Consider the following 288,358-nt stretch of genomic DNA (forward strand, 5'->3'; position numbering starts at 1 on the left):
TAGTCGTGACAGATCTAAACTTTTGTGTATTTCCAGGAATGTAAATGAAGCTTTTGTGCATTTTGCCCCAAGCCTGGATTGTGATGAATGTTCTTATCTTACCAGAGAAGGTCTCTCTAGGAACGCTGGATGGCGTGTGGCAGATAGATAGACTCAAGAGATTTCCAAGCCAGGGAGAAGGGGGTTTAGTAAGGAAGGTATGTAAAGAACAAATGATACTAGAAAGTAGGCAGACTGGTCTGCTGCTTCAAATAATAAGTGGATTTTGGATATATAAATCCAAACTTAAACAGAATGTAGGTTGATGAAATCTCATTTTTTATTAACTTCTCTTTAGGAAATCCAATTGTTCTTTCACTGGTGACATTGACATTAATTTTATTTTGTTAGCTGCAGTCTGTGGCATATATTCCAAGAAGATTACTCATTCCTGAAGTTTTTTGCCTACTTTCAGTTAAAACTGAATTTCATTTCTACCAAATAATTCATTATCCATGTCCCTGATGTGTCTGGGTTAGAAAATAACAAATACCACATTCTAGGAAATCTGCATTAAGAGGAAAGAAAAGGATTATTTTTCTTTGACTCCACCACTTTTTTGTATTCTAAAAGCTTTCTGAAAGTTGTCAGGAAGTTCTCTAAGATCATTGGTTGAAGGGTGTTATAAAAACATACAAATACATCATAGTTACAGAATGTAGTCACCTCTCCTGCTTTCTCCCAGCTTCACAGAAAACTACTTTGTGATTGATTAAATATTTCAGCTTCGGTTTAGCATTTAATCTGTCTCAGCTGTCAGTAGTTTTGAGTGCAGTTGAAAGAAATTTTCTCACTTAATTTAACAAGTTTCTATGTAACAACTGAAATCACCTGGAAAGGAAAATTCTTTAGTCTGATTGAGTGTGAGGATACAGTTAATCAGGAAAGACTATGCATATGGTGCCTCTTAAGGGGCAAGGAAGCGCAGCATTAAGTAAATATTTTTTAGAGCAGGTCTTAGCAAGGGGTAGTAATAATAATGAAACCTCAGAGACTCACAGTAGGGTCCTTAAGCATCCAAACCCAGACACATTCCTCCGACTGAAAATCTAGGAAGAATTTCTCATCTGCCTTAAAAGTAGCCTTCAGTTCAGATAGCCTCAGAGATACCTTCCAAATATTCTGCATGTGTTTTCATATGGATGAGTACAAATAACTCACAGTCTCTGGGAGGGGTTCTGCTCATGCAATTGCAGCTGTTGAAGAGGTACCTAGTCTTAGCTGTTCCTGTTGACTGCCCTGGTAGTCAGTGGAGATTGATGCTAACCCCCTAGCTTGAACAATTGTCTTAAAACAAAATAATCTTCCAGAAGCTTTTATCTCCCTCTGTTGTCTTTAGAGGGAGTCTAAAGCACAGTCATAAGTTAGGTGCCTTACTTTTCATAGCTGATTGAGATGGGAAGGCTTAAGTGCTAAATGTTGATTTGGTTTAAAAGTTTTTGAAAATAATGTCTCCAAATGTGCAGCGTCAGACAGCTTTAGCAAGGCTACAAGCACTATGTGTAATACATCTTTAATCTATTCCGCAGATTAGTTGCACTCGAGATTTCATCATGTGGAGGCTTTTTGACCCAGAAGACATGTGACTTCCTGATGCATTGTTTCAAATTGGTATGCCAGCAAGTAGCATGCTTTTGTACTTTGCCTTAGAATACATTAGACTTTTTTTGCTCTTGCTGTTCAAGGAAGCTTAGACTTGCAGTCACTGTAAGTGTTTTGCATCATATAAATTAATGAAAAATGGAACTTCAATATGGTCTAGAGTCACAGCTTCCATCCGCAAAACCAGAATTACCTATTCCTAGAGCATTCCCAATAGACGTGTCCTTTACTTGTGCTTAAAATCCAGCCATAAGAACTATATGTGGTCATTAAGCAATACATCCCATTGCTTCTATCCTCTGTGCTAAAAAGCTTTTTCCAAATGCATAACTTAAACTCTCTTGTTATGATAATTAAATTAATTTTGTGTTTAGATGCGTGGACACATTGCTTCTTTCCTCTTTCTGCTGTCTCCTACTTATCAAGAATATTATCAAATATGAGAGGAAATTACCTATCAAAATATGTTATCTCAGTTATTATAACCACCCTACACAGAACGTTTTCTTTAACGCCTTCTTCAGTTAGTTTCCATAGCTATATCATGGATACTGTTGTGAAACACAGGCATCTGTCAGGAAGATCAATTTTATTTTAGGAAGGATACTTCTACTCGATGCTTTCCACGTGGGTCAGTGTGAAATTTCACTCAGAAAACAGTTAAATTATATTATTTTAATTACAGTGGCTACTTCAGTTTATTCTGGATGTTAACAGATGTCTAAGTGCACTCCATGAAAACAATCGTCAATGTATAATCGTCAATGTATTCCCATAGCAAATTAATATCAGTTCTTGAACATTAAATTTAATCCTGATTTCATGAACTCTTATCATCCCTGTTGTTCAAGAGCACATATTTTTGACTAATACATTTTGTATGTGTAATTTTCTAAATGGCAAACGGTGCTAGAATCCATCCATTGTCAAGGGTAGATGGAGCAAACGTATGACCATCGAAAATGTGTATTTTACTTCCATGCATATTTACACAATATTTTCAGTGCCGAGAAGTGTGTAAACTGTAGTCAGAAGGTTTGAATATGGAGGCTTGATACTTCCCAATCAGAGAGGACATTCTTTCAAGGAAAGGCAATTGAATTCCCTGAGCAAAATTCTGGCTAAACCGACTTAATGACATTTCTGATATTGTCTGCAGTGTGTGGCATTTCAGCTCCTAACTGAACGCATCCAGAAACAGTGATAGTGAACCGAGACATAATTTAGGAAGCCATTATTGCTGGATTTTCACCCTCTATGCCAATATGCTTAAGTTGCTTTGTATGACTGACATTCCATCAAATCGTGACATAGCTCAGCCTACAGCCTGTTGTGGTCACCAGTACGCAGAAGCTCCACTAACATCCACATGACAGTGATTCTGTACATTTTCTATGTTTCTTGCAATAAAATTTTGTTACATTATGTTAATGGAAAATCCTGATAGAACTTACTGTAATTCCCATTAGGACTGCATGAAACCACAATAGGTGGTGGATTATAGTCTGTACTATTATCAAGAGTTTGGACTGATCTCTTCGAATTCAAACTACATTTGTCTTTCAGCATTCAAGAAAAAAAAATCTGTAAGAATGACAAAAAGAGTAGGTTTTAGTAGCAATTGCTGCAGATATCAGTAAGTACCAGTGGAGTGTAATTACAACGATCAAACTAAAGAAAACCATTCATGCTGTTAGTAAAATAATATGCATTCTCTTATGTGAATAACTAAGGGAAAGGAATGTAATGGTATCAAACACCCTTAAGCACAGAAAATAGTATCCTGAAAGACCGTGCTAACTGACATCAGGTACCTGTTTTAAGTGGCACCATGCCATAGTGAAACATCTAATGTGCGGTTGCCTGAGTTCGTGTAGGCAGTTGGGATGTAGTCAGTTGCAAATAGGTACCTGCTCACAAAGCAAACAAAGGCTTCTTTAAGAGATTCAAGTTTTGGAACCTGTCTTCAAATCCCTAAAACCTGCTGAGTAATATTGACATAAAAACACTGCCTTTGCCTTTGCCATCCATGGGATCATTTATCCTTAACCAGGATCAAAGTGTTTAAACAACAACAGAAGCGTTGGGTTTGCTGGACGTATCGCTGCCTGCAGGTAACTTAATAGGCCTTTGCATTTCCTCAGGCCCGTCTTTGTCTAAAATTGTTAGTTTGAAATCTGCAATATGAGTATTGAACATACCGTCAGGACTTGGACTAACAGCTGTCCTGTAGGCATGTACCGGACATTTAACACCACGAATGCCAGTTGTTGAAATAAACTGCCATGCAGAAACTTACTGAAGCACAAAGCTCTGGTCCATGAGGCCAGGGGCCAAGCACTCTCCTTCACATTTTATGTGTAGCTAGCAGTGAAATGGCATCACATATATGAGATGAAATGTGGCGTGAATTTGTTACCCTTAGCCAAAATGCATTAAGAACTTTAAAAAGAGAATGAAAACAACTCCAACATAAAAGGTAAGTTTCCATGCTACTGTATGTTGTGATGGATTTTGATTCAAAGGCCTTCTAAGACCCATGAAGTGAATTCAGTGAGTCCTTTCAGATCTGGCTTTAGGTAGCTATTGCCAGGGAAAAGTACAGGACTATTGATCTTGAATGGATAAAGGCACTTTCCTGTGAAAAAAAAGAAATCTCGGAGAAGCAAGCACTCCCATGCTTAGCATTTTCTATTACTCAAAGAAAATTTGTGGTCAGGTGTGCTCCCTTGTTTTGTCCCATTCTTAGGAGAGTAATTTTCTCCAGCTCACCCTAGGAACCTTCAGCACCTCCTTCTGGAACTGGATTCCACTTGAGGATCCAAATCATTAACTCAGTCTAGATCTTTGTTTTGTTAGTGCCTTGATTTCCTGCCCTTTCTGTTCTCTGGACTTTAGGATAGAACTTTTAGTAATCAGTTTAATAACCATTACTTTACTAATGAAGGCACATTATGCCTTTTGTAAAGTAAAGCGATATTGTTTTCAGCTAGCTATACTCCTTGTTTTGGAGCTGGTAGAGAATTTCAAGGAGCATTATTATTACTGAGAGAGTATTATTGATATTATTCCCTGATGCACTATGAAGATATTAATAAGGCAAAAGTTTCTTTCCCTAAAAGTTGATAATGCAGATATATAAGCTGGAAGAAGGAGAAAATAGAAGATACTGAGAATTTTTTTATCCCCGTTCTAGAAAAGGATAGCTGCAGCAGCTAGAGATTAAAAATTTTGTCTTTTGTCACAGTTCGGGGCACAGCTACGTGAGTCAAAGCATATGCTTCTGCCTTTACTGTAAAATCAAGATTAATTTATATTTTAATTGTTCTGTCTTATAATTTAAAAAGTTTGGAATTTCTTTAGTTAAACCTTGCTGTTCAGATGAGACTGTGGCAGGATTTTCCTAGCAGTATAAAAATGGTGAGAATCACTAACCTTAGAGAATTAAATAACAAAATTGTTTATACATCACTACTGACTTGGTCCTGTTCCATTAAAGAATTCGGTTTTGTATTTCTAGTCTAAGATTTATGGAATTAAGGTATCATTTGACATAATAATCATTACAAGGCACAGTATATCCACAACATGCAAACAGGATAGCAATAATACTCTAAAGTAAAATTCACAACTTACAAAATGCCAAAGCACAATACTTATATGTACACTATTTCAGAAAGATGGGCTGTTTTCTCCCCTGAATTTAAGGCTAGAAATTTGTAACCATTTTATACCACAAAAAACTCTTGAACTTTCAATGAATCTTAAGTACTGCTGTATGTAGGTCAAGGCCAGTACAATTTGCTTTCATCATTGACTTTTCCCAAGGAAACAGGAAAAATTAAAAAAATATATTAAAAAAAGGGGGCTCTGGAGAGAATTTTAAGTCATGCAAATGCCTGTTTTTTTTTAATTCTTAATTGATTATATTGATGCTTCTCTACACTGAGGAAATCTACCTGAAGCGATGAAATGTCTCTGCCTTTCCTATCTAAACACATGGTTTGAAAACTGGAGCACATTCTGGGGTCAGTTTAGTGTGGCACAGTCTGAAAATGCTCTAAGCTCCTATCCAGAGGCAAGAGCCTCTGAGGGTGGAGGGAGAAGTCTTTGCAGTTAACACGGTGAAGGCATTAGATGAGAGTCTACCAGCAGGTTTCCTCATTGCTGCTGTTATTTCTGTGAGGACAAAGAGAACCGGTGTATTACAAAAGTTTATGAAATGTAATGACAATGTATGAAATAATGAGTATCACGCCATCAGTTGGTCATTAAGATAAAGCACACATTTAAAAGATCAGAAGAGGGAAAAAAGTTGTCTAGTAGTACAGGGTTTTCCCAGAAAAAAAAATGACACAAATGCATTTATATTGAAAAGTAGAATGATTAGATGAAACTAATTTAAATTTAGGAGGTGTACATTATTCCTTCGTAATGATCCCAATTTATTTTAGGTATTATTATTTAGTTATTTCTTTTAGGTACATGATTTAAGGATAATCATCAGCTTTTGAAATTAAACAGCAATCAGGAAAAAATACCAATGAAAAGAACCCCCTTTTTTTTTTTCATTTTCTAGGTTTAGTCTTTCAGTTTTGTTAGAGTTTTGGAAGATGATAGCATTATACCCCTGGTGTAATGATACTTTATGTCTTTTTGTGTGTTCAGCTGCCTATTCATTAGTTGAAATGTTCACTTGTCCTGGCAACTAAGTGGATTGTATCCTGCAACTAAAAAGTTTTTGATGGAAACATTTTTTTGCTTGGTTTGCATTACACAGTCAATTTTCCATCCTGATATGATGCCCGGATTATCAGTTTTTACTAAGGTCTCTATGCATTACTGCCTGCCCCTCCGCCATTTGTTTCATGCAGTTTGGTAGCCTAATGAATATGATTTTTGCCTCATTTCTAATAAAATGCCTGTGTTGGCAGTGCAAGGTCTTTGGACTTGTCTGGGTTCGTTGGGCCTCAACTACTGTTACCCTGTTGCAGTAATCATCTAGTGGTCAAGTGGTTATTACCTAACCTGTCTGAGCTTAACCTCTGGAAATATCGTGTATGGTACAGGCCTGAGAAAGATACATAGCCAATGTGTAATGAACAAAAAACTTTATGGCATTTGGGGCTGGAGCAGGTTATTGTGTACTTTTCAAAGCAGCTAGCAAAGAATAAGAAGGAAGCAGGCTGTGATAAGAAAACATAAAGTTCCAAGTGTACCCTCAGACTCCCATGAAGATCGTTGTCCTCCCAACAAAGGACTCAAGATTCTGATGAAACACCATACCCCTTAAATTCCCCCTCATCCCTCCCCCAGTCTGCTTGAGGAAGGCTGAAACTGCCAATGTTAGGATCCAAAAAGCACTGGAAGGGTAAACATAACACCAGACAAAAGGGGTGGCTAATAGGAAGATTTATTTTTTTTTTTAATTATGAAAATCTGCAGTGTGTTAAATGGCTGGGAATAGTCTACAGAGACATTTGTAAATCAGGCACGATTGACCTGACTGCTTTCTATGACAAAATGCCTCAATTTTCAGATTACGGGACAGCAGTGGATGTGATTTTCTTTGATTTTATCAAGGCTTTCAACATTGTCTCACACAATATTCTCATATCCAAGTTGGGCTGTTACCCTCTGGATGGGTACACAACTAAATTGTAAAAAAACAGTTTGAATGGTTGGGCTCAGAGAGTAGTGGTTAGTGGGCTGTACTCTACCTGATAAAGAACTGATAAGTGGAGTACCACAGAGGTCTGTCTGGGACACATGCCATTTAATATGTACCAATGACTGGGAGGTGATGATGAAATGTGCCCTCATCAAGTTTGCAGATGATACCAAACTGGGGGATCAACCAACACACTCAATGTGCAGGTTGCCATCCAGAAAGACTTAGGCAGGCTGGAGGACAGAGCCAAAAAAGGAACATTTTAGAAGCCAACAAGGAAAAATGCAAAAAGTCCTGCACCTGGGAAAGAAAGAAGAGCCCCTGGCAACAGGAAACTCTGGGGACTGGAGGGAGCAGTTTTGCAGAAAAGAAACTGGAGCACAGCAACCTGAAAAGGAACCAGTCTTCAATGAAGAAAGTCAATGTCATTCTGTGCTGTATTCCCTTCCAGTCAGCACTGTCCAGAATGCATCTAGAGTAGTGCATCCAGGATTGGGTACCCCCAGCGCAAGAAAGATTTGATGAACTGGAGCAAGTTTAACAGAGGGCCACCAATCTGGTCAGGGCTGGAACACTTGCAATATGAGGGGTTGCTGAGGGAAGTGGGCTTGTTCAGCTAGGGAAGAGGTGGCTACGGGGGGACCTAAAACCAGCTGGTCAGTACCTACAAAGAGGCCATGAAGAAGATGGAGTCAAGCTCTTCACAGCATTGCCTGGTTGGAGGAAGAGACACAGGGGATATGTATTGATGCAGGAGAGGCTCCAACTGGGAATGCAAAGCTTTTTCCCCATGAGGACAGTCAATCAGTGGAACACATTGCCAGAGAGGTAGTGCAGTCTCCATCCTTGGAGATTGTCAAGACCTGACTGGATAAAGCCCTGAGGAACCAGGACTGATCTCATTGCTCACTCTGCTTGCAGAGGGTTGGATAAGAGACCCCGAGTTTCCATCCACCTGGAGCTGTCTATTTTGCTGTTGTTTGTCGAAGAGTTATTTTCTCCTTTGATAACTTTGCATCATGTCAAAGCGACCAGTTTTGCCACTCCTAATAATTAAGAAAATTGCAGAGTGCCATTCTGAAATCTACAAAACAGATTAAGGATAAAATTGATCAAACTAATGAAACATAACGTTCTTAGGAGTCTTTAATGATGGTCATTTTTATCAGAATATTTAATTTTGTATTTCTAATTTGATGTCTTTTCATGCTGAAAGTCTCAAGATAGACATATAGTTATTAGGTGATTTCAGTATCTTAAATAGCTATTATATTTAATTGTGCTCACATAAATCTCAATAAGTGACTCAAGACAAACAAACTTTCTCTCACAGATAAGGGGATGTTGACATAATTGTGCATTAATAATGTTGTTAATTATATTTTGCACAGCAGTAACATCCCTAGACACCGGCCAGGGTAAGGGCTTATATTGTGCTAGGCAGCAAACAGAATGGTTTTTACCTTGTTTGGAATTGTGGGAGATGTAGTTTCACTGAAGGACAACGCTGGAGGTTTGAAACATGGATTCTTATGTGCTTTGTCTTCAACTCCCATAAGGGGATGTCAAAAATTACCAAAGGATGGTTTAATAGTTTGAAAGGGAATTGACATCTGACATGTTGTGCCATTTCAGTGGAGGAAGAGAGTTTTATACGAAGTAGTTGGTTTGTTGGTTTTCTTTCCTTTTTCCAGTGAGAACTGAAAAATTTCAACAAAATGGGAAATTACTTAAAGCAGGTAATTTACTACAGAAAAAAAACAGTTTGAAAAGAGTTATTCTTTTTTGCTTTATAACTAAATTCTGGAAGGTGGAAAAGGAGAGGTGAGGTGTAAGACCTGTACTGATCCTCAGCACAAAGCTCCTGATGTTTGTGTACACAAGACCAGAGAAACACTGACCAATAAAAAGAAAAATATTATTGCAACTGTAATTATAATCCACAAAATCATGTTTATGTCAACTTCCTTTTCTGCATGGAACTAAGGGGCAGATCCTATCTATGCTGGATGCTTATGTGCAATTCTTTCTGCTAGCAGTGGGTAAACATAAGAAATTGTATTTTGTGCAGCCTTAAAAAACTCCATGGCAATGCAGCAGGTGTCATACATTGAATAACAGACGTGGACTTAGCTGAAAGTAAATACTGTCTCTTCCAAACAACAAACTGTTTCTAGACGCCAGAAGTCAGCCAGATGAGCCCTAAGAGTGTCCTTTCTTCTTACCTTCACTATGTTTCACAGCCAACCTTCGCCTGTTCATTATCATTTTCACCCTCCTCTAAATATTTGGGAAAAGTTGGCAAAGACAAGTGAAAAACATGCTATGTTCAGCGAGCATTGTAAATCACTCCATGAGGTGTAAAGCTGTAAAGCTGTACTAACACAGAGAGAAAAAGATGAGTTTTCTTACACGGAGATGGAAGACAAAATTACTGCCTGTAATTAGTTTCTGAGGCTGTACTTTGACATGCATGTAAATCAGCATATTCGCTGGAAATAGATGTCTATTCTTACCTTCTTTATGCCCCCAACTATTTATTTTCACTCTCTCACAACCTGTTTAATACTAATACAATGTTATGCTTGGTTATTTTTCAGAAGGACCCGTGCTTGAGCTGCATGCCTTCATAAATGCTTATGCTGCCATAGTGTGAAGAGGAGGGAGACCAGGACAGGATGATGAAGACAAGGTGAGGACAGAGCCTCTTTTTGCCAGGCACAGTAGAAAAATAAATACACATCAAACCTACGGACCGGCAGTGAAAACTTGGAAGTATGTCACAACTCAGGACCAAATAGTATGCAGATCATAGCAAAGAGCTGAAGTTTTAGCATAGTTTTATTGCCTTAGAGGAGTTTGTTAAAGTGTTGCTGCAGTTATTTTACATATTGTGGTACTGGCCAGTGGTACTGGCCTCCAGAACTACTGCTGCTTCCCATTCCTTCCTTACAAGTGTCTCCAGTACCATACCATGGGGTGGCAAACAGCCAAGAATTACAGTCATCTGACAGCAAAAGAAGAAGAATGGCTCTATTTTATTTTTTAAAGCCAAATCAGTTCCTCGCCGTGTGCTGCAAGGTGGACCCACAAAGGGCTGTGTTGGCATAACTGAGGGTCCTGTATCGGACCACAGAATGGGCGAGCACGATTTGATAGGCCTAAACCCCAGCTTTTCAAAAGTGGGTTTACGACAATAACTTCTTTACTCCTAGTATGTGCATGTCTCACTCTTGCACCAGGTGAAAGGGACTGGGAATGAATGTATAAAAAGAAGCTGGATTTATGGAAAATATTACAAGAAGTAAGAAAATATGCTCAGATGGCAGGGGTTGTTTGGTGATTTAATAGACTTACAATGTCAGCCTTGTAAATTGAAATGTCCCCCATTAGGTTTTATATTAGGACTAAAAAGAAAAAGAAATATATTAACAGGTCTAAGTAACAGCCTGAAGAAGGGTATTTCAGTGCAAGTAACTCCTTTATGGAAATCAATGCTAAAATTATGGAAAATGTGCATTTTCTTTCACTTTTATCTGCTAAATTTAAACATTAATTTCAATTAGTTTTGCATGGAAATGTGGAAACAATTAAAATATTGATATTCAATAATTTACTGTAAGGCTCTGCTATCTTAAAGTCTCCCAGATACCGTCCAGATAAATATTCCACTTGTGTGTGGAGTATTGATCCTGGAGAAGTCAATGTGTTTTGATCAACAGAACGTCCACAGCTACTCTAGAGGGTTCTTGCAAAACAAAAGTGGTTTGAATGGAAGATTGTAATTAATATGTACTGCTCAATTTTACTCACTTAAAGACGGAATTCTTGGTCTTTGTTTTCTGTAGGATGCTGATGTGTAATCAATTTCTCTATTTCTTTGTCTGGTCTAAGAAAACCAAATAACTTCTATAGATATACGGTGTGCCCACACCACACATTAAAGAGACTCTGCTGTGTTTTTTACCATATTATCGTAAGTGTGAGCTCTATGTTAACAAACAGATTCTAACTGCACTTAGGTAGCTTTATGCCTACAATGGAAAACCCAGTACTTTATATTACTGAGATGTTTTTTTAAACCTCATGAATACATCGCAAGCTATTTTGCATGTTCAGGCCGCAACATGTGAGTAATGTGGGCCCTAGGCTGATGAGTGGTTAGGTAACCTAATGATTCTCTATAATTTTATATATATAATTTTAGGTATGTATAAATGGTGTATATATACACCAAATTAGTGTAGGCGGTGGCAGTTAGCATGCACTTCTGTGCTTGCCAAGGGCTCGGTGCTGAATAGCTTGCGCTCTTTAAATTTGCTTGTTAGATCAGTGGTTCTTTTCCTTTACTGTATTTAATTTTGTGACTCCCCCATCCCCTTACCCCCAGCTCTGACAGCACCTAACACGGTCCCAGGCTCTGCTCAATCCTGTGGGGTCAGGAGTGAGGATGTGGTAACAGACAGACATCCCCATCCTGTGGGCAAAGGAGTGGGAGAGAGATTACTTGGTTGATCAGCACTGCCGCTCCCGCAGCGCTGCCTGGCAGCTGTAAGGCACCAGTCCTGAACAGAGCTGCCCTTTCCCTCCCTCTCAGCTCTGGGTTTCAGCATCTCCCCTCTTGCTTTGCTTTTCTCCATCTCTTCTTATACAGCCCAGCCTCTGAGAAGCATCCTTCTTGTCATAGCCTTCTGGCAGGCTACCAAGGAACAGAGCACATCTGGCATCACCATCGTCCAACCCCCCAAAAGACAACTCTTCTCTCTTTGCCCATCATATGTCCTTGGGAGAAGGACATTCTCCAGTAGAAGGATATCTGGCTGCACAGAAACTTCCCAAAAGATGAGCTTCTAAACTTACTTAAGAACTGGTAACAGCTACAGGAAGTGTTTTCCCCTTATGCGTGAAATGTTATGTGGGCCAAGGGGATGTACACAGTAAGTGCTGTGGCTCCCTAGCCCATTCTCCAAACGCCCTACAGAGGTTGTGTAGGTGGTACTGAGTACCACAGCAGTGGCTGTGGATGACACGACTAACCAGGAATGTTGTCTGGCATTCAACAGTGTATTGGGGAACATGCTTGAACCACAATTGCTCCTAGGAATTTATCATAGTTATTTTCCCATGGCACTGGAATTAGTCAGAATAAACCATAAGTGAATGCATTATAAGGCAACTATGAAGTTTCCCAGCTCGTTTATTCACATTTTCTCATGAATTCATGGATTTTTAAAGCCAGAAGACACAATTAATTCACTTAGTTTTATCCCTCATATGTCACCCAACATAGAAATTTCTTCTGTTATTCTTTTGGTGAGACCAATAGCATGTTACTGGCTGAAGAATAGCTTCTGGGAAGGATCTTGTCACCAGTTTCTAGGAACTAAAAATGGAGAATTGAACCACTTTCCTTACTTGTAAAGGCAAGACAAAATTTTAATCTGAATTTCTTGGGCTTTAGACAGCAAACCCATTTCTGCTGGATCAAAATTAATTCCAAATGTAGTATGTACTTTCTAAAAAGTCACTTGTTGAAATCAAACAGAATAATCAGATTAAGCTACATGATTGTTTAATTGTAATGCATTTTCTCTTTTCTATGGCTGCCTTTTATACCTTTTCCATTTTTCCCACTTTTTTAGTTAAAATATGGTGAACAGAACTGTAATACTTCATCAATGATTGCCACGTTTTCTGAAGATAAAACATTATGTCCTTTCCCTTTTTGATTATTCTCCTGTGCTTATATGCAAAGTTCCCATTAGTTTTTTGGTTTGTGCAAGGAAATGGTTCGTATTAGTTCACTTATGCACTGCAATGTATACATCATCTCAAAGTTAGTAACCTTTTTATATCTGCTTTCTAGTCATTCATTTTATAGTCTTGTACTTCATTGCACTAAAGCAACTTAGCTGGGCCTGCGCTGCAAAGAGGTTCAGATCACTCTGTGTGACTTCTCTGTCATCATTATCTGCCACTCTTAATTCCTCAGGCATACTTACACCTCATTATGGAATAGTTTGCAGAGATTTCCCAGCTACCCTCCAAAGACTTGCTTCAAAATCAGAAGCTAAACAACCCGTCTCAGACTGACCCTATGCCCAAGTCTCTGCTGAGATGCAAGGTAATTAGTTTGGGAACAATATATGAGAACCCAGATATGCTGCTTCTAGGATTTGAGCTGATATCTCTTCATGGCATTTCATTCTGCTCTGCAGATATATCTTTAATGTCCTATGAAAATTCTTATATAAGTTTATATTTCATTCTAGATCATGGGTCACTGGGCCTACAACCATCCAGTTGGAAATTTATATAGGAAAATAATAATTGACAATGATTCCCCACTGACAAAAAAATGTCTTTTTGAGATACACTAGTTAGTCCATTCTTAATCCATATAATTTTAAAAATACTTTTCTTTCTCAACTTTTAAACCAGCAACAGTACAGTTCATTAGTCCACCAATTCATTCCCTGGGGTATACTGTTAACTGAAACAGTGTAAGATAGTTTTAAATCATATGGGAATAGATTTCACTAATATAATCTCTACTTTTAAGATAGAGAATCTTGCCAGTAGCATGAGTAAAATTATTAATGAGACACTGCAATTGCTGAAAAAAAATCCTTTGAAGCAAAAATTGCTTAGCCGCTTTACAAATAAATTGAAACAGATATATTAGTACATATTCTTGTGCATTAACTATATTAGTGAACATTACCGAGCACTAACTCTCAGTACGACCTTGAAGTTTCCTGCAATTAATGGAGAAAGGGACAGAAAAAAAGAACATTGTGAGGACAAGCCTTTTGTGCTTGTTTTTATAAGAACAGCACTAAAATCTGATTAATAGGTGCAAAATTCTGTAGTTTTAAAGTCCATTTTACGTGTTCATAAATGAAGTCATAATTTTGCTGTAAAGGAATATTTACATTTTAATTGTTCCTCATAACAGCAAGATCTAGAAAAATTTCCCTGAACAAATACTGCTAAATATTTTTTTCCATCTCCTGTAATGGATCAAGATCTTTATACTTTTGCCACTTTTTTTGCTTAGGTTTTTTACTTAATAGGTAGAATATAACTCAAGGGGGAGATGAAGGAAATTATAAAGTCCTGTGAAAATAATAGAGGGTTTTCGTTCCTAGATATTCTAAAATCTTTTATTGTGTTTTAGAAAGGTGCAGAAAATTGGATCAGATGAACTCCTCTTTCTAGAGTGCATCCAGATTAGGAAATAATTGCTTCCAGCTTCTTGTTGCTTCCCCACCAGAAATTATTGCTCACTGCGATCTGCCATCAGGGCTTCTCCTTAATCTTGTGTTTGGCATCACAGCAGGTTTGTTACCTTGGACACAGAATCACTCTGAGAATGGCTGATTAACCTCTGATTTTGAAGCAAGTCATTCATTGCTTGCTGATGAATCTCTGCACCATATTCAGCTATCCAGCATAAATATCCGGCAAGGTTGAACAGTGGCAGATGTTGATGAGGATGGAGCAGTCGTAAAGCGATGTACTTCTGGTTAGTTTATATGTCTTTTCTCAGTACAGTATTTTGAGAGAACCCAGGTGCAGCTGCACACACAGACATGCAGTGGATTTCAGGAGGTAGGGACATTGAATTGTGACAGAGAAGCAGCAGCAAACAGCTAGGGCAGAAATATCTTAACTGATATTATTTATGATCAGAGCAGTATGTCTTTAGGCATAAGGATCCGTTTCTTTCTACACTCATGCTGGTGAGCTAAGCTAGCACACTGATAATCTGGCAGCAATTATACCAGTAAAAAACAATTTATTATGCCAGTTTCAGAGATCAGGGTGACTAATAACAGTAGAAGTACTGATACATTGATGCAATTACACATACATTAAGCCATTTGTGGAGATGGTAAAGTTGTTTATAGTATCTCTAACAAATATAGCTATACTGACAGAAATGCTGGTAAAATGTATAAATATATACCTAAGGTAGTCAGTACATTAGAGTAACTGGGAAGAGAACCCACTAGGTAAAATTCATCTTAGGGCAAGAAAACACTGCAGAAGATTACATCTCTAAAGTTCCAGTTAAACTCATAACATCCCTAAAGTTCCAGTTAAACTCATAAATGAGGCTATAATAGAAACTGCATAGTGAAAGTTTCATGAGTTTCCTCTGAAATTCACTCATTTTAAATGTAAACAGAAATAAACTATTTTAATCATATGCTCATGGAGGACAAGAACAAGGTTCTGTACTAATGTAGAAATCATCTGCGGGGTGATATTAATGGACTGCTTGTCTGCAGTACACCGCCCGGTGACGAGTCAATTTCTTCAAGCTATTGCCAAAACACCCAAAGATGAAGCAAGGACATATAAACAGAAGTAGAGCCTATAAGAGATGGCAATTCAACCACTTCTCTGCTCAACATTAGTAAGGCATCAGGTGGAATACTTAAACATTTCTGGGCCTCGTGGTATTAAGAATCTGCGAACCTACGAAGCATAACTGTAAGAAAGTGATCACACGGAAAGCATTTAGAATGAGAACAAAAATTCAAATGATCTGCAATTTTTCGATCTTGAGAAGATTGAGAAGCGTTGGCTAAAAACATGGAAACGGGCAAAGAAGATGAGAATAATCTATTTTCCATGTCTGCTGTGGACAAATAAGGAGGAATGATCAGCTCTGTAGCAAAGGGGATTCAGATGAGACATTAGGAAAATCTTTCTAACAGTGAGTTTGGTGGAGCACTAAGATCTGAGGTATGTGTGCAATTGTTGTACTGGTGAGGTTGAAGAATACAGACAAGTGTCTGTACAGCATTACAGATACACAGATGCTTCTGCCCCAGAGCAGGGGGATGGACCGGGTGATTTGTGGAATCATCCCTGTTTTACTGAGGGCCCCACTTTTCTATATAATTATTATGGTCTTTTGTTCCTTATGTCTTACATGTTCCTATTTCTCTGTGTTTGTTTCATTCAGCATCTGTGGACACTGTGCAGTGCCTTACACTGAGATCCACGGATGCAGTCAGGGCAATGATCTCCAGATGGACTAGACTTAGCCATGCTGTTATGGTTGGAGAAACCCATAACAATTTATTGTTGTTTAGACAGTCATTCTATCACCCGATGACCCCTCCCCATCTGGGACAGGGAGTCAAGAAAAAACAAGGAAGCCCAGGAGCTGAAGTATAAACAGATTTAATAGAGTAAGATTAGATAAAAAACATTAACAGCACTGAAGAACCAATATTGATCCGGATACCAATACAGAATACGCAAGGATTATACTCAGCCAATTCTATCAGTAGGAATCTGTGCACTCCCAGCAGTGGACAGCACTGCGAGCGCTATGGCTTTGAGAGGAAGGGAAGGCCTCAGGAGTCCGGCACTGAGGCAAGAAGTTCTCAGGATGGCAGCCATCAAGGGAGAGAGTGAATTCACAGCAAACTTTCTAATTTATAGTGAATGTGAAGTTCATGGTATGAAATAATGCTGTTGGCCAGCTTGGGTCAAATGGTCTGATCTCTCTCCTCATCCCTGCACCTGGCAAGCTCAAAAACACTGAGACCTTGAAACTCGCACACCATAGATGGCTACAAAATATTTTCACAAATTCAGGCACTCAAGTCTTCCCAAGTATTAGAAGATAAATTAGTCCTGTGTCGCTCAAACCAGGACACATGCTCTCTGTGCTCCCTCTACCCACACACCTCCACACAGTTGGGTTGTTAATCTCTGAAAGAGTCCAGCTGTCATGTGGCAGAAAGGAGAGCAGATGAACTCAGGGACATCTCCAGTGCAGCTAAGTGCAGGAGAACTCATTGCAAACCCACTGCACTAAATAGAAATGGACTTCAGTAAGGCTGGGCCAAGTCCATAATGCTTTTTTTGGTGATGAAAGAAGGAAGCTGTCCTCTGCTTTATGTTGGTGAGGCACTTTTGAACACAACCACCACCTCTTTTTGATGCTGTATTTCTAGAATGTGGAAACTCAACACAGAATCATGCCTTTCTCCTCTTTAGCCAAAACTCGGTACATATGTGCCAGGAAAGCTCAGTAATTTTATCTGTTTTTCATTGTTGTTTGGTGGGTACCTTTCACCCTAAGAGCAAAAAACTAAGCCTGGTCTGATGCTGAGTTATTATTAAATAGACTCCCTGGCACTCAGTTCATTTCCATGAGCCTAACTGTTACCAACAGCATAATATAAGTAATCTCAAATTCAGTCGCTAAAGCAGGAGCCTGAAGAGGTTCAAGCCGAACATATCATTGCATAGTTAGTGAAATCAGCATTCACCACTTGGGACTGTAAATGTCTTCTTAGGCTGCATGAAACAGTCTAAACAGTGGTGTTCTACATAAAATAGTCTGGGCACTAGTGTTGAAAGATGTTTTTCAATGCAGCTGTGTCTACTGATAAAATACCTTTAGAAATGGATGTGCTCTGTAATTCTTTCTGGGATAATATTGATTTAAAATGCACCTTGTTCATCAATTCAGAAAAGAAAATATTCCTGTATTTAGGAAAAAAAAAAAAAAAAAAAAAAAAAGTTGATCTATACTTTTCCTTAAGGCTTTGTGCCTCCTTAAGGTAACATGTGTCTCAAAGCATAGCAATTTCCCAAAGGTTTGATTGAATAGAGTTGATGTTTCCCTCTCACCCCCTCTTCGTTCCGTCATTTATTCCCTTAATGTTTCACAAAATTTTTACCTGTCTGCAATTTTATATGAATGCCATTTATAATAATTACATGCCAAATGGGTGATACTAAAACTTAAATAATGGATTTGTTCTTTATGCACCATGATAAGATGACACCCAGCGGGATTAAAGAGAAAACTCTATATTAAAGTAACATTAAGTATCTAAAAGACTGACACAAAATGTTAGATAATTGTATGGCTTCCTGTGTATCACAAACCAGTCGTGCCTTGCCTGTTACACCCATGCAAACAGATTAACCCAGACTTTTTCTTCTTCTGTAGAGTTCATAATCATTTCAGTGAGTGCCAATAATTTCCTTTGCCTTCTCTTAATTGGAGGTAGGAAAGCCATAAAAGTAAATGCAAATTTCACTCCAACTGATAATGAAGTAACACAAGGTAGAATTTGTTTCTCAGGTGGAAGAAATTATAAACAATAAATTTAAAATTATTTGGAGGTTGCCTTTGAGGCATTTCTGGGGTTAGAGAGGATCTTGGCAATGTGAATAAAACGGCTCTGTTTAAAACAATAAACTTGATCCCAGATACAGGATTAAATTTGCAAAAGATGCAAGATGGCTGAAGTGTGCGCAACACAGATCAGATCTCAATCTGCTCATTATTTATCTATGCAGAAATGTTCAATTAAATGTACATAAAGATATGCACTGAAATGTGCATCCGTTGTGAAATTTGGCTAATGGCACCCGTATTCTGCATACACTGTGGAGAAATTCCAATGTCCCATTTGGATCTGATGTTACATGGCTTCAATATTTATTTCAGTTGAGTCTGTTAAGATTATGCTCAGAGCTCAGATAAGCAGCCAGTGATATTTAAGAGAGGATTGACAGTGGTTTGGCAACTGCGCTGCTGACACCAGCCTGTCACTCTGACTGCTCTTTTCTCATCGAGTATTCACATTGCTGAACTCCTGCTTCTGCTTGGCTTCCCCAAGGAGCTACTGGGAGACACACAGGTTTCTCAAAGGGCAATCCAGAGGTGGACCGTAATATGAAATGCCTATGTAGAAAGTCCTATGAATTAAGCATCCCGGGGAGATTTTAGGTATACCTTACTTAGCTCCAGTATTTCCATTCTGTCTCTATCTTTTGTGTTGTGTTTTTTGTTTTTTTTTTTTTCACTCACATTGTTCATTTGGCAAACACGGATGGGATTTGTTTCCTTGCGTTGTTTGTTCTTTTATTGCACACTGGGATTCCTGTGCACACAACTAGTCTTCTACAGACTATTAGAATATATATGTGTATTAAAAGCTAAATAGAAGATAATGATCATAGGACTGGTCAGGTCCATGAGGAAGATTGTAAGTAGACAAAGACTGTCAGAGAGAAAACATACGTATTTTAATATAATGTTCCATCACACATGATTTTTATCATTTGTCCCAAGCTATGTGCTCACTTGCCCTGAGGAAGGCTTTAAGATTAAATACTAGGCATAGAAGATCATAAGTCTCGTCATACTTGGTACAACCTACCTACAACCTGCCCAAAGCAGGCAGCGGTGCCCAGCATCTCATGATGGAGGAAAGTGTCTTGAGCATGAAACCGTAATTTTAATTACAGCCCTGTATATGTGTATATGAAGTAGAGAGTGAGTGGTTTGCAATGCCACAAACAAGCTGCGTAGTGTAGATTGTCTCAGAGGAAGGGTAGAATTACCTCTGTATTTATGCTTTAGGTTTAGGAGGGAGAAATGACTGGCAAGATAGGAGCTGTGAAGGATCCCAGGGTTGCATTGGAATGCCAACTAAATATGAGTCAGCAATGCAATGCTGTCACAAAAAATAGCTTTTCTTCTTCTGGTAAGCATTGACAGGGGAGCTGATGTGTGAGAGGTGGAAGAACTTGTAAAGTATGACCTGAAGTACTGTGTCCAGTTTCTGCGTACCATGTTTTAACTTCTGAGAAACAACTTTGACAGTCTGAAAGACATCAACAAAAAATGAAATTGCTAGCAAAAACATGACTTGTGAAGAAATCTGGAACTAATTGCAGTAGTTTAATCGAGGTAAGAGAAAATATGTGAAGGAATGAAACAATAATATTCTAATACATAAAAGACTGTTATTAAAATAATGATCTTTTAGGATGGAAGGGACCTTGAAGATCATTGAGTTCCAACCCCCCTGCCATGGGCAGGGGCACCTTCCACTAGAACAAGTTACTCAAAGCCGCTTCCAGCCTGGCCTTGAACACTTCCAGGGATGGGGCATCCACTTGCCAGACACAGAGGTGAGACTGACTGACCTGCAGTTCCCTGGGTCTTCCTTTTTTCCCTTTTTAAAAATGGGGGTTGTATTTCCCCTTTTCCAGTCAGTGGGAACTTCACCGGACTGCCACGACTTCTCAAATATGATGGACAATGGCTCGGCAACTTCATCCGCCACTTCCCTCAGGACCTGCGGATGAATCTCGTCAGGTCCCATGGACTTGTGCACCTTTAGGTTCTTCAGCTAGTCTTGAACCTGGTCTTCTCTTCCAGTGGGTGGTACCTCATTCTTCGAGTCGCTGCCTTTGCTTTCTGCAACTTGGGCAGAGTGGTTGGAGTCCTTCCCAGTGAAGGCTGAGGCAAAAAAGTCATTATCTCAGCCTTCTCCATGTCCTGAGTAACCAGGTCGTCTGTTTCCTTCCAGAGAGAGCCCACATTTTCCCTAGTCTTCCTTTTGTCACTGATAAACTTACAGAAGGCTTTCTTGTTGCCCCTGATGCCCCTGGACAGATTTAATTCTGTCAGGGCTTTAGCTTTCCTAACCTGATCCCTGGCGTCTCAGACAATTTCTCTATATTCCTCCCAGGCTACCTGTCCTTGTTTCCACCCTCTGTAGGCTTCCTTTTTCTGTTTGAGATTGTCCAGGAGCTCCTTACTCATCTACGCAGGGCTCCTGACATTTTTGCCTGACTTCTTTGTCTGGATGCATTGCTCCTGAGCTTGGTGGAGGTGGTTCTTGAATATTAGACAGCTTTCTTGGGCCCCTCTTCCTTCCAGGGCTTTATCACACTGAAATTCAGCCAGCAGATGCCTGAAGAGGCTAAAGTCTTTTCTCCTGAAGTCCAGGGTAGCAAGCTTACTGTGTGCTCTCCTTGCCACCCTAAGAATCTCAAACTCCATCATCTCATGGTCACTGCAGCCAAGGCTGCCCTTGAGTGTGACATTCCCCACCAGCCCCTCCTTGTTGGTGAGAACAAGGTCCAGCATGGGAAGTCTCCTTGTTGGTTCCTCTATCACTTGGAGAAGGAAGTTATTGTCGATGCATTCCAGGAACCACCTGGATTGCTTATGCCCTGCTGTGTTGTCCTTCCAAAAGATATCAAAGGAGGTTGCAGAGAGGTGGGAGTCAACTTGTTCTGTCAAGTAATAGGTGATAGAACAAGAGGAAATGGCTTCAAGTTGCACCAAGGGAAGTTTAGATTGGATATTAGGAAGAATTTCTTTACTGAAAGGTTCATCAGGCACTGGAATGTGTTATCCAGGGCAGTGATGGAATCCCCATCCCTGGACGTATTTAAGGGTCATGTAGATATAGTGCTTAGGGACATGGTTTAGTTGTGGGCTTGTCAGTGCTAGGTTAATGATTGGACTAGATGATCTTACAGGTGTTTTCCAATCCAGGAGATTCTGTGATTCTGTGATATTGGGGTGGTTGAAGTCCCCCATGAGGACCAGGGCTTGTGAACATGAAGCTGCTCCTATCTGTCTATACAGGGCCTCGTCCACTTGGTCTTCCTGCTCAGGTGGTCTGTAGCAGACCCTCACTGTAACGTCACCTGTCCGTGTCCTCCCTTTAATCTTGACTTATAAACTCTGGGTCATCTCATCTATCCCCAGGCAGAGCTCCACTCACTCCAGCTGGTCCTTGACATAGAAGGTGACACCCCCTCCTCATCTCCCCTGCCTATCCTTCCTGAAGAGCCTCTATCCATCCATTTCAACACCCCAAGCATAGGAGCCATCCCACCATGTCTCCGTGATGCCAATTAGATCATAGCCTTGCAGGCGTGCACATGTCTCTAACTCTTTTTGTTCCCCATGCTATGTGCATTTGCATAGAGGCATTTAAGTTGGGCCCCCAATGAATCTAGCTCCCTGGCAGGAGTGTCTCTTGTTCCTTTAACTGTTTTTCATGATCACCAGAGGAAAAAAAAGACCACATTTGTCTTAGTAATCAGTCTGCTCCTTTCTGTGGTTTGAATGATTTCTTTAAGTTTCCCTGAGCCCTAATTTTCTATATCTCTGTGTTAGGAGTATGGGGGCTGGAGGTTGGGGAGACGAGAGGAATTTGTAAGCACTTAATTAGTCATAGGGATTTGTCCTTCCTGCAAGGTACTCATATTAGGGTTTTTTTGCATTACTGTTACCGTTGAACCATGAAGAAAAAGCTCCCAATACATGTCTTGGGTTTCTAAGTTCACTGGAAGATTAGTCATAACTAAAGAATTTATTATTACCATGGCTTTATCTTAGAGATTAAACAACTTTAAATAATGTGGGGTTTTTTGCATTGAGTTTACCATGAGAAGAGTGACCAATGCTTTGTATATTTGACAGAAATTCTTTTTGGAGAAGATTTTTTGTGAGATGCAAATCTTTCATGTTACTTTTCTAGATCAAAAAATGTATTTGCTGCAGGGAAAGATGGATTAGGGTTATCATAAGTGTAGCTATATCTGGGTTTATGGACTAATAGTCCTCTCTGCCTGGGTTTATGGATTAGTAGACCAAAAAAAAGGTAATAAAAAAGACTAATGGTAAATAGGGCCATAGATTGAGGGGGACAGCAGTGACTGTGAGGGAAGTGGCCAGATACTGAGGCTCTAATTTGAGTGCCTGGAGCAAAAATGCTGTGAGACTGCATGTGGAGAGATGTGGTATAAGAGGACAAGGTGTGTGGAAGACCATCCAGAAGAGGTGAAGCAGCACAAGAATGCGAGAAGGTGTGCATAAAACGTGGTGTATAAGGTGAGAAATGGGCTTGGGTTCCCAAAGAAACACTCACCACCACCATTGCCCTGGTGCCTCAACCTGAGACCCTGGTGGGGACACAGGTGGGATTGCCTTATTGTTCTCTCCTTCAAAGGAATACTGACCCCGACATTTAGGTAAACAGATAACCAGGAGTAAACACCTTCATGCATATTTTAAATACACAGCTTGACTTTCAGAGGTGCTGGTAAAGTGCAGGGTTTTTTTGAAACTAACTTTATGCTTAAAATCATAAAGGAATCTAATGAATATTTTTAGGACTTGATTATTTGTTTTAGGTGTTTAAGTTTAATTTTGTAGCAAGGACATTAAAATAGAAATGCTCTTGAGCTAGGCATCTGTTCCTAATGAATGCCACAGTTATATTTGCATTTAATTTAATGCACATGCTGAATGTCTGAAGCTAAGGCACTATGCCTATGTTTTCTTGAATCTGAGACATCTCAGGTGACATTATTTCCGAGCACACTGATGTTGAAATGATATGGAAAGTTTCTTTGTTTTCTTCCAGAACCAGATCAAGCCTTCTCAGCATTACAAGCAAACCTGAGTTTTGCAATGCTACAGCACAGAGGAGCAAACTGACCCTGGGCTGTCAGTTCCATCACAGGTAATGAAACTTTAGGATGTTTGGATATGAGGTAGAATATGGCTTTAGGGAGATAAGCTTGTTGCTGATATTACTATAAGGAGAACAGGGACAGTGCCTTTTCCTGCTGATGGCTGACCACCCCATCCCACAACAGCTGCCATCCTGTGCTCCCTGACTTCCTTTTCTCTTTTCACAGAATCACAGAATTTTCAGCGTTGGAAGGGACCTCTAGAGATCATCTAGTCCCACTCCCCTGCTAAAGCAGGATTGCCCAGAGCACATTACTCAGGACTGCATCCAGGCAGGTCTGGAAAATCTGCAGAGAAGGGCACTCCACAACCTCCCTGGGCAGCCTGTGCCAGTGCTCTGTCACCTGAACCGTAAAGAAGTTTTTCCGTGTATTTGAACGGAACTTCCTGTGTTCTAACTTGCACCCATTGCCCCTCGTCCTGTCACTGGGAACCATTGAAAAGAGCCTGGCTCCACCCTCCTTCAACCCACCCTTTAGATACTTGTACGCATTAATAAGGTCTCCCCTCAGCCTTCTCTTCTCCAGTCTAAAGAGTCCCAGCTCTCTCAGCCTTTCCTCATAAGGGAGATGCTCCAAGCCCTTAATCATCTTAGTTGCCCTTCTCTGGACTCGCTCCAGCAGTTCCCTGTCCCTCTTGAACTGGGGAGCCCAAAACTGGACAGAGTATTCCAGTTGTGGCCTCACCAGTGCAGAGTAGAGGGGGAGAATGACCTCCCTCGACCTACTGGCCACAATGGCAGTCAAAAAGCACTCCTGGCAAAAAAAGGCAATGGAGTAGTTTTGTTACCTCTTTCAGTCTTGTACGTAACTGATCACATAACTAATTTGCCTATGCCTAGAGTCAGTTTTTGTTTCCCTGTTGGCCCCTATGAGATATGTGAGTGTCAGAAATGCCTCTGTATCCTAGATAAATGTCTAGAAATTTAATCTAGACTAAACTTCCATAAAGTCCACCTAATGCACTCTTGTTCTTGAGGAACAGACATCTGGGATTCATCCAAGGATTGCATATTTTTATAGACTTCAGTGAAGAAACTTATAGGCAACAAAATTTTTAGTTTCCAAAATCACCATATATTTGTAATGAAATTTGGATTGGAAAATTTCACTCCATTGGAACTGCTTTTTATAGCTCTCTGCTTTATTTAGAAAGATTAAAAAAATCAATGTTGGAGGTATGTTTTAGAATAGATTTAATCTGAGGCATTATGTCAGGGAAATGGCACAAATTTAAGTTACTTCATGTTTATTCTATTTGATATTTTTGTGGTGTCCTTAGGGCTACCTATATGCTGCAAGTTACTGGAGTGTGCATTTCTGCAGGCTAGGCAGCAGTACGGAAACTGGGAAAACTGAGTTCTGCAGCTATGCACAGAGTGCGTTACTGTAGGCATATAGTTCTATCAAATAATTGCCAGTTTTCATTGGAATACTTCAAAGCACTTTGCTATGATAGTTGTTTTCATGCTCAATTTTTCTATCTCCAGTGGTTGTAGTGCAACCTCCACTTTAAAAGAAGGGGGCTTAGCTGAACGATAAATATTGTGATCATAACTTCAAAGATAAATTCTCTTCATCTAGGACTGGAAGTGCTTCTCTTTTCTCTCTGGTTATAGAAAGCTGAATGTATGACGGTTAAATGGAAAAGAATTTTCAAAGCCAACCATTCTGGCTTTTAGGACTATTTTGTTGTGAAAATGAAACTTATTACAGATAAGAGTCCTTTTGTTTTTCTATCAGTGGTAGTTTTTGTTTTCGCAGCAGGGAGAGATAGCTCAACCCTCATTTCTTAAATAATTTAGAAGGAAATTTAAACTCTACAATGGATAATTTTGGAAAGAGCTAGCTTCCAAAGAGTCTTGCAACATCCTCTGTGTTCTTAAATAACTCTAGGCTGATCTATTTTCTTCTGTACTTGCTTAGCCCTTTTCATTTCTGAAGGCAGTTTTTATTGTGGTTTTTCCCCCTCTTGGGAATGAAGTGATTTCCACTTTCTAAGTAACTATCCTCCATTAACAGAACTCTTAAGACTAAATTTATAGTGTCTGTGAGAATAAATTGGATTCCCCTAGAGAATTTTTCCAGTTTTCTTACTATCAGTTTTAAAACTGCTGAGTTTACCCCATCATACTTGTTAGGGCTTTTTCACTTTGAATCTTTGTCAGGACACTCTGATCTGAAGCATTTCCTTTCTTTGCATGTTTCCATAAATTCATCTGACAGAACCCAGCAATGTAACTTGGCATTTTCATAATTTGGTATTTGAGTCACAGAAATAGTTTAATTCAAACTTTTGAGTGCTTCATTTGTCAGGGGTGCCCTGCAGAACATTCTGGCCATTACAGCAGTATTATAGCTTCTACATGTCTTTCTCAAACAATTACATTCAATCAAAGATATTAGAGAACCACTCTCCTTTCAGTGTAATTGTGATGTAAAATAGCATCTCACAAAATTGTTCATTAAGTAAGATTGTCCTGGAGTGAACACAGCTGCAAAGTACTTTGCAGCTCCAGGTTACAAGCTCTAAACTTGCTTGACTTCATCAGTGGAAGAACATCTAGCCTGGCTCGTTACAGCTGCTTCGACGTACGCAAACTACCCATAGAGCAGTCTGACTTGCAGAGTACTTCAAAAAGTGGTGATCAATATTCAGCCCACTTTTAACAGGAGATGGCTACCTGTCCTTCGGGAGGCAGGGCTGAGAGGGAGAAAAGCCATTTCCTGGAGTGCTCACTGTGTGTCACTTATTAATGGTTGCGTCAGGGTTTCATTGAAGCAATCTAGGGAGCAATCTCATTGGATCAATCCATGGAAACATCAGATGCATGATTTCAAAGATATAGTTTTTTATTCTTTCAAAATTCAAAAATACACTGTAACTTGTCTCTGACTATTGTTACACGCTGAATTTTTCTTTCTCTTATGACACATATTCTAGGAAATGATGTCAGGGCCCTGAGTGCACCTACAAGCTCTGCAACACCCACCTCTGAGGAGTTTGGCTGCTGGTGCTCCAAGTGTGGCTGTAAGCCATATCATCCTGTTGGGAGAAGAGCTGGGAGCTACGGAGGTGTTTGGCTGTCGCTGGGCTGCTGGTTGACTCTGGTTTCTGTCACTGTCCCGCTCTGCTCTTCTTGTTTGAATGCTGTGGAGCTGTCCCCATGTCAGAGGGGATGGTGCCTTACCTGCCTCATTGTCACCGTCACCTTCCCTTGGGGAGCCGCCCACTTTAACGGCAGTTTATTTATTTTTTTTCATCATTATATTTCCACTAAGGTCCATAGAGATACTCAGGCTATCAGAAGCAGTTCAGGGTAGCTCAAGGTTAAATCTGGACATGCTTGTCCATCCATAGTGATGCAAATTAAATCACTATTCTAAAAAACTGGATAGTACGTGGTGAGTTGAAACTAAAATGACCATTGGCTTGGGTCAGTCTGAACTCTCCTTTGCGGAATAAGTGTGGACAGCAGTTACTTTTGTCTTGAAAAGTAATTGATTATTCAAACTCCTGCAATTCAGACTTCTTGTAACATGCCTTTCTGACTTTAAAGCATGATAAGAAAACTGCTAATATATTGTCAATGATATCTTAAATTCTATTTTTGTTTAACTTTTTATTGTATTAAGTAAAACATGAAAGTGGCATTAACATGAATGATATGCAAATAGTAAGTGATCCTTCCTACTTGGTATTCCTGACGAATAGGAAATTATACTAACAACTTTCATTATTTCTTTATTACTGGAAAATAATTAGAAGTGAATGACTGTTAAAAGTTTTTTATTTTGCAAAAATGAGACTTTCATCTTTTTTGCCACGTGTGTTTTCAATAGTGAGTATCTGCCTTTGTGGCTTTTTCTCACACAAACGCTTTCCCTCTACCATTACTGACACTGGAGTCTGAACATTAAAATGTTAAGAAAATAGTAAGAAAAGTCTTTCCGAATTCTTTCTGCTCATTGTTCAGTGCTTTTGATACAAGTTACCATATTCTTTAACTGAGATCTGAAGCTAGAAGAAAAGGGAAAAAAACCTTTTTTGAAATTGTAAAGCATAATTTTGCCTCCATTTTGGGCTCTGTGACCTGCAGTTTGATCAGGAGCACACTGAAGGTCAACTGCATAACATATTTTTCCATGGGCCATATAATACATTTGTATGGTCTGATTAGTATGAATCAGCCCTCTGGGGTCATGTCCGTTCTCTTATTTGTTCTGTAACTTAATGAGGGGAAAAATGTTTGAAGACTATATGGAATATGAAAGAACACAGTCCAGTTACTCTTAATTCATGTGTTTAACTTAATTTATTTTGCAATCCTAAAAAGCACTACATATGGAAAAATATGTGGATTTTGATGCAGTTGCCAGAGCATGGATGCCTACTTGTTCAGATTCTTTCTTGGCTCCCAGTTACTCATCCAGATAGACAAGGTGTGTCCTGTAGGTCCTGTTCCATTTGTCCCAGTCCTGCTGGAGTTCTTGGATATTTTGGGCTATTTCACATGAAAATAGGCACATATGTTTGCACTCAGCTCTTCACTGACAATAATGGGATATCAACTCCTGCAACTCCCTGTAGATACCTAAATGTAAATGTCTTAATTTGGAGCTGAATCTCATCCTCAAACTCACCTCCTCAGAGATTCTTCCAGATCTCTTACAAGATCTCTCTCTTCCTGCTTTACTACAGAAAGCCTCAATTTACCTTAGTGGTGTGTAACTGAGGGGTAAAAACTTGCTTGCAAACATTTATACCTTGTCCTGGGGTCAGGATGGCACCTATACTCCATCTGGATTTCAAGGGGACCAACAATGACTAATCTACCTGACATCTTAGGCATACTGGAAGGCACCTTCATATATGAGAGATTTGTCAACTGAAAACTAATCTAACGCATGTGTAAATCATACCTGTCTGGGATGATCAGGGGCATCTATAGCGAGATAGTTTTTATTGTTTTTGTGGATAAGACAATTGACTTTTTACCATTTTTCACTGTTACATTGTGCATGGCTATGGAATAAAACGATCACTTGATGCTAAGGGACGTTTATGCTGGGAGATATGCAAAGCCAGGGCACTGGCTCTGATTCTGAGACCAGCTGGTAAAACCTGGCTACCTTCTTACTTTTCAACTCTGCTTCCAATTCAGGGTGGCTACATCCAAACTGTATATTGGAAAGGGACCTTGAATGGGCTAATTCACAAACTGTGTTTATGAATTATTTGGAAAGAGTGTGAATTCACCTAGGCTAAAAGTGTGCCAGGAACCACTGTAACAACAGTACTACTGATGATAGCCTTTCAGTGCCCAGCTCTACCTTGGCATTGTTCATTTACTAGTGTAGATGTCTCAGCAGTATTAAGAAAAATATTGGAAGGACTGTATGGAATTGATAATCATGTCTCCTAAGGAAGATTTTGGCAACCAGAAGTGAAGGCATTCACCACAGAAAATTATCAAAGCTCTTTTCCAGTGAAAATATTCTGTTTGATGCTTGTGTCTATATATCTCATTTCACCCTAGAGAATCATACAGTACTCAGCAAACTTCGTGCAGAAATAGCACGGTGTCCATCAAAGAGGAGTAGTCTGTTCTAGAGTGTAATGTGACAGCTATTTACCAGGGAAAAGAGCATTGCAGATCTGTGTAGGAGTGGGACCAGGGAAGAATCCTGCGTGCAAGGGAAAATACAGAGAGACTATAAGGAGGTAAAAGGAAATCAACAGACCTGGGGTTATTTAGGTTGTGGAAAGTTAGATAAAAAAATCTCACTTTGTCTCTTTTGGTAATATCTCTTGTCTTTAATAAAAGTTGTTTATCTGAATGCAGCATCTTCAAGAACACCATACCCTGAAACACCATTTTAAGGCTTAGCTGATGTAGAAATCAATTCAGTGAATCAATCCCTGATGCAATTGCAGTCAGCGTTCACTCACATATCCTATCCAAGTACTGATCAGGGCAAATCTTTGCATATGCTTCCATCTTGGAGAAGGCTTTCTGTGGGCACAGTGTTTTTCCTGCAGTGAGTAATTACCAAGACTCTTCAAACTGTGAACTGCAGGTCTTGTCCTCATAAGAAATTGCACTGACTTAAATAAGGGGATTATAAAAGGATTTAATTATATTCCTCTGTGAACACTTTTCATTTAGCAGTAGTTTATTTCAAATTTTGTAGGGGTAAAAGGAAGCATTCAGAGAGGATAATCTTAATTAGACATTGGTGGGAGTAGAGAGTGCTGACAGTAGGGTAGTAGATTGTTACTCTGAAAAGGAGATAGAGAGACTTTGACAATCCATGAGAGATGACTGTGTCAGATAAAATGAGAAATGCATTTTCAATGTAAAGTTAGCAGCACAGAGGATGCAAGAGTTACTTTTGGCCTGATGACAAGACGGAAAGTAGCAAATTACTCAGACCGCTGCATCTCAACGACATGAAGGCAATGCTGTCAAGTGCTTTACACTGCTACTTAATTTCTATCCTATAATGGATGTATATGTTATAACTATCATTGATTCAAATGAAAAATAATTTTATCCACATTTTTAAACATTTCTTTTTCTCTTTCTACTGAGAGAAATAGTACTGGCATTAAAGATAAATGGGGCTGTAAGCAGTGCTGTGTCTGCACTGCTATGATAATGCAGTCCCCAAAAACCTGTTGCCAAGCATAGCTGCTACTATTGTACAGGAAAAGCAAGTTAAAATAATTATTTTCTCCTTTAGTGCCCCTTTCATTGACTTGTGCAGTTCAAACTTCAAAAGTTTAATAACCTTTCTAGCATGTTGCTATATTTTACTTTGCTTTAGATAACAACGTACACGTTGATCCATGGCTGTTTTAGTCATTTCTTTGGAAAACATATTTCTTTAGGAATCCCTGGGAAGTCTTCGCCTATGCAGAAGTTTTCCTTTATGACTGAGGATGTTAGAAAATGCTTGGAGACCTAAGTAGAATACTTCTGAGACACCTGGTAGATGAGAATAGAAGAGAAAAGGGAAAGCATCAGGTTTCCCTAAAAAGCATCAGTATAGTCCTCTGCTAGGGGGAATTTACTTGTTCTGTATTCCATATGCAAAGGAGCTGTGCAACATGGGGAAAAAGTCTGGAGTTGACTGAACTGGAACTGCTCCAATAGTTACAAACACTTCTTAACAAACTGAATGGAAAAAAAAAAAAATCTAGTACATTAAATAGATTTACATAAGGAGTACAAATATCTCAGATGTTACATGACCACGTCCATGTCCATGAAATTACATGAGACATGTTACATGACTGCATGGTCTCATGTCACATTATGGATCCCTCCAGTAATCAGCCTTATACTTCCCTGGCAGCTGGGCCCAGGTGCTCTGGCCTCCCTTGTTTCATGCTCAGACATACACACACATATGGGGTCTCTCAGTTGACCCCCAGGCTCTGTGGTCTCCCCAGGAGCTGTCTGGGACCTCCTGGCCCACCCAGTAGCCAACCCACAGACCCTCTGGTCCCTCCAGTACCCAGGTTTGATAGCTGGCTCCCAAGCTCTTATCCTACTTGCAGGGTAGTCCTGCTTTAATTTGAAAAATTATTGTCATTTTCAACTTACCTGCACATAACTAAAACATGATTTGCCATTTATTTGTATAGAAAGGCTAAACTTCAACAAAGCTCTTCCACAGAACCACACAAATTTAGATGGGGGAATTCTCAAATGCTAACTCTTTCCTCACAAGCTAACAAACCAGACTTTTTCTCCAGCCAGAAAACAGCTATAACCAAAACTAGCTGAAAATCCTCCTCTGAATAAAACTTTTTGGAGAAGCTTGTTTTGGGGAATTTTTATGGTACCCCTTGAGGCAAATTAAACACACATTTGTGCTTAAATATAAAAGAAAAGTTTAATGAACAATGCATTGGGCAGAGTCCCACCACAATACGCAGTTCTATGTGGAGTCTGCAAAGATGTGTTCCAAGCAAATTCCTTACATACACTTGCACCAGCACCATTCCCAAGAGCAGTTGCATGGGGCACCTCAGCCCCACCATAGGTCCGTTCCTCCAGACCAGCTCTGCTGCCCAAAGGTTGTCCCTGAGCTTAAGCCCCCAAGCTCTTCTATTCCAGGATGGCTACAAGACAATGCTGAGGCTGTTTCTTATCTCATCACCAAAGGAAACTTCACTGCCATGCAAGGAGTCTGTTCTGCCTCTGGCATTCCTGCTTCCAACCAGTTTATTCCCTTCCTGTAGTTGGGCCTTCCCCCCCTCCATGCGAGATCATTCCGCAGTCACATATTACCACTGCTGAGCAGTTACAATTAGAATTTCCCCTTCACTTGTCTTTTCCTTCATCGTTAGAGAAAGCCTAGACAGATTCTTTTCACTAGATAAATCTCAGACTTGGTGAATATTCATCCATTTGAATGGTGAATATCATATCTCTATCATTTGCTCATCGGTTTGAGAGATCCAAGACCCATAGTGGTAAAATAATCCTTAATATTATGTCCATAAATATCTAGAAAGATAAAGATTTTTATCAGAAAGAATGAATCAAACACGTCCTGGTGTTCATCAATAATGAACAAAATTACTCTGAGTTTTGAAGTATTTCCAAAGCCCAAAGTACAGAGTGCACAAATTTAGACACATGTTTTTATCTGTCTGCTGCAAATCTTGACTATGGAACCATTTCTCTGAAAAAGAAAGAAGGAATGCTAGATTTTAAGAGTCACATGATTTTTTAAAAAGATACTACCTTTATGCTACATCAGATTATGAGAGACATGTCGTCTGATGGGCTGTGGTTCATGCTACATTCTGAAATAATTGTGATATAAATTTTTAATAAAGTTCTTTTGGTTGCTCATGTGCTTATAGAAGTTAATCTTGTGGAATTACGAGCTATCACAAATAGAACTGGAGTGGAATGCAGAGCTTCTGCTCACCTAAGTGTGGACACAAGTGTCCCACCACCAGCTGAGGAGCCTTTGGTTACCTTTCAGGCACCCCCAAGAGATCAAAAGTGAATTGAACTCCATTGGTTGTGTAAGGAGTTTAAGACAAAACAGTTTCCTAACTCAGGCAGTTTAGTTAACACCCTAGTTAGATAGGGTAAATTGGGGCTGAAAGAGTTTTAATATTAAACTGTTCAGGTTAAATACTGAAAAGTTATCACATTCTAATAGTAAGTATTTTACTGGAAGTTTCTTCATCTTCTTTACCACAGCTTCCAGAGAAGTGAGTGCTTCAATGCCCACACTGTGGTCAGGATACAGGGCGGTTACCAGGACAGTGGGTGTATCACTGTCATTTTGCTCAGGGATACACTGTGACCTTGAGTAATGGTTGTCATTATAGCATTTACAATTAGCAGTCCTGCACTTGGCTGTTTTCATGTTAGATTCAAAAAGCATGAAAAATAAAATGCCTGTGGCATATTGGCTATTTGAACTCGCGGTGGTGGGGGCAGCCTGAATGAGCCTCCCAGTAAATTAACTAACTGCACTTGTGAAAAATGCTGATAGTGGAGAAAAGCACATTACTACTTGACCTCTAACTCCAAGCCTATTGCAAAAGCTTCATTTCAGTTGCAGCACCACCTCTCCTGTAGCCAGGCTTTTTTATAAACCCCTCTGCTGGGTTTAGCTCGCACTGCGTGTAATCAGCATTTCCAGGACACTTTGTCCTCTTTTTTTCTTCTGGTAATTATTTGTTGCAACCTTCCACATTTTGTCCTCTCCTTGTGCCAGCCAAGTTGATCTATGCATTTCTTTTTAGGCTCAGCTTCAGGTTTCTCATGTTTCACCTTTTTCTCATGTGAAAATTAATTTCTTCATTTCTGCCCGGTTCCAAACCAATATCTCCGTTTCTCTCTTTTCTGTCCCTTTCTTCTCCCCATCATCTCACTCCATGTGCTTTCACTCTGATATTTTCAGAGTTGTGCTAGCACCCTTCTTTCTCCTGGAGGACTCAGTGCAGTCTGCATTGTTTCCTGTCCTGGATGTTGTGACTGCCTGTCAGTGTCCTCTGCAACAGAATCACAGATATTCAGACTATAGAATTTGCCAAAACTCAACATTTGTACTAATGGAAATTTTTACAACCCAAAACCCAACTTGCCAAAAGAAGAAGGAAAACCCAACAGGTTTTTAAGTAATGTTTTTAAGGAATATGATTTTACAAAATAATATTGCTTTGAAAGCATACATCGTTTAATGTTGACAATACCAAATTGATTAACCTTGATGACGCAAGTATGATGTAGACATGTTAAACTTTAAAAACAACAGAAAGATTCAAATAAAATGACAATGTACTAAAACCAAACCTGTTAAAGTTGTGTATTTCAATATCCTCAGCCATCCAAGGAATTAAAAAAACAGTATTCCCAAATGCTGTACTTCTATAAGCAGTAACCTCTCTTACCCCAAGCAAGGAGAGATGGTTTTGCTCTGTTGCCCTCAGAAATCCTGAATGGCAAAAGGCAAAGATGACTAGGACATCCTAAATGGGAAGTACTTTGTTGTAATATCTGCCATGATTTTCTTTTTAATTTTTTTTTTTTTCTGTCAGAGAACTTTCAGCCAAATGTTCATCATATTTCTCAACAGAACAAGAAGGGGAATCTCCCAATAGCCTCTGTTATATCTACGGCTTTTCCATTTTTAAATGTTAACACAGAGGCTTCTGGGAGCTGCATCTTCAGTTTCCTGTTTGGAAATGCACATAATGAACGCTTGATTTTGTGTGGCTTAGGATGGCAAAAACATAAATAAAACATATGAAGAGCTTTTAAGTAAAAGAACAGGAAAAAAACCCAACTGTTCTGGTATTATTTTATTGTTTTGTTGGCAGGAAAATACTGCACTTTGGGAACTGTGGGTGAATAACTCATTCAGGCGCTCAATAAATAGAGAAGGGAAATTCAGCCTAAACTGGAACAGAATCAAGGTTTTTTTGCTTGTTGTGTTGTTTGTTTGTTTGTTTGTTTGTTTCTTTTTAAAGTTATAACTTTATAGGTAAACTTAGTATTCATTCCCCATAAACTGAGGACTGATGGGTGCAATTTACTACATTTTACACCATGTAATTCCTGATGATCATTAACATGAATGGAAAATTTAGCATGTTTTCCTGGTGAAAAGAGGTTAATCTGAACTCTATTCCACTTTATTTGTATGTCAGTCTCTTCTTGATAACTTTGAAAGACATTGGCTGATTTTAGTCTCATTGAGAGATGGGTAGAATTTGTTAAGATAATTATGTCCATACAAAATTACCGAAAGAGTGACTGACTAAAGGAGAAAGGCCCAAATAAGCGCCTCTCTTGAGGTCAAAGGAGAGTGAAATCAGCCATTACACATTCTCTTTGGTAGCAGGCAGCCACTTCATATGCATGTAGTTCAAAACCAGCGTGTGCTTTTCTCTTCTTGTATGTGTATCTCATAAGGGATCATCTGGTGAGGAGCAGAGGTAATTTTGCTGGGGTTATGTAGGTGACATAAAGGAAATAGGACTCAAATATATAAGAAATTAGGTTTCCTTAGCTCTACTGCCTATGGGACAATGTGATACTTCTGCCTTCAGGAGTCCAACCAGTAGGAATATTTCTTCCTTCAATTTCCTAAATGGATTTTTAAAACATTAAAACTACAGTTCAGCATTGTATGCATGGCCGTGTGTAGTCTCCAAATTGTGGGAACCCAGTGCTGCAGAAATCAAACACTGCTCATCTGTGAATTTCATTTTGTGTGAAAATTATGTGTGCACAAAGAGAATTGCTCCTGTCGAAGGCCATTTAGCTCTCAGCTCTTTGAAAACATCACCTCTTAACTGTGAGAAGTGAAGAATTTGTGCAGAATATACTTTTAAGTTGCTTTGACCACAGCATCTATTCCGATCTATTACAGATGAAGCGTCATCTGCACTTCAGACTGTAATGCAATATAAATGTGAACAGGCATAAACAGTTAAACCATAGCAGCACAGTGGTCTACAAAGGCTAGTTTAATAGATAGGGAATAAATGAGCCTCGCTGGATGTCTGTGCAGCTTTCGGGGAGCAAATAGTTCATCTGCAGTACAGACATTTTCTAAGGGACTCTGGAGCCTGTGCTGCATTTTTAAAACTGCTGCAGGCACTTCAGCAACCCATTCTAATTGCAAGACAATGGGATTTGATATTGCAAGTGCTGAAGTGCTTTAAAATCTGAGGCTGATACATATTTCAATTTTACCCTCAACAAAACCTCCTCAGAATACTTAAAAATGTAAAAACTTTCTCTAATAGTTTTGTCTTGCTGTTAAAATCTTCTAACTAAGAGAGTTTTTTAGCCTTTGGCACAAACATATGAACATGAATATCATAGCTGAAAATCAAAAGAAAGCCAAACAGAACTGAAATTGAACTAGTTAGAATAAAGAGGACTGAATGAAAATATACAAAACACAGTGAGTGTAAAGAGTAGACACACAAGAAACAAATATTGTATATAAATTAGTAATCAAAAGATGTAAAGGAATGATCACTTGAACATCAGTACACCTCATGCAGTTTTCAGTACACAGAGTATCCCAAGGAGTAAAACTTGTGTAACCTGTGGCTATAAGATTAGAAAAAAAATGTCAAAATGCTATTGATTTTTGTGTATCTGCCTAGTAGTGCACCAGTAACAGTTTTAGGTATACAAACAGAAAACTCCCAGAAAATACCACAGCAGAGAACTTTGGTGGTATTACTACCATGAGGAGTGAATGGGAGAAAAAAAAAACAAACAAACAACCCAAACAAAAGGAAATTCTCTATATTTCCAGCCACTATGAAGCATAAGCAAAAATTATCAATAACGTCAAAAAAGTTTGTGTCACTCGCAGCTACCAGTAGCTATCAGGTACTATAAACCTTGAAAGCGAAGACAACCAAGGTTGGGAGCTACAGTATAGGCAGAAAATTGAAACGGAGAATGTATAGGAAGGAGTAAAGGAGTAGTGGAGGGAGACTAACTGTGTGAGTAAGGACTCATGGAATTTTAAACCTGGATGATGCTACTGTCAAATGCACCACTTAGATATATGGATATGGAGCATGAAGAGAGGCAGAAGGGTGATTATTATCTGCAAGCCATTTACAAACTTAAGAAACCATTGCAAGGATGGTCCCGGAGCTGAGCTGTTACCTGTGAGATGTCAGCCCGTGTTGATCAGGAGAAAGAAACTCCCCTAGAGAGATGAATCAGATGACTGAGTCACGACTTCTGGGAAAGGAATAAGAAAAACTGAAAGTGGTCAAAATTTCTGAAATTAGGATTTTACCAAAATGATTGCCCAAAGGTGACTCACAGGGCAATGGGAGGTCAATGGTGATTTACAAGGCAAGCTCTGACCTCACCAAATTGAAGAGCAAGTACTAAGAATATTCCTGGGTGCTTCAATAACTCACTTTAAATTGAGATGCCACTTTTTGAGTAAGAGACTAAATTTGCCAAGGTTAGACCATCCATCTTCCACACAAATAACTAAGGAGGAGTAAAGAGTCTCAGCCTTGCAGCCTATTGGCTCCAATGGATTATTTTTATAATTTACATTTAAGTAGGATTAAGGGTCCTGCAGATATGGGTAAACATGGACCCTGGCCCCAAACCTTATTGTCTAAATCCGTATTATATTTTCAAAGGCTAGACGGTCAATATTTTTTCCATGAACAAAACCGATGCAAAGCAAAATTTAAATATAATTACTCTTTTGTTTTATGCAACCCTTGTTTGATATCATCACAGTATCCAGAACATGGCAAAAAAACCCATCAGACATATTGCTTTAATTCAACATATGTGAATACATTAGATGGGAGCAAGTTAGTTGTTCTGTAACATTTTTAGATCAAAAATTACAGGTGACATGCAACAACATTCTTATGTTGGCAACAAAATCAAAGTGACTGATGCTGAACTCTAGTGAATCTCCACAATAGTCTTGATTTTGTGCTGAAAAAACATACTATGGTAATCAGATCAGCTTATCTCTTACAGGAATCAAGATGCAGATTTCTGAACTCTCAGTAGAGATCCTGGAAATCTCTTAAGTGTGGCTTTCTTCAAAGGAACAGTATTTACTTTCATAATACTGCAAAAGAATCAGCAAAGAGATTCAGAGAATGAGATCTGCAAAGAATGCCCAAACCTGGATTCTTGTAATTTTGTTTTTCTTTTTTTCTGCTACATGTTTCTAAGATACTGTTAACTGACATATAAGATATCCCACAGTATTAAGGTGTTATTCTTGCTATTCTTCCTACTTTGTGAATGGGAAATGCCTTTCTCTTTTTTTGATGTTGGAACCACTATCTAGAGAATAGCATTTTATACACACATATCACCAAACTTTAGACGTGAAGTGCGATAACTCCCACCAAAGGGATGAAAACGGGAATGAAGAAGACTGAACTAAACTCACTGGAATATTCACAGAAGGGGGAAAAAGAGGGAAGAGAGAGAGAGGGAGAGGGAGAGGGAGAGGGAGAGGGAGAGGGAGAGGGAGAGGGAGAGGGAGAGGGAGAGGGAGAGGGAGAGGGAGAGGGAGAGGAGGAGAGAAGAGCTTTCAGAGAAAAAGCCTCTGAACCAATTTGATCAGCTTTCCTGATGTGTTTTTCTATAGTTTTCAACCAGCTGAGTATTCAGGAATAAAGATTTCTCAGCTGAAGACATCACAGTATATTGTTACTGGTGCAATTATGATACTTATTCTAGATTTTATATTTAAAGAGAAAGCCTATGGCTATTAAGCTAAGGAGATTACAGAAGTAGCGAGAACTCCTGAAACTTGTTCTTCAAAGTGGCTTTCCATATATATGTATACGGTATCTAGATTGAGACTACTGTGCAAAAATTAAAACTTTTCTATAACTGTGCGGATAAGTCTATACTCAAAAGTTAAACAGTGCCAGATATGGACCTGGGCTTTGCCATGTGACTGCATTTTCTGTTAAGTTGTTAGAATGGACCCTGGGACACTTTTGGCCATGGACTCATGATCATTTCACAGAATCACAGAATCACAGAATGGTCAGGGTTGGAAAGGACCTCTGGAGATCATCTAGTCCAACCCCACTGCCCGAGCAGGGTCACCTACAGCAGGTTGCACAGAACGGCGTCCAGGTGGGTTTTGAGTGTCTTCAGGGTGGGAGACTCCACAGCCTCTCTGGGCAGCCTGTGCCAGTGCTCTGCCACCTTCAAAGTAAAGAAGTTCCTCCTCCTGTTTAGATGGAAATTCCTATACTCAAGTTTGTGCCCGTTACCTCTTGTCCTATCACTGGGCACCACTGAAAAAACTGTTTCCATCCCCCTGGCACCCTCCCTTTAAGTATTTATAAGTATTGATAAGATCCCCCCTCCATTTTCTTTTCTCTAGACTAAAAAGACCCGAGTCCCTCAGCCTGTCCCTAAACAATACCTGGATACAATATGGGAGTTTGCAGGGGCTAAGGATTTTTCTCAAAGAAAAGATTGATTGTGGCCAAGTTCTAGAGGGTAAAAGCATGAATGTAGCTAGACTATGCCAGTTCTTCCAGGGCAGAAAATAGGTGCGAACACTACAAGTATAGGTGTAACGATCTTATTTGTTGCCTCTCATATCCTTACATCACCTCATAAACCTTGCTTCTCTTTTGTCCTTTGAACATTGTGGCTAAGGCAACTTTACTTTTCCAAATGCCATCTTTGTGATATCTGGAAATATAATCTTGACTTTGCAATTAAAAGACATTCTTCATAACTAATAGGTTAGGAACAAGATACAGTTTTGTTAGTCATACAAAGTCTTTTCTAGGTCTGCAGACTGATCACACAAAATCTTTTTACTAGAGTTCAAGCATTATTGTGTATACAAAGACATTTGAAATACACTACTGTCAACTAAAATGCATTAGATCTGCAGAACACAAGCTTGTTGCCATATATTAATCTTATGAGTATTGTGGAACATTCCTCATTTGGAGAGAAGTAGGCAAGGGGCTTTGTAGAAAATGTACCCAGAGTTTGTGAAACTGGCAGTGCCCATTTTAGATGTTAATCATATTTTCTATGTGACATTGTATGTGACATCATAAGCAAATAGAAAATGAATATATGACCTGTTAGTTACGCTCTGTAATGTGAATAACCATCTAATAGCTTTTCAAGCAGACATCATAAGGCCTGTTTTTAACATGTATCAAATCATCTTAAAAAAACTGAAGTTAGAAAAGTAACAGATACACATAAAATCTCTACCTGTAACTTTTCTATAGAAATATCCTCTGCAAAGCAAAAGTTATTGTGTAATACACATACATGGAGGTGGATGTTATTTTTTGATTTTAATCTTAATTGTTAAAAGATGTTTGAATAGATGTTTGTTTGAACTAAGAGGAGTGTCACCATTCTGTATATTTTGATGGCTTCCAAATGTCCCATCAGAAATTTAAAGACAAATTATAACAATACCCACGCAACATCAACTGTGTCCACATTATTATTTATTTAGTCCAGATCAGGAACAAATCTCCTAATCATCCTCTTTTACTTCACTTTGGCTTGCATCGCAGAGTAGTTTGCAACGGAGAGTTTGCATTGTTGTACTCGAACTGGATTCAATTTGGATGAAGTTAATCTTGAGAAAGTGTTCCAGTAGCTCAGCTAATGCAATCCTGTCTCTGATGGTCATTTACTTTGTAGGGCCAGAGAAGTACTAGACCAAAGTCAACCTTTCTGAAGAGCACATGATGAGAACTCTGAGGCCTCAACACCAGCTGTTTCATCCTACAGATCCATCCTTAGTTTGCTGCACTAATGCAGACACGGCATCTGGGTTCTGAACCTAAAAAAAAAAAATAAAAATGATGCAGTCATTGCTATTTAGAAGACATCCACAAATTGTTAAGTAGATGTTTGTGCTTCTAAGAGACTAAAGGTACGAAAGGAATTGGCTTGTTAGCTCGGGGTCACTGAAGGTCACCAGAAGACAACTTCTGCATGGAACACCGTTGCCCTGTTTCTACAGAACTGTCTGGCTGTAGGCTGTAATGTTGTGTCATTATTAACACTGCATTGTAGCACATGCACACTGACACGCATGTCTACATGTCAACAGAGATCATTAAGAAAAGAGTATAATAACGGTTCCATTCTGTTTCAGTGTTTAAATCACATTTTACAAAATAGGGCTTTGGAATTTGGTATTAGTGAGGTTTTTTCCTCCCTTGGTAGGTTATTTTGTTGATCCAGAATCTAGGATCTTGATTCACGTCTACCAGCATGGTGTAGACTCATCTCACCTAGTCATCATCATCTACAGGATGGACATTTGCACTAGTACTCTTGGCTCATTCTGTATTCAGTGGAGCTAACAGTTATCTCTGGAAAGATGATTCAACACACTTCTCTTAGAAAGGGATGATGTACCTATTTCTCTCCACTGAGTACAGCAGAAGCCTGAGGTTACCAGACATCTAGCTTATAGATGGATAAAATGGTAAGATGAGTCTTGTCCCATCTCTCTACTGGCTGAAGTAAAAGTGTACTGACATAAAGCAATGAAGACCTAATGCATCTTACAAAGAGATGAGAATAACATGAAAACAAAGATTTATCCTTTTTCTTTTCTCTTACATTTTAAGTGTAAGTGATTAGCAAAAATTTGTTTAAGATTCTCTGTAGTTCTTTAGCTGAAAATCCTCCAGGAATTTAGTTCCCAATACAACGTAAAACAAACTACACTGGATACTTCCAATAACTGTCATGATTAATTAGAGTCATAGGTTTACAATTTTCATGAATATAAAGGATCACCAGTTTTGCAAATAAACCTTTGCTAATACTCATGTGATTTAGCCAAGAAATGCTTCCAGTTTTCATAAATCTGTGTTTTTATACGTGTTAAAAAAAGAGCTGTGGGAATTTCAAGAACTTTGTGTATAAAACAATTAGCCTTGTAAGACATATTTCGTTAAGAAAAGGGAAAAAATCCTTGAAGTGAAAATGCGAATATCATATGTAGAAGAATATCCTACTAATCGCTATGGAAAAAAGAAGGTAAAGCTCAGAAAATAAAGGAGATCACAATTACCTGTTTAACGACTAAACCAGTTCCTTTCTTTGATCACTGGAGAGCACTGTTTCCCTACGAAACGATTTGTTTTAAGAGCATCGCTAGGCATTCTGCTGCAGAAGTGGTTTGATGTAGCAAGTTATATAACATATATTATGAAGGGGAAATGTTAGTCTCCTGAAAAAACAAAAAAGTAATTTTTTATGGGATTCCATTCTTCTATCCTCAAATTTTTACTGATATTTTTATATATATATTATTTATTACTTCTACTGTAAGAATGCCTATGATTTCATCAAGTCCAGAGATCTATTGTGTTAGGTATAGAACATGTTTACATCTGAAAGATTAGTGTTGTTTTTTTATTTATGTTTATTGTAAAAGTAACACAATTTGTGTGAAATCCAGAGTCAACACACATAGGCAGTCACCCCTGGGCAGATGGTAATAAAATCACCTGCATCATTTTGTTGCCTGAATTGGAAGGGCTAACATTGTATCTGTCCAGACCTTGAATCGTTTCTGTTAAGTATAAAATTAGATTTCTAGAAAAAGGTGCAAAAATAGTTACCATGCAGCAGTTCAGAACTAGAAGTATCTTCTGATTAAGACAGATACTTATTCAGTAATTCTGAGCCTTCCCTGCCTGGTTTGAGTATCTGGGTACGAACAAAGCCTTGCGAATACGTGGGTAATTTTTTATGTCTCAAGTTTCAAACTCTAACCAGGGGTTAATAATAATCCCTCCCAGCTCCTCTTTGGTGCTCCTGCCTTTGAGATTCAGCGCTTTGTGCTGCGACAGTTTCTAATTGCACGTTTGAATCTGACTTTGCAGAGTGGGGCGTTGGGTCAGAGTTCTCTGCCCTACTTGTATAAAAACAAAGATGGCAGCATTCAGTTTGTATGTTAAACCATGGGACATTTAATTGGAATGCAATTAAATGAACTTATTCTTTATCTTTATGTAACGGAATTATCTTTGTTGTACCAAAGCAGAAACAAGGAGAGAAAATAATACCTTGCTATCAGCTTTACCCTTTTACTGGTGTAATAAATGCTTTGTTTAGTTGTTAGGCAATCACGTATATAAAAAGGGAGCTGTTAATCCTACATATTACTTTGTTACATATAGAACATATTAATTATGAACACAGAGGGAGGGCTTTCAGGGGCCTGATCCAAGGAGAGAAGTGAGGTCTCCTGGATATCATAATCTACAATGAGAGCTGGAGTTCTAAGTGCTGAGGAGGATCTGAGCCCGTAGGTCACCTACGAAATCTCATCTGCAGCTCTATGACCATGTCAAACATCTTGTTCACTGGTTATGTATAATTCATTGTACAGTTTTAATTGAATTGCACACAGAAAAGGCCTGATTTGTGGAAATAGCCTTTCCATTTTGCCGCAGTAAAGCTCCATTGATTTCCAGTCAGAGAAGAGGATGTCACGAACAGAACGTTTAATATTTAAATCAACTGAGCATAGCACTGACCTCTCTCAGCTTCCCGTCCTGCATAAGGACCTCTGCTAATAAGCGGCAAACGCTCACCCGTCAGGAGCCCATCCTGCAGAGGCTCACTGGTCACGTTAATTCAAAATTGATTAAGGGGCCATACGCTGGAGGAGATTATGATTGGCAACATGCAGGATATGAAGCTGACAGGAAGTGTTCTTAAAATTGTGGAAGCAGGAATTAGGGCTGCATTTATTAGCACTGCCTTTATTTGATTGCTCTGGGCTTTGGCTCAGTGAGAACCTTGAACAATAGAGCAAGCTATGGCTTTTAGATAATTAGCTGAGAACATCTCTTGCTTGCATATCTGAGCAGCAAAAGGAACGGAGATGTACTCAAAGCCTGCTTTAGCTTATTATTGTTACTGTATGCCATGATTTTCTCTTTACCTCACTTTGTAATAAGATTCACGGTAGCTATCACAGATTTGAGGGTATTACGTATGCAGTGGCACAGATGGGGAAATGGGAAGAGGGGAATAAAATGTAGAAATTTCAGATATCAAAGTGAACCTAACACCTGTCCCAGGACAGAGCTCCAGTGTGATTGGTACCAAAACTGTACCATGGAGCTTAAGTGAATGTAAGAAAACAGATGCTTTAGAAGCTTTGGAGCAGTCCATGTTTACATGGAAAACTACCAAAATTTCTCTTCAATATCATCATCCGAATCCACAGTAGAGCATGCTCTAAGTTTGATGAGCTCAGTCATGTCAAATGGATGTTGACTTCTCCCTCAGTTGCAGTGTGTCACAGAAGCCCAGGGATGGCATCTGATTCTTATTGACCGGTCATTTCCCTGAAATCAGATGGACAGAACACCTGGGTTTCAGCTTGTGGCTTATCAAACCAATGTCAAATGTCATCACCTGGCAAATGTCATCAGATGTCATGAATGATGACATGGATGATGACAAACGTCATCATCGTTGATTTGGTGCTGGCTGAAACATAAATGTAGTTTTGATGTGTTCAGAACTGTGATTTTCATGATTTATGATGCTAGTTTTCCGTATGCTAGTATCTTTCTAAAAGGCCACAACAAATCTCAAAGTTCCTTCTCCAGAGTCTCACTCATCTTCCTGTCTGGCAGCTTCAGTCTTGATACCCACAACCCCCCTGATTTTCTTGCCATTTTCCTGGCCTGTTTATTCCAATTCCAAAGCCCTACATGCTGGGATACTCTTTAAATAACTCAAGTAATTTGATGAAGATTTGAAGCATCTAAATGGTCTGTTCTGCCCTTTTATCTAAGTACCTAATTGAAAATGTCCCCTTCTTCATTGTTACATTTCTAGTAGAAAATAATGTCGTCTGTTTTCCTTGTCCTTAAAAAGCTTCTTTACTTCTTGATTATGATGGTCTGGTATACAAACAAAGCAGTATGCTGAAAAATTAGAATTTCTTATCAGATACCAGATAGTAGTCTTATCTCATTTCTTTTCTATCCAATCTTATCATTTTTTATCTAAAGAGAATAAAAGAATACTTTTTGGATCATCTTTTTAATGAAAAAGGCAAAATTATATTTAATTTCCATATTTAAAAATAAATGAAATCTTTACTGATTGGAATCTGAATTTATTAGATTATTGCTATGCAGATGGCACATATTCAGGTCCTGTAGGAAACAAGAAACAATAGCTGCAAAAGGGACAAATAGTAATAGATAAACGTTGATAAAGCTTTTTTTAAAGATTAAAATTTCATTTATATATTAACTTGGAAAAAAGAAAGTTCATTGTAAGTTTTGATGCCTGTCTGATCAATAAAAATTATGATTTTTTTTTTTTAGCTTTAAATATCAGGAATATCCATTTTCCCCTTCCTAGTTGTATCCCTGGTGGTATAAAACAATTGAAGGGAAAATGTTGTTTTCAACCTCCAATTAAAATAGCAGGAGAGATCTTTAATATACACAATCTTTCTACCAAGCAGATTGAAAATGTAAGTTAAACAAAATAAATAGAAATAAATAAATGAAATATTACTGTGAAATTTTGTGTTGAAAGACTGCTTGCATTTGCCCTAGTAATCTCATTTTTTTAGTGTATAATCTAAATCATACTGTATTTCAGGGGAAAAAATGATGTAGGCAAACCCTGCATATGTAATAGAAAAAGAAAATTTTTAAAAAATTATTTGTTATGAAGTTCTCCATAAAAAGCAACCTAGCATTTATCGTGACCTAACCCAAAACTCTGTATCTAAATGTTTTTTCATGCATCATTAAGATGGATATATACACATCAAAGCTTTTATTTTGTATTCCAGTCCTCACTGAAGACAGGGGTTTTTTTCAAATTGTTTTACTAGAAAAGTTGTTGTTATATTTCATTTTTCCTCTCCCTTGTGGTTTTTTTCATCACATTTTTTAATTCCCAGCAAAAACACTGAAGCATACCTTTAAAGGGTCTATTTTTGATGAAAAACAGATCTTTGTGAAAGAGCTAGTTCAGCATAAGCTTTCCATTTGAAATATTTTCTATTGGGAAAAATCACATTGTGCCCTCAAATGAACTAAATATAGGAGTTTTCAAAAATTTGTAAATGGACACATATTATCAGACAGATAGTTCTTTGAATCACCTAGCCTTTTGCTTATGGTGCCCATGTCACCTGCTAACCTATTCATGAGGGCCAATATGTTCTTTTCCATTTACTACTGTGTATTATCCTGGTGTCAATTACAGTAACAGCTAACATGGGAAATTACCATCAGGGAACTAGAGACATATTGCTTTTATATAGAAAAGGAGAAAACTGCCTTTTTCCCCCGACATCTTATCTTACTTTCTGACTGGTCTGTTTCTTTCCTGGAAACAAAGATATGGCATTTTACCTTATGCCATCTGTACATCTAATGATTTCACTGAGAAAAGCTAATGAGGCTTGGGATCTCTGACCCAGTAGCTTGTGACTATCTGTAAACTGACTGATCATCCCTAAATATACTAGGGATTAATCCAAAACCAACTAAGGTCAGCAGGTGCCTTTCAATATAATTTGGATCAGACACTGAAAATTCAGAAATTCATGGTCCATTTTGAAATGGAGAGGCTGATTAGAAAAAGAATCCCCTGACAGTCGCATTGCTATTTTAATGAGCAATCTGTAAGCAGAGCAGAGTGTTAAAAATGACCTTCCAGTGATTTTCACAAGTTCAGAGCATTTGACAACTTTGGGGTACTCTTAGAATTAGATATTACCCTTCTGTGGTTCCTCATTTGGTCTTTTAGTTTCTTACATGTCTTAAGTTGACCAATGCTGTACTTTCTTCTGTGGTATAAGTGGGTTGTTTACAGGGGCTTTAAGCCTAAAAGGGAATTTCTTCATCCTTAGTGCCACCACCTTTGCCAGTATAGACTGTGTAAGGAGAAAATAAAATCATGCTGAAAACTCTAGCTCTCCACAGAGGATGGACATTTTAGGGCAGTAGTTTAAAAAATCATTTAGTATCTAGTTGCCAGTGGACCACGACTAACTACTAATTGGTCCCTTTAGATGCTTCTCTAGCTTATTTTTCAGTTCAACTCTTCTGCCCAATTTTTTTTTTCTAAAGCCAACAATCTAAAAATCTTGTGATAAAGCTCTTGCTAATTTACATAGCAGAGGTTGCTATAGCAACCTGGCAGAACATTTCCAGAGGCAACATACTAGAGGTAACCTTTATCTTTATGTGAGAAATACACTTTAAAGGTTCGTGATAGCCCTGTATAACTCTGTTTTTTCCTCAAGACATTTAATCATGCAGTGAAGTCAAAATATTTCAACTTTGATATCACAGTCCTCAGCTCGGTGAGCACTGTTGTCATAAACACATATTATGACCTCATTGCATATCAAAGCATGTAGAACTGGAGAACTGCAGAGTTCAAAGCTTTAAGATGTGCTGCTGTGTTGGACATGTGCAGCTGAGGTTTTTGAACATTGTCAGAACGGGTTCCCAAGTGTAGTTCATGGCACCTGAGTTCATTGAGAATTCACTGTCTCTTCTTACACGCTAGCAGTGCTGAACGTCAGCCTGCGACCACATGGCCAGCTGCCTCTAGCTTTGGACTCCTCACAATAGGCAACACAGAAGTTGCACAGACCAAAGGGTTTGAACAAAATGTGACCAAAATTCAAGTATTATGATGACATCAACCAGTAGTTCTGTCATCCACTTCTGATAAGAAAATGGATCCCTAATGGATCCATTAGGAAGTCTAAAAAGGGTTATCCGTAATTTGCTTTAGTGCTATATTTTTGGAACTACAACAGCAATATTATATTCCCATAAATGCAGGGCTGTGTGAAAGATCTAACGTCATTAGAAATTCAGAAAAGGAAGAGTTCGCATCTTTCTATTGCTGTGAAACTCTTCCTGTGTCTTTCAGCATTGAGTCCTGTGTTCCCCCATCTTACCGTGTCCCAGGAGCCTTTGGAGTCACCAACAGTGGAGAGTGGCCCTACCTCTCCCACCCTGTGCAGGCCAGCCCATCCATCTCAGATGGGGACACACTCTTTTACTGTAGCGGAGGAGCTACTGAGGACCTGTGTTATGTTTTAAGATGTCCATGGACCCTGGTTTGTAGATCTGCCAGGTGCTTGGCTGGTTATTATTCCGTTATTCAAATCACACTTGACTCAAGCTGGAGTAGGTGTCATGGGTGACACAGTCCAGCAAGACTGGAGCTTTTACCTTACTTGATTATCTCTCATACGCACTTGCTCCCTCCTGCCATTATGTTCATTAGGTCTTGACCTCCCTTCCCAGCAGGGAGGTCACAGCTTGTCCAGGAAAGTCAAGGACAAAGCTGTGTTTGTTCATGCTGTGCTGCTGCTCACAGTTATCAGCACTGGGTGTTACTGGCCAAGGTCCTGGGGCAGGCCACTGCGTATGTCTCATTTTATCTCCCCATCTTTAAGACCTTCCCCAGCTTTTACTATCTTTCCTCCAGCCATCATTTTCACCACCTTTGGGTCCCCTTCTTCTTTCCAAGACCATGACTTCTTTTCAGAAACCCTTCTTTCAGCCCCAAGCCCCTGGTTTTCCAGTCTAAGTAGCTTATGTGCAGAAGCTCAGTCTCTCATCAGCCTCCTAATTGGTGCTTCTGCCTAATCTCTATTAATAGGAGGATCCAGGATGTGCCACTTTTCTTTAGTCCAGGCATTATCAAAATTTACAGCCAGGCAATCGCCATTGTATCTAGCAGGTAGCAGGCTTCTGCTTGGGAGTGCAAAAGTTCACTTTCAAACATTGACTTGCAGACAGAAGTATACCCAATTATCTTCTGCCTGATAGCATTGGCAATTTAAGCTATTTTTTTGCCTACGACAGCCAGGTAAAATCTAAATACAATACTTAATTTGCAGCATCAAAGCAGTTAAAAATTCTGCTGACTTCCTCTCTTCTGACAAAGAGGTATGGCTTTGTGCTTGCCATATATTTCAAGAAGCATCTGAAGCATGAAGAGACATTTTTCAGCAAGGAGTTCACCTGTATAAAAGAGCTTCCATCAGAGCTCTGCAATCACACCATCAGACAGATTGAGAGTCCGCATCAGCCTTTCTCCTCAGAAGGCATTTATTCCCTCCTGAGCTGAAAAGCTGTCAGACCTCACTTTGCTTTAGACCAAGAGTCTTATCCCAACTTAACCGGCCAGTGAACAATTATTTTCCTTAAAAGGTAGGATCCGCTTTGCCACGTGTCTTGGTTGCTGTTTGTCTTGGATCACTGTGCAATAGGTCTTTCAGTGGACATTGCATTATATTTCTAGCTGAATGTTAAAAGCACACCTGAAATAACCACATGAATATGTTAAACGTATGGAGCTCATTATTGTTTCCTGACTGAGACGGACTCTTGGAGGCAGGGATGAGTTCAGGGTGAAAGATCTCTAACATTTCCTTCTGAGTTTGTGGTAACAATTAGAGGAGCCCATGAATAGGAAAATAATGCAATCCTAAAAATAGAGAGGCTTTTGTCAGTCAGACTGAGAGCCCAAGATAAATTTGGTTTAAAATATGTGAATCTAAACTAAGGCAATGTGAAAAGTTACACAAGGAGGAGTGCTTGGTTGAATTTCTTAGCACTGCATTAAAGTTAGTGTCAGTAGGACAGCATTTCCAGAGGAGATGACCTGCTGGCAGGTTTGTTCTTGCCTCCTCATCCTGCGCACTGTCACACAGCTGCTGCATCTCCCCGCAGAGATGACACACAGCAGCAGCGCAGTGGCGGGAGCCGGTCAGACTAACACAGAAGATTTCTAGCCCAAATTCGTTTTTTCAAGGAGACTTACCATTGCAAAACCATCAGGTTTTGAGCTGTTATTTTCTAGGTTTGAATGTTGCTTTGAAGTGATATGTGACTTTCATTGGCTTGGGGGAGAGAGGACATTGCTGAGGCAGAATAGTGAGACCGGTGCTGGATTGATGCATAAAATACGGGCCAGAACAAACAAAAGATTTAGACAAATCCACACCATTCTGACCACAGTTTACTGTTTCATAGATCACCAAGAGTTTGGCCTGCTGTATGGCACAGGCCATACCTCATGCCTCAGCTCTGTAGTGGATTCAGTGACTTGTCCTTGACCAATGCGTAACTTGCTTCTGGGCGCATCTTCTGAAACCATCCCGTCTTACTCTGAAGATACCAGATCAAAAATCCACCATTTTCTGTGGCAGACATCTCAGCTGATGGTCAGCCTCACTGTTAAAGACATGGGCCTAGATTTATCTGACTGATTTTAGGAAACTTAATTGATGTGCCAAGGCTGGGAGCTCAGTAATTAACAGGGAAAGACAGAGGTCCTCAGTGGATAACTCAGTTTCTTCAATATCTTCATCACCCTCTGGAGGTGTCTGCCTCTGCCTGCCTCCTGGCACTGCCTATATAAAGACTCAGAGACAAACTTTACATTTTAGCAACTCAGTTAAAAGGCCTAAAGCTACCATGGGTGAACCTGGGCTTTAAGTCAGCCCTTTTGTCACAACAGCATCCCAAGAGTCCGTCTTCTGATAGTTTTTAATTTAGATGCTAACACCTCTCTGGATTCACTCATTCCAGGATGTACTTGACAGTTTTGTAGGTATTCCTTACTCCTTAGGATGTGAATCTGCATTTAAAAATCATTTTGTCTGAAAGACCCCAGCTTACCAAGTGATCGGGCTCATTGTACTATCCAGAGAATAGCTTTTGTTTGCGTTATGTAGCCCCAATCTTCCAATTTAAATTGTATTTTTTTCTTTATACAGCTTTTCAACTGATTCCTGATTTCAACAGAAGCATATTGAAAATTATTGCACAAGGAAAAACTTAATTAAAACCTGAAGATCAGGGCTATATCATTCAAGCAAAGGTTGTAGCTCATTTAACAGCTGCAAATTCCTAGGGGTTGTTATTTATATAAAGCACTTGGAACTTTTATTGCACCTTTGGTGTAGCATTTAATTAATTAATTTGGCATTTCCATAGCACATGTTCTGATTGTCTTTGAGTCATAGATGCTTCATATTTCATCTGAAAACAGACAAAACATTTGTGGTTACCCAGATCTTACAAAAGAGCTCCTTTGCTTTTAGAGTGAATAAAGAGGATTACTGGGTGCTGAAATCAGGACATGCCATGTGAAAGTCAGAGTCTGATACGAGCAAGATCTGAACACTTGATGGCCTCCCTAAAAATTTAACCTTGTGTGTAAGTGCTTTGCACGACCCTCCCATGCCTCCTCCAGACGTGAGTGCTTTATGATGCTGAAGGAAGAGATGGCTCACAGAAAAGCCTGTAGACGAACACCAAGAAGAATTTTCACATTTTCATAGTTCTCTTCAGGTTATAACAATCATGAAGATTAATAAACAATAAACCAGTGTGTTCCACAGAAGCAGGAAAAATCGGATCTGAAGATGGACATCCACAGTGTGCAATGCACTTTTTTCAAAATGCTGGCACAGGGAGGGCAGAGCATTATCAACTCTATCCCTGCCATTGTTTTAATGCTGGACGACATAGGGTTGTAAAGATCAATGCAAAGAATGCATATGAAAAAAAGTTTTCTTTCCGATTAACTTATGTCTTTTCGTGCACGGAATGAGAAGAAGAAAGACTTACCATTCCTCCTTACAAAAAATATATATAAATTTCTTTCAACATAAACTGAACTTTACTATTGTCAGCAGGCAATTTTTATTTATTTGCCTGATGCCACAATTTTTAATCATTTTTATATACAGTTTTTAATAAGAGACTGCATAAGGTATTAACAGTGTAAATTCTTTTCATATAAGCAATTTTGATTTATTTATTTTACTGTTAATTTTCAGTTTTGTTATATTAAATCAGTAATACTAAGGTTGACACATAAAACTTTCTCAATGAATATTTAAATGTGATGTTCTCTATAAACAGCATTCAGAAGAGACCAACATACGATTTTTTGTTTTTAATCTGATTCTCCTCTATTAAATTTCTATGAGCAGGAAACCAACAATATCTTCTAATAAACTGGAAGTAAATGTACCTCAAATTATGAGTAAGATAGAGAAATCAGGACTTGTTCTGAACAGAGGGATATTTGACCACTGCTTAACAAAATATACTATAATTTTTCCTTTCTCACACAAAAATGAAACCAGGAGTGTTTCAGTTTAGTTTTTTGATTTTTTTTTTTTATTTTATTTTTTGGTCACTGAGAACAATGAAAGAGGGCACAACTTCCAGAACAGGCAGTAGCAACATGCATCACTTCTTTGCATCTAGACAGCAGTGTCCAGCTCTGGCATGAATCTCCATATAACTTCTAGATTTTATAATCTTTGAAACAGATGTTTCCTTAACCTGGTGGTTTCCTGTGTAAAGGAATCTAATGCTGTCAAATGTTCCCTAAAATCACCTACCTGATCTACAAGTACTGCTGTAGAAGAAGGCACATTAGCTGGAGGTGTTCTGCTTGCCTAGTGCTTAATTTTGGAGACTTTAGGGCATCTCAGATAACACTGGAGTGCTGACATCCAGGCAAGTTAATCACATGTAGTCTGCCTCCTCTGGTATTGCAAGTGGTAATATTGATAGTATGAGTTGATTGCAATGTTGCAAAACAGAAAGAGAGAGTGGTTAGCTTTTTGAGATTGAAAAGAAGGGAAAAAATATAAATCCGAAATTGTATTTTGCTGAAGACTGTTTATTTTTATTGTATTTATCTTTAAACTAAGCTGTGGAAATTTGATCCTGTGAAAACTTATGAAACAGAATTTTGTAGGAAAAACCATTAAAACCAAATAAAAAGAGCAGTAGGAACATAAACAATGGGCTCAAATTCAGAAGCAAATGCATTCCCTAAACCTAATGTGTCTTAGGAATTCAGATTGTCGTATGAACAATAGATTAATCCACCATTTCAAGAACACTGTTTCAGTGAGGCTGACCACTTTAAAACACTTCGTCAATTTTTTAGCCTCTGTGGGTAATGGAAGACAAAGAAAACAGGCCCATTATTATACAAAACGAGTAGTTATATAATGACGTCTCAATGCTTATATTTTAATTTTAGCAACATACAAAGAAAAGTTAGGAAAACAGCACATAAGAAACACGAATTTCTCTTGCTCCCCAGGAGGAGGCACATTTCAAATTCGCCGTGCGACTCTGCGATCCAGTGGAGCAAAGTGCCAAGCAGGGTAGGTACTCTGTGGTTGACTGGGCAGCAGTTGCCTTTCTCCTGGGCCTGAGGGTCTGGAAAATCTTCCTAGTCTTCTGCTCCTAAAACACGAATAGCGTTGGATCCTCTGGCCCGCCCGCCTGCCTGCCTGCCTGATTTCTCCCATCTCCTCCTCTCTTTCTTCCTGGTTTTGTTTTGCTTCCTCCTGCCTTCTCCCTGCTGCTGCACAGCCAGTTAGTCTGGGGCGAGACTGCATCACCCATGGCACTGCTGTGCTCATCCTTATTTGCGCTGCGGGGATGAAGCACTTACTGTTCTCAGGCAGCCCTCAGAAGCTACAGGATTTGTCCCATACTAAGCCTATTAGTATGAAGTAAAATGCACATGTACAACGTTCCGCCTGAGCATTTTAAGATTAATGTTTCATCACTATCTCTTGGATATCTGGTTTTTATTCAAAGACAAGATTAATAGTCTACAAGTGATTGCTCTGATGTGAAAAGGTGCAGAAGGAAAGAGGAAAAACCGAAATCTAATCTAAAAATCCAAACTTGCTTATTAACATAAGACTATAACCCAGTAAAATATCTGATTTTCAGTGTCAACTAATATGAGTGGATACAGTGTCTAATATTAATGTTTTAATGAATTGTGTTTTATGGTATACAGTAACCCATGATTTTGTGCATATGAGATCAACTTTTATGATTAGGAAATTCAGATAAAACCTGAGAATTTATACTTATGTAGGGTCTCCTTTTCCAGGTCCCTCTTTTCCTTTTCATGACCTCAGGTTTGAGAGATAAGTCATCTTTCTACCCAAGTTAAAACTGTTTAATGAATAATTTGAGATGAGCCACGTATTTTACAGTACATATACAAATCTAGAAAAAAAATCACCTATGTTAATACTCCATACAGGTACATAGTGACCTTTTCCACCTCCTATTCCAGCTCCTAACCTATTTAGGTTTCTCTGAAAGTTGTGCATCCTTTCCACCTGCTTTGCCTGTGATCCAGGTACCCCACATACTCTCTGATATTTCAAGGTATTCCTGAGAAAATATTTAACTGAATTTGGACAAAATGAAAACTTTACCGATCTCTGTCCAAAATTTTAACATTTTCTATTCTGTTAATGAGTGACTGGAGCAGCAAAAGTAGAATTTTAAGACTTCATGGGGATTAAAGAATACTGGAAGGAAAATCACAGAATCACAGAATGGTCAGGAAAGGACCTTTGGAGATCATCTAGTCCAACCTCCTTGCCAAAGCAGGTTCACCTAGAGCGGGTTGGACAGGAATGCCTCCAGGTGGGTTTTTAATACCGCCAAAGAAGGAGACTCCACAACCTCTCTTGGCAGCCTGTTCCTGTGCTCTGGCAAGCTCAAAGTAAATAAATTTTTCTTCATGTTCAGATGGAATTTCCTGCATTCCAGTTTGGGCCTGTTGCCCCTTGTGCTGTCTCTGGACGCCACTGAAAAGAGTTTGGCCCCATCCTCTTGACACCTGCCTTTTATATATGCCATAAAAGTTCCTTTCTTAGCTACAGAATGTAGCAGTTTAGGTCTATCCCACAAAGGTATTAAATGGTATTTACCGTGAAAAAGCATTAGTGAGATTTTCAGTCATGTTAATACTTGGCTGATCCCTCTCTGATTAACTATAAATGAGGAAGATTAGTTCCATTAATGTTGAAATGGTTAACAGCTATGGGAGCTTACATAGCTCAGTGGGCTCTAAACCTGAAAAGGAAAAAAAAAAAACTCAGGAAGAGAAGAAACAACATTTTTATTTCCATATAACATCTAAGGGCCTGGCTAAGTACCTTTTTTTTGCCAATGGCACAAATCCTACTCTCTCCAGTGTAAGACTGTAGAACTTTGCCTACAGGCGAGGGCAATGCATAATGCTCCATAAGGAGAACGGTCTGCAGCACAGTGGTCTACAGAGAAATTTGGGTGGGTGGGCTGGGGCAAGTGGATGATGTACTCTTTCCAGGTTTACAACATCCCTCTTCTTCCACAGGTCTACTGCCTAGAAGGGAAGGCTGATGAAACCTGGCTCCCCACATTTTGATGCCCCCTTTCAGCGAAAGTGCTCCCAGCCACAGGCAATTGTCTTTCACTGGAGTTTAAATGCAAGATGCTGGTTAAGGAAGAGGAAGAAAAAGTCTGCATTTACATTCTAGCAAATTATGGTTTCCTGTAGTTTGCAGGTTAGTGGGGGAAAGTATAAACCAGTTCTCTTCTTGTTTCTAAAGCTGAGGGTTTTATGTGGGTTTCTTCCTTCTGCCTGAGATGTCTTCCCCTTGTGACTTTCCTAAGAAGAGCTTTGGAGCCCCACAGGGAGCTGAAGAGGTCTGGAGGATGCCTGGTATAAAAAAACGGTCCTCTGGGAAGGAGACACTGGGGTGGCAGATGGTGTATTTGTGGCAGCTCTGAAGAACAGCAAGTGTGAGAGGATAAATAGAGCTTTTAAAATTATGAAGGTTATGGAGATACATATCAGATAAGTGGTGGAATTGGGTATGTATATTACCGTAACTGATGAAAGAACAGGTTAGGCATATAAGCAGAGCTTGAAGAAAGGTTGAAGAGAGCAGAGATGGAACAGAGAACGTATTAGACAAGTGAAACTCCCAAACTCTGTGATTGCTTATTGCTGTCGACTCCCATCTCTTCTACTAGCTCAATCACATGAACTAAGGAAATACTAATATCAAATGAATGCATAGAAAACCGCAATCATTGCAGAAAAAGATTACATAACTGAAATGAAAAAATGCAAATTATTCAAGATTTAAAAGGAAGAGACCATTGTGAACTGAAAGAAGTTGTGGGGCGGAAGAGTATAAATGTAAACAAGACAATATTTTAAATAATTGTTTGGTCTTGTAAGTCATGACCTCGGCTCCATAACACACAGATAATTAATTTTTAAAATCTGTATTTTATACTTTTTACATATTTTGCCATTAGTGTCCAAACACTGTTTGTTATAATCTAAAGAAGCAGAAAACCCCATATATTAAATTCAAAGCGGCACTGGGTGTCAAGGTTGAGTAACCTGAAGGATGCCTCCTTTCAAATGCCAGCTGCTATGAATTTGGGATGTCATGTTTGTGCCATGCAGTGGGAAGCAGGGTGCAAAGAAGATGGGTATTTGTGTTTTTGTTGTTCCAGAAAGATTAAGGATTTGCACTTCATATGGCAGGTCTTTTAACAAGTGTGATTACATTCCCAACTCAGTTTATTTAAAGAGAGAATTACATTCATGTTTGTCATATTTGCACGCTAATAGCTTGCGATATTTTCAGACTTTATGCAGTATACTTTTAAATTTATTTAACTTGTGACTAACGGTAGTTTCTATGGTTACAAACAGTTTCAATTTTTGCCTTTAAAAAGATAAAGATTTTTCATATTGAAACAAAAAGAAGGCAAAAGCAATTTAGTAGGAATAACGATTTCATGTTACTTTCTTTTTATCTTTTATAGTTCACTTAATTTTTGTACCTTACAGGATTGGTCAAAAAAATTCTTGTTGGAAGAGGTTTCTTGTCATAAAATGCAAATGGATTGACATTTTGCAGAATATTGTAATTTTCATAGAGTTTACTTTTCTGAAGAGGAAGATGGATTTAGGGATAATTATTTATTTGTTTAACTGTTCTACTTCTGATAACTTTAAAATATAAAAAGCCACGATACTGTGAGCATAAGTAGAGATATGAGGTAATTACATTGTGGCTCATGAAACAAAAAGAAAGCTGTGCCACAGCGGTCAGTTGGGATGACAATATTGGCCATGAGGCAATGGCAAAGGCATCAGATCGGGATACTACTGGAACTGTTAACTGCTCGTCCCTTGCTCTTGGTGGTTTGTTGCCCTCCTGTGGAGAGGAATGAAGAGTCAAATTGCTACCCAGTTTAAACCCACCATAAAAGTTGTTTCCCATGTGCTTTCACACCTGCCACCTTCCTGAATTTAATCAGCAGCAACCAACTCTTGAGCCATTGGTGCTGAAAGTAATGTAGGGAATATTTCAGGTATGATTTTAAATAAAATATTTTGAAAGAATGGCTATTAATACCATGCATTTAATAATTTCTAAGATGAGAGGGAAGTCAGAAAATAGATACAAAATACAAAATACAAAAGGATTGTACCTGATGCACATGAGCAACTCATGCTGGAGGAGAAAGAATATACTCGCACTGCTGGAGCAGATGTGAGCAGGGAAAAAAAAATCACTCTTCTCAACCTCTGTAACCTCACTCATTTCTTTCAGTGTTAAAATTGTGAAAATCAGAGTTGCATGCTCTGATATGAGCTATAGGCACTTTAAGCTTTTTGCAGAACAAGGCTTTATTTCTTATAGTCAACATTTGCTGCTTTTGCCAGGCACAGACTACGTTTTTGATCACTTGGCTTCTTTAGTTGATATTGCTGGAGGCTGAGCACAGATGCACAGTCAATATTCACTTTAATAAGTAAATTTCCTTGCAGCAAGAAAATTGTATTATAACTTCACCTGAATTGACCTCTGCTCTCAAAGCCCTTTTGGCAATAGTTGTATATCCACAAATTCTTTGACCTTTCAGAACTGCACAAACATATGGATGAGCTGTAAATACCACTCAAATGTTGTGCTGAGGTTTAACTACCCCGAAATTTATGCTTGGAGTCTAATGTTTCTGATCTGCTGTAATAAACAATAAGAATAGTCTTCATCTATAAGATCCATAATGTGGTGCAAATGTGGGAAACTGACTATTTTCAGCTGACACGAAGACTGTTGACTTTGATGAGATTTCAATGAGAATGTGAGCTGAGGAGCTGTGAATTTTATCTTGTCTGCACAATAAGAAATATATAAGGACACTTATCAAGTCACAAAGCATTATCCTGTATGTAGCGTAACTGTATTGCATATAATGCACGTTGCGTAACCTCGGTGGTGTTATCCAGGTTTTTTTAGGCACTACTCTGTTAAAAAAACAAAGAAAAAAACACCATCATGTTAACAACAATGTTTTAAATTCTTGGAGCAAAAGTGTGATAGAAATAAAAGCTATTATTGTACTCAGTATTAAGTAGAAAAAAAATTAAGACAGGTTTCTGTCTTACTCTATTCTATTTAACACAACATAATATTCTAATTTATAATCCTTGAAGGTTATATGTGCTTCCAGTATATTATTGAGTAATCAGCTGTTGTAAGGGAGCATATAAGGTGACATAGTAAATAAATTTTTCTAACTAAGATTAATTATTACTAAAATATGCTGTAATGCAAAATGTAGTATAATATGTAAAAATACATATACTTTATGTTTATTTTAGTATATAAAATGTATTGACTATTGAAAATATAGAATAATTGCTTATAGTATAATCACTTTCATCTAGATTTTAACCTTCAAGTCCTCAATCCTGCTTTGTTATACTGTCTGCGCTAACTGGTGTTACTTCTGTAAAGCTCAGCTGATAGGTATATGTCTCTTGCAGCAATTTTATTTATCAGCTCAATATATATTTTACAGTAATGAGGGCCAGAGAGTTGTGAATCTGTGTGAATGGACACGGATTGAAATCTGTGACGTCTGGTGACATTTAGAATGTATTCTTTGCAAAGAATTTTAAGTTTGCAGTTAATTCTACGAAATCTAATTAGTGCGATGTCAGGATGGCAGATTAGAGTATTATACCATGTTTGGCCTATCTACATTTCATTAACTTTTATAAATATTTGACAATCTTTGTTCAATGTCCAGGAAATCAAATAAATGTTCAAGTATATACTAACAAGAACCCTCCCCCACTCCTCCTTTATCTTGTGAGCATTTATATTGCTCAAAAATCTCATGTTTAGAAGTCATAAACATCAAAACATGACAAAGGCAAGCAAGATGGAGTACATATTTGTGTTATTCTCTTATGTGATTTATCATTAAGACCATAGTGGAAATGTTTCCTGTAGTTACAAATCTATAATGAGTGTCAAAGATCGATCAATGGTCAGATCTGGTAAGTGCTGACCTGTGTTATACTGGAAATTGAACAAGGTAGCCTGAAGGACCTTTTGGACTTGAAGGTGTAAATATCTACAAGTGATAAACTGTGCCTAATTCATAGTAACTTAATCATGCAAATGCATACATAATGCCACACGAATGCAAAGCACCTGCAGAACTTCCCAGATACAGGTTTTACACATACTGGCTGCAAGTCTGGGCATGATAATGTCATCTTGCAATTCTTGCCACAGAATAAGATTTTACAAAGAATGACATATAATTTGCATTGTTAATATTCTTATTAAAGCATTAGCATCCTTATTCTAAGTTCTAGAACTACCCTGGAAATATGACTATTAAAAGAAAAGCTGCATAGGGCTTAGGAATAGACTTGAGATCTGTGTATTTTGTCACTGTGTCCCAGGTTTGCTACATACTTTCTCTGTGACTTTGGACAAGTTACTTGAATGTCATTCATCACAACTTTCCATCTGTGAAAGGAGTTAAAAACAGCTTAAAGTTTGTTTGTTTGTTTGTTTTATTTTTTCCATAGAGATGAAGGAAAATTAAGCCCATGGTAACTTACTCAGCACAGATGAAGGCTGCAGAAAAAGCCACCATTTACCCTACGAGCCAAGCCAAGAACCTTAAGGTGATACGGAATTTTGAATGAGGTTTCATTTTCTTAACTTATAAAGTATTGCCAGGAGCAGTGGCTAATGAATATGTGGAAAGGAAATTCTAACCCTTCATTATTATTTCATGTGGATGGAAGATCTTCAAACATATGAAACACTTACTCTGCTGAAATTAGTACTCTTTTTGGTCTCTAAAATTATAAAATTTGGATTGATCCCAGAATTTCATCCTAACTTTTGACACTTAACTTGAGGAGACTAAATCAGGAGGCCTAACTGTTGCAGAACCATTTGCAGACAGTGTCAAGCTGGAGAGTCAGTGTGTTCCCAGCATTACCCCTTTCTCTGTCCTTTAGCAATGTACAGCAAATAGGTAGTCTGAATCCAGACCTCAGTGTCCATCCTCTCGCTCTAAAGGAGTTGTTAAAATTTTCACTTATTTTCACAGGATTCGATGATGCTCATTTACTTCATGTAATTTATTCCACAAACTGCAAAGCCAATCAATACATGATGGAAATAAAATCAGAAAAATGAAGAAAGGTCAGTCTCCCAATTAAAAAGAAAAATTTTATTCTTTCTGTTGTATCACCATACTGATGACTGGAAATTTTCTCCCATTACATATATGCTGTAGGAGAACTTGATGTGGAAAACAAGTAGTTTTATTGGAAGATCAGACAGATTATCAGTTGTTCAAATACAATTGTGCTGTCGTTCATGTAAGCACATATCTGGTTGCTCTTAGCATCTGTTGTTCTTAAATGGCTGCTGAGATGTGGAGGACATAATGTATACTCAAGTTTGCCTATAGAGTTTGGCTTGTGTAAATTAATTGAGAAAATATAGATAACTCAGATTATCCAGGAAAGCAATGTGAAGCCGTGGTTTTGATATTCTGTTTGTTATTGCATTAATTTCCTCCTTTCGGTGAGTAGCCCTTCTCTATCTCCTGGTCTGGGTACAGTTGTAACACTACAACAAGCAGTCATGCTCCCTGCCACCTGGTACAGGGAAGTGTTCCTGGTGAGCTACAGCCCCCAGGAGGACTTGTGCCTGGCTCTGTTCCTTTTTAAAAAAGACAAAAAACCGACCAGATATACTGAAATTCTCTAATATTTACTTAAACTGTATAATTTTTTTTTTTTTTTTTTAAGTAACGGTTCAGTTTAGGGGTTTTCTTGGCAGTACGGTAAAGGGTTTGATTTTCAGAAAATTCTTATTGCTCACCTCAAGTTAAAGGCCTCTTCTAAAGCATCTGCTGTAAGTGGCTCAAATTAATAAATACAAATACTTTTTATTTTTTTAATAATTTTTTTCCCACTTTCTTGTTTTTTTTTTTTTCTCATTTTTTCTTATTTTTTATTTAGATATTCTCTTTCCGTTCTAAAGCTTTCCATTTCAGACAGCTCTTCTCGTTGCTCGGTTCCTCTGTTCCTGCTCTCAGGCTGACTATGAGGAAACAAGCAGATCTTTAGGATTCTTTAGTCTTCAACCACTCTCAGTCCTCAGGCCAAAATCTCTGTAGATCTGTTAATATCTTTCACTTCTGCAGTCACAGCCTGTTTGTCCTTAGCTCTGATGTATTACATCCTTGGAGCTATCTTGTCTCACTGAGGCAGAAATCCACCCGGGTTCTTCTGAGAAATGGATACATTTCAGAGGCTATATAAATTCAAATATGAACTTGTATTTTTTTTTTCCTGTTTTAATTTACAGGGTCTGCAATATAATTTTGATTTCTAGATTTTTTTTAGGAAGCTCCTTTAAGCAATAATCATCTCAATTTTAAGAAGAAAGGTAATTAGCAATGTTGTGGCTCCCCACTGGTTTAAAGTGAGTGAAATAAATAAGATATATAACATACAGTAAAATTCCAAGACATATTTTTATGCCATCTCCCATCCCTTCCCAAACCTGCTAATTAGTCAGATATTTAAAATGAAATGACTTGAGAGAATTGACTTTCTAACAGATGACTCTGTACACTGATATTTGCTCCCTAGTCAAGTCTAATGGTTTCGTTTTTTTTTTTTCCCCATCATTTCTATTGTTCTTTGCATCCCAAAGCTTACATCAGACCCATCAGCAAAGTCATAAACTATATTATATCCTATTATTCCTTCATTCTTTCTCCATCTCTCATGAAGTTCCAAATTGTTTCCTGCTCAGCTGTAGTTGCCTAGCAAGCAACTCTCTTGGCTCCCAAATTCACCCTTGCTCTTTAAATATCTCTCTCTATCTTTCTCTCCCATTTGCTTAATGGTTAGGCAAAAGGCCAAGAAATTGTCTTGGTTCACCAGCCACATTCCTCAGAGGAAGGGGTCCTGAAGGAACACATTTGAGTCATCCTCTGGGACCCTACCAGAAGCCTGGGGAGTGGAACGGGCTCTACACCTGGGGACCGCTTTATAGGCTGGATGGAATTTCTGCTTGCGTCCAATAAATGTTGTGGAAACTCTTTAAACAACTCAGGCACTTATTTTATTAAAATAGTTCTTCGGAAAGGAAAGGCGAAGTAATATTTACAGTTTGGGCTGCCTTTTTCATGATGAAATCAAACCTTTATTTAGTTTCATGTTTTATAGCAAAGTCAGTAACAAAAGAGAGTGCATTTACTGCTGCTGTCCACTCTGAAAGCATAACTATAATTTTGAAATATGCTGGCTGTAGTGAGTGCAGACACTACTGTCAAACTGGACTACTTGTATTTGTTTGACTGATTTCATTAGAGCTACAGTAATTTAGATAGGAATGATCTATACTGATTTACTTATGTGACTTAAGTATCCAATCTAATATGTGGCCCGAGTTAAGTTAGATGGCTCCTTTTAGATCTCTTTATCTGTATGTTTTGAATCAAATCACATTGCTTGCAAATCTTATAAAAGGATTGAGCCTGTCTGTTTCCAGTAAAATTAGAGCTTTGAATGGAAGCAATATACAAGCTGTTGCAGCTTCCGTCCAGCCTGGTTTATAGGTTCTCAGAGAACTTCTTTTTCCAGAACTGACAAATGGATTTTCACCAAAAATGAATAAATACAGAGATAAAAAGAAAAGAAAAACTGCAGGCCTGTAAGGAACAAAAATTATGTTTTATAAATATAATTTCTAATATTTGTATCTAAAGAATAAAAGAATCTTTTGTTTGTTTGTTTTCACTTGAAAAAATAGGCTTATTTCTGCAATTAATTACCCACTGGGCATCCTGCATTGTCCTTTTCTTTCTGCATGTTCTGTAGAAGTGTTTCCCAAGGTCTTGAAAGCTTCCTTTTTGACTTCAAGAATGTAGAATATGTCTGTCTGATTCCCCACTCTACACTGTAGTGTAGTACCACTGTCTGAAAATAAATTCCTTGGTATTCTTCCTTCAGGGTACACAGACATCTTTACTTTTCCTTTAAGGTATTTTTGAGACATTTATAACTGATCTAACTCTTTAAGAATGTGTAACACTTTTGTAGATGGGATAAACAAAATAAACATTGCCAACACCCTGGAATTTTTAACTGGGGCTTTGGGCAATACTGGGAGCTATGGGTTCAAGAGAAGTCACCCTCCCCTATGTAAACTATGATATTGAGGATTATAGGAATTATTTTTCCAAACAAATACTGCTGTAACAAATAAAAAACATAGAATCATAGAATCATTTAGTTTGGAAAAGTCCTTCAAGATCATTGAGTCCAACCATCAACCTAACACTGCCAAGTCCACCACTAAACCATGTCCCTAAGCACCATGTCTACCTGTCTTTTAAACACCTCCAGGGATGGTGACTCAACCACTTCCCTGGGCATCCTGTTCCAATGCTTGACAACCCTTTCAGTGAAGATTTTTTTCCTAATATCCAGTCTCAACATGCCCTGGTGCAACTTAAGGCCATTTCATCTCTTTCTATCACTTGTTCCTTGGGACAAGAGACTGACTCCCACCTCTCCACAACCTCCTTTCAGGTAGTTGTAGAGAGCAATAAGGTATCCCCTCAGCCTCCCTTTCTTCAGACTAAACAGCCTCAGTTCCCTCAACCAGTCCTCATAAGACTTGCTCTTTAAATCCTTCACCCGCTTTGTTGCTCTTTTTTGGACACACTCCAGCACCTCAATGTCTGTCTTTTAGTGAGGGGCCCAAAAACTGAACACAGAATTTGAGGTGTGACCTCACCAGTGCTGAGTACAGGGTGACTATCACTTCCCGAGTCCTGCTGGCCACAGTAGTTCTGATACAAGCCAGGATGCTAGTGGCTGCCTTAGTCACCTGGGCACACTGCTGGCTCATATTCAGCCACCTCTCGACCAATACCCCCAGGTCAAGAATTTTCAGGATCTGACTTTAGGATATTAAACTTCAGATGACTGCAGTAATCTGAAGTCCAAAGTGCTATATTGTGGACAAATCTGCTTAGACAGGGTTGAACTGAATAACAGAAACGCTCCCTTTATGGACTCTATAATTATTTTACCATAAAATATGTCCCAATCTCAGACATACATTACCTATGGTCGTATATGTGATATTATTGAAGAAAGAAAAATACTGTTCAGTCACAGGTGCAGTGATTCTAATAATGTAGCACTAAAACTATTGAATTCAGCTGTTTGACAGCATTAGAAGCAGTTTTTCAGACTGGTATGAGATGTTAGTATCTAATTGTCCAAATAAATGGCAAAGTTCACCTTGAGGTAACTTTGCACCATTGTGTAGCTAAAAACCAAACAAAAATAGAAAAATAGTACATTTTAGAATAATAATCCTTCACCTAAATAAGAATAAAAACATTGGAGATTGGGTTTTATTTATTTGTTTATTTCTGTATAGTCTAGAATTCTGATTTCTGACTAGTTTATACAGAGATATAACCAGGAATATTTTTTTTTACTAAAATAGAAATAAATAAAATAAATTACACTTTTAGTTTAGACAAGAAATAGCAATTTTAGGATCATTCCTTCAAAGATTGAGAAGTTGTGTTTTAGTCCAATTTCACCTTTTATTTTCCTGAAGTAGGATGGGACCTGTCAGCTAAAGAACATGGCTCTGTTGTCTCTGAAGGATTAAGATAATTTCAAAAACCAAAATAAATGAATTTATAATTAAAAAGTGAAAAATTATTTGGAAAGAAGCAGACAACTATTTCATTTTTAATAATGGGAACAATAAGGTTAATTGCATAATATGCAATTGAATATCTTCTATAAATGTTCTCCATTCAAAGACTGTGAGTGAGAGAAGATTAATTAGTCCAAGAAACAGAACACATGAGTTTGGAATATTGTGGAATTTAAGAATATTTCACAGAGCTGAACTGATGCTGGTTTTAACACTAAAGTGTTATTAACTTGTGAACTACCATCTAGTGAGAAGTAATGATCACTTTCCAAAAGTTAACACATAAAAATTAAAGCAAAAAAAATAAGCGATTACATTTTTTACTTTATTTTCTCATGACATATTAGTCATCTTCACGAAGTTTGCCTGCACTTATAAGTTTTAAATATTCAGACTTTGGGCAGTCGGAATTGTACAAATAGATAAGAACTTAGGAAATGTCCTGGGCAAGCAGTGGGATTCTTCTGACCCAATATTCTGTCTCCGATGATGGCAGAAGATGCTGTTTAGGGAGACCACCAAAGCCTGGCCGCTTCCTGTGTCCTGCCTCCTCCCGCTGCCCCTGCACCCAGCAGGGATGTAGCTGGGCTGCTAGTGAGTACATCTCCCATCCAGACCTTCCACCCTGTGTTTATGGGTAGTCCATACATTCACCTAATCATTTTTGAAGTAGCCGTTGCTGATTACTGCTTATGGCATCAGGTTACAGAGGTTCCCTAATCGCAGTGTAAGGAAGTGCTCTGTTTGATCTGTTTTAAAATTACCTCCTTCTCATTTTCTCAGATGTCCTCCGTTCCCATACTATGGGATTTGAAAAATAACGGTAGTGCTTATTCCAGCTTCTTTTTTAAAGTCCTGACCGCGTGTCCCCACAGCTACCTCCTCTCCAAACCGAGTCGTCCCAGCGCTTTCTGGTTCTCTCCTCTCAGCTAACTGCTCCAACCCTTCTATCATATTTTCTCTTTTGTGAGGCGTAGGGATGAGAACTGTACACAATAGCAAAAATGTGGGAACAACATGTTTTGCATAGTGGAAAAACTGCACCCTCTGTCTTGTTCTTAGTACCTCGCTTGATAACTCCCTATGTTTTTCTGCTGTCTGATCAGGGATGGAAGCCAGAGTCACTGTGCTGTAGTTCCCAGGATCCCCCCTTCAGCCTTCTATGTAGATGGGAATCATATAGGAACCTCCCAGTAATCCGGCACAGTGACAGTGTGCAGTGGCAGGTTACATACTTTGGCCAGCAGATTTGCAATTTCATACTTGAGTCACTTAGGTCTTAAGTAAATGCCATCTGTTATGGGGATTTATGATGTTTTTGTTTTGTTTTATAATTCGTGTATATTTTCTTCTAGTTGTTTAGTCCCTCTTACCTATGTGCTACAAAAAATGCATTGCATGGAGGAATCTGTCCAACAGATCAGTTAAAAACCTGCACAAAGCAATCCTTGAGCTTCTGTGCTGAAGCCTTATCACACCTGAACAAATCTTTAAAAAGTTTGTAATCAGGCATTGTCCTTAGTAAGCTTTTTGCTTTTCATGTATTTAAAAAATTTATTACTCGGTTTGAGGCTCCTTTTCAATGTGTTCTTCTATTTCTTTTTTCTCTCTCTCAATTTCCTGTTTGCATTTGTCCTGCCATACTTTTCAGACTTTCTTTTTCTCATTCTTAGAAATAAGCTATGTTTTTTCTGGAACTCATGTATCTATTTAGTTATTACTCAAAATAAAACACTTGTGTTTTTGTCCAGAGATTCACTGGCATTGTTTTGTTTTCCTTTAGAAAACACACTGTCATTGGTATTTTTTGCTCTTTTCTCATATTTTGATCCTGCAACTCTACAAACATGGAATCTAAATTTTAATTTCTACAGAACTATTTCCTTAACCCTAAACGTTTACTGCAGGGTGCAATTTGAAGGTTCTAGATTAGGGACACCAGGCATCTAAGGCCAAGTTTGGATGTGAAGCCCCTATACTGGGTCTCATCACACTATTTATCATCTCATCATTTTGAAACATCCATTTAACACTTTCTCTGAAGAAAAAAGGTTGTGGGTTGTCAGTTCAGGGGTCAGAGAGGAGCAAGTACAGAATGTGTTGGTAGATTTTTGGCCTTCAAAAGCTAGAAAAAATGATGTTCAACTTTTTGTATTTTACTTCTTTTTCTACTGTGGAGATGATTGTTGGAGGTGTTCTAATCAACTCTGTGAGTGATTTCACAGGCTTTATCTGTACACGCTGATACATCTGCTCCCTGCTTGGCTGCCCATCCACAGTCATTAAAGGAGCAAGTGCAGTTACTAAAGAGAAAGATTCCGTGAAGGGAAAGGCAGCTCGAGGCTTTGGGAAGTGTACCTGGGGCTACCAATGGGAATCACAGAGCTATGAGACAGCTTAGCAAATGAACTGTAAATTAATCATTTTTCCTCTAGTCATCAACAAAAGCAATCAAAACTATAGGTTTACATCTTATCAGAGCTAAGAGGGAGTTTAAAAACACTTTATATTTAATTCAGATGTGCATCTACACACACAGCTGTGGGTTTTCTTTCCAGCGCCATCCAACTGTCGCCCTTTGGAGAGTCATGGCCAGAGGCCTGGCTTCCTTACAAGTGATCTCTTCGTGCTCTTGAATGTGAAGCAACATGGCCTCAGAGGTTTGAGTGGATAACAGGGATGGGGTTAAATGAAAAGTTAGGCATCCCTTGGAAAGGGTAGGGGGGTGCTTTGCCTTAAAGTTTACCTACTTCTCCCCTTTGATAAAACGAGAGCCGGGTTGTCTTCAGGGCAAACTCTGAGTACCTTCCAGGGTGTTCACCTGTCTAGTCGGCCATAAGGGGAGCTGCGAAGCTGACCTGTCCCGAAGGTGGAGAATCACACCTTTTAGTGCCTGCAGCTCAGCAGAGTCATCTGGGTATCAGCAGTTGAATGAAGTAGATCCTCTTGACTGTAAGTGATACTTAAATGCCAAAGGACTGCCAGAGGCCCACTAGGCACAGCAGCCCATGTAGACAGAAGCCTTCTCGACATCTCATCTTCTGTGATAGTTTAAGGGATGCTGCTTGGTATCACACACTTAGACTGTACATTTTCAAATAAAACTTTGTCTCTGATGATTGAAGTTTGATTCAGTAGGCATGACATATTATGCTTTTATTATGTGAGAAAAAGAAATTGCTGAAATTATGTAAAAGTAACATCAAAGAATCACCAAGTGAACAACAGCAAAAAGTCTTTAATACTTTCCAAATCCTCAATTATGAACCTTTCCATGTGGCTGGTGAGATAATTGCCCAAACCAGAGAAGGCAATGACTGCTATTACTCACCATCTCGCATGCTGTTGAAAGAAGCTGGACAATATTAGCCAGCAATACCTTGGGGGATGAATTGGCAAATGAATTATTAGTCTTTTATTTTCTGGGCAAGCAGGAAGACAATTCTTAGTCTAAAGAGATCGATATTGATAAATGTTGATTTCACACTAAGGTTGTTTCAGAGTTTAAGAGATTAAAGACAAGACAAAATATATTCATTAAAAATACATAGTGAATCATATGAAACTACTGAAGATAGAAAACAGAACAATATACTAAATGCAGGACAAGTAGCTACTTATCCATTTGAAATATAGTGTTTTTTTCACCCTTATCACATTCTCAATGGTTTAGCTTTCTTCAAAGGTTAATGTGTATAATATTTCAGTTTTGAAAATAAAATTGCTTTCCATCTCCTGTTTGCAAAACAGGCTTATAAATTATAGAATGGAAAAAAGAAAAAGGCAGTGTTTCTTAATCATTCCTGTAAGTAATTTGTTTTTCTTTTGTACTATGAGATTTGTTCTCATACACAGTAGGCTTTATACAAAGTACCAAATCTAAGTTTTAATTTTTTCAAACTGCATGGCTTATATTTACCAGACACTTGACCATATTCTATTTTCATTTACATTTAAGCTTTTTCACTGATTTTTATTGGGGCCTCATTTAAACCCAGTAGACCTAAATACCTAATGAAATATGATTAAATGCCTCTATCAACAATTAAAATATAATTAATTCAGAGTTCAACATATGATATTAATTGAAAAGATGTATGACTTCTGTTGATTCTGTTATTTCAATTTCTTGCCTACTGAAATGATAAAATTTGGGTAAAATTAGCACGGGAAGATGATTTTGAGATAAGGTCTTTCTCTAATTATTTTTTTCTAGAATTTTGACTTCCAAGTGCCCTATGAATCATGGCTAGAACTTTGTTTCAAATATATCCCACAAATTCTGTTTCTATTATTTCCTTCTTTTTTTTTGTCAAACATTGAGCAAAATTCATTTTGGAGGCATCTAGAAAAGTCTTTCCTTGGTTAACTGTTAATAAAACTAGCTAGAACTAATTTTGGTAGAAAAGCAAATTTAAATGATGGTATTGTACAAAACTACTCTGTCTTTACAGGAGTTTGAATTTACAATTTTAGATTGAGCCAATCTCTGGTTTGGGGACATTCTGAAATGCAGCTCTGCGGAATACACAAGTTTCAGGGTTTGTAGGATAGTGAGAACAACAGAATGAAGTTTATTCCTTCTTCAATAGCTGTATATTACGTTGCACAGCAGCAACATATGTAGAGGCTGTATTTTAGTTATGAAGTTCAAAACTTGTGCAGTATTGTGAACAATAGCTGTCAGAAACAAGCTTAGGTAACTTAAATGAAATCTCTGAAACAGGTATATTTTGGAAAAGTACCTGTTGAAAATAAAATGAGAGACAAAGTTAAATATTTATTATTATGCTAAGCTATATACAATCATTGGTCTTCAATTCATTTTCAGAAAGCTGAACTACAATGAAGGAATAAAAATCCAGACCAAAAAAATGTATTAATCACAAACTATTGAATATTTTTAATATACCAGATTGAAATAATTACCCTACAGCACAATGCAAGACTATCCAACCTGTGTACAGCATCATAACAAAGATCACTTTAAAGAAAATACATGTTTAATAATTGATTGTATCTAGCTGCAAAATGAGATCCATTACCAACACAGTTACATGATTTTTTTTCTGCAGAGAGGACACAGTTCACTTATGATAGAAAGGTATTTCCTCAAAGGGACATACTTCAAGAGTCTCTCAGCGAAGCATCATATGACATCGTTGAAAACTAAGTAGAAAACAGTAAAATATTTTCACATGCTAAGCATCTGTCTTAAGATAAGTCTTTTTTGTGTTAATATGTAATGATTACAGGATGATGAGACTCACCCCTGTGCCTGGCAAGATCTTGTGAAGGAGAATCAAGGAGACTAGACTCCTTTGACTTTCATGATAACTATCATCTATATGGCACCTTAATTTTTAAAGGAAAGGAAAGTTTTAAAAACGCTCATAACCTTTAAATCTCTTAAATAACCTCTGTGCAAGTACTAAGAAATTTTTATGACTATTATGTTCCTGAGCAAAATATTTAAGTACAATTAGAACAAAACATTTACTAATGCAAAATCCAGTGTTCTAAATCATGATGAGCTCTATCTATATATGTTAGAAATACTTTTATTAAAAACACAGGTTATTAAAGAGAGGCACAGAATTTTTTTTTATATGAAGGTCATCAGAAGCAGCTTTACAAAAACAGTCTTGGAGCTGTGTGGAGGATGAAAACAGTCTAATAGTCTAAATGTAGCTGTCAAAAAATATATAGTCTTCTTTTACTACATATATAATTTTATTTATTTTCAGTTTGCAGAAGCGGGCTGAAAATAATTTGATGGAATTTTATATTACTACAGGGGTTTAATCAGGACCATATTTAATAAATATTGTTTAGCAATTTGCAGCATGTGAGTTAAAAGGACCTATGCTGTGGAGAACACATGGACTTAGCTTTCATAGTCATTAATATATTTGGAACATTCATCTTCTGCAGACAGCCTATGAAAGAAAAATGGCAAATTGTTTTTAATTTTAGTAATATCTGTCATTCTCCTCCCTTTAAATTAATAACCCTCTTACCACCATCTAAAATGGACTGATTTCTTTCTGATTTTTTCTTGAAGTGTTCTCACTGCATTTGTATTTTTTATTGTTCCTCTTTCAAAGGTTTATTTTTTTTGAAAAAAAAAAAAAAAACAAACAAAACACCCAAAAACTTACATCTGAGCTAGTTTGTATTTGTCTGACTTAGTCTCTGACCTTTAAACAAGTCTCATGCATGAAGAAAAGCTCTCTAGAGCTGTCTGCTGATCTGTTGGACTTCAGGTAGCAATTTGAGGATCTGCCTAAATAGAGAACCTTCATAGTTTTAACATGTGTTTCAACCAACTAAATGATTTGCTCAGGGTATTTTTAAGGACAGCACTGACACCAATATGCGGGACACCTGCTATCCTTGCATTCAGATGGCCACCAGCCCTGCAGTAAGGCTCCAAAGAATGCTGGCCTAGTGATTAATTAATTAATCAAATAGGAGTGCCTTGTGCTGATCTTTGATATCCTTCCAATTTATTTGGTAAAGATATGTACATACTAAATGATTACACTCTGTGTCCTGCCAAGGTATAATATTCTTGAACAGTCAACATCTCAGCTGTCTCTGCTGCTCTGTCTTCTGCAGATTGTGTTTAATCACGGAGCTCTTAGAGCACATTAGGCTCTTTCCATATGGCTGCTTGCCAGAGCCTTAATTTGGCATCATCGATTCAGGTTATTTTCCAGCCAGTATGCTAATTTTCATTTTGAAATTTTGTCAAATTTCACTGTTTACATTAATTCTACCCCCACTAGCAAATGTTTTTTTTTTTTTTTTCTATTTTAAAGACATTTTCAACTAATATTAACATTCTTTTCCAGACCATCAATACTAAATAGGTAAGACATGACTTAATTCCAAACCTGCCAGGCGCATTCTCCATTTGACCAGATTCATTACCACCTCCTCCTCACAGTCCTTGATCCAGTATTAATTCACTAAGTGCCAGTGTCTGTGTGAGTTTGAACTAATGCTGTGCATAAGATTTGTGAGTACCAGAAGAGATATTACACAAAAATACACACAAATCTGTGTGTTCCCTTAACTCTTTTTTCCATTCTTCCTTCTGTTTTTGGTTTTGTTTTTTTTTTCCTAAGTATTCATTAGTCCCTCCTCTCAGAACAGAAAATAAAAATGTCTTAACAAAGCTTAGCATAGAAAATAGTCATGTGCAATTAATATGAGAAACTTCTTCAATTATTGAAGGAAATATAAAAAGAAAAGTGACATTTGTAGTACAGGTAGCTGTAAAAAGAAATTCTGTGCCTTTGAGACTGCCAATTGCTCAAATGAAGGGAAAGCTGCTAAAATATCTGCATGCTTCAGAATATATTTAATGGACACGTAAAAATCCATGTAAATGTTCAGTGCAGAAGTTACAGTTGCCTTGGGGCGGTGGTAAGTTTAGCAACTTCTTTTTACAATCTACATTAACCTTTTGTAATGAATACATTTATCTAATTGTGTTCCGTAAATCCCCTGCCCATATCTTACTTGTTGATATGTTGGTCTCCTTTCCTGTTAGGTTTTGTTTTCTTACCCTTTCAAGGGATACAAAACTGTGCTATGTAAATAACCCGTGTAGGTTGAAAAAAATACATTATCTGCCTATTTTGCTGTGCATTTATCCTGAGTATTTGCAGTATAAATTTATTTATAGTGTATGTTAGGTTCTAATATCTCTGGAACTACATTCATTAGAATAGTTTATTGACAAATATCAAATTTAGTAATGAGAATCATAGTCACTAAATGAGCATAAAACCAAGATATACTTGTTTAGGGCTAACATAATCAATGCTTACTACAATATTTCAGGTTATCAGGTTTTTAACCTTTACTTTTAAAAAGAAATGTAAATTCTTTGGTGAGTTTTTGCAAAGAGGTGTGACACTGGTGTAGCAGGTAATTTTATTTATTTATTTATTTATAATATTTCTTGAGAATTGTTGAACTCTATAGTAAAATTTCATACAGCAGCTTACCACTTCCACTGGTAATTGGTCAGGCCATTTTGAGGCGCTCTGTTTTTGATAAAACTGAAAAAGCTCTTCAAAAGTGTATTTAAGTCAGTTGAACATGTACATGTCTTAGACATAAGAACATGTATTCTACATTTCATTTGTATGATGAAGAATGAATTAAAAAAAGCGCTTATATTCTAGAACGGGAGTGGTAAAATGAGGGGCTTAAGCTGTTGGGAAGCTGCAAGCCATTTGAAAGCTGTTCTGTTATTAAATCACTAATAAATCCACCACTGTTTCTACATTTTTAATTGACAAACAACGTGAGTTTCAGGACCTTCAGCTATAATTAACTTCTTAGAGATTTAATTCCTTTGAATCATCAGTTACCTACCTTCATTTACGATGTCATGTTTCCTCTTACCTTTAACACTGAGAATACGAAGTAAGAAATCGTGAAACAATAGTCAGAGTATGAATGAGTAAAGTAGTACTTTATATTTCCTGTTTCACTTATTTCTGCCCTTCTCCTGCAAATCTTCTGCCTGATCTGTGTTGAAATAACTGTTCATTTATTTCTCTGGTTCTTATTCTGATATTGGATTTGTAGTCCGGGTGAGTTCTGTATGAATGTAGGCAACAAACCAGAGTCTGTGTAAACCTCTAAGGGGAAGAAAGGGGAGGAATTTTCAGGGAGCTTAGTTCTGTTCAGAACATCATTTGATTCCAGATCACTACCAAGAAATATTTTTATTTCTGCCTTTATCAATATAAGCATACTGATTTTTAAATAAATTTTAATGTCATATATTTACATTGTGATAGCAGATTTGGAGCCCCAGTCATGGTTGAGTAGTTTTCTATAAACCCAGAACAAAAAGGATGACCAAGACTGTGCTAAAGATGCAAAATTCTACAGAAATATTTTTTGGAATTATGAACTAATGTTGTGCATAATCTTAAGAACATGCAAAGATGAGGCTAATGCTTCAGTTTTCAAGTATGACTATACTGGGTCTGGCTGGGACAGAGTTAATTTTCTTCCTAGCAGCCCATATGATGCTGTGTTTTAGATTTGTGACTAAAACATCATTAAGAACACAGCAGTGTAGTGGCTGTTGCTGAGCCATGCTTGCACTGTGTCGAGGATTTCTCTTTTCCCAGTGAGCCAAGAGTGGGCAGGAGGATGGGAGGTGACACAGCCAGGACAGCTGACCCCCAGTGACTGAAGGGATAACCTATACCATATGATGTCATGCTCAGCAACAAAAGTTCAGGGAAAAGAGGATGAAGCAGGGACGTTCAGGTGTTGTGGTCTTTGATTTCCCAAGCAACCATTATGGATGCTGAGGCCCTGCTTTCCTGGAGATGGCCAAGCATCTGGCCTGATGATGGGAAGCTGTTGATGAATTCCTTGTTTTTGTTTCACTTGTGTACTCAGCTGCCAGTCGGTGTCAGCCTACCACAATAACCTAATGAATTTTAATGAATGAAGCTGTAATGTCCATATACAGAAATCAGATGAGTTAATAGAATGCTGTAATTATCAACTCTGTCATGCCCAGGCATGGGCTTGAAACTTCTGGCTTTCCTGACCAGACAAATTGTATAACTTTATTTAAAACTAACATTAAACTATATCACCACCTATTGACAGAGATGATCCGCAATGGCAATTATAATAACTGCGAAAAAAATGTCCTATTTCCACATCTGAGTTGAGTTAAAAGCAAAGTTTTCAGGTTAAATTTACTTTTCTTATATCTTTTCTGTGGAGTATATGACAGGGATTTTCTTCACAGTTGGATTTTTGCTGTCATTTTCACATTTTTAAATGCCTTACCTTTTTAATTTAACTTTTTTTTCTTTGTTGCTTACTAATTTTAGCCAAGATTTCGCTACTCTTAAGTAGAAATCCTGCAAAGTAGGCAATAGAAAAGAAAGTTCATGAAATAAAGTTAATGCTGCCAGCTAAAAAAAAAAAAAAAAGAAAACTAATATTCAGCTGCCTAAAGCATTCTTCTGCAACTGTTTCTTATACAGTATCTGGAATACAGTTTCTGTTTGTTGATATTGCAGGGTTGGTTGCATTGTAATTACAAAGCTTTCCATAGCAGGCTTGCTGGAACACATGCATGGATAGATATCATAAAGAATTTATAGTGAGGTGTTAGAAGTGATTTGAGAATCCCATTAAAAGAAATAGCCTTAATCATCCACAATAACATTGTATTAATTATTAATAGAGCTAATCAGTAGTCTGAAATTGCTCACATCAAATATTAATCATAGGGGTAGATGAATTCATATTATTTGTGACAGGCATACTATCCCTGCTTCTCAATACCTTTATAGTGCTATTATTTACCTGCCAGAAGAGATGAGAAACATTTCAATAGTTCTTTGTAAAAAGATGCTTGAAAAGATTAACTTCAGAGATCGTGTTTTGCTTACAAAATCTACTTATCAGCTACCAGGCAATATTATGGGAAACGCAGCAAACTGTTGGGAGGATACACAAAAGCTCTTCTTTTAATATAAGGATTTGAGATATTCCAAATTCACACTTCACGCAAGCTGACAGACACAGCTACCTTTCTGACATTCGACACAGATTTGACACAGATGTTTTCCATTTAACTGAGGCCGATCTTGTGTTACTTAGTGTGTACGTGGTACTCTTGCTTTCTCTGACAAACTAAAAGTGTTCAGCCATATGGGCTGAATTTTTCTAATCTGGAAGTGTCTTTTTGCAAGGCTGAGAAAGCAGTGCTTGCCAGCATTCACGTGGCTGTCCATGAAATGCAGGGCAATGATGTGGCACCACCTTGGAGTCACGTCTTCCCAAACTCCCATCTGAGTTGTCACTGCTAAGGCAAAGTCATAAGTGCCAGGAAACAAAACCAGAAATTTTTCTTGTTGCTTGTTTTTTGTGAGAGGTAGGACTGGTGAAGGAATATATCTTGATATTCACGTAAGAATTGGTGGATTTTTCTCGTTCTAATGAAATTGAAACTATCTCCTGAAGCTGAAACTTAACAAAAAAGTTAACAACATAAGGCAGCAAATTTTTCTGTGGGTATTAAACATATATCAACATTAATATTTAAATAAATATCCTTGTGGCATGCCTGTAATAACAATTCTAACATGTATAATTCTGCTTATAAATTATAAACATGGCATATATTGAATTGGAATTAACCATATGTATTATGCTCTGAGCAACAGCTCTGGTTGTTGTTGCTTTGTAGCTTAATTCTACAAAAGATAAATATTATAATAATTACTGTGAGCATAATCTAACGGCCACTGAAATAAATAGGAGCATTTATATTACTTACAATGGCTTTTGGAGCCTGTAGGAATCCTGCAACTAAGTATGCATGTGCTCTTTTTGATGATACTACTAACTTTCACTTTAAATGTTTAAAGAATTTTATTCTAAATGCATGGACACAAAAAAAAAAGGTTAGAGATAGGAGAGCAATTTTTACTTCTAGCACACACCTAATTTTTCAGACGTCTAAGTGATTCAAGTGGTTTTTTTTCAATATAGCGCATATTTGAAAAAGTGGAGTAATTGGACACAGATAAAAAGGTAATAACATTGGAATCTACATATTTCTAAAATTAATAATTTTGCTTATTACATAACACTACCTGAAGAAAAAGAAAGCAATGGACATGTCATTGATCATCGAAATTTTTAAAGTTTTTCATCAATTTTATGATTTTTTAAAACTATAAATGTGGCAGGTCTCATTTCAGAAATAAAATGAATAGTGTTGACCTAATAAAACAAAAATCCATAAGATTTGTGTTTGAGCTGAGTTTACAAATGTCAAGAGTATTAATATTGATCACATTTGATTTACAGAATGTTATCAGTAACATGCTATTTTTTGTGTATATTTTTAATAGATCTATTCCTTGTAATTCTGACTAGATAGGCTATAGTAATATATATATATATATAAACCTACATAACTATATATATATAGTATGAAAGTAAATTTTTCCAGTTTAATTATAGTGTTCTTCCAGAGAAGACAGCAATCCTCAAATTATAGCACATAATTAAACCAAATATAAGGCAACTTTGAATCTAAGATGGTCCAAGGCACCGAGGCATCGTGCTTTGTGTGACCCCCGCACGGACTGTTGTGTGGCTTATGCATCAAGTGACAAAACCTGAGGTGCAGGGATTGGCAAGCAGCCACGTAAAAGGACCCGAACAAATAATCAGAAGTTGAAAGAAATGGAGCAGTAGCTTCTTATCCACTTCCACTGTTTTCCTCTGCTTTTGTTTACATGCATGTTCCTAAATAAAGAACATCAGGGGCTGACATGAATAATTCATGAAAGGTGATCTGGATACCAATGTATTTGTATTGCAAGTAATCATATGAGAACATCAATGAATTTCTACAGCTATTGTCTACGTGTTGTGTCTGTATAATGGAATTCCATAATCAGATAAAAATTAGAACAATTATGTAAAACATGCTGAGAAAAATGAGGGTAAAATGAAAAAAAATCTCAGTGACAACAGAGCATCTGAGGTTGGACTAAAAAAGTAGCTGTCAAACCACTCACAGGTAACTATTGTAGAGCATTGTAAATGTTTTGTCAACTTTAAGACAGAACTGAAACACAGCAAGTGGAAGCTGAAAAAATAACTTTCTCTCTGGAACTGTAAGAGCAAAAATTTTTGGCTTTGAGGGTGGAGACATCAATTCAGATTAACACAGAATGTGTTCACTCACTAGAGTTTAGAGCATCATTGCCAACAGTTAGCAGAAAGTGTCTTGTTGGCTCTTTCTTTCATGAGAAATGTCAGTTCCATCCCTGACGGGTCTGTTGAAATTTTGGAACAGTTTCAAATTCACAACAGAACAGAAAAGAACGACTGATATGTCCTGGGACTAAACAGACACTACTCTATAGCCAGCGTGGTGACATCCGAGCACCTTTTCTTCATACTTTTCTGTTATGTGGAGAGCAGAAATCTGCCACTGCTGCCTTTGTAATACATCTGAAGAAGTATCCCGGCAGAAGAGCAGAACATTTTCCATATGGTATTGTATCAGTTAGGGTACTTACGCACACCAGGAGTTATTATAGATGGTCTAACAGCTGAACTGAATATAAATTCAGAACAAAAGCTTAATATTTTCATTAATTCTTTTTATGTCAGTTTTATGTGAATACTAAATTTGAAAGTGTAGATTTGGAAAAGTCTTCAAGGTACATCTTTAAAATGTGTACTCGAAAGCCTTGAACACTGTAAGAATAGTATTTACCATATGTAATAAGGCTTTTTTTTCAGACGGTAAAAAATCATATTCATTTTAAGTCGCCAAAATGCAGTCCATGAACAAAGTTACTGCTGGGCGCCTTGTGAACATCCAGCATGAACTCCAGAAACTCAGTCTAGCTGGTGGAGAGGTATCAGCTCAGTCCCTGAGGAGCTGCTAAGGTTGGAGTAAAAGTTGAGACAAGTCCCAGACCTGTCCCAGTCTGGTGATTGAGGGATGCTTATTGGGAAAGACATAAACACACTGAATGAAACAAGAATTTTATACCAAACAAGTTGTCTTTAATAAGACCTTTTGCTGTCCAAGGCAAACATTTTAAATGCACCTGGCTTAAACCAATAATGTTCTCTTATAAGTTCTGGGCACTTCTTATAAAAATTAAATATAAATAAATAACACAATATAGTGGAAAAGTCAAAGAAGCAAAATACTTCTAATGCTAAGACTTTGCAGTATGTCCTAGAGAATTTCCAGATCATCACAGAAGTCATTTTTCAACGTGCTTGGTCTCCGTACAGGTTGAGTCCCTTTCCACTGCATATGACTGACTGTAAAAGCTGAAAATCAGCTGTCATAGCTGAACACAGCTATCCAATTTGATCACCTAGTCCCAGGTTGGATGTGGACTTTTTTTGGCACTCGTCTTGTTTCTAGGATGTCTTAATTTTCTTGCTGTGTTAGTCAGCTTCTATGCCACCTGATGCATACAGCTCTACCATTTTCCCACGCTGCTCTGCAACCCATATCAGATGACTAGGCTCCAGTGGGGACAGGGGTCTGAGCAAGTGCCAGGTACCTCAGCTGCATGTGATTTCTTTAGACTTAGTTCAGAGAAGACAAGTCTATGCATGCAAGAGAAGTACTAGAAGCTGCAGGCAGAGATAAATACCTACTCGTCTGGATTGTTCTCTGAAGAAATCTGCTGACTATCTGGATGGTTATCCATTGTAAAATGATATGCCAAAAGAGGAAGAACTTCTGCCAAATTGGAAAAATACCTCCTCTATACTCAAGAAGCAGAATACTTTTGATAAGGAACTAGGACCAGGTTGCTCAGAAGGTCAACCATATCCTGGGCTTCATCAAAAGAAGCGTGGCCAGCAGGCTGAAGGAGGTGATTCTGCCCCTCTACTCCACTCTGGTAAGACTCCACCTGGAGTACTGCATCCAGCTCTGGAGTACTCAGCACAAGAAAAACATGGACCTGTTGGATCAGGTCCAGAGGAGGGCCACAAAAATGATCAGAGGGATGGAGCACCTCTCCTAGGAGGACAGGCTGAGAGAGCTGGGGTTGTTCAGCCTGGAGAAGACAAGGCTATGGGAAAACCTTATGGTGGCCTTTCAGTACTTAAGGGGGGCATATAAAAAAGTCTGAATTCTGAGAGCTGGGTGTTATTTTGGGATTTGGAGCCTTTAGTTCCTAAATCTTGTATTTGAAAATAAAAACCATCAAAAAAAAACCCAGAGGAATCCTAAACAATAGAGAAGATTTGATAACACAAGGGAGTGCTCTAGGCACTGTACAGCTATTAGTTCCTCTTGGCTTTCCTCTCTGTTTGTAAACATCCTTTTTAGGGAGGAAAACAACACTTTTAAAACTGAAAAGGCCTTAATTTAAAAAAAAAAAACAAAAACCAACTAAATATTGTTATGTGGTACAATGACAGAAACTTTAATAATGGCAAAGCATTTTGGCTTTCCCAGATATTGGAGGCTTTGTTTTTTTTTTATTATATGGTCTATTTAAAAAAAAAAAAAAAACAAAACCAAAAACAATCAGTCCTTCCTACACTTCCATCTCGGTCGCTCCAATGGCTAGTGTTACTAGTAATAAACCTGTTTTCCTTTCATAACTTGATAACTTAACTTTCTATCTTGGTCACTATATATCCTGTTCACAGCAGATCACGGTCTCTCTCTCCTACACAAGTCACAGGAATGACTACTTAATTAATTCATTAATAATTCCTATCTGACTCATTTCATAACTTAATTAATTTTCTGCTATCTTAATTAATCCATTCTTCAATGGCTTGTCTACAGATCAGATTAATTGCTGGGCTAATTTTGAGTCACTTTACCTACTGGTCTAATTTTCCTCTATTGAAAATATTCTTAATTCATTTCTTAACCATGTAATCTGTGTAATTCACTGCTAAATGATTTCCTTTCTTTCCCTGAGTTTTACCCCACCAAACTGAACTTTAAACTCACTGGAATAAAAAAAAAAAAATATTAAAGACCATCTATTTATAGCTCTAGTCACACTTTACAAAATTTAAAAATAGAGAAAAATAGGACAGTAAAGAAACCTTGGGGGCTGAAGAACCTTTTTCTTTGCTGACAACCAAACTAAGCTCCTGCAGTCACTTGGTAGGCTCTGTACAAACACTCTTCCTATCACTATCTAACATGTGCTGCCCTGCAGATGCAGACTGTATGAACTGAAGATACAAGCCCTATCCAGGTCTGAGGCTTTAGGTGCACCTCTGCTGTTCCAGTTTATCCTCAATACGGAGGCAAGATCAAGTTTTTGTAGTTAAATGCTGAGAGATCTAGTTGTTTTTAAAACCACAAAGGAAGAATAATCCATAACGTTCCTACAAAATCTGTCTCTGTACTTCAGCAGTGCAGCATTTTGACATCTTTCCTTAATATCCAACCTATTTTTTCTGCAGATTAGGTTAACAGCTTCTTGTATTTTCACCATTGTCATTAGAGAAAAAAAAATATCATCCTCTTTTTACTGGCATTTTACATGTTATACTGCTTATCATATCTACACTCAACCACCTCTTTTCTAAGACTAAAGGAATCCAGCAGCTTTAATCTTTCTTTCCAGGCAGACCATAATTTGTAATCTTTTAACATTCTTTCTTATTTCCTGTGGATTCTCTCCAGCTTGCTATTTTCGTTCCTAATATTTGTTCCATAAACTTTGTGACCTCAGCCAAGACCTCACCAATGCTAAATAAACTAGAACAAGTAATTTCAGAGTGAAAGTTATCCTTTTTGAAAATGCATCATACTACTACATTTAGTTTGTCATCCAGCATAATCCCCTGAATGTACTATACTGCTGCCTAACCACTTATTTCACTTGTTTTTTTGTCCCTTTTCTGTATTCCTCATCTGTATTTGTGAGTGACCCATAAGTCAAGTTGGAAATACAATGCAGCAGAGAGGGAACAGTCATGGAGGTTCCCGGAGTGTGTGGAAGACAACTTCCTAACACAGCTGGTGAAGGAACCAACTAGGGGAAGTGCCCTACTGGACCTACTGTTTGTTAACAGAGAAGGTCTTGTGGAGGATGTAAAGGTTGGAGGTCGCCTTGGGCACAGTGATCACGAAATGATAGAATTTTCAATTCTTGATCATGTAAGGCGGGGAGCCAGCAGAACTGCCACCTTGGATTTCCGAAGGGCAGACTTTAGCCTGTTTAGGAGCATGGTCGAGAGTGTCCCTTGGGAGGCAGTTTTGAAGAGCAAAGGTGCCCAGGAAGGCTGGGCATACTTCAAGCAGGTGCTCTTAAAAGCTCAGGAGAAGGCCATCCCCTTGTCTCGAAAAACGAGCAGACGGGGAAGACGACCAGCCTGGCTAAATAGAGAACTTTGGCTGGACCTCAGGAAAAAAAGGAAAGTTTACATTCTCTGGAAAAGGGGGTTGGCAACTTATGAGGAATATCAAGATATAACAAAGCTATGTAGGGGGAAAATGAGAAGGGCCAAAGCTCAATCAGAACTCAGCTTGGCCACTGCAGTCAAAGACAATAAGAAAAGGTTCTTTGAATATATCAATAGAAAAAGGAAGACTAGGGAAAATGTAGGCCCACTGGCGAATGAGACAGGTGCCCTAGTGGTGGAGGACGCAGAGAAGGCAGAGTTACTGAATGCCTTCTTTTCTTCGGTCTTCACTGCTAAAGCTGTCCCTCATGAATCCCACCCTCTGAAGGCAAAGGGGGAGGTCTGGAGAGTGGAAGATTTTCCCTCAGTTGAGGAGGACCGGGTCAGAGACCACTTGGCCAAGCTGGACATTCATAAGTCCATGGGCCCTGATGGCATGCATCCGCGAGTGCTGAGAGAGCTGGCGGATGTTATTGCTAGACCACTCTCCATCGTCTTTGAACGGTCATGGAGAACAGGAGAGGTGCCTGAGGACTGGAGGAAGGCCGACATCACTCCAATCTTCAAAAAAGGCAAGAAGGAGGACCCAGGGAACTACAGACCGGTTAGTCTCACCTCTGTCCCTGGGAAGGTATTGGAGCGACTCATTCTGGATGTCATCTCCAATCACGTTGAGGAACAGGAAGTTATTGGAAGTGGTCAACATGGATTTACCAAGGGTAAATCGTGCTTGACCAATCTGATAGCTTTCTATGATGTTATAACTGGTTGGCTGGATGAGGGGAAAGTCGTGGACGTCATCTACCTTGACTTTAGCAAGGCTTTTGACACTGTCTCCCATGACATCCTCATTAGGAAGCTGAGGAAGTATGGGCTAGATGAGGTGACAGTGAGGTGGATTGAGAGTTGGCTGCGGGACAGGACTCAGAGGGTTGTGATCAGCGGCACAGAGTCTAGTTGGAGGCCTGTAACCAGTGGTGTCCCCCAGGGGTCAATACTCGGTCCTATTTTGTTTAATATATTCATTAATGACCTGGATGAGGGGACAGAGTGTATCCTCAGCAAGTTTGCTGATGATACCAAACTGGGTGGGGTGGCTGACACCCCAGAGGGCTGTGCTGCCATCCAGCGTGACCTGGACAGGCTGGAGAGCTGGGCAGAGAAGAACCTAAGGAGGTTCAACAAAACCAAGTGCAAGGTCCTGCACCTGGGGAGGAAGAATGCTAGGCACCAGTACAGGTTAGGGGCTGACCTGCTGGGAGATAGCTTGGAGGAGAAGGATCTGGGGGTTGTGGTAGACAGTAAATTATCCATGGCCCAGCAATGTGCCCTTGTCGCCAAAAAGGCCAATGGAATCCTGGGCTGCATAGGGAAGAGTGTGGCCAGTAGGTCGAGGGAGGTCATTCTCCCCCTCTACTCGGCACTGGTGAGGCCACAACTGGAATACTGTGTCCAGTTTTGGGCTCCCCAGTTCAAGAGGGACAGGGAACTGCTGGAGCGAGTCCAGCGAAGGGCAACTAAGATGATTAAGGGCTTGGAGCACCTCCCTTATGAGGAAAGGCTGAGAGAGCTGGGACTCTTTAGCCTGGAGAAGAGAAGGCTGAGGGGAGACCTTATTATGGCGTACAAGTATCTAAAGGGTGGGTTGAAGAAGGATGGAGCCAGGCTCTTTTCATTGGTTCCAAGTGACAGGACGAGGGGCAATGGGCACAAGTTAGAACACAGGAAGTTCCGTTCAAATACACGGAAACAGTTCTTTACGGTGAGGGTGACAGAGCACTGGAACAGGCTGCCCAGGGAGGTTGTGGAGTCCCCTTCCCTGGAGATTTTCAAGACCCGCCTGGATGCAGTCCTGAGTAATGTGCTCTAGGCAATCCTGCTTTAGCAGGAGAGTTGGACTAGATGATCTCTAGAGGTCCCTTCCAACTCTGATAATTCTGTGATTCTGTGATTCTGTGAAGTTCTTCTTACATTTTCCTTTACTGAATTCATGTAACTGGGTTCAAACCATTTCTGCAGTTTATTAAGATAATGTTGAATTTTGGTTTTATTCTCCAGATTCCTTGCACTCTGCCCTGGCTGAGGCCAATGGTACGATCTTCAACAAGGGCAAGTGTCGAGTCCTTCACTTGGGCCACAACGACCCCATGCAATGCTACAGGCTTGGGGAAGAGTGGCTGGAAAGCTGCCTGGCAGGGAGGGACCTGGGAGTGTTGATTGACAGCCGGCTGAACATGAGTCAGCAGTGTGCCCAGGTGGCCAAGAAGGCCAACAGCATCCTGGCCTATATCAGGAATAGTGTAGCCAGCAGGACCAGAGAAGTGATTGTCCCACTATACTCGGGACTGGTGAGGCCGCCCCTTGAGTACTGTGTTCAATTTTGAGTGCCACAGTATAAGAAGCACATGGAGATGCTGGAGAGGGTCCAGAGAAGGTCAACGAAGCTGCTGAAGTGTCTTGAGAATAAGTCTTAAGAGTAGTGGCTGAGGGACTTGGGGTGATTTAGTCTGAAGAAAAGGAGGCTGAGCGGAGACCTTATTGCTCCCTACAACTACCTGAAAGGAGGTTGTAGAGAGGAGGGCGTTGGTCTCTTCTCACAAGTTACAACCGATAGGACAAGATGAAAAGGCGTCAAGTTGCACCACAGGAGATTTAGGTTGGATATTAGGGAAAACTTCTACACTGAAAGGATTATCAAAGACTAGAACAGGCTGCCCAGGGAAGTGGTCGAATTGCCATCCTTGGATGTATTTAAAAGCCGTCTAGATATGGTGCTCAGGGACATGGTTTAGAAGTGGGCCTGGTAGAGTTAGATAATAGTTGGACTTGGTGATCTTAAAGATCTTTTCCAGCCATAATGACTCTATGATTCTATGATTTTACAGCCCTCTTCCTCTTTCATGACGCAATTCATTAATGAAAATACTCATGGGACAAAGACAGACCTCTATGGGATGCCACGTTCAGTGAACTCACAGTTTGGTGATGAATAATTAAAAAGCATTCTGTGACTGTAGTTTTCAGATGTACACCTACTACTTCTAAATCAAATTTCTTAGTTTTCTAATGAGACTACTGCACAGCAGTCATCAAACTTCTAAATTTATTATATCTACAGCTTTTCCCTTTATCTACCATGGTAGTTATCTTGGTTCAAGGAATAAAACAGACTTATTTACAGGATACGGTTTTGACAGCTCCAGGTTGTCTGTTTTATATAGAGCATTTTTCTTCAAGCTGTTTGCAGACTCATTGAATTTAAATGTGTTCCAATACCTTCCCATATATTTTCTTGGATTGCTTGGGTTTTCCTCCCATCCCATTATATGATATTTAAAAGAAAGATGCTACAAGTTTTCTTCTCTCACTTCTACCTTCCAGATGTTTGTAAAAGATTGGCATTAGTGTTTAAAATCTTATTCTTGTTATTTTCTTTGATACTGTAGGTTGAAAGCTGCAAAGCCAGCTGTCACTTCCACAGAAACATATTCTCAATGTAATTTAGATTGGAAGTGGCCTCCAGAAGTCTTCCTGTCCAAATCCCCAATCAGGGCAGTTCACAATTGTTTGGATCTTGTTCATAGCCTTGTCCAGTTGAGTCTTGATTATCTCCAAGGCTGGTCTGTTCTGATTTTGGACTACCTTCATACTGACACTTTTTTTCCTAAAAACTAATGGAGTTTCCCATATTGTAAGATGTAACTATTGTAAGATGTAACATTTTCTTCTCATTTTCTTCTCATGCACCCTTCTTCAGTATCATCATGCCCTGATTAGTAGTCCTGTATTTCACCTCTCTGTGTCGAACAAAAGCATTGTATAGGACTGACTCTCATTGAACAGGATGGACTCCTTTCTTTCTCAGTATCGCGTGCTCCTTAACAGGATCTTTCTAACAACCTCCTCCTTATTCTGTAAATTTCCAGGCCTGTTAACAATGAACCAGATTTTACTGCTCAGGTACTGTCACTGAAAACAAACTATTCTCATTTCAGGTGCTTTTGTTAGACATGAAAATAAACTCAGTGGGACTGCTCTATAAGTGCGGTCACTGTAAATAAGGATGACATAGTCTTGACCTGTTAATGACAATAAACACTTTAGCATGCAGATTAGCACCATAACAACACTTTGATGTCTGTTTTAAAGACAGATTTATGTGCAATAAGCCCTAAACTGTTGGATATCTATTCTCTGATGTGACAGGTTATGCCTGGTAAGTTGAAGTCTCTGTTTCTACTCTTATTTACTTACTTGCTTTCAACTGTCAGAAAGCTTCCCATCTGCACTCTTTTGTTTTATTGTTAGGTCACTCCTGAGTCACAGGTTATCTTTTTCTTCTGTCTTTTATAGCAGTAATACCAAGACATTTTGGAATGTTTTGATTTCTAGGTGCTGTGCAAAGCAAGATGTGAGGAAGAATGACTGGTTTGCTCCTTTCTCTCACGGAGTTTGAAAGATGTGCATTCTGCATCATATGTTATAACAAATAAATAGATTTTGGAAATGCATCCAGCAAGGCAACCAAAAATATTTTTGCATTTTTTCAGAGGAGGATGTCGGAGCTCAGGCTCTTTTCCATGGGCATTTTTAGATTACTTTCATTTAATTAACTTCAACAAATCTAAGTTCTGCATTTGCTAAACTGATGTCTTGCAGAATTTGACATTATAGTACATAATGTTTTATATTTAATATAAAGATAGCCACAGAAGGTCCCAAAATAATGAAATTACTTCTCCTTAAAATGTAATTAATTTTCTAGAGTAGGTAATTATCAATGTTTTGCTTCTAGCCGTGTAATAAAAAATTACATGTGCCTCATTTTCGCTTCTATTAAATTTCTAAATGAATGGACAGCTCTCTGATTTTATCAAGCAGAATATTTTTCAGCTGCCTTCTGTGGAAAATACTTGAGTTCTTTTGCTGACTGCCACATCTCAGGTAGTCCTTTTCAGTCAGCATTTCCATTCTGATCCTGTAATGAGTTACGACAGATATCACGTGCAGCCCACGCGTTTGCTTTGCAGGATCAAAGCTTAATGAGAGATAGGTGGGTATGATTCCTCTCTCTCACAGAAATTGCTAGTACTCCTCATGTTCCTCACATGTATTTTTAGGTAGATCATCTGAAATTGTTAGGGAGGAATGAAAGGCAGGGAAAAATCAGAACAGATAAAATGACAGTGGTAAAGGCACTCTACTGGGGTCTAAGAGCACACATTCAGATAATGAATTGCTATGAAATGAAGAGAAAATATAGGCAAAAAAACCCAAACAGCAACAAAAATTCCACGCACAACAGCCAACCCTTCCATCCCCCTTCACTTTTTCACAATTTCCTATAAAAAGACCAGTTCACTGCAGAGGCACTTAGATATTTCATCCTATTTTACATTATCTACAGATTAATGACTAGAACGTCCATAATGATTTTAAGTAGCATATTGCATAAACCCAAGAACAGAACAGGAAGAAACTACAAATGTTTTATATTAAAAATTATATCCAACAACCTTTTTTATTTTGCTGTAATCAAAGACAGATGTCTGACCTAGCATAACTCCACAGGTCTGAATTCTGTAGAGCAGCTGAACTGAGGCACAGCTGAATTTCCTCTTTCAAAGTTCTGTAACTGTTTCTGTATTTTCATGTCAAAACAGAGAAGGGAAGCTACAAGTAATAGTTGTTGGGTCTTTCCTGTCAGAAAAAGTAGAGGTTGTAACATATAAATAAATGTGAAAGTTTGTTGAGCTACTTTGATCTCATTACTTGTTGAGACTGAGGTGCACAGCTGGCAAGGGTTATAAAGTAATGGTAATTACTGTGCAAGGCAGTTCTGTTTTTGAGGAATAACTGAGATTACTTTAAGAACATAGACATACCAAGAGAGACAGAACAAAAAGACTAGGATAGATTAAAGAGATAAAAACAAGGACAAAAGCTTAAGAAAAAATCAAGATAACAATAGCAGATTAAAAAAAAAAAAAAAAGAACAAACAACCTTACAGAAGCTAAATTGCAATATATGGCAGCATGACACTAAATTAGAAATTTTAATAACTGTTATTATTACAGAAGAATCTAGAAGCTTCAGCCAGCCTGGTTATTGATGATGATATTCTCCTCTCCTAATGTTTACCATTAATCTAAGGCTAGCTACAGGTGTAGACACCTTCCCTCGACCCCATAAGCCAGTAGAGAGACACAGTGATCTCCAGAGTTTGATTCACTCTACCTGTCTTCAAACTGAACCTTAGGATGACCTGATGACGAGCTTAGAATAGATGCTTATATTTTAGGCAGATGAAATTAAGAAGGGATGGGATGGGATGGGATGGGATGGGATAGGATAGGATAGGATAGGATAGGATAGGATAGGATAGGATAGGATAGGATAGGATAGGATAGTTCAGTTGGAAGGGACATACAACAGTCACCTAGTCCAACTGCCTGACCACTTCAGGGCTGACCAAAAGTTGAAGCATGTCATTAAGGGCATTGTCCAAATGCCTTTTAAACACTGACAAGCATGGCAAATCAATTGCCTCTCTAGGAAGCCTGTTCCAGTGTTTGACCACACTCTTGGTAAAAAAATGCTTCCCAATGTCAAGTCAGAACCTCCCCCGGTGCAGCTTTGGACCATTCCCACACGTCCTATCACTGGATCCCAGGGAGAAGAGATCGGCACCTCCCGAGAGCAATGAGGTCGCTCCTCATCTTCCTTCTCTCCAAACTGGACAAACCCAAAGTCGTTCATAGGACATTCCTTCCAGCACTTTCACCAGTTTGCTGCCCTCCTCTGGACTCATTCAAAGACCTTAACATCCTTCTTAAATTGTGGGTCCTAGAACTGCACATACTACCCAAGGTGAGGCCCCACCAATGCTGAATACAGTGGGATAATCACCTCTTTTTGCTGTGTTTGATGCACCCCAGGATGGAGCTTGCCCTCGTGGCTCTCAGGGAACACTGCTGATTGCTATTGAGCCTGCTGTCACCCAGCACCCCCAGATCCCTTTCTGCAGGGCTGCTCTCCAGCCAGTTCTCTCCCAGCTTATACTTGTGTCCAGTGTTACTCCATCCTGGGTGCAGAATCCGGCATTTGTTCTGGTTAAATTTCAAGCCTCTGATGATTGCCCAGTGCTCCTATCTATCTAGATCTCTCTGTAAGGCCTCTTGTCCCAAGAAGAATCCCACTCCACTATAATATATGAACAGAGGGACTGTTTTACCATTATGGGTCTGTAATCTAAATGAAAAAGATAAATAACAAATGAAAGCAGAAGGGAATGTTATCCTCCCTGCATGAACATTAGCAACTGATTGATAATGAGAATGCTGCGCTGCTGCAGCAGGTGTTGTTGGAGTCCTGTGTAACCTCTCAGCAGAGCCACTGACATTGAGACTGGTCGGAGATTTTAAACTTCTGTCTTCTCTGTCTCAAAACACAGTCATACGTAGATTTGAAGAATATTTTATTGTCACATTAGCATCATTAAACAATATGTAATTTTACTGTGGGAAAGAAATTGGCTAAGTGGATGACTTTGGAAGATTTGTTTTGCCATTTCATGTAAATAATATTCAGAAGGGATTTTCTGAGGCAGGGAATTACCCAGATCTACTATTTTTAATCATCGCTTTAAAAAGCGAATTACTGAAATATCTGTCTTTAGTCAATGTCATTATCTACATGCAAGAATGGTGTCATAATAACACCTCAGAGAGGAAAGGATGTTGTTAAGATGTATATAATGCAGCTCGGATAGATCTTTACTGTGTTAAATTCTGCCTGACTCCCTATCTAACAGATACTTTCAAGGGCTAAGGGAGAAACAGGTAAAATAACCCTAGGGCCTTGTGTTATCTGTACTCTCCTGCTGGCTAATATAAAGCTGTCCTGGTTTATGTCTGTGTGTCACTACTGTGCCTACAGAGCGGAATACCCTAAATAGGTATGCAACTGATGCTGTGTTACTATGTGCTCCTCTGGCCAGGAGTCAGGTAGTATAAATCAGCATAGCTCAACTGATTTAAAGAAATGTATAGCATTGGGTATGGTATTAAGTGAAATTAAATTACCAAGCCTAAAGGCTAAACCCATTATGCCTTAGTGCAGACCACACTAGAGCTGAGTGCATATAATGAGTAGGTATGTGAGCATTTTTTCCAGGATGGTGTCTGGAAAGGGCTACTTGCAAAGTGAACAGGCAGTGATTTCTGCAACTGAGAGACAGATAACAGCTAAATGATACAGCATGCTACAAGAAACCTAGAGCTGTTCAATCTGTGTTACATGAAATTAACTCCTTCCTAAAGGCAGGATATGAGACGAGAACTTCTGATGACTTTATACAATTTCAGAGCAGGATGGTTTGTGCAATTATTACCATTCAGAATGACTAAGAACCACCATTGCTATTCTTCCTGTGGATTCTTGCACTAAGGACTTTTTTTTTTTAGGCGGATGGAGAGTTTTATGTCATTAGAAATATACCTAAGGTGCATATGTTTTTTCATGTGTCTTAGAGCACAGAGTCTCAGAGCTAACAGGGTGTTAGTAAGGAGATTTCTTAAAGTCAATTATAGTCCAAATGCCTCTCATGTGGTAATGCTGCTTATTTACATGATCGTGATACTCTTGCCGAGATATTAACTTTTACACACTTACAAGCTTTTATAACCACCTGTCCTGTAAAGAAATAGATGATTATTAAAAAAATCTTACATATTAATATTAACTCAAACCCCACATTTCTTTTATTTATAAATTGTTTACTTTGTATCAGCAAAAGTGCAATACTGTCTTTAAGACATATAGCTCCCCAAATAGTCTTCCCGATTTCTTAAATCTCCTCTGTCAACTATTAATATAATGGTTATCAGTGCAGAACGAGCTTTCCATAAGACTTCTAAAACTGGTATTTGCCCATGCAAGTGGAAAGGGGCTGGGAAGTGCACAAACTGGCTATCCTCTCCCATATGCCTGTCAGACGTTTTGGTGAGCTAAAGAGAAATGTGCTTGCATAGGCAGAGTGTACTGTGGAAAGAGTCTTGACTAGCAGGGACTTTATTTTATTGTAAATTGCAGACAATTCAGATCACTAATTCAGATACCGAGAAAATAAACAACAAACACAAACAAAAAACCCTACACCAAACATAAAAACTCAAACATTTAGGTAAACATCTTTTTTTTCAATTCTCAATGCTCAGCTTCAGCCAGAAATTTATCTCAGTCTCAACTTCCCTTGTTTTCACTCATTTCATCCCAGTTCCTCAGGGAGGCACAGGAGGTTGGAGTCACAGGCATACTGGCTTCTTCCTGCCACTGTCTCTTTCTTCTCTTCCTCCCCTGATTCATCCATCTTAGCATCTTAGTGTCCCTGTCCCAGCGTGGGTCACCCATGGCTGCAGTCGTTCAGGGGTGTCCCTGTCTATGGGTCACCTGTGAGCTGCAATTGGCTCTGACCAGCAAGCAGCAATTCATGGCCTTCCCCACACAGGTCAACACTGCAGCCCCCTTTGACTTAAACCCTGTCATTTATGCTTAATACAATGGAGTTCATCCACTTTATGTTTGGAGCCCTTTAACCTGGCTGCCAGAAACTAGGAAGGTTTACTTGGCAAATGATAAATCTCTGATGTGTCTGTTCTCTAAGATGGTCTCAGGGTTTGTTGTACCACTCCTATAAGCAGGATACAAGGTAAAATGGATCTTCCTCTGTCCCAAAATGGCAACTCCTATGTAGAACTAAAAATCATGCGATTCTCCAGCTCTTTTAAAAGAAACACAAATGCTACTTGGCTATACACTATCATTTTTTTCCTACCTAGATGTTTAATATTGTTTTTCTCCTTGTGTTCCCTGATTATTTTCTACACTGCATTATTCTTGAAATCCCATAAACTTCTTATTTTTACGTAGTTGTAGAGAAACAACGGTAAACAACAGACCTGATTTTAGTAGAAATAATTTTGATAGATACAAGAGAACTGTTTTCAATCATGTTTCTCAAAAACAGGTCTTGAAAAATATGTTTGTGGAATGGAACATGGGATAGAAAAGGATCAAGGATTCTTCTTTATTCATTTCAATAAAATCATGTCAGTGTATTAAAGTTAGGCCAAGTACTCTGACACTGATTTTGGTGAACATCTATGGCTACAGACATACTCTAAAAGAGATCCCATTTCTCCTGGAGAAAACATTTTCATTTAACTCTTTTTAACACAAGCATCTTCCATGAGGAAGATATAACAAGAGGGTGATATGAGAATCTAAAATGCTATTCAGATTGATCACAACACAGTATTAAAAATAAGACCACCAAATACTGAAAAAGCAAATTTCCAAAATGTATACAACATTCATGTTGTACCAATGAACAAGATCTAATAAATGCACCAATCTCATTAAACTGTCTAGATTTATATTAACTTAAAATCATGACCTCAATAATGACACTTTCTAGTGCAAATTGAAAATTTATTCCAAACAAGATAAATATAAGATTTATATCCTTTTTTGAAAGTTCATTCTGTTCACAGGGTGTTGCAGGCTACCCAGCTCTAGTGGATAATTGTGTTCCTGTGATTTGAGATCCCAGAAGAATAAATATGTATTTTAGTCAATTATAGACCAGTGCACAAAGTAAATACTAATATCAAAAAGACAAATACTAGTAGAAATGCAAATATGTTTTCCCTTGGATATCATAGCTGATTTTGTTTAAGATATAATTCACATTAAAATATAAAGCTGTTAATTAATCAAAAGCTTTTTTCATTATGTCCTAATATTAGAAAGTAATTTCTTGCGTTTTGTGAATTTATTCATAGTTAGTTTTATAACATTAAAATTTGCCTCCAGTAAGGGGAAAATGCAAAGAACTAGACACAAGAATGGTTTTCTCTCCTTTCTGTTAAAACAGCAAAAATGTCTGCTTGGAAGAACTGAAAATGCTTCTGAAATTAAAATAGTTTTTCATAGTTGTTTATTTGATATGTATATAGTATGTACATTTAGTTTTCTAGGCAAACAAAACAAAACTATAGTCACTATTTTTCTTGCTCTTTCACTCCCCACCTTAAGCTTTTCCTGCAGATATAAAACCCAATCTCCTACTCACTTTAATGGGATCAATGCCTGGCGCATTGTGCCTTTCCTGATAGCTGTGTTTCAAGTCGTAAATATATCCTCTGAGTCCAGTAGATCAACATTAGAAGAGCTTCTCCTTGACATTGAAGAGAAAGATTATATTATCTCCAATATATTTTATCTCTATACCCTCCTTTAAGACAATGCATTACCATTCAGAGCAATGGCAGACAGGGCTTCAGCTAGTGGGGAAACACATTGTTCTATTATTAAGACAACTGCAGACAGTTGTCTTAAGATCTCGTGTGCACTTTATTGAAAGAGAGAAAAGAAATGATGAGGAAGAGCTCAGAGATTGATTGATGAATTCATGTACACCAATAGGAGGAAGTGAGGAAGAAGTAAAATGTTTGCTTACTGGAAGTTGTAGTGGGTTAGCCCCAGCTGGCAGCCAAGCACCCACCCAGCCGCTCGCTCACTCCCACCCCGCAACAGTACGGGGGAGACAATGGGAAGAACGAGGGTGAGAAAACTCATGGGTCAAGAGAAAATATGGGGAAATCACATGCCAAGTACTATACTGTCATGGGTAAACCAGACTTGACTTAGGGAATTTAACTTAATTCGTTGCCAATTAGCATAAATATTTAATTACTGATTTGGGTATTGGGAAGCAAACAAACTAAAAAGACAAACATTTAAAAAGACAAACACTTAAGGAAAAACACCTTTCCTCCCCCTTTCCTGACCTCAACCTCACTTCAGCCTCCTCTCCTCCCTTCTTCCCAATATCCATTCAGTTCACTACTTCATTCCAGACACCTCTCCTCCCACCTTACCATCATCACAGGTTACACTCAATCCCTTCAGAGAGGCAACAGTGGTAGAGAAGGTAAGCATCAGCAGTTTGTTTCTGCTGCTCCTTCCTTCTTACTCTTTTCCTCTGCTCTGGCATGGGTCCTCCATGGACGACAGTTCCTGTTGGGAAGTATCTATTCCAGTGTTGGTTTATACGCTGGCTGCAGCCCCCTCAGGGGGTACCTGCTCCACCATGGAGCACTTCTTTCTCCTCTGACCTTGGTGTTCCCTCTGTTGTTTCTCACTCTTATTGTTCTCTCTTCCTTCTATCGTGGTGTTTTCCTCAATTTCTTAAATATGTTTTACCAAAGGCACCACCAGTTTTGCTGATAGGCACAGATATGTCTTGTGGGTCCATTGCAGAACCAGCTGGAACTGGCTGTGTCTGGTGTGGGACAGCCCCTGGTTTCTTCTCACAGAGGCCACCCCTGCAGCCCACCCATTACCAAAACATTGTCACGGACACCCAATACAGAAGTCTATAAAAGATGTGCCGTTAGAAAGATGTGGTCTTATAGTTTGCAAATCAAGAGTTTTTATGCAAAAACCCCCACACTCTGTAAATGAAAGCAAAAAATGTTGCCTTATATGGCAAATACCATGTAATAAGTAAAGGAAAGAAATAAAATTGCATGAAGACTGCTGTACCATCCACAAAAAAATTCTAAATGAAAGATGGATGATTCACATAAATAAAATGAAGAAATAAAAAAATATTTGATTTTGTAGAACGTTTACTGTAGTATTAAGATGTTCTATCACTTCATACTTCTGAGGAGAGGGGAGAGGAAGAATCAGAAAACCAGATTAATTACATTCAACCTGAGAGAGAGACACTGATAATTTCTGGATGGTCAGACATCTACGCCACTCTGCATCTTTGCCAAAACAGAATAATTTGTGAGGTATATTTAAAACCAGATAAAGGATTTTGAATATTTTTGAATATTTGTTAAATCCACTTTTTATATCTGTGAATAGTATACTTTCCACTGTTGTGAATTACTCATTCTAATGATATCATTTATTACATTGAGATTTTATTGCAATTTGTAAAGCAAAATTTGGACATTAGTTATATATAAGATACTAATATGCTTCCAGGATATATGTACAAGTTGGTATTTATGAACACTTTATAGTGCTTTTTTTTCTTTTTCATGGTTAGTCATGCCTATTTTGTATAATCTTTCTCCTCTCAAATACCATTTTTGTGGCTTCACTTTCAGTGCAAATCTGGGGATGTGAAATTTGGCCCTTCTGACTTCAATCCCTTCACCAGGGCCAGAATTCTACCTCTCATTTCTATTACAAAGAGAGTTAATGAGGATGAAAAGTTTAGGCTTTAAAAAGACTGAGCTGAAATGTTGTTTTTACAAAAATTCCAATGAAAGTGAATGCATGATGGTCTTAAGTTTATTACATCTTTAACTGTGTGTTTCGGGGAATTGTGTGAAATATGTGAGAAAGAAAGCTTCTAAATAACGAAATATTGACACAACTTCATTTCCCACTCACGTGTTTTGATTCTCCATGGGAAGCTCCATCTCCCCAGATCGTTACCTTCGACTATTGTTATCTGCTCAAAGGACTCTATCTCACCAGGAACCATAAGAAAATGATAAATTAAAGTTTGTAGTATCAGTTTGCTTCCTGGATAAAAGCTTGGTGAACAAAGGGGAGTGCTACAAAGTGGATATAAGCGAGCGTTCTGAGTATGTGTGTGGGTTGTCCAAGGTAAATGAAGCATTATGCTGAAATTCAATAGCACAGAGGTAGGTCAGTGACCTACCATCACATACAGTGTGTAATGGAGAAAATGGATATTTTTAAATGAAATCATTTGATTAGTGAAGCAGTAACCTGTAGATAAATGGCGTACAAGAAGGCTGTATGGGACTTTTCAATTTGCAAGTATTCTTCATTACAAAGCCATCTTGCTACTCAATAATAAAAACAAAATTGTGAGAGCAAAATCTGCTTTTAATTTTCATACCACTTGTTCTTTAATTTATTTTTTGCAGGACAGTATAGTGTTTGTGAAATTATGGAGCCAGGTGCATAGTTGTATAGGATTCAATGTGTAAAACTATAAGGAAACTCAATACAAAGCTCTGAACAAAACCATAAAAACTTACCCACTTTGCAACCTCCCATCCAATCATCGTTTGTGTTCATTACAGTGCAAATGCTAACATGCACTTCAGGCACACAAGCAGTACACAGATTTGACTCACTCAACGAAATGAGCGGAGAGTTGCACTTGCTTCAAGGCACATTGGGTCAGCTCCTCACCTGCTGACGGCTGCCTTCCAAACAAGAAGGTTGGTCAGTGCTGATGGCAGCCCGCCAATTAGGATTGCTTCCCGTGCATCTAAAAAGATTATGTTTCACAGTGCCCTGGGTTGAAATGTGTGTTATCAGGCCTGCAGAATGGGTGCGATCTAGCTGGAGCATGTAAGGCAGAGAATGTCTGTCTCTGCTCCTAACCTACACGTCACCCGCCTCTTCCCTCACACCAGCCAGAACGCATAGGAGTAAAGCGCCACTGGTGATGGATTTCAGTCCAGCTACAAGTGCATTTTGCCTCTTGTGCGCTTTTTTTGGGCCCTGAGAAAATGCCCCTGCTCAAATGTCTGAAGCTTGCCACATTTTGTTTGGGATATCACACAAACCGTATAATTTCTGTGCGCCGTGTCAAATACTGTGCAGTTTGGGCACCCAAGAACTGTACTTGCCGTTATCCTTTTATGCTCCTGAACTACCTTGTTCTAGCTGCTGTTCAAGACAAGACAGTGCATCAGTCTGGGCTCCTGTGGATTATAATTGCTTGTGTTCCTAAGATTCTGCATGGAATGGTAAATCTTTGCATCCTAGTCCTCAGAAATCTGAGGCCCATCCCCCCCAAAAACATGTAGATGTCACAGTCACATTGGTGTTGCAGGAATTTAGGCACTAATGCATCATTGTGGACCAAGCCATAAATTGATATAAGCATTTTATGCCTCGCTGAAATCAGAAAACAGCACCCTAAGAACTTAATTCTAATAAAAAAATAATGAAAATTTCTCCCTCCCTATCACACCAAGGTGCTAAGGAAAGGAAGCTAATCTTCTATAGATGTTCCACCCTGAAATGCTGGCAATCTTAAACCTGTATTCTTTTTGGTGAGGTATGAGCAATTACTGCAAAATATTGTGTAGGTGTTGTACAGAAAATTTCAGTAAATAACACATAAAGAGCAACTTGTAGAACCAGAGAATATTACAGACAATGAAATCTTAAGCAAGTTGACTCAGATAAAATGTTTCATTATTGTCTAGGATCTTTCCATTAGGTCTTTCCCTCCCATAGCTCTAAACCCTGTCAAATTTCATGTCTGCTGAGTGATTTCAGGCTCTTTTCTTCATTTCAAACTCCAGCTTCAGAGATGTTCTCTACAGGGGACTTCACAGAGAACTGACTCAGGCTCTTAACTGTACAAGCAATCACTTGAGAAAATAGCTTAACCATTTTAAAAATGTAGTGGAAACAAAAGAATACAGCTAAAGCAAGGATCTATCTGATTGTTCCCTAAGGGTTAATGGATGTTCAGAACTGGTGAAAGGAGAAAAAAACCCCAAGCCCTAGTTTCCCCAGTCTTTTAAGTAGGACACTTCTGTCTGCTGTATGGTAAAATTATTAACCTATTAGAGTGTCTATCAACATGGATACTAATTTTCTCATTGTAATAATGCTGTCTTAGTAATAGGTCTTGAGTCTTGAGTTGTTAGAAAAGAACCAGTTGTTTTCTAAGAGACTTAAACAATTGAATTTTGGAGATTTTTTTTCATCTCCATCAAAATAGCTGAATAAGAAAGCTGAAAATTTCTGATAAGAGGAAAAAAAACCACACTAAATTTTAAAAAATAATCTTGGGTTTAAACAGAAAGCTAATATTTATTATTTATTAACCATTTTAATTTAAAAATATATAAGTAAGAAGTTTTTCACGTAACTCTACTTACTTCTACAGTGTTCCATGTTATACAAAGGGAAGAAAGGAAAGGATATGATTTTACAGAGTTTCTGACTTACATGTCTTTGGAAAAGGGGAGATTATATCCTCATTCCTCTCTCCTACCCTTTTAATGCCTTAAAGCGTTATTCACCTGAGCACAGGGAGAGCCATTCTGCTGACTCTCCTGCAAGCTATGAAAAGGTAGCCTGCGCCCTGCCCGCTGGCTTCCCAATTCTCATTTAAAGTCTGAGGAAGTAGAGTAGTAGCAGACAGAGCAAGTAAAAGGTGAGAGTTGGACCATGAGGTCCGCACACAACCACCACATAGAATTTCACTGAGAAAATTATTTGTATATCAAGTCCAATGTGGTTAGAAAAAGTCCCAGCTGTGTTTAATTACTACTGAACTTGTAGCCTCAGTGTATCTGGAAGTGTTCTCAGGCACCGAGGCCAAGTGGTATGGAGCAGCTGCGTGGATCTTATTAAATTCCCTAATACTAATTCCTACAACGTGCCCAGTGAGAACAGGACCTGGTTCACGCTGACTCCCAAACCCTGCCTAAGGTCTTGCTTTGCAAGATTGCTAGTTAAGTTGGGTCAAACTGTGTCAGGGATCATTCCAGCAATTCAAGAGTACAAATCAAACTCCATTGTCTGGAAACATTCCCTGACATGGTTTGATGTAAGAGACTATACATACCCTACTGGGCTTTGTTAAAATATTTTATTTCCCCTGTTTAATAAACATTATTAGGTGAAGTATTTACTTTTCATGTTTCTATTAAGTAGCAAAGTGCCATTGAATTAATAGGATTCTTGCAACATTGATTTTAATGTCATTTTGGATAATAAGAATTCTATGTGGAAAAATATTGTATAATATTTTTCAGAGAGAGGATAATTGAATATTTGCTACTCTGTTTTATGTAGTAAGAATATAATTTTCTGATTAATTCTTAAAATTGTAAAATAAAGCTAATGATGTATATGATGATATTTTGCAGAATAGAAATGTTCTTCTGGTGTCTTGTATAAATATCCAGGCTGCAGTACATAAAAATTATGTCTTTGCAGCTGTAATTTAGGTGAAAATAATCTCATTCTATAACCAATTACACAGAAGCTTATGGAAGACGTTATCAGATTGGGTTCAACTGTAAAAGTAGTTTTCTGTACTGCTGGTAAGTATCTATGATGTCCGTGCCCAGTAGGGATTTCTTTGTTTGTTTGTGGTTTTTTTTTTTTTTTTTTGTAATAATCTGCTTAAACACATAAGCGTCCTCCTAGACTAACTCCAGTATTGTCCTAGGACTGGGCAATTTGAACAGAAAATCAATTAGAAATGGACTGAAACACAAGAACAAATACCAGTAATAGCATCCCTCAAAGACTGTTTCGTATGAAGACAGGAAGTCTTTGGGTAAAATGTAGGAGGATAAAATGATTCAGAGTTCTTGCAGAGGTTAGGCTGGGCGAGATAGCACAGCTCTCCATAGTACAACTTCAGAAGAGCATCTCGCTTCAATTACTAGATTGCAACTACGAATGTTGGTGCAACACAGAACATGAGAAATAACCATATTCCATGTAGATATTTGCTAAAAGTTAACTCAGTCTAAGAACTGAAGCTTCAGATTCTGTCATATGAAACTGATATATTTACAAGGATTTAAACCTGATTCCTGCCTGTGATATTATTGCTCTGTTTATTTATGTGCTAACATTAACACTGATCACTCAGACTAAGGCTATGCAGTTGACTAGGAAAGGAAAAGTTTAAAAGTTTATTCTCTTTATAAGGAATAAAAAATCTCTATTCATGCTGCCATAGCTCTGCTCAGTGTCTTCTTGTTGAGGGAATCAAAAATCAAACACCTTAGACAACATCCCCAATTTTTATCATAAATAAATTTATTTTCAGTGGGAAAACATGACGTTTGTAACAGAGACAGTTACGATTAATAATATTGTATTCTACATTTACTTTAATTATTACTTCTAGTCTAAAACTGACTTTCTACACTTATTATGAGCAAGTATTATCTGTCTTTCTTTCCTTGATCATGCTCTCCGAATATCTTTTTATGGCACGTCATCTAATTTGGAGTGCCAGAATTAAGTGTTCACCTTTAGAAGAGCAGGACTAACCTCTCACATTAAGGGAGTCTGATTTTGACTAAAGCTTCCCTCTTTTTTAACAAATGATCCAAACAGAATTGGCCAGCTTAAAGGAAGAACAGTGAACAGATGTTAACACTGGAAAACACTGTGCAAGAGTAACTCCCAGGCTGACATTTACCAAATAACTTCAAGTTGCTAATACAACCAAATATATAGGAAGAGATGTATGGATATTAATCTCTTGTGAATAAACTGAGATAAAAAATAAAGTGACTTAAATTGTTGAAAAGTTAACTTAGTCTGAGTTACTTTCCTTTCTTGAGTCTTCTTATGTTAATAAGCAAGCCATCTCCTGTTGAGTGTGATCCAACAATTCTGCTCTCTGCATATTTGCACTGTTGCAATACCTGTGAGCGCTAGTGATGGATGTTGTCATCAATTGCGCTGTTTGCTGCACAGTAAGAGTAAGAAGTGCTACTATGATGTACAGATTCCAAGTGTACGTGTTCCAATGCCTAAGAATGTCTGTTGACATTGTAATAGCTACTAGCATGCCTTGTGGGAGAAAAATTTTTAGGCTTTAAAAGTTTTATACTTTAAAAGTCAGATTTTTTTAGCATACAGATGCAAAAAAGAAGCACCCAAAACAAGACGATGCAAAGGAAGTGTTCATAGAAGAGAATTAGTGTAAATCAATGAAGTTTCCACCTGCACTGCTTGGTTCTGGTTTTAACAACTAGCTAAAAAATCAACCTTATTCAGGCAACCTGCAGTACAGGAAAATAAAACACAAGTTTAAGGAAGTCAGCCCAAAGACAGGTCACATAATTATGGTTATTAAGCATGTGCCATGTTTGTACTAATGCAGCTGTAAATCAGTAATTAGAAGGTAAAAGCATGCTTACTGAGAGAGCTGAGTTCCCCTGGTGCTCAACTTCTGTTCCTGCTGAGGTTGCTACTCTCACGTGCTGTTTAGTGAGAAGTTCAGATCAGATTTATCAGACAAAATCTGCTAGATTAAAAAAAAATATCTTAGAACTTATGTATATGCATTATTTTCTTTCTGTTAAGTTAATACATATGGTAGTGAGTACATTTCTTACATATAGTACTTTGTACCAAATTTATTTGCTGCCCTCTCATATAGGGCTCCTGCCACAGGGGGATCTGGCCAGGCTTGAGAAGTGGGCCTGTGTGAACCTCATGAGGTCCTACACCTGGGCAGGGGCAACACCCAGTATCAATACAGGCTGGGGGATGAAGGGACTGAGAGCAGCCCTGCTGAGAAGGACTTGGGGGTACTGGTGGATGAAAAGCTGGGCATGAGCTGGAAATGTGTGTTCATAGCCCAGAAAACCAATCACATTCTGGCTGCACCAAAAGAAGTGTGGCCAGCCGTTCGAGGGAGGTGATTCTACCCCTCTGTTCTCATGAGACCCCACCTGGAGTACTGTGTCCAGCTCTAGAGCCCTCAGAACAAGAAAGACATGAACCTGTTGGAGTAGGTCCAGAGGAGGGCCACAAAAATGATAAGAGGGCTGGAGTACCTCTCCTCTGAGGACAGGCTGAGAGAGTTGGGGTTGTTCAGCCTGGAGAAGACAAGGTTCCAGGGAGACCTTATTGTGGCCTTTCAGTACTTCAATGGTGCCTACAGGAAAGATGGGGATGACCTTTTTAGTAGGGCCTGTTGCGATGGGACAAGGGGCAATGGTTTTAAACTAAAAGAGGGAAGATTTAGACTAGATATAAGGAAGAAAGTTTTTACAATGAGGGTGGTGAAACACAGGAACAGGTTGCCCAGAGAGTTGGTAGGTGTCCCATCTCTGGAAACATTCAAGGTCAGGTTGGACGGGGCTCTGAGCAACCTGATCTTATTGAAGATGTCCCTGCTCATTGGAGGGGGCATTGGACTAAATGACCTTTAAAAGTCCCTTCCAACCCAAAGTATTCTATGATACAGAATTTTCAGTAAAATTTTTAACTCTGTACATGTTTATTTGGGGCAAATCACTTGAACTGCTCTTGATCCGCAGCTCACAATCGTTGTAATTTTGAAGGAACTGATGAAAATGGGAATAATGCTGCTTTCCGATACAATTCTGGCTTGTTAGTACCTGGTATAATGCCGAGTGCTCTAAAGGTTATTCTAATTTTTGTTTGTCAGGGGTCTACAGGAGCTCTTCTAGCATCTAGAAGAGTATAAAGCAGAGTAATTAACACAGCAGCTCTGTGTTAATTCACGTAGCGAATTCATATAGTAACAAGTTAGGTCAATTTTAGGGTTGTTTATTTCGATCCAAGCCATAGAGCATATTCAGTGCAGATCATAATTTAGCACTAGAGATCTTTCCTTTAATATTCTTAGTCAGGAATTTCTTTCAGCTTGCACTAAAGTAAATGGTTCTGTGTGAGAATTAGAAAAGATTGTGCTCCAAGCCACCTATGACAGTTATAATCTAAGTGTTTGTAGGTGAAATTAGTCATTCATGGTATTCTAGTATTCTGACATTCAGATCTTTCAGGGAAATCTCAGTGACCAGGAATAGTTGCTAAATTAATAAATTAATAATGTCTTCAGTTAGGTATGGCATTACTTCATCATGAATTTGTGAATTTGGATTCCTCTTTCCCTAATTTAAATGCTTTTTTTTTTCCTATGGGAAAAAAAGATGAAAACAAATACCAGATCACTGAAATATAATTATCCTGTAAATGAAGTGAATGAAGGTTAATTGGAACTTATTTCCACAAAATCTAATGCAGTATCTCCTTACAAGATGTGGTGAGATTCAGACTGTCTGCTGTGTTTCTTTAAATGAGATGTGATATGATATGCTTCTGTGTTGATGAAAGTGATGAGAAAAGCTTCCCCATACTCTCCTTTCAGACTGAAATTTGCTTTGATATCTGCATGCGTAAAGGAAGTATTTCAGCCTGAGAAGCTGGGTGCCAGCTTCCGACCTACGCTGCAGTAGGACTGCCAGCTGAGGGGAAGACAAATGCCATAACTCTGAATGTGTCGTGTCGTCGTCCCCTTCCCCCCCCCCCCCCCCTTCCCCCAGCTTTTATTGCTGAATGTGACATCATATGGTATAGGATAACCCTTTGGTCAGTTGGGGTCAGCTGTCCTGGCTGTGTCCCCTCCCAACTTCTTGTGTACCCCCAGCCTACTGACTGGCATGGCAGTGTGAGGATCAGAAGAGGCCTTCATGCTCTGTAAGCATTGTTCAGTACTTATTAAAACATTGGTGTGTTACCAACACTGTTTTCAGCGCAAATCCAAAACATAGCACCGTACAAGCTGCTATGAAGAAAATTAACTCTGTCCCGGTAAAAGCCAATGCAGTTCTGACCACCCTAACTACTAAGCTAGTGGGCAGACTCGTTGTTCAATTAATATTTCACAATTCCATGTAGCCTGGAACACCTTAGCAATACCGGCCAAGCGGCCAAGGCTCTTCTGATCAACCTTGCAGTCCTGATCTTTGCTGTTTTTAATGGAATTCGTCTTTCTTGAAAGATGATGGCCACAGCTATACACAGGTTTTCAGGTATGGTGTTTTCTTATATAAATGCCTATTTATACTTTGGTTTTGTATTTGATGCATGTTTTTAATTGAATTTTCCTTATCTGCTTATTACAGTGGTAGATCACAGTTATTGTACGACTGATTAACATATGAGGTGTTTCTCTTGCACTTTAATATGATGAACCCTTTGTGATAGCAAAATCTGTTTTTAACACTGTTTATGTTTGTGATATTGTAATTTCTAATGATTTATTTAAGCTAATTTCTATCTTTCCATCCTTTAAAATGATCTAAGTTTTAATGTCTCATTTAGCCTGATCTATATTGACTATGTTTTCTGTTGTCTTTTCAATGGACAAATTTAATCAGGATATGCCTATTCTAAGCCACTTCGGTAAATTATTTAGTTTTATATTCATGATTTATCAGGCAATGAAATAATATGGTTTGGTTTTTGAGTTGTTTGTTTATTTGTTTTCACTACAATCCTTTTATTTACCATATGTGATGGATGCACTCAACCCTGTAACCAGAAAAGCAATAGTTTGGTACAGGCTCCAAAGGAGGTAAGGGCCTGAGTGTTAGAAAGCTCAGGGGGGGCAGGAACTTCTCTAGTTCAACCTGTTCTCCAAAAACCCACAAAGGACACAGTAAATATCAATACAGATGAGTTTGGAATACCGATCATCCAATTTGCACATAAATAACAGATGGCTTTTCCAAAACTCATTTACCAGAAAACAAAGGTAGATGTGGGTATAAGGAGTTTCACGCATACCTTTTCCATTGCATGTAATTTAACTACGAGCCAACCACTTTATCCCAAAAATATGACAGCCTCAGTGAGCCACTTTTGAGCTCTCCCTGCTAGGCAGTGTGGCTGCATAGCAGTGATCTCCCCTTGAGCTGGGACGCTTCTCAGGGTTGCTCCTCGAGGCAGAGAAACCCTTTCCCAACAGCTGATCTTTGGTGACAAAACCCTGTAGTAAGATAACTTTGATTTTGTCTTAGTAATATCGATTGCATGCTGAATGGATGTTAATGACCAAGTCCGGGACTAAGTCTGGATCCAGCCACACTTAGGCTCCTCTCTGAGAAGGAGTTTAGAAAGCAAAGGACTCCATTCTGCACCTCGTGACTCAATGAGAGGGCCTCCTTTACCCTTTGTGTCCTTGATCTCTGTGAAACATTCCAATTCGAGTGTATTTCAATTCTCCTTTGTATGTTTTCCTATGCAGTAATTAATAGAGTGAACCTAGCCATCAAATTTGTTAAGTCGCACTTTTGCAACTTCATATTAAAATTGCTTTGCTAGCACTTTTGACAGTGGTTCTTTAAACAATCTAAATCATCCATTTGTGACGCCATACAAAGGAGTATGCCTTGAAAATGTCTAATATATCTGAAGACCTCTTTCCAAACAGAATACACTCTTCTCAAACAGAAATCACTGAGTGAAAGAAAAAAGGTAAAATTTGGCAAGACAGACCAGAGAATTCTGCCAGTGTTCATGCTTCAGAGTGTCTTCTTCCCTACTACACGCAGCAACAATACTGAGCCTGGGACCTGGAGCATATATGTTTAAACACACATCTAATGGATAATTTAAATATCCAGATTACAAGTATTTGTCAATCTTTTAACAGTTTGATCCAAGGGTTAGTCGATATGACTGTTAAAATGTTACATCTTGTATTCAGTCATTGTATCTATAGTCAGTTTATGTAATTTTTTATTAACCAATATACCTTACATATTTTCTAGAATGTTTTTTTTTTTTTTAAATCAGCACTACAAAGGCTTTTACAGACCCTCTGTAAGAATTCTGAAATAAAAGCAAGAGATATTGAAAGCAGTTTTAATGGTAATAAATCTTTGAGGATAAGAAATATAAGAAAAAAATTTTAATTGTTTTTTATTAAAAAAAACTACTGAGAAAGGATTATGTGTTGCATAACCTTTTGATTTCTTCCTTTTTTGTTATTTTTATTTGCTTCTGTAGGCTGACCAAAGTTTCTTTGTATTTCTGTGAGGTTTATTAATCCTTATTTGACATCGTTATTTTGTTGTAACTCTAAACAGAAAAATTCCATCTCGCTATGATTAAGTTCTTGCTGAAATGTTTATTTGCTGTGGAGTTGTGGAATGCCTTTTACTATTTTTCTGCTGTCTAAATAAAAATGCAACTTGCTATATGGAATTAAAAGAAAAGTAAACAAATAATCTCCAACGGGACCAAGTGACTTTAAGTATTATAGAATCATAGAATGGTTGGAAGGGACCTTTTAAGATCATCTAGTTTAACACCCCTGCCATGGGCCAGGACATCTTTCACTAGATCAGGTTACTCAAAGCCTCATCCAACCTGACCTTGAACAGTTGATGGGGAATCTACAACTTCATTGGGCAACTTATTCTAGTGTCCCACCAACCTCATTATAAAAAATGTCTTCCTAAATCTACCCTCTTTCAGTTTAAAACCATTCCTCCTTGCCCTCTCACTACAGGCTGTGGTAAAAAGTCTTTCTCCATCTTTCTTATAAGCCCCCTTTACAAGCAATAAGATCTCCCCGGAGCCTTCTCTTCTCCATGCTGAACAAGCCCAACTCTCTCAGCCTGTCCTCAGAGGAGAGTTGCTCCAGCCCTCTGATCGTCTTCATGGCCCTCCTCTGGACATGCTCCAACAGGTCCATGTCCTTCTTATGCTGGGGACTCCAGAGCTGGATGCAGTACTCCAGGTGGGATCTCATGAGAGTGGAGTAAAGGGGCAGAATCACCTCCCTTGACCTGTTGGCCATGTTTCTTTTCATGCAGCTCAGAATGCAGTTGGGTTTCTGGGCGGTAAGTGCACATTGACTTCTCACGTCCAATTTTTTGTCCACCAAGATTAGATTTAAAATTCCTTAACTTAAATGTAATTTAATTTTGACTTACAGATTTTGGGGGGGGGTGTGTGTGTGTGTCTTTCTTTCCTTAGAGGGGAGACTAAAGATGGTTATGTCCAAGGAAGGGTTTGGGAATTGTGGTGAGAAAATTATTTGTACAAGCGTGAAGATATTCTTACTTGGACTTCCTTTCATATAATTACATGTTATAGCAAAGAAAAATCTTGATCTGTAAAGAGTTGGAGAGAAGGACATGTTTGATGCCCGTGCTGCTATGGGGATTGTGTGACAGTACTAGTGGAAAAAATAATAGCAGAACACTTTTATTTTTGTACACATAAGGGGAAGCTGCATTTCAGGTCAATAATTTTAAGCCAAGAAGATTGTAACTCACAGACTTGAAAGAGGACCTCTGTATCTTTTGATCATGCATGTCAGGCCTACTGAAGAACAAACATGAAATCACACATAGATGAGGATTTGCTGCTAAATAAAAATGAAGAAAAACATGCATCTGTGTAAGCGTTTTGATGAGTGTAATTTTTCTTTTTGATTTTTTTTTTTCAAGATCCCCTGGAAGAATCTGAATGTGATGTATTCCTCATGCAAATAAGAGCTATTGCACTGAGGTTGTGTGATACTCAAAGAATGAGATTTTATCAAGTATCTTCAGATGTCTGAAACCCTTATCAGACATCACTAATGTGTCTCTCTCAGGTTTTCATTTTTGATTGGTGCCTTCCTCTCATGTGCTTTAATCATGCACAGACACAAGCTAATTATGATGGCATTAGCAGACCTGTTTTTTTTTTTTCTTTTTTTTTGTAAGTAGGCACATGTAGCATTTCAATGGCTATGTCATTGTACCTAATTAGGATACTGATAAATCAAGCCTTACCACGCTTGAATTAGTGTAGAAAGACATTTCACTGTTAAGTACCATCTAAAAGTAGCTTACTGGTTCATTTTTCCTCGTGGATGATACTGGCTGTGTATTCCATTGCAGGTCCACACATCCAGCATCCTCTTCTTCCCACCTCCTTCAGGTCCGCCTTCAGGCACTGTCTAACACCTCCACGGTGGCATCTCCCTAAAGAACATGCACCAAAGCCCTTTTTTGCCTCAGGCATCTTGCACTCATCAGTGATTACAACTGTGCTACTTTTGACTCTGCATATGCCTTTCAACACTACCAACCATGGCTTATATACATCAACAGAAACAAAACAAATTCTGGCATTGCTCTCATGTTAAATCAGAAAGCTTTCAAGAGCACCTTCTGCTGAAACATCTCCTGGGCTAAACTGGAGGGATATTTGGATTCACTCATGTCCTCATACCCACAGTGCTGCCATGTTATTTCAAATATGAAGTGATATAAAGCTAGTTGATAATTAGACTATATTATATCAGATTTAATCCTTGTTATACAATTGCCAGTGTTAGTATACTATCTCCACAATGAAAATATTTTAACATTCCAATCAAATACATTTCTAAAAGTAATGTAAAAACACCCTATGGTGGTAGTTCACATTTGTCACACACTAATCCTACAAGATATTATTTATAGTACCCCTCTCAGAACAATTCCACAAAAGCACTCAAGTCACTCCAGCCTCTTTGATTGACTTTGTGCTTTGGAACAAATTCTAAATATATTGCTGACAGAGACGTAGAGCTCGGGGGGGGGGGGGGGAGAGAAAAAAAAAAAAGAGTTGTACTTGACCCTACAACTATTTATCAGGATTCTGTTAAATGCACTGCTCAAAATGTTTCACTACAAATGTCACTGTCAAACAATGAATTATGTGACTGACCTGTTCCATAGCAAAACTTGCACCCATGTACGTGATCATGAGGGGCATTCTGATTGTTGATTTCACTGTTGTGAAACCATTTTATCTGAACTTAGATCAAAGGATGTTATTTGACTAATATCTGTTCAGGACATGTTTTGGAAGAAATCAGATAGCAATAAAGCAGATAGATAAGTAAATGTTTAGATAGTCCACATAGAAGAAGTAAAGTAATGTGTATTCCTGGTGGTATTGAAAGACTTTCAAATAATTTCATATGAAGTAGGACAAAATATTCCAAAACATTTCATTTGAACCTTATATTACTACTTTGTTGAGGTATTTTATGACGTTTTGTATTTTTCTTATATAGTTACCTACAATATCTGAGAAAATTGAGAAGAAATAATACAGTAAAATAAAACAAAGAAAAACCTAAAAAAATTTATTTCTTTCCCATCAGAAATGCTGGCAAAAGAAGTAATTCCTATGAAATATTTTGATTTTGTAGAATCATGATTTTCTACAAAACTTTGACTAGCTTTAATCTGCAGCTGTTTATAATTGGAAAAACTACGTACTACAGAAAGTTATATATTTTCTAAGGGTATGAAAATAAAAGTAGTTCACTTCTAAGAGGGAACTGACTTGCTTTTCAACTGTTAAAAATATGTATTTATCTGGCTATTGTGTCATATTATATCACCTTAAGACTGATTTATAGTTAGATCATCTTGCATTGGAACACTTTATGACAGCAAATAATATGATTATTTATAATGCTATGTGGAGTCAATGTAAAGAAAATACTGCAGTAGGTTTCCTATAGGTTCCTATAGGTTTTAGAACAATATGTATTCTTCACACTTTATAGCAAGATAGCTAATTAGATAGTTAGATTTTAAATAAAGCTAAACCAATACTTGCCTTAGATCAGGTATAAAATTTTGTCCAGACAGAACAATCTAGCTTTGTGTGATAAATTTGCTATAGATTTTGAATGAGCTGTGTTCATATCTTTTGTTTGGAAAAAAAAAAAATAATCACTCTAACATTGTAAGGATGAAATTCTGTAGATTATCCATATTTACAGTGAACTATCTAGGCTGGGTTTTGATATTTGTAGCTTCTACCTGTTAAAAAGTCCCTCTGGCATGCAACCAGTAGCTGCATGAGATTTTTATATTAAACGTAAATGATGATGGGAGAACTTGTCATTTTCCTACTTCCTTCCGCTGAAGACATCTGGCTACAAATCATTAATACAGTTTGCTACCCTAGCAGCACTGTTGATTCCTTGCCACTTCTTGTTACTTACTGGTGAAAAGCCAGAAACAAAACAGACCATTTTTGAAACCAAATGGCTTAGTGAACTCATGTCAGATCTGTCCTTTAACCGGTATTTGTAACCTCTGGCTTGATCATAGTAATTTCCTGTGTGTCAATAGTCCTCTGCTCACGTTCATCCAACCAACGAGCTTCCCGTTTTTCTGAACTCACCAGCCTACCTCCCCTCCTAAAGCCCCACAGCTCAATGCTTCCATTTCTTCCACTAGTAACTCATTAAGTAGTGGGGAAATTTAAATGTTGGATCCCTCATTTTCAAAGTCTCTCACTTGACCTTCCTAAATTATTCAAATAAATTCCATACTGTGGGATGCTGATCTCCTTTGGCTTTCTGTAATGGCACTGATGTCAGTCTTAAGAAGGACAGTTTTCCCAGCGTGTGGCCAGCCAGAGTTTGAGAAATAGGTACTTTTCCAGCCTTTGTATTTTGGTCACACTAACACAGAAGTCTGTGGTAGACTAAAGAACTGAGCCTGTGTTTTCCATTGGCTGACAGGCTTTTCTGTCTTTTCTTTACACCTAATCTTCCCAGTAACATTATTTACTGTTCATAAACTTGCTCTTAACTTTACTGTTCACAAACATGTAGGGCAAATGCAGAACAAGGGTCCACAAAGGTAAGCACTATACAAAGAAAAAATTAGGGGAGTCCCTGTCTCAGGAGGGTATCATCTAAACAATGAAACAAATGCAAAGCTGGAGAATGATATAAAACATAGCAAAGCCATAAACTGACAGATATCCTACTAATGTCAAATTAATTCCTCAAGGCATTTGGCTGAGGCAATGGTGAAAGGGGGAAATAAGATGAAAATATTTTAGATGGAGAAAAAGAGGAAAGAAGGTACTGACCACAAAGGAGAGAGAGAAAAGGAGAAAAGAAAGGAAATACGGGAGAGAAGGTAGAGAGAAATAAAGTTAATCTAACAAGTTCATGATAGAGATGTCTGGAAAGACTGGGAGGTAACAGTGAATGACACACGGGACAGAACTTCTCAAGTGAAAACTATAAAAAACTGATGTGCTACTGATGGGAACAGGAACGCTCCCATGGTATTCTGAGACTCCTTCTGTGATAATTATTTTTGGTAATTGTCCTGGAGAGTTTTCTGCGGCTGTCAGACCAAGTGGGCCCACAAGCTCATGCTTAAACTGATCATGTGTCAGGTTATTTATGCTATGTTCATATTGCAAAGCACGAGGTACACACCATGGCAGGAGAGCTATCCCACAGCCCTTGGCATCTCAGCAACATAAACCTTTCTAGAGCAAGATACGTTGCTCTAACTCATTCTCCTGTTGCATGCTTTATGGCCCAAACAGAAGCATATATAAAAGAGTAGGTAAGAACCATATGTATGTGTGCAGGTGTTAAGCTCCAGCACCGCCACTTGTCATTCTGTGCCTTTACATACACGTATGGTCACATCGTCTGCTAATGCTCAGGAGAAGACTGGACTGGGGACAGCTGCCACAGGATCATTCACTTGCTACAGGATGGCTTAAAGTGACCGTGATGTACCAGGTGTGATGGACATCTTAGAATCAAAGGTCTCTTTCTTATCCTAAGGTTGAGGGCATGTATAGTTGTCTTATTCAGGTTGTGTCTTACTACTTTTCTTCCTAGGCCAGGATCATCGCTGTGCCAGCCTTTGGTAGTGTCTAGTGCAATCAAACACTCAGCAAGACCCAGACTTAGCTTCCTGGTATGTACATCTTTCTGGGGATGTTTATATCCTGTCGGTTCCCCCGGGAAGACTATTTCTGGAGGACTGTTTGGAGACACCCCTTGACAGTATGACATAGTAGCTCCTAGGAGATGACAGAGATCTTACATGAGATGGTAAAACCCTGTAATCAACTTCTGCAGAGGATTTTAAGATAAAAAGCAGGAGAACGAGGAACCTACTAATGCCGGTAGGGGATCAAGTGAAAGGAAGAACATTTTCCTGCTGTTATATTGTAGCCTGTTCTGAGTAGTTAGTAGTTCGAGTAGTTCAAGTGTTTGCAGTTCAAGTATTCCTTTGGCAAGTGGATGGGCATTTGTGGCTTACAGAGCAGTTATTTTGTACTGTTCTGCCCACATCTTAATCCAAGGGTTGACCATTGTAGAAATTTCCCAGAGGTGCTTCGATTAGCACTGGATGAGAAATGTCCAGAATACCCATTGTATAAGGAGGCAGATTATAATTTTTGTCCTGAGAGGGCTCCCATAAGGTATGTCACGAATAACACTTTGGGGTAAATGGTAAGTGTGGTGAGTTGACCTTGGCTGCATGCCAGGTGCTTACCGAGCTGCTCTACCACTCTCCTCCTCAACTGAACAGTAGAAGAAAATATGACACAAGGCTCCTTGATTGAGGTGAGGACAGGGAAATCACTCTGCGGTTACCATCATGGGCAAAATAGACTTGACTTAATTTAATTTATTGCCAATCAAATCAGAGTAGGATAATAAGACATAAGAACAAATCTTAAAACACCTCCCACTCCCTTCACTCCCGACTTCTCTACCTTCTTTCCCCGAGCACTGCAGGGGGACGGGGAATGGGGGTTGTGCTCAGGTTCCCGTTCCCCAGACATATATGGCTTTTAGTTTTTATTTTTAGTTTGAGCTATTCTTGCTACTGTATATGGAGCTGGGCCATGGCAGATCTTTTTGCTGTTTCTTCTTTATTGCTGCTTTGAAAAGTTCCTGTTGGGAAAACTGTGGTTGTTCTTTCAGTTGTTGACCAGGTCATTGGTCTGTCAGTTCCTCTGACACATTCTTTTGGGAGTGTATACAGACAGGAGAGAGGTAAAGAGAGCTTGTTAACCCAGCAGAAGTGACCCAGCAGCATGTGACCCAACGTGCATGTTGCGAGGACTATGAGAACTGAAATGGTGGTGGAAAAAACTGAGAGTGTCAGCAGGGGCAGCTGTGCCTGCTTTGTTCGCTAAGGCTCTTTGCCATTGATTCAGCGCTGCTGCAGGGCTTCAGACAGCTCGGTTTCACGCAAGTCAGTGCCAAGTATTGAAAGGTTGGCGTATTATATTGTACTACTGAAAGAATTTGACTCTGTGAAGTCTGTAAAGGACCTATTATTCTGCTGAATATTCAAAAGTGTAGAGGGAATCTATGTTGAGGCCATTTTGATGTTTGTTGTTCCCTGAGCAGCAGAACTCATGCAACACAGTACTTTATAGATTTTTTGCTTTGTATTTCTACCCCAGCACGGTAATTCGATGTTCTTGCTCCTGATGATTCCTGTATCTTAGCTTTTCCTCCCATAACACTTTATAAACCCCTCCTCATACATTCTTCTTGAATTTATTCCTAAATAACAGATTACTTTTAAACTGACACTGCAGACTTCTGCTCTAAAGACAAGAAGAAATGTCCCTTTACTCCAACCATAAGAAAACACCTATTGTGGGCAATTATCTGGTATCTTCAGAAATCCCTTAGGATGAGATAACTACAGACAGACATGCCTATTTCTCTTTGGTGAGAAGCCTGTTTCTCTTTATTGACTACAAAAGGACTCAAGACTACCATCTTAAATTTCAATGTACAATTTCAGTTTTCTAAATTTGGGGAGATGAAATCTGCCGTGGGTTGAGAATGTGCATATTATCTGCTAAATGCATTTGCTTTCACTAATTTTGTACATCCTGTTGTCTCTGGTGGGATCCTTTGGCGTTCTGCACCTCATTTGTTATAAGATGCTGTGGGCCTGTTTATAACTGAGCTTACGAGGTGTAGCTTGATCACCCAGGCACAGGTTTTTAAGGGGATGAGGGAAGTGATCAAAGGTTTCAGCTCTGACAGATGGCATTTTTGTAGATTGGAATAATAACTACAATATTTTTAAAAGATTTCCTTTAACAAAGAAATAAAAAGAACACGGAACAAACATTTCTTAATGGTATTTTTGAAATTAAAAGCACAGAAATATCACAGTGTGTGGCAGAATGCTGTAAATGATAGGAAACATATGAAAAATTACTGTGTATTGCAGATGAATAACCTCTAATGAAGGGACTGTAGGTAATTTCAATTTGGCTGACTGGATGCATAAGGTGGTAGAAGTCTAGTTGCCAGATATAATTTTACCTGACACTTGCGTTTTGTTATAAAATCACCATTGTGGAGACCAGCTCCCTGTCTGCCAGCCAGATTTTTTTAAAGTTAAATTGAAGTGACTGACTCTCTTGCAAATAGCTGTAGGCTGCATTGCCACTTCCTACTGAAGGACTGAGAAGTAGAGCACTATCATGGCAAAGCAGCAGATTGATTACACTGGTAAAGTGGTTGCTAGATTTTCATTTGTACTTGGGTCATTCTTTCTTAAGCAAGCTGAAGGAGTTCATCTGAATTTCAGCTTCATTTGATACTGTAGTTTATCTAGCTGAAATTGCTGAAATGAGCAACATTTCTTAAAATTTCAATATTTAAATTAGGTAATCGCTTTTTCCCCCACCTGCATTTTTTAACCCAGAGATCAAAGAGCAGCAGCTTACAAATAACAGCAAATAACCTACATCTCCATTAATGTGAAGTAAGACCCGTGTTCATTAGATCTATTACCATTATTGACGATGAATCCTAATGCCCCTGTGATCAAATACATGATTTTAATTATAAGACTTCTTTCTAATTTTGGCTCCAAGTGTAATGTGCTCACTTATTAACTCTGGTATTGATCCAAAGCCTGTTGCAGTAAGAAGTGGAGTATTTTGACTGGAGTGATATATATCTGGTATTGACTGCTGTGGCTCCACTGACTTCCATGAAGTCAGGATGCCTCACCCACCAGAGGACGTGCCCATCAACTTTCATAGGCACTGAATGAGGGACAGATTCTGCAGCTGACAATGAGCAAGTGGCCTCATATAGACAATATTAATTATGAGATCACATGTTGGTGCTTAGTGTTTCAAAATGTTCTCAGTGTTTTCTCTGCCTGTTCCATATTTCAGAGCTGGGAACATTCTTTTCACAACCTCTTTATATCAGAACAAGCCTGAAAGTCTAAGCTGTGTAAAAAAGTGTCGAACTCTATCCATAAATTCAGAATTACTGTATTAGCAACCAGATGATCTAATCTTCAGGAACTGCTGTGCAATTCATTTTTTCCCTGAAGCTCATCCTTCTGCAATGTATTATACAATTACCGATTATGATTTTATTATTCCATGGTATATCAATTAAAGAAAACCAATAATTCTTAGCATATTACCAATAAATATTCCGGTTATCTTTACTTTATCTTTCTTCTTTGATTGTTCCTAAGGGTGCATGACTAAGTAAAACCTCAAAGGTAGTTCTTTGTACCAAGAGAATCTGGATATAGCACATGTGGCTTGTTGGCATCCTGGGAAGAGTGTTACCCCTTTCCCAACAGAAGTCACACACTTTTTGTTACCTGGAAAGTAATGTGTCTGCACTGAATAAACAGCATGGGTTTTAAAGAAAAGATCTGGAGGCAAATTGTACTTGGCTTCTTAAAATACAGAATTAAAAAAACATGGATAAAAGAAAAGTAGTAGATGCAGTAAGTAATCAAAATAACGTATTTAGTAGAGTTTGCTATTTTAGACAAAATTCAATTTCAATTACATATAGGTAGTCTCCTGTGCAATAAACACTGAAAAATCATAGAATCATAGAATGGTCTGAGTTGGAATGGACCTTAAAGATCATCTAGTTCCACCCCCCCTGCCATGCCACTACAGAATTTCCCAAATAGGGAAGACAGGGACCACTAATGGGGTGGTAGAATATAATCTCATTAATGATGCAAGGACAAATAAAGATTTCAAAAAGTATAGAGCTGCTATGATAGTGCTTGGCAATGTCAGCATCAATAACAGCAGAAAATGCAAACGGTCAGTAAGCATTAAAAGTAGGGAGGCTCAAATTAGTAGCTTTGGGAGAAAATATAATCCAAGACACAGAGGGGAGACACCTAGGAATTGTAGTGTCAGGAAAATTCCTGAAGCAATTGAGGCCATCAAATTAGGTATGGGTCCAAGGAACAGTGATCTTTATAGGCAAAGAAATATTACTAGGACATGTTAAAAATTTCCTTTCTTTGGGGCTTTTGGTATGTATGTATTGTAATATATAAACATAGTGCAATATCTGTATTAATGAACATATCTCAAGGCACGTAATTGACATAAAATACAGATGGACATGAGAACGTTCAGCGATAAGCAATAGTAGCAGTGAGGGACTAGTTTATGAGAAAGACTAAGTACTATAGCTTGGTTAAAGAGGAGGAAACATGCTAGAAGACTGTTACTGAAGGACACAGTCAACCAGGGGCACAGTCAAATTTTACAGCATAATAAAAAGAGGTGTAAAAAGGAGCAAAGGGATGAAATTATGAAAGGAAAAATTTAGACTGAATAATCAAAGAAGAGTCTTTGACAGAGAGATTTATTTTCCTTGGGAATGATCTCACAAAAGAAGCAATAGAAGCTCTATAGCTAGGAAAAATTTAAATGACAGTGGACAAAATTTTGCTGTATATACAATGGAGAACAATTTGGCAAAGAAATAGATTGAATGGCATAAGAGTTACATAATTCATGTTTATATTATAAATTAAACTGGCGTAAATAAGTGACTGTTTTGTGTCAGTCTGCAAAATTACCTCTGTAAAACAAGCTGATCAGAATCTATTCACAGAATCTATTGTTTAAACTAAAGTGGTTTTGTTAAGGTTTTGATGGCTATCTAGTCCCTTGTGTGTTTTTCTTGTCATAAAAACAACTCTCAATTCCTGCAGCAGAAACAACCCCAAAATCCTCTCTTTTCTGTTCGTAGAGTATCCTCATCTTTCCACTGAGGCAGATATTCCTTATACAGTTTTTTGGAGATAGAGTGTCTTATCTGCGATTAAATGAATTCAGGGTTTACAAAAATCTTTACTGTGGCTATTTAAATAAATTTTTCTTCATCACTTCTCCATAACAGTCACAGAGCTGTCATGTGCAAGGCATCTGATTGTGAGTCATAAAGATGTACTTTGCAAAATAAAAACATGGTTTTGGAGAAGGACTAGCTGAGCCATCAAATCCAGTCCGCTTCCCCCAGTTGCAAACAACTGAAAAAAAGATATTTCGTTCAGGAAAATGCACAAAACGTCTGCTTCAAACTTCCTACTTACCACTCACAAAACACTTCCCAAAACTCTATGATGGACTTCTCTCCTGGATAAGACAAGAAAGCGGTAGTAATGGAGAGGGGAGCAGCTGGGCATGGCCAGTGCGATGTTGTAACTAAGCTTGCGTTAGACTCGTGCAAGGAGAGTACAAATAAGTTCATGTTGTATATCTAAGTTTTCCTTGATGACAAAAATGGCAGATAACCACAGTTAGGACTGGAACACGTTTAATTTAACTAGCAATGCTAATCTCTTTCTCTCACGGTTCCTTTCATATCTTTTCATATTTTGCAAAGAAATGCTCTATCTTCATTTTAGATATAAAGCTGAACTATCCAAATTCACACGCAGCAGTTCAAAAGTATTGCCAGGAACAAAATTAGGTCTCTTGGATCAGTTTTCAATCACTGTAAATTTGCGTAGTCCCACAGAGACAGCCGAGGTGTAGCGGAGTTGCAATAATTTATATCAAGTGAGAATCAGCTTCAGGTCTCGCAGTCCCACGTCCCGTTCACGAGCACATGTTGCCTCACTTAATGACAGCTCTCCTACTCTCTCCAGTACGCGTACTCTCTAAGGAAGCATGTAAATAAAGTGTTAGTGCTGCCTGTGCTATATTTGTTTTGCAGACAGAGAACTGTAGTCTTCGGGGCTGCCAATGCTTATGTAATGTCAAAATTCACAACAGCAAGTCCCTCCTGTTTCCCCTTTCCCCCCATCTCACTCCTCATTACTCCTTTACTTGGAAGGACAATTCTATTTTTTTTTTTTTTTCTTGTTCCAGATATCTGGAATAGTTGCCTGAAAACAGTGCCAATGACATGTCCTGTGTTGTTGCAGAATTAAGGAGGGAACACCTGGAGCAGCATCTATTTCCTTTAATATTTTAAAAAATAATTGTGAAACTGCATGGCATCCAGGATGGTACAGCATGTCTGTTAACTGGCTGAAACCTTCAAAACAGTTATTCCTCTTGAAAACATCTTACTTTTCCCGTTATGAATGTTAAAACCTTTGTTAATTCATTTTGGAAAATACTTAGCAACTTGTCTGTGATTGTTTTTGACTATTGCTTGAAAAAAATAGAGACAAACCTGCTTTTCTAGCTGCAGGCAATTAAATCTTTCTGGAGACATTTATTTTTAAGTCCTAGAAGCTCCCTTAATAAGACATAAAAAGATGTAAAAAGTCATATTTTCAGAATAAAATGATACCTTCTTTGGAATGATTGGTCCGTAATCATTGAAAAGGAAACACAAATACTGACTACTGTCAAGATGGTCCATTATGATAATTTTTGTCTACCATTCCACAGTATAAAGGTTGTTGCTTGTAAGTTCTCATAACAGTAATAATAAAAAATGTAGATAATGGTATAGAAGAGGGTGGACAAAACTATCTCCCAGCTAATCACCTCTGGAGACCTGGTTTGATTTTACTAGAGTTCTTGACATTGAAATATATAGCATACCCCAGGGTATGATCTCTATCAAGCACTTTTATGTTAATAAAATAGAAATATTTCAAATTAGAACTATGACACTCTTCTTCCTTTTTACTATCACAACCTTCCCGTTATACTTATCTGCAGTAAATCCTAGAAGTGAATTGTGCCGCTGTAGGAAAACAATTTATCCAGTGATAATGTCCCATCAAGCACAATTGGTTGGTAGCTTTTATGCTGTTATTTCAAGGACAGCAAGTTGCCTTATTCTTGATGTGAATGGCATCCAGCCAGGTACTGTCTGAAGGAGACTGAAAAACTACAAATAGGTGTACTGTTTTCTTTATCTCTCTATTCTGGCCTGGTTAGGAAGAGATGTGGAAAGCAGACATAGCAGGAATGGGAGATGCAAGGAGTGAGCATCTGAGTGAGCATGGGATGCAACTCTGCAGAAATCTAATGGGACTAGGTGACACAAGGGGTAAGAAAATGGGACACGGAATCATTTAGACTGTTTAATTGAGTCTGTAGTCATCAAAGATAATTACAAAGAGATGACTTTTCCTTGAGTTATGTGAAAAAATCTGGTGGACTTGTTAACATTTTCCATTGCACAAGTAACTAACTACCTGAAGCTTTAATAACAATGGTGGAATTGACACTAAAGTAGGATAAAAATAAAATGATTTTGGAGACTGACCTAATTTTCAGAACTGTGTTAATCCAAATCACCTTTAAGGTGAGTGGCTGATGCTGGTGCTTGGTGGTAGGACAAAACTGAAATTTCTGCCAGTTTAGGAATATCAGATTAGAAGGAACTCAATAAGCAAGGCCTGATGACTGCTATCTTAAACAGCCATATTATTCACTTTCATAAATTTACTAGTACTAAATTGAGCCTATGATTAAAAATAAATCTTAATTTTGATTAGCAAATTAATGAATGGACATAACCAGTACATTTTTTCCAGCATGTGAGGTCATGCAGGACTATCAGTCCCACAAAAAAAAACATCGTGGAGGAATCAAGTATACTTCAGGATCCTTTAAACATTCCCTAGACACTTTCCATTTTTAATGCAAACCATCTCCTGCCTACAGTACAGTGCAGTAGAGGTTGATTAGAGGACACAAATCAATCTCTGCCTGAAATGTTAGAAAGCTGCTTCTACGAGACAACAAGTACAATTTTTCAAGGAGACTAGATCCGTGTCTTGCTCCCATTTTCAATGGCTACCGAACATGAACAGCTAGACTGTCTGACCCCAAAACAACAGAACTTTATTCTTTCCCTACTTGTGACATTTATAACTTATATATTAAAAAATCCATCAAAATAACTCCCCAGAAGAGTTTCTGTTTGCTGTCATAGAGATTTAGTGGGTTACCTGGCGTGGACAGAAAAATACCAAGGTTTATCTCAGGATCTGCTGGTAGCTGAGAACCTGTGACAGAAGTCTCTAATTGTGGCACCAATTCACACAAACAAAACCCATATGTATGTACAATATGCTCTGGTTTGTCACCCCTTGCTTATAAAGATCACCAGCAATCTAGCTTTTGTAAACATGTCTGTACAGTCATAGAACATAACAGTAAAAAGACCTGAAATAAATAGCATGTTTTCATTAACTGTATTTTTTCAAACTTAAATTCTATTTCTGTTATTCCATAGGCTCAAATAACGTTCGTTATCTTTTATCAATCTAGCACCTTAGTCAGCTTGCTAGTGTCAGAGTCAAAAATCAATTTATACATAATAATTTGTTTACTTTGAGGACCATTACTTAATAAAGTGACAAACTTTCAGATAAATCGTCGTGTATTTACATGTAAATCTACTTATGTACGTGTATTGTGAAATACTATGAATTTATAAGTTTAAAGTCAGTGGGTAAATCCAATCTGAGAGACTGGAATTTCTCTAAATATCATCTTGTTAAAAGCACATTCTGTGAGTATATGGTTGAAAAAATTACTGTCTCTGTAGCAAATTTAAATTCATTCACCAGAAGGTGCCACTCTTGGTCCATAAAACCAAGAATCTAGTAATTCCATTTCAGTAAATTCTATTTTAAGGATTTCAGTGGAAACTAAAAGCACAGAGTTCTGGTGTCAAAGAAGGCGGCGGTTAATGAACTCTGAAGGTAGAACACAAAACAAATTCCAGAACGAACATAATACTCTATAACAAATCTAGGAAAAAGTTTAATAATTCTTTACTGATTTTTACACGGATGTAAAAACAATATTGTCCCCATGAAGGAAAAGACAGGGGAAATGGTAGCTTGTAAGCTGCACTTACAGAAAGTATTTCTCTCTTCAACTTATATGCACTTGCTTTTCATTGTTATGCTTTATATTTTTATGTTTTGATTGATGTGGAATAAGTATGGATCATTACAGTTAAGTGGGTTTAGACTGTGAAGTACTGAGTTTGATTTGTTGAAATTGATTTCAGTTCTTGAACGTTCCTCCAGAAACATACATCCAACTGGCCACAGCAATGTGTGTAAAGTGACTTTTTTTTCCTAATGTTGTAGATCCTCCTTTTATTTTGCTTTAGATCGAAAAATAAGCCTAAAGCCTGGAAGGGCATAATGTGGATCGCTTACGCATCACCTTTACATAGCACAGTACCTGTAACATTTTATAGTGGTATAGCTTCAAGAGAAATTGTTTACTTTGCCAGTAGCTTTCCTTATTTTTGAAGGACTCAGACTTCTTCCTTGTTCAAAAATTTTTTCAGCTCCACGCATCATGAGAAAGCAGTCTGCTTAATGCATGAATCTCTAAGCTGTTCTTTGCACTGCTACTTCAGTCTAAGTGCTCTGCTACCTTAGTGAAGCATGTAGTGAAAATACCTAGATACACAGATAGAAGCCTGAAATTTCTTGTGGTTTGGAGTTGATCACGTAGGCTGTCACAGAGTCTGACAAAGGCTGAGAGTTGCAGCATGGAGTAACAGCTTCATCCCGAATTTATTCCAGTAATTAGACTATCACAGCTACCACATGTCATTTCCCTGATTAAGAAACAGGAGAACAAGGAGCTGTGAAGAGAAGAGAAAAATACGTTCAGCCTGTTTTCTCAGAAACATTGAATAAACCATGACAAAATGGATCCATTTCTGTACTCTAGCAGTTAAAGAAATGAGATCCTGTGAAAATAGTTGGTAAACATTGAAAAAAACAACCCCCAAATACATATCTGAATGCTCATGAACAGAAGGGATGGAGGTTGGGCTGGAAAATGAGTTTAATTTGAGAACACAGTGATACTGAGAGAAATATATTTTTCCCCAGACCTTTGTGAAATGAAGTGGTTAAATACTTTCCTGGAAAAACATCCTGGGTCAGGTCATTTCACAACTTTGACAAGAAACATCTGAAGAGCAGCAGGTAGCAATTTGCTTTGTTAGTGCTGAACTAATGGCCTCCCCATGGTATTAGGGGACATAAAATAACTGGAGGGGATCGCTTTCAAATAAGATGTAAAACTGAAGTCCTCGGCAATTAGGTTTCTGAAAGGATCTTAAGAATGGCCTAAACAAATTGCTTCCTGTGATTTTCCCTTGATTTCATATGTAAATGAATAGGTGCATCTGTGCAAACCCCTGGATCTGTTTGTTAGTTTACTCAAATAACTTCTGATGAATACCTGCTGGCAAATTTTGGTTAGACTTGACAGAGCAGGAGAGGTCTCACAATCCCCATGTGTTTCGTGTTAGTAGTTGTCCAGGTAAGCAAAAGAGATCCCATCAACACCTGAACAAAGCCAAAGCATGGGGAAAAGCACGTGTCTCTTGCTAGACACTAGAGAACTCTTCAGGCAAGAGTTCTTTCCTACATGGTTGCTCCAGGGTCAATAATGCATGTCTTCTCACTGAAGCTTTTCTTCTGGTTGAGGTAGTCGTACTGGTTCTTGCCTCTGCAGAATCTCTGACGTCTAATAAGAAGTGAGTTTCCAGAGCGACCTTATTAAAATTCACTTACAAAATAAATCAACCATGAAACACAAATCCATAGGAACCTAATCTTCACTAGTTCCGCTTTCAATTTGTTTGCTTACCATGATTTCCCTGCAGTTTCCCTGCAACCGTACATAGTTGTTGTTTTTTTTCCCCTACTTCCTGGAGTTTGGTACATTTAATCAAAGTTTATATAGCTCCTGTAAATTCTGCAGAAATAAAGGATATGCATATTATGTTTTTTGTTTTGCTATTTACTGCTGATTTCAATGGGACAATTCAGGAAGGAAGATACTACTCACTACCAGACTTGGGGTGGGATTCATCTCTCCAAACTTTGTGCATTTACAGTGGAGACATCCACATCTAAGCTAATTATCGAAACTTCCTTTTTAGTTAGAGGAGAGAAAGAGGCACTTCCAGAGGGTGATTCATCTGGCCTGTTTTAGATGCCAACCTTGGGAGGAGATGAATCACCCTCTGGAAGTGCTCTTACTCTCCTCTGACTATAAAGGGAGTTTGGACAACTATCTCACATAAAGATATGTTGCAGAATTCTAGAGGTAAGTGAAGTGGCAGAATTTTACACATCTAATCCTGATCTGAATTATGCCAATGTTACTGTGGAGTCCCTAACCTGGAAGTAATGGCATGTCATAACGATATGGATCTTAAAAAAGTATTTAGCTCTCATATGAACTTTTTGAGAGAAGTCTAACTATAAACATTCATGATTAAAGAAAAAGCACTGTTTTGTCTTAGGATGATTAGTTCTCCTACACGAAATTCATGAGCCATCATGGTATTTCTTATCTGAAGCAATAATTAGTTAATTGGGCCTTGGACGTCAAATGTGGGGGAAATGATATTTAGGTTTTTTATTTTTCTCCTTTCCTAGATGGTTTGCTGTAAGTCATATGGTTCAAGCTAATGTCTTTTTAATAGATCTGGAGCTGGGGCACAAATCTTTGGTATACTATGAAATACTCTGATTTCTCCCCCTGTATTTTTCCTATAAATACCACTTCACTATCTAGAGAAGAATAGAGACCCCTATATACACAGTTTCCCATGCATTATTTTCATTACTCTAAAAAGTACTAAAAGCTATCACTCCCACTGGAACTCAGGGAAACAACCCATTTCAAAGCGCTAAAGTTCCAGTAAAAATTTTAGACTTTTATCTTCCATTTAACTGCCTAAGTGCCCATTTCACAGCAGTAAGCAGGCAGATGGCTCTGTTCTCTTTCTGCCACAGTATTCATTTTCTGTTTTTATCTACCATGCTGGAACGTTTTTTTTTGCCTCAAAAAGCTTAATTAATGCAATACATTGCATGTACTTAAGAGCCTACTCTGTAGTACATATTTTTTATTTTGGCTTTGCTTTCAGTGGTTATTTTTGATTTACTCATCTGTCATATAATTAGGTTTATAATTATTTTTGATATCTCTTTTGATTTACAGAACATGCCCCAGCATTACAGAAATTCTAATCTGATGAGGGTAATTTACACAAAATCTCTGAGAACTGTGTAAAAATGTGTAGGATATAACTGTCCCAGGGAGTATCATTCTTGTAATAAAATGACAAGTATTTTAGATAATGTTCACACAGGTCTTTTTTGCTTTTCTTTGCCAAATGCAGCTTGGAGAAAGGGCTGTGACTGCACTTAAAACTTGCATCTCTTGAAACTTTTTGCACCATACAGCATAACTTCGTGCCAGAATAATGCATCACTACACTTTTGGTCTCCTAGGGCCAATGAAAGAGGCATATTTTACAGCAATCTTCATTTACCTGAATATACAAATCCCTGTATCCCCTTCTTTCAGTGTGCCAGATTTCTGTAGACTGAGTATTTACATAGGCAGGAAACAAAATCTGTGTCTTATATGCAAAAAGAACAATTAACCTACAACACTGAGCATGATTCTGCAGTATAATGCACGTGAGCAGACAGAAAAAGCAACAGATACATGAGCATCTCATTAGGAGACGATACTTCTAACACCCTGGCTAAACATATTAACCTGAGCATGATTGTGCATAGTGCCATTGACAGACGTATACCTCCTGCATCATTATAATTTCTAATGATTCCACTGCAAAACAAAACAGCTTACACAAGCAAAGGGTAGCAGCAGAACCTGCTACTGCTATAGCTTTACCTCATTTACTCTTGGTGTGGCAGTAAGCACAGAGGGTGGCACTTTCTCTTATGGGTTCACACTGTTTTAACAGTGGTGAAAAGGCCAAGGTCTGGGCTGCTGTGAGCCTTTGGTGTTATTGCCTGATTGCATACAGATCCAGATTCTGTCACTGGGCTTGCTAGAGGTGTACCCTGTGCTGTGGCAAGCAATCACATGAGTCATATTCACTGATTAGGACCTAGAGATTTCACAAAGGTGATATTCTCAGACTTTGAGGTGGAAGTTGTCAGGTTTATTGCCTGCACCTAAGACATTTGTACAGGAAAGAGATGAGCTTGAAATTGTCCCACTGACATGTTCATCCTTTCTCACCTCATATGTCAGATTTTTTTTTAATATTTGTTAGTAGCTGCCAAATTCCATAGCATGACAGAGATGAGGCTGTTGCTCCTTGTCCCCAGGTCCAGCCAGTAGCAAGGCTGAGCATGTGTCCCCAGTAGGCCTATACACATATAGACACAGCTGGCGGCGCAGGCCAGTATAGGCAGAAAACACAGCTCTCGTGAATGCGTACAGTGCCAATGGCTTGATCCTGCTCCCCTCTATGGCTGAGCAAAGATGGAGGTACGTTATTGGCAAAATATGTATACATATGTACAAGCTGGATGCCTCCAGCATCTGGACGCAGACACGCAGTCTGCCCAGTATCAGCCCTTGGATTCCAGTCTCCCCAGTTGCTGGCACCTGCACATAAAAGCCCCTGAGGCTGCAGCCCCACTCTGGTTGCTGGCAGAGACCAGTCCCCTTTGCACACAGCAGCACAGGCACAGACACACACATGGATCCATGGAGCAGCTGGTCTCAGGCGCTGGCGCTTTCCCAGCAGGGATGCTGTAGCCACACATGCTTCATGTCCAAACATGTCCAAACGGTCTCTCCATCAACCTCCAGACTCCACAGTCCCTCTGGGAGCTGTTTGAGACCTCCTGGCCCCTCCGGTAGCCAGCCCACAGACCCTCTGGCGTCTCCAGGATCCAGCTTTAGTATCTGGCTCCAATGCTCTTACCCTCCTCATGGGCTAATCCTGCTTGATATTCCCTGCCCATCACTCAGACCCCAAACACACACAGGCACGCAGAATAGAACGTACCTCACCCAGGAAGGGTTAGGAATGGAGTTTAATGAGATGACAGGACAGACTGTGTTGACCAGGCACAGGGCCAGGCCAGACCCAGCAAACTGGTTACAAGCAACTGCCACTTTTTATCTCCTTATCCCTCTGTTGTCTCACTCTTTCTCTGCCCCATTTTTTTTTTTTTTAATCCCTCCCTTTCCCCACCTTTGGTGCCTTCCTTAAGCATCCCATAATAAGTCTTGCACAATCCCAGGATGCTCTTCCCCTGCATGCTATAATAAGCCCCATTTCCCCAGGGCCCGTGGGGCATATGCTGTCCTGGGACAGACCTGGGGGGACAGAGCTTGTGTCTCTGACTGGGGCACTGGGTGTCTCTTGCTGCCCTCTGACTCTGTGCTCCTCTGTGTGTGGGGGAGATGAGCTTTACATACCCTAAGAATATTATTCATATTTTTTTTAAACTCAGAGTAAGATGCCACATCTTTAAAATAAATTCAGATAGAGACTGTGTTCCAGAGCTGTCACGATAGGATGAATCTATTCTCCTATTTTGTTCATCATCTCTTCTGTGGTTGGCTGATATAGCAAGGACATGAAGGTCAAGAGCAGCATTTCAAAGTGTAAAGGACAATGAAATATAAGATAAGACACTAAGACACTCCAGCCACCCAAAGAAAGGTGCCATGAGCACTTAAGTACTCACTCACATCTCCAAACACTGGGTTCACTTGTATAAAAAGTGTAGTATTAAACACAGATGAATAACACTTTCTGAACTATAAAACACAAAACACGCAGTCTTTAACAACAGTGGGAGCAGCATCACTGAAAGTCATGTGACATCTAAAGCCATGATTACAGGTTGGCAAATCCAAAGTAAGAGCTTCAATGTCGTGTGAGTGTCTTCATCTAACTCCAGGTAGACACAGATTACGGTTTAGGAGAAAAATGACTAGTTCTGGTACCCTGAAAGTGAAACAGAAAAACAAAGAATTACAAAAGGAAAAGGTTAACCTTTGCACGAAGCATTGAACCGACGGTCTGTGGCACTCTCCACTCAGCCAGCACTGTCGCCTTGATGAAGGTTAACCCAGATGTTTTTTATGTTCAGGTTCCACAGTTCAATGCTGACCATTTGAGGTCAAAGGAACACTCCACCAAATTGAGCTAATCAAAGAAAAAATCACATTCAGAAATTTCTAAATAAAACCAAAGAGAAAGCAACTAACCTATGCATTCTTTTCCTTGACTATTATAAGTTTTTGGAAGCTGTTCTGGATGCCACCACAAGTACTCAATTATAAAATAATCTTTTTCCTTATTTTAGTGATTAAAAACAATCTCATAATTAAAAATGAGCAGTGGCAGTCTGCTGGCATACATTCTAGGAGAGGTTAGCAGATATATCTATTTTGATGATGGTGGCTTTACATTCAATTTGAAGAGTAGTTTAAGCTGTCAGAAACTATGCCATAATTACCTTGAAAATTTGCAATGTTAAGACCAGAAGCACTGGTAAGACACCAAGAACCTTACTGCAATGGTGTGTACTTAAATCGTGGCATGTTTTCAAACTTTTAATAGCTCAGGTAAAGTTGTTTGAACATTAAACATTTATCTATAGCTGCCTAATGATAGAATTAATTAATTACATTGATTTAAAAATACAGACTTTTGAGTTTACAGAAACTTAACATGAGAAATTCATGCCTTGAAGGACATTATACAGATAAGTATTGGTGGATGGGACGAAGCCTTCTGATGGATGAGCCTGGGGGGCACACCAGGTCGACAACATATCTACAAAATACTAGGTTGCTGCCACAGATTTTCTTTCTGCTGATTGCTTTCCTTTTTCTCTGTTGCAAATGCCATGCTCCACTCTGCATTTCATTCCAGGTACCATGTGAGGAAACATGAGGTAGAGGCCCACCAAATGTCCTCACTCTATGACTTGACAAGTCTGCAAGTTGTGTGAATAGAGCTAGACATTTAACTACCTCTCCCACTCTGCAAACGTCCCCGAATTTAGAAGTGTATGCTTATTTTACATGTTTGCTCTGTTAAAATCAACTTGATGCTCAGTGCTGAGAAACTAGTGAAAGCTCGTTGCTCTTACGCCTACACTTACAGTCTTGGCATAATTGTGTCTTTCAGAAAACGACATCTATTGCATTTGGCTGAGTATACTGATGCTTCAGAGTACCTTTTATGAATGCTGAGCCCCTACTTAACTCTGCTTGTGCTCTTCTGATTTAATTTATTTAGGTACCTGGAAATCTCTGCAGAAATGACTGCGAATAAACATTGTTTCATAGTAAAATTGCAGTCCTTTTGGAGCAACTTGAACTAGCTAACATTTACACTAATGTGAACATATTAATTACAATACTCAGACTCAAGACTCATTTAGTGCTGAAGGTATTGATTCACACTTTAAAAGTGTTCTTTGACATATCATAGACTTTTTAAACTGTTGCATTATGAAGATGTAATACTACTGGATTTGTGGTTAATTCTATTTGTCTATATCTTATAATATAAAAATAACCTTTCAGAATGGGTGAATAATTTATCCTGGTAACACCAAAGATGGATGGGACCCAAATCTTTTCTTTTGAAGTAATTTGAACTCCCTTGTTTAGAACAAATCAGAGCATTGCATGTACAAGTCATGTAGGACTGGGCTAAGTAGCACTTAGCAGGAAAATAAGGCACAAAAATTGAGGTCAGTTACAGTGCTTTTTTCATCATTGTCTAAGTGAGTGTCTTTACCACTGATTTTCCCATAAGATTTTGTGCTTGTAACTTGGATAATGGGTAAAAGCAGTTTTTCTATGTGCCATGTAGCATTCTCTCTAACGTGACTCATCAGTCTACTGTGCAGAGCAATGATAGCTCAACCAGGTTGATATTTTTAAAGCTAATGAGCCACTGATTAGTATCTGAGTGACTGAAGCTAACAAGATATGCTCTCTTCCAGTGATTTATAGTGATGAATTAATTAACATGATCCCAAATTCCATCTGCAGAGAAATACGTGCCTTTCCTGCTAGCTTCATAACACTGAGCAACTGCTGAATGTGTAGACTGAGTACGAAGATTTTGCTAATGGTATGACAATGTTCAAGTGATATTCTGTGAATGTATTCATACATGTACTTTAAATTCAAAAGTGAATTAAAAATATTAGAAGGTGAAAACTGGTAACAGTATTCTATGTGCATGAAATAATATATTTCTCTTAAGGTATCTCTAAAGAAACAAGATATGCCTTTCAGCACCAGTGAGTAGAGACAATTCCTAACTTCCTCTTCCCTTCAGAAATGCTGGTTTAGGAATTGCAGCTTTTCAACCGTTAGTACCTTGATCCCTAGTGTTAAGCGTTCCTCTATCTCATTGGAAAAATCATGTAATACCCTTTAATGCTGTACAAGGCAGGTATGGAGACTGTTACCACAGCACAGAATTTGGATGCATCCCAGCACTAATGCCTGTGCATCACCCATTCTGTGCTGTTTCCTTGCATATTTACTGTATGACGTGAAAGCAGCACAGGTTTACCGTGAGTATGTATGTCTCCTTCAGAAGCTGAAAAAGAAGGAAGGTTCTTGCTTTTAAAACTGTAGGTTTAGATTGTTCCCACATTTCCTTTCCTTTCTTTTTTCTTTTTTCTTTTTTCTTTTTTCTTTTTTTCTTTTTTCTTTTTTCTTTTTTCTTTTTTCTTTTTTTTTCTTTTTTCTTTTTTCTTGTTTCTTTTCTCTTCTTTCTTTTTTCTTGTTTCTTTTCTCTTCTTTCTTTTTTCCTTTTTTCTTATCTCTTTTCCCCTTTTCTCCTCTCCTCTCCTCTCCTCTCCTCTCCTCTCCTCTCCTCTCCTCTCCTCTCCTCTCCTCTCCTCTCCTCTCCTCTCCTCTCCTCTCCTCTCCTCTCCTCTCCTCTCCTCTCCTCTCCTCTCCTCTCCTCTCCTCTCCTCTCCTCTCCTCTCCTCTCCTCTCCCCTCCCCTCCTCTCCCCTCCTCTCCTCTCCCCTCCTCTCCTCTCCCCTCCCCTCTCCCTTCCCCTTCCCCTTCCCCTTCCCCTTCCCCTTCCCCTTCCCCTTCCCCTTCCCCTTCCCCTTCCCCTTCCCCTTCCCCTTCCCCTTCCCCTTCCCCTTCCCCTTCCCCTTCCCCTTCCCCTCCCCCTTCCCCTTCCCCTCCCCCTTCCCCTTCCCCTTCCTCTTCCCCACCCTTCCCCTGCAGGTGATAAAAGTACAGATAATTTTTTCACAAATTAGTGTTGCACTATCCTGAACTTTAGAAATCATTGAATAAAATATCATAGTGTGAAACTGAGTATATGCAGACAGGCAACAAGTGAAAAATACTCAGGATACTGATAATACAGATGCCTAGCACTGGGAATAATTTTTAAAAGATGTGGACAGAGGAGGGCTACTATAATCTTTATCCTTTACAATCTTTGGTTTATTTTTTCCAGGAAGGCAAAACCTGGTTTTGTAGGTCAGAGATAATATTTTATATTTCCAGTATGATTCTGAAAATATTTGTGGTTTTCATAACTCTAAACGGATGTATTACTAATTCAATAAACCCATTCTTCTTGCATGTTGCTCTGAGGATAATGCCAAAATATCACAACAAATGTTGAACGACATTCATTAGGTATTTGGGGGGATTGTGTGTTACTTATACAACTTTTCCGAAGTTTCTGATTTCCTCTACTTTATTATTAATTTTACTGCAGTACCTTGGAAACTGCATTTACTCTAGCTATGATACTAGGGAATATATTACCATGAACTACTCAGTATTAAGCCTCTGATTAAGGTGGTTCCATTTCTGTCTCCTCTGATTCTAAGATTAACTGGAACATTATGGATGATTGATTATGGTATTTTTCAAAGAGAATTTGACAGCATCTGGATGAAATTGGATGTCCTTTATTCAAAGCCATTCTAAGCAACTGCAGATTTTTTCTACAGCAATAACGAATTATTTAATCAAAATTCTCTCTCATAATTTTATTATGAGTTCTAAAGCTAAGAGTATTTTCTTGTTTTAATTCTTGGGTTCTGGTTCTGAAAAATAAGATGCAAAACTAAGCTTTTACTGAAGAACTTTCTGATTGTTGTGATTTTAGAGAACAGATTTTAGAAAGATGACTAATACAAAAATAATAATGAATTTAGAAGATGGTGGAGATTATCAGTAATTTCATTTAAAAATTGAGATCTTTAAATCAAGCCCCTCGTTGCTAGGAACACAGTTTTTGAATGTCTGAATTTTTTAAGATCTTTAAGATTTTTCTTTCACTGCATCCCCTAAAATACTTGTTAGGAGAAGCAAAATTTGTGGACAAAGATACGTTAACCACACACACTTCTGCGTTTAAAAAATGACTACCTCAGAATAGAGAGATGAACAAACACATTCCCTCTTCTTTCAGAAAATCAACAAAACCAGACTGAGCAATTGTTACTCTACATTGGGAACAGAGAGTGAAATAAAAGTCTGTTGGCATACTTTGCATTCAAGATGGTGAGAAGCAAAAAATCATTCGGTAGATATGTCCCATGACCTTGAAAAGTATTGTGACTGAAATAATGCTCCAACCAGTGCAGTCTTGCTGAGAATTAGCCATTTAAAGTTTATTATAACAGAGGCTTGATTTTACTCCATCTTTTTAATGAGAATAAATAAATAAATGATCAATTTCATTGAATATAGGCAAAGCCATGAAATGCCAAACTAGTTGTTCCTTAATGTGTGTTAATTAAATACTAATCTTATTATTTAGCTCACTGAAAAAAACTGAACATACGTTACTTAACCTTCTGTAATATAGTTTAGCTTAATTCTTTCTCTTTTAAGATCAGTCATTAGGATATTTTTCTTCCATGTAAAACACTGCATTTCAAATGGGATTATGTTAATTAAATTTACAATGCAAAGAACTAAGATTAATAATACTGCCAGGAAGCCGGCAATGACTTCTTTTCTTCTTAGTTCTTCTCCCTTCCAAATATCCCTTAACGTTTTCATTTTCCTCCTAATAACTTCTCTGAATTGTTTCCAAGATCTTTGGCATTTTGTTTGCGTGACAAAAATTAGCAAAACAATCCCTATTGCTTTTTACCAAAAGCCTGATCATTAATGTATCTAATTAAGTTGAACTTAATATTTTACTGAGCAAATTTATCCCCTGAAGCTTTTTCAGATCCACAGCCTCAGTTTACAATTCAATTGAACTACAGAGGTTAGAGGACATCTCACAAAGGTCAGATATCTGAATGTAATATATAAATAATACGTATCAGTGTTCCTTGGTGTACTGGGTCTGGCTGGGATGGAGATAAGTTTCCTTGCAACAGCCCACATCATGCTTTGCTTTGCATTTGTGGCTAAACCAGAGTTGATGACACACCAGTGTTTTGGCTATTGTTGAGCAGGGCTCTCACAGCATCAAGGCTTTCTCTCCAACACCCATCCCAAAGGCCAGTGAGCCGGGTGCAGGGAAGAGGCTGGGTGATGACACAACCAGGACAACTGACCCAAACTGACCAAGTGGATATCCCATATCATATGACTTGGGCTCAGCAATAAAAGCTGAGGGAAAGGAGGAGGAGGGGGACCATTTGGGATTACAGCATTTGTCATCTGAAGCAACCGATACGTGTGCTGAGGCCCTGCTTCCCAAGAAGTGTCTGGACATTTGCCTGCAGACTGCATGTAGTGAACAATTCCTCTTTTTGCTTTGCTTCGTAAACTGCCTTTATCTCAACCCACGTTTTCTTTATCTTTTTTTCTCCCCCTGTTCTGTTGATGAGGGCAAGTGAGAGAGCGGCTGGGTGGGGCCTGGCAGGCAGCCAAGGTCAACCCACCACACTGGGAAATAAAGAATTTCTTGAGGAGATAACCCCTGGGCTTAACAAAGTCTGCCAAACATAGGAACTCAATGGATTTACTCTGAAATTGTCTCATGAGTTCTAGGCAAAGTCTGCTCCACGGATATCACCAACCTTTTGCACTGATCTGTGTCTGGGTAGAATACCAACTTCAAAATAAAACAAATGTAAAACAAAACTAGCGAGTTGCAAGCTTCTTGACTTAATGAGTAAAAATTAATCTTTGCACAAATAAGAAACGGGAAATTTCACTGGAGATTTCAATATCTGCATCTTCTCAGAAACAATTATTAAAATAAATCAAAATAAGCTTGATTTTGATTACATCATGCTTAAGTAAAAATGAAGAATTTCACTGGCATCGGAATTTCATGGGATTTGTATTGAACATGTACGGAGATAGAAAAAGCAGTGAATGAGATTAAGTTTGTGATCTGTGCAAGAGTCAACTTAATTTTAAAACAAAACCAATCTGGGATAAATTTGTCCTGAACTAATAGGATTACAAAAAGAATTGTTATGGATGTCTGTACCTTAAATTAAAGTACCACATCAGGTTTTGTTTCAGATTTTCAATTTAGTAAAAAGCTAATTTGTATTTATTTTTAAAGGAATTAAGAGGTAAGTCTAGATAAACACAATACTGGCTTTTTTTGTGCAACCTGATTAAAACATGAACTTTAGCAGTATTGCAAAAAGTAGTGTTGTTTTTTTTTTTTAATGGAGGAATAACTAAAATCAGTTTCCTTTCTTTCTGCAACTCCTGAATCTTTAAAGAATCCGCACATTTTGAAAGTGTAATCAAAATATTATAGAGATGGGGCTTGTTTTTCTTTTGTTCCTCTATTATAGTATGGGAAGCAACGTTAGCCAAAAGGTGTTCTTCACCTCTTTAGTGTCTTAGATACAAGGAAGCAATGTGTCAGTTATGAGACACAGAAATTTTTGCATAAAACTGCTAAAGTGCTGTCAGTCCTATTTCTTCAAAAACCACCAACAAAAAAAAACAATAAACCAAAAAATTATGAAAAACACCATTATGTGTTCCTGGTTTATTTTAAAAAGAAATGTACCAGAGTGAAATAAACCAGGGAGATAATCTAATTATCTTCATTAAAATAGTCTTTTTACGAGTTCTAAAACTATTGTTTCAAATAAAATGCAAGCATTAGCAAAAATCTGAAAGAAACAATCTTTGAAAAATTCAAATATTTTCAGTTTATTTAAATACTGGGCACACTTTATGTGGGGGAGAGGTTTGTTTATTTTTCAGTAGACTGACTGTTAACATGTGGTACTTCAAAAGGCAGAGAACGGCGCTGGGGAGGGTGACTGCGATGATGCAGTTGTTAACCACCATGATTTTACATGCAAGCAAAACAAATTATTTCAGCAGCCTTTCTGCTCCTTTGAGCCCTCTCATGCCTTAGGGCTATGCAGGCAGGGAGGATGGGTAAGTTTTCCTGACCAGTGTCGGATGAATTCAGCTCTCCTAAATGACCAAAGACGCCAACCTATATCCGGCATAAATTACTGAATAAACATTTCAGTATATTTAGGAACAAGAAACTGAAACGGACTTCCAGCCTGTTCCTCTGTTTTTGCAGGCATTGCCACAGATATACAGAGAAACTACAAACTGATAACTTGCTAGAACATTTTGTCCTGCCACCTTTAGGCTAGAAGTGTTCCTATATTTTTCACATGCAGCTAAGTACCTTTCTGCAGCAATTTTGAACTAACACATTGAGTTTAGATCTTTTATGAATGCCCAGTACAATCAAACACTGTTTCCATTATGTATCACCCATTAGAGCGAGGAGTTAAAATTTACTATTTTTTCACAAGGTTTGAGACAAAACAGAAAAATCCTCAAGAAATGTTGAAGGGACTAGCAATGTGAAAATTACTAGTCTGATCCCTGTGCAGGTCTAAGCTTGTGTTTCAATCTCTGTCATCCCATCAGTATTTTTGAAATCCCCATGAAAATTAATTTAACTGCCTTTGTTGTTTTTTTTTTTTTTTTCCTGTACTCAGTGAGTCAGCAGCTGCATCATTTTATGCCATGATCTGATCCTTTGTTTCCACACTAATTTCTAAAGGATTGAATCTGAAATTTTGCATTCTGCCATCACCATAACTAATTTCTTTTCCATCCTCCATCCCTAAACCCTGAGCAACTGTGATTTAAATTTCAAGCTCTGGTTGCATTTTAGTTTTCAAAAATCTCAAAAAACATTCTCATGAAAAAGTGTCATATTTTTATATTCCTTATTTATGTTGAAAACACGCTTCACCAAATTTTTGTTTGTTGAGGTGTTTCCTAATTTGGTCCAGCAGGAAGACAGTGGGCTATGCCGCAAAATGCCAATCACAAGCAATTCTTTTGCTCATTCCTCTTTTTCCCTTTATTCTGGTTTTCTTTTGCACAGTGTCCTCCACTGACTACGGCATAAATAAGCAACATTATTGCAGTGATGACCTATATCAGCTTTCACAGGAAGACAAGACATATATAAAACATATTTTTAAGTTTTACTTTTGTACTTTTTGGGAGACAAAAGGTACATGAGCCTATTACCCACACAGTCAACAAAACTTGCAAGGGTACACCTGAGTTTTGGAAAAGCCAGTAGATCTTATATAAGTAACTCATACTACATTTCTTTACTAGGTGATGTATTAAGAGAAGTTGGCAAATGAAATTTATGAGCTCAGGAAGCTAAGATTTATGAAAATAATACTATGACTTATTATTGCAAGCACTTGAGACAATAGAGGAACTTATTGACAGAATGGGAATATTTTCTTAAAACCATTTTAAGAGAGATAAACATACAAAGAAAGAAACATACAGAAAAGTAAAGGAAGCATAAATAGGGCTAAAAGGTGGTTTTATATCTATCCTAAGGTTTTAATAGGGATATTATCCAAATATGATATCTCATGCACACTGCAGTTAAAACTTACTCTTGCAAATTGAATAAATGTACTTTTCTATGTCTTGAATAAATATAACAGTTTCAATACATATCATATTTGTTTTAAAAAATGAGGCTAATGTTTAAAAAAAACAAATGACCTTTACTTTGTAAATTATGTATTTATAATCTTTTTCATATAACATACCAATTCATACTATAAATTATGGCCTTGAAAAAATAGTGCTAATTTTACTTGGTTTTAACTGTTCAGAACAAACACCAAGAGTTAACAGCATAAAAGGCTGTAAACATGTAGTACTATTTTTATCCTATGTATTAACTGCCAGAGGGAGGATAATATATTCTTCAAATGAACTTATTGTGATCCAGCCTCCAAAATCTGGCTTTTATTAACAAAAATACAGCTTTGTCTTATATAAGAATATAAATTTTGGTTTTGGCTGGTTGACTTTTTTCAGTCTTGTCCCTTGCCAAAAAGAACAGGACCAACTAACCAGTTTGCATGTTAAGACTCTGGTTGGCTGAACAGTAACTTTTTTATTGTGAAGTGGTCCACTTGAAAAATAAATTTAAAAACCTACAGAATCTGCCAAAACAATGCTATAACCAAACATATTGTTATGCTTAGGTCCTCACAGAACCCAAGGCATAGTTTCTGTAAACAAAGAAGTGAAAATTCATGTTTGGGAAGGGGAAAAAGGATGTAGTAGTGCACGTACCTTTTTTAGGTATTTCTATTTTCTATAATAGTTCTCAGGAAACATACCCACATTTTAAGGGTAGAGAGATCAGGTGGCAAAATGACCTATTAGAATTTACACAATCTTTGTTTACAGAACACGTAGTTCTGAGTTCAAATGCCATCAATATCCTATTAACTTATGTCCTGAAGCAAAATGAACTAAAATGTAGATTCAAATAACAATCATTAATCTGCCACATATTCTGTCACTAGAAAAAAAATTGTTGTGGTTATTTTTTTTGTCTGCTATTGTGTAATAATCAGGAAAAAATGTGATGTTTCTATGAGTTTTTTTTTTTTCTTCTTTTTTTGAACACCCCTTTTTGATGTATATGTCAAACTGATAAAACTGCAAACTTTCAATTTTATAAGCAAAGTAAGCGCATTGAAGTGCAATTGATCTTTTTTTAAGGAAATCTTTAATGCCTTTCCTCCCAGCTTGTTTTATATTTCCAGCAGAAAGGAAAAAAAAAGAAATACAAGATGAATGAACAGATAAACCATGAATGACAAATTGTTCTCTGCTGTAACAAATAACGGACTGTCCTGTAGAAAACCACCACTTCTTTCCAGAGTAACTAATCCAAAACCAAACACATTAGGAAGCTTCACATCATAATGGAAGCACTATTTTTTCCTATCCTTGAATTTCAGCCTTTTCTACTGCCTTCTTTTGCAAGTTTTAAAGTGGAGACTGGTGAGTTAAAACTCTGAAACAACAGAAGACAGAAAATAAAATTTTCTGGCAAAACTGCACAATTCAGACTTGAAAGCCATAAATCCCTCCTCACTCTCCCCATTTTTTTCCTAGTTATTGCAGCACACAGAGTTTGTGAACTGGAAGTTCAACACATGTTTAAAGTCAATATAGCTTTCAAACCATGAATAGCCAGGGAGTGTCTTTGGAGAGTTACAAATCTCATGAAAGCAGTTGGGACAAAAGTTCCAAACTGACATAAGTACCAATATCTGTGCTACAATCAAGGAGTACCTCAAGGATTTAGTATATATCATACAAATGTCATCAAAATTAAAGACACTCATAAGCCATTTTAACCAGAAGGAATGTAACAAAAAGATCAAACCATACCTAGATTATTGCAGGTGCATGAGGAGCAGGAAACAATTATAGGGCAAACACACGAGGCAGGTATGACGAATGCTTCTGGGGGCATTTTATGAAAATGAAAAGATGATGCTGTTACTGCAAAGTGAAGTATATTTAGGAAGGGGCAAAATCATATACACATTCTTTAGATACCTTGAAGTATCTGCCTTTCATCAAGGCATGCATGCAGGCATAGCTGACATTGTATAATTGGAAAGTATTAAATACGGAATCACGGAATTTTCAGAGTTGGAAGGGACCTCTAGAGATCATCTAGTCCCACTCCCCTGCTAAAGCAGGATTGCCCAGAGCACATTACTCAGGACTGCATCCAGGCGGGTCTTGAAAATCTGCAGAGAAGGGGACTCCACAACCTCCCTGGGCAGCCTGTGCCAGTGCTCTGTCACCCGAACCGTAAAGAAGTTTTTCCGTGTATTTGAATGGAACTTCCTATGTTCCAACTTGCACCCATTGCCCCTCGTCCTGTCACTGGGAACCATTGAAAAGAGCCTGGCTCCATCCTCCTTCAAGCCACCCTTTAGATACTTGTACGCCATGATAAGATCTCCCCTCAGCCTTCTCTTCTCCAGGCTAAAGAGCCCCAGCTCTCTCAGCCTTTCCTCATAAGGGAAATGCTCCAAGCCCTTAATCATCTTAGTTGCCCTTCGCTGGACTCGCTCCAGCAGTTCCCTGTCCCTCTTGAACTGGGGAGCCCAAAACAGGACACAGTATTCCAGTTGTGGCCTCACCAGTGCAGAGTAGAGGGGGAGAATGACCTCCTTCGACCTACTGGCCACACTCTTCCCTATGCAGCCCAGGATTCCATTGGCCATTTGGCAACAAGGGCACATTTCTGGGTCTTGGATAATTTACTATCTGTCAGGACCCCCAGATCCCTCCCCTCAGAACTGCAGAAGACAACTCCTGTTGGTCTGAAAACATCAGGGCCACAGATCACTGGGGGCTGAAAAGATATTTCAGGGAAGTGAGCAATCAGCACACACTTGCCCTATTCTTGTCCTTTCTCAGGCACCTTCTGTTGTCCTTTTGAAGGCAGGCTTTGGGACAGATAGACCACTGATCTGGCATGATCATTCGTCATGGTTTGGCTGGACTGGCCAGTGAATGACTGACAGATGTTCTCAAATCAGGACATCATTCTCATCTTCTTATCTAAGTATGATATTCTTCAAACTTTTACAGGCTTCAAACAATACTTTCTACTTCCATAGAGTCAAAAATATTTTCTACCAAAATAATTTTTTTAGACCAAGAGAAAACACATAAGCACACACTTGCATTGCTGTGCCATCTGTCTACTTTTTTGGGGGTGATTGGAGCTTTTACCTAATATGCTGCACTGCATTCTTTCTTTCTTCTGACATTATTTATTAATTTGCTGCTTTCTCAATGATAAAAGCATGCACTTGTATTTGAAGTCACAATCCAGCATTTTTTATGTTGAGAAGGATCTTCCAGGCTCTCAGAAATACGTTAGGATCTTAGAGTTTAACTGTCTAAACATCCATTCCAATACTTGAGCCATCCTAGCCAACAGGGATGAAATTCAGATTGCTTCACAGTACAGCTGGCTACTACCTGCAATGGCTGGAAATTGCACTGTGAAAGTAGCTGAGTCTCACTGATCAGCATCAAAAGCAGATCAGAAAGATTTGAGCATACATACACGCATGGCAGTGGCTTAAATATCACCTTTCTATTTTTCTTGTAGACTGTGAAGTTTTTCCTTTTACAGTAGTTAGAGATTTCTCTCATCTTTGCTAAACCGAACAAGTTGAAACATAGATTTAGGCTGCTGTAACCCTACATGTAGGAAATATTTGTATATAGGAAAAGTACCAGGATTGAGGCAATGTCACCTTTGAACGTGCAATTCTGTCCTCCAAGGGAAACGGCTTTGGCCCCAGGATTTGGTCCACAGACTATATCCAGGTCTTTGTCACTGTATTTTAACTAAGCTTGACATCTGGCAGTCTGTTGGCAGACCCTATTTGACTCTTTCAGTTAGTGTTTCTGTCCAAATGATTGCTTGTCACAAATGGACATGATTTTTCTCTCTCCAAACAGTTTTAAACAGTTTGAAGTTATTGTCTACTTAGAGAGGTCAGCTAAGCAAGAATACATGAGTAGTGCTGCAGCAGGTTGTACAACAAAACAGCTGTAAACAGCTCAGGAGTTTATATATTTAAAATGTATAAGCATTTATTAGTGGCATTTTTATAGGAATCTACTATAATATTCTGTTTTAGTTAAATCAGTATATTCCCAGAAATATTTAAAGGCTGTATTCTTTCAGTGGTGATGACGTATCATACACTACATTTTTGTGGTGAAACATCACATACGGCACAAAGTACACTAAGTGGTTATTTATTGCAAAAACGATGTTGTTTTGTGACAGCAAAATTCTCAGAACAGGAGGCAGCAATAGAGATAGATAGGATTTTGTGCACAGCATTATTTTACTGCAGCACTGAATGAGTTTAGGATTAGTACTTGTTTTTGCTTGTGCTCATGGTATTTTATTTGTCTATGTTTCAAAGTTTAATAAAGTCTTCATAAAAAGATGCCTTTCTTTCTCTTTGTTATTACAAAGTATCCAGGTGTATTGTCCAGAAAAAATCCAAGATAGATTGCATAGAATCTAGTTTGTTAGATATAGTGCAATAGTATGTGAATTCAATTCTTGAATATTAGTGGGAACATGCTGCAATGGTGGTATAAACCTGGGCCTTATATATTAAACACAGTTTTCTGCTTTTTCATGTTTCTAGTGTAGGCAATTAATTGACTATTATATGTAAGAAATGCACGTTAGGTACTATTTCTTTGTTCTGCTACCCCTAAAATCAGGTTTCTCCAACTCCAGGTTTGCATTTCTTTAATTGACAGTGGGTGAGTTGTTTATAGGCAGAACATCCCCAGTGCTGAGGCTGTGCCCCACCTCTTATTATCCCATGCCTGTACTGCTCTACATCTCAGTGTCTCCACTTCTCAGTGTCTCCACTTCTCAGTGTCTCTGCTATTATGCCAGGCCTATGTATTTCTCTAAATTGCACCACTAAGTAAGTGTTAAAAATATTCTACACAGAATGAGTACTTGCTACTGTGATTCTACCATAAGCAAAAATAAAACAAAGTAGACTTAGATCTGGTGAATTAGAAAAATTGTTGTCACAGCTAAAGTAGGTAAGACAAAGCTGTGGGAGGGCCAAGGAAAGTTCAGAGGGCAAGCCTGGCAAGCCTCAGTCCTGAGGCACTGCAAACTCGGTGCAAAACTGGTGACTTGTTATTAACAACGGCAATACTGTATTACAGGGCTACATGGTTATAACGCCTACATGTGCACTTGGAATATAAAATGCCATGGCCGTCTACAGAGAAGTAGTCAGTACAAGCAATAGAGCCTTGAAGACACTTTGTCTCATTCTAAAATAGACCTCTTAGCAATGGTTGAGTTCAGTTGCTTTCTAGGCCATAATGGACCTTAGACACTTAGCTCGCACAGAGACACAGGTAGGAGGCTAAATGTCTCAAACCTAATCTCAACTCTTCTGATGCAGCTGAAATGTCTGACTCCTAGATTAATGTTGGGTTCACTCTTTCCCATTCTCCCTCTGACCTTAGGCTTCTGCATGGTTCAGCTTTAACAAGAACAGTGAGGAAAGGAGGTATTTGGGATTCATTAAAATGTGGGGAACCTTCCTAGAACATGAGTAATGTAGAGCTAAACCCCTTCACGTTATCAGCTTCCCAAATGCTCTAACCAATAGGTGGGCAAAACAGATGAAGCTTCAACACACAATTGCAGCTGAAATTAGATATCAAAACCCAAGAGGAACATTGGCTTCCTAAGCTCTCCATAGAAGGACTAGACATGGTCACTTAAATGACTAATACGCCTCTGGAGGTGTCATCATTTCATCTTATACATTGCTGAGCAGCCCTGAGAAGTAAGCAGATGTGATCACTGCTTGGGACTTTCAATACATAAATCACAGGTAAACTTGGTTCAGTCTTAGATATGTTGTGCACGTTCATACAGAAATTCAGCCGTGGAACAGAGGCTTGCCAACTGGCTTAATCACAGAAGAGTTTTTACATATTGTTAAACCTAAAGTATACAGTTTTATAGAGTGAGTATTAGTCATGGTGCCTAAGTCAGATTTCTTCTCAAACTAGACTGTCTTTCTGCTGAGAATAGCCCAGGAGGCTCGTCTTCTAACTAAGCACCTTAATTGAGAGACTGAAACTAAGGACAGTAAATCCCTCCCTTCAACTATGCCCCTTACCAGTGTTCATAGAGCAAATCACAGATTGTAGAACTGTTACAGTTATTACATACGTGTCAGCCCCCAAATATATTCTACTTGTTAGTCTTAAAAAGTAGTATTGTTTACGTTCTGGCGTAGCCAGGATTTGCTGCATTTTTTTAAAGGTGTTACTTCTTAAAAAATAAAATAGAAATTTGCTCTGGAAAAAAGCCTTTCATTGTTTTAGGCACTGTAATAAACTTATGTAGACAACAGACTTAAGAGCTTACTGTTACCTCTGATCGCATTGTTGACATACGTATCATAAGTTTTCAAGTGAAAAAAGAAACAAATATTAGAGCTCATATATTATCACACAAAGTCAAGAGGAATTTTTTTTCATCCCCATGGCCATATGAGAATTAAAAAGCAGAGAATAACCTTTAAGAAAAGGAAAGAAGACAAACAATGTGAAGAGTTTATTTCAGAAAACTAGAAGGACAGAAAAGCATAGCTGTAAATCAACTGATTGAGTCTATATGAAGAGGGGAACAGATTAAGACTTAAATCTTATCAGCTATGAAACTTCATGAACAACGCTATACATTTGGAGAGCCTGAAAATCATTTAAGCAATAAGTTAAGAGGCATCAAGGCATGACTGAACATTTTTAAAGGAAGTATACTCTTGTTTTGAGATTGCCTAAGGTTTTGTCAAGTTAGGTTAATCACCAAGTTAAACAGAAGTCAGATTCAAATGCGAAGATTCCCTGGGAGTATCTCTAAATCACAACAACTTTTATTTCAACATGACCACACTAAGTTTTTGTATCAACCTAATTTCCTACGCATGTTAAAGTACTTAAATAATTTTTCCCTGTTAGAGCAAATCTACCATATTTCTTTTGCTTAAGAAATCAAAGAATGGTATAAAGAACATTTGTCATGATTACCTTAATTAAAACAATGTTTCATTTTGTCCCACTGTCCATGTACTTGTTTTTCTGAGGTAATTATTAGTCTTACTGGTCATTACTGATAATATATAACTAGTGCCCACATATATTTAAATTCTGGTCTCATCTAAATTAATATTATGGTTAAAAAATATTTTCCAAATATAGTTTCAATTTTTTAAGTAAAGCTAATAGATTTTATGTCATATAGGTTATATAGTCACATATGGAACCTGCAATTGTTTACTTTGAAAAATGAAAGCAGGAAGTAAGTAAAAGAAATCTTTTCTTTACTGTAGTGAAGAACAGAATACACTGGAATAATTTTCATTTTATCTGGAATAACTCAGAATTTTTAGATGAAATAAAAGTAGTTGTTTAAATTGAATGAGTTTTCAAAAAATTTAAATATCATTTAATATAACAATGCTGTCAAACCTTTGGGAATATCTTAAAAAGTAAACCTGCATGCACATATTCCTAGCAGGGGGAAATAATAATCTAGAATATTAATGAAATAGCGTCCAGTTTATTAGAAATCCAAGAAAAAGGACTATCAAATTGTGATTTATCAGAAATTAGCGTAATAAGCAGGTATTACAAAATGATCCCTTTATCAAGTGATTTATCTGTGTTTAGTGGTTTTGTTCTTTAGAGTAACACTTGAATTTATATTAAATGTTTTCCTACAGGGAAAAAAAAAAGTTAAAATCATAAGGGTATGGTCACAAATGTGCTCACTTTCAGTTGCTACGTTGAAAAACAGTCTGCAAAACAAATTGTTATTCTAAGTGCTTCTGGTTTTGTTGCCCCAGGTTATTTGAAAGCCAGCCCAAGAAGTATATTACATTTCACCTGAGTATGTCTCGCAAGATAAGCAAAATAGCGTTAAGCAGCATAATTTTTCACATTTTATCCTGGATATATTTAAAGCATTTAAAGCTTTTCTTAAGTAGGTATTTAACAATTCCAGCCACAATGCTTTATTTTTTGTGTTTTGATTTTTTTTCCCCATTTCAAAAATGTCCTGTCCCTCACATGCCTTTCTTCCTACTGATATTAAGCTACATCCTAGCTTTGTTAGAAGGATTGAAAATCTCTTTGATGAAAAATAAGTATCACTCTTTAGTTTTAAAACTGCTCGGGCGTGGCTAGAAGAGTTTTTCAGTGCTGTGCGTAGAAGGCACTGTGATTTATACTTCTCTGCAAGAGCCCCACCTCATTTTATATGTTATGGAAATGACAAATGAAAAAGCTGGTCGACCTATACTTTTTTCTTATTATTCTTTGTGTTTCTGCACCAGGTACTAAAAATCATTTAATCTTTGAATAGAATGAAACCATCCACTGAGAATCCTTGCTTATTCACTTGATAAAACTACCTTTTGACTGGAATGCAACTGAAAAACTATATGCAGGACCAAACACGGTTTGTGATCAAAAGAAACATAATCACAACTCACTCATATGGTCATCAACATATGAGGGATCACGAAAACCCTCTGTATTTACTACTTTAATTGTGTCTACTTTAACTTTGATAAATTGATTCTTTCTTTTTGCCTTTTAGGGATTTAATGTTTTGGGGGTGAATTCCTTGTATTGGACAGATTCTCATCTTAAACTGTGTGCAATTCGAATAATACCTACCAAATAACTGCAGGGTGTCCTCTATTCTGTGATGTCTGAGCCCCGTAAGCTGAGAGAAAATTTCAGATAAGTTCTTTATGAGTTCAAAATCTTTTGAACGAGGGTAGCAATTCCCAGCATGTATTTTCCATCTGGGATATACTTGTAATCAAGAAAGTAAAAGAAAATGACTTGTAGACAAAGATAGAAGTTCAGATGAAAGTTCAGTTTAACAAAAAGTAAACTATCTCGAAATTATCTCTGGAAAATTAAAAAAGTCATTCCATGTATAAGAACAATTGTGATCCTAGTTTTTAATGGCTCTCACATCTAATATATAATGAAACCATTAATCTTTCTGTCTTTAGGGTGTAAGCTGGGTCTTTTCCGACATCACTCATCTCCTCTTACTTTTTTTTTTTTTTTTTTCCCACAAAACATGTAAGAAACACTTATATTTTAACTTCTACTACTGGATCACATTTTGCAAAAGACTACCAAAATGCAAAAGTTACTAAGAACACATTTGCAAAGATGTAAATACAGACGATCATGGTATTATTTATTAATAAAACCGGCTAAAAACATTGACACAGACCTGCAGAAGTAGATTTACTGGAGCGACCAAGGAGGCTGGAGTTCCCACATCTACGTCATCACATGTCTTATGTGCTCTCAGTCATGCCCGACAAACACCAGCAGAGTGTGCAACGTGTCTCTACAGCAATCCTTACCCCCAAGAACACTCTTACAACACTGTGTGGTAGCTTTGATGGAGGTATCACCCTATTAACTCAATGACCACTTAAAGGTTCTACCTTAAGTTCCTGTGAGAGGAACTTTACAGGGATAAACAATATTTTATTTTAGAAAGATAAGACAGTTATGAAGAGAGAGATGTGAAATTTGTGCCCAATAAATCATCTCTCCTGGCTCAACAAATAATGTAGAGACCTAAGAATATAGTACATAGTATGTATTCAAAGAAAAATCAGATTTTAAATGTTAGGGTAGTTGCGGTTTAGAGAAAGTTTAAAAGAAAGGGTATAAGTCATATTTTTAAACCACAAGGCTACTTTTTCTCTCAGAACTTAACATTTGATAACATCCAAGTTTTACTTGATACCTTTTAGGCATTGACCTAAAAGCTCATTATATTTGCTCAAATCTAGTTTAAGCCACAGAAGCCTAGAGGTTGCCCAGTTTTAATTGTCTCTAAAAGTTAACATAATTTATCGTGTCTACTGTCAAATGGCTAACTTGCACATAAGAGTGCTCTATTAAATGCACTTCTATTGTCAAAGTCAACTGCTTCTGGCAGTGCCATTCCTGAGGAGCTACTGATCAAAAGGTAATGAGAACTGACAGGCAACATCACAAATGCTCCATTGTAAACAGGCTGTTAGACTAGGAATTAAGTGAGCGGTACTGATTGATTGTTTCTACATTAGTGAAATCTAGCAGAAAGAACAAGGGTTTCTTGACATTCACTTGCACATTATGATGACTAAACCTGCACATTACAGCATATTGGAAACAGCCAGCTACTCTGAAATATACGGAAGTGGGTATACACATTGTTTTAAAAATAAATCTGAATATCCAGCACCCTAAACCACAAACTTCTTGTGAGTGATTCCTTTGCTGCACAGTTATTACTCTATCTGTATCAGTTAGACAACCCCAAAAGAATAAAATAAAGGAAATAAAAAGATCTCACAGATGAGACAATATCTCACTTCAGTGTAATTCTTTCCACACTTTCAGTATGTTGGTTTGACTAATGGTTACAGACCCAGTTTATAGGTGCCGTACTACATTCCTCAATTAGTAAGAAAAAGATAGAGCTCTAAATTCTGGCAGTGTGTGCCTGTAACTGCAGGGATCAACAGAATCATTTGAAGTGTATGTGCTTGGATGGGTCTGTGACCATTACTTTTTGTCCTTTTCCTTGTGGACACAGCAGTCTATTTTCTTCCTCATGACAGCCTTTAACATACCTGACGATCATTATCATGTCATCCTCTCAGTTTTCTCATCTGTTTTAAACAATCCCAATTATTTCAACATTTTCTCATTTCTTTGAACAGCCCTGTTGCTCTCCACTGAACTGTTTCCAACCCATTTAATGTACTCAAAGGCCCAGTGCTTTTCCTGGAATTTTCATCTCCTTTACAACCTGGTTAACATTTTTCTCATCCAGTGTCTAAATCTTTAATTATAAAACTGAGTAGTAGGAAACCTGGAACAGACTCGTTGACTGCCTTGCTTGATAGAGCTTTCAGTTTGAGGACTATCTGTTCAACATTGTTTAACTGTCTACATACCCTTCTATTATGGTTTCATCCGGACAATGTTTGCCTGACTTGCCTCCGAAAATGTTAAAGGCATTCTGATCTCTGATTCTGTATTAAGATGTGACACTCGCTACTCTTCTCTCACCTACAAGAATTTTTATCCTGGCATAAAAACACATTAAGCTGTTTTGCTTTATTTTGCTCGACAGATGCATGTTGACTGTTAAAAATAGATGGCTTACTTTGTGTTCCAGGTTTCTGGGTATTTTTTGTATACTGAGGCTAGGCTGAATTAGCTACAGTTCCCTGATCATCTTTTTTTTTTCTTTTTTTTTTTTTTTCTTTTCTTTAAAAGCAGTATATACAATTGTCACTTTTTAATTTTCTGGAATCCCTCATTTCTGTTGTTTTTTTTTTGTTGAAACACTCAAGAATGTACAGTCCATCGTGTAGCCTATATGAATATCTGTAGGTCCACTTCATCTGTGAGTTTTTAACTAACCTAAGCATTCTTGTCTTCACTTTAGCTTCCGCATTTATACATGCTATTAGTTATACTAAGATTCTGATTACAGTTACTTATGTTAGTATAAACTGAGCAAGCAAAGATTCAAAAACTTGTCATTCCTTTCATCATCTATCATCATTTGTCCATTTTCACAGAGTACTTCCCAAGGCTTTCCTTGGCTGTTTTCTACTGATGTATGTATGGTGTTTTATTATTACTCTCTTTCACAGTGGTTTATTCTCTCCCTTATCCTTCCTGATTTTTTCATGTCATGCTACTGCAGTTTGTCTTAATCCTTAGTAATCTCACAGTTTTCCAATTGTAGGATTCCTTTTTGAGTTTCAGATCACTGTAAAGCTGAATTTAGCCAGATCAACCTTTTAGTACATTTTATTCCATTTTGCCTTACATTTTGCTTTTCCTCCACCAAGATTCCTTTCTCGTCAATGTGTTTTTTCAGTACTGGAAAATCTTTTATCAAAAATCCCCTTCATAATTCATGTGTGAAATGCCTAATTAGTTATAAAAGCAACTGTAACTGTGGCTTTCCCAGCTTCTGAGTACTTGCCCTTATATCCTGAGTAATATACTGCAGAGCCATGTAGAAGAAATAGAGGAAAATAGAAGAGACAAAATCGTTACCTATACATACTCTTTCCCTGCCCTTCACAACAGTTCTTTCCAATACCTTTAAAACACAGAAATACAAAAATGTAAATTGTTAACAATGTCACTTCCTACGACATGATTATTAAGTCATGGGAAGAAAATCTGCACAAAACTCTTTCAATTAAAAGTGAATAAATTAAATGAAAACTTTTTCGAGTTAATAGTTTTACGCCATACGAAGTTTTCTAGGTAAATAAGGTTTGTTTGGTTTTTTTTTTCTGATTTCTCAATGAACTATTCAGAACTTTTAAAGAATTAAGAAAGACTTATTACACTATTAGCTTTAGATATGGAATGACTAAGACTATTTGGGAAGGTTAAGTCAAATGTTATTGACTCTACTCCCCTAGTTTGCCTTTTTTTGTTATTAGATTCAGAAAGGGCAGTAGCAATGTTTATAACTCAGTTTCCTTGAGACCGAAGATGTACTTACGTTGATCAATATCAGCTGGTTAAAAAATATGCAGTTTGTTCAGCGTACATTCTTCAGTTAAAAAAAAAAAAAAAGTTTTGCACAAATATTCATACTCACAGAAGATGAGCTGTTTTTCAGACTCCATCTGTTTCCCACTATTTATTTAATAAGAATACAGGCAGCACAGACTGAGAAAGATCAGAGAAGCCTGTGCTCCTCAAGGCTGTTACCTTGTTTACCTAATTTATAAAGCCAGGCAAAATATTTCCATTATATTTGCATTTGTTCTTATTTATTCATCATTCTGTAAAACATAAAATTCTAAAAGCAACTAACTTCTGAATATCCTTTGCCTATGTTAATAGTATAAATCGGAAATTCATTCTTACAGCTCTCAGTTCTTATCTAAGGACACAGATTATAAAGTTGAACATAGTTTTGTAAATTGAACTGCTACTGTAAATAACTCAACAAAACCATGACTACTTCAGGAATGGGCATTTAGTTCTTGTGTCACTGAAACCGATTTAATTATACCACGTTAAAGATGATTTTCCTATTTAATCCAACCCTGAGTGTATAGGCAAGGAAAAAGTGAATTTCAGTCCATCTGATCTGATGGTAAAGTTTTATATTTCCGAGCATTTTCATATTAGACCAAAGGATCCCAATAAAGAGCACAGATATGTACCGGTAAGTGAAGACCAGAGACTTGTACATAATGAAATCCTGTGAAAGTAGCAACAGCAGCATTATTTGGTACAGACTGAGAAAACAGGGACACAGGCTTTTATTAGTAACCTGAACAAGAGTCCTGATACAGAAAACTACAATAAAGCTGTCTTCTTAACAGTATCCTGACATTTGAAGGTCCCATAGAGCTACCACAGAGAGATTTGCATTAACTGTCCCAGGGACGTTAGATAAAGGCTGCATATTTAAGAAGTCAGGTCTTTTTTTCCAGACTTTTTTTTTGGTAATTATGCTTTAAAATTTTTTAATAAGGAACTTTCAGCAAAACCACATATTAAAAAAAAACAAACAAAACCACAAACAAAACAACAACACCCTCTTTTTTAACGATTATTAAATATTTCCTTTAAAATTTAGTTTAATATCAGTTAGACTTCCTTTCAGATGTTCAAAAGAGGATCATACAATACAGAAGCCATATTCTCTTCAACTGTTGAATTACCGTCCCTTGTGGTTCTATTTAACTGATACTAGTGTGTTGAAATTAATGTTTCTTTTACATTATTTCATAAATCAAATGTTGTGGTCATATATATGGGTTTTTTTATCAAAAAAGATGAAGATATTTTCTTCCTATTTTGAAGATTATAAGAGTTAATGTCTGCAGAAGAAATAGATTATTTTTTCTGCTTCCTTTTGAACACCATTAATCCTTGGTTAAGAGTTACACAAGCAAAATAATAGAAATAATACAAAATTAAGACTTAAAAAAAAAACCAAACATTTCTAAAGTAAGAGGTGAGCAAGGACCCATAAGATTGAAATTTACAATGAACCTACATTCATTTTGTGGTTCCCTTCTCTGCATAAGGGAACACACCATCAATTGCTTGGTTTCCTTTATTTGGTTTTGTTTTGGTTTTGGTTTTGGGGTTTTTTAGGTTGGTTGTTTTTTGTTTTTTGTTTTTTGTTTTTTTGTTTTTTGTTTTTTTTAGGAATGAATAACAAAGTTTAAGTTATGTCTTAGATTTAAATTCATCCAAATATTGAATTAGTGGCCACTTCCTTCAACTTCAATCTGAAAGGAATCCATATAGAAGTTGATTTCACATCATCATTAAAAATACCTACTATTTTATGACAATTAATGTTTTGGAAAATGTGGAATGTTCCTTAATTTATTAAACTGTATTTACTTTCTGATATACCTGCAGAAAATGTCATTTTCTATAGGTTGCACATTCAGCAAGTCAGAGTCTTTTGGTACCCCACTATCTATCTGATCATCACACTAAATTCTTCCTCTCTACTTAAATACTTTGAATTTGTCTTTCAAGTGCAACTAGATCTATACAGTCTCACTGTTACCTTGTGTAAAGGCATTAAAACTCTCCTAGGAATGATTTTGCCTACTAGAGCATACTATGGTCATGTTTGCCATTTAAACAGTAGCTCATCTAGAGTGTATTGATATCAATTAAGGACAACACCCACTGCTTCTTCTCTTAATTTTTTTGAGCTATTCTTAAACGTCTCTTGTTTTTCCATTTCAGTTAAATTAGATGGCAAAATTTCTATGTATTCCATAAATAAAGAGTTAGAGGAGAGCTTCCAACCTTTTGACATATAATGGATATAAATTGCAGGTATACCTCCCACCTTCTCAATAATATTATGCTATCCTCCACAAGAGTAAGATCAGATAAAACCAGAAGTCTTTTCTCCATCAATGCATGTATATGAATAACTCCTACTCTTTCTATTATTGGGCAAATTTTATTGATCATCTGCTTTATATTCTCAGAATTAGATATGTTTCCAAGCCTCTGATTATATTTGTGTCATTCTCTGAAACTCTTCTAGTTTGTCAACACCCTTTTTCAAATATGAATGACAGATCTAGGCATCATGTCAGTATCAGTATTATTAATTATATTATATCTAAAAGGAAGACCAACCTTCTGCTCCTGTTAGTTTTCCTTTTCTGATGCAAAAAACTGGATAACCAAATTTCATAACTAGAGAAGGCTAATAAGGAACTCCCTTCCAGTCTTTGCCATCATCCCCAAGTCCTTTTCAGAATCTGTACATTCACAGTATGGTTTACCATCATAAAAGTATACTTACATAATATTTTTTCCCATGTGTGACCTTTCGACTTCGGTGAAAGAAAACTGCTGTCTTAAAGCACACATTATTAACACAAATTTATTTTAATGATCAGTTCAGAATAATTTTTGAATTGATTTATATTTTACTAACTAAACTATCATGGCTTACAATTTGATGCAGCTTTTCATCACCATTTCGTGTTATTTCCAAGTCATGATAAATATAACACTGGATCAAAAGAACATTTCTCTATGATGTGAGGATTCTCTGTTTATCATTGCTTGTTCTCATCTATCAGTTAAGCAGTTTTAATGATCTAGTGTAGTGCTCTTTTCTGTGATATTTTAAGATGGGGTAAATCAAACAAAAAGAGCTATACACAGCATTTCTTTCCTGATTAGGACTTTTAGCATGTAAAAAGTATGCACATAATAACCATAATGATGACACATATACACCAATATTTCTCAAATATAGGAAAGATACTGATTGCTGGATAGTAGATGCAAAGAAATTCAGAGAGGTTAAAGGTACAGCAAAACCAGAATGGAATTTAATCTAGAAAAAATAATCAACATACTGGGAAAAAGAATATAAGGAAAAAATTAGATTGAACAAAGACACTGTTTTCTCTTCCTCTCTTCCTTTCAGTAATATTATATTGTGTTCACACAGCAGGGAAAAAAATCAATAAAAACTAAAATATTAGAATATAAGCTAATGCAATGAGTTTAAAGCAGATTATTGGGGGGCAGGGGATAAAGAAGAAGCAAAATAAGAAAGCAATATTTTCTCCCTGAAAGTCTTTCTATTATAAAACAAAATAGGAATATTTTTGAGTTGGGATTTTGCAGAAATACTCATATAAAGGGAGTTTCTGCAAGGCAACTGATGTATGAACTAAAAAGATGTAAAAATAAATCATGAATAGCAACATATTTGTAATGTGCTGGCATGTGCATTATTAAAGACAAAAATAAACAGGATAAGAGTGTTTTATAAAGTGACTAGTTGTTCAGGTTAGAGTGTAGGAGGATCATCACGAAAAGTTTTCTTCAAAATGCGCTGCACCACTTGCTAGTATATTTCAGTCATAATGAAAGAAAAAAAAAAAACCTGAAGCAGACACTCATACAAGTGTAATCCCTGTAGCATCAAAGTATCACCTAGGGCCCTGTAGATATGTGGGGTTTTTACCTATTTGGTTGCTGAATGACCGAAAAAAAGGGATATTTTTTATAGCATTCAGCAAATTAAAACATTTAATTGCAACATTTCATTCAACCCAAAATAATCTTTTTAGTTTTAAGGCATTTTAGTAGAAGTAGAGCTAGACTTATGTAGGAGTTAAAAGCTTTACAAACTAGCCTGTTGATCCTCTTCATGTGCTTGTGATGTTGATATTTTTGCACCTACTGGAATGAAAATCTAAATTCACTGGACGTATCTAGAGAAATGTAAGTTAAAAGAGTTTACATCTACTTGCTGCAGAATAATCTTTTATTTCAACAGACTAGGGATGTCTCCTGAGAAGCAACAGAAAAGGCATTTTAAATAGGACATTCTCAGCAAAAATAACAGCATGAACTTCTGCCACCAGCTGGAAGATCCTAGCCTTTCCAGTCAGGAGCGCAGCTTGAACTGGGATTGTCACTCCGGCAAGCAGGAAAGTATTGGAGCTTTTCTGGCTAAACAACCACCAGAAGAGGTACTCGCCAGCTACAAAATTATGAGTTCTGATTTTCAGCAAATAATCTGTCAAAATCTATTAATCACTTCATCTCTGCATACACACTTTTCTGGGTATGTACTGATCGTGCTAGCGATGTGTTGAGACGAGGCCTTGAGTTGCTTAGAGACCTAAGGTACAAAAGCCTGCACATTTACCTCAAAACAGGACATACCAAAATACAAAACTTCTTTGAATTTTAAAAGCTGTGTTTTGTTGGAACTTTATCTTCAAAATGAGTTAATTTAGATGGAGAAAACTCAGAGTATCCGGTAAGGTAGAAGTCAGAGATGTGCAAGCAAATGTCTCCTTTCTCCAGCAGTCTTTCAGGGTGGATTTTCCTTGAGTTTACTTTGGAGCCAGCAACTCTCAGTGGGTTTCTGAGTGGTACCAAATGTTATGCAGTACCTAAAAAAAAGAATAATAATTATCTTTGTTCCTTTTGCTCCTTCTGTATCATGGCTACCTGTCTTCTCCCTGCTCTTTTCAGTCCTCTCAGTCTCCGCTCTTGCAGTCCTCTAAGCCGTGAGTAACTTCCCCCTTTCTGCTTGTTCTCTGCCTGTTACCCTTTGAGTGTAATAGCACAGGACACCACACCACATCACAACGTAAAAATAAAGAGAAGAAATATGAGTCATACATGATTATCACTTCCACAACTGTTCTCACATGTATCATCAACCTATGAAGTTAAGTTAATGATTAATAAAAATACAGTGAGCCCCAGAAAATAACCTCTCCACCTACAGTGAAAATAAGATTGTTTTTTCTCTTGTGGAAAGACTGCTAGTACAAGATAATTTGAGTTAAAAAGTAAACACAGCTGCACAACTGTATCAAGTCAGTGGCTGCAGTAGGCTTTGGAAGAAATTAAAATAATTATGTTGAAAGTAATTCCTCCTCTGATATGACTCTGTGTGCATGGCTTAAAATTCTAATACTTTTAATGTCATTCTTGTTTATTCTCTTTTGAATAAAATAATCCTTACGGCAGTACTCAGCTGGCTTTCAAATGTAAATCAGACTTTATCAAGGTATTCTATGTCAAATATATTATTTCTCCTTTTAGAGGTATGCTGTTAACTCCGTTTCAGCAGCTTGTACCAGATTGTATAATTAACAACCTTCCCCTGCACTTCATTCTGATCTTTGTTACTATCAGTGCTTTAAGCAGTGGCAACACCTGTTCACACACACCAGTAAAAAAAAAAAAAAAAAAAAAGATATCAAATGTCTTAACTATTTGTGGAATCTGTAGCCATTTAAGACCACTTTCAGATTTATTTTTCCTGCTCTAATAGAATTGTAGACTTAAGTGGAAACAGACATTTTAGATTTAAAAGAGGCTTGGCTGTGAGATATTTGAGTATGAAATTCATAGTTTCTCCCATTTGGGTCTTGGGTTAATGTAGCTGGAATGAGTCTCTCTTATACAACTAATAGATTATATCTGCTCTAGTCAGGATTCCCCTGGACAGACCCAGCAGGATACATTAATATCAGAGAAGTCCTAAGAACTACGTCTTTGTCTTTTGGTAAATTCAATTTATACCAAAGCACTCATTCAACTTTTAAACTCATATTCATCCTCAAAAAATAAGCTGAACTTAGTAGGGTATACCTGTCTAGAATACTGGTGCCTTTTACTGCAGCATATAGCTTCACAGCTTTAAGCATTGAATAAGACTCCTGAGATTTCTTGGCAGGCATTTCTTCTGCTGTCTTGGATATTCTGAATATATGTATTTGAAATATTTATTTCAGCTTAGAAAAAGTTTTAGTAAGAGCTCACGGTCTTATCACTCCCCCACCTCGTTATTATCTGTTGAACATACAGTATCTCCAAATCATGCATTTTTCTACAAACACAGTAACATAACCATGTAGCTGTACAGATTATGGATTGATTTGACTGTATTGACGAGGACCTTAAAAAAGTAAGGCCTTTCAAAAACAATTTAAATAGCAACATTTTAAAATGTTACTATTTCCCAATTATTTTGAATTTCAGTTTGTGGAAGCATTTTTTACAAGAGTGCTGTGAATACAACTGACGTTAAAACTGATTACACAATACTTAGTTTATGCATATGCATACAATCATAGAAACCTATACAACCACAAAATTTTGAGTTCTCCCTGAGAGAAGAAGAATTTGCAAATATTCTACTTTTAAATCTTGGCTGTTTAATTAAACAAGATAACTGGCAGCTGTTAAGGATGCTGAACTAGTTAGCCAAAATACTCAGGGCATCTTCTTCCACTCTGTCGGTCAATGTAATTTTATACTTGTGTAAAACATTAACTTAAAAAATTGATTTACTGTTTCCTTTAATGTCTCATAATAAGCATCCGTGTCTTGCATCATGCTTTGTCATTTACACCTGCTGTTGGAGATACAGCACTCCTCAATAAAGCAGAAATAGGTTTGAGGTGACCATATCTTCTGGGAATCTGCATGACATTAGGTTGCAATATGGACTTCTAGCGATGAAGGAATTACTTCTTGACTTGGGAATTATATCTGAAAGGAATGCAGTGACATATCCAGTGTGTTATACTGCTGTAACTTTGCCCCTTTTGTTAACTGGGTGGTAGATGGAGTTTGTGGGAGAGAGATAGAAAGCTTGGATGAAACAAAGTCTCATTTTTGCTGGGAAAAATATGCCACTCCAACTTTATGGGAAATAGGAACTTTGGATTGGAGCTTAGAATGGGTTACATATTTGATGAGTTACAGAGAAGCGCTATCACCCATTCTTTCAGATACTTCTGAAGTTATAATAATGCATTATGGCTAAAATGGTTAAATTACCTTCCTTTTCTTTTTTGACAGAAATTCCTAGTAGATCATGTTGAAGATCACATATCTAAGGTAAGATAGCTACTGAAAATTATAGGCTTTCTTTTTATTTTTGTGACTACATATAGTCTGTAGCACAGATTACACAATTGCTTAAACTTTCTCCTTTACTCTAAAGACAATGTTATTGCAAAGCTGTTTACTGGGGAAAAATAAGCAATTCTTCCCATTAAAATATGTGCTTCAGCAGACTGGATTTTCAATTTATCCAGGGCCACTGTACATTTTGCTGAGCTAACTTCTACAACAAGGAAAATATTTGATGCTCAAACAGACTGTCACATGTTTCCATGGAAACCATAACCCTTAAGTTCAAACAATTTGGAGAAAAAGCTAAACGTTGTATTCCAGCTGAAGAACAGAATGGTCAGAAGACCTTGGTTTTGTTCAACTGCATATATAAATACACTAACCCACCTCTATACAGAAATGGATATTAGCAAGATAAAAATTCTGTCTCAGCTGAAATAAGTAAAATATAACCTATGATGCTATAACTTAGAGTCTGATTTCATATCCTTAATATGCAAAATAAGTAACCTAATGGAGTTATGACTACATCAAAATTAAAGAATCAAAGTGGTCTGTAAAAGGCCTAAAAGATAAACCGTATTCAGGACAACTGTGAGAAATCTGCAAAGAATATTAAATACGTATAAAAGAACGTATTGAGGGCAGGAGAGGAAAAAGAGAAGAATATCTATCTAGAAGAGAGAAGTGGGAATTGTGAGGAGAGTGGAAGAGAGAGATATAGCCATGAGCAGTGGGGAATTGCTTTCAAAGGGTATTAGATACTGACATCTACTTTCCTCTGTGAACTAAAATAACAACACCTTGCTGAGTTTAGGGAGAAGAAATAGAAATCTCAATGTATGTTATATAAATGGTCTTTGAAATCTATTTTTTATTTTTTTTTAAACAACTGTTTTGTGCAGGTTATTGTTGCATGGGCAATTTCACACAGATTTAAACTGAACAATATTTTTGATACACAGTGACCCAGTGGCATACTGGGGCTTGTTTGACATTGTATATACATATTCCCTTATGGTCACCTTCTTGTGTAAAAAATAGATCCTTATTTTGGATATCTAGACCTCTGTTGGGTACGCCCAAATGGTGCAACAAAGCTATTCAAACCAAAAGAATCATTGCTGTCACATCACAGCAATCAAATGTAGGGGAAAAGTCAGAAAGTCGACTAAGACGAATACAGCTGTAAAAATAAGCATTAGCATCAGCCAAAAGGCTGATCTGCTCACTACAAATAGATTATTTTTTTTTCTTCTTCTTCTACATTTTCAATTGGCTGTTTGAGAAAAAGAAGGCTTTGGGATTTTTTTCCACCAAATTTATGTGTATCTCTATTTTACCACTGTATGACAGAATATGGGGCTAGATGAGAAACACTGATTCCATTGGAAAAATGGTTTAGGAATACTTTTGGAATCACAGAAAAACTACTTTGTGGCTGAAATAAACAAGAATTACTGCAGTCCTTAATGCCAAAAACTCAAAAAAACCCTGCCTATATCCACTTTAAATTAAAATCAAAACTGTAAGCTTTCTTAGGTTAGATACAAGGTGAATTTTCTTTCTTCTAGGTTAAGGTTAAGGTATTACAAATTGAGTATTTATTAACATACTGGACAATTACAGATTAAGTTCTTCTACATTCTAATTGAATGGCCTAATTTGCTCTTTTTAGGGTAGTTGTGACATATCTCTCTCTCTACTCCTCGTGAGAAGTGCCAACAGATTTATTGCTTTAACTGTTCAATATTTGTACATATGTACATTTTCATTTTGCTATTCTAGTAATTTTCTGTAGTGATATGTTTCTGTGGTTAATTATGCAAGTATTATTTAATGAATATGTTCTGAGAAACCACTTTATCTAGATGTCTGAGGGACAGTCTGTTTCCCATCCTACATCTAGCTGACACGTAACTGGCAGTGACAGAAAAAATAGAAAAAAAAAAAAAGGAAAAGAAACCCCAGATACTGAATGGGATCTTAGCAGAACTGATTTCTAGGACAGGAAAGAAGACTTCTAGGCCAGGGAAATAAGACATGAGACCTAAATAGAGAGCTGGAGGTCTTGGGGAGATTAGTGAAGGCAATCTGAGTGCTATTTATCTCATAGCAGATGCAACAATTCCAACACAAAGAGAGGTTCTCTGTACACAGTGTGTTTTAATGCTCATCTTAAAATGCTGTCAATAAAAAGCATGAAAATCAAATAACCAGTAGAGGGTCTTTCAGAGTCAATAGCTGTTCTTTGGATATAAACATTTTAAAAGAAACGTATGTCAAATAAAAGAATATAATTAAGAAAGATAGGAAAGAATTCCTTAAGAAGAATTCCTGTCATTAAGAATGTTTTGTCTATGTACCAACCTGGTTTCTATATTCCGCCAGGGCTCTAAACACTACTCAGTCCCTGCAGATATCTAAGAATGGAATAACTGCCAAGTATGTGAACAATGTGTTATACTACCCAAATGCAGACGAATAAACAAATGAAGAAAAACCAAACCTGTGTACCAAATCTTAGAAGTATATTGTACAGAACGACTACATTAGCTAGGAAAATACAATATAAACAATGTAAAACTGGAAAATGCTATCGGCAGGTTTTCTTTGGGAAGTCAATATCTCTGTTTCATATCAAATAGCATATGAGAAAGATCACAGACAATCCATTTGAAAACTTTTTTAAATGAAAATAGGAGTTCTATGCTAATTACTGGAAACTGAACCTGAAACTTCATTTTGCATTTCCAAGAATTTCGAACTTCAAGAATATTCCTTCATGCTGGTGATATAAATCAAAAGATATATCTAGCTCTTTCTCTTGAGGATTGCTTAAATATTACCAGTAATTTACACAAAAAAGAAAAACAACTGCAAGGTTTAAAAAGCTCTGAGAAAAAGTTTTCTGTTATATCTTCATGTCATGTGTCTTTCTTTAATCAGTTTACTAAGAAAATGGAAAGGCAGAGATGTTTTCTCTATGTTTCTTACCCCCCTTCCCTTGTTGCCGTCAGTGGGGGGTTAGCGTAACTGGAGAAGCACACAAAAATTTCAAATACCAATCTGAGCTGCTTCATTTAAAAGAAATCTAGTTGTCAGGTTTATAATTGAGCCACTATACAAGGACAAAGGGGAGGGCATAACTCCCGAATTTCCTTCATTTCAGTGGTGCTAACGTTATACTGTAGCGCTGGCTTAAATGAAGTCTCACAGCCTGAGGAAGTGGAGAATATGTATAGTAAAAATCTCAAATTTATGCAAACTGTTGATACTCATATCTTTCATTCTCTTCTGCTTTGGTGTTTTAATAATATACACCTTTCTAAATTGAAACATTACGGATACAACCATTATATTTTTGAAGTGTCTGACAGTATTGAAAGCATATTTTAAGTAGAAGTTCTGTTTTTTCCCCTTTCTTAATTGCAAGTGGGGAGAGCAGAACAAAACAGTCTAAGAGACTCAAGAGCACTATCACTGTTTCACACTGTTCTGATACATAGATATGTTAGGCAGATATTTAAAAAAGAACATATAAAAAACCTTATACACAAATAATAACAGAATGATTGTTTTTATTTAATGGTTAGAGCCTTTAAACATCATCTATAAGAAGGTATTTGTAATGATCCATAGTTCTTGATTATCCCATTTGATTTTTAGATCGTGTCAGCTCCAAATAGAAATTTATTGGTGGGACCATTGTTTTAACGGTGATTTTGTACTACCGTTTTTCCTAACCAAAGGGAAATTAAAACCATTTTCCTACTTAAAGCCTCATCTTTTAAACGTTTTACAACTGATTTTCTCTACTTCTTCTGCAGCTTTCATGCATGTATTTCTTTTACCTTATACACACATTCCCCAACACTCTTCAGCAGTACACAGTGGAAGCTCCACTGCCCCACAGTATTTCCAGTATTTAGCATTTTTGCTTTATTCTTCATTCTTCAGCAATTTATAGTGATCTTAAATGCAAAAGAAAAAGAAGGTACCATGGGACATGGTGCCGCAAATGCTCCTCTAGCCACTCTGATGAGGTGGGGGAAAGGTTCATGGTGTGGGACTTCAGATGATGAGAAGGATCTGTTTCCCACACTCTGGTGGGTACAGACCTCTGGCATACAGCTTGTTCATCCTTCAGGAGAGGAGTTCTCACCCTTCTGCCAATGTCTGAAATCCAGCAGTAAATTTTTGTCTCTTCAGTGATGAATAGAGGTCAAAGTCTTTTTGTTTCATTAAGGTCTAGCCGAGCTTATAAATATCAAAATTTACATAAGTGGCAACTGATCTGATATTCTGATGTTTACTTCACTTACTCAAAAAAGGACTCTTTTTTCATTCTTTTTCTGGATCACTCATAATTTTTGCAACTGACACAATGGGAACATGCTCTGATTTTGTGTGAAGATGTAGGGGAGATTTGTACTGCTACTCATTTGTTGAAGAACCTGCAAGCTATTTCTAGCTCAGTGAATTTCCATCTCTTCAGAGTTAAAATTCAAAATAATACAGTCCGTCCTGTCAAACAATCCTTCCTGTCAAACAATTTAAAACATATCTTTGAGGCCAGGCAGCTGCAGAACAGCAGTAGAAAAATAAACCATTTCAATTATGCTCAAACAGTTCAAGTCAGCAGTGAATAATGCAATACCTGAATATTTCTGCCTGTTTGATTACATGGAAAATATCTGTTCGGTATTTCTGATTTGCTTTAATGATTCAGCTGGAGTCCAAAATTTGCCACTGGCCAACACCATACCTGCTGTCTGCTGCCCAATCACTTTCCAATGTATAGCACTTAGTAAAAGAAACAACCCAACTCATGCCATGTTCCTGGCAACTATGTGAACCACCTTTTTGTTTTGTTTTGGTTTCTTTACATTTACGTCCTCTCATGCCATCTGTGCAATGTGCAGAAAGAGCGTGCTAGAGAGGGGCTCTCATAGTTAAAGGGAACTTTACAGTTAGGTGTACTGGTGCAGTCTTGAAAATTGACTTCCACTGAATTCAGAAAAAAAGAAATTAGAGTCTCATAGTAACAGAGATTCCTCCCAGTCTTGGGAGGTAAGGGGGTGGTGTCATCCTTTGTTTTAAACAGAAGGTATTTAGCAAAGAAAGGTGGAAATGAAAGACAACCTCAAGGAAACTTAACAAACCAGAAAACAGTAGTATATGGGAAAAGACTGAATAATGCTGTAGGTTCAAGACACGGACTGAAAGAGATGTAAAGTTACTATGAAGTGGAGGCGTCCACTGTCTGAATTTTGTGACCAAGAGAACAGTATTCTAACAACATGTGGGGTTTTTTGTTTTGTTTTGTTTTGTTTTTTTAATGAGAACATGCAAAACCAAAAATTGCCCAAATAGGCTTTTGCACTCAAAACTTTGGTAGTAGGAGCAAGCCCATGTTTTAAGCACAGGTTCCAATGAAGAAACTCTGATTTTGTGTTATCATTGAAAGATGATGGGAGGAGGTTTGGAAAGACATCAGAAATTTCAAAGTCTGTCAAAAAAAAAAAAAATGAAATGCAATACAAAATCTGATTATAGCTGTTACTGGAAGAAAGCCTATGATAATAGCTAGAAGTTTCCCATAAATGACCAAAAGCTGGATACAATCCTTTATATCTTTTTGGACCACCAGCTACAAAACATTCATTTTTCAGAGCTATTTTGTGAACTTTTATTCTTTCATGGTGAAAATGTCAAAGAGATGAAAGGCTGACTTAAACTGAATGTTTTCCCACAAAAATGGTAAGAGACATGGGAAACTTTGCCCAATCTGGAGCCTTCTAACAGAGTTGATCTGTACCAAAGATTAAAAGAACTTTAAAAGAATGTAAGATCACAAATGCCAGTAGAATTGAATAATCATGATGAACAACAGATTAGAAATTAGAGTTTTAGTAATTTATCAGAATTGTTCATCTATGATAAAGCTATGAAATATATATTCTCCAAAAAGAGATTTTTAACAAGACTTTTACAGTTCTTGTGCATACATATAGAAGCTTCTTATTAGTTAGATGAACAGAACATAGTAAAGACAGAGAAGAAGAGAACTTGTCTTGTTTCTTCTGGTCAAACTGACTCTGGACCTGTAGAGACAGACACTATTAGGTGTCCAAACCTCACATTTACCATAAGGCTAGGGATTTTCCTTGAAGAATCTCCTTAAAAGATGAAATTTTCACTAACTAAAGGAGAGGGGGAACTAATCACAATAAGATTTATAGGAATTACCTTTCTGTGTGTAATTAAGAAATGGTGAATTGCTGTGTAGCACTCTGAATAGGTGATACATTTAGTGTGTGGGATGACAGAAATTCTCAATACTGTATAAAGTTATGGAAAACTGTTTCATTAAATGACTGACCCCATCCCAAAAAATTGACCCCATCCCAAACTGTCATCCATTCAAAAGCTACTGTACAGGGTTTGAAAATGTCACCTGGCAAAGTGGAAACATCACTTGGCTGAGGTCGCCATTGTGCAATGATATGCATTTTATATGGGATATGCTCCTTTTAGGTTCAAATAATTCCTGAAACCGCATGCATCCCAAATAGTTATCATGAGCTACTACTTTCCAACATGGTTTAACACTGATAGTGTCTAGACTTATGAAGTAGTTTGTAAGAGACTTGATAGTTCCTCACGCTACAGGTGTCCAGGCAAGGTTGGCAGCCTGATCACAAAAGACAGAGAATTATCTCGTAGCCAGTTATATTGCAGACAGCTACCCTAACACTACTGCTTGTTATGCTTAATCTTTGCATAACAGCCTCGTGTTTAGAGCATTTATCTTGGAAATAGAAGCCTTGAGTTTCTGGCACACCTTAGCATTAATAAATTTCAGTGCACGTACTAATTAATCCCTAACTGAGTCTATAAGGCATTCTGAAAGACTCTATCTAGACATACACAAAAGCAACATTCATGAGATTTTAGACAAGCTGTGAAAGAGGATTACTTACAATTCCAAAAAAGTTGAGGTTCTGTAAACAAAGTATAATATTTAAGCATGTTCTTTTGAGACATTTTGGGAAGGAAAGAAGATGTCTGTGTAACCACTTTGGATAAGTCTGATGTCTTCAGAAGCATCTACTTCTTAATATAGGAAGTAAAGCAATTAATTTAGGAAGTAATCATTTTATCAGTGTTGGACTGCCCCTGAAATAAAGTTACTTCTAAAACTTGGATGAAGCTATCCCTGTGTTGAACAAACTGGTTAGAATTTTCTAGTTTTAGAAGTGATAGCTTGGACTTTTATTACACTGAAATCCTGTCATATATTCCCTCCCTCAACAACCTTCACCTTAAGGGTGAGCAGAACATTGTTTGTTTGTTTTATGTTTTACTCCTACTGTACTGTTAGAAGACTTATATTGGTAAACTGACAGTTAAAAACTTTTCTTAATTTTTAATTTTACTTTATTACAGAGCAGTGTTTAACTGTGTGAGCAGTCTCCAACATAACTGAGATTCTGGAAAAACCTGAAGAGAAACCTTTCATGTCAGGACTGTAGAAGGAAGAAGTTTAGAGCTATGACCAGGGAGGGAAAAAAATTATCATGTTCCCAAGGAAACAACTACATTCTTAGAATCTGAGTATACATCCTACCATACATATCAAGATTCCATTGTCAATTTCTTCTCCCAGGTGGAACAACATCAGAAAAAAACATGCATTATCTGGTAATTCAGGCCAACATGGTAGTAATATGTTAACTATGAAATTATTTCTGGAGCTACGTAAAAAGCACTTCACTGGTTTTGACTGATTTTCTAGCAGGTATTGAAAAAACATTTCTTTATATTAATAGCATGAATGAAGCTATAAACATCTGAGGATAGGTAAGACTCAAGAGAAATTCATGAAGACTCAAAGTTTACAAGGCAGTCCCAAAGAGCAAGCAAAATCCTAGTGTGAAATGAATAAGTCCGCACAAGTGCATGAGCCTACGGGAATTCTTTATAGAGGTAAAGTGTCGTATTAAAGCTAAATGAGGGTTTATTGGCCCATAATAGATATCATTTTATCTTGCTACTTTAAAGACACTTCCATTTTGCTTTAAGTATACCACAGGAGACCTAATTCAATATTTATTGCGTCACAAATAATTCATGAAACAACAGTTCCTAAGGATTTGTGTAATGTTTAGTGACAATTCTAGGTTGTAATCAAGGTCAGTTTTCTACCTTTCTTATTCTGGTTTGTCATTCACTATTTGGACATTCCTTTTCCCTTCAATGGCATTCAAATTAGACTATAATTAGAAGTGCTAGGAGCATTGTCTATTCAGTTGGCTTTTATGCACAACACTAAGAAATTTAAGAGATAATTAGGCAGCTTCTTGTAGCAACAAATAAAAATGGCACTTTTTATACTTATGTAAAGATAAGAGAAAACAAAAAAAATATACTTGCACTTGGATACAAAAGAAAATAAATTTGAGGTACAGTCCTTTTGGAACACATTTCAGCAACCCTACTTATCTGGAATCATTCAAATATGCCTATGCCAATACATAAAAGAGTTTTGTCACAATGTGCTATGTGTCCTTCTAGAAAAACAACAGTTTCGAGAGGTGGATTTATAGCCCATGGAAAAGTGTTAGAATTTATAATATACTAACTGAGGAAGATGTTTTTATCTGTGCTTTTCTAGCAAGAAGTATACTTAAGCTTAATTAACTTGAAAAAATGAAACTAAGCCTTGTTTCCTTCATTTCCTGAATTTACTTAGCCATTTTCTCCACATCAAATATTTACACTGACTTCTGTGTCTGTTTTTTTGAACACCTTAGGATCACTCCAACTCCTACTTCATTTATGTACATACTATTTCACATCACAGCTTCCTAACAGTGATTGTCACCATGAGTGGTCCTCATGGTCCAATAATTCTTAAACTTATGTGGACTAACAAAGCATCAACCTTCAAGACTTCTTGACCTCTTCTCATCAAATATGTATCCTGGAAATATCATTGTCAGTAGACTTTAGCAGAAATAATTGCTGTGGTTTTCTGACTCATCAGTGCTTTGCAGATGCTTTGGGGTTAAAGGCCCACACAAGCACTGTTTCAGGTAAACCTTTAGTTGGTACCAGAGGGAAAATTATGTTGGAGACAGAGAATAACAGAAAAAAGAAAGGAAAAAAAAAAAAAACAAACCTTGGATCTTGATTCTTTCAGATGTGTTACACACCTTATTCTAGCAGATTTCATATTGAAGCAGAATATGACACAAACGTTTAAAGTGTAACTGGAAAAGGCTAATAAAATCCTACTAATAGTTATTTTAGCTGCTTTCCTAAAGAATTATCCATATAGATATATTTGTTTCTTGTACTCTCTCATGAGACTGTTGGCTAAATCCAATGTTTAAAGAAAGAAATGTGTTTCAGGGTCCAATATCAGTCCTGTGTGAGTATATGCTATGCCTCACAAACCCCAAATTTTCACACTCTGTCATTCTTCAGTGACAGGGTGTGTATGTTGAAAAATTAATATTAGCTCACTTATTTCTCCTGGATGAACACAATAGTGACTGAAGAAAAATTAAAAGTATGTATAAATCCAACATGTTGTAACTGACATGTTATATCAGAGGCAAGAAAGCAGCCAAAACAAGCATGTTTCGGTTTCACTGCAAGCATGAGTTTTGACTTCTTTTCTGTTCTTGAGAAAAAGATATTGAAAGAGGCATACTAATTAAGCAGTCACTTACAAAAGTGCTACTCACATATAAGAAGTCAACTGGTTCAGAAATCAGTCTGTATAGTTTCTGTCTAGCTATTGTGTTTTCTTGTACAATTTAAGAATGATAGCAACTTTCAGTCAGAATATTTAGAAAAATATGGAGGCAGTAAATATAATTTTTTTTTTTTTATAGGTGAAGAAATTGATACCCAGAGGACCAAATAATTTTGCACACAACCACATTGAACATCTGGGAATTGCTCATAGGATCACAGAATGGTTTAGGTTGGAAGGGACCTTAAAGATCATCTAGTTCCAACCCCCCTGTCACGGGCAGGGACACCTCCCATTAGACCAGGTTGAACTAGTCTTGTTTGTGTTCAAGAAAGATACCTTTTCTAGAAAATCAAATGTCCTGTTCCTTTATAAATTTCCAAAAATAGATAAGGCTGAACTTGTGTTTTGATTTTCCTTTATGCAAGAATCATGTAGAAGAATGCTGGCAATTTGTTTTTACTGTGTGCTTTTGGACTGACTCTAATTATCCCAATATAAGGCAGTTCAAAGGGGCCCTGCTGTCCTTTGGAAAGGAAAAATGCACAAAGGCACAAGAGAGAAGGTGCCTCACGAACTGTCCCAGATGATTATTCCCCTTTGAAACACCAACGCAATTATAGTTGTTAATGTTGGTGCACAAAGACCATTGCCTAGGTCTAGAAGACCAGGATTCAAGTTTTGTTTTGTTTTGTTTTGTTTTTTTTTAACAAAGCACCATGTGTATCATACAGTAATGGTGAATATAAATCATAAATGAAGGGGCTTTTGCTTTATGCTGAGCACCAATGAGCTTCTCCCTGACCAGCTAGAATTAATTGTGTTTTTTTTCTTGGAAAATGTCTTCTGTAATTCAAGTTATAATTATTTTTAGGAAGGTGTTAAGTCTGTGCTACAAGTGTGTTCATAATAACACAGCACCCTTCTTTTCTTTTAGTCCATCGGATAAGGATGTACTACTTTTATGTTATAAAGTTGTGTCTTCTTTTATGTTTCCTCTGTGCACTGGCTCAGAGTTGTGGGGAAAGGCAGCATGCAATTATGTCATGGAAGTCAATCCCATAATTTTTCTCCTTACTCTCACCATACTACTTAGGACTGGTAAACTTCTGGTACAACCACTTAACAATATTATGTCAGCAATGTAAGCTGGGCCTCAGCGTGCTAGGACTCCTGCAGTATCTGCTATGTTTTTCACAGGAAATATAAGTGGTGATAAAGAAATGGTAATTTTCATGACATGATATTTTACCAGAGAATAGACTGGTTTATATTGCAAGAAAAATAATTGTTGTCTATAAGACACTCCTTTTCCAAATAGTAGAAGTCTGCTTCAAGCAGAAGGGCGAAAGCATTTATCATAGTAAAAAGCATTAAGCAACAGAAATGTAGGGGTTGTTGCTAGCTTCCTTCATAACAAAGAAAATGATTCTTCAGGCAATCCTGTCTTATTGAGGCAGTTGTTCATCTTAGAGGGTTCCAGCTTCTCCATCCTATGTTCCTTCTACCAAAGAACTGAACAAACATCTTAAACATCCTAATCATGAACCTATAATTTAAATGCAAATAACTAGCACTAATTTTCATCTCTCGGAATTTGCCATGGGATTTTGTCGTGGTTTAGGCCAAATCCACTACTGGGGACCCGAGGGACCCCAGACAGGACCGACAGATGCTGCCCTCTACCACTCTTCAAAGAGAGAGGCAGAGGAGGAAAAAGAGACTTATGAGTTTAGAAGAAACTAAACTACTTTAATGAAATATTAATAATAAAATAAAAAGAAATAATGAAATATATACAAAACCATATCAAGCTCCCGAGATGACAATCACGTCACCGGCTGGCACTGGGGCAGTCCCAGGCTGGACTCAGTGACGGACGGGAACTGGATTCCGGATCTGGATTCAGGATCGGGATCAAAGGCAGACAAACAGAGTCCTCCTCAGATGTCAGCCATTGAAGGAAGAGAGAGTGACCCTTTGATCCCTCAGCTTTTATACTGAGCATAAGGCAGATGGGATGGAATACCCCATTGGTCAGTTTTGGGTCACCTGTCCTGTCCGTTTCTCCCTGCAGGTGGGACCCCACTATGCTTTTCCGCTTCCGACCCTCCAACGGGGCAAGTAACAAAGTCGGTTGGCCTTGGGGGTTATAGCAATAAGCATAAGCAGGAGCCTCTCTGCACACCATGCCTGGGCATCAGCCATAGACATTGGTCTGATCACTCCGAGAGAGAGTGAACATTGTCTGCAAAATATGCAGTTAATTTCAGTAGTTAGAAGAGGCCCAGCTAAGAAGCGAACTTACCGAACAAAATTGGTTCTGTTTTACCTCAAACCAGGACAGATTTCTATTGAAAAGATCCATTCAAAGTATATTTGCAAAGGAAACTTCTACATAAGATGATGGTACAAATTCACATACCTAGCATTTAAGGTACACTACATTGGCCCAGCCTCTAGATTTTTCACTTATTGCTATTTTGCTTGTTATATGGAACTTTAGGTTCTTTTATCATTCCTGTTCTTTGAATGTTCTTATGATATCTTTACCATTTATAATGATAATGTCTTTGTTTTCAATATACTTTATATGCATATATATATTTATAGATGTATATTTACAGAAACTTTATATTTTCTCTATATTTTCCAGATAATAACGTTTGCTCATTTTGTTTTCTTAATGTTCTCAGAGCCTTGAATTTTTATATTATTACTATATTTTTTCAAAGCATACTGTTTCACATGACATTTTCAAAGAATAAGGAAAATCCAACACTGCCTAACCTAAAAAAGGGAGGATAGGTTTCGGTATGTAACTTTGACAAATTAATCATTTTAAGCACTGACCCCACTCCCTGTATGATCAGCACTGCAAGTTAGCATTTGTTGTAGCTGTATGAACATTTCTTTTTCCTGCATGTAAGCTTTACATAGGATTTTACTAAAGTTTGTAGCTTCATGGATAAAATTTGACTCGACTTCAAAAAGGCTAAGTACTTTTAGAAAGAAGGACAAAATGTGGAGCTTTGATTTGCTAGAAAATCACTGTTACGTGATCCACTATGAAGAATTATTGACTTGCAGTCTTCATGTTTGGACTTGATGATCTTAAAGGTCCCTTCCAACCTCACTGATTCTATGTTTAAAATTTTTATAGTCTTTATTTATAAGTTTCAACACTGTATGTTGTCAAAAGCATCTAATTATTCTGACTGACACAAAAAATGCTAGATAGCAAGTATAACAATAATTTCTGCTTTTAAAATATTTTTCCACTGTCATCTTACATGTGAATATCTAATATTTATTTGCAAAAATAACAGTATAACAAAGCATGAGACTGTTTCAACCAAGAAGCTGAACTATTGTAAGTTAATATTCTCATTTACAATTCATTAATTCTTTTTGAACAGATTATGTTATTCACCATTTTTTTTTCACTCAAACTTTCTTTAGAGCTTTTCTATGAACTTATTTGTTGTAATAATTACATGTCTGTAAACTCATTGCAGGAAAAATGCATTCTGTTGCTTGCTACCAACACCTACTATTCATGTAGTCAGTGGTTATCTAAGTCATATTATCTACTGGTTGACAGGATGACCTTACTTATATATAATTTCACTGCTGAAATATAATTTAATCAACTAACCTTGTTTCATGAAAAAAATTTAAAAGTACTATTAGACTAAAACTCATTTTCTATGAACATCATTTGAAACAGGACTTTGGTCTCATCAATTATTGATGGGAAAGAATAACTGATGACATAAAAGGCCACCTAGTTCACTGAAATGTTTGTGAGGAAGTTTTTACTCCTCTAATAATTTTAATTGAAAGGAAACTCAAAAAATATAGAGAGACATTAAAAAAAAAAAGTCTCTTCTACTTCCCAAAGAAATTATTTAGATTCTAAGTTAAATCTTTTTGCTTTTTCTGAAAGAGTTTTTAACTTTTCAACAGTTAGAAATTATTTCTATTAGGGCTATGTAATTCTACAAAGTAAAAAAATGTTAAAAATTCAAAATTCATATTATGTGGCAACATATTCTCTATCCTATGATAATAGTCCCTCAACCAACCTTTCTACTTAAACGCCTCAAAGCAGTATGTTTTTTTCTAGTCCTCCACCTTTGTACAGCAATATTTCTCTTCCCACTAGCAAAATTCTCTGCCTCGTTTTCCTTCCTCAGAAAAGAAACTAGTGATAGATGTGCCCAGAAAATGGCACAGATGTAATTTCCTTCCACTGTTTTGTGAAACAAAAGTAGATTGACTTACCCTTTCTCCTGTGAGGAACTGAGAAGCAGGGTTAATCTACCAGCTGTAGCACATCATTGGTTGGCACAATTTGGAAGGGCTGGCTGATGCAGTCAAGTTCACCCCTTACCAACAGACTTTTTGCGCAGCCAGTTGAGAAGCACACGCTGCCTCTCCATCCTTTGGGAAATCAGATGGTACCCTATATTTCAGCCGATAGCTTAAAGAAAATGGCTTTGGTGAGTATGGTGTGTTAGCACACTCTAGAGAATGCAAGGGAGAAATAAATAAAACCACTTAACAGTTTTAGTATTGCCTCCGAACTGTGTACCTATTTTCAGATATGACAGCTGGGAATTATCCACTTTCCATAAATTCTCACAACATTAAAAGAAAGAAACTTGAAACTCCCCAGGTCAGCATCCTTCTTCATCCAGAGATGGTAGCTTTGGGATAAACAGCCCTTGATGGATTTTTCTTCCATGAATTTTTCTGATTGCTTTTAAAGTGCTGATAAACTTTGAAGATTCACAGGCTTTTGTGGCATAATTCCCAGTACGCAAAGAAATATTTCATTTTAATTTCTTTGAACTTGTCACCTCCTCACGTTATTTGATTGCTCACTAATTATTTTGTGTCCGTGTCACACTGTTTTATACATATCAACAACACTTTCTCTCTCCTTATGTTACTTTGCAATGCTGAAGAGTCATAGCCTACTTCGCTGTTTCTGAGAAGCAGCGATCTATTTCATCATCCTGAACGTCCTTCTATTTTTCTAATTTGATTATATTGTTTCTGATAAGGGGACCACATGAGCAGACAGTATGCAACAGGTGGACTCTTGCTTATTTACATAGTATTCTAATGGTGTTTGATTTACATAATATTCTAACGGTCTTCATGATTCTGTTATGTAGTATTAAAAGAGCTTGCACAACTGGCTCCATATTTTCTGTAAGAATAATTCTTGTATGAACAATAAAATATGCAGAAACTGGTGAGAAGCCTATAAAATAGTGATGACAATTTGAGTGGAGCCTGAATATACTAATAACAAGAAAATAAATAAATCTGCATGCTATACAAAAGACATCAATTCTAAAAGAGCAAACAGAAGTCTGACATTTTTTTAGACAGATTTCAGTAAACATGTAAAGAATTCCCATATCAAGACTAATAAATAAATACATCCAGCCTTTTAAAACACAGGATTAGATTAATGTTGCATGGTGCTTTATTTAATAATGAATAAATGGGTACAGCAACTACTTACAGATACTTGAAGACTAAAATGAGAATGAAGCATAACTCAGCTTTGTAGAAAGAGAAATTTTTGCTTCATAACTTATTTGACAAATTATAGCCTCTGCTACATTTTTGTTTTATTGCTTCCACTGTTTATCCAAGATTTTAATTACTGTATGACCCTCTGTGGTATCTATAGAGGCAGCAAAGTGCAAAGTGTATGCTAGTGTGTCTTGACTCTGACCCTTACATCCAGCACTCACAATATCCCAGACTGTGTTTGTTATCCATCTGTTTCATCAATGCCAAGGAGATCAATTCCATATAGTGAAGTACTCCCTCAGTAGAGGGCTCAGGGTAAGACTTGCCAGGTTCTTCTCATAAACTATTTGCTTTTCTTCTCCTTTCAGGTTCCAAATTCTAAATACAGGTGTGTTTTTTCTGAAAACCACAAAAATAAAGAAACTTTGTCCTACTCTCTTCATGTGACAGACTCTTAGCTACGCCTGCTTCTTAGGACATCCAGTGTCAGGAGGGGAGCAGTAATCCTGGGAAGAAGTAGAACTTGACACAAAATAGATCTTTAAGCAAGAAGTAGCAGTAGCGTCAGTAAAATTATCCCTCACGGATTAATTTATAGAGTGTTTTTTGTGGGAGAATGGGGCCTAATTTTTCAGAATAAATGGAGAAATTGAATATTGGAGAGCATTTATAATGGGAGTTAAAGGAGAAAATAAAGACTTATACAGAGAAAGGCAGCGGAAAACCTATAGGGATATTCCTCTGGACAAACTCATTAGCCAGAGAAAATAATTTGAATTCAGTGTGTAATTAATTTTCTGCTCCTCTCCTCTGTGGTATGATCCCAGAACTGAGAAAAATACATAAAAGCAAGGGAGCATGCAGGGCTTGGTACAGGTGAGATATAAATCAGTGCATCCTTAGTTTAGAAAATTAGAGCTATTTCTTATTTATCTGTTGCTAAATCTAAGGCCGAGTCTGTGCGGCAGCTGACCTTGGTGTAAACTTCTAGGCTATGTAAGGCTTTAATTCTATCAGTACAAAGTGAAATGAAGTTCGGGGACTCAGTTTAAGTAGGGAAAAATATGTTATGTTCCTTCCCATTCATGCCTGTGCTTTTCTAAACTTCCATCAGGGATACTAATTTGTGTTAATCGATACAGTTTTTCCTGTTCACAACACTTATTGTGAATCTCCTTGCCAATCAAAAAGATCACAATAGACTGTAATGGAAACTTTGCTAAGAATAACCAGCCACTGCTGCAATTAATATCAGTATCATTTTCTTATTACATATGTTTCCTCATGGTGAACTAAAAGCTACAAAAAAAATTGCCAACAGCATCATCATCAAGAGGGATTTCACAAGTTCTGGGAGAAAAAGCAGCATATTATATGTGTATAGAACAGACTACTGAAATGGTATGAAAACCAAACCAAAACGTGAGAGATTATTTGTAGACTTGGGCCACTTTATATCACAGAATCACAGAATTATCAGAGTTGGAAGGGACCTCTAGAGATCATCTAGTCCAACTCCCCTGCTAGAGCAGGATTGCCGAGAGCACATTACTCAGGACTGCATCCAGGCGGGTCTTGAAAATCTGCAGAGAAGGGCACTCCGCAACCTCCGGGGGCAGCCTGTGCCGGTGCTCTGTCACTCTCACCATAAAGAAGTGTTTCCGTGTATTTGAACGGAACTTCCTGTGTTCTAACTTGTGCCCATTGCCCCTCATCCTGTTACTTGGAACCATTGAAAAGAGCCTGGCTCCATCCTCCTTCAACCCACCCTTTAGATACTTCTATGCCATAATAAGGTCTCCCCTCAGCCTTCTCTTCTCCAGGCTAAAGAGTCCCAGCTCTCTCAGCCTTTCCTCATAAGGGAGATGCTCCAAGCCCTTAATCATCTTAGTTGCCCTTCGCTGGACTCGCTCCAGCAGTTCCCTGTCCCTCTTGAACTGGGGAACCCAAAACTGGACACAGTATTCCAGTTGTGGCCTCACCAGTGCAGAGTAGAGGGGGAGAATGACCTTCCTCGACCTACTGGCCACACTCTTCCCTATGCAGCCCAGGATTCCATTGGCCTTTTTGGCGACAAGGGCACATTGCTGGGCCATGGATAATTTACTGTCTACCACAACCCCCAGATCCTTCTCCTCCAAGCTACTTGAGAAATGGAGTCATTGAAAATTTTCAAATGATTGAATAATACACTAAAACCTAAATTCACAACTCAGATAGAAATAAGAGGATTTGGTAGCTTTCCATGCTTTGTTTTTTCCCTCTTTCCTGTATATTTTAGTGCTGTGTACTGGAAACAGAACACATTTCACTCACTTTCTGGTAACTTGTCTGCGATGAAACGGTAATTTCAAGAAGACTGTTACCTTCCAGGAAAGTTTTTATTGAACTCATGGCACATGTGTATCCTCTGTCTAAATGGTATTGACATGGATGCTAATGTGATATTAAAAAGCAGTTTTACAATTCCTACCTTCACTGCATGAGTGCAAAGTATCGCCCTGCATCGCCCTGTGTGTGATATCAAATCTTTGGTCCATTTCTGGCATGTGGTGAATTAAAACAAAAAAAATATTCACCTGTTGGAAGATATTTTCCCCCTTTTCCTAAAGCTCCACAGATCTATCAGCTCACCTCCTGAGAACTTCCATTACAAAGATAACCCTTGATCAGAAGTCCAGATTTATAATCCTGCTCCAGCTTCTACAGCATGGCCAATGCCACTTTGCAGATATACTTGGCCTGACTAATCCAAGGTTTCAGTTGGAAATCATATCCTTTCCCTGGAATACAAATGCCATAATTCAAAAAAATCTCTTCCAATGATTCCCTGTAAAATGAGTGGTATTTCCTACATAAATTATCCCAGCTCTCAGGCCAGGAATTTAGGAATGGCATTACATCTTCCTGGACTCACACTCAAAAGGAAATTGAAATGCATCTTGAAGACACCTAAAACATGACTCTTCACTGAGCAGCAGCATCTTTAAAACATGTTACTCTTCCCAGAACTAGAGTTTAATATACAAGATGGTGTGTAACCCATCACCTCTCCTCAACTCTATAGAAAGACTAAGTGGTCATCATTGATGAGTGCAGGTCAGTAAGAGAGTAAAATGCTGTGTTCCAGCCACTGACCTATAGCCCCTCTAAAAAACATGCAAACAAGCAGTAAAAAAAAATAAATAAATCCAACAGAGTTAAGCAAGACAGTCTGACTCATTTTTTTAGCTACCAAAGCTACAAGGGCTTGGAAGTCCTTTGGTATTTTTTGGCCTTGACCTGTATAAATACCGGACTCAAGAAATGGTTCACATAGCAGCATGACAACATCAGATGACACAAACTAATGATCGCACAACCTTAGTCAGTTGTTTTTTTTTTTTCTTTAATGTAGTACATCCAGACATAACAGTTCTGCTCAGGAAATGATTGAGGGTGCACAGACACCCAAGCCCTCTTGGAACAGCTGTTATAACAGGAGAAAAGATTTTGAACTCTCCAACACTGATTAGTTTACAAGGTTAGAGGAGGAGCATGTGGAACAGTAGGGAGCATGAGAGAAGAACAGAGGACTGGATGAGGTCAAAGAAGCTGCCAGATCTTTGCCCTCACTGTTGGAAACTTTTTCAGCTGCTAGGAGCAAGTAAAATAACTAATCAGCTGTCTACTCCCTTCACAAGTCCCAGAGCAGCCTGTGGGGCTGCCATCTGTGCAAAAAAAGAAGATGACTTGAGCACCCTCTCATTAACCATCAAAAACGTGTGAAGTAGAAGTGGCTGAAAGTCTTCCACTGAAACACCTCTCCGTTAAAAGCTGCTGATCTGGCAATATTCTCTATTTCAGAGGAACATAAATACTTGACAAAAAATTGACATAAATTAAGAGGAATGTGCCATCAGTGCTGATCCCTGTTTTCCTGCCTTGGGCTTTGGGCAGTACTGGGAGGCAAGTGTTCAACAGCTCTCTAATTGTACTGTTCTGTTTGATGAACAACTCCCAGTGAAGTATGTTGAACTGTCAATGCAATTAGTCATACATAAGTCACTAATGTACCTTTCATAAGATTCTAGTCTTATCCCAAGTGTCTTACACACAGGGGATACAGCCAGCAACAAGAAAAACAGTAAATATGTTTTGTCTAAGCCATCAGTATATGCAGAATTGTTCATTTAGGGCAAAATAAGCAAAACTATAGGAGGAAAAGTAGAAATAACATGGTTAAAGAGAAAAACAATATAAAAAGAACAGAATATAATAAAAAAATAGGGTTTGCAAGCTATCATTTAAATGTACTTACCTTTTCAGGAGACTGGGATCTCTAGATCTCCACATCCTATGGAGTGTGTTGGGGTGCTCCGTTTTATGATTCTTCCTTGCTGATGTCAGCAGCTGTGAATGAAGGTCACTGAAGTCCACTGTAAAGTGTTTTTACTGAACTGGTTATATCTAAGTCTTCAGATAGCTAGAGGATGTACTAAATTGGAGTTTATATTCACCATAAGAATCTACAAGTCAATCCATACTTCCACTTGACAATCTTCTTGGTATAGGCAGCTTTTCACTCGGTATGGGAAGTGCAGGGATTTTGAGTGGGCACTGTCGAAAAGTAGAGCTAGCTATCTGTAGTTGGCCAGTAGATACTGAAGCTGCACTGAATCCTAAAGCCTGGAGAGTCTGATGTGGGAGTGTGAAAGTGGGGAAACAGCAAGGGGAATACAGGTGTTCATCTAGATAGAGCAGTCCTATAGTACACAGGTCGTCCGTATCTCATTATAGACCTCTTGATAAGCATACACCAAGACACTGAGGTGCTTTCTCCTTATACAGGCTATTAGGAATGTTTAGGAAATAAAAATGTTTGGTGCCATCTCAGGGTTGACAACACTTCTTAAGTGGTGTAGAACTACAATATGATGAGAAGTAGTAAACAGTAAATTCTTGAAACGAAAGACTAAACTTTGTATTTTTGTATAACATATGCCAGTACTCAATGACATCAGTGGGCTCATTGTGGCCCATCAGTCCAGTAAGTATTTTAAAGTCACATCCATAAAGTAGAAGTCAGAAAAGGAGAAGAGAAAATAAGCAAAAATACTGCGTATTTGGAAGTGGAGTAATATATTCAAGGGTAAAACTAAACTTACTGACAGCTGATGCTCTAGAAAGCCTCATAAATCATGTCAGGACAAAGAAAAAGTCATCATGTCCAAGTAAGATATAAACAAGGTAGCATAAGCTCTTGCACAGATCAGTAAACAAAGCTGAATTTGGAAAACCCATAAGCTCACTTCACAGTCAGGATAAATTCGTTAAACCAGGAATTCATTCAGAGAAATTGCACATGTACTTGTAGAAAAATGACAGTCCTTGATCTGCCATCCTGTTATGGAATAAAGCATCACAAATGCAGAAATGAGTGTGCCATTTTTCCATGCCCAGAGAGAAATTTACTAAGGACAATGTCACAAAGTTCTTGCTGAAGTTGAATACAATCAACTCAATACACACACGGGCAGAAACAGGAAGTAAAATAAGCTATAATCTGCCGCCTGGTGGAACCTTAATATTACCTATGGGTGTATATACTGTTAAGACTTAGTACTGGGCTAAAATCAAATTTTGAACCTGATACCTGATACCTGTTCCCATCCAAATAAAGGAGTATGGTACTTCATGTCTAGCAGATGTCGTTCTCACCTAATATACGTAAGAGAAAGAAATTACTACCCAGTTCTTTGTTGTTGGTACAATTAACACCTGGTAAGCAGATGAGCAGTGGAGTCTTCAGTAAGCAGACGAGCAGAGAACTGAACAGGTATGGTTCAAGGCCCCCAGCTCTACATAAAAAGCTGATTAGGCAGTACCTAGAATGATTTAGGGAAGTTTGAAGGGGAAGCTGCACACAAGCATGACAGCATGATGAATGGATATGTAGTCTTCAGTGACAGATTCAGAGTTTTACCCAGTTAAAAAAGAAAGGATTTACCTAAAATAAATTTGCCCTCTCTGCAGATTAACAGAGATGGAAGTGAAATTTAGATTTCTCTGATTCATAGTTTAGTAGGTTATCAGGACAGCACCAATTCATTGCTACGTTATTTTAGTTGAGAAAGAACTGTGTCAAGAAACCAGAGTTTAAGAGAAGCCATTTGAACACAAATTTTCAAGAGACTGTAAGGCAAATTAAAAGTGTAATAATCTATCTCCATTTTTGCACAAAGTGAGAAAAGAAAGAATTGCAGAACAACAGTGAAATCTGTGGAATTTAATGTGTATTCCTGTAATATTTGAAGACCTGGAAGAATAACACCAATTTGGAAAGAATATGATCAGTCACTAAAGAAAGTGATGGCACCACTCAAGCAGAAATTACGAAATCAGTCCAGATACAAGCTGATTCATGATGAAAGAAAAATATGTAGGATACATACTCATTTCATGGATTCAATCCAGATGACAGAAAACTGAAGTCTCTGTCATCAATGTAACGTCCACAGGACAAGAAGCATTACAGAAGGTTCAGGATAAGCTTAAATTTTGTGCACAGCACGTGGTTTTTGAAACATCTTTGACTGATCCATTGAGACAACTGCTTCCTAAGTAGATTATTTGGCAATGTTCATGACATGACACTGAAGCACTACTCTGGCAAGACAATTTCTGAACGAGTTATGCCCAGACTGAGAACTAATTACTATGTTGTCCGTCAGAAAAGGTGTGCAAATGGACAAGACTATAGTATGGTCACATCTCTATCTATGCAAAGCAATGTAATCTAAAAAATCTCATGTAAGATGCATCATATTTTGATTTAGCTACAAAAATATTTGTAAATATGTGTTATCTCCAATATCAAAATGTGGTTTTTAGATGCTACCTAGAACCGCAGTGAAACATGTCTCAAAAACAGGGGATGAAATTTTACCTCTAATGTGATCTAACTCTGCACCCAATATAATTTTATGAAACATAGAAAGAGAGATAACGTAATTTCAGCTTCACATAAAGATTTTATGAGGATTGCCTTCACAGAACACGATGGGCCATGGAATATAGCAGGCTACAGATGTTATGATATTCTAATAGTATAGAAGGTTTGTTGATGGTAAATAACAGAAAAAATATTCTCAGAATATAGAAAAAAGCAGCATCAATATCAAATCAAAATGTTTGCTTGCCTCATAGTGAAGGCATTCAGAAGGCAAGAACTTGAGTGGTATGCAAAGTAGTAACTAGGTCTGAGACTACAAAGATCATATAACCAAAAGGGAATGTAATTGTATGGCAAGATTGATAAAGTGTAAGAAAGCTGCTGACGTTTTGGCGAGCACTTATGGGGTTATTTTTTCCAAAACTCATTCCATCTATAAGGCAACTCAGCATAATTGGCGATTCCTGAACTAAAGGCTGCTTTTGCAAAAATGTGTCTTTAAATAACCATGAATTAGACATAAACGAAGACTCTGATACCACTTATCAAATTTGCCAGTTGGAGCCATTAGAAATGGTGGTAACGTTGTTATTCCCCTTTGTAAAGAGATTTATGGTGTATTGAGGACAATTTTCACATTACACCAAGGTATAGTCAGTGTTCAAATGATGGGAAATTTATTATCCGTGATATGAAACGAATTAATTTTAAAGGGATAAATCGGCCTTTTTTTTGGATTTGTGTATTTTCTGTTCAGATAGTTTAGAACTAAATCCTTTTACTCCAGCCCTTAGAGAATATAAGCTTGCCTTTAGTTGGCAAAGAACCACAAAAACAAAGGCAAGAGAGACCTACTAAGAATTAGAATAAAAACAAATACAAAAGCCAGAGTGACTAGAAGAGCCATAACAGCTGTAGAAAAAAATGGGGCAAGAAAGAAACTGACTAAAGACAATTTTTCCCAATTTTGTGATGCATGAGTTTGTCACAGAAATATTGTTATGGTCCCATATTCTGTATTAAAACAAAACAAAACAAAACAAAACAAAACCAAACACAAACTCCTGGGAGCTGATATGGGACTTACATTCCCAAATAATGCTGAAATAGGAGTATACAGGAACTATTTAGAGATTTAATTATACACAGGTTTATTTTATCCTTGTCTCCACATGATAGAAAAACTCAAACAAGTAATAAACTCTGTTTCACATAAAAAAAATCATGCTAAAACTTTGTTTCAATATGTGCTGTCAAGGGAACGACTGATGCAGCACAGAAATGACTGGATCAGGACCTAGATGTTCTTGTTTATTAAATGCATTTATTGAATAGCTCAGCCTACTGAATAGTTTATTTGGAGTATCTAATGATGAAATAGTTTTCACTGACAAGCTGTTTTTCTCACAGATTTTGGTGCACAGCTCTCCATGGTTTACGTATGTCAGTTCACTCTAGCTCTCCCTTGAGAAACAGCACAACTAATGGTGAAACCAATTTTAATTAAGCTAACAACAACTTTTTGTCTCCATGTATATAGCATTTTCCCTTTTGCATGGACTGTTTTTGAATGTAACAGATTGAAAACCGAAAATATCTTTTTCACATACTTTGTGCTTGACATACAGAACGGAAAGTAAATCTTTGTGTTTACTTTTGTAAGGAGGAAACCTCATACCTGTTTCAAAGTTATCTCTGCTAATTGTTCATTGGCTGGCAGAACACTCCTTGAATTTGAATCATAAAATCAATGTGTTGTACAATAATTCAAGTTGGTAGGGACCTTTCAAAGTCACCTATTACAATCCTCTGCTCAAAGCACGTTCAGTTGCACAAGGGACCTCAGGTTCTTTTTCAACCTAGGTTTAAATCTCTAACACTAGGAATTCTGCAGCTGCTCTATTCTAACTTTCCTTTTGGTGATTTTTTCCCCAATATTTAATTGGAATTTTGTGTGTTGCAACCTTTGTTCATTGCCTCTTTTCATATTACTCTGCATCTTCTAGAAAACTCTAGATCCATCTTCTCTAGAACATTCCCTTAGGTAGTTGAAGTCAGCAGTAACATCTGCCCTGAGCTTTCTCTCCTTCAGGCTGAGCAAAATCCAGCTCCAGCTCCTGACAATATTGGTAGACCTCTACTGTATTCACTCCAGTATGTCCATGCCTTTCATGTATTGGAGAGTACATAAGTGAAGTTGAGCCTAGGAAGAAGGTGGAGTGAGGGGAAGATGTTTTTAATCTTGTTCTTATCTATCACTATCCTACTCTGCTATTAATTGGCAATAAATTAAATTAATTTCCCCAAGTCAAGTCTGTTTTGCCAGTGAAGGTAATTGCTGAGTGATCTCCCTTTCCTTATCTTGACCCAGGAACTTTTCCACCGTATTCTCTCCTCCTGTCTTGTTGATGTAGGGGGAGTGAGAGAGCTGTTCGGTGAGCACCTGGTGATGAGGAAAGGTCAACCCACCACAGTGTGGGTGAAGGTTAACAGGATGTTTGGTGAGCCATCGTTGCCTTCTGGGACTATGAGGAATGACAGCAGTCCAATGTTAGCTGGCACCAACTGGCTTATGCAGAAAAGAGCCATTTCCTGCAGGTTTCCCTGTGGCAGTATTGCCACAAAGTGGCATCATACAGAAGAAACTTTTGTTATTTGCATATGTTTTGTGCTTTTCTGTGCATTTCAATATATAACAGCAACACCAAAAATATCTGGAGGGAGAACAATACCACATAACATCCCTGAATGAGGAATCTTCTTGTCTGATGCTCAGCCATACTGGTAAATACCTTTAATAGAGATCTCTGACACATAAGTCTCTTTCATCAGTAGAAGGTCTACATTAATATTTATATGTAGGAGAACAAAAGGCAGAAATAGAGGAAAGATTTATATAAAAAAAATACAGACATAAAAATGGAAAAAAAAATCATGATAAGTAAGACAACTAATGCATGGTGTTGCTACTACTGCAAGTACCCAGGAAAACATGCCTATCTTTCCAATAACAAAATAAACATGGAAATAACAAAATGAATCATCAGAGAGGCAAACAACTGAACAAGAGGTAAGAAAGAATTTATGCAAAATAACAACAAACCAACTAAATAAAACAAATCACACACAGTCACATAACTTGCTGCCTTTGAGAAATTTAAAAAAAAAAAAAAGTATTCTTACTCTAGACAACGACAGAATTAAAAAAAAAAGTGTACCCAGGGTCCCTAGATTTGTAGGGAAACATAGAAAATGGAAAAGATTACAATAGAGAAACTTCACAATCACAGTAGGGAAACATAAAGCTGCAGCTCTCTGCCACTGATAGTAATAATTGCTAATCACTAGCAGTAATCAGAATAGGCATATTTTCTCAACACAATTGCAGTATATATTTTGATTGGTTTTAGGTTTATTTCTTACACTCTATAATTTGATCTCATAATTCCTGTAGTGTTTTAACAGGCTTTTGTGTTTATGACCCTGCAAACATACCTGTGAGTACAGAATGGAAAAAAAAATATTTAAAGAAATAATCTATATTTTTAGCAGGAAAAAACAAAAGGTCTCAAATTAGATAAAACCATAATGCAAAAGGCAGGGTATCTTACATATTGTTGATTTCTATTAAACATTTCTATTTTGGGTCTTTTGTTATTTTTAAATTAATGAAAAAGAATAGATAACCTGCACATATGTTTTGATTTACTTCACCCATTTCACATTTATTCACGAGCATATCTCTTTTTTTTTTAAAAAAAAAGCAACTATTAATGAACAGATTAATTATCAGTAATTTATTAATAGAATTTTGTTACGCTGATTGTACTTCAATGGATTATAAGCACATAGTTCCACTGGTCAGCGTCTTCTTCCTTTTCTCTGCACCAATTGATTCAGCAGACTGACTCCTTCTGCCTCTTCTCCAGGGAACTACAGACCTGTCAGTCTGACCTTGGTGCCGGGGAATCTTATGGAGCAGATCATCTTGAGTGTCATTACATACTATTTTCAGGACAACCAGATGATCAGGTCCAGGCAACACTGGTTCATGAAGGGCAGGTCCTGCTTAACAAACCTGATCTCCTTCTATGACAAGGTGACCCACTTGGTGGATGAGGGAAAGGCTGTGGATGTTATTTACCTGGATGTCAGTAAAGCCTTCGATACTGTTGTCCACAGCATTCTCATGAAAAAACTGGGTACCAAAGGCTTGGACAGGTGTACACTCTGCTGGATCAAACACTGGCTTGATGACTGGGCTCAGAGAGTGATGGTGAATAAATCTGGATAAATCCAGTTGGCAGCTGGTCACTAGTGGTGTTCCCCAGGGGTCAGTGTTGGGGCCACTCCTGTTTAGTATCTTTATTAATGATATCAACGAGGGAGTTGAGAGCACCCTCAGTACGTTTGCAGATGACACCAAGTTCGGTGGGAGTGTTGATGTACTTGAGGGTAGAAGGGCTCTTCAGAGGTATCTGGATAGGCTGGATCAATGGACTGAGACCAACGGTAAGATTTTCAACAAAGCCAAGTGCTGAGTCTTGCACTTGGGCTACAACAACCCCATGCAATGCTACAGGCTTGGTGAGGAGTGGCTGGAAAGCTGCCTGGCAGAGAGGGACCTGGGAGAGTTGATTGACAGCTGGCTGAACATGAGCCAGCAGTGTGCCCAGGTGGCCAAGATGGCCAACGGCATCCTGGCCTGTATCAGGAATAGTGTAGCCAGCAGGACCAGAGAAGTGATTGTCCCACTGTACTCGGCACTGGTAAGGACTGTGTTCAATTTTGAGTGCCACAGTATAAGGACATTGAGGTGCTGGAGAGGTCCTAGAGAAGGGCAACGAAGCTGGTGAAGGGTCTTGAGAATAAGTCTTATGAGGAGCGGTTGAGGGAACTGGGGTTGTTTAGTCTGAAGAAAAGGAGGCTGAGGGGAGACCTTATTGCTCTCTACAACTACCTGAAAGGAGGTTGTAGAGAGGTGGGCATTGGTCTCTTCTTGTAAGTTACAACCAATAGGACAAGAGGAAATGGTGTCAAGTTGCGCCAGGGGAGGTTTAGGTTAGATATTAGGAAAAACTTCTACACTGAAAGGTTTATCAAAGACTAGAACAGGGTGCCCAGGGCAGTGGTTGAATCGCTATCCTTGGATGTATGTAAAAGCAGTCTAGGTGTGGTGCTCAGGGACATGGTTTAGAAGTGGGCCCCGTAGAGTTAGATAACGGTTGGATTTGATGATCTTAAAGGTCTTTTCCAGCCATAATGATTCGATGATTCTCATGCCCCTCCATACACACAGCAATTATTTTTTAGACAGATCATCTCCCTGAACTGGCTAACTACACGTTCACATATATGTTAGCACAAACCGGATGTTGTGAAATGAAATTACATAAGCCCAGACCCAGATTTGTTTAAACTTTCATGAAAACTCACCCTAAATATTCAATATGTCAAACAGAATAAAGATTGTGGTATCAGTATTGCCAATCTCCTCTTATTGCTTAGTATGATAACTTAGTTCATTGGCTTAGTCTACTTTTAGTACTTTCATCTGCATTTGTGCAGTACCAGCTGGTACAAATATATCTGTTTAACATTTCTGTCAGCCCATCTGGCCCTGGAATTAATATTACATCTAAGAACATGATCTATGACATGGATAATTCTAATCCAAAATATTCCCTTTTACATGGTCATTCAGGCCTACAGATGCCTCAACTCTAATTCATTTATTTATTTTAAACATAAAATATTCTTAGGAACTTATAATTGTGCCTCAGCACATCATTTGAAACATCCCAGCTTTAAAAGGTCTAGTGTTTAATTAACACTTCAGCTTCACTGGGTTTCATAATTCCTCCTTGTGAAGCTTGAGCTGATATTCATCTCAAAGTACAGATTAATTCAAAGTTCAATTTCTCACAACTTGCAGTGCCACGTGTGTTTTGGAAATCTGGAGCTAACTGTAGCCATATAATATTCTTAAATATGTAAAATAGAATTATCTTGACTAGTTTCATTGTTTTCTTCCTTTATGGGCTTGTATTTGTCTGTCTATTAATGTTTCAAAATTCTTAACTCTGACTCTACATTTACCTTTCTCACATTTAACAGTTTTCTCCTAAGTCTGAGCTAATGATGTGCAGCGTGGGCATATCAGAGCATATCAGAGCTGAGTCTTGAATCCTTGCAGCACAGGGAACTAAGCCTCTCAAGAGTTCTGGGGACACTACAGCTGAGGTTGCAGAAAGAAGGGCGTAAAGTGTCAAGTGAAAGACCAAATCACCTAGAGCATCAAGGTGAAGCTACTCACGGATCAGCACACCATTTCCATACTGCTGTTGTATGACCCCATGATGGTCACAATCACCTGGTGGAATCGTAACCCCTTTTCTTGAAGGGAAAGGATACCAAAAATGCCTCCAAAACCCAATGTTTCACTTCAAACTAGAACTTCTCAAATATGTAAATGGAGGAAAGAATCTGCTAGCAAAACCAGAAGACAGTTCTACTTTCTGTATCCCTACATGTTCAGCCCTTCCCTCTGGTGAAGAGTGACTGGAATGACTCCCTGACCCAAAACAAATTCTATACAGTCCCTTCCAGATTCCTGAAAAAGCTTGTTGTTTTGTTTATTTGGTTTGGTTTTTCTTTTTTCCCCATTTTGTGTATAACTTTAGCATGAATCATCTCTTAGCCTTCACAGATGCCTCCTCCACTGAGCATGGTCAGCTATTGCAAAAACCTCCTTTCATAAGTCTGCCTCAACCTTTTTTAACAGGCTACCCAGTATTTACCCAGAAACTGAAAGTAAAATCCATAGTTCTATTATATATCATGTTGTATTTCAAAGGAAAGAAATGAGTTTTTCTCAGGTGCTTAGAAAAAAAGAAGACTTGTAAAAGCTTACTTTCAAGACAGTTATAGACTGTGGAGAGAAGTATAGTATTTAGTGTTGAAGAGCTCTTTTCACCTCAAAGACCAGTCACTATCCTTAGTGTCTTTTATCAACTGCCTTTAACTGTGTTGCTGTCTTGTAGATCTTGCTGAAAGGTGCTAGTTCTCCCCTGCACTGCAGAGCTGCAGAGGAGCTTTGGTGCATAAAATTGTGTTCCAAACTGCACTGTGGCTAAGCTGATGCTGTGACTAACTCTTGCAATGCTCAATCTAGTCTACTCCCAGGCCCAGATTTAAATCCTGACTGCACTGTTACATTTCTTTCTGCTGCAGGCACTACTGATAAAGGTATTCTCGGGTCACTTGTATTTAAAAAGTTAAAATTACCTACGTATTCCTCTCACGGTGAAATACAGAATTACTCCTCCAAGGCTCAAATTCCAGTCTCAGATTGACTGTATATATTTCCAACATAATATGCCAATATTTTGGGGGGCTTGACTATGGATAGGAAAATCTATGCTTTTCTACTTTTATCTTTCAATTTTATGCAGGTTCATCAGCCCGTATCACATTAAAAATGTATATACTTACTTCTTTTGTTGGTCTTTGTACTCTCTCAGTGTTATCCTGAGTACTGACAAGCTTTCGGCTGATGAGCTGAAGACAGGCCATTAAAACCTGGGTGTGTTACTTCCCACAGGATGCCTATGAGCCTCTCCAGTGTATGACTGCAGCCAGGGAACACTAAATGAGACTGAAGATTTTAATGCATAAGGTATTTCCAGGAGAGATGAGAATGTTATTGCACAGGATTGAGCTGAAATCTTGTTGGGATATCGCACAGATAAAGTCTACTGGCAGATATAGGGAAGGTTAGCTAAAATGGAAATAAAAATGTAGAACCTCTCCTATATATAAAAAAAAAAAAAAAAAAAAAAGCCTTGGCTTACTTAGGTAGAAGAAACAGGAGAGGGAATATCAATACTGTTTATTTAGACACTGAAACATCAGGCAAGAGGAGACCTATCAAAGCTAGAGGATAAAGTTGTCAAAAGAAGAAAAGAAGTATAATGTGAGCATGAATAAATTTATGTTGTTAATTAGTAATTTCTAACCATCAGAACAGTCAAGTATTAGGACAGCTTTTTCTTTAGAGCAGTGGAGGACAAAAATCCAACCACCTTCTAAGATGAAGATTAAGAAATGTACAAAAAGGCTTATGCAATACGTCTGCCTTCAATAATAGGGAGCTCAAGTCACTGACCCAGCAGCCTTCTAGCCTTGAGTTCCCAAGTACAAACATATTTTTTAATTTTAAAGTTAATATAAATGGAATTACATTTTAGTCCAGGTCCTATAAATCAAATTTTAATATTTGGCTATTTTATGACTACATAAATTTCCTTTAGAAGAGTCGTTATTCTCTAAGATATTTAGAGGCTCTTGCAGCAACTAGTGATAATATTAACTTCCCTTGATTGATACACTGCAAGTGACCACATAGTACATACCAGTTGGAGCCATTTTCATCTAATTATCACTATGACATTTTTCAGAATAACACTACTTGACATTTACAGTGAAATGTGCTATTGTTTCCTTATGTTCAATCTCTTTATAGTCATTTCAGTCTGCCATCACAGTAAGACACACATTGTATGTGAACTTTCACTTGTACAGTAATTTCCTTTAAATTAGATAACTTTTCTAGTAATCTTTGGTATCAGGAAGGACAGAGTTTTTATTAAATCTAGCCCTCTGTCAAGTACTGTTTCAGTTTCTTAGTATGTGTACAAAATATCTGTTTATGTGAATTATTACTACTTCACTGAAGATGCCATACTAAAAGGATAACATGAGAGAGACAAGTAGTTTTATAATTCTGCCGAGTGCTACAAATAGAAAAAATAAAACTCATTTAAAATTTTAAAAGCTCTATGACATCAAAGTTAATCAGTCTTTCTAGAATGTAAATAATTTCATTTGTTCTTCCTCACTTTTAAGGACCAAAAATACTCTCCCTGCACGTAGTAGTCTGAGGGACTGCAAAAGTACTACTGGTGCTTTATGGTCGTTTTTTCTTTTTTATGTTCTTATTGATTTTATTTACTTGGTAAACATCTTCCTTTTGCGCTTTAGGAAAGACTAAATGTTCATAAATGTACAAGCGAGCCACAAATTTTGCTTCTTTTAGCAATCAATTCTATATAATTTGAAAGCATCAATTACCTTACATATTTTTGTGTTCAACCTAATAGACTTCCTAACCTTTTAGAACAGGGACTTAGATGTAGCTTGCTATCTTATATACATTATTGTTCCAGTTTTATTGTAAAATTTGTCTAGGACTTACACATTTACCTATACTAACCTGGTTTTCTTGAACGGAAATTCATCACTGAGTTATACATGAGTTGCAAGGAAGCATATTAGTGTGCAATTATTAGCATTACATCAACAAAGCTCTTTATTGTCCTGAGTCATACCAAGGTCCCCGGTACAAAAAAGCTGGATGCAGTATCTGTCAAAGGGACAATAATTGGCCCCAAGTTTTCTGGCATAAGAATAATATATTACAGGCTGTTTCTTGTTGCTGCTTCTTTTCTTTGGAATGTCGTGAGGCATTTTCAGTTATCATCCATCACTGGCAATTGCAGTCTCTTTCTGGATGTGTGATTAACAAACACAAGCAATGCTGTAGAAATAGAGCAGACTAAGCAAAAAGCAGTAGAATGAGTTTTGAGGCAAAGTATCTGCTAGCGCAACTCTGCCTGTTACAACCTCAACAAAAACTTTCTCCATTTTTCACAAAAAATTCATTAAACATCTTTGAAAGTCCAAGAAGCCCCTGAATCTTGTCATACTTCCAGAGTGTGGAATCTATCTATCATTATAGATATCTATCATCTATGCTTTGTAAATCATAAATGTACACTTAAACAATATCTTCTATGAAAATTTGTTTGGTCAATAAGTATAAGGTTTTCTTAGGTCCCAATATTTTATTGAAATAAAGACAAATTTTTAACATCTCCTTACAAACAGCTTGCAATTTTCCATATTCTTCTCTTTAATTGTTTTGTAGTCCACTCTATTGATCAATTATTTACTCATTTTAACTGGCAAATTTTTACTGCTGTTTTGGTGAATTCAATTGGAAATTGTATAGTTAAGTCCTTCAGAACCCATGACATTATATTTTTATTGCTGACCGGGTAGTATAACCAGTACTTTCAAGTATAGTTGTAAATGATCTTTTAAGATTAAATTAGTCTTGTTACACATAAAAGATAAAACATTAAGCCAGATAATCCACAATACATCAAAGAAGAGTTTGAGCAATGAATACTCTTCAGGCATTCTGCTACATGAATGTAGTGGGTGTTAGAAGGAATGAACTCTTTTGATATTGAAACGAGTTACCATTTCAACAGACATTTTTGGAAGGATTTTTGGTGACTTTCTTTTTTTTTTTTTTTTCCTGGAGTGATCATGAATACTTTGTCTATATTTATTAATTTAAGAGTCAGGAAAGAAATTCACCTCTGTGAAACTCCACAGCTTTAGATGATGCTTTTACTTCATTAATTAGAAATTCAGATATGCAGGCTAATACTCTCCTAATTTTATTCTTCCCTAGCTAATTAGTTGAATTCCATTGCGATATAAAAATACCATGTTTCTGACAATATCTCACTTTATTGTCACGCCTTGTTACTTTCTTGCCATATCACAGTCATTTCTCAGCTCTTCTCTGTTCACTACTTACAGAGCTTGCCAGCTTCTCTTTGTAATTAAGGACATCCTACTTCAGTACTTGAATTTTACTGCTTAGTACAAATCCTTCTCTTTCTTTTTCCATTGCAATTCAACTTCTTCTGCAAAGCTCTCACTGCGTATTTTTTGTTGTTTTGTTTTGTTTTGTTTTGTTTTGTTTTTCATTTTGCATTGCACTCTCTTTTGTATCTATGACGTAGGCTTTGTCCTGAGCTGTCCAAATAACAGTCGTTAGTTCCTTAAAAAATCAGTAGTGTGTATTTCTAGCTCTTCAAAATGCTTCTCTTTTCTATCCAAATAAATGTCAAATCCTATAAATCTTAACTTTGAATACACAATAGGGAAAGACGTGGTAGTCTTGTGAGTAGGGACCATTGGGAGTTGCCAAACCTGGTAGTCCATCAGAGGTGAGGCTGCTGTAGCTCCGTATCTCCAGGTCTGTCCAGTAACAAGAATGAGCACATGTTCCCTACAGGCACACATACACACAGACACACAATGCACATATATGTATGCACACGGTTGGCCACACAGAGCATTACAGACCAAATGAAAGCAGCAAATATGGCCTGATCCTGTTCTCCTCTCTGGCTGATTGAGATAAAAATCAATAATGAGAAATATATATGAGTAGATAACATGGTTTCCTGCATTAGCGGGCCTTAGACTTTTGCCAGGCAGCTGACCCTGGGATCCACCGGGTATCCTGTGAGGGATGCGCTTGACCCAGTAACCAAACTAACAGTAGTCTGGGACAGGCTCCAAAGGAGGTAAAGGCCCGAGCTGTAGCTTGGCCAAGAACTCTTCTAGTTTCAATCTGAAAACCCACAAAGGAGCAGAGCGACACAGTGAGCATACCAGTGCATACCAGCTTGGAACACTGATCATGCAATTATCACATGAATAGCAGGTGGCTTTTCCAAGGAACAAAGAAAGGTGTGTGTACGAGGAGTCTCATGCATACCTTTTCCATTGCGTGTAATTTGACTACGAGCCAAACACTTTGTCCCATAAATATGACAGCCTAAGTGAGCCACCTTTGAGCTACCTGCTAGGCAGCGTGGCTGCATGGCAGTGATCTCCCCTTAAGCTGGGATGCCTCTCAGGCAGAGAGACCTTTTACCAACAGCAGATCTTTGGTAAATGACCGATATCATGCTTAACCTTGTAGTATGGTAACTTTGATTTAGAACCTGGTAACTTTGATTCATGTCTTGCTAGTTTTGAATCATTGTTCAAATGATTGTGCCATATGGTAATAGAGTGAACCTTGCCACTGAACTTTGTTAAATCGCACATTTACAACATCTTATTAAAACCACTTTTGCCAATACCTTTCACAGTGGTTCTTCAAGTGATCTAAATCACCCATTCATGACAAATTGGCATAGTTGTCAGGATTTGCAACATCTCCCCAGTTTCTCATGCACAGACATACAAATTGGTCTTTCAAGTAGCTGGTCCAGACCTATGGACCCATCAAGTCAGAATCCTGGCTTCTCTGGTAACCTGTTTGCAATATGGTCCCTCCAGAAGCCAAATTTCACATCGTCTAGTCTCTTCAGAGCCCTGTGGGTTCTCTGATACCTGGATCCCAAACTTCTTATTTTACTCTCTGGCTAGTCTGGCCTGACGGTCATTAGTGAAGTACCTACACACGCATACACACACACTCTACACACAGTCCGGTCTCTCCAGCTGCTGCACCACGGGCACACAGGCTCTGATCCATGGTCTGACTCCTGTGGCTGCACTCAGACCTCAAACATACACTCGCATGGAAAATAGAGAGCCCACAGTCAGTTAGAAATGGAGTTTAATAAGAAGGCAAGACAGATTGCAGCATGGCCAGACAAGTGTGCTGACCTGTTTCTGTGCAACCAGCCCCTTTTATCCCCCTTTCCCTCTATTTTACCATGCTTGTTCCTCCTCAAAGAACCTTAATCCTTCCTTTTCCCTACTTTTGGTTCCTCCTTTAAGCACCCCATAACAAGCCTCACATAATTCCAAAATGCTCTTCCCAGCATCCCATAATGAGTCCCATCCCCCAGGGCTTTTTTCACATTTATCGTATAAAAGCAAATTTTCACTAGCAACTTCTCCATCATCCATATAGCAGATTGAAACGCGGCGACAGAAGACTCAAACAGCTAGCAGTACGGCTTTCTCGCCAAGGCAAGTGCTGAATTCAATCCTCTTCTGAGATCTTGGGCTTTGTTGCTGTGTTTCATTTCATTGGGTTATTCAGACATCATGCATACTACAGAAATAAATTTCACATATTGAGAGTGCTTGTTAGGTCACAATTTCTGGAAATAGCTTTCTTTTTATTCTCCATACACTACATACAATGTTTGCAATATGATTAAAAACTGTAATATACCACAACCAGATTGAAAATAAGGATCTGTTCCTAACTACCTCCTATTTTGAAACAATAGATTAATAGATACATGTGAGCCTTTTCATTTTACATACATGTGATTTTAGTCCTTCATGAGTGTGCGAGAAGATTCAGCAAAAATGTAGACATGCTTGCAAATACCTCTCTTATGACTTTACAGATTTTGCGCTGCTTCACTGTGGCAGCAACAGCAATGGCCTTTTACAAATTATATATATATTTACATGCAGTTAAGTGTTTCTCTTTGCAATAAAATATTCAATTATTTTTTTTTAAATTTTATATTGTTGAATTAGAACTGCTGGCTTCTATTTTTCTATTTTGTATTGTATTTAGTAAGGAAAATGCAATATCCCATGTAAGCTTATAACAAAAAAGTGTGTGTTTTAAAATCATCTGAGCAAATAGTCACCCTACTGTAGTGCAAAATATTTAGATAGTTAAATTTGCTTAAATTATGCTCACTTGAAACATGTAGACTTTCTGCAAACATAGCAAAGACCTTAATTTACTGTTTCTACATTCTCTTATGGGTAATAAAATTAATGTGGTGATACATGTGCAAACCAAATTTGAGTTAACACACTGAAATAGAAAAATGGTATATGTTATTAGTGTTCATAAAATCTGGTCAGAATAACTGGCTCTGAAAGTTCACTAGCAAAAAGGTACCCACATAATATGAGTGGAACGCAGACGTCTCTGAGGGGTTTGGATCTCTGATTTCACTAACTTCCACACATGGTTTACTTATTGAAGTGACAGAGACCAGTACAGAAATTCAAAAATGTATTTAAAAATATGAATAGAACTGAAATTGCAATCTGATTCATTAAAAGGTGCTAAAATCTGATTCATTAAAAGGTGTTAAAATATTTATCCAGTAGAGTAACCCTCTTAGTATTTGACCATCCAGAAACATTTTCAGAAGGGGAAGAGTGATTAAGATTTCTAAAATAAAAGCAAAAAAAAAAAAAAAAAACAAAAAAGACAGCCTGAAAAATGCAGCTTTTATTCTGAAGAAATTATAAGATTAATGTTCCAGAAAATTATTTCAGGGAGATTCCATCAAATAGTGTCTGTGTGCATTGGGGGTTTGTTTTGTTTGTTTTTCCCAATGTGAAACTGCACTTGTGGGACTATCTGTAATCGCACCATCTAATGGTTTTACAGTTAACTTTCAGTAAGTGTTTTCTGATGTCAGTGAAGTTTTATGCAATAATAGACCCAGAGTTTCTCTTGGAGAAAGGGTGTAAATCTTTTAAGACACCTTTCAAAAGTAGGATAAAGATCAATTTGAACACGTATGATAGCTGTGGAAACTGACATTTTTCATTCATTATCCTTGAAAATGTTTCAGGAGTGTGTAAAGGTAGCTTTTCACAGTAGACAATTCAATGACTGTTAGATTTCTATTTGAAATATACTATTCATAATATTTACAATGTTTGGCTTCACTTCTGTCTGAAATGTTTTACCTTTCTATTATACAAAAGTTTTGATACTGTTTCAGTGGTGCTTATGAAATTGATATTAGTCATAATTTTGAAAGACTAAGTCAACAACCAGCTAACTGCTTATGATGGTTAAATTAAATCCTGTCATAGATTTAATTCATGTCTTTTTGCTTCCATGCCTACACAAGGTTAATTCAATTGATACTGATCAACCTAGCTGCAGGGTGCTGCTGACAGGCTGATAGCATATAAGCTGGGAGGGTTTGAGTATCCTCCTGGTGATGAGCTCATTGGTAGGACCAGGATGCATCTTGCCAGTTGCTTTTGTGCAATTTCTAAATGTGTGTTAGGAAAGGGTCAAGAAGAAGGTGATGTCATCAGACTTGGGGCAACTGCAGGCATGGTGATACCTGAATGTTTGGTCTGTCACCTTTGTACTTGTCTTGGGCATCTTCCCTGCCCCATTCCCCTCAAGAAAGGGTGGGTTTGACTTGTGTGGTCTGATCAGGACAACTGGTTTTGTTTCTTGCCCTGCTCAGGCTGCAGTCATCAAAAGCATCAGTTATCCCAACAGTCATCAAATGATTACATCCTTTGCCTGCCTCATTATTCCCTTTCTGGTTCCTTAACCTTTTTTTTTGCCACACTTTTATCTGTCCCGCTCTGTCCCATGAGCATACAAACTGCTCCCATTTACTCTTTCCCCTTTGATCCCAGCTGTGCTACACCTGTACCCAAATTTGATTTTTCTGGCACTGCTACCTGAGGGACCTTGGCAGTGCATGGCACTATTGGCACAGTTAACCTACTGTTGCTGGCATTGGGCGATTGCACTCCCTGAGGGGCTCTGTGAGGCTCAGCCCTTTCCCATGTAACTCCCCTTGCACACCCATGAGATCCAGATGTCCTTCATGGCGCTGTCTGCGAATGTTACCTGTCGTGTCCAACTCTGTTCTATGTCCTGCTGAGTCAGCTTAACCTCAGACATTGCCTGGTCAGTGGTCAAATCACGGCCTTCACCCAAACAGTGATCTTCTACATTAAGTACATTAAATATTACTGTATCATTACTGTATATGTAAATATAATGATTCCTGATGCAGTTAAAGTGCTGGAAGTAAAAAAGTGTCATGCTTTCCTCTAGTAGTTTTCTTTCCTATTGTTATCCACAAACTACTTTTTGCTTTTTTTTTTCAGTAAGATAACACACTTTGGGGGAGGCAGTACATTACATTTCCACTGTGTTCTAAAAATCCCCCAAACAACAGTTGCTGTCTGCCATACTGTGTTGAAATGCCACTTTTCTCGAGAGCATGGTCACATGCTGGGGGACTCTATATCTTTGACACTGGGACCGCAGGAGCGTGTCCTGAGATGTGCATTTCAAAGGTGGAATCTTTTCTTTTAAAACAGGCAGTAAAGGTGTTAGATTTTGTATAATGACCTACTGGCACAAATGTTTCATTCAGCATAAGGGAGTCAAAATCCACATATATTGCCAAACAAGATGCAAGCCCCAGTCTCAAAGGCTTTAAACTATGTTGGGCTTGCAGTCTGCTTTTGTGCCTGAGTTTTGCAGAAAAGAAGTCAAGCTTTACAGCGCATCAGTAGGTTGGTAGAACCGATTGACTCTTTATTCTAGTGTTTCAGACCTTTATTGTTCACCGCTAGTAGTATTAATTCTCTGGTTACATTGAATAGAATCCGAATGACATGCTGAAATAGTGCAGGGAAGCAAATTGTCTTTCTCATCTCCCTCTCCTTCATTTCACCTGGGCTTCACAAGGGCGTTATCCTTGTAGGGTGTTTTTTCCTTAATATTTTTCCTCCCACCCCATTGTTTGGAAAATGTGTGTTCTGGAAATATAGGTGTAGGAGGGTTTAAAAATCACTGTAGTATTTCATAAGAAAGTCTTATAATCACTAGGTTACTACTTCAGAAAGATGAATGGCAGCTGCTCTCCGTCCAGTCATTTCAGAATAGACAGTGGTCATAACTATATTTTATAAGAGATTTAATCTTCTACATTTATATGTGAGTGTACGTGTGTTTTGACCATGTTCTGACAAATGCCTTGGTTCCTCTGGACCCAGTGAAGTTTAGAAAGGAGATAATCACCAGGCTGCTCAGGCTGGAGTAATTCTGAGTCAGTACATAGTTAAAACTCCAGGGAGCAATAACTTCAAGAGGGGAGGCATCCATCTACTTAGATACATCCTGTATTATACAAAGCAGCTAAGCAGGAGCTTTTGATATAGAAGTAATTAGTTTAAGGACCTCAATTCACAGAATCACAGAATTTTCAGAGTTGGAAGGGACCTCTAGAGATCATCTAGTCCCACTCCCCTGCTAAAGCAGGATTGCCCAGAGCACATTACTCAGGACTGCATCCAGGCGGGTCTTGAAAATCTCCAGAGAAGGGGACTCCACAACCTCCCTGGGCAGCCTGTGCCAGTGCTCGGTCACCCTCACCGTAAAGAAGTTTTTTCCGTGTATTTGAACAGAACTTCCTGTGTTCTAATTCTACCTTGTCCCTGCTTGGAAACTTAATTCATTTATTTAAGTTTGCCCAGTGTCTCTATTAAAATGTCTGGTTTGTTATTAACATTTCTCAGATTTTGTCAAGACTGCTACAGCACACAACAGAAACAAAGATTATGATATAAGATATGAAAATGTATAAATGCTGCTGTTAATGACTAAGAAGTAGTACATGAGACACTGGAAAGGAAAAATAGCTTATAATTAGAACAGTTAAAATGCTTTATCTGATATTCAGTGAATAATTGTTCAAAGCACATTAACATAAAGCCTGCTGCCAAGTCTATATCATAGCTGGGAGAGCATATTGTGGGAGAGTAAAGTTTTGCTTTGCCCACTAATTAGTAATGTAAAGAAAGGAGGGGAACAACCTTAGGTTGAATTAATCAGGAACACATGGAACTGTGTGCCAAGAACTACTGTTAATCAACAAAATGTTCTGGAATAGTGTTAGGCATTAGAAAATGAATGCAGTGCAGTATTATACATCAATGTTTACAATGATCAGTGGCCATCTAAAGGGAACTCTTTTACCAGATGAAGATGTGAGAGGAGTAGTCAACCTGAGAGTGTTCACTGGAATACCGTATTGCTATGCTTCGTTATAGGACTTGACTTCACATATCACTGTAGTAGAGCACAAATGTTTATTAATTTATTTACTGACCTCAGTGAAGATCATCAGCATGCAGTTCCTGCAGTGGACAAGAACTCTTACTTTCCATAGTCAGTCTTGAGGTAGTGTGTTGATCACAGTTCACCGAGTAATAGGAGAGAGAGAGAGAGCACAGTTTGTTTAAAGAATGATGCATTTCTTCATCCTTTTGCCTAAAGGGCATCTTTCAGTGAAGCCCATTTTATTACCTCAGTGGAATAACTAGCTCATGATAGAAACGTTTTTGTACAGTTATGGAATATATCTATGCCAGACAATATCAAGCCTGTAAAAGTATCAAGCTTAAAAGTTTTCAGTGCCCTTACTCTCCTAACTTGAATTGCTCTGCTGTGTATGGGGACTGCTTGAATGGTTGCAACCCATAATCACTATAACCTACAATGTAACAACCTACAGGTCATTAAAATTTCTTTTTCTAGTACACTGTTTGTACTCTGGTTTGCTAAGTAACCCTCAGTTATCTTGCATATCTCAAGAAAATTTTTTTCTGTAGGGTAGCTAGAATTAAGGTCTCGAGGGTAACATTTATGGCCAAATGGTATTTTCGTCTGAGGAAAATTTCTAACCACATTATATGGTTGTGAGCTTTATGTTTCTTGTCACAAGATGTCCTGACTAGTGCTTTTTCTCTGGACAACAGAAATGTTCTGGAATACATAAAGTAAGGCCTGTGTGATACAAGACAAATATCTTAGAATACCCTTCCACCCCAATTTTCACAACATTTTAAAAAATAAGTGACCTACTTTGCTAGATTTTTTCTCTTTTTTTAATTATTTTTTATTTATTATTTCCATTTCCATATTTGCATTTTCTAATTCTAAACATCTTTAAGAGAAAATTTCTTAACTTCAGAAGGAATCATAATTTCATTATTGCAGTCATTCAAAAAGAGTATGCATTAAATAGGAAAACTATTAATCAAACTCCAAACTTTCTATCCATAAATTTTCCAAAATTTAGGAATTAAAAATAAGAGTTACAGCTGAGGTGCTTCATTTTACCACTTCTGTCTAAGGGATGGTTTATGTACAGATTAAACCCCAGCGAACTCATAACTGCAGTCCTTCAAGGAAGATGATCAGCGACAAAGGGATAGTGGTTCCTGGCCTAAGAAGAGACTAAAATTTTAAATATCCTGTATATTCGCCTGCTGAGCTACTAGCTCAGGGTAACAGTTTTCTGACAATTTTTCATGTTTTGTCAAAGATAAGTACTTCCCATCCACTGCATAAAATGAAATGTTTCAATTCAAGGGTATCAAACAGTTTTCATTTAAAATGCTGTAAATTATATTGAATATCTGACCAAAAAATTGTTTACAGGCTTGTGACAGGCTACACAGCTTGTATTTGCACAGTAATAGAAAATAAACTGTTAAGATACTGCTTTATAAGCAGAGATTAATAAAGATGAAAAATTGTATATAAATAATAACAATTATAATTTTATTGTGTGACTCATAAAGGATCAGGGAGGTTCAAAACCACAGTTAAATTACTCCCGTTTATTTTGTGTTACTTTTAGTCATAAATTCTTCATTTTCTATTGAAATACATCTAAAAAAAAAGAAGGACTAAAGGAGCAAAGGAGGCTGGATGGAAACTCATTACTTCCATAGCTACGAGTTTGGGTCACTGTTGCCCAATAAGTGAAACTTTTTTTAAGGTTCGTTTTTTGTGAGAAAGGTGAGAACCTTGAGTACTTTTCCCTTGAGGGAACTCTTACACCAGATGGTTATGAGAAACACCAGAAACTAGCTCCCAATTTGTTACATTGATTGTGTTCTGCATTGCACAGGTTAGATAAATAAGGGCTATTTCTATTTAGGGGAAAAAACAAACAAACAAACAAACAAACCATTTCTTTTTTTCCTGTTTCTTTCTGGATTCCATAAATCTAACTCTTTGTTGTCACCAACAGCAAAGAATTTGAAAACATCAGAAAAAACAGTTTGGATTTTTTTTTTTTTGGAAATTTTACCATTTTCATTACAGTGAAAACTACTCATCAATTCAAATCATATTTGGTTTATCCAAAATTAACTTTTTTTCAATGATTAATGACTCACTGAAAAAAGTTCATTTCACTTTAAAGTCAAGCACTCATTCTAAAATATGTTTTGAAATATTGAAATTACCAGATGTCTACACACCTGTGTAGACAGTCAATATCAGTGTGAAATCAGTTGTGCGTTAAGGACCTGCATTGGAGGAACACAGTTACACCATCTGTGAGGCTGTTCTACTTCAGATTGCACATCTGAAGATGCTGAGCTAAACCTAAAACTGAGAAGCTTTAAAAGTCACCAACTTTTTTCTCCATCTTTTCACCTGTTCATAAGTCCTTTAAGTTATGGATGAGAGACTTTGGGTCTTTTTATGCTAGTCATGCTTCTGTGAGTTTAACATTATAATTTAAGATTTTTAAGGAGGAAAACGTGTGTATTGTACTAAGCTTCTTGTATTGCAGAAATTAAGCAACTAATGATTGTCAGAATATCAGGTAGCCTTCTGTTGTCTTAATAACAGACCAATAGGAAACCTTTCTTTTTGTTAAAATTTATAGCACAATTTTAATGTGTAAATGGAGTTTCAATTCTGTTGTGAGAGTCTGAGGGACTTTACCAGAAATTTCAGAAGAATTAGCACTCTGCTTGGTGGATTCCTTCTTAATGATACATGTTCCTCACGATCTTGCCTTCCTTGTTATGGGAAGACCACACAATCTGGAACTCTGAATGGCCTCTGATTTGAGCTGCATATTGGCATAGATGTATGGACAATATCAGGAAAATCATACTCTTAAGACGTGTTGTTACATTAGAGTTATTTTAGTGACATCTAACAGCTCTCCTGAACCAGAGATAAGAAACTGTCAGAGTTTCTGCTAAACATTTATTGATAGATTTCAAAGGATTATAACTCATTTCTTTGGCATGCCTGAAATTCCCTGGACTGAAACAGGATTTTGTGCAAATGATTCATAATCTTTATTTTTTCAAAATGTTTAGCTTAAACCTAAAAATAACCTATGATACTTTGGCCGTCTGGATGTACCAACTATGTTCTCATTGGAATCAGTGAAATTAGTGATATTAACTTCCCTATGTTATATAGGTAAAATTGAGCCAAATTTCTAGAAAATAAGATTTATTTAGGGGATCAAGCAGAATTCTATTGAGAATTAAGGGGGGTTGTTTTGTGGGTGAATAAATTATCACAATTTGGTTTAGGTCTAGTTGAACTGAAATTTGGAACTTACCTTTTTGGCTGAGCAAGGACAAAATATTGCTAAAAAGTGAATATGGGGAGCAAAGACATATATTTACAGTTGCAATCTTATTGTGTTGAAGTCATACATTTCATGGTTTATGTCTTGAAATTACATTAATGTTATGAAAAACATGCAGTATAGGTGTGCATGGTAAACCAAACACTGTTTTATGATAGAAGAAGTATTTCTTTCTGCTCATGTGAATTTATTGCAAAGATTAATGATAAAAAGTGGTACCATAGAGTTGATGTAATAATGTTAATCAAACCCCAGATCTCTTAGTTCCTGAAGTCTCTCTTACTTCCTATGAATCGCCTTCTCTAAGACAAATATCCCATACTGATAATATTGCTTTTATATTAGTGTTTGTGGGTCACGTAGCACTTAATCTGTTCCTGGACTACAGCTACACCTAATTCTAAACTGTGCATTTAGTAACCTAAAGCAGTTATACTCAGGTTAGAGAAGTTTACTGAAATTTAATTTAATTGAAGAAAACCCATAGAATACAATAAAAATTGTTATTTCTCAGTATCTGGAAGTTAAAAATGACCATGGAGAGAGAAACACAACCAAACTCCTTTATGGATTCTTAGACAACTTAAAAACAAAAAAGTTGGGGAAAATGAGATGGAGAGGGTCTTTTTCTTTCCCGCTGAAGTAGTCATATGTTGCTCTTTTTTTTTCCTTTTCCTCTTCTTGCTTAAATTTTTCCTTTCCTATTTGTCAAGTGCACATTCAGAATGTCATTTGGAAATCTACAGTGTTTGTTTGAGATTAGTCTGTGCTAAGCAAAGTGAATACTGAATTACCTTCTAAGTACACTGGAATTTGAAGTTTAGAGAAAGTGATATAATACTCAGTTGAACATGTACTGTGCATTATGCTAAGTAAACTTAACACATAATCTTCGTTACCAAACACTCCATTTTATGCAGGAGCATGTTTGTTGACTGCTGGAGATCCATGTGTGTTTTAACAATGTGTTTTTTCTTTGCTTTCCGATGAGGAACAATTTGTTCTAGCAGATTCAAAACTTATTTTCATAAATATAAAGCAAAGCAATTGATGTCCTAACATGCTTCTCAAGATATACTGTGATTTAAGGAATAGTGATTAAGTAATCAGTCAGTCTCCTTTCCTTCTTCTCTGTCTGCTTATTTATATTTGCTTAAGATCCCGAATTTTTACAAGTCTTATATAGAAACATGCAACAAAAATATTCTCTGCTCTCCTTTCTACTGATTCTGGACACTTCAGGAAAGTTTAGTAGCACAGGATCATAGGAAAGTTCAGGCTGGAAGGGACCCCAGGAGGTTCTGCGTCCTACCTCCTACTCCAGGCAGGTCAGCTGTGAGATCAGCTCAAATTGCTCAAGGCTTTGTCTGTTTGTGTCTTGAAAACCTCCAAAGATGGAGGGCTCACAACTTCTCTGGGCAACCTGTTCCAATGCTTGATTGCCCTCATACTGAAAAAAGATTTCCTTATACTCACTCTATACCTTTCTTGTTTCAAGTATTACCTATTGTTTTTCTTCCTCCCAGCAGGAACCACTGTGAAGAGCTTGGCTCTGCCTTCTCAGTAACATCCTCATAGATACTGGAAGGTGCTATTAGGTGAGTCTGAAGTTTTCTCTTCTCCAGGCTAAACAAACCCTCTTTCCACAGCCTCTGTTCACAGGGTAAGTGCTCCACCCCCCAGCCTTATTGGTGGTTCTCCGCTGAATTTGCTCCAGGGGATCAATGTCTTCCTGGCATTGTGGGGCCTGAAACTAGATAAACTGTTCTAGATGAGGTCTGACAAGTCGTTAGTAGAAGCAATGCAAATCATTTGTCATTCTGCTCTCTGTGTCCTGTTCATACAGCTTAGGAGGTTGTTGGCCTTATTTGCTGCCAGGGCACACAGCTAGCTTATGTTCATCTTGATGTCTACGAGATACCCCAGGATCTTTTCTACAGAGCTGCTTCTCAGTCAGTGAGTCAGTCAGTCAGTCTCCAGCCTGTACTGCTGTCAGGGACTCTTTCTTCCCAGCTGTAGGATTTTGTAGTTGTTCTTCTTAAGTTTCACAAAGTTTCTGTTGGCCGATTCCTTCAGCCTGTCAAGATACCTCTGAAAGGCAGGGTCACCTTCAAGCATATTGACTGGTCCTCCCAGTTTTGTGGAATCTGCAAACTTGAGAAGAGTGCATTCCATGATTGGTCATTGAAAATGTTGAAGAGCAACTGACATCATCTACCTGGACTTGGGAAAGCATTTGACACTGTGTTGCACAACATCCTTGTCTCTAAATAGGAGAGACATGGATTTGACCGATGGACCACTCGGTGGAAAAGGAATTGGCTGGATGGCTGCTCTCAAAGAGTTGTGGTCAGTGGCTTGATGTCCAACTGGTGAGCAGTGACAAATGGCATATCTCAGGGGTCCGTACTGGGACTGGTGCTGTTTAACATCTTTGTCAGTGACATGGACAGTGAGACTGAGTGCACCCTCAGTAAGTTTGCCGATAACACCAAGCTATGTGGAGAGGTCGATACACTGGAGGGAAGGGATGCGATCTAGAGGGACCCAGAGACACTTGAGAAGTGGGCCTGTGTGAACCTCATGAGGTTCAGAAAGGGCACAAATTGGAGTGCTGGAGCACCTCTCCTGTGAAGACAGAATGAGAGAGTTGGGGTTGTTCAGCCTGGAGAAGAGAAGCCTCCAGGGACACCTTATACGGGCCTTCCAGTACCTAAAGGTGGCCTACAGGAAAGATGGGGAGGGACTCCTTATCAGACAGTGTAGGGACAGGATGAGGTGTAACGGTTTTAAAATGAAAGAGGGCATATTTAGATTAGATATTAGGAAGAAATCCTTTACTGTGAGAGTGGTAAGGCACTGGAACAGATTGTCCAGAGAAGTTGTGGATGCTCCATCCCTGGAGGTGTTCAAGGCCAATCTGGATGTGGCCTTGAGCAACCTGGTCTAGTGGGAGGTGTCCCTGCCCATGGCAGGTGGGTTAGAACTAGATGATCTTCAAGGTCCTTTCCAATCCAAACCATTCTATGATTTTATGGTTCTGTGTCGCTATGACATGTCCCAGGATAGGACTCTGCACTATTTTAGTTGCTACCAGTCTCCATGCATCATCTGACCTGATCAGATTCTTACCCGTCTGGCAACCCATACAACCAAACTATAATGTCCCAAATTGAGTACAAGAATACTGTAAGAGATATTGTCTGAAGCCATGGTAAAGGTAAGGAAAATGATGTCTGCTACTTCCCTCTTGTCTATAAATCCACACATTATGTCATAGAAAGCAACCAGGCTGGTCTGGCCTGATTTATGGATAGTAAGTCCCCACTCACTTTTCCAAATCTCCTTTTTTTTTAATTCATGCATCCAGAAATGCCTGCCAACAGAACTTGTTCAATTGCTTTCCCGGAGACTGAAGTGGGGCTGAACCAGTCTGTAGCTTCTTGGGATGACCATCTGGCATTTTATGAAGATGGGTATAACATTGTCATATAATATGAGAGGCTGAGAGAGTTGGGATTTTTCAGCCTGGAGAAGAGAAGAGAAGGCTCCAGGGACACCTTATAGCGGCCTTCCAGTACCTAAAGGGGGCCTACAGGAGTGCTGGGGAAGGACTTTTTACAAGGGCGTGTAGTGATAGGATGAGGGGGAATGGCTTCAAACTGGAAGAGGGTAGATTTAGATTAGATATTAGGAAGAAATTTTTCACTATGAGGGTGGTGAGACACTGGAACCGGTTGCCCAGAGAAGCTGTGGATGCCCCATCTCTGGGTGTGTTTAAGGTCAGGCTGGATGGGGCTTTGAGCAACCTCGTCAGTGGGAGGTGTCCCTACCTATGGCAAAGGGGATTGGAACTTGATGGTCTCCAAGGTCCCTTCCAACCTAAAACATTCTGTGATTCTATGATTCTATGATTTACTTTTTTCTAATCATTAGGAATTTACTCTGATCTCCATAACTTTCCAAAGATGACAGAATGGTCTTGCAAGCCCATCAGCCAGCTCTCTGAGCATTCTTGGAAGCAGACCGTCTGGATCTGTGCTTACAAGTAATTGTAAGAAATCAACCCACACTCAACTAATGCAACAGTAGGTTTTCCTGTTGCCCTTGTTTTTTCCTGGATGTCTTAACTCTGGATGAGCTTTGGCACTCTGTACACCATCTCTACATTCTTGGGCAATGCTTCTAAATTCCTCTTCTATAACCTGTCACTGCTTCCAGACCATGTATGCCACCACAAGATCCCTTCTAAGCCAAGCCAGTCTCCCGATACATCAGTTTGTTCTCCAAGTACCAGCATGAATGGTTTCTGTGCTTCGACTTTGGGTTTATTTGCTTCCCATCACATATAATTAATTTGGTCATAGATTTGCTTGCACAGTCTAGCTTTTTATTGTTGCAGATTTCAGGCTTGGCTATGGAATGTACTTTGGGACACAGTTGTGTTTGTTTAAATCTCATTTTGTACTGTTTCCAAATTTCTGAAGCAAATTTTCTAAGTCTTTCTGAATTTAAAAGTTTCTTGTAATTTTTGAAGAAGCATTTCAGCAATATTTCAATAAAGAGAAGGGATAAAGAATATGTTATCTTTTTGAAAGGGAATACTTTGTAGCCTCTGAACAGTTCTCCAAATGCAAACAAATAATATTTGGCAATTGCTATTTGACATGGCAGTTTATTTTATGCTAAACAATTTTGTAAATAGATCATTTATTCACTTGGAGAACTGTGTGTTGTGAAGAGAACTTCATAACTCACTTGTAATTTTAAACTTAACTTTGGTACCTAAGTTACAATCTGAGAAATTCATAAGGTTACCAGAAAAAGAGAACTTCTAGAGCATGATTTGCCTATGTTAGGCTTCTACTCTGACTCATTCCCTGGAGGACCTCGTCTCTATTAATTGACTACATAAGAACATCAAAATTACTACATTCCCAAGTTAGTTACCTCCTATTCCTTAATGTGAATCTCTCTTTCAGTCACATTGTGACTAAACCACGACACACATTCACAGTTGTAAATATGGTAGAGCAGATACCTGCTTCTTTCTAATCAAGAAAGCAGAATTGCAATTTAGCCCTGAAAATTCAGACCTAAATTTATTAAGAAGTAAAAATCAAGATTTAGGAATATTCACATATGTTTTATATCTATGTATAATATACAAAGAGCTATATTTGTGTTTTTTAACTCATAGGAGATGAAGCTCAAACAGAAGTTGTTTCACAGTGGGGCAGAAAAAGGCCAGCACGTCTGGTTTTAAGATGTGTCTTTCCTGAGTTTTAAATATTTTATTTTGTGAATCAAGAACTGAAGAGTGCCCTCTCTAATTTTCTTAATATTTTGTCCACTATGTCCTAAAACTTTGTCACGTCCTATAAACTTTCAACTTCACCTAAGAAATGGAATGGCAAAATAAAGATTTTGCTTCCACTTGCTATTAGGAGAGATCTACTAACGTCATCATTAACTTAAGTTGATTACCTGACCTTTCAAAAATAATTCTGAAAGGCATACAATGAAATGGATCCATTATAATTCTTGTAGAAGAAGTAGCAATTTGGTACAAGTTCATTCTTTCATGGTGATTTAGGCTTATGCACTCACAAGCACATGAGCTTTATCAGTCCTTGTTGCAAAAAAAATTTCTAGGACTGCATATCATAGTGTTTGATGTACATTTATTTTTAAAATAAAAAAAACTCCTCATTTATTGATTACATTGAATTTCAGTAATTTAGGTAGTATAACTCTAGTAATATATTCAGACATACCTAGTTTACCAATTTTTGTCTCAAGTAAGAGTATACATGTACTTATAATTTAGAGGATTCTCAGTCACAGCTAGTCCATTTCCCAGTTCACTTCTCTTTCTGTTGTGAATATATCCATCTTTCTTTCATTTCTCATCACCAGTGTTAAAGGAATTTAGATTAATTATCAGCAAATTTTGTTAAAGAGGTGAAAAAAACAGGCACTAAGTTGTTGATGTCTCGGAATGGTATAATGTGCGAAGAAGATAAATAAAAAGCTAACAGACAAATACAACCTAACCCTTTGGCTTGATTCTTTCCTTGATGAGTGGTTGTTTTCTGTTATATAATTTTTTAATAAATGCAAAATTTCCATTAAATAAGAGAATTACATCAGATCTCTTTTCAAATGTCTTCACAGTGTTAGGATAAGAAGGAGTCTGCTTTTACACTTTCCATGAATGTCTAGAAATATGTAAAAGATGTAGTAATTACGGACTTCTGACTCTTTTCCTTGTTATACTATACCCTTTATAATCAGCGAAAGGTTTGGTTATTGAAGAAAAGATTAATACAAAAATAATTTTACTTTAAGTATTTAGTTATGTTTCATTATCTTAAGTTATGCTTTCTAGATTGCTCAGTGTTGCACTCACTCTCCACTAAATGTAATAATGAAATTCCAATGGACTTGAACAGAATAGGGGTCAGAACAATCTGAAGACTCTGAAAATATCTCTACTCGATTGTAACTTATTCTTTTTATCTCCTTTGGTCAGATATACAATGCAAAGCAAAATTTGTTAATTATTAAGGTTTTTCAGACTTGGATTGTGTTTAGATACCTGATTACCAATTTTGGAAAGGAAAATACAAAAATTAGCCACTGATTTTTAATTTTCAAAGTTGGAAAATCTGTTTCTTTTTAATTTTTTTTTTTTATTGAAGTCTTTCTGTGAAGCCCTTGTGTTGAAACTAGGTAAGGTACTCTCTCCTATTTATTTATTTAGTAGAAAGCTTTCAGTAGAAATGGATAGGACATAGTTCAAATGTTTCTTATTAAGACTGAATTCTCTAGTGAGACAGGATAAGTGCTCTTGAATTTGATAAAGTCCTTTGTGGATGAGAAGAGAGGACCTTGGTGTCCCTCTTTCAAATCTCCCCAGGTTTACAATCTGTTTTTTTAAAGATATTAGACAAGTAAAGGGAATTGCATGGAGCGAAGTACATCAGAACACTGATAACATGCAAGCAACGTCTTTAATTGGCCTCTTATGGTCCACTTATTATTTAGAATAGACATAGGCAATAGAAATTAAGTATACACTGAGGCATTACTTGCAACTGTAAAGAAGCATTTTCAGGAATGCTTATTAGTGGAATGCAGATGGTTTCCTTTGTGTGGACACCACTGGTGGAGAGGAGGCCTGTATAAATATAAATAGCTCATCCTGTATGGCCACCTGCTTCATTTCTACAACCAGCCCGCTGTCATTATAAAATGAGTGACAGCCTTCACAGTTGTCACTGTTCTGGAACCATCCCAAACTGATGTGTTTGGGACTTGGGCTTCAAGCTGTGGTACCCATAGCTTTGTCTGATTACAGGAAGAAGCGCCCTTTCTCTTGGTTTCTAGAATATTACACATTAGCTATCTGTTATGACTTCATGAGTACAAAGCCTTACTACACTTCCTCTTCAGGTAGGCAATTTCAGTAGACAGCTGAGAAATTTCCTTTGTTCAATTTTGAAAGTACTCTGGGGTATAATTCACCGTCAGAAGTTTGTCGTTGGGCTTCTTATGAGTTCTCTAGTCCTCAGCAATTAAGCTAGATGTGGGTGCATCATTTTGCTTAGTTTGTAAGAAAGACAGATGACATTTGATTTAGGAACAAGAGTAGTCTCTGTTGACCCTTGATACTCTATTCCATTGCTCTACAAGTAAGTCATAGCCTAGCATGTATGGGAAACCGTGCTGACTTGGTACTGTAGTGCTTTTTCTTTGTATCAAATTTCAGCTGAGTACTTCAGTGTTGCCATCTAAGCAGCAATATTAATCATTACCTGCACTTCTTCACAGTTTTCTTTAATAAATCTTGTTAATAATTAATGTCATTCTTTTGATAACTCCAAGATAAGCTAGGAAAGATTTAATAACTTTTCTCGAAATTACCTACCGAGGTCTCAAAATCTATTATAATAATTAATGCTTAGCTGTGAAGTTGAACATATTTCGCATAATTTTTTTAATGTGTGCTTCTGATAAATATTGTTTACAATACCAGTGATTAATCAGTCTTATAACTACATGTCCATATGCATAAAGGAGAAACTCCCTAAGTGAATTTAAATTTTGCTATTGTTAGAGCTAGACAAGAGAAATCGTGAGCTGTATATGAGGTAAAGGGCAAGAACACTCGGTAGAACTGCTTCTGAAGCAAAACTGATACCATCACAGTGATGTATTTGTGCCTCTAGAGCTACAGTTTCACCATTATGATGAGACAGGATGCACTCCAAGGCAGTGTTCATAGAAATGCATGGGTGTGATATGGTTTTCCAAACAGAGCTTCTTTCAGTGATTTTGCTCATCATATTGCTTATGTAATTGCCTCTTAAATAGAATTCCTAACCTAACATTACATGTTTGTGCCACCCCCAAATAGGTACTTCCTTGATCTAATTCTTATCATAGATAAAAAAATCTCTAGGCTACTTACCCTTCATATCTGGAGTAAAATTAATTTTATCTCTTATGAAGTTTTCTCAATGTAAAAACATTTTGGAAAATAACTAATATACTAAAAATATCATTAAACCCTCTTCTCCATTCATTTCAGTATAATAATTAAGGCTGTTCCCAGCTTTAAAAAGTATATGATAGTTAGTCTCTTGTAAATTATAGCTGTTCTACATTATGACGGACTTCTAGATGCTGACATTAGAACTGCATTCATGATACAGTATTCCTCATAATTTTCCTGTGGTTTAACTTTCAGAATTAAATTCTAGTCTTTGCTTTTTGTTTTATAACATAGAATAGAATAGAATAGAATAGAATAGAATAGAATAGAATAGAATAGAATAAGATAGAATAAAATAATATAAAATAAAATAAAATAAAATAAAATAAAATAAAATAAAATAAAATAAAATAAAATAAAATATTGCCTGTAGAAAGATTTCTTATACACATCTGTTCCTCTGAGGGAAGTGAACACCTTCAGAACTATCACTTTAAAATATATATGCAGCTGCAGGGTAGAATATGACTTAGAAAAAAATCATAGTGTCTTCATGTAGCGATTTTTCGTTAGCACAAAGCTAGGGGAACTTTCAGTCTGCAAGACAAAATTTACCTAAAACATGACTTTTAGTATTGGAATTGTTTGCCAATAGAATCTCTTCCCAGAAATTCTTAACCTCAGAGAAAGAAATGGCCACTTACAAAATATGTGTTATGCATTAAAATGATCTAAATCTAATACTATCCATAATGGTGCTTTTAAGGTCTGAAAGTTGCTGCTTATTTTTCAGTCTGAAATACTGTATGCATTTAAATTAGCATATTTTTCTAGTTCTACTTAGTGTCTGAAAAGAAGATATTAACTCACCCTAGAAACTTTGCTTAGCATACACTTAGCAACAATAAAGGCTGCTCCTGAGGCTTTTCTTAGCTAATCAAAACAAGAATATTATTTGCACTATGATGCTACCTATATGTCTCACAGAAGCTCCCATTCGTGTAACCATGATATGTAACATGAACACAATTAAAACACAGTTCATTTCTTTTCCCCAAAATAGGTTAAAATTAATAGAAGCCCTTGTTTTTCATCATGAGGAATGAGGCGTCAGTTGACAAGCATACTAGTGATATGTCTACAAAAAATATTGTTCCTTTTCCAGAATTTTCATTTTCATAATTGTAGTTTCTAGTAAAAATCCTGTAATTCTGGGAAAGATTCTTGGTATTCAACTATTACTTTATTCAGTCATACCCATGTTTTAACACTCTGGAGTTTTGCATATAACCGATGATTCAGTAAAATCTCAGCTCTGTTTCAGTAATTATTTAGGAAGAAACTCAGCCAGTCTGCCGTGCTTAGTGTTCAAGGCACATGCACACTTGGTAAATCTTACCAGAAAGTGGTAAGTGGGGTCTCTGTAAAGCTCTGCAAGCTCTAAGCAATCTGATCTGGAGAGAGGATCTTATCTACTGCACTTCTTTATTTTGGAGAGAGACAATATACCTTGATCAAGGGTGGGGTAAGATTATACTTTATTAGATTTCTCTGTATCGAAGAGACAATCTTCTTAGCAAGAATTCTGGTTTTTTGGTTTTTTTTTTTTGTTTGTTTGGTTTTTTTTAGTCATCTATTTGTTTGCTCAAGAATATAACCATTTTCTCACTGTTATTTTTTTTTGCTTAACATCCCAGAAGTCCCAGGCAAAGTTGCTAAGATACAAAACAGAACAAGATTACCAATCTTTTGGGGACTGTAAATTTTCCCTTACTATATTGGTTCTGTGATGCTTTTTTAGAAGTATCTTATTTGGAAGTGATTTGCTAGGGATATTTGGAACTATAGTGTACTGAATTAAAAGATTTTGTGACAAAGATATTAGTGGCCAGTACCCTTTTTGGTAAAAGCCGAGCATCCTGTCTAGTCTTCTGAGATGTCTATCTGCTAGCAGTGAAATACAAGCGGAGAATACAGCTGGATGATGGCACTTTTGAATTGAATGGACAGTATGGTGTAAGCCAGCTGCATCACAGATGTCCATGTATGATAGAAGGATGCATTAATAAAGCAGATTTTTCATCTTCTTATCTGAGGAATACTAAAACCTGAAATTCTGCCTTCTCTTCATGGCCAAGTACAGATCATTGTGCATCTGAGTCATGATTAATGTTAACTTATTTTTCATCCCTCTGACTCGTATTCCTTTACCTCCTGAAATACTTGTTGCATGGTGTTAAGGTTTGTTATGTGGCGTTCTCTGTCCTTTCTTCCACTGTACGGATATGTTATGGTATTATGGAAACAAACAGAGCACTGACGGCTCAAATTTCTTTTACATTAAATTCAGTCTGTTTCAGCAAACTTTTGATGGAAACTTCCGGGTAAGGAAAGAATGGGAGTAATTTATAAGAACAAACCATTTTATAGACTGATGAAGGATGTGTATCTGTTGTTGGAGTGCACCTTCTAAACTATCCTGAATTCAGAAAATATGTTGTCGCCTATCTGCAGAAGGGAAAGGATGAAGCATGGTAGTTGTGAGAGTATATCCTAAGTTTAGCAGAAAGAGTTCAGAAGTCAGAGTCTGAGAAGCCACTAGTTCAGTTACCAAGGGGTATATACATGTTTAGACATTGCATTTTTTGGGGGTTATACCTTCTTTATGTTCTGGATTAGCTCTACTGAATTTTTGTGGGGCTGGTCTGACACAAGAAGAGGGATGGACACAGAATTCTACGCAATTTCTGTGTGGTAATGCAATGTATCTGAGCCAATAAAGTAGGTGTTGGGGTATGATTTTTTCCAGGTAAGTTCATTATATTCTGATGTTTACTTTCAGCTAAAATAAAATATTAAAATATGTCTTCATAATTATGTTTCATGCCTTACTAGAGTGGAAAGTGTACTGTGTATATAAAATATTACATCTTCTTTACTCTTCATTTGTGGGTAGTAGGCCAGAAGCAAAAAAAAAAAAAAAAAATGTGGAAGGGAAATAATCACTGAACAATGTTGAGGTAGAGCAGATCCTGGGAGAAGGAGCAGTTACGGCAGGAGAAGAGTTTGTTAGACACAGTCCTCTATATGTGGTTGTACTGCACTTAGTCACTTTCAGGACAGTGTCGCTAGGAAATTTACTCCCTGGTCTCCTGAGTACTGTAGACATGAGTTGATCACTACACAGATCTTTTGTTCTTGCGTTGGAGCCATAATGGCTGAGATGAGTTTTCTGAACATAATTAGCTACTGTTGAGCATCTTGGAATTCCTATAATGCCCTCTTTACCTTGCTTCTATTTTTTTTTTTTTTTCTTTAAACTATGTGATTCCTTGCTGTATTTACGTTCTGTTCTAAACAGAACATTTGAAATACAGCTTTGAATCTACACCAACTAAACTGTTTCTAAAGTCCATTCTGTTAAGAATTCACTTTTGACTGAAGTTGAATATACGTACTCCAGTGTAAGTGCATTTTTTCTATACAATAGAGCAGTTCAACAGCATCAGTTCTCCACAAGTAAAGAACCCTGGGTCAGCATTCTGACTGCCTGTGTTCATCTGCATAGTGTTTTGGAGTGGCACCAGCTCTGCCTTAGTAATTCATCAAAGACCCTTAAAGAAGTAACAATAGACTGTAGGGTTTGTGTTTTCTAACTTGTTCTTAGTATCATTTACTGTCTTGTGCTGAACTATTCAAGAGATTTACATTTCTGCACTATAGCTGGAGATGAAGAAAGGGTGTTATAGGGAAAACAAACATAAGTGGCTTATCTATGGATCTGAGAGACAAAGAAATGTAATAGTGAATACACATGCTTGGAATGCTTTGTCCTTGATGTAAATGTAAGAATCCATATAGCTGGTGAACAGTTATACAAAATAATAATAATTAAAAAAAAAAACTATAGAAAACACCATAAATCTATTAACCCTGTGTCCTTTGATGATCCTTCTAAGCTAGTACATGATTTTAACTTTGTAGTATAGATTGATTAATTGTTTTTATTTACATTCCCCCTAGGAGGGCATGTTAACTACCAGTGTCATTCGTTTATTTTTTTTATTGAGGCCTGTTAGCTTTTCCTAGTAGACACTGTATTTCTGTGATTATTACTATATATTCATTCTATAACATCAGTTTCCGTGCTTCCTCCCACCAAATAAGAGACTGAAGACTGGGAGTTAAGTCTTTCAGCTTCATAGCAGTAAGCTTAAAACATTTAAGAACATCTATTTCTGTGATTATTGATATTTCTTAATAAAAAGCTTTTATTATGATTTGGAATTTCTTTTGAAAATAGTTGTTTCATGGTTGTTCTTTTCTATAGTAATAAAACCTAGAACTTAAGAGAGAAATAAACAAGTAACAGTGATAAAAGCTAAAGGGGAAAAAGTAGTGATTTTGGGGGGGAAATTTTGCTTTCAGTTTTCCTTGGTGATCAGTGATTTTTTATGTCTCAAGTATAAGTTATCAACTTGAGACAATTTATTAATGCAATACAATTTTCAGATTTTTTTTTAAATAAAGGCCATTTACCTCATGAATCAAAGAAGTCCGAATCATAAACCACAGGAAGAATCATGATAAACTATTTTTACTTAACAGAGTTTGTTAAAAAAAAAAAAGACAAATAAAATAAAGAAAGAGTATATATAACATTTCTAAAAGATGCAGTGAAAAATCAAAATTTTAAGATGCTGTAATTTTGCATTGTTATATCCAAGGATATGACATTTATTGAATGGAGAAAACGTAATACTATCTTCCTAATTTAACTGTCATCCAGTAATCTCTATAAATTCTAAAAGCTGTCAGCTATGTTTTACAGTCTCCTATGTTTCTCTCCTGTTATTATTACTTAAGAGAGAAAAAGGAAACAATAGATTTTCAATATTATTTTTTTTCCCCAAGGACTGTGGAAGGGCCTAATCATACATTTTAAAACAGTTATTACTTGTCTAACCTCCCTGGTGGTCAGGAACATCTTTCACCACATCAGGTTGCTTAGAGCCCCATCCAATCCAACTCTGAACACCTCCAATGATGGGGCATTCACAATTCTCTGGGCAACCTGTTATAATGTCTCACCACCGACATTATGAAAATATCTTCCTCGTGTCCAAGCTACATCTACCCTCTTTCAGTTTAAAACCGTTGCCCCTTGTCCTGTTAGTACAGGCCTTGGGAAAAACCCAATCTCCATCTTTCTTATAAGCCCACTTTATATACTGAAAGGCAGTAAGTGGTGTAACAATCAGTAGTGGTTTACTTATTATTTAGGCTAGCTTGCAAGCAGCATTTTTGTTACTTAGGTGTCTTCGAATAACTAGTGATCAAGTGTCTTTCTTGGGCGTCTATTAGTACAGTTGTTCGTCACTTTGTTTCTTTCCTCTGCTTTTACATGGTACAAGCTAACAAGTTTAATCTAACATTTTTAAGAAGGCAGTTTTCATGGTTTTTTGTTTGTTTTTTTTTTTCAACTTTTAAAAAGGATTAAAATTATATGTTTAATTCAGGAAGAGTAATCATATGCATATGTGGGGTATTTATCAATAATACGTATTTTTTCATTTCAGTTTGATTATAAGGTCAGTTTCAAGTGACATCTGCTTGCCATCTACTAGACTTTCAATGTACTCATATTTAATTTCATAAATATCTTAATATGGTCTTTTAATACACTAGACCCAAACAGCATGCCTTCATAAACAGTGTCTGAAATTTGCCCTGCTTTTCCTTACGCTCTGGAAATGTGAATATTTCAAAAGGTTGGTCTAAATTGAGTAGCAATTCCTAAAGAAACATACGGAAGAATCAAGATTCTTGAACATATTATTGTGACTCTAATATGGTAGAATAGTTAAGAAACTGTGTATTTGAATGTTTTCATTGGAGTTTCATACTAGGTGAAACAGCATTTTAATATTCCCTATTTTTCATGGATTTTATGTGTTGTAATACCAGCTATTTGAATTCCTGCCTTCCAAGTACAGTTAACATTCACTGTTAACATTCACTGCAGTGGACAAAGTGTTTATTAAATCATTTCACACAAAGAGGAACATGAACAATTTGGAAAATACTGTGGATATTTTGCATTTGGTTTTAACCAAGATTAAATCAGGCTTATATTTTAAGCTACATGAGCATTTTGTACTGCAGAAAAATTGTTCCATCTTACATGTAAGGAAGAAAATACTAATTATTTAATTTTATCATCAAATTGCATTCTTATAGCCTAGTGAAGATACTGAATTCATCACTAATACAGCACTGTTTTCAAAGTGTTAAACCATTGTTAAAATACAGTAGTAGGAGCTGATATTGTCTTTAATTTCATATCTGAATATACTACTACACTGTCATTTTTTTAATACTTAAAGTGTGAACACTGCTTTTACAGGTTAGGAAAAACTTAATTCTCTCAGAGAAGAGGACAACTTAAAGGAAATATTATCAAAGAAATAAAGTATTTGTTCTGAAAAGTTTCTTCAATACTTATTCAAAAAAGGGAAGACATTGACTTCTGCAGTTAAATAAGGAAACATTTTTAATGTTTAATTTACAATATCTTGTGGTGTTGTACCCTGTGGCATTAATTAAGGAAATGCAGACTTATGTTCAGACTGCTGTTATGCAGGATGCTGAGCAGGGATTCAAAACCTTCGCTTCTCTAAAGGACTACCACAGACGACTACTAAGGAGAGTTGCTCTATTATTCCTCTTCCCTCCCCCAGCCCTCGAACAGGTTGCCCAGAGGAGTTGTGGATGCACCATCCCTGGGTGTGTTGAAGTTCAGGCTGGATGGGGCTTTGATCAACCTCATCAGTGGGAGGTGTCTCTGCCGCTGGCAGGGGGGTTAGAACTTGATGATCCTCAAGGTCCCTTCCAACCTAAACCATTCTATGATTCTATGATACCTTTCCCATCCAGAATTGCTGAATTTGAAAAATCTTCCAGATAAATGTCATAACTGGAAAATATGAGGTATAAGTAAAACAACTACAACTATAAAAATTCCCTTTGTTCAAAAAGAGGTCAACTTAGTCCTGATTATTCAATGACACTTTGCTACAGGTTAATGCCTGTTCTGCAACATCTTGTTTAACTATATATGGTAAAGCTCTAACAAAGCAGTCATTGTGTAACTAATAAACAGGTCAATAAGAACAGAAAGTGTGGCTGAATATGCTCTTCAAAAGCATAAGAAAATAATACCAAGCAGACCCAAGACTGATGAAAGAAGAAGCCTCCTCACCTCATCTATATCATACTCATCTCGGCAAGGAACACTGAATGCTGATATTTCATTACAGCCTCTCTTCAGGAACACCAATTTCAGCCTTAAGACCCACAGAGGCATTGGAAAAATCGGTAAATTGGTATAATAAAAGGGGTGGATATGGGTAGGTTTATGTATAATAATTTAACTATATTATTAAGTTTTGTTTGTTTTTTTTTTTTTAAAATTAGATAATTTAGGCTGTGCTACCATCATTGTCACTAGACAAATAAAAACTGTTCTTTGCATTTTGATAAGCCTCTGAAGAACTCAATTAGTCAAATGTTAAGCTCTTGGCTTAAGGTGTGTTCTCTTTTTGTCCATAGTGAGATTTTGGGTGTAACAAGGTAGTTTTTTGTTCAGCTGTTAAAGTCATCTGTTCCGGCTTAGATGTTGACATTTCTTCCGATTTTATCCATTTGAGATTACGTGACATTTGATCGATTTCTTTATCCAAGCAGGTGAAGAGCCATTACTTTCTGCCTTGCACTGATTAGCAGTGCAATTGCATAGGAAACAAGCCAAGAAATGCTTGGATAAAATGCTTGGATAAATGCTTGGACCAAAATATGCACATGCTAACAGAGACTGAAAGTCCTGAAAGAGCATTTGCTATTGCATAATTCTTGAAAGTAATTTCTTACACATAGAGCTACTATGAGAAGAATGAGTCTACACATGGGCTAGATGTCTAAGCTCCTACTATAGTCACTGGAAAGGTAGTTAATGTAGAACCTGGAGTTACTGCTGAAGGATGGTGGAGCCTGGAGTTGGGTTCATCTGAATGCATGAGTCTGTTAGTTGATCAACTAAATAGTGTTGAGTGTATTGACCTAAAAGCAGGATTCAGTTTCATGAATATAGTCTTCTTGGGTTATACAAGAGACCTTAGGTTATCCGTGACATCTTCAGAGGATTGAATAAAATGACACACAACTAAAGACATCAGCATCCCTATAGAGAGAGAGCCAGAGACAGGCAAGATCTCCCAGCTACCTCAAATGGCACTAGGCTGCATGTGGGCAATTGAAATGAGGCCTATATCTGTATAATGAAGACACTACATATAAACACCATATGCAGTTACCTGAACATTGCTAATGGTAAAAAAAATTGTAGCCATGATCTTCTGAAGGCACAGGTGAAATTAGATATATAGAGAAAAAAAATATATAAAAAACTTTAGAAATTAATAGAGTAGAATACAATAGCTTTCATGTACAGAATTCTTTACTCAGGTCAATTCTTTGATTTTCTGGACATAAATGTGTTACTTTGTGCATGGATAGGAGAGCATGATATACAGTTGGTCTAAGCAGGTAGAGTAAATCTGAAACATTTGGAATGTGTGCACAGGCAGAACAGGCCAGGAACTTTTCAATAATGCTGGATCTACACTGTAGCTCACAGTGCCTGTTGGGCTCCGGCACTAAATTAAGGTTTTGTAGATTCTCTTAGATATGTGACTGGCACTTCACACTCTAGAGATTTAACGTCTTCCTTTAACAATGTCTTAAGCAGTGGTTTCCCAAAAGTGTCAGTAGCCAACATAGCCAACAATAGCTTCCGAAAGCAAAGTTATTGATTATTTGGTAAGCGATATAAATTGCACTTTTTAGATAAGAAGACCAGAGACTATTGAAATACTGGGTTTTGCTGTTCTTCATAGGGCTTTATTTTTTTACAATGCATAATCATGGCTAAAAGTCCTCTAAATTTGGATCACGTAGAGCAACCAATTTCCCTTGCACTCAGTAGGTTTCAGTGTAATCCAAATATGTACATTTTAGAAAAAGAAGTTTTTAAAAGGAAGTGTTTCTTGGGGTGTCAGTACCTTGTTGGTTCAACAAGGCCAAGTGTCGGGTCCTGCACTTGGGTCACAACAACCCCATGCAGCGCTACAGACTGGGGGCGGAGTGGCTGGAAAGCTGCCTGGCAGAAAAGGACCTGGGGGTGTTGGTGGACAGCCGGCTGAGCATGAGCCAGCAGTGTGCCCAGGCAGCCAAGAAGGCCAACACCATCCTGGTCTGCATCAGGAATAGTGTGGTGAGCCGGACTAGGGAAGTAATCATCCCCCTGTACTCGGCACTGGTGAGGCCTCACCTCGAGTACTGTGTTCAGTTTTGGGCCCCTCACTACAAGAAGGACATTGAGGTGTTGGAGCGTGTCCAGAGAAGGGCTACAAAGCTGGTGAAGGGTCTGGAGGACAAACCTTATGAGGAACGACTGAGGGATCTGGGGTTGTTTAGCCTGGAGAAGAGGAGGCTGAGGGGAGACCTTATCACCCTCTACAACTACCTGAAAGGAGGTTTTAGAGAGATGGGAGCTGACCTCTTCTCCCTGGCGACAAGTGATAGGACAAGAGGAAATGGGTTCAAGTTATGTCAGGGCAGGTTTAGATTGGATATTAGGAAGCATTTTTTCACTGAAAGGGTTATTAAACATTGGAATAAGCTGCCCAGAGAGGTGGTGGATTCACCATCCCTGGAGGTGTTTAAGAAAAGGGTAGATGAGGTGCTTAGGGACATGGTTTAGGAGTGGTGGTGTTTTTATCAGGGTAGGTTAATGGTTGGACTTGATGATCTTAAAGGTCCCTTCCAACCTCACTGATTCTATGATTCTATGATTCTATGATTCTATACTATGTGCTGTTCTTAGACTACTATCTGCTATCAGCAGTTCATGGACATTTACCCTGCTGAAAAGCTATTTTAAAAACAGCTTGAGTACATCACACAGCAGAAATAAAGCGTGGTATATAAAAACATTTAGATCTAAAAGTATAAAAAGCTTGTAGAATGTTGTTGAAAAGAAGTTGCAGGGCTTGATCATTACCCGCACAGTTCATATAGATTATGCACACTTCAAGACAACAACCTGAAGAGGTACATTTCTTGTTGGAATAGATTGATTGTGTTTTTCTTGCCGTTCAACAAGCTGGTGCTTGTTCAGTAGGATGATAGCTGATTGGTAACCTGGCCCCACTGCTCTCTTCTTTTTAAGGAACCTGCAGGCTGGAGGGAGATAAGAGGAATGGAATAAGGATGACCAAGAGGGACTAAGTAGCTTTCAGGTATGGACAACTTGAGGGAGGACAGAGTTGATTTTGCTTTTGAATACCAGAGTTTGGGTTTTTTTTTTTTGAGAGAGATATACAAAAGGAAGCAAAAGTGCCCACTAGTTATTGTCCTAGCCTCTTTCTAACCCCCTAGGGAGAGAGTGACAGAAGGAACAGAAAATTCTGAGTAGCAGATGTGAGCTTTTAACTGAAAGAATTTCACTACATTGTAGGTAGCTGCCATTTAATGAGACCGAGGGTTAGGATTGTCCTGTGTTGCAGTGCTACAGAGCAAGGCATTTTAAGGTATGCAAGTAAGTTAAGCTCTGTCACACATGTGGAAATTAGTATGATCTTCTGAAGTATTAAAATACATGCGGAAAGCTACTCAGATGAACTACTTCAATTTTTGTGTAATGAAGGTTGCAAACAAATTATGGATAGATATTCAATTCTATTGACTTTTCAGATCACTAATTCTATATATTGAAGAATGTTTCACATGGATGGAGCTTCTAGTCCTTATTTTGTTGTAGATGAGATATTCTTAAAAATTATCCTTTCCAAATCTCAAATCTAGCAAAAAAAAATTCTTTGCATACTCCTTACCTTTTTAAAAGATGATCAGTTCAGTGACACTGACAGTTCAATTACAAACAGTTGAGCACTTTGGCATTTAGCTGCCAAGGGAAGATGAGACTGATTTTAGTCTTTTGGGAGATTTGGAATATATTAACCTTTTTTTTCTGAGAAGTTTGCGTAGTGTTACTTTTATCCCTACCTACGTTCCTTTAGTTGTCAGTACCTTGTGTTAACACAGAAGCATGGTAAATTCGTTATTAGGTCTTTGAAGTGAACTGCCTTGGATTCATGGAAACCAATGAGAAAACACAGGATTTCCATATGAAAATCTAAGAATGTTTATTACTTTGTTATATTTTTTCTCTTCCTCCTCTACCAACAAATCAGAAAATAACAACTTTTCTCTTTTAAGAGGGTCAATTAACAAAAAAAAAAGTAATAAATAGGAATATTTCTTTAAGGAGTTTCACACAGCTGTGTATCAGGATCTGACATTCTCAGCGTTTCTGCCATTTCTAGGCAGTTAAATTCCTCTTGTCAATGAAATCATGGAACCATAGAATCATAGAATGGCTTGGGTTGGAAGGGACCTTAAAGATCATCTAGATCATCTAGCAGGAACACCTTCCACCAGATCATGTTGCTCAAAGACCCACCCAAACTTGGGGATGGGGAGGGACTCTTGATCAGGGAGTGTAGCAATAGGATGAGGTGTAATGGTTTTAAACTGAAAGAGGGTAGATTTAGATGAGATATTAGGAAGAAATTGTTTCCTGTTAGGGTGGTGAGACACTGGAACAGGTTGCTCAGAGAAGCTGTGGATGCCCCATCCCCAGAAGTGTTCCAGGTCAGGTTGGGATGGGTCTTTGAGCAACCTGGTCTAGTGGAAGGTGTCCCTCCCTATGTCAGGGGCGTTGGAACTTGATGATCTTCAAGACCCCTCCCAACTCAAACTATTCTATGATTCTATGATTCTGTGATGTTCAGGAATTACTACAATGGTGCAGTCTCTCTCTCTCTCTCTGTACCTGGAACTGTCAGGGGGCTCCTGAAGTGGGGTTTCTTGTTTGTGGTAAATTACTGCAGTGAAGATCACATCCAATCTCAAAAATGAAATGTTTTTGCTTCTACTAATGTCAATATAGCAATGTTTTTTATAGAAAAAGTGCAATAATATGACTATTTCTCTGCAATATCCGCTGGATATTTCTACATTATTATGACCCAATACAATTAAGGTATTTATTGCACTCATCCTTGTTGCTCTTGCTTTTCTATCCTGCATAGCCATATCTGACCCTCGGCTGCACTTCTTGCACCTATCATGCTTCTGTTTATAACCAACCACCTCTTCTCCTTCCACCTTCTTCTTTGCCACCGCTGCCTGCTAGATGAATGTGTTTTTTCTCTTCTACCCCACAGCTATTCCCTCTTCTCTTTATATTGTTATATTATTCTTAGCATATTACCAGGGCAGAGCTGCCATACATGGGAATCTGTAAAAGCAGAACACTGTCATTTTGATTTGAAATCATTTTACACCTACTGCACACTCAAGTAATACTTTGTCTGGAAAAGATGTCTCTCTGGCACCTTATTCCAGGCCACTAAACCTGAGTCGCACTCTTTCCTTTTCAAGTGGTCAGACTGTGTCCCTAATAGTCCTCTGGGTATGACACCATGATCTAATTCAACTTGAGCTAGACTCATGCACTGCAGTTCTTGCTCCCTGACTGCCAACCAAGAAACAAATTTGACATGTACAGAGTTTTGCTTTTGGAGCTTGCAGGCAGTAAGAATGTGCAATGACAGAGGAATGATTTATGATTTATTTGTTTGAAGGAGAATAGCATTCAGTATGTTTATGACACACTGTATTAACCATATCTGGCATTTCAGTGAAGCCTGTAGGTAGATATGATGTAGCCTTGCTAAACCCTGTAATTTGAACTGTCTCTTTGGGAACAAAGTGTGTCCTAATTCAAATTAACCTCACTCTTTCAATCTGTCAGATCCTAGAGGCTGTGAAGCAGATTACTCATCTGATAAGCATGTATTCTCTTTTTTAAATCTTACTGTTCGCAACTATGGGACTGAAGAATTATCTCTTCACAGCTTCAGAAGAGAAGGATATGGTGAACAGAGTTTGTAAGGGTCTGTTTTGGATCTGGTCCTGTTCAGTATTCAGTTATAGCACAAGACAGCATAAATATGCCGACTGAAATTTACTTTCAACAAAAAACTGGGCAGACCTACCAATATAGGAAAAAAAAGCCCAAGATTTTATATAATCCTGAATAAGTGCTCCAGAGTTGAGAAAGATGCTAGTCCATAAACATAATTACAAGGAAGCTTATTTAGAAACATTAGTTACACAAACACAGGGAAATAATATACCATATAAACAGCTTTGCAGAAAAGTTTTAAAATGGATCACAAAATGAAACAGGAGTCAATGTTGTGTCGCCACTGTTGCACACATTTTATAAGCAGTGGTAATGCTAAAAAATTATGTGAATAATTCTTCAGTGATGCTTGGGAGCTGCAAGATTCCAGCAAGAGGAATCTGTGTAATTCTAGGTATTCCTGTTCAAGACAGACGTGAACCAGTTAGAAAAAGTCTAATGGATGTGAACCAGTTAGAAAAAGTCTAATGGACATTAACAAGAATGATCAAAGGTAGCAAAAATAAGGTTTATGAGGAAAGATAGAATGAATTGTGTGTGTATATATATGTACGTATACCCATATATATACCTGTGCGTGAGAGGAGATAATATGGTCTTCAATTATATAAAACTTTTCTGTAAACAGGGAATATTCTGTATATTCTTCATGGTTGCAGGAGGGTGTAATGGATGAGCACTGTAGAGATGGGAGAAATTTTTCTGACAGTGAGGGCAGTGAAGCAGTAGAATGAATGAAGACAGAGGTCATAGAGCCTCCAGATGTGGCATTCTTTGAAAACAAATTGGCTTTCAGGAGTGGTACAAGTACAATTCTGTCCCAAGAGCAGGACATTATCTTTTTTCTTTTTTTTCTTCTTAGTCATTCTTAAATTCTAGTACTTCCGTACTTCTCACATATATGAGTAGCCCAAGTATTTTTTAATTCTTAAAAACAACCCCTTTTCAGACTTAAGTCAAAATGTCGCGTCACATAAAAGCAGCATTTGTAAATGTTAGAGAATGTTTTCTACCCACACGTAAATCACTTTGGGTTGAAATAAAGGGGAACAATTGGACACATGTATAGAAGAGCTATCTGTAGGTGTATTCCATCTGTGGTTTTAACTATAAGAGAAGTTATAGACTATCTGTTTTTATCACACTAGAGGTATAACTCTTCTCCAAACACTGACAATTTTCTGATGAAAACTTCTTATTTCAGGCCAAAGGAATTTTTCCTAAAGATTTATTTCATGTCACATAAGGATAAAAGATCTGCACAGAAGATTTTGGAAGACAGATAAATCCTTTAAAAGCTAATACCAGGCGACTGCTGGTCTGAAGGTAAGTGTGATTGTGCTGTTTGTGCCATCATTGTCATCACTGAATCATTGTTCCCAGAAAGTCAGTGCTTTAGCTTGCCCAATCCATAGTTTAATAATGGCTTGAAAATGAAATGGCACTGCAAGTAACATTAAAACTACATGTTTTAGCAATGTGTCAAATAGCTCTTGTCAAAGAGGTTATTTTCTCCAGCCTGCAAATATCACGACATTTTTTGGTGAGTTAAAGGGCAGATTTCATGTGCATTTTCTTGCAGAATTTTGACACATTTTGTATTTACAGATAACGCATATTTCAGTTCGGCATTTTTCCCTTTGTTTTAAGTTCCAAGAATAACACTAAGATTAATGTTATTTTAGTTTTTATTATTTTGTCTGCAGAAATATCTGAAGTTTTACATTATGACAAAATAACCTATATGTAGTTTATTTCTTATTACAGATGTTAGTTCTCTACAGAAAATAACTTATCTTTGAAAAAGCCTGGGATCTTAAAAATTATATCCATGTATATATCTTCTAGTGTTCACCTTTTACTATGAGGCTGGAGACTTTCATTAGTATACCAGAGCTTTCTCATAGTTTTGTTTTTCCAATATAAAAGGTGACTGCTTCCTTGCAATGTTCATTTATTTATCAGTATGATTCACTTAAGCAAATATTTCCTTGCAATAATTACAGTACGTTCTGTACTGATTACTTCAAACATTTCATATTATTTTTTGGTATATGATTGGACATTTAAAAATAATTAGGCTGTTTCCAATAATCCAGAAATCATTAAGTAATCAACTGAAATGGCTGAATTTGAGAGCCTTTCAGGTCCCATGGATTGTAGCTGCATTTTCCTTACTTGTTTTTCCAATGATGTACTTATATGGCAGACTGTAAATACCCATTGATGAAAGACTTAAGGGTAAATTAAGATTTACTTTGCCATATTAATTTTATGTCTTACTGCAATCAGTTTTCTATTGTATCTCAATATGATAGATGTGATGCCATTAAAAATATTTTTAAGAGCAGAACAGTCTTGTTTGGTGAAAGAAAATTTGCAAAACTTTTAAATGAAGCATCAATTTCTGAGGTCACAAAACATTTTCATTCCTAGTTATTAGAAATAATGTCAAAAAGCAAGTGTGTTCTTGAAACTACCAGAGAAGCACCTCTCCTCTTCTCCAGGCTAAAGAACCCCAACTGTCTCACTCTGTCTTCGCAGGAGAGGTGCTCCACCCCTCTGATCATCTTCATGGCCCTTCTCTGGACTCGCTCCAACAGGTCCATGTCCTTCTTATGTTGGAGGCTCCAGAACTGGAGGCAGTACTCCAAGTGGGGTCTCATGAAAGCAGAGTAGAGGGACAGAATCATCTCGCTCAACCTGCTTGCCACACTTCTTTTGATGCAGCCCAGGATGAGGTTGGCCTTCTGTGCCACAAGCACTCATTGCCGGCTCATGTTGAGCTTCTCATCCACCAACACTCCCAAGTCCCTCTCCTCAGGGCTACTCTCCACCCGTTCTCAGCCCAGCCTGTATTTGCGCTTGGGATTGCCCTGACCCATGTGCAGGACCTTGCACTTGGCTTTGTTGAACTTCATGACGTTTGCACAGGCCCACTGCTTTAGCCTGTCCAGGTCCCTCTGGATGGCATCCCTTCCCTCCAGCTGGTATGGTCAACCATATCACACAGCTTGGTGTTGTCGGCAAACTTGCTGGGGTGCACTCAATCCCACTGTCCATGTCACCGACAAAGATGTTAAATAGCACCAATTTTCTTTCTTTTCTTTCTGCTCAGCAGAGTCTCAAAGAGTTTCATTGGAAAAAGCTGACATAGTCTAGCAGAGGACAACTTTCCTCTGAACGGAACTAAACAATCAAAGATTTTGTGGAAGCACCTGTATTTTCCTCTCAATTGTTCATATTAAAAGCTCTTCAGTCTACAGAATCCTTAATCTGGCATTTTTATTATGTATTAAATTAAACTTAAAAAAAAAAAGAAAAAATATTGTCAAGGATGAATATTACATAAATCTAAAAGGAATATTTTATTTTCCTTAGAATGCCTTAAAGGCCGTCTATAAAAAAAATAAATGATGGTGTAGTAGTTGACAACTTTTCCCCAGTAAGATTTCATAAAAATTTTCTCTTGCAAATTTATGGTTAATCATGCAGAAGTTAAGACACCAGTGGATTTAGAAATTCTTAGGTTGTCATTGATCATTAGCCACTGATTGCATGAATGTCACATCTTAAAAATGTTTCCAACTTATGAAGTAACACGATGACTCATAACAGCTTTTACCACTGAGTAAGTATACGCATAAATTTCTATTAAGTCAATGATTGTGACTGCAAGTGTCCTTATGGTCCTAAGTAAATGTGCATCTTTTCCTCCTCAGTAACATTTGCCTTTAAATAAATTATAGGAACATTGAAAGAAAAACATTTTACACCCACAGAAGGTCTATGAGTGTGATCTATAGCTCACTGAAATCATTAGGAGTTTACAAAAGATTTTTATTTGGACTATATATCTCCACTGCAGTTCTGAGAGGCCCGTTTCTCTGGTGTCCAGGAACCAGTGAACAGGAATTAAGAATCACACTGATCTGCTACGATGAATGTTGTTCTTGATGTCTCCTTCAGCCCTGAGGCTGAAGCCAGCTGCATTGCCTGCAATGAAATGTTGCTAGTCTAGGGACAGCTTTTACCAAAAATTCTAGGTGCAACATTGTGGACCTTTTGTTGTTGTAATAGTCTGATGGAACAGGGTAAAACAAATCTCTTTCATATGTGCATTAAGCTATCAATAAGTATCACAGCTGTGTATCCTGTTGCACAGTACATTTGTACAGCTGTGATGATGTCTCTGATGTTTCGTGTATTTCCGTTTCAAATAGCATGTCTACAACACCACGTCGGTCTGCAGCACTCCTGCCGTGAGAAACAAGCTTCTTAAGAGGCATAATACATAAATGCCTGCGTTATTCAGCTTTACTTCCAAAATAATTTAGTGCTTCCTCAGTCTGCTTGTGGCAGGGTGGGCATTTTGCTTCTAAAGAAAAATTTCTGCTCTTGGGGAAAATGTTACTGACTGCAAGGCAGACATTGCAGACTTCTGAAAGATAGTTTGAGGCTTGATTCTTTCTTCCAAGAACTGAACACAGTGGCAGCCAGGGAGTGTTTCTAGTTCTTCCCTTTTAGCTGTTCATTACTCAGGAGAGTTATTCTAGCTTCCCTGTTCTCCCTTTGAAAATTAGTTGGCTTTGGTGCAGCTGTGGGGAACACTGTAGGTCATTGCATTATGTGACTTTTTTTCTTTCATGTAAAAGGTGAATGTTTACAGGAATTTATACGCTGAAATCAGAAAGTCATGTGAAGTCTAGATTTCCCTGTTCCCCCCCCCCCCTTATTTTGGCCTTTGTACATTTTAATGAATGATCCAATACATTGAAGTGCACATGATAAAAAGACTGACTTTTCCAAGTCTCTCAACATTTCAGAAGCACATGCTAGATTCCTTGGTATTAATAACTTTTAATAGTGCTTAATACTACTTGCTGAATTTTAAACTGAATTTTAATTCCAACTGGTTTTAATAATTACCACAGTGCCGCATAGAATAATGGATGCTCTAGCTCAAGATAATTTAAATAGCTCCAATTTATAATTCAAGACATTAGCTGAAGAAGAATGGCTAAATATAGTAATACCTGGGTTAAAATTTAATTTACAAAAGACAATAAACTCATCTTTTGTCCATTATCAGATTTTGGGATCAACAACTAAATTTTGCAATAGCGATCAAGGTTTATTCTTTGAAAGCTTATCTGATATACTGGTTTCCACTATTATTTAATACATTGCCACTTTGATATTTGAGTTAATTTAATTTCTCTACTTTTTAAAAGACTTCTTCCCCCTGCCAGTTTCCAAGATTCATGTTTTCGTTCTTTCTTTTCAATGTTCCTTTTTGTCTTTCGCTTTGCTCACAATTCCCTAGGAATTTATGACATCAGAGAAATGAGACCACAGACATTGCCATTCCTAGTTTTCCTTTAATAGGATGTCATCAGGGAATGTCACAACCATCTTACCTGTTTTACAGAAAGTGTAGACTGCTTGTCCCACAGAATTCAGTTTTCCATTATTCACTTTACCTTAGTGTGGTATAATACTTTTTATTAGAACTCTTTGATTAGTGTGTCTTTGTTTAATCCAGAAAAGCTGTTTGGTTCTTATTCACAGTTATTTATTTCCCTTAATAACATTTTGTGAAGAACCTTAAAAAACCCTTTTAGAATATCACATATAAATGATACATACAGGGTCACCTTTATCTCGTCTTATTTGTTCCTTCAGTCTATAAAATCTTTATATCCTGACTAGAATCTCTCAGCATCACTAATCTTGTCTAAATTTGTGATGTTTATAATGAAGGTGAACATTATTGGAGTTGATATTAACTCTGTATACGCTCATTATTAAACTTAATCTGCTCTCCAGAGTTTTCAATATATGCTCATAAGCATCAAAATCACATAAAATCATACAGATCTTTATAATTATTTTTTTTTTTACAAAGATGTCAAAGCCTTTATATTTTTTCAGTGGTTGTTACCATTTTATAATTAACAATATTTTAAAATTAAGAAAAGGTAGAATAAAATTGGTGAATCATTCAGAAAAAAGAAAGAGAAGGAAGATTTTATGACTATCTGTTCATAACATTGCAAACATTTAAAAACAAGGGGGTAAATATATATGCTGGTTTTTGTAGATATTGCCAGCGCAAAACAGCAGAGAGAAATATGAAGACCTTGGGGTTAAACTTTGAAAAAGACAAGAATCTAAAGATGATAGAATTAATACAAAATACTTGCTGATTTTTTACAAAGAATGGATTTGCTTTCATCTGGAGTCCTTTCTTCCTTTTCGTAGCACCTGTTTGGGTCATTATGGGCAGCACTTACAAAGAATGTACTGCATGCCTGATATCATAGAATCGTAGAATCATAGAATAATTTGAGTTGGAAGGGACCTTAAAGATCTTCTAGTCCCAAACACCCTGCCATGAGCAGGGGCACCTTCCACCAGACCAGGTTGCTCAAAGACCCATCCCAACCCGACCTGGAACACTTCCAGGGATAGGGCATCCACAGCTTCTCTGAGCAACCTGTTCCAGTGTCTCACCACCCTAACAGGAAAAAATTTCTTCCTAATATCTCATCTAAATCTACCCTCTTTCAGTTTAAAACCATTACACCTCATCCTATTGCTACACTCCCTGATCAAGAGTTGCTCCCCATCTTTCCTGTAGGCCCTCTTTAAGTACTGAAAGGCTGATAGAATGTGTCCCCGGCGCCCTCTCTTCTCCAGGCTGAACAGCCCCAACTCTCTCAGCCTGTCCTCCTAGGAGAGGTGCTCCAGCCTTCTGATCAATTTTGTGGCCCTCCTCTGGACTCGATCCAACAGGTCCATGTCCTTCTTTGACCAAAAATAATTGAAGAAGGAGTATATTGGCTGTGCAGATGATGCTCCTTTTTCACCATATTATTATTCCTGGTCACAAGTGGTGTTCCCCAGGGCTCAGTACTGCCACTAGTTCTGTTTAATACCTTTGTCAATGACCTGGATGAGGGGATCTGGTGAACTGTCAGTAAGTTTGCAGATGACTGCAAGTTAGGTGGGAGTGTTGACCTGCTTGAGGGTGGGAAGGGTCTACAGAGAGATCTGGACAGGTTGGATCGATGGTCTGAGGGCAATAGTATGAAGTTCAACAAGACCAAGTGCCGAGTCCTGCGCTTAGTTCACAACCACCCCATGCAGCTGGAGCATGTCCAGAGGGCAACAAAGCTGGTGAGGGGTCTGGAGAAGAAGTCTTATGAGGAGCAGCTGAGGGAACTGGGATTGTTTAGCCTGGAGGAAAGGAAGCTGAGGGGTGACCTTATTGCACTCTATAACCACCTGAAAGGAGGTTGTAGAGAGGTGGGGGTCGACCTCTTCTTGCTAGTAACAAGTGATAGGACAAGAGGAAACGACCTGAATTTATGCCAGGATAGGTTTAGGATGGATATTAGGAAAAATTTCTTCACTGAAAGGGTTGTCAAACATTGGAACAGGCTGCCCAGGGAAGTGGTGGAGTCGCCATCCCGGGAGGTATTTAAAAGATGTGTAGATGTGATTCTTAGGGGCATGGTTTCGTGGTGTTTTTGCCAGTGTTAGGCTGATGGTTGGACTTGATCGTCTTCAAGGTCCCTTCCAACCTAGAAAATTCTATGATTCTATGATTCTAACACTCAGTTTCCCTCTGTTAAATACATGTTTAAACTAATAGCAATAATTCCTAGAATTGGGTGGAAAACTGTCTTGTCATTGCATCAAATTCTTCTGTCAGTAGATTTTTGCTGTATGGGCTTAGCCATTAAATCACTCCAAACAGAATGAGTAATCAGGGAAAGTTCCTTTGAAACAGGCAACTCTTGTTATTTTAGCTTGAGGATTCAGACTTTATCTCCCACCTGGAATACCAACTTTAAAAGTAGAGAGAGATATCCAGAATTTCCACCATGGACATAGTACATGTTTGTTGAAAATATCACCACATCAGTTTTTAATTTGTAAAGCTCTGGATTTAAGAAACTCAACTTCAGATCTCTCCTTCTTAGGTCCTATCATTCAGTGTTTCATAGTTTATCTGCTGCATGAAAGACTTTATTACATCCCTTGTCTCCAACCCAGAGCTCCCACTAACCACCAGCTAAGAACACTGGTGATGAAAAGAAATATGAAAGTAGGAAGGACCAGGAATTGTGCTGTAGTATAGTAGCAATGATACTGCTAGTAACACAAGATAAAAGCAGTCCAGAACTAGATGCAAAGACAACACCACCTGTATAAAAATATATTTGCACTGAGTCTCATCTTGCAGTCCGAAAAAGAGAAACTCTTACAGTCCTGTTGATATGTTTTAGACGAATATATTTTTTCATTTCAACTTCCTTCCTCAGGAGCTAAACTAACTCATGAAGTCACGCCTCTTATCTAAAAGGCGATATTTTAAAATAGATTATTGCTATAGAAGTTCTGTTTGAAGAGGTTAACATTAAAAACTATTATGGTGAGAGACCTGGGATTAAGCTATTGAACTTTTTCCACTTCAGAATAGTTTGTCTCAGCAGGCCAGGTTGCCTTTGACTGGAGTGCATTGCATCAAAAGTTAATTCATGGTTGTTCTCTTACATGCTAGAAAGGCAGTGCTATCAATTGAATTCCTGCTTCAGAAAGAATTCACATCATGAATGGGTCTAATTTTGAATGGCTCAGTCTCAGAACTGTAGATGTTTTGATGGATAGTCTGGTGATTACTGAATTGAATTGCATCTGAGTTATAAAGGCTTAAACTTGCTTTATGTCTTGTGGAAACTTAAGCAGGTGCTTTATTAACTCATTCAGATTAGTATTTAAGCATATGTCTAACTGCAGCTAGGAGATTTTTTGATCTGTCTTTATACTGTCTAAATTAAGACCTTGGTTACTCTGTACACTATATTTCATCTGTACATGTGTGTCAGTCTTGAAGTCTGTGTAGATCAATGTTTCATCCAAACTCAACATATCACATAAAATTTGGAACTGATCTTCTAGAGATATAAATTGCTTCACTCCCAAAACTTAGTGATTTCTTTAAACGTCTGTTTAAAACATTATGAGCAGCTCTCCTTAGAACAACTGCTTTAAAAGTATGACTACTATAACAAAAGAGCTTTCTGTGTTTTATTTTTGTTTTCCTGTATTTTGTTTTCTACATTTTTCAGTGGGGTGTCTAAATGGGAACTCATCTTTTCAAAAACCTGTTCTATAAAGAATAACCTTAAGATCCTTTGAAAATCTGGCAGTGCTTTTACTATCCATTTACTATCCTAAGTACCTGTAAAATATGATTCCCCTTGTCCTTTCAAGGACAGATTATGCTGACTATTCTTCCACTACTATGGTTAGTAATTTTTTTTTTTTTTTCTGATAGGTATCCTGGACAGGCCTTACAGGTTTTCCATATATAAAACTAGGATCTTATCTGTGTAGCATCATTATTTTGAGATCTGGTGTGTTTATGAACACTCAGAATTCATATGCCTTTAGACATTAGACTAATATCGTGTGCCTTTAAGATGAAATTTTCATCTATTACCTGTCCCTTATTATTTTTCATGGGCATTTTGGCTAAACATGGGCTTTTCTGTGCTGTCAACTGTACTCTATATTACAGATAATTTGTTGGAATGGTTTGTAATGGTTACTCTGTATGAATTTCAGGGACTGTGAAATTTGAGGAAATTTGCTTTTGTAGGTATATTGAAACGACTGCAGTAGTACAAGCCTCCTACAAGAGGAAATCTCCTTGAACAGTAGAATTCTGATTCCTGTTGTGGGAGACAGTGGCCAGGCATACACTGTGGAAAGTATAATTTTTAATGATCTACTTCTATAAAAAAATCCCTAAATTACTGTTAGTTTGAAATAGATTCATATATGCTTGCACAAAGAACATACAGCTATCTAAGATGCTGTATTAATTTCTCTTCAGTGCTTTTCCATTTTACTATTTTTGCTATGAAATTTCAAACAGTTGGTATATTTAAGAAGGTCATGACAGATAGAACTATAAAAAGCATTTTCTCATTTTCACTAAGTCATTACAACAGAAATTTGCCCCGGATTGTTTGCCTGTTGAGTCATACCGGAATTACACAGTGCTGTGCCTTAGTTTCTCTGTGGAGGAGAAACACATTCTTGGTATAGCCTTCCCTTCCCCCTCACCCTTCTGCTTTGTAACTCAGAAAAATTTCAAATTTGGTTAATTAACTCAGTTCTTCTTTTGCTGAAATTTGGATGGCTCCACAGGAGAACACTCAAGTGTTTTTAAGCCAACTTCCAAAAGGGGCATGGGAAGGCATTGTTAGTTTAGGAGCACCACTGAGTCTGATCTAGTCCTGAATATTTTCATAACAATATTTTCAAATTAATAATGCCCACTACGACATGGAGCTCTGGGAACCACCAGAGTCATCTGGCTCTGCAGGATGCAGCCTTGCCACATGAAAGCCAGTTTAAGCTGGAGATAAGAAACACCACTGAATCTGTACGGAATAAATTGAGGATGCATAGTGCGGAAAACCAGGAAAGTTTTGCAATTAAGGAAAGTGATGTGAACACCAGAGCAAGTTTAGTGAAGTCAGTTCGATTTCACTTGGCACAGAACTTTAGATTCTAGACTGTGTGAAAGGAGGCTGTCTTGTTTCCAGGTCAAATTGAGCCTTGCGTACTAGTTATTTGTCTCTCTTATTTATAAAGCCATTCTGGATCCAAATTGCCTCTGCATGGAGCCAGTCTTGGTGCATCATTGTTTCTGGCACAATTAGTCCACAGTCCAGGAAAAAATACTTGGAGATAGTTGAGAGCAGTAATTGAGAGCTGAATAACAATTAACGAAGAACTTAGTTCCCACCATGGAATAATCATGGAAGGAACATGGTGTGTAATGGTCTTTTGTTATTTTATATAGTACCACAATCATAGATTAAGATTTATATATATTCCTGAATACTTTTGAACAATGTTCCTGTCTTCCAAAACATTATGGGTTATAAAACCCAAGTATCTGTGACTGAATTGACATTCTAAAGCATAATTATCTATGAAAAACTGTGAGAAGTGGGTGGTGAGGAGAAAGTGAAAATAATAATGACATGGCAATAAAGTACATACTTTATGTTGTTACATTGGATGTTTTTTTGGATAAAAATGGAGCAATTCTTTGTATGTACTTCACCAGTGGTTATTCAAAAATAAAGTGGACAAAGCACTCAAAATATATTAGGCTAACATGGGATATAATTCAAGGTTTGCCAAATAGAACTAGTTCTGTAAACTATATAAATCCCCGATATAATTCAAGAAACTTTCTCATGCCTGGTGTTTTTACAGCTGAAGAAATGTTCTCACTCTCTTCATTTCTAAATACCTTCTGAAAAGTTGTGTCCATTTGTGCCAGTAAAATACAGTAAGATAAACTCTGTAGGGAGAATTCCAGCTCTTTTGAGCTATGTAAAAGCTTGTATTTTATCTGGAATTTACTTTCTTTTCTGTGTAAATTTTATTGTATTTTTATCTATCACCAAATTCTTACTGTCCTGCAAAGATTTAGTGTGTATCTAATAGAGCGGGACTCTTTGGCTGTATCCTGTGTCTCCTGCTGCCATGCCTCTAAAACAAAATAAGTGCACATCTTCAAAAGTGCCCATCAGTTTACCTCAAGCTAATGCTGAAGGATACGATGCAAAGACTGCAAGAGAGAGTCAGAGCTAAAGAAAAATAAGATCACAGCTAACGACTTTCTTAGATCTTTGGAAATAATAATACTCTTCTGATGACTTGCACATTTATTCCTCAAAAACAGATTATACATCAATAAGATTGCATGAATTTATTGATTTCGTATTCCTTAAAGACGCACTGTACTGTGATACCTTGGTATTTCTTCATTGCTGACCTAAACCATAGAAAGTTTTTATGCATTAAAGTTTTATCATGAAGAAAGGTTGCAAAAGGATGTATATGTACACATACTTTTACACATAGACTTATATATCAACACGATCTGGAGAGAAAGTGCTTACTGTTTCTATTTATGTTTTTGAAGTGAAATGTAGCCCGATGAATAAGATTTCTGCCATATTTTAATTAAATGGCAACAGGTATCTAATTGGGCAGTGCTCAGTGCTTAGGAGAGCTTGCATGGGCCTGAGCTGGTGGTAGCTTGCTCTAACGATGATTTGGTGGCTGCAGGACCATTGCTTGATGTGAGCCAAACCTTTGTGTGTGTGGCAGATGGATGAAGCTGAACAAACCAGAGAGTAACTGTGGGACAGGCAGTTGCCTGTGTTGTCTCCGAGGGCTGGGGGAAGCTGTGGTGCCGCATCCATGTGGGGCAAGCAGCTAAGACAACATTTGAAAAATAGCCCTGAGCATAAGGAGAAAGGAATGCCCCCGCTCCCACCTTGAACACCATAGTCCACCCAGCACAGAGCCTGGAATGCTAACTCACTTTGACACCCCGTTATTTCTTTGCCTGAAGAAGTCTGGTGCCATTGAGTAGAGACATTGGAAGTCACAACAGCAGAAAAAAAAAGGGTAGCTCTTAGTATGCTCTCATGTATAACAGTTTATAAGCATATTATTACCAACGAGGCTTTTCTATATTTGGACTACTGATATCATTCTAGCAGGGCTAAAGATAGATGTTTGCTAGAGTTTGATCAGATTAAGATTTTAATTAGGCTAACAATAAACTCCTAGCTTCATGCTTAAAATGTGTTCCCTGGTGAGAGTTGCTGTTAAAGTGCACCTCCAATTGGAACCAATGCAGACACACCTTTTTTTGAGGAGCAGGTGAAGTGGCATTTAGATGGATAATGTGGAGCATCCTGCAGTTAAAATGAAACTTATATGGGAGAATACCAGATGTTGCATTTGTATTTTCTATGTCTTTGGTTATTTTACACTTTAAGCCTTTTAAAACTGGTTAGAACCCAAACAAACACTTCATACTGTACACCATATTCATCAATAAACAGGAACTGGGTAACATGTTGCATATTGCTGACAAGATGCAATAAATAAAAATTAGGGGTTCATAGTTATTCAAAACAATCTTTGAAATATTTTTTAAACAAACATTTTTTTGATATCCAGTCTGGAATAGTAAATAAAATTAGTGCATATGAAAAAATCTGACAGCAAAATCTTTTTGCTTTTTTTCATGAAACTGGATATGAGTTACAACTGCCTACATAATCTACAACTTAATTCTTGAAAGTTAAATCCTATAAGAGTAAGAAAATCACGAGGGCCTAATCTCCCTGAAATGCATCTTTTCCTTTGGCATCCATCCCACCTGACCCTTGTGCAGCCAAATCACATATAGTAGTTTATTTCAAAGAATGGACACAGTATTCTTTCTTTTTCTGTTGTGTCTGTTCTTCTGTGAAAAAATGATTTTTGTTTATTTTTGCTTGAATTATAGTCTATAAGAAGTCAATGAAAACTAACATAGGAGTTTAGCTTATGGAATTCTTTTATGTTCAGTTCTTCATGAAACTAGATTTGAGAAATAAAGTTGTCATCCAATTGTGAATTAAAGATAGTTTGCATGAATAATTAAACGTTGCATTAATAAAATATGAATTTGGCATTTCATAGAATGAGTCAACCATTTGGTAAAATTGTATTCATTATGAATCTTGGTTCTCCACCTAGAAAATAATTGTTAGTTGTTAATGAATGTTTTTTTCTCTTTGCCTTACCAATTAATGTATTAACATTTCTTAATGTAGTAAGGAATCAGTTGTTACAAGAAACTTTGTGTAATTCAAGAATCCTACATAAAGTTTATGTAACAGGTTTTTGACAGGTCTTACTTCTCCGATGATCTAATTACTATCATATTTTAAATAATTGGATCTTGCTGTTCACGTCTTAGATCAGACAATCTTTCTCAAGTGCTCCTCATTTATCCCTAGAAAACATTTTTCAGATTCTTCAGGGATTTACTTCTGATTTCTGGTGCCTCCTGTGGGAGCCAGAAGTTGACAGTTTCCAACATCAATCCATGAGGCACTGGTGGATTTGCCTACTCTGTGTTTCATAGACCACCATGCATTTTTCAGCCCCCGCTGCAATCCAGTCAGACATGAACGAGTTCCCAGCCCAAAAGCACAAGCAGGGAGCAAGGCTTTGGCTAATGTACGCCACCTCTCAGGGAGACTGAATGGCTCAAGCCCAGAGCTGTGCTAACCACATCTGCAGAACTTCTGTTGTGGACATAAGGTCTGGTTAGCTGTGAGCATAGTGTCAATATACATTGCCAATATACAGTCTCAAAATACAATATGTCTGTAACAGATACCGTAGATATACCCTTCCCTCTCATTTGCATCTACTACTAGATTTTCCTGTAAGCAAAATTTCTGGTAAACAAGGGAGACGCTGGGTTGCATATAAGTCTGCTTTTTGTATTTATTGTTCTATGTTGTTCTCTCATCAGAACTTTGATTGTAGAGGCTATCACAACTGCTTTCCAAAATCATTTTTGTTTTGTGTGTGTGAAAGAGAAAATTCTATTAGTGGATGGTCTTGGTCCCTTGCTTACCTGGGGTAGTAGTCTGTACAGATTTTATATTCTCAGAAGTTTGGTGCAAGAAATCATATTTTTAGAGATGCCCTGTATTTCTTGATACCTTTAGAAACTAAAGTGACTAACTTAAATGCAACACCATGCTGACATGACTCTGCCTTATAGAAGGAAGCTCAGCTGGTTGAGCCGTAGAAAGGGAGGGGTCTGCACTTAGCACATTATCTGGAAATAACTTCACTAGTCAAGTAACTTGTAGGAGAAAAAAAAGGTTTCGACAGCTTTTGCAGGCTCAAGGTGATCTGTTAGTTCATTGCTTAGCAATTATTTTTTATTTAAATATGTATCCTCACGAACAGTCAGAAGTCAATACAAAGTGTTACACATTGGTAATAATCATGCTGATTGTTATGTATTTGTTTAGCACCAAACTTCTATCAGGTTCCGCAATCACATTAATAATAAATTCAGTTTTATTAGCATACTTATGCACAGTGTTTTCTTTGCTTCCTTTCTTTGTTCAAAACTAACTCGTGCTTCCCTCTCACCCCAGCGTGTAAAGGTGTGGAGACAATGCTCCCATACATACCTGTTCAGCCTGACTTATAGCAAACTGTAGTTGCTGCCCTAGCATGTGGGAAAGCTACTCAAGGTAAAGTTACTGAGTAGTAAATGGAACAAAAGGCCTCTAAGTAGTACAGGTGACTCAACAGCTCCAGGTCTGAGAGCAAGAGAGCACGGTCACGTTTTTTACACTTGTTCTTCTACCTCACTTCACTAACTGGTGAATTAAAAAAGGCACTCAATCAGACACGGTGTAATAATGTTTTCATCTCAGTTGTTGAGTATATGGTAAAAATGTTATAATTGGCTTTTACCACTTTGCTTTTCTAAATTTTCTAATTGTTAAGATTGGGTTATAATAAGTCAGCTCTGAGAAATCTTGAATATTACTATATCAAGATTTTTCTGAGTGTACTTAATTTAATCTGGTTTATACTTCATCTTTTTAAATCAAATAATTCCAAATTAAATATTGTTCCTTTCATACTGATATCTTTATACATTGATAAGCAATATTTAGCATAATCCTAATGCTACAGGCTTTACTCAGGAACAGTTCTATTCAGTCAATAAAATTGTCTCCTTTTAGAGTAAACATTTGTAGACTGTTGAGATACATATGTATCTATGATAATATTTTATCTCTGTATTTCATGAGGACATGAGAAGGACGCAGAAAACTGTTACAAAATGAGCATTGTTTGATAATGCTTACTATTTCAGGCAAAGAAGAATCTGTGTTTAGCACCCGTGGTGTCTGTAACTATCTGGATATTCCTTGTCATCAGTCCAGGAAATCTAGGTATAAAAGTACTCTTTCAAGTACCCTGAGAACCCACACATACCAACATCTATTATACGTCACAGCATATTCCTCCCAAAGATATTCTGATTTACAACTAGCAGATACTGGAATGAGATTGAATTCACTCCTAGACAAACCAGGTTTCTAATTTTTAATGCCACTTTTCTTGTTGCAAGCAAAATAAAATGATTTGTTTGCACAACTGTACTGATACTTGTTCGATGTGGGAGTTGAAACTTCAGTCTTGGCACTGCTCTTGATTGCTGTGCTGAAAATGTACAATCAATGCCATTTACCCTTTGTACTCCAGGACAAGGAAACTGTAGTCTTACTCTGAGGATCAGACATGCTAGTGCAGTTCTAGTTCAAGCTCCATCAAATGACCTCATTTGCGTCATTACATCAGAGACCAAACGTCAGATAAGTCTAGAGGTTAGGCTGAGGAATGTGGAGATGAAGAGTGATAACTAAGGGGATCAACTTTGATCCTAGCAACAAGGTACTTACCAGCTGCTACAAATTTAAATCTGTGACACCCAAATGTGTGACACAAAACCAGGAAGACTAGCAGCAGAGTCTTCCCAAACCACGGAAAGAATATGTGCTCATAACTTGGAAAATGTGTGTCTCAACATCATTGTTTATTATGAAAACTGAAGTATTCAATTACAGCTCCAGTTAATTCATGCTGAAAAAAAAATATTTTTTTTTTTACTTTTACTTCTATCCTTTTTTTCCTAAAGAATTTACTCTGTAAATAAATAAGTAAAATAACTTGCTATTTTTATTGTGCTTCATTGGTAAGTTGTGTTATTCAAAGGTATTAAGGCAAGAGCTTACATGTATTGTGATAAAGACTATTTAGTGTACAAAATATATTAAATTTAGGTTAGTAATTCCTGCATTTAATAATAGACATCTTTAAGTGAAGCATACAGATGAAGGTAGATAAACCTGTTCTTTTTGCTGGAAATGAAGACAAACAGGAACATTCAGGGAATAATACATCCCCACTTAATTTAAATATTTATCTAAAGTAGGATGGATTATCCTTTAGTGATACTTCATTCCTTCTGTTGAGGAGAAATGGAGGCTAGAAAATAAACTGAGAACCTAATTTTTAGCTGAATCTAGTTAAGTGAGGTGAATCTTATACTTTAATTATTATTATTTATTCCTTTTGAACATACTAACTGTGGCCTATAAAGACCACCTGAAAACATCAGTATTAGCACCTCTTTCTTTTTTAATATGATGAAAGCTGTGAGCATGGATCATCTAATCATTCCACTTGGAAGCATCCTAAAGAAGTCTCTAAACCAACCTCCTGCTGAAAGTAGGTACAACATCAAATTCAGACCAGGACGTGCAAGACTTTAGCCAATTGGATCCTGAAAACCTCCAGCATGGAGAATGTGCAACATCTCTGTGCAGCCTGACCAACACATTGGCTGGTCTCATGGTAAAAAAAGATTTTTCCACAAGTCAGCTGTGGAATCTGCCTTTTCCACTTTATAACCACTACCTCATACCCATAATACACCTCAGTAAAGAGCTGGGTCTGCCTTCTTGGTTCCTCAGAGGCACTTGCAGGAGCTATATGTTTCCCTGCAGTCATTCCTTCTCTAGGATATACCAGCCTGCCTCCCTCAGCCTTTCCCCACAGGCCAAGTGCTCCAACCCTGACCGTTCCGGTGGCTCTTCACTGAGCTTAATCCCATTTATCTGCAACTTTCTAGGGCAAACCATGACAGAGGCCCAAGCCTGGGTGACATGTTCCAAATGTGGTCTAGTCAGTGCCAAGTCAAAACAGGTTAGCCATTTCCCTTGATCTCCTGGCGGTGTTCCTCACTGATACAGTGAGGATGCTGTTTGCCTTTACCATTGACAGGACACACTGCTGACTTATGCTTAACCTACCATTCCCCAAGACCACCAGGACATTTTCAGCAGAGCTGCTCCACAGCCAGTGCATACCCAGCCTCTACTGTTATTCCTTCATAGATGCAGGACTGTGTGTATGTCCTTGTTGAATTTCCTACCCAATCCTCCAACTTGTCCAGGTTCTACTAAATTGCAGACCTGCCCCTGAGCATGTCAACTGGTGTCATCTTCAGATTTGATGAGGTTGCATTTGCTCCTCTTCCAGATCACTCTTTAGAGATATTAAACAGCACAGGCACCAGGATAGACCCCTGGGGAAATCCCTTTGTTAACTGTTTTTCAACTATCGTACAAAACAAGAACTGCTAGACCCTGCAATCCAGACAGATTTTTACCCTCCTGGTAGTCCATCCATCCAGATGTCTTTCCTTGGATACAAGAATATTGTGGGAAACAGAGCCAAATGCCTTATTAAAGTCAAGATAAAGAATTTCAATTGCTCTCTGTTCATTCATTGATCTAGTAATTTTATTACAGGTCTGCGTTCTTGCTCTTGATAGCTCTATGATCTTACTCTTGATAAATCCATGCTGGCTAGTCCAGTAACCTACCTCTTCTTCATGTGACTAGAAAGGCCTGGAATGGAATTTTCTAGGGACTGAAGTTTGGCTAACTATTCTGTTGTATCCTTACTCATCCTTCTTCCCCTTTTTTGAAGACAGGTGCAAACTTTTCTTTCTTCTGTTATTGGAGACCTCTCCTGGCCTCCACAACCTCTTAAGGGTGATAGGAAGCATTGTCACAATGACATCAGCTGTCTCACAGTGCTGTGGTATCCATCCTATCTGGTCACACAGGCCAGAGAATAGTCCTCAACCAAAAAAAAAGTAAACTTGAATTTATGGTTCAAATATACACTCATGAAGGAATATAGCATTCGAGCATAATTTCAATTCAAAGCATTGTATCTTGGTTTGTTACAGAGTTCCACTGGGGCTCTCATAGCAGTGAGTCTTCTCAGATACCATAAGAAATGCAATAACTAGACATAATGAGACGCGATAAGGATAGAATTTTCACCTTATTTCTGAGTTGCTTGGCTTTACCCAGCCTACAAGATATCATTTGTATCTTTCAATAAATCCTATTTCATATGTGTGGGTATACACTCAGCACCAGTTATCTTATCTTGAAAATAAATCAAGCATCTAGCTAAATCTGCACTGCATCAGTGTATTGTATTTTAATAATATCCCCAAGTGAAATGAAATAAAAGTTGTCTGAAACGTATAGTTTAAAAGGAATCTATAGATTATTGTTGTGTTACATTCACAGATTGTGAGGGCAGCAGGGGGAAGTGGAAACATTTCCACCTTAACTGAATATCTTCTGTCTATTTAAAAAGGGGAAAAAAATATATTTTTCTTACCACGTGAGGAGAGAAATATACTGTTATAATCTTTCCATAATAAGTTGTTAGATGGTGGATTATGTTTGCTTAATACAGCTTTGCTAATTGGCACAATAAAGCTTTCATAAATATAATCAAAATTTGAATTATTGTATTTGTACAATATTGTGTTTGCTAATGCCAGCTCACTTGCAACAATGCCTGTGAGCATAAGGGAGTGATTCAGATGTTCATACTGTGAATGAAGCTGCTGTGCGTGTTCAGCATGTCTAAATCTACAGTTGCATTATATTCAAATCAGACCAAAAGGACAATTGAGTTACTGAATATCAAGAATAAGTTACATAAAACCTTTTCTCCTCAAACTACAGTCTCTAATTTTTAATCTACACAGATACCAGGGAGCCAAATCAACACACGCCAAATAAACAAATGCAGCAAAAGGATGTTTTCTAGTCCTCATTCTCTATTATCCTTAATTTTGTATAAATGCTGGTAGTCTCAGAAAGAAACTGCATAGCCAAGACACAAAGAGAGTGGGCCCTCACAATATTACAAAATTGGGGCTTTTTGTCACAGACCAACCAGTTACCGGATTATCATTCTACATCCCAGAGTGTGGGGAGCCAGTGATTACATTGGGCCGGATCCATGAAGAGTAAGGAGGAAAAACATACCTGTTGTGTTTCCTGCAATTTGTCTGGAGGCTGACTACCCCGAGATAAGTCTATCTGGACCAGGAACAAGAGGCCCCTGAGAAACTTAAAGCACAGGGTAGGGTACCTTGCCTGATTCACTGCGCTCATTTGCCATCTGCCTATTATTGGCCCAGCTAAGACTGTATTGTACAGAAATGCTGCTTCCAGTACCCAGACTAGTAATTTAAACTAGCTGAACTTTCTATGTGCTGTCTTGTAGTCAAATCTATCCTGTGGACTATACAAGTGCAAGCGTAGATTTGTTTTCATGATGGAAAAAAGACATCCAACATGAGTACTTTTTTATTATTATTATTTAATCTTTCTTTTTTAGTTCCCATGAATATATTATGAAACTTCTTGTTGACAGAATTTTTTCTAGGTTGTACTTTATTCAGGTGTAGGTCACAATTACCACAAAACACTTTTGAAATCTTAAATGTTAATTTCTTAACTATATTAACACCCTTAGTCACTGAAATCTTTATACTTAATGTTCTGTCAAGGACTTAGTACTAATGCTGGATGAAGGGATAAAATGAACCCTCAGTAAGTTCGCAGCTGACACAGTTAGAATCATAGAATCATAGAATCATCTAGGTTGGAAGGGACCTTGAAGACCATCAAGTCCAACCATCAGCCTAACACTGCCAAAAACACCACAAAACCATGTCCCTAAGCAGCACGTCTACACATATTTTAAATATCTCCAGGGATGGTGACTCCACCACTTCCCTGGGCAGTCTATTCCAATGCCTGACAATGCTTTCGGTGAAGAAATTTTTCCTAATATCCATTCTAAACTTAACCTGGCGAAACTTGATTTTGTTTCCTCTTGTCCTATCACGTGTTACTAGTGAGAAAAAGTTGACCCCCACCTCACTACAACCTCTTTTCAGGTAGTTGTAGAGAGTAATAAGGTCTCCCCTCAGCCTCTTTTTCTCCAGGCTAAACAACCCCAGTTCCTTCAGCCACTCCTCATAAGACTTGTTCTCCAGACCCCTCACCAGCTTTATTGGCCTTCTCTGGACATTCTCCAGCACCTCTAGTAAGGAACCCCAAACTGAACACAGTACTCAAGGTGGGGTTTCACCAGTGCTAAGTATGGGGAATGATCACCTCCCTAGTCCTGCTGGCCACACTATTCCTGATACAGGCCAGGATGCCATTGGCCTTCTTGGCCACCTGAGCATGCTGCTGGCTCATGCTCAGCCAGCTGTCAATCAACACCCCCAGGGCCTTCTCCGCTGGGCAGCTTTCCAGCCACTCTTCCCCAAGTCTGTAGAGATGCATGGGGTTGTTGTGATCTAAATGCATGTCCTGGCACTTGGTCTTGTTGAAGATCATACCACTGGCCTCAGCCCATTGGTCCAGCCTGTCCAGATCCCTCTGTAGAGCCATCCTAACCTCAAGCAAGTTGACACTCCCACTCACTCTGATCACTCACCAAGAGAAAACTCCAGTGCAGGTACACCAGCAAGGGAGCTGGGGTTCATGGCAAAAAGGGACTTTTCCTGTGTTTTCCAGAGCTGGGGAGAGGCCAGGAGAGCGCAGGCAACCCGAGGGAGACGGCAGCTCACAGAGGGTTGCTGATGAGGTGGGGGCAGCCCTACAGAGCACAGCAACCAGGAGTGCTGTGAGCAGAGCAGGCAAATGGAGCGTGGCACGTCAGTCAGAGCGTGGCACAGCAGTTTGTGCATCAGTTTGTGTGGAAGGGCGCACAGGAAGGGTGCAGAAGGCTGTATCAGCTCTGCCAGGGAGACATGTTATCCACCTGGTGGAAAGCCTCGGCCCCCCCAAGCTCTGCACCCAGCAGCACTGAGGCAGCTTCCCAAACTATGGTTCTAATAGATCTAGTTTGTTTTGTCTCATAAGCTGTGTCCTTTGTGACACCCTGTGACAAATAATACCACATACAATACAGCCTACACACAATATATACTGAACAAAAACATTTAACACAACATGGCTAATGTGTGCCTTTCATTGAGGAAAAAATCTGCCAGGAGACAGTGACATTAGGATGGAAATATTAAATATTTGGAGCTGGGTGGAAGCGAATATTCAGTTCAGAGCAGTTGTAATTGCCTTATTTAAGAGACGATGGACAACTCAGTATCATTATTGTTGTCAAGTGAAGTCTGCATGATTTGTTACCAGCTGGCAGCTGAACGGCTTCAGTGTCCGAGAGATCAGGCATATCATGGTGCTTGTGTCAGAGCAGGGCATGCAGCTTTCTCAACAAACCTTCAGGCATTCAGCGAGTTAGGCAAGTGGTTTCCTTTACCTCAGTTGAGCAAAGTAGATGAACTCAAGGTGGACTGTTAATTAACAGTGGAGATGACATAAGTTTTGTCACTTACAGTACAATTAAGCTGTGTTAGAATTGCTTTGAAATCTTTCACGTGTCAGTGAAGGGCTTTCAAATTCCAGAAAAAAGTCATCTAGTTTTAACAATACTGTTATAGAGTAAAGGTTATGGGGTTTATTAAAATAGGGTTTATTTTATTTTATTTTATTTTTATGAAGGTAAATCTATTTATTCTCCTCTTTTTTGATAGAAATATTTGAGAATGTATTAGGAAACATGTTAGGAAACCTGCTTCAAATATCTACAATAAACTGTTCTGTAAAAATACAGAAATCTATTTTTGGATGCTGGAGTAGAGCTTTATGTCATTCTCAATACCAAACACTTCCGCAAAGATAGTCCTGGAGTTAATCAAGGGTATTAGTTAGAAATAATAGCAACTTGGTGATCGAAAAATGTGTGAATCTGAATAATACATAGAAGCAGTTTGCTCAAATTGATTGTCTCCTTCCATAACAATAATAATTCTGAAAAAGACTATTTAAAAGAAAACTTATTTTTTTTTATGTAAATGTTCTGTAATAATGAGATTCCTGTATTTACCAGTAGATGCCTTTAAAAGTAGGAAAATAACATTCAATAAATCTCATAAAGCACCTTTAAAAATAGAGTTGACTCTAAATCAAGTCGTTACTAACTCAAGATGATATCACAGGTAATTATATAAGTAGTTGTTGATATTTGTTGCCTTTGATATTAATGTGTTTTCAGAAATGCATAAAACTGCACATTAGTAAAGAGTTGCTATTAAGTAAAAAATTAATCCTGTGTTTACTTCCTCAGATTGTCTTCAAAGTCAGAGTGTACTGTAGTTGGATGTCTTCAAATCATATCAAGGATATCAGCAAAGTCCCGAGTCACTAGCAGTTGCCTATCTCTCAGAATAATAAGACAAAGCCCATTCCCATGAATAGCCAATTTTGTACTTTTATTTCTAGGCAAAAGCTACTTTGGTTAGAGCTGATAAAAATATGTTATTACTATGACATTGTGCAGGATGAGATATTAATGAATACGCCAAGGAGAGACAATGCACAGTCATGCTATTGTGTATATTTTTGTACTGAAAGAATGTTCTTGGCACTGGAGCAGTCATAAGCTGGTAAACTTGAAACTCTTTGATGTGTTTGGCACAGGAAAGAATTTCCTATTCATTAACGTAAATGATGAAGTTTCATTAATCAAGGAAGAGCTGACCTAGGGACACTGTTCCATGGACTAAACCAGTTTCGTTTTTCGCAGGAAGAATAAAAACTGTAAAATAGAGAAAATGACTTTCTGGATTGTTACTGGATCTAACGGATAATCCATTATTACTCCTTATGAAGGACTAGCAAAAGGTCTTTTTCACTATGCTGTGACTCATATCAGCTCTGTTAACACTGACATGAAAAGGGAATGTCTGGAAATATTCTGCACAGTAAAGTCTCAGTGATGTGATGTAATGTATTGAACAGCACTACAAGGTGACTGCTGGCAGTACTGATGGGGAAAAACTGACAATATGTATATTCCATTCCAAGTCGCTAAGACTCTTAATATATATGTCAAAACCAGTGAAAATAAAGAGCATGAAAAAATTTTACAGTCTAGTCTTATATACCACTAAATTAATAAATCGCCCTCTGTTTCTGATGCAATATAGATGGACTATTATATTTACACTTTGTCCTTGATTTACGACTCATATCTGTTCCTGTAATATGTAAACAAGATGTAGGATCAGGAGTAATACTGGTATATATTACAATTTTTGAGTAAAAGGGTCAGATCCATTGAATAAAATAACTAACAGTTTCAAGCTGGTGATAATACTCTGTAATAATTACTGATTTAATTAATTGCTTGTTCATTAATATAAGATACAGGAAACCTGGTATAAATGCTGAAATCTGCTCAAGAAAAATTTCTACAGAAAGGAAAAATAAAAATAAAAATTACAAATATCAAAACAATATTGTATCACACCTTTTGGATGCAATACGGATATCAAATTGCATTATTTCAAGGGTCTCCAAAACTGAAATAACAAGTAAGCTATACGTCTACTGCTGTGGAAAGTAAAATGATTTTAATATCAATCTAACAGTCTTGTCATGTCAGTTTCACTAATTATCTTAAGTGGAGGTGTGATGACTTAAAATACCTAATGATTTATCCCTGCCTGTTGCTACAAGGATGACAAAGTATATGTGAGATGTAGTTTTAGAACCATATTGCTACTTTTGGTAGGTTGGAAAGGATTAAGCAATAGTCATAGAAGTGTAGAATCATAACGTGGTTTGGGTTGGAAGGGACTTTAAAGATCATCGAGTTTCAACCCCCTCCTCTGGGCAGGGACATCTTCTACTAGATCGGATGCTCAAAGCCCCATCCAGCCTGGTCTTGAACACCTCCAGGGATGTGGCATCCACAACTTCTCTGGGGAACCTGTTCCAGTGTATCACCATCCTCACAGTAAAAAGTTGGTTCCTAATATCTAATTTAAATTTACCCTCTTGGAATTTAAAACCATTACCCCTTGTGCTATTGCTACACTCCCTGACAAAAAAGTCCCTCCCCATTTTTCCTGTAGGCCCTTTTTAAGTACTCTAAGGCTGCTATAAGGTCTCCCTGGAGCCTTCTCTTCTCCAGGCTGAACAACCCCAGCTCTCTCAGCTTGTCTTCACAGGAGAGGTGCTCCAGCCCTCTTATCATCTTTGTGGCCCTCCTCTGGACTCGCTGCAACACGGCCGTGTCTTTCTTATGTTGGAGGCTCCAGAGTTGGAGGCAGTAGTCCAAGTGGGGTCTCATGAGAGCAGAGTAGAGAGGAGGAATGTCCTCCCTCGACCTGCTGGCCATGTTTCTTTTGATGCAGTCCAGGATGAGGTTGGCTTTGTGGGCTGCAAGTGTGCTCATGTTGAGCTTCTCATCAACCAACACACCGAAGTCCTTCTTGGCAGGGCTGCTCTCAATCCATTCTCCACCCAGCCTGTATTTGTACTTGGGATTGCCCTGATCCATGTGCAGGACCTTGCACTTGGCTGTGTTGAACTGCATGAGGTTTGCATGGGCCCACCTCTCAACACTATCCAGGTCCCTCTGGATGCCACTGCTTCCCTCCAACATGTAAACCACACCACACAGCTTGGTGTCATTGACAAAGCTGCTGAGGGTGCACTCAATCCCATCGTCCATGTTGCCAACAAAGATGTTAAACAGCACCAGCCCCAGTATTGACCCCTGAGGAACATCACTCATCAATGCTCACCACTTGGACACAGAACCATTGACCGCAACTCTTTGAGCATGACCATCCATCCAAATCTTTGTCCACAGGGTGGTCCATTGATAAATCCATGTCTCTCCAATTTGGAGACTAAGATGTCATGCAGAACAGTGTCAAATGCTTTGCACAAGTACAGGAAGGTGATCTCAATTCCTCTTTCCTTATTCCCCAACACTACAACCCCGTTGTAGAAGGCCACCAGAGTTCCCAGACACGATTTGCATTTAGTGAAGCCATGTTGGCTGTCACTGATCACGTCCTTCTTTTCCAAGTGTCTTAGCATAGTTTCCAGGAGGATCTGCTCCATGATCTTCCTGGGCACAGAGGTGAGAATGACTGGCCTGTAGTTTCCTGGGTCTTCTTTTTTTCCCTTTTTAAAAATGGGTATTGGGTGTTACGTTTCCCCTTTTACAGACGGTGGGAACTTCACCAGACTGCCACGACTCTCAAATACGATGGATAGTGGCTTAGCAATTTCATCTGCCAGTTCCCTCAGGATCTGTGACTGCATCTCATCAGGTCCTGTGGATTTTGGCACCTTCGGGTTCCTTAGCAGGTCTCAAACCTGATTTTCTCCTACAGTAGGTGGTTCTTCATTCTCCCAGTCCCTGCCCTTGCCTTCTGTGACTTGGGCGGCGTGGCTAGAGCCCGTGAAGACCAAGGGAAAAAGTCACTGAGTACCTCAGCCTTCTTCATATCCTGGGTAACCAGGTCTCACATCTCCTTCCAGAGAGGGCCCACATTTTCCCTAGTCTTCCTTTTATCACTTATGGACCTGTGGAAGCATTTATTATTTCCCATGATGTCCCTGGTCAGATTTAATTCTACCAGGGCTTCAGCTTTCTCAACCTGATCCCTGGCTGCTTGGACATTTTCTCTGTATTCCTCCCAGGGTACCTGTCCTTTCTTCCACCCTCTCTAGGCTATCTTCTTCTGTTTGAGACTGTCCAGGAAGGTCCTTGTTCATCCATGCAGGCCTCCTGCTGTTTTTGCCTGACCTCCTCTTTGTTGGGATGCATCGCTCCTGAGCTTGGAGGAGGTGATCCTTGAATATTAGCCAGCTTTCTTGGGCCCCTCTTCCTTTCAGGGCTTTGAGGACCAAGGCTTGTGAATGTGAGTGTGCTCCTGTTTGTCTATAGACGGCCTTATCCAATCGGTCTTCCTGGTCAGATGGCCTGTAGCAGAACCCCACTGTAATGTCACCTGCCCTGTCCTCCCTTTAATCCTGACCCATAAGCTCTGGGTCAGCTCCTCATCCATCCCCAGGCAGAGCTCCATGGTCACTTACATAGAGGGCAACACCCCCTCCTTATCTCCCCTGCCTGTCCTTCCTAAAGAGTCTGTATCTTTCTATTCCAACACCCTGGTCATAGGATTCTCTGCATCTGGAGACACCATGCCTCCATGATGCTAGTAAGATCATAGCCCTGCAGGTGTGCACACGTCTAACTCCTCTTGAGACAATATAGTAAATTGTTTCTCACTCCAAGTAACCATAGTACAGCTATCAGCACAAATACTCTGTGCAATGGAGTGAGTTCAAATGTACTGCATTAAGCAGCTTGTCATCTCTAGTTTTATTATTATTGTTCCCAAGTCAGATTGTTTTACTCTAGAAACTGTGCTTTTTCTGGTTTCTCTTTTTCTTAATTTGATTGGAAGGCATTGCCTGCCAAATAAAAGGTCACTTTAAATGAGCCAATTTAATAAAGTTGTGATCCTACACTGCACCAAACATCTTTACTGGTAGGGTTCCACATTATTTCATAAATACTTATGTTATTGTGATGCTGGCCAAACAGAGAATACTCATCATTATAAACATAAATTCAACTGAAAAAAAAAAATAAAGTAAGGCATTGCAGTATAAGAAAAGTCTGGAAGATAAGCCTTGTAATGTACTCTGTAGACTCGCTCTTGCTCCTGTCTCCACTGAATATCTGCAGCAACATTGAAATATAGCTGGTATTTGGACTTTGCAAGTAAGAAAGCTTCCTATATATGATTTATTTTGTCTCTATAGCTGGAACTAAAACATAACATATGCAGTCAATGACTGCTAATGGTTGTAATGTGCTTTGAATCAAACCTTTATCCAAAAGAAAAATATGTTTTATCTCAAATAAGTTTTCTATAAACAAATAACAGTAAATAGTAGGATTGACTATGTTCTGTTTCTCCCACCCCCTACTGATGATCATTGCTTTGGCTTCCTGGTGTTCATCAGCAAAGGAAAGGCATTACATTAAAGAACATCTGAAAATTTATTCCATTTCCATCTTTTTGAGACTATTCCAATCTCTGAAGTATCAAGAAATTAAATCAGATGCAGTAATTTCTCCCATTTAACATCACACCTTTAACAAAACCACCAGCATAGGTAACAGAGGAATTCGGTAACCTCTATGAAAGGGTGAAACAGCCCATACAATTACTATGTACAGATGTACAACTTGCTTCCTTCTTTGTTTTATAGGTCGGGATTTGGGTCCTAAAGGTGAAAGCACACAGGAAGTCCAGTGGATATTTGTGCTCGTATAGTCACCACCTATTTGATTTCTTGCACAATACTACTTACAGTATTTGGAACTAACAATACTTTAAAGAAAACTGAGAAAAGGTAAATAATAACCCTTAAAAGAAGGCTGAGTAGTGAAGATACAAGTGGATAGCAATACACTAATTTTAGAAGGTACATATCCTCATTGAATGACTAATTTTTCTCCCTCCCTCTTGAAGCTGCTGTCCACCTGTCCCTATATGTCTCCATTGTTTTTGCAAAGGTTAATTTATTTTGTATGTCACTGTGGAAGATACCTTTAGAATGATTAAAATGAGGAAAAACTTTATTAGATCTAGAGGTGCACCTACAACAATCCATACTCTTTCTTTAAATATTTATCAAAATGTCATTTTGCTCTCTCTAAGGGTCTTTCCCCTTAAATGCAATACACCAATATGTGGAAATTTAAATTAGCATTTTTCAATTGTTGACATTAAAAGAACTAATTAGAACCTTACAAACATATATAATTGTAATTCTCCTCTCTTCATGGTAGAGTTAATTAAACTGCTCAGCAACACCTCATTGAGACAAAAACATGAACAATATGATATTTCCTACGATGAGATTCCACTTTCCTTCCTATTCTCCTCTACAAAGTGCACAAAGTCTATTCATCCTTACATGGTATCTATACTACCCAGTAGCTATTCCCACCAAAAGTGAAATTCCAGTTCAGGTGAACTGTGATATCCTATACCAACTATGTTTCAATGTTGTATATAGATATTTATTATCAAAAAAGATTTCAGATAAAAATAAAACAATGCCTTAAAGAAAACCTTCCCTGAATTATGTTTATAAAAATGCTTATGTTGTGAATTTTAAAGAAGATTTAACTTATCTTGGTTAAATGATAAGAAAAATCAGTCCTTTTTATAATGTGCATGTTAATATATACTTATATAGGGAAAAATTTATTATGGCAAGGTATATTAAACACCTTTAAATGTGGATAATATAGATGTGAATAATCCTAAATCCTAAAATTCTCAGTCATATTTCTTTAAAGGAGTAGAACGGGTGTTGAAAGTCTACGTGCCATGAATTTATTAGTTCAATCTTTTCTTTATCATGTTCCAGGGCATTTTTACATTGTAATTTCTTTTCATTCTAATTATTTTTTGGGCTTAAAAAGCCCACATCCATGACTCTTTCCTCCTGTGTGTAGTTTGTTTCAGTTGATAGCTGATCAAGAATAAAAACTAGCATGTAATCTCTTTGCCAATACTTTTATTTATAAACACTTGTAATGTTTGTTTTCCAGTGGATCAAAAACTATCCATGTTACAATTTTCTTTTCTGATTCTTCTCCTCCTGAACTGCATGGCAAAGCTTTCTTTGTGTTTGAATAACCTTAATAAAATGAGAATTCATGTTTCATTTTGATGGGTTTAATATAGGCACCAGGGCAAATCACAGTAGAAATGAAATGGCGGAGGTCATTGCCACAGGATGATCTAGAAACTGAAAATATAACTAGGTTGAAGAACAATTCATTATCTGCTAAATACGATAGTCTAACTACAATCTTTGGCTCAGAAAGTCTGTAATTACCAAGCACTGGCCACTCACAGGACCTTCATCAGATAATTCTATATTTTCTATGGTTTTTTTTTTAGATTTATTGTTTCATTCAGCAGCATTTTCTACATATGGGGAATCACCATTCATATTCTGTTATTAAAAACTGTAAAAAAGAAAATTTTAACAGCAAAAAAATTCAGATAATCATAAGTGCCCTGAATTTTCAGCAAACAGGTAGTTTTTCTCCAACAGTCCTTTCATTATCATTCATCAAAAGGTGAGATATTCTTGACGAGAGTGTTACTGCTGATGTAAATACCTTAAAATATTGACCATCATTTGTTTTAAATAATCAGGAGGGCATTTTAGTAGGGTTTTTTGGTGTTTCAGATGGTAGAGTTCTAGTGGCCAGCACCTCCCAAGGAAACAAATGTAGCAATAAGCTCTACATAAAAACCCTTAGAAATGAATTAAGGGGAAGGCATAAGTTTTACTTAGGAAATATACATGCCGTTGACATTAACCTTAGATAGGAAACTTTATGTACATTTTTTTATATATCTTGAAAAAGGGGAAGACTTTCTTTCCCTTCTATTTTTAGACATAAATTTAAAACATATACAATTAGAGGTATAATCAAATAAATATGTCTTAAGGCATTAGTAAATGAGAAATCTTGTTCTATGTTAAGAAATAAATACAGAAAACAAGAATGTAAAGGTCTAACTAGATCATTCTATTTATCTACCTGTGAGAAAAAGATGTCACACAAAATCTTTCCAACATTTTTTGAGATCCAAAATTCAGGAAAGAGAATAATTTAGCCTGACTTCTTCCTGCTGGTAAATTGAGATCCTAACCACTAGGCTAAACAGTTATGAACACACTATATTCCTAAAAATCATGTTTTAATGGCATCCAATGATATTAGCAATGTACTTGAAGCTGTGTAGTTCAAAGCAAAAACAGATACATGAATAGATCAAATAAGAGATGTTCAGCTTAAAAAACAGTAATGACGTAGAACAGTAAGAACATTATTTTACTTCTGAATAAAAAAGTGTAAAGCTCTCAAGTATATGAAAAAAAAAGAAACTTTCTAGTTATTGAAAATTAACATTGCATTGAAATTTGAAATTGTATATGTTACGGTTTGAAAGACCTATAACAATTTAGTGTCATTTAGACAATCGTTCTATCACCCGATGACCCTTCCCTGCCTGGGAAAGGGAATTGGGAAAAACAAGGAAGCCTGGGAATTGAAGTATAAACAGATTTAATAGAATAAGATTAGATAAGTAACATTAATATCACTAAAGAACCAATATTGATCCCAATACCCATACAGAACAAGCAAAGGTTATACTCAGCCAGTTCTATCAGTAGGAAGCTGTGCACTCCCAAAAGTGGACAGCAAATGTCAGACACTGCGAGCGCTATGGCTTTGGGAGGAAGGGAAGGCCTCAGGAGTCTGTCACCGGGGCAAGAAGTTCTCAGGATGGCAGCAATCAAGGGAGAGAGAGAACTTTGCAGCAAACTTTCTAATTTATAGTGAATGTGACACTGATGGTATGAAAGAATCCTGTTGGCCAGCTTGGGTCAAGTGCCCAGGTCTCGCTCCTCCTCATCCCTGCAGCTGGCAAGCTCAAAAACACCGAGACCTTGAAACCCACACACCATAGCTGGCTACAAAGTAAATATTTTCACAAATTCAGACACTGGAGCCTTCTAAAAGTGCAGTCTTCCCAAGTATTAGAAGAGAAATTAGTCCTGTGTCACTCAAACCAGGACGGTATATCAAATCAGGAAATCAATAGAGCCTAGTAGTACCACTAAGTCACAGGTGTACATTAAGTTACTGGTAACTGACATACAAGCCTGTGCTGTTTAGTTTACAGTTATAGTGGTTTTGAAATCTTCACTTATGAAAGGCTACAATATTTATATCAAACAATCCCATCTAAGAAAAATGTACTGGTAAACACATGCCAGTGTGTGATTTTGCTTTTTCTTACCCCTTTAAGAATTGGAAGCATTGGAAATAGTCACACCCATGTTGCAGAAAGAAGTATGAGATTCTTCACACTGTATTTTTGACAACAGATGGAAAAGGTATTTGGCAGCACAAAAGAAACAGATTTGCAATAACCTATTTAACAAAAAAATAACCTCTGTATTATTCACTAATTTTAGGATTGCCATCACCTAAGCAAGTGGTAAAGCTCAATTCAGCAGCTATGTAATATTGTGTGACTTTCATTGCCTTGTTTGGCAGTACTTAAAGTTTCTTTTAAGGTTGTCACCGCTAAGATGAAACCAACGTGCCATAATCTGAGGCAAATCAAGCAGTTCTTTTCATTTTGATCAAGGCAATGACATCCTCCTCTTTTCACAGATTTTTTTCCACCTTTTCATTTTCTGAAGTCTCCTCTGTATTCCTTCAGACTGAGGCCAATCACATATCTGGCTTTTCCCTAAGCATGTCTTACTTTCAGCTTGGGAATCTCCTTCAGGCAGATTTTTGAGTTTTTGAATTTTGCTGGCTTCCCCAGCTGTCTGATAAACCTGTTATTAATGGGAAGTCAAATGATGTTTCAGATGTGCCATCTTTTTGGCAGAGTAGCTCGTGCACAGAAGTCACATTGCGCGCTCATGGCCAGGCTGTCCGTTTCAGGGGTCTGTGGACAGAGCCACTGCGCACACAATGCTGTGCCATCTAGAAACTGTGTAACAGTTTGACTTTTTAAGGAAGCCTCTACCTTTTTGAATGTGGACAATATTTCTGCCTTTCCCTAGTTGCCATTGAAGCCTCTCTATCTCCAGCACCATGTCCTGGATGCCAGGCCTTACAGGGCAAGCCCAAGGACACAACAGTAGAAGCTTCTCAAAACCTGTGTCCCATTTCTGGGAAAGCCTTGAGGGGGCTGAACTACAAGTTTGTGAGTTGGGATGACGCTGCTAAAACAGAGTACTTTTTTTCTTAACCTTGCCTACACAGAAGGGGAGGAGAGAGTTATTCAGTCAAACCCTATTTGCATTTGGGACAACATCCACCCCTGGCAATTGGAGTCTTCTCTGCTTTAGTTGTAAGATCAGTTGTTATCAGGTTCACGTCCTCTTAATATTATCTAAAAATTGGAAGGTATGCAAAAACAATTCAGTGCCTAATTTACTCAGTCTTCTCAGAGAGTTTAACAAAGCTATTCTTGTTGCTTGAGAGTAAGAATTTCTTATCTATTTCAATATCCTGTTAACATAAGGAGAGCTACTGCAATAAACCTGGTGCAATTTTACCAGCACAGTATCGGTAACCTAACACAGTGCAGTTCAGCATGTCATTTCGTTAAAAGTAAAGAGGGAGGATGGTACAACAATCATGGAAGTATGAAGCTGTGTAATCATCCTCTAGTATTTAGATAGCTGAAGCTTCTGCTTTTTCATGTGAATTTTAAAGTTTTCCATGACCTTTGTCTGTAAGAGCTGTATGAGAGACATGATTCTGTTGTATAACCACCAAGGGAATATAGCATCTATTGTATCACAGAAGACAGCACATCTCTGCTTGATTCTGGCTGTAACTAACAAGGTAACATGCATTGTAGCAATTTTTTCTCAATTTACCCTCAATCAAGCAGTGGCATGATCTGCAAATGTATCATTGACATGAAATACAGTTCTACGTATCTGGCAGACTATTGTTTTCAGCTAGCTGCCAGGTAATTGCTGGTAGCATTTTCCTCCATTATTTGATGCACTGACAGATCTGTCTATATACTTTAGTTTTAATTGTAACATCTGTCCTAGAAAACATGCTCAACATCCAGGCCAGAGTAACTGTTAATGTCTCTTTCATTCTCTTTCCCTCCCCTCCATTACAAAAGGTCCTCTGTTATTCTCTGCAAAACAACCACATCTGTGTTTGATTAACAGCTGAAGTTTGGCAGGATTGTTCCATCATTGTTTCACCCTGCCCCACTTGATGACTTGCAGTTACATAATAGGTTCACCCCCCTTGTTGATGAAGAGTTGGGAATGCTGTCAAACAGAACATCTCTGGTGGCTGAGTCTGAGCCACTGAGGACCACAAAGAGGAACTGGTGAGTGACACTTGTAGGAGAGTCACTATGCAGGGGACAGAGGCCCTCATCTGCTGACAAAACTTATCATCTAGAGAGGTTTGCTGCTTGCTGGGGACTTGTATTCAGGACTTTGTGGAGAGGCAACCGAGGCCCAGCCAACCTACTAGTCCCTACCATTCTTCCATATAGGCACCAGTGATATGGACAGGGGTGACCTGGGAATTACCAAATGTGTCTACAGGGCTCCAGAGAAAGTGTTGAACAGCAGGGGAACCCACACAGTGTTTGACTTGATCCTGCCAGTGAGGAGGCAGGGCATTAGGAGGACTCAGCAGATCTTATGGGTGAAGTTGTTTGCATAGCTGGTGTTTGCAGTAGGGTTTCAGGTTCTACAACCATGGGACTGTCTTAGAGGGTCAACAGCTGCTTGGAAGAGATGGGAGCCACCTAATTAGGTGGGGCAACATTATCTTTACCAAAAGGCTGGACAAATTGGTAAGAAGAGCTTCCTCCAAAAACAAGCGTGTGAGTTTTAAGTGAGGTAGGTAAGCCAAAAGCTCAGGGTAAGGGGAACAGAAGGTACACAGTGATCAACAGTTCAAGCTTAAGTATATAAAGACAGAAGTGCCAGCAGAACAGTTTTATGGGGAAAGCTCTCAAGCTTGTACTGTGGAATCAGCACACTTCGGTGCCTCTCTGAAATGCCTCTACACTAATACATGCAACAAGGGGAATGAATAGGAGGAGTTGTACAGCCTCTATGCTTGGAAATTTTATGACCCGACTAGCTAAAGTCTTGTGCATCCTGGTCTGAATTTGATGTTGAGCTAGAGACCTCTTTAGGCTGCTTCCAAGCTGAATGATTCGATGATTCATGCCCACAGCTTGTATTGTATTAAAAAGAAAGAAGTTAAAATACTGATGTTTCCAGATGGTCTTTATAGGTCAGAGTTAGCACCTTCAAAAACAATAATTCATAATTAATAAAGAGTAAGATTCATATCACCTACCTAGAGCCAGCCAAAAATTATGTTCTTAGTTTAAATTTCTTTTCTACTCTTCCTTTTTAATTAGTATGAGTTTCTCTACTTATATATAAGATAATGAAGTAACCCTAAAAGATAATCCGTCTTATTTTTAGATAAATATTTAAGGTACATTTGGATGAATTATTCTCTGAAGTTGTCTATCTGTCATCATTTGTTGTTGAGAGCTGACCTAGATAGATTTGGTTATATGCTTAGTTTAAAGACGTCTATTATTAAATGCAGGGCGTACTACTCTGAATTTCAGGTGTGCTGCACACTAAGTAGCATTACGTACTAAGTGTACAAGGGAGGTTTTCAAGTCCCAACTGGATGAAGCATTGGGCAACCTGGTCTGACCTCAGACCCGACTCTGCTTTGAGCAGGATTTTGGACTAGAGCTCTGGATTCTCTTTCAACTTAAATGATCTTATGAATGAATTATCAAGCAGATGATGAAGCAGTTTTTATTTCAGGCTGTTCTCCAGTGAATAATTTTAAACCTGAAATCAGGTCATATCATGGTAACTTTCAAATACTTCTTAATAGTCTGTAGCTTTCTGTTATTTTAAAAAAAAATGCATATTTTGAGATTTTATTTTCATGAAAGGACACTTCAGATGTTCTCAAACAGTGATAATAAATGCTTTTTTAAAGTTATTTCAAAATACTGCTTACAATATTTGATCCTTGTACTACTGCCAATGGAAAATGTATAAATGGGCAGTGTTGATTTTTTGCTTACAACAGCTGTATACCTGAAAGTTGAAAAAATTATTCTCTCTGCACGCAGATTTCATTTTTAGGGACTTTTAAAAAGGAAATGTATTGCAGTGGAGAAAGAGTGTGGTTTACAATAGTCCTGTATTATCAGCATGTCATTCTACCTTTCCTCTAAATTTGATCCTGAGTGCTGTATTAGTCATTCTTAGAATAAAACTGTATTTCATTTATTTAATAGATAATGGCTATACTAACTTTTTCTCTGATGTTGTAATGTTCATCGGGGGGAAAGAAGAATTCATTATGTCTTAATATGTGCACATTTCACATTTAGGTAAAAATATTAAGCAGACAGTATCTGGAAAATATCAGTTTTCTAAATGCTCATTGGTTTAAGCACTATTTTATAGCCATCTAATATAAGATTTATTTGAATTTATGCTAGACTGAATCAGAGGCAAGAGACCAAGAGAACATAAAATAAAATTGAATTCTTCTCTTGCCTATGCTAAAAAAGATGTGAAACAAGGCAGCTTTTTCAGTTACAAACACCATAGAGAGTACCGTGATATGACACAGTGACAGGACAAAGGAGTCTTGAAAAATATGGAGTATTGAGACTAAACAACTCAAGTTTTATGGTTGATTTACAAGCAAATACCATTTTGATCACCGACAACAAAAATTAACATTTCCACTGAAAAAATGAAACCCATGTTATTTAGAAAAATCCACTCTTGTGGATTTTTTTGGTGGTTTCACAAGATGATTTTGTAACTGCTTACAGAGTCATTGAGGGAGATACTCCTTCATAACTTGTTCTGTAGCCAGTGAGAGCTATTACACCACATATATGGGAGAGTCACATACAAACTTTTTTCCATATGAACAATGACATCAAATTTTTTTTCCATATGAAGAATGACCGAACAATGATATAAGTCAAGATCTCAACTGCAGCCTCTGAACTACTGGGCTTTAGACTATTCTTAGTTTCTGCTGTTTGAGTTTCTCCATTTGATATAAACCAGTATTATAGCAGGTATCATTTTAATGCTCTGGTCACCGAGCTGCAGAGTTATTGCCTTTTTTTTTTTTTTTTTAAATTTGATCTAATATATATTGACATTATTAACGTATTCTTTTGCTTTTATTAAAAATGCTCAGAAATAAAACAGTAAGGAGTCTACATAAAATAATGCCAGTCATGGAAAATATTACACTTAATGAAAAACTTAAAAAAAAAAAATACATTGTATTAATTTAGTCTCTCCTCTTTGTTATTTTGTGCAATATAAATCAGGTTTGTGGTGATGGTGACTTCATCGTAAGAGGGGGAAGTGGAAGTTTAAAAGGTAAAAGCCTAAGCTTTATTACTGATTGAAAAAAAGAATGCTGAGAGTCAGGCAAAAGTAATAAATTATTGATATTTTCAGTGAGGAAAATATAAACAAAATTTCAGTCTCAAAACCCTCAAAAATAGCCATTCAAATAATTATTTTGAGTTATTGTTTTTAAGTTTCTAGTTTTTGTCTTCTCTTCTACTGGGGTTTCTTAGCAGAGTATAGGTACTCACTTCTGATTCTTCTTCTTGTGTCTGAATCTGAGGCATAGCCAGCATAACTCTTAATGGATTTTTAGTGGATTTAAGTCTTCCCACTGAACAGCTGTCAAATATATCGGTTCTAGCATAACATGATGCCTTTTCATAAGGATTATGCTGTCCTCAACTCCCATCTTTACTCTGTAGTACATCTTTGCAATAGTCCTATTCACAAGTCTCTCAGTACTAGCTACTTCAATCCAATATGGCATCTCAGGGTCTTATACATTTCCTCATACAAGTTGTATGGCATGATCAAAACAGAACTTTGAAAAAAAGCTCTTCCAGGTCTTTCATCTAGTTCTTAACTCACAGAAGCGTGAAGTCTCTGTCCGCTGCTTGTAGTGGCTGAATAAAAAATTTCCCAGTAGTGTTGTTACACACGATCATCTGCTCCAGACAAAATTGTGCTGTGCAGAAGTGCTAAAGCAAACAAGACTGTGAATAAAATAAATACAACCCACTCCATACCCTGCTGTTCTCAACAGTCCTTGAATGTTCTTCCTTTAAAAAAAACCCAAAGAAACAAAAATTCCTGCCACAGCTAAAATACTCAAACCTAAACAATTTTAACACCTCCTAGTGCTAACGTTTTGTCAGAGGCCAGAAGATTAAAATGATTACACAGCTACAGTGCCAACAACATTTTCTGTGCAGTGGGATGAAAACAGTTTCTGAAATGTGGCATGCAAGTGACCTTCATAGTTTGTCTTTTCCACTGCAGTAAAGTAATATCATTGTTAGCTCTCTCTTCTAGACAATGACAAAATAACCCCAATGAAAAAGAGTATCTTCTTCATCGCCTTATAGATACCATAGTTTTGTCAACTGTTTCATTAGCTTTTTGAATTAATTGACATAGAATTTAATTGAAATGTTATATTAACATAAACTTTTTGTTAACATAGAATCTTAAGAAAAGTTTCTTAGGCACCTTGGAATATGGGAGTGGAATTGAGGAAGGTCGAAATGTCATCATATGCCATTCTGTTTGTGATAATAATTGTTATTCAGTTCGTTACTAAAAATCTGATACTGTATTCAGAAAGTATTCCAATTTCAGTCAGCCATTGTAATATGTTATTATACTTAAAGGCTACTTTCAGGCAAAATTTTTGCCATCAAGTTTCTTGAGGGAAGGTTATATGAAGCCTGAATAATAACAAATTGTATGTGAAAAAAATGTTCAATATATTTCAGAATTTACATTATGAGAATGAGAATTCTAGATTTTCTATTTCAAAATTATATTTTCACTTTTTGATACAATGATAATATTGTTTGTTACATATTTTCAACTGATAATTGATACATTTAATTTCTTTGTTGAGCAGATACAAATTATCTTTTATGCACTTAGGACCACTTGGTTCTATTGTGATTGACTCAATATTTTTTGGTGTTCTTTCATATCTGATGTTATGAGTCATTGAATAAAAGGCCAGTGAACAAAAGAAGACAGAAATTCCCAGCTGGCTTCATTGCCATCTGTCTTTATCAGGGTACAGTATAGTAGCTATAAATACACAGGCTCCATAGGAAGCAGTGCAGGATGTGGAACTAAGTGTTAGATAGCCTATGACACATCTACCAAAAAGAGACACTTAACAAGCCATTCTAGAAAGTGAACAAAAAAAAAAAAAAAAAAAAAATCTCAAAAGAGAGGCACTTGAATAAAGTTCCAGCCATGTGTTTTAAGTATTAAATACATGACAAATACTTAACGTAAAATTCCTTAATACCTCCATCTCTGATAAATAAAAAGATGATGATAAACTTGGACGAAGCCAAATAATTTATTAAGTGCTTGTGAAAATTGGCTGGTTTTATACAAGAAATCCTTATCAAAGATTATTCTCTACAAATCATTTTTCCTCTAAAAGAGCAACTTCTTGCCAAGACCAAAGGGGAAACTCCTCAAAATCAATTGTACAAGTTGCCCACAGATCTCTCTTTAAAGGAAAGATTGTTCCAGTATTATAAGGAAAATTTATGTTTTCAGTATGAAATTTTTTCAACTGGATTCATTTGTGAAGTTTTCTGCATGAGTCCTGTGTAGAAGTCCTCTACTTCTGTAGCTCAGAAAACCATTCTACATATCCTTATTCTACTCAGTAGAAGATTATAGGTTTTTACTAGCAGGGTAATAGCTTAAAAAGTTTTCTGCCCTCTTTTTTTTTTTTTTTTCCCTTTTTTTTTGTTTGTTTGGGGTGGTTTTTTGGGGGGTTGTTTTTGTTGTTTGTTTTTTTTTTTTTCCCCCTCCATAGGGGACACTCAAAGCTACTGAAAATTATATCCAAGTGATTTTGTTCTGTTTTGGTAATGCAGTATTTTCATTGCCTTACTTTGTATAACCTATATTAGACAACATATCCATGTCATACAGAACACATTTAGATACACTTCTCTAATTGCAAGTTGTGTTTATATTATGTTTTAATGGCACAAATATGCATTGAAGATGATTGTGCAGAACAGTACTATCACAAAAGCAGAGCTGTATTCCCAGAAACATGAAGGATCAGGAATGTCTCATTAATACTCAGCGTGGATGCATTCAAAAGCTGTTCAGACTTAACTCCTGCTCAGCAGAGAATGTAGAATGTAGTTGTCCTTAATTCATTTGTAAGGGATGTTTAGTGGAAGGTACAACGATGTCTCCAAACGATTTTGAAGGAATCAAAAGGAAAGGGAGAAGGAAATGTTTCCACTGCAGTCAATAGGGCAGTCTGGGCCCAGATCTGAGCTCTACAAGTACTCTGTAGAAGTATCAGCTTGCTCACAGCTGAGATAGCTATTTGTCTATGTGTCCATTTCTATGTGCATGTGTCTAGACAAGAAGCTTCTTAAGCCGAATTTCTGATAATCAGTTATGAAACTTTGACATTTGTTTTTTTGGAAGTACATGGAAAGTGATGTTGAACAAATGTATTAAAAATTATGTATTTGTGCAATAACACTACATAGCCATTCATCTCCTGAAATCAAGGAGAAAACCCTGAATATAGGAAAAATGTAATTATGCTGAAAAAATTTAAAACAAAGCTGATCTCACTATAAGCCAGATAGAAATATAAGTTAATTTTACTCCCTGTATCAGTTATTTTAAAAATAACCTCCAAGCTATAACATTGCTTTTAAATTATATTTTTATAGATTAGATAAAAAAAAAATGCAAAATATTCCTGACACATGGCTTTTCATGCACATGCCCTCACTTCACACAGTACAATTTATTCTGTATGGAGTATCGCATTTATTTAGAATAAACTTTTTTCCCCTCTTATTTCCAGCAACTACTGAATTATTTGCTATAAATGTATTAAAAACAAGCAATCTGTACAGTGCTGCCTCAAAAAAAAAAATATTCATTGTTATTACAGGTTGGAAATTATGAGTGGCATTTTGTATACTGGTATATATTCTCTTTGCATATAAGATTAATTGAAAACTTATACAGGGAAGGTACTGCTGTCAGAAACAACAGGTAAATATATGCTAAAAAATATTTTGGTAAAAAAGAATGTGAAGAGTGGGTTTGAAACAAACCAGCTATTGCAAACCCTCTCAAAACCTGGACTTGTAAGGAGATGATCACTCTTTCTCTTTGGCATATTAAGTTTTGCAATTCACAAAATTGTCCCTCTTATGAAGTATTTGCGTTGCAGACTTTACATGGGAACATCATCATACTGCTATTAAATCAGTGTGATTTTTGACATCAGATTCAAGAAAAGGAAGATATTAAATAGTCCACATATCAGCTTTTATGATATAAATTAGCTTAAATTTAACATTCATAGCTTCTCTTTGAAGCCTGTCTTAATATTTTCTTTAATGTCAAAACATAACACATGGAAATATTTGTATTTTTTATGAGGATAGAAGAGGGAGATTATTTTCTTTTCAGTTATTAATGTATTTTAGAAGTTTTTGAAAATATTAAATTGGGGGATTTATTCATTAAATGGTTCATTGAAGCAGACAATACAGCAGTAAAAGTGTATATCAAATACACATTAAATACAAAGTTATCACAACACATACAAACAAATTAAAATCCATAGACCTTTGTCAAGTACCAGGGCTTAAAATCCTTAAATACCCCTGAGAGAGGAAAGTCCAAAGTACATGAAAAGAAGTGTAAAGTGCATGAGATACAAACAGTAAACCCGAACAGCAGCTCAGCACACATATGTGGGCACACATGCACCATGTGACCATTCTGGTTATTCCTGTGAGCACAAGAATGAGGCTTACAAGAGCATGAGGCACATAAAATCCAAGAAAGCTCCATACTTACAAATTCCACATGGATACATCAGATTTTTATTTTTTTTTAATTATTCCCATCCAGAAGTCTTAACAATTTAGTAAGTACAAAAACATCGGTCCCTGAGGTTCCAATAACTTGTTAGGCTCTCTACCTTCCTGTTATGCATTTGATTACATTTTTTCTTATTAAAAAAAAAAAAGGAAAAAAAAAAAAAACCCAAAACCTACTTTTAATGCATGAATATTCTCGACTCAAGAAGCAGCAAATGGAAAAATCAGTATTTTCTACAGAATTTACAGTTAATCACTTTAATAGTGAGGACTCTACAAATATTAAACCAGAACGGTGTCGATCAGAATTTGCCCTAAAAATACATATGACCACCACCTCAGTTCCTTTCCCATCTGGTCTGGCTGTGACCAGCACTTGGGGACAGGACACTCCCTTTGACCCATTGGTGTGTCCCAGTCCTGGCTGGTGGCCTAGAAGTGCCACCTGGGACTCAACCGTCCTCATGGTGCTGAACGTATACGAATGTGTTCCCACTAAGGCATTCACATTTTCGTTATTTGTGGTTTTATAACTGTCATGGCTGGAACCAGCTGCTAATGGCATCATTGATCATGTAGTCCCAGGTTAACCTCTTTTACTTTGTCTATCCCTCAAGCTAAATAATAGTAATTTCCTGTTTATTGTCACCTTCTGGCCTCCCACCCCCAAGAAGGAAAGTGAACGGTTTGTCTGTGCTCTTTCTTGCATACCTTAAGAAATTAACAGAGTGTAGACGTAGCCCAGAGCTCTCAGGTACACCTCACTGGCAGCTGCTATCTGAGCACCGTTTCTTTTCCCAGCAGACGAGGGCATCACACAATGAGTTAGATCTGGACGGATATAGCTTAAGGACTCATTCTCTTTCAGTGGTGCTTCTGAGTCGGTTTCACTCCTTGACGCATATAAACACGTTCATTAGTGATTAGATGGATAGCTGCAATCTGCACTGCTATTAAGAACTGACCAATTTAGCTAGATCAGCAGTATCAAGTATATTTAATGAATGGAAGCAAGGTGAATGTTATTTTCTGAAACAGTATTTTCCACAATACCCAGAGAATTTCCCAGAAAAGTACACAAGGCTTGTACGTTCACATCTTGATTTTTGTGCAGGAAGTCAAACCTTCTGCCCACCAGATAAGCATAAAAACGTCTTTGCTTAGCACTAACAGTTGATAATTTTCATTCAGGTCCCCATGGTATACTACAACAGATAACTTCGATAGAATGTATCAATCATGCCAAATTTCAGTTGTGGGAAGCAATCCCCACAGAAATGGCTTTTCTTTTCCTCTAAAAAAAATGGCTAAGCTGTCCACCTTTAAGTAAGTAAGCAAGCTCCCATACTGCATTTGTATTCTCAAATGGGTCTTATGAAACCTTTCACTCTCAGGAGCTTAATTCCTTGCTGCAAATCTTCCTTTGTAGAAGGGGGAAAAAGGAACCTTATGGTGAGGTAAAATGCAGGTTCTCATGAATATCTTTTGTCTCGGGGCAGATTAATAGTCTGCAGTTTTAAAACATGGTCTTTACGGGTAAGGTGCTGCACTATCTAATTAAAATAGATAATTAAAAAAAAAGAAAGAAAAAATCAAAATAGATTTGAGGATTGTTTTTGATTAAAACTGAGATGTATTCAAATGTATTATGCCACATTGTGCTTGGTCTTAACGGTATCTTGAGAAAGGTATCACCATTAGCAGACTCCAGGTTTTCACTGAACTGAAGTTATTTACAAAATATAAAAAGTATAAAAAGAGTTCTGCTCTAAATCATACTCATCTCACTTGCACCTCTTGTCATTATTTTCCACTATACAAATTATCTAAGTAATTCAAAAATAAATATTCTATATCTAAACTAATCTAAATCTAAAATAAATCACCATCAACAAAGCAAAATTTGAAAAGAAAAAAAAAAAGAGTAAATGGAACATATTTGCTGCTATTAACTCAGTATGTAAAGTAAAATAACTTCTGAAATCCTTTTCTATGTTAGACATAATTACCTCAAATGAAAACATCTTAACAGCCTGCTGAGAAATGGTAATACCACCCTCCCACATAGGGCCCGTTGTCTTTTATACAATTGTTTTTTTTATTTTATCAACTATAATTCTTGTATTAAATATATATATATATTTAAAATTTATATTAAAAGAGATTCATGGATTTATTTGGAATAAAAAAAAAGAATAACTTTTTCTTACTTATTTAAATGTTGACCTCAGCAAATTTTTTTTTTTTTTAGTCATTTTAATATTTTTGTTTGCTCATTGTTGCTCAAAATCAAATTTCTACTTTTTTAAGTCATGGGTTGAACCTATAAATCTTTCTGAATGTCATATCAATACAAACCTTTCTATTTCTATTTCTGTCTAGATGACTACTGATATTTACAATGGCTTTAATTTTTTTTGTAATTCCTTAGTTCATTGATTTTTAAATAAAAAAAAATTATGAAATAATTACCTTTGTGTAGTTCTGTTGTAAATAAGATCACTTCCACATGTAAGGCCATGATTTTATTCGTTTTCTGTTTGGAGGGTGTATCTCTTAAACTAGCAAAACCCTCCCTGCTTAAAAAAGAAAAATGCTATTTTCTTTTGAAAAAAAAAAACAAAAACAAAAACAAACAAAGAACTAGTTGTTGCTCAAAAGGAAAAAATGGCAAACTTCTAGGAAGGGTAGCCAAATAGTAGGCATTAGTGAAAATATAGGGGAAATAATTATCTTTTTAGACCTCCACTCATACAAGGCAGTTTAGTTCCCTCACAGTCTGTTATATCATGCTGATATCTTTCTCTTTTTTAATCTGTTTAAAAAATACGTCTTTCCTGCAGCGATCTTCCCCTCCCCAATTTCAAATCAGAAATGCTTCTAGGTCTATGCAATGTGTTAGAGCTACAAGCTTCATCTATTATCAGCTGACAGTATCTTAGCCTGGAAGTTAGGAAACTACTCTTAAGAGAATAGCTAAGGGAATAAGAGAATATCCTGCTTGCTCTGACTTGGACTGGGCATTTGTGTAATGGGACCTCTTACCTTGGAAGCATTCAAAAGAGAAAATGAGATAATGGATTTTAGTGCCATAAACCTCTGGTAAAATTGAGATCTTTTTCTTGAGACAAGAGGGCTTTAGGACATAACACCAAGCTGTGTTCTGTTAGAACGAAGGCTGGAGAAAAATGAAACCAAGTATCATGAAGAGCCAAAAATCAGAGTGCACCAGTAAGCGTATAAGCCAATTTTTTGCTCACAGCCTTCTCTGACTCAGGCTAATCACTTCCCACCTGGTTGTCTCGGAGCTGTGCAGTAGAGGAGCTCAATCCCATATTGCTGAATGCTGTGTGTCCAACAGAGGGGAGGCAGAACTGATTACTTATCCAAAAGAGAGGAACAAAATCTAGGACCTGGCAATCATATTTCTATATGTAAACATACAGACTAATATCTATATTCCAGTCTGGATATGCTATTTCCTAGAACGTGTATTGCAGTGAATTAGGTTTAAATACTGGCAATAGTGGAATAGTTACTAGCAGTGGAAAACTGATGTGCGTAGGAGAGATCAGGCCATATTCCTTGTTTTGTTGCAGAATCAAGACTGGAAATCTGGAACACATCTACAGATGCTGTAGCAAAATACATATGGAAACAATAGCTTTTTTTTTTTTTTAATCTTAAGGTAAACTTCTCCAGTACACATAAAAGACATAGTAACAAATATAAATATATGCACATATTTCATTTTAGGATTATAAATTTGTCTGTCTGAAAAAGACTAGAGATAGATACCTCACAGAACATCAGAGCTGATCATAAAAATTTTCTCTTTCAGGAACTGTGATATCTAGCAAATTCCAGTAATTCTTAATGTATATATTTAATGAAACGTAAATGCGATTTGGGATATGCTACACATGAGAACATCAAAATACATTATTTGATTCTGCGTCACATGGCACTTAGCTAGTTCACTGTGGATGGTAAAAAAGTGAAATACTGTACCTGTATCAATTGTCTGTACTTGACAATTATGTGAAAACACAGTATTGCTTGTTCTGGGAACTCTGATACTTTCATCTGATGTGGTCTTTATATTGGCACTGCAGGGTGAATAGTACAGAGACCACAAGGGTAACTGTTGGTTTTCTATTAAAAATACGCTTAGGGAATGCTGTCGATAATTGTTGATATATGAATGACTCATGAGCAGTTTTATTGTTTGTTGCCCTTTTTTTTTTTTTTTTTTTCTTTGAAGGGTATGATTCTTGGTCTTACAGTGTAATTTGACTTTTGAAAGCATGCAATTGAGGGAATTTCTCCAGATCTGTGTTTAGATCTATTTGTGGCAGGCTCTTTCAGAACAAGGATTGGTGTTTGGTAAAAACAACCATAAAACCAAATATTATTTCCCTGGCCTCATCTCATCCAGGGGCAGTTGTCTGGATCTTTATGGTTTGAAGTCTGCCATTGAGAGTACATTATTTTGAATAGAATTTATAGCATCTTCATATAGGTATTGCTACTTAGAATAGCTGTGAAAATATTGTGTATATTCCTAAAAATTTTTTAATAGCTTACCCTTTTCTGTCTGTTAAAGATCTGATCTTGGTTCCCTCTTCTCTATTCTTCTTCCCTTTTTAATAATACAATCTGTGAAAGAACACATCAGGAATAAAATTGCTCTTGTAGAAGGTTCTAATAAACATGTCAGGTATATTATATGGAAACTGTCTGTTTAGTTGGAGTTGAAACAAAATATTAGCATAAGAGAAAATGTGAGCACATCTTTGGCGTCTTTCATTTTCACCTTTGGAAGGCAAAAGCATTTCATATTGTTGTTTACACTTTATTTGTATCAAAACAAAATAAAAAATATTCTGACAGAATCTCCTAATAAAAATGTATGTGCTGGTTGTCAAAAGTTAGTTGGGAGACCTATTCTGTGTATATACAAATTCAGGGCATTTATCTTTTGAACATTATTGACATTGATTTGTAACATGTCAAAAGTACAACATACCATTTTTAAACTTAAATGATTTCAAACATATTGAACTATTCATTAAAAAAACGTATGAAATGAGGGGACTATTTTACTTCCAAGCTATTATATCTTCTATAACTCTTTTTCCTTTAAGGAACATTTTCAAAAGCTACACTTTAAAAGACTCACACTGGTACATTATTCCTATGAAGTGCCACCTAATTACTATTTTCTTACTGTGTGACACGTGAAGACTGCTGAATAAGTGAACTTTGGCAGGAGATGGAGTGCAGGGAAAAAATAACCAAGCAACATCACAGACATAGTGACACAATACGTATAATATCACAACTTTCTCTTTCTGGAGAAAGAAAAGTTGGTGAAGTACAGTGTGAGGAGAGAGGGTAGAAGATAACAAATGAGAGGGTAGAAGATAACAAATGAGGTGATGTCTGACAGGCCTTCAAAAACAGGCTGCAGAAGTAGGGAAGATTAAAAACAAAACAACACATACCAAAACATGTAATCCTCAAAATTAGAATCTGGTCAAATAGAGCCAGGGACAGCAAAAAGGTTCACAGATTGTAGTAGAGAAATTAATCCCAGAAGTGCTGGTCCCCTGGGATTCTCTTTTGGAGCATAGTATCTTTTTTTTTTTTATTAGAAGCACTTAATGCTGCTTCTCTCTAACACTTTCATTGAGGAAATATAACATTAACTAAGGAAAGTTATCAGCTGTCCTTTTGAAAGATCTTGCTTTCACTTGATTAGATCCTGTCAACTGGATGCATTCAGTCTCTTACTTCTCTGACAGGAAACTATTCTGGTTTGTATAGAATTATTAGGTGTGGACGTATTTTTCTATTGTTCATCTGTGGTTCACATATACTTTGTTTTTTAAGTGGTTTTGTCATTAGACCTGACTAGAAAACAACTGAATGTTATACTAACTTGTGATGTTTCAGAATGGATTTGTTTATCCTTTTGAAATGAAATAAAAGCTTGAATAATTTTCAATGTACTATATCAGATGCATCCACTGCAAATGGTAAATTTTGAGACTTCTCCCTCCTTTTCCTCTCACTCCTTTCTGAAATTTATGAGTTTCCACCTTGGACTAAAGAAAACTTTTGCATTGAAAACACTGTTGAAATTGCAGTATTTTTGTGGAATCATTCTTCTCAGATGAAGCAAGCATGTTTTGATGAAAAAACATTTAGTAAAAACTGTTCTACTTTCCTTCATAGTCACAGTCTGCAATAAAATTTATAATGCCCTTGTATATCTAGTGCTTTTGATTTGCCATACATGGCAGTATACAGGGATTACATACTTCTTCTAGCTTGTGTTCCAACCCTTGTCAGAAATTTCCTGCCAAATATTTAGATATCTTTTAATCCTACTCAACATTTTTGTTGCTGGAGAAGTTGACAATATTCATGCAGAAATTTGGCCAATCTGAAAGCCATTAATGGCTTATTCACCTTGTTTAAATGAAATGGGTTTGAATTAATTTTGAAAGCTGATTAGGGTTTGGAGAAGGAACTCAGCTTAACTATGAATCTTAGTTTTCTTGTGAATCTGAAGATGTACTTGATTTTTTGTATTTCGTGCCGTGTTATACTAATACAAGAAAAGAATTTTGTTCCCTGACATCAGGTTATCCATCCATAATATTATGGTGTCATTTGTATGATCCCACGATGCAGGTTGTTTATTCTATTGCACACTTTTGTCAGAAAACTTTGTCTTTTATTGGTGTGTCCTGTCATTTTGAATACAGAAAGTCCATCAAATCTGCATCTGAAAATTGTGGCCTCAGAAATGTTATGACAGGTTTGGTTTCCAGCACTTTGCTGCCCTCTGTACAATGTTCACCAAGCTGCACATCAGGACCTTTACAGCTATGGATGGTTGTGGAACACACATTGTGCAATGTATTTACTCACTCCATAAGGAGTGAGAGTTCCTCACACAGGCTGTGATGCACGCTAAAAGCTTGCACAGTTTCTAGGCAGTATGATAAGCTTATGGGAAAAGAAAAAAACTCCCCGTGATTTACTATGGAAACTGTGTGATTCAGGAAGACCCTGAGGCACAAATCCAAGGTGGGAGAGTGTCCAGAAACTTATCACTCCATAATTGCCCCATGTTTATGTTTTTCCTTAGGTACGCATTTTCACCCACCCTTGTAGATATGATACTGGTTTAGAGAGATCTTTGGTCTCACTGCACTCAGTCTTACTTCTCATATGGTTGTGAGCAAAGAAACATAAAAGACTTTCTGGACTTTGAATGTGGTCCCCTACAATTTCAGGTAACATGTTGACAACCTTTTTCACAGTCTGTGTTTCCAGATCACGTTGGTTATAGTTTTCCTCTTCTCAAGTCCCCACATATATTCCTTTGCAGGCACAGCAGGGGTGACTTCTGTGAATTGCTCTCACTTAAGGTGGGTGCTGAGGTGCATGAAGTGATTTATTCTAGCTAAAATCAGAGATTTGAAAGTCGGTCCACAATACCTTTACTTATGATTTAATTATGTCCTTCTCTCTCTTGCATGATCAGCTCTCCTCTCCTCTTATTTACCTCCTGCTAGTCACTTAAAACTAACTGCCTGATTTTGATTGCTTATGGTTTTACGTTGAGTACAACTGTTATTGATGTATTCTCCACTACGCTCCACCATTGCTCCTAACTGTGGACTGGAGGTACAGTTTTCAGCAGTTTTCAAGCTGGAGTTGGCACCAGAGAATGTGTTTTGCACTTCATAGTCTCTAAATTTTCACTTACACAATTCCTATGGTCTCCTCAGCTTTGCTTCTATTTGCAGTTCCTTTAACTCCAGCACAAACAAAAACCACAAACTAAAATTTTTCTCAGTAAAGGAAGCTGTGTAAAAATGTGATAGACATGTGGCACGTACCTCCCTTGAAAAGTAACTATGGAAATTTAAATGTTCCTCATGGCTCCAGGGAGACCTTATAGCAGCTTTCCAGTATCTGAAGGGCACCTACAAGAAAGCTGGAGAGGGGTTTTTTACAAGAGCATGTAGTGGTCAGAAGAGGAGTAATGGCTTCAAACTGGAAGAGGGTAGATCTAAAATAGATATTAGGAAAAAAAAATTCACAATCAAGGTGTTGAGGCACTGGAACAGGGAAGTTGTTGATGCCCCATCGCTGGAAGTGTTCAAGGCCAGGTTGGATGGGGCTTTCAGCAACCTGGTCTAGTGTCCTGGAGGTGTACCTGCCCATGACAGGCAGGTTGGAACTAGATGATCTTTACGGTGCCTTCCAACCTTAACCATTCTATGATTCTGTGATTCTATGTTATGTTAATAAGTCAATAATTTCCTTAATAATTATGTATACATCTAATTTTACTCAAAAATTAGATACTTAAGTAACATACATAAAAATTACATTTTGTATACATTTTAAAACTGCTTTATGGTTTTAACTTTGTTGATTAAATGCCACTTTCTGACATTTGCTCATAGATAATGGTAACTCTAGCCGCAGATACAATATATGACATTATAACTCTCTTAAGAAAAAAATAATATGTGCAACTGTGTAGGAAAATACCAGTAATGAGACCTCATTCAGACCAGAAAAATACAGATATTACATTGTCAGCAATAATTCAGATAAGGGCCACATCAAAGCCTCCACCTGCTAAAACCAGCAGTCTTTGAAAAACAACCTGAAAGAGTTCACACATTTGAAATCTAAAAAGAACACAAATTGGAGATTAAAGCCAAATATATACTGAGAAATAAGAAAATGAGTTTGACAATGTAATCTTTCTGAAAAAAAAAAAAAAACCAAACAAAAAACCACTCTAAAATTTAACAGAAAAAATGACTAAGATCTTACAGAAGCAGAATTGAAAGCTAGAGAGCAGAATATAAGGTAAAATATTTACTAAAACTCACACGAGATTTTTATAAAACGATACTGAGTTTGATTCACTGATTTTTCATTTTGCAGCTACTTTTATTTTCTTTCACTTCAGTAGAAACCCTCATTTCCTTTCATCTGCCTTTCAACATTTGCAAATGTGTTTTCATTGTCAATTAATAGAACTGTTCTGTGTATGGGTTAGCTGGTTAATTGCCAAAATAAGTGCTATTCTATGGACCATTACTGATAGTTTGGATTCAAATCAATACTGTGTGCAGCTGTTATTCATAAAACCATTTAAAAATATATTGTTACATAAAGTGTTCTGTACTATATTTTTTAATATTTTCATACAAACTAAGTAGAAAGAGCTGAGTGCATAGATAAAAACCCGAGCATAATAAAAAGATAACAACTGGAATGATCATGAACTAATTTCATAAGTCATTCCATGTCAGATAAAGCATATATACTTCTAAGACCTGCTAAAAAGTTACCTTTAAATAGAAAGCTTTGTCCACCTGTGTCCATTTTGGTTTACAGCATATAACTCAATATATTTTAAGTTTAGCTTTTAAAGAGTTTAAATGTTGGTTGAAGTTATTAAAACATCCTGAGAAGTACATATGCATTTGCCATATGCATTACCAAAATGTGGAAGCACAATCCATTATTCAAAATTTTGTATGTTAAACTATAAGTCTGGTGCTTTTGGGTTCTATACACTGTTCCTTATCAGCCAAAGAGCTCTGAGCTAAATACAAGTGTACAGAAATTTTGGATGTGATCATACTGGACACTTGTAAAGATGTCTTATTTGACTAACTTTGAAATAACAGGGAGTCTCTCTTTTCAGTCTGTTTGAACCATAACCATGAAAGTTTTTTGTTGAACATTTTCTTAATACTATCTTAGAATGATAGAATCATAGAATGGTTTAGGTTGGAAGAGACCTTGAAGATCATCTAGTTTCAAGCCCCTTGCCATGGGCAGGGATGTCTCCCACTAGACCAGGTTGCTCAAAGCCCCATCCATCCTTCCAGGGATAGAGCATCCACAACTTCCCTGGGCAATTTGTTCCAGTGTCTAACCACGGTCATAGTGAATTTTTTTCTTCCTAATATCTATTCTAAATTTGCTCTCTTCCAGTTTGAAGCCATTCCCCCTTGTCCTATCACTACATGCCCTTGTAAAAAGTCCCTCTCCAGCTTTCTTGTAGGTGTTCTTCAGATACTGGAAAGCTGCTATAAGGTCTCCACAGTCTTCTCTTTTCCAGGATGGACAACCCCAACTGTTTCAGCTTGTCTTCATCGGAGAGGATCATCTTGATTATTTGAGTTGTGTTCTTGAAAATGGCATAAACTAAAAGAAACATTAGTAAATTATTATTAAAAAAAATTACATTTTTTTACAGCAGAAATTCAGTCACCAAATATGTGTATTCCAACTACAGTCATGGCTGGTATGTTGAAACCATACCAATGAAAATTAAATTAATCTCTTTTGTAACCCTAACCTTAATACTACGTTAATTTGAAAGGAAGGTTTCTCATCTGATTTTGTTCATGCATTTGACATTCACTGAGTAGATCTAACAATTCTGCAAGTAAGTAGTGTCCATTAAAAGGTTCATATATTTTTATCCTTTATCCCATCCTTCTGTATGTCTAGACATTACAGTATCACATGTTACTATAGCAGGACATCTGCTGGAGAAATCAGTCAGTTTATGAAATCTTGGAACCTAATGCTAAATGTCTACTGTATAGATATATTTTAATTTTTTTTCTAGAAAAACAAATTTCTCATTTTATATATAAGCCTTTGACTTGTATCACTTTTTTTTCATCGCCAACATTTGGTTTTCCTGATTTTTCACATCTATGAGTTTTGTAGAACTATTACATGAACTTTTCAACAAACTTGTAACAATTTCAACAATTTTTGTAACACAGCAATCAGAACTGAAATAGTTATTGACATAAAAAACAAATGTATTTTGCAATAGTCAGTTCTCATAAGTGATGTAGAGTACTGTGTCTCAGGATCCTTCTCCAGCCTGGAAGAATAGCTCCTAAAATCTGTATTTTCCTCTTCCTAACTGAGTGCCAGAGTCATCTGCTTATTCCAAAACAGTCTACTGCTTGCTGCTTTTGAATCTCAAAAAATTTATTCCCCATTGGAAGAGTGCATCATAACTGTAAATGATTAAAAAAAAAAAAAAAAAAGGAAACTGTCCTCAAACCAGGACAGTTTTCTAACCTTTACCATTCAATTTATTGAAGTGTCCCTCTGCTACAATATGTGGCCAGATTTTGGAATAATGCATCTTTATCATAGGGTTTCTTTTTGGATACAGGTAAATTGCTTAAGGTAATCTGCTAGTCTGGCCAACCAAGAGAGACAGGCATCACAAAAAGGCAATTAATCTCATTTTTCTTAGACTTTAACTGAAGGAAGAGGCAAGCTTACAGGCACACCACCTTTATTCCACTGACATATATATATTCATTATAAGCAAATTCATTTGTAGATTGGAGTACAGTAGTATTTTATGCCAAAGTCATGTTACAAGGCTTAGTTAGTTAATTAATTATTACAAAGCACTTTGAGAACCCTGGAGAGAAGACATTATAAAACTATGTGATGTTATTTTAATAATTTTCCATTTAGCAGAGTGGCATGAATTACCTCAGAGCCCTCAGGATGTTGGGCCTGATTAAGGACTGTTGACTGCATTACAGAAAGTATAGTTTCCACTTCCTCTCTGCTTGGCAACATCCCGAGTTCCAGTTATCCTCTAGTAAAAAGAGAAGTCTAGATTTTTATATATGAGTTTTCAAAGGTTAGAAGACAGTTTTAGAAGAGCAGACATCAGCTAATTTCATCTCCTCAAAATCCCTGGGAAGTTGTTATGGAGAGAAAAAGATGTTTGAGCTTTAATGAAAACAGAGAAATCTGGAGCAAAACATTCTGTTGTCTGGAAAGCCTTGGATTGTCATGAGAAGACCCACCTGGCTAATGAAGGAACTTCTCAATGAAGCAAAATGCAAAAAGAAAGTATAAAAGTAGAAACAAAGCCAGGAAACATGAGAGCAGTATAATAGCATTACTAGAGACTTAAGAACAAAATCAGGAAGGCCAAAACTCAGTTGGAACTAAAACTAGCTAGGGACTTAAAGGGTAACAGGAATGGGTTCTACAGATATGCCAGTAGCAAATGGATCCAGAGAAAATGTGGCTCCAGTACCTGCAGAGTATCTCTGCGAGTGTTACTTCAGGAGGCGTGCGAGCAATAGTCGGGGGGCACTGGACTAGGAACTACTCAGAACTGCAGTGTGTGTTCAAATCCATCTACTAGATAGGATTCACTTGGATGTGATGAAGGTGTTGGCTGGCTGCAAGGCTCTTGCCTATTATCTAGGAAAAGAATATAGTTACGGGGCAAGGTCTGTGACAACCAGAACAAGGTTAATGTGATGCATATTTCTTTAAAAAGAGCAAGAAGGAGGGCCTGGGAAATTGTGACCTCATCTCAGTCCCTAGACTGATCTTGGAGTAATGGAATCAATCTATTTCCATATATGTAAAGAACAGGACAGAAATCAGGAGAAGTCAATATGAATTTTATTCCCACCTCAAAGGGTGGGAATCAATGAACTTGTGTCCTGCTGGTGGCTGATAATAATGCCAGGGAGACAGTGGGACCCATATCATCCAGTATTTTTATCAGAGATGTGGACATTGACACAGGGAGCACCCATAGTAAATTTGCAGAGACGCTGATGCAAAGGGAGTAATTGACACAATGAAAGCCCAGTCTTCAGATCTGAGGGATCTTGATGAACTTGATTAAGCAAACAGAAAAATTATTAAGTTTTTCAAGGACAAAACTCTGGGTGCTGTACTGAATCCGAGTCCACATTTCACTCTCTTCACAAATAAAGCAAACCACATAGTGGACTTACTTTAGGAGGGTTAGGGACAGGAAACTCAACAAATTTGTTATCCCCCTCTACCCTGTACTAGTAAGGTTGCATCTGGAATACTTGTGTCCAGTTCAAGAGGGGTGTTAAGAAACTGGAGTGGGTCCAGTGGACTGCTGTTGTGCTGGCCAGGGGCCTTGAGCACATGACCTACAAGCAGAGGCTAAGAGCACTGTGCTCGTTTCTTTTGCAGAAGGGATGCTAAGGGGTGGTCTAAGAGCAGCATGCAACTACTTGAATGACACTGAAAAAGCTACATCCTTTCTGGGAAACAAACTCTTTTGATAGTGCAGAAGATAAAATAAGGGACAATAACCATGAGTCACTGCCTCTTAAGAACCTCTTTCACAATGAGGAATAAATTGTGCAAAAATGTTGTGGGCTCTCTGCACTTGTTTTTCAAGACAGAGCTAGTCCAAGTCTCTAGCTCTGTTTCAAGATTTTGCATGTTTCTGCCTGTGTTCATTTGTGTGGCCGGCCTTGTCTTCATGTGTATTTTGTGTACATGTGTGTACAAAAATATTGATTTGTGTGCCTACCTGGAACACATGCTCAGCCTTGGTACTGGCTGGACCTGAGTGCATGGAGCAGCAGCAGCCCCGCCTCTGTTGGCCTACCAGATTCAGCAGCTCCAAGCAGATATATTTGGTTTATTCAAGTTCAAGATAGAACTATTTATAATCCCTCAATCATGAAAATATGAGAACTAGGACAAATAGCAGTTTTTTTCCTTTCTTAGCAATCATAAAATTAAAAAAACACTCTTTCATTAAATCAAACATCCAAACATTATTTTGATTAAGTGAAATATTTTGCACACATGGAAGTTAAAGACTTCGTTTTGATGTTAAAGAAAGCAAAAGTTTCATTATTAATTTGTTACAGTTTAAATATTTTATACTTTTAAAAGACTTTAAAAATTATTCAGATTAAAAATTTAAATGTTTTATTTTCAAAGTATTCAGGCACAAAGAATTGTGGGGAAAAAAACCCAACACCTCAGCTATAATCAAAGCAAACACAAAATAAATTAAAAAATAATATCTGATGTCATGGAACCTACATTTTTGACAGGAACAAAGAAACATCCATCAGAATTGTTAATCTGAGAACTACCATGATGGACCAGAGCAGAATAGCAGGAAGAATAGATTTATGGTGAAAAATAATGTTTTTAAAGTTGAAAATTCTCAAGATTGTAGTCCTGAAATAAGCCTATTCAAATGCTAAGTTTATATGTTCTTAAAGGTTAGATCCTCTTTCCCCCTTTCCCTTTTCCCTTTTCTCATCTCACTTTCCCTTTCCCCTTCAGCTTTCTCTTTCTCTGCCCCTTCCCCTGCTACCTTCCTCTTCTCCTTCTCTTTTCCTTTCCCCTTTCTTCCCTTTCCCTTTCCTTTGTTTCTCAGACACTTAAAGCTATGTTCCTCATATTACCAGAGCCCTCGATGTTCAGGTAGTTAAGCAACCTGGTACTAAAGCTACCAGATTCATAAGGGTGGCTCTACATTAACCTTTTATCTTGGCTCAGGAGTGTGCCTTTGAAACAAATCTCACATTCTTTTCCTGGTTTCTCTGCTTTAGTTCTTGTCATGCAGCTGTTTTGGAGCACATCAACAGGATTTCATTTGATGAAATAAACATGAAAAAATGATAAAAGAAACTCCAAGGGCATATGTAATTCACGCAACTACTGGTGAGCATTCAGTCCACAGGACCAAATCAGAGCTGGTCTAAAGTAATCATCCTAAAACGTACATAATGTGGGTGTCATGTGTCCAGTGCCAACAGTTTGTCTCTAGCCATCCACTCCTATCAGACCATATTTCTTGCTAAAGTAAGTAAAGCCCAAATCAGGCTCAGTCTTTGAAGCTTTTCTATGAGGAACTGTTAGCATGTTTGAAATTGGTAACATGTTCTTTGCATCTAAAGATTTTGTCTTGTCAGCCTAAGTCACATCTTACCATCCTTATCAGAACTCCTGCTTGAAAATGCAACTTTAGGGTCCTCTAGAGCTGAGTATCCAGCTCTCTGCCCAGGACAGAATTAACCCAGGAGAGGGAGAAGGAATGAAGAAGAACCAGAATCACAGAACCATAGAATGATTAGAGTTCGAAGGGACCTTAAACACCATCTTGTGCCAACCCCCACTTCACGATTCCACCACGTGGGTGGTCAGCTGCACAGCTGTGTCCACCCCCAAGGTCTTCCTCTTCCTAGACAGCTTCCCTAAGCAATAGGTTATTGTTTAAAAAAGGGAAGTCTGCACAAATGCAAGCAATAAAACACAAGGTGAGAACCTGACCTCTTCCTGAGCCTGTGTTTCTGTGGTTTCCTAAAAGAAAGACTGTAGATTTCTACCCCCAGGAAAATTTCCCACCTGTGGTTTCGCTAATCAAAAAGACAATATCTTTGTAGACACAGATTTCCCTGTGGGAGTGGGGTTGAAAAGCTAAATCTGTTCTCTTTGTTTCCCTATTGCCGGTCAGTGAGCTGTTAGATTTCAATAGCCTCTGAAGGGTCTGACTGTGCATGAACTGAAATGGATCCTAGATGATTGATTTCAGAGAAAAGGTCACAAGTGTTTTATTTAGATATGGCCCATTGCTTCTTTTGTTAGAATTGCAATTTGAAAAGCATCTAAATCCAATCACGGTTCTAAGATTTTTTAAAGTTCTTCAAAGAATCAATGTTAGGCTAATTCAGGAAACAAAGCAAACAACAATTAGAAAATTAAATAAAAGAAAGGGAACATTTTTCCTTTAGAGACCCTCATTCCTTATGATGAATGCCATAAGAAATAACAAATAAAAGTTAGTCTCGAGGCCTCAAGTGTGATGATCTGAAACACTTTATTATTGTGAAACCATGCAAATAAATGTTATCTTATTAAATGGTCATGGAAGTAAAAACGTCCAATCAAAAATCCTCAAACATGCACTGAGTGGTCTCATAATACAAAAAAAATATTATATTTCTCCATTCTTAATCGAGTTATTATACAAGCAAAACTTGTAATATATTTTGTATCTGTCAATTCACAAGTCAAAATATATGCAAATACAGTAGGAATACAGGAGTCCATACCTTCTCCAAAATTATTCTTATTCAGAAGTTAATACAATATATGATAAAATATGATATGTTATGTTATGATACCGTAAGCATTTTTGCTCATACTACTGTGGACTGTCAAGCCAGATTTTTTAATTTCTTATTGGTTTGTTTATTATTTTTAGTATATTTGAATCCATTATAATGCTTTATCAGGAGTATCAATACATTATACACAGATAATCTAAAGCAATGTAACGAATTTATTTTTAAAAGTCAATAATTTCTTTTTTTGTTTACGAATTTTCTTTGAGTAAATATAGGCATCATAATGTCCTCACACAGTCTATGTATTATTTGAAGCTTTTCTATGAGGAACTGTTAGCATGTTTGAAATTGGTAACATGTTCTTTGCATCTAAAGAGCAGTATGCTTCTGTTTGCTGAGATTCTCTCTTCAAAAGGCTGCTGCTCTAACTATTTGATTAACCATTATGGAAAATAATGATTTTGTGATTCAGAATCTTCTAAGTGAATAGTCTTAATTTCTACTTCAGTTATGTGTTTTTTGCTTAATGATAGTAAGTATTTTACTTCACTAAAGTCCCTTTTTATTTCCCACCTGAGCTTTTGTTGTTTTTTCCTTTGTAATCTCTGTATATGTGTGTGTGGAGGAAGTGGGTTGTTGCCTTTTATATCCTCAGTATAAGCCATGTTGCTACTGTTTTTTCAAGACAAGAAAGGTTTTTTCTCTTATGATCTGTATCTCTAGGTAGAACTTTATAACAAAACAAGCTGTGAAAAAAAAAAAGAAAAGAAATGTAGGATAAAGTTGTCATTAATAAGCTGCATGATGAAACAGAAAAATATTTTTATAACAATCCCATTTTTCATTCCTTTAATTTTAAGACTTACTAACAAGAAAAGTTATTGAGTTTTCTGCTCAGAAGTTGATCCTGATGTTGTTCAGCTCATGCATGCAGTGAAGTACCTTTAAAGTGAGGTTTCCTGAACAAAAAATTGTGATTACAATTTTAAAATACATTTGCTATGAAAATTCTTTCATATTCTCTTTAAAATAACCAGGAGATGAACACTCCTGCCACTTCAAATACATGTTAGAAAGTGCATGAAATTTGAATAAACAATCCTGAATTGACCTGAAAAAAAATAGCTTGAACTGTAATCTAAAAATGAATTAATATTAAAAAAATAAACGCGGTAAAAAAACTTGGGTTTACAAAATGCATATTCCTCTCTTCTGAATGAGTCCCTGCCTCTCTCACTTGCTTCTGCAAGGGGTCTGCAATAAATCACAATCAGTATCTTTTAGGGAAAGACATTACTCTCATCATGGCAATACAGTGGTGAGAGCTGTAAAATAATGATGTCTACAACTACGACTCTCACATATTTTCTCCACATATTGAAGTTAGAATGTCAGTACATATTAATTCAGCATTTTACTTTATATCCTGACAGGATATTTTGCTTGGAATAACACTACTATTTGAGGCACTATAAAAAGGGTGTTCCAATGAATCAAAAATACACTTGGATTTTTTAAAAATAAATGGACTGTATATTTGTTCTTCATGGTAATCTTTAAGAGCTTTGCAATCAGCTGTCTTTTTTCAGCTGCCATCTGCATGTTCCTGAACTCATTCAGGATGTCAAACAGTTCTGAATAGAAATCCTCATAAGGTCATTTTCTGCCTTACAGTTTTACACTTAAAAGATTTGGCATATCTGCATTTGCAAAATGTGAAGCATTTCACCCAGAATAAATTTCCTGTCAAAAGACAATTCATATCTATGCAAAGCACAGCTTTTGTTTACGTGTCACAGGTCTGATTATGTGTAGATTCGCTGAAGCCTAGAGGAGTGTCTTAACTTTTCCTAACAAGAGAACAGGAACAGGCAGTTTGGAGCTAGAAACCAGCTGGGAACCTGCTTGATGGAATATTTTTTGAATTGTCCCAGGAGCTGAATTTTACATGTGTTTTCCTTATTTCATTCTCTCAAATTCTGAGATGGTGGCACAGATTTAGAATAATTTCATGTTAAATTAAGTATTTGGTTGGAGCTGGATTCACTAGAGAAGCATTGTGTTTAACTTTTCAATCTTATTTTCTCTGACAGTGTACTATTTTTGTTCTGAGAATGGGTTTTACCATTAGTTTTTATTTATACAGTGGAGAGCTTTTGACCAACATCAGGCAATGTAAAAACATGTCATGAAAGTCAGGGCATGTCTCAAAGACCTTTCATGGTGGGATGCTTAGGGCGGCAGAAATAGAGATGCACAGAGCAGAAAAGTAACTTGTGGAGATCTTGTAGAAATCATGAATGTAATCAAAATACCATGTTTTAGATGATATTTATTCACTCAGCAAGTTATTTTCTAGCTGCATGGAAGGCCTGTTTGTTTTTTGTTTTTTGTTTTTTTTTTTTTTTGTTGATATGATCAGATTATTTCTGAGGGGAAAAATGTGTGTAGAAAAAGAAGTAAGATGCTAGAAGAAGTGGAGAACATTATACCTAGTAAAAAAGAATACAAAGATAATCTGAAATTAAACACACTAATGGCATGCTCCTGTTTGAATGCTGTCTTATCCCAGCTGGACGTGGACAGAATATGAGAGCATTAGCTACTTCAGTGATGCCAGTAAGGTTTTATCAGGACATGCAAGCCACAGTCCTAACCAAAACATAGAAAAAAACTTTGATTTTTTCACTTGTCCTCTGAAGAAAAGATTTTTTTTAGAATTTCTTAGATTTTAAGTGCTTTCTTTTGCCAATATTACATCCAAAGTTCTTGCGTGTTAAACATCCCTCCCTTGGGCTTCACATAAACAAAGTGAGGATCTTAGCAAACAATCACAGGCTATGCCTACAGTGTTAGATAATGCAGGTTCATTGTTCAACACTACTCACCAGAGCATAGGCACCGTTCATCCACCAGTGTTGATGTTCTGGTCATCTGCTATATATGTATAACAGCTCACCAACAGGACTTATTTCAAAGCAAAACCAGGTTGTCTAGAAGCTAAATCCTAGCTGCAGTTCTGAGGATGGTGCACTCTAGGGACTAACATTGCCAGGCAGTGTGTATAAAACTGCACCAGGTTTGGCTTCGTCTTCCTACATATGTCTGCAGTATTATCCCATCAGGTCTTGCCCTTTCAGACACTCCCAAACACCTTCATACCACACCCAGCATACGTACCTTCTTTCTACACAAACCCTCAGATTCATTTTATCATATCTTATCATTACAACTGCTCCAGTCAAGTCAGCCTCAACAAAGACACGGCTGAAGTGCCTCTATGCAAATGCACAGAGCATGGGGAACAAACAGGAGGAGCTAGAGATGCGTGGACACTTCCAAGGCTACGATCTCATTGGCATCGTAGAAACTTGGTGGGATGACTCCTATGACTGGAGTGTTGGCATGGAAGGCTACAGGCTCTTTAGGAGACACAGGCAAGGGAAATGAGGCGGTGTTGTCTTATTTATTAACAAGCAGCTGGAATGCATGGAGCTCAGCCTAGGGATGGATAAAGAGCCAACTGAGAGCCTATGGGTCAGGATTAAAGGGAAATCGGGAGTAAGGGACATTACAGTGGGGGTCTGCTACAGGCCACCCGACCAACAAGACTGAGTAGATGAAGCCCTCTATAGACAGATAGGGGTGGCATCAAGTTCATAGACCCTGGTCCTAATGGGCGACTTCAACCACCCCAACATCTGTTGGAAGGGTAACACAGCCAGGTATAGGCAATCCAGGAGGTTCTTGGATTGCATTGATGACAACTTCTTCTCCAAGTGGTTGAGGAGCCAACGAGGAGAGGAGCTATGCTGGGTCTTGTTTGTACCAACAAGGAGGGGCTGGTAGACAGGGTCAAACTCAAGGGTAGCCTGGGCTACAGTGACCATGAAATGGTCGAGTTTGAGATCCTCAAGGCAGCGAGGAAGGTGACCACCCTGGACTTTGGGAGAACTGACTTTGGCCTCTTGAAGAACCTGCTTGGTATGGTGCCATGGGATGAAGCGCTGGAGGGAAGAGGGGCCCAAGACAGTTGATTAATAGTCAAGGACCACCTCCTCCAAGCTCAGGAGCAATGCATCCCTACAAAGAGGAAGGCAGGCAGAAAAGCCAGAAGGCCTGCATGGATGAACAAGGAGCTCCTGGACACGACCAAAAGGAAAAAGGAAGCATATAAGGAGTGGAAACAGGGGCGGGTAGCCTGGGAGGAATACAGAGGAATCGTTTGAGCAGACAGGGATCGGGTTAGACAAGCTAAAGCCCAGATAGAACTAAATCTGGCCAGGGACATTAAGATAAACCAAAAAACCTTCTTTAAGTATGTCAGTGAGAAAAAAAAGACTAGAGAAATTGTGTGCCCTCTCCGGAAGGAAACGCAAGAACTGGTTACCCGGGACTGAGACAGAGCTGAGGTACTCAGTGACTTTTTTGCCTCAGTCTTCCCTGGCAAGGACTGCAGCCACACTGCCCATGACGCAGAATGCAAAGGCGAGGACTGGGAAAATGGAGAACCGCCCACTGTAGGTGAAGATCAAGTGTGAGACCACCTGAAGAACCTGAAGGTGCACAAATCCATGGGACCTGATGAGATACATCTGGGGATCCTGAGGGAACTGGCAGATGAAGTCACTAAGCCACTAGCCATCATATTTGAGAAGTCATGGTGGTCTGGCGCGGTTCCTGCTGACTGGAAAAGGGGAAACCTAACCCCTATTTTCAAAAAGGGAAATAAGGAAGACCCAGGGAACTATAGGCCAGTCAGTCTCACCTCTGTGCCTGGCAAGATCATGAAGCAGATCCTCCTGGAAACTCTGCTGAGGCACATAGAAAACAAGGAGGTGATCGGTGACAGGCAGCATGGCTTCCCCCAGGGCAAGTCATGCCTGACAAATTTGGTGGCCTTCTATGAAGGAGTTTCAGCGGCAGTGGACAAGGGAAGACCAACTGATGTCATCTGTCAGCTGATGTGCAAAGCATTTGACACTGTCCCACATGATATCCTGGTCTCTAAATTGAAGAGACATGGATTCGACAAATGGACCACTCAGTGGATAAAGAACTGGCTGGACAGTTGCACTCAAAGAGTTGCGGTCAACGGCTCGATGTCCAAGTGGAGAGCAGTGACGAGCAGTGCTACTCAGGGATCAGTACTGGGGCCTGTACTGTTCAACATATTTCTTGGCGACATGGACAGTGGGGTCGAGAGCATCCTCAGCAAGTTTGCCGATGACACCAAGCTGCTTGGTGAGGTAAACACTCTGGAGGGGAGGGATGCCATCCAGAGGGACCTGGACAGGCTGCAGAGGTGGGCACAAGCCAACCTCATGCAGTTCAACAAGGCCAAGTGTAAGGTCCTACCCCTGGGTTGTGGCAATCCCAAACACAAATACAGGATTGGCGGGGAATGGCTGGAGAGCAGCCCTGAGGAGAAGGACCTGGGGGTGCTGATTGACGAGAAGCTCAACATGAGCCATCAGTGTGTGATCACAGCCCAGAAGGCCAACCGTTTCCTGGGCTGCATCAAAAGAAGTGTGGCCACCAGGTCAAAGGAGGGGATTCTGCCCCTCTACTCCACTCTCGTGAGACCACACCTGGAGTACTGCATCCAGCTCTGGACTCCCCAACAGATGAAGGACATGGACCTGCTGGAACGTGTCCAGAGCAGAGCCGCAAGGATGCCGGTGGAGCACCCCTCCTATGAAGAGAGGCTGAAAGAGTTGGGGCTGTTCAGCCTGGAGAAGAGAAGGCTCCGGGGAGATCTTATTGCAGCCTTCCAGTCCCTAAAGAGGGCCTACAGGAGAGCTGGGGAAGGACTTTTTACTAGGGCACGTAGCGACAGGACGAGGGGGAATAGCTTTAAACTAGAGGAAGGCAGGTTCATATTGAAGATTAGGAAGAAGTTTTTCACTTTGAGGGTGGTAAGGCACTGGCACAGGTTGCCCAGAGAGGTTGTTGAGGCCCCATCCGTGGAGGTGTTCAAGGCCAGCCTGGATGTGGCCTTGGGCAACGTGGTCTAGTGGGAGGTGTCCCTGCCTATGGCAGGGGGGTTGGAAGTCGATGATCTTCAAGGTCCTTTCCAACCTAAACCATTCTATGATTCTTTGCAGGATCCTTAAGCAGGGAAGCACAGCACTAGATCATCACTCAAGGGGCTACTACAGAGCTTAAAGAGTTTGCTAAAAGGCTGTTTTAATTCTATGTCATTTGTCACAACAGATAATAATGAAAAAATACCTTCTGGAGGAGTGATTCAGGCAAAAAGGGTGAGCTGAAGTCAGATTGGAAGTATCACAAATTCTAGTGATGAAATAGCTCAAGAAATCAAATTTTAATAAATCACAAGGAAAGGGAGATACTCATGTCAGACTCTGGAAGGAGCTAAACAGGAAAGTAGCTGAATCAGTGAGGAAAAGAGACAGTTCATCATTAGAAACTCTGATTTTTCTGGAAGACATTATTTTTATATCTTTAAATAAAGTTGTTAAAATTATCCCCAGACTAGGATGTGCTACAGATTACCTTTGGTTTCAAAGACTGTGTTGGAATAAACCAACTTCTAAAACTTTAATTGTAATATGTTGAATTTTAGAGGTATCTGAAGATTAGAGTAAAAAGCATAGTTTTCAATCTTTTAACACATATGTGCCAGTAAGAAAGATTTGAATGGAACAAAGATAATGTGGCATAACAGCTTGAAGAATTAGTTCTGAGCATGCCCACGGTCTCTCTCTCTCTCTCTCTCTCTCTCCCTCTGAGTCTTGGTCTTGGTTCAGGTCTATCTAAAGTTAGATTAATATATGAAATCAGATATTGTAGAAGCAGAAGGCAAAATTTCTCTTCATATTTGGTCACTGGTAAATTTTCTTCCTTAATTTCCTTGATTGGGTAATTTGGGTAATGATACTTATCACTGAAAGAATTTTTAATGGAATAAGGTAAGTAATGTTTCTAAGTTCATTATGGTACCATGTGTGTGCATTCAGTTGTTATTTCAAAGGGGTATAACCTTTGGATTAAGCCTGAAAGTTGCTGTATATCTATGAATTACTGTGATTAAAACCTGTGTTTTGGAACACTTTTCTAGGTAATATTCTATGGGTAAAATGATGACTATTTTCAAAATTCCACTCAGTTTGGAAGATATTAGAATGACTGTGTGATTTTCTTCTTCACAAGAGAAGAATGAAATTGGAAAAACTATGTGAAAAATGAATAAGATGTGAGTATTGGAAAATAAATAAATAAATGACTAGATAGATAAATAAATAAATGAAGTAAGGCTGTGTGGAGAATTATTCTAACTGTTCCTCCCAGCTGTCATACACTTTCTTTCTTTTGGCTGAAGTAATAACACCCTAAGTATATATGTTAAAATCAATGCCTTCCAGAATAAAATAGAGAAGCATTTGAACAAAAACAGTGATGTCTTGGAGTCCCACAGGTTAATGACATTCATGAAATGAAATGTTGACTCTTGAGTCATCTGAATTTTAGGGGTGCATTAATCCTGATGCCATTGATATCAACCACATCTCTTCTCTTTTGAAATTTCTAGAGATGAAGCATTCTTTTGTATCTTGAGAACTTCAAGTGTATCAGTATCTATCCTGTTTTTCATTTAAAACTTACTATAAGTAACAAAGCAATTCCAAAGATAAGAATGTGTTGAATTATTACTGTGCCAGGAAAGTAGAGGGAGCTGCTAGAACAAAGTAAAAATTTTTAATCAAGTTCTTTGCTAAAAAAATAGTAAAGAGCCCTCTCTTAGCCATAAACATGTTTCATATTAAAAGGTCACTTTAAATAGAAGAATATATGGCAAAAATAACAGTTGAAGATCAAAATGTTGAGAGAAATTTACAGAAGAAAAGTAGCTGTGTACCTCTCTTGAGGCATTAGTGTTTAAAAAAAGCAGGTAGAGTGGGAACATCCTGGAAATTTAAGTCTATTCAGTTGATCTGGGCAGTTGAAAACGTGTGTTACTCTGTCCTTTGGTATAAAGGAATCATTTCTATGTTTCCCTAGCTTGCATCACCAAAATTGCTTGCACTTTACAAATAAAAAGTTATAAACTTAACTACAAACTAAACTACAAATACAGCAGAATAAATATTGAAAGAAAGGTCTCCATGTGCACCAGGTGGAAAGAATATGAAAAAATGTGAAAAATGGCAAAAGGTTGCAGAGCTTAATATTGTTTGTCATAAACGTCTATGAAAAGACAAACCATGTCCTGCACTTGCTTTTCAGTTGTAGTACAACACAGAGGAGTCATTGTAAAAGCCATACGTGGGATATACTCATCCATTTGCTTAAATTAATGATGCCTACCGCATATGAATCTAACTTCCCTACTTACTCAGAATCTAAACCCTTGGAAAGAAATTATGATCGTTCAGTCATCAGTGCTTTGACATTTATTGAAAGTGTTGCTTACTAGAAATTCAATACAGGACAACAAGAGAAAAAAGAAAGGATGGAAAGTTAAGGACATAAATACAGAGAGTGATCAGGAACTGTGATAAATCAAGGTAGTGCAGGGAATAGGGAAGGGATATAAGACGTACCATATGACACGTATCTTCTGTAAGTGAATTTGATTGTTCAGAGATTCCTTGAAAAGAAATATTTTGTCAGATTTTCAAAGCTCAACACCAGCTCGTCCCATTCCGTTGTGTTAACTTACTTGTGCATAAGGCACTTTGGATAAACCACTGAAATAAGCTTCTACTGACACAATGAAACACCAAAGACTTTATATTTCCCATCATGGTACCAATGCGTACCTATCTGCATGCAAAATCTCTCCATCAGAAGGTTGTTTAGGAGTATTTATCTCATTATAATAAGTAATCACTGCAGCCAAGTCAATTTATAATTAATTTAAAAAACAAACAAACAAACAAACAACACAGCAAAACCCCCCATGTTCTTTCCTAGTAGTTAACGTATTATTCTGGCTTATAAGACAAATATATTACTAAAAAATATTCCAATGCATGGTTTCTATACAATAAGACAGTTTTCAGTAGATTGTATACGTATTTCAACATGTTACATCTTCAAATCTTTATGGTTTAAAAAAAAACCCAAAAACAACACACTGTTTTTTTTTTTTTATTTGTGGAAGTAAACCTGGAAGAAAAGAATATGAAGTTAAGAATGGAGGTGGAATTTGGTATTACATCCTTTCTCCTTATTCAACAAGAAACCTTCCAGTGGTTTCTGAAGGAGGTACTACTAATGAGGTCTAGGTAAACTTTTTGTGGTGTCTACTTTCTGTGTGAGGCTAATTTCACTACAGACCAGTGAGCCGTTGACAAAACTCATCTATACTTTCTGTTCAGTACAGCGTCAGCATAGTTCACAAAGCCTTTAAATAAAACAAAACCAAAAAATCAATCAAGTATGCACTGGAGGTAATTTTTCTTGTCAACAGTGTATGGATTCAGGAGAGAAAGATGGAGAGTTACAGTACAGCATTAGCTGGTGGGCTGGAGAGATAAGACTGTTAACTGAGAAAATATGGACATAAACAAATGGTCCCATTTTGGAGATAGGCAGATAATTTTTATGCTGATAATAATTTTCTGCAAAATGTGGTGCATTAAACAGTAAAATGAAGTTTCCTATCATCTCCAACCTTGTCAATAGCATTCTTTACAGAGAAGAGGATCCACCCAAAACACTTACATTCAGAATTTGTCACCTACAGTAAACTAGAAGAGAAAGAAAATCTCTTCCATATAGAAACACGGGAAGGCTCAGGTTGGAAAGGAACTCAGCTGTGAGGTCATACCTCGTGGCTCAAGGCTTTACCCAGAGTTTTAAAAGCCTCCAAGGATGGACACTGTACAGGCTCTCTGAACAATATAATCCAATGCCTGGATGTCCTTGTGGAGGAAAAGTGTCTCCTAATATATAGTCAGAATTTCTCTCGTTTCAATTTATGACCACTACTTCTCCTCCTCCTGCCATGTACTACTGTAAAGGGACTGGCTCAGTACTTGTGGTCACCTCCCCACGGATACTGGCAGGCTCCTACGAGATCAACTCCCTCAACTTCTCCTTCCAGGGCAAGTGCTCCAATCTTGATCATCCTGGTGGCCCCTCAATGAACGTAATCCCATTTATCCACAGCTTTCTCGCACTGAGAGGCACAAGCCTGGATGAAGTATTCCAGATGTGGTCTGGCCAGTGTTGAGTCAAAAGGGAATAGTCACTTGCCTTGATCTCCTGGCCATGTTCCTGTTGGTACAGCTCAGGATGCTGTTGGCTCCTTTACTGCCAGGCTCACACTAGCTCACATGCAGTTTGCTGACCACCAGAGCCCCCAGGACATTTTCAGCAGACGTATTCTCCACACAATCAGGCGCCAGCCTTCCCTGTTGCCAGGGGTTCTTCCTTCCAAGATGCAGGACTTTGTATTTGCCATAGTTAAATTTCATAAGATTCTTGCTGGACTATTCTTCCGGATTGTTTAGGTCCCTCTGGATGGTGGTTCTGTACTTGAATGTATTGTTTGTTCTCCCTAGCTTGATGACATCTGTCAAATTGATGAGTGCACGCTGTCACCTCCTGCTGGTCACTGATGAAAATGGTTTAAGGAACAGGTCCTGTGATAGAGCCCTGTAACACTCTACTATTTACTCCCCTCCAGGCAGAGTACAACAACTACCTGCTGAGATCTGTCATCCAAACATTTTTTATCCACCTACCCAGACTATAATGTCTCAATTTAGTTACAAGAATATTGTGTGAGACACAGTTGAAAACCTTGCTGTGTTTTGGCTGTTGTACCTAGTTTCTTATAATGAGTGTTCAGTAGGACTTCAATTTCCATGTCTCCCTGCACGGACCTTTCTCTAGAACTGAATGTGTAAGAACACATGCTGAATACTCTTTCATTTTAAAATAATTGGATCTATTTAGAGCCATATTTCAGGCTGAATGCTCAACACGTCATTCATAGTCTTTGAATTTTAATTTTAGTTTCTTGTTCTGTATTTGAATTGCTACTGATTCGGTGAAATTATAATAGCATTGCTAATTTGAAGTTAATATATTGTCGTTACATTAATGATGTTGGGAAACAATGAATCTAATGTTTCT

This window comes from Vanellus vanellus (assembly GCF_965231255.1).
Source record: "Vanellus vanellus genome assembly, chromosome: 2".
Classification (NCBI taxonomy): Eukaryota; Metazoa; Chordata; class Aves; order Charadriiformes; family Charadriidae; genus Vanellus; species Vanellus vanellus.